At 30.2% G+C, this 288,358-nt stretch overlaps 9 protein-coding genes and 1 long non-coding RNA gene across 19 annotated transcripts; 3 read left to right on the plus strand and 7 right to left on the minus strand.

Moving 5' to 3' along the window:
- Positions 1 to 1,266: 1,266 nt before the first annotated feature.
- LOC141536670 (uncharacterized) lies at positions 1,267 to 80,612 on the minus strand. Its single transcript, XR_012480772.1, has 5 exons — positions 79,811 to 80,612; positions 79,057 to 79,734; positions 31,176 to 31,229; positions 2,465 to 2,503; positions 1,267 to 1,379 (listed from the first exon to the last, which is right to left on the minus strand). It is a non-coding gene; the product is annotated as an uncharacterized LOC141536670 (long non-coding RNA).
- On the minus strand, positions 37,935 to 62,434 carry Cph (BCL11 transcription factor chronophage). Its single transcript, XM_074256061.1, has 3 exons — positions 62,132 to 62,434; positions 47,078 to 47,518; positions 37,935 to 40,235 (listed from the first exon to the last, which is right to left on the minus strand). Exons 1-3 carry the CDS (start codon positions 62,166 to 62,168, stop codon positions 38,077 to 38,079), a joined length of 2,637 nt encoding a protein of 878 aa, XP_074112162.1. The 5' UTR covers positions 62,169 to 62,434; the 3' UTR covers positions 37,935 to 38,076.
- Positions 43,900 to 44,820, plus strand: LOC141535862 (uncharacterized). Its single transcript, XM_074256023.1, has 3 exons — positions 43,900 to 44,093; positions 44,164 to 44,557; positions 44,635 to 44,820. The coding sequence occupies exons 1-3, from the start codon at positions 43,900 to 43,902 to the stop codon at positions 44,818 to 44,820; spliced, it is 774 nt and encodes a 257-aa protein (XP_074112124.1).
- A 262-nt stretch (positions 80,613 to 80,874) lies between the features above and the next one.
- On the plus strand, positions 80,875 to 227,636 carry LOC141536110 (uncharacterized). 7 transcript variants are annotated; one of them, XM_074256372.1, is made up of 7 exons: positions 80,875 to 81,156; positions 81,223 to 82,023; positions 129,657 to 129,787; positions 221,816 to 222,249; positions 222,651 to 222,883; positions 224,466 to 224,758; positions 226,402 to 226,434. In XM_074256372.1, the coding sequence occupies exons 4-7, from the start codon at positions 221,817 to 221,819 to the stop codon at positions 226,421 to 226,423; spliced, it is 981 nt and encodes a 326-aa protein (XP_074112473.1). In that variant the 5' UTR covers positions 80,875 to 81,156; positions 81,223 to 82,023; positions 129,657 to 129,787; position 221,816; the 3' UTR covers positions 226,424 to 226,434. The 7 variants fall into 7 exon arrangements, with proteins under 7 accessions (XP_074112473.1, XP_074112467.1, XP_074112468.1 ...); XM_074256366.1 differs by having other exon boundaries at positions 80,876 to 81,156; positions 226,416 to 227,636; XM_074256367.1 differs by having other exon boundaries at positions 80,876 to 82,023; positions 226,416 to 227,636.
- Tip60 (Histone acetyltransferase Tip60) lies at positions 144,384 to 146,947 on the minus strand. Its single transcript, XM_074256364.1, has 5 exons — positions 146,811 to 146,947; positions 146,656 to 146,713; positions 146,291 to 146,359; positions 144,856 to 145,948; positions 144,384 to 144,619 (listed from the first exon to the last, which is right to left on the minus strand). Exons 1-5 carry the CDS (start codon positions 146,853 to 146,855, stop codon positions 144,511 to 144,513), a joined length of 1,374 nt encoding a protein of 457 aa, XP_074112465.1. The 5' UTR covers positions 146,856 to 146,947; the 3' UTR covers positions 144,384 to 144,510.
- Rsh (Rap GTPase activating protein radish) lies at positions 150,210 to 191,949 on the minus strand. The gene is made up of 21 exons (XM_074255840.1): positions 191,909 to 191,949; positions 178,754 to 178,958; positions 168,958 to 169,015; positions 167,641 to 167,777; positions 166,392 to 166,823; positions 166,080 to 166,320; positions 164,978 to 165,444; positions 164,690 to 164,873; positions 164,032 to 164,236; positions 163,610 to 163,721; positions 160,035 to 160,137; positions 159,616 to 159,788; positions 157,699 to 158,185; positions 156,390 to 156,786; positions 156,022 to 156,256; positions 155,265 to 155,676; positions 154,939 to 155,094; positions 154,134 to 154,288; positions 151,644 to 151,753; positions 151,052 to 151,573; positions 150,210 to 150,966 (listed from the first exon to the last, which is right to left on the minus strand). The coding sequence occupies exons 2-21, from the start codon at positions 178,842 to 178,844 to the stop codon at positions 150,814 to 150,816; spliced, it is 4,830 nt and encodes a 1,609-aa protein (XP_074111941.1). The 5' UTR covers positions 178,845 to 178,958; positions 191,909 to 191,949; the 3' UTR covers positions 150,210 to 150,813.
- Positions 198,318 to 206,944, minus strand: LOC141536233 (breast cancer anti-estrogen resistance protein 3 homolog). 4 transcript variants are annotated; one of them, XM_074256607.1, is made up of 6 exons: positions 206,669 to 206,944; positions 203,731 to 203,866; positions 203,030 to 203,214; positions 202,096 to 202,722; positions 200,796 to 201,645; positions 198,318 to 199,332 (listed from the first exon to the last, which is right to left on the minus strand). In XM_074256607.1, exons 2-6 carry the CDS (start codon positions 203,804 to 203,806, stop codon positions 199,001 to 199,003), a joined length of 2,070 nt encoding a protein of 689 aa, XP_074112708.1. In that variant the 5' UTR covers positions 203,807 to 203,866; positions 206,669 to 206,944; the 3' UTR covers positions 198,318 to 199,000. The 4 variants fall into 4 exon arrangements, with proteins under 4 accessions (XP_074112708.1, XP_074112706.1, XP_074112709.1 ...); XM_074256605.1 differs by having other exon boundaries at positions 203,030 to 203,269; XM_074256608.1 differs by lacking the exon at positions 206,669 to 206,944 and adding an exon at positions 203,966 to 204,146.
- On the minus strand, positions 209,405 to 227,101 carry LOC141536111 (uncharacterized). The gene is made up of 5 exons (XM_074256373.1): positions 227,024 to 227,101; positions 212,410 to 212,671; positions 210,728 to 210,963; positions 210,342 to 210,641; positions 209,405 to 209,929 (listed from the first exon to the last, which is right to left on the minus strand). The coding sequence occupies exons 3-5, from the start codon at positions 210,950 to 210,952 to the stop codon at positions 209,807 to 209,809; spliced, it is 648 nt and encodes a 215-aa protein (XP_074112474.1). The 5' UTR covers positions 210,953 to 210,963; positions 212,410 to 212,671; positions 227,024 to 227,101; the 3' UTR covers positions 209,405 to 209,806.
- A 27,333-nt stretch (positions 227,637 to 254,969) lies between the features above and the next one.
- On the plus strand, positions 254,970 to 264,419 carry LOC141536385 (homeobox protein E60). The gene is made up of 3 exons (XM_074256864.1): positions 254,970 to 254,973; positions 261,309 to 261,314; positions 263,394 to 264,419. The coding sequence occupies exons 1-3, from the start codon at positions 254,970 to 254,972 to the stop codon at positions 263,747 to 263,749; spliced, it is 366 nt and encodes a 121-aa protein (XP_074112965.1). The 3' UTR covers positions 263,750 to 264,419.
- A 17,924-nt stretch (positions 264,420 to 282,343) lies between these two features.
- Positions 282,344 to 284,580, minus strand: LOC141535836 (homeobox protein engrailed-2-B). The gene is made up of 2 exons (XM_074255984.1): positions 283,018 to 284,580; positions 282,344 to 282,932 (listed from the first exon to the last, which is right to left on the minus strand). Exons 1-2 carry the CDS (start codon positions 283,601 to 283,603, stop codon positions 282,598 to 282,600), a joined length of 921 nt encoding a protein of 306 aa, XP_074112085.1. The 5' UTR covers positions 283,604 to 284,580; the 3' UTR covers positions 282,344 to 282,597.
- Positions 284,581 to 288,358: the final 3,778 nt, after the last annotated feature.

Below are 288,358 nucleotides of genomic sequence, written 5' to 3' on the forward strand. Positions count from 1 at the left end.
TCAAATGATATCAATTGTAAAGTGGAACGCTACTCTCTATCGATCCCTTCGTTCCGTTTGACTGACAGTCGCTAATTTTTTAATTCAAAGTTTCGGTTCTGGAATTCTGGAAGAGTTAATTTTTAACGTAACCTCGTATCCAGGATTTCGACTCGATCAATTATTTTCAAGCTGGGTTAACGTACCAGCTAACAATGGCCCAATTATGATCAATGAACTTCATTGATTTATTTATTGCTCTCGATTAATGTAAATTTTATTGAATCTCCTCAATCTCAGTCGCTAACTTTAATATTTTATTTTTTTACTCAAGTGGCTTTAAATAATTATTTTTCTCTTGAAAATTAATATTTAATGTTTGATTTTGATCAATTATTATTTATCGAGAGAGAAATTTTATTTAGAAATACTTTGGGTCAAATTTTGAATTTATGACATTTATAATATTTTTATTGAATCGTAAAAAATTTTTTACAGCTTTATGCAGTAAAATAAATCTTAATTTATTACTTTTAAAAGTATTTTTAATTGAAAATAAATATTAATAAGCTGAAACAAGTGTAAAATTACTAAGAAATACTTCGAAAAATTGATCTAGAGTTTAACTTTGTAATTATTATTAAAAAATTTTTTTAAAATTTGGCTGAAACATTGAATTAAATTTTTGTAAAGATTATTTTATTTTATTGTAAAGCCTTGTTGATAAATTTTGAGGTAAAAAATTAAAAATAATAAACAAATAAATTATTGTAGGAAGAATTTATGAAAAATACTTATTGTAAAAATTTCTAAATGTGCGATTTTTAATTTATCAATGAATAATAATTTTTTATTTTTAATAAAGAATGTTTCTATAAAAAAATTATCCAATGTCCTTTTAAATTTTATATAGAATGCATAAAAATTAATAACTATAGCAATTAATTTTTTATTCTCTCACATATTAATAAAAAAATAAAATTTGTTCTCTCATTTCGGTGATATTATTGAAAGTGACGCTAAAGCAGACAGAAACTTGAAACTTAGCCAAAATTCGCTCGCAGCTCGTCCGAACTTAAGGACACCTTAAAGTTTGCCGAATTCGATCGGATATCCCAATATATAACACGAAGAGTTTGCTGACGTTACTGGCTGTCCCTCTCCAGATCCCGGTCTACTGTCTCATCCGTGGTGTTACCAAAAGGTTCTTATAACTACCCACTATCCAGCGCCCGCAGACCCTCCCACCCTCCAGCCTCACTTACACTTGCTGAGATCCAACTGTCCCTCCAGATCTAGGCTCCAGACTAGTTTCGCCTCAACTTCATCTACAAATTCGCAATCCACAATCCACATAAATGATTGAACCCCTTTCTGTTCCTCGGAATTCTAACTCTGCTCTATAAAAATCAAAGAAATTAAACCTCGGCTCGAGATTTCTCAATTTAATCAAATCAATTTTTAGTCAGACTCAATCTGTTTGTCAAAATTCTCTAAATCTCGTATCAAAAATATTTACAGCGGACATTAAGATGAATCGAGATTGAGATTCTAAATGTTTTTCGACTTGGAAGATCTCGGGTCTCCAGCTGCCTACTCTCTGGTACGGCGAGCTTATCGCGGAGGACAAGGAGGGAACCCGAGGGACTTTGGGCTTTACGGAGCGGGATCAAAGGAAGAATTATCAGGGTTGTGAGCGCGGTCCGGGATTTTGTCTCGTAGGAGACTTACCACATGTAAATAACCTCCGCAGGCCGTTCTAGTCTCAGTGTATCCACCGCCCACCACCCAATGCCTGCGATCTTGTCCTACGTAAATAACCTCAGCTTTTTTCTAGATAACTTCTTTGTTCGGGATTTAACTCACTTCTTTTATTCTGTTTCAGTTGATTTTTATAATTTTATTTTTTTTTTTTTATTTTAATCAATTCTTTAAAAGTGATTCTTTAGTTTTTTACTTTTTATTCAAGTCTAATAATTAGTTATTTTTTTTTGTTCCTCTGTCATTTTTTTTTGTATTAAAAAAGTGTACAAAAAAATTTTAGAGCTTTAAAAAAAATTTATCAGATCTTTTTTTTAAAAAAAATTAATTAAACAATTTTTTTAATTTTTATTTTTTAGTTTTTTGATAAAAAATCTTTGCCTGGAAAATTTAGGAAAAATTTTTTTTTAATTGAAAATTTTAAATATTGTAATTTTTTATAAGAAATTTTAAAATTCAAAAATAAAAAAGTTTGTAGATTTTTGTAATACATCCTATACATATTTAGAATATTCCTCCGGGTATATTCAAAGTCGACGTCACGACTCAACATTTCCTTTTATTTAAAGTATGCAAAGAAGCAGGGCACTGCGCGCATCCTAACAGACCGAAATCAACCCTTATACGATCGGGTCTTTTACGAGCGGATCATCGGAGGCACCAATCGACATTAACATTTTATTTTATTCTCAATATCATCTATTTCTTACTTTTTCATAAATACCTGATGCTCAGCCGCCTATTTTATCTCCAGAACGCAGACCTGAAACAAAAATATTTTTAAAAATCGACTTTTTTTATTATAAAAATTTATGGTCAATTTTACGCCTAGAAAAATGTGTAAAATTTTTTAATTTGAGAAAAAAAATATAAGTACAGATAAAATAAAATAGGATGTTTACTAATAAAACAAAAAAACAAAGGATGTATAAAAATGAGAAAAGTCAGAAGAAGAAGAAGTAGAATGAGGGAGAAGAGAAACTTTTATTAGCCCTGACTTGGCGCCCTAAAATGCTTGTCGTTTGCCTCCCAGATTTTCATATGTTTTCATTCACTTGGAAAATTACAATGCTTTACAGTATCCGGTGAAAATTTTTTTTATACTTTCCTATTTGTTTTTTTTTTTTTTTCTTTTTTATTAAAAAAATTTCTGTCTTAAATTTATTAATTAAAATTGATGAATTAAGTTTTTAAAACTCAATTAATTTTAATTTTTTCATAAATCATTAATTTAAATAATTTAATGTTACATAAAAAATAAAAAGTACAGTGCAATTTAACAAGTCATTAAAAAATAAAAATTAAGAAAAAAAAATTTTTTTTTGTTTTAAAGAGCTTGTAAAATATTTGAAAATAAAAAGCTCTAGAACGTCATATTGTACAAGAATGCTAACATTTATGTGAATAACGGACACCGAGGGTGCGTCTGTTCTATCCGAGTTTTATTTTATTTTAAAGTTGTACGGCGTACAATGTAAAAGAGGCCACAAGTTCCCAGCGTTAGAATACCATTTGGACAGAACACAAGTTGCGGGGAACGGAAAAACACATAAAAAACATATTTCGGTCCACCATCACGACGACGACGACGACATTGCCAGGGTGGACGACGGGGTAATATATCAAAGGGAATCGATAACACTTTTTTGACTCGAGAATAAATACAAGATGTTGAGTGAGATCCACTGCTTTCTTTATTTTTACTTTTTTAGAGAGGACAAATATTTATTTAGCAAACACTAAAGACTGTTGATTTTAACGAGTAATTATTTAAGAGATGCGTGCGGTGTTAAGTCTACTTTGAAACTGCGCTTGACACTTTTTTAACAGGGGTTGATTTTTAAGGTACTAGTTGTCAAACCAGGTATGTATCCCCTCTACAATTTTATTGTTATATATTATGTACATTGTTTGATAAATAAAAATTTATCATTTTTAATTTTTTTCAAAGTAAAAATTATTTTAAATAATTTTTTTGACTTATTCCTGATTTTATCGCTCCAAATCATTTTTACATATTTTACAGCGTAATAAAATTTTTTTTTTTCAAGCTTACTATTATAAAAATTTATGGAGAAAGATTCGACATACAAATTTAACGATCCATTAATTTTTTAGACTATAAAATAATTTATTAAATCCTCTAATTTTGAATTTTTTCATTTTTTTTTTTAAGGAAAAAAAAATGTAAGGTATTGGTTATAAATATACACATACACAATATATAATATGTATGATTCAAAAAGAAGCCTCTGGTATGAAAGATTCGATTTATCTCAGCATCGAACGGATCACGCGCTTTTTTACGCTCCCCCAGACTTAGAAACTTTTTCGCGTATCATTTTTCGATCGTGCGGCTACCGAAGATGACTCGTCGCGTTCCCTAAGTTCCTCAGCCAGCTCTCGACATATCCTACATCTTACATCCTAGGAAGTAAAGGGAATCAAAGAGAGTACATAAGCCTACTCGACTATATAAAAATATCCCTTGTAGCTCAACTCCGAATCTCATACAATATTGGACCGGGACTCGCCGACTAGGCGATGAAATAAAATTCTTTGTGCCTGGCAATCTCTTCAATCCTGAAGAGTCCTCCCGCCTTTTTTAGCAATCGCGTCACATGATTAAACCATTACACATGTGACATATCTCCGAATCTCAACTTTCTCTTCATTTCCTTTTTTTTAATTTTTGCATGCGTTATATTTTCTAAATCGATATAATATCTTTCGTAGTACAGAACGGCAAGTGATAGGCATGAGCTAAGGAGAAGTTTATAACGATCGATTGGCATGAGGTGTATCTGGGGGTTGAGATAGCCGCATCCGCTTCGCGGAGCACGATGAGAAATTGGTGAGACGAAAATTCTTTTTTATATTTATTATGACATGCTAAAAATTTTAAATAATATTATTTTTTAATTTAGTTTTATGATTATTGTTATTTTGTGTAAAATATTGAAAATATGAAAAAATTACAAGAGATCTTTTTTTTAGAAAATTAAATTCTTTAAAAAAAATCCTGATAAATTTTTTAATATCTTTGATATTTTCCACAGAATATTGATTAAAAAGAAATATCAATAATTAAAAAAATTTTTTATTATTTTATTTATAATTAACTTTAAAAAAAAAAAAAATTATAATTATAAAAAAAAATTCTAAGTATCAAATTAAAAAAGAAAACTTATCGGTCCTGTCAAAAATATTTAAAAAATAAATGAAATATGTAATACATGTTTAAATCGTCGAGGATTACGTATAAGAAAAAAAAAAAAAAATTTGAAATTCATTCTTATCCCTCGGATCATACTCCAGCGAATTATCTACTATACTTACAACTCTATATATCCAAACATGTAATGCACATAAAAAAAAAAAAAAATAAAAATACGAAAGAGTAAAAGTAAAAGTACTACTGTATAGAGCAAAGAGTAAAAAGCATAAAAATAAAGTAAAATGCGAGCAGAGGGAAAGCTTAAGACCAGCGCTCGGGTTTTCATGTCGCGCACGGGCAACTCTTACGTCTTTTTATTTTATTTATTTATTTATTTATTTTTTTTTTTTTGAGGCGAAACTCCGTATAAATAATAATATTTTTGGTTACACCGCGAATTCGAAATGAAGAAAAATTTTTGTATGAACTGTCGAAATGTTGCAATTTTAATATTTCCGTGAATTTTTAACGAAAAAAAAAAAATATATGTGTGTATATTTAAATGTATGTACATAAAAAAGTCCCGAATAGGGCTCGGAAAATCGAAAGACTCGTAGAGGCGTAAACAGACCACCATTACGTTCGATTTCAAAATAAATTGAGCGCCATAAAAAGGGCGGTCCATAAGAATACATATGACCAGTTTATCCCGGGCTACTTTGGCTCCATAGATTGCCTTTGTGATAAAAATACAAAGTAAGTATGGCAAGGTTTTGAGTAAAGCATAAAATATCCCTTCTCTACTGCACTACGACACACTCATGAGTGTTCATGTGCCGTAAATTTAGTTTCTCAAATAAAATCGCGAAATGCCATGGAAATTTTTTAACTGAGTTTAGAGAAAACGGAGCGGTGAGCTTGAGCTTTTCAAATGGCCGCTGTTCCGAGGCGATAAGAGCCGAGGGGGCGATGCGTGATGTCCAGGGGGTCGACGAATGGCCCGTCACTTAGTCTCGTAAATCATAACCTGGTACATTGTACGGGTAGTTTTTAACTGATAGGCAAATGGGATTTTCCAGTTAGTTATTTTTTTTAAATCTTAAAACACTTTAGACGGGATACTTTTTAGGAGTTTAGAGTAAAGCTTGGCTAGAGATTTTTTTTTTTATAGAATGACAAAAGAAAGATTATTGCTGTAGGATTAATTTAAAAAAAATTTACTCTTTAGTAGTGAGAAAATTTAGCGACAATGCGCCACCTGTTGGATTTTTTAAAAACTAACTTGGTTAAAAAATTATTTGTAGGGATATATGACCAAATTTACACTGATATGATCTTATCAAGTTACTTCAGGGTAAAATGGTTACTTTTATCATAAGTAAAAATATAATTAAACCTTTTTAAAATTCAAATTTTTGTAAGAAAATTATTGAAAAAAAAATATTTAAAAAAATTTGGCAGTTTATTGAATTAATTTTTAAATTAAAACAACTGACTTGATTTTTTTTCTCCAAAATTTTTCTAAAAATTTATTAAAATTAGAAAATTAAAAAAATTACCTGAATTTTAGGGTTTAAATATGAGTAATAATAATTTTAGAAAGAAATGATTGACTATTTTCTTTAAGAAGTCCAAATTTTCTCTAAAAAATCCATCGCAACCCTTCCGAACTTTTCAATAAACTCAGTGCTTTTTTTCTCACGCAATTCCCTGGGTTTTTATTCAAAAGAGTCCATACTCGGTATCGGATCCTCAGTTCGGTAATGATTCTTCAAACCTTTGGACATTTTTAGTCAAGGGGTTGGTTTCGCAGAGAATGAGGCTAGAGTTACCGATCCCAGGTATAAACCAGTGAATAAGCGAAAGGGTTGCTCGCGCAGTAGCTATTTTACAGCGGAACGTTACGCAAAAATATATCGCGGGTCTGATTTTAAATATTTGAATTAATCCCGACTACCTGGCTCAGAAAGGATCGAACCTTTTTTGCATCTGGCGTCGGGCGTCATCGGGAGATCGTCATCCTTCAACACAATATCACCCAAAGCCTCTCCATGTTAAATTATGTTAATGGATTATCTTTTAGCTCCATGTAGATTTATGTATGAAAAAGCAGGAAGGCCTCGGGTTTTCAGGTACCGGGTACAGGAGTAACAATTGTCGGGCCCGATCTTTTTTCACCCCTCCATTTTCTCCGATATTACGCTTACGCATGCTAAACACTAAACTGTTGCTTTTTATTTATTTATTTAATAAGATGGATATCGCTGAGTTTTAGAGTTTTCACGCTAGTTTCCTCTATCGGAATCCTTCCACACGTGCTTACGCATGCATATGTGGATAGCGGATCGATGGGTGGATGTATTAGATACATTTTACAGCGTATGTATATTGAGGCACGAGTTTACCGCGAAAGGGATGAGCACGAGCGACAGATGGGTTAAAAAAATTGTGAAAAGGATTAGGGATGCGGTGAATTATCGATCCGGTTTATGAGTTACGCATTTTTTACTTTTCCGTTACTTTTTTTGGCTTCCAGGATTTCTAATCCCGGCTTTCAGGAGTGACTAATGGATTTCATGAAAAATTTTAGGGTTTTATTTTTAATAAATATCTATTTTAATCATACAAATTACTTAACCAAATTTTGTACGTTTAATTAATTTTATTTTGTCCTATTATAATTTTTTTTCAAGACTGATTTTTATTATAAACCTTTTATGAGATGATCTAGTCCTAAATAATCATATATTACCATATCAGGCTGTTTATAATAATAAAAATCAATTTTTTAATTTTTAATACTTTCTAGAAAATTTTTTCTTTACTCCAAAATTAATTAAATAAAAAATAATTATGTATAAACTTTTTAAAGAAGTCAAAAAAATAATTTTCATTTTATAATAAAGTATTTTTAAATTAACTTTTTGTTAGTGAGAAGATTTAGCTACTATGCGCCATCTGGTGAGATTTTTTAAGAACTAACTTTAAAAAAATTATATATTGATATTTTTAATTCATATATCGACATATCAGGCTTTATTAGAAATGTTTTCTGTAAAATTAATATTTAATTTTTTAGCTTAAAAATTACGTCAATTTTTTCAAGAAAAATTTTGTATTAAAAAAAATAATTGAAATTTAAAATTTTTTTCTCGAATAAAAGAAAAATGAATGCAAAGTGACAAAAGTCAAGCAACCAACAGATTTGTAATTCAAAGCATCTATTGTAAATGCGTAAGTAATAGATATCAATGATGGTCTCGCCGATAGCGATCAGTTACGAGGACTCTTTCTGAGCATTAGGGTACTTTTGACTCTAACTTTAGTCAAGTAGTCCTGCAGTCCTGGAGATTTCGGATAATTTTAAGCGCGTCCGAGCGTACCCAAGATCGAGGGCCCTCGAGATCTAATGCAAGATCCAAGATTGTTGTTCCAGATATTCGCCGCATCATTCGTCATTACTCATATCAACAAATTTATAATTTTTTCTAAAGTCTAAAATATAGTAAATGGAATGAAGAGGATGGAATACGTGTTTTCCAGAGCAATTTTAACCCCAATGTAACACAACATCCTGTTTCAGATTGTTGGTACTTGAGTAGTTTTATTTTGTAGTTTTTTCACCCAAAATCAGTCGCGACCCTCGTTCCCTACGTCTTTATTTTCTGAAAAGCGCGTAATCTACCCCAATGGGGTGAATCGAATAAGCCTGGTATTGACTTGTGTTATTACTGCTACTGTATTGCTACTGACTCAGGCAGGTTGGTCACTGCAGGTACACTTTACTGACATCTAATCTCCCTTTTTCATCTAAAAAATTTTTTATTGCCGAAAAAAATTTTTAGATTTAGGGGAATTCTCAATGTCAGGTGTCGAGTCAATTGTCGGGTTTATTTGATATTAGAAAGACATTTCACACTTAATATTTAAGAATTATATTTTTTTTTAACTTTAATTTTCTATAAAAAACAAAGTTATGATTTTTTTTTTTTTTTATATAATTAAAATTCTTTCTAAAATTTATGAGAATTTTTTTTTAATGAGAAATTTATTTTCTACAAAAAAAAAATCTTTGGTAATTTTCGTATTTTTAATATTTCGCTCAAAATAATAATAATAGTAATAATAACTGCGAAATTGAAAATTGCGTCATCTGGTAAGTCAAAATTAAATCAACCTTTGCGTCATATCACTCTTGCTATAAATTAAATATCTCCCTCGACTTAAATCGCGTGGGCAGGGATAGAAAGTTCCACACCATCTTGCTGAAGTGAATTCTTGCTAAAAAACTAATAAAATAAAATATTTTGTAGCTGGATGCAATGTGGGGCAGTTATTATTTAATATTGTATTCAAATTGGAAGAATGCGTGTGACAGAGGCCTGCCAGGTATAGCGACCCGGCCTTTTCATTAGCAATCTGAAGTACTCTCTACTCGGTGAGAGCCTTTTTTATCTACACATAAATTGGGCCAGGCTCAAGGGGTCTTAACCCTTTCCGGTCGCATACCTGGACCCCCACCAGATTCAGATTCGCTCTCAGGTAAGATCCCGGGTCCTATCACACCTTCCTAGACATTTGCAAATTCTCATCGCTTTCAGTCTACCTTCAAACTTATTCTTGTGAAGATCTCGGTGAAAAATTTATCTCGCGATTTTATAGGTAAGTTCTTTCTTTCCTATTTACATTTTTTTATTCAATCTTTTGAATTAAAAATTTTTCTAACGCCAATTTGAAGCTTAAACTTCGATAAAATATTTTTCTAGTGAGAAATTTATTACAAATATTTTTTTTTTTTTTTTAAGTACGATTCATTTTAGAAGTAAAAGTGAAGAAAATTTTATTTCAAGTGTTGAATAAAATATTAATTTAATATTTGTTGAATTAATAATGTTTTAAAATTGTTGTTTTATTTTTTTTTTCTATCGAAAAAATGATTTAAAATTGCCAAAGTCGAGATTAAAATTAAACACGCTGCGTTTTGAGGCGTGCAAAATTCAAAAATATTTAAATATGAATTTTTTAAATGATAAAAAAATTTTTTTTGACAAGTTTCAAGTCTTACAATAATAAAACAATTAATTTTTTTTAAAATAAAAACAAAATTTTATTTTGGAAAACTTTAGAACTAAGTAAAAAATTCCTGAGTAAAAAAAGTCTAAAAAATTTTCTTCTTAATCTGTTTAACATTATTTTATTCAAGATTTAATTTTTTTTTATAAATTAAATTTTTTTTTTTGTCAATTATAAAAATAAAAAATTCAAAAATAAATTTCAATATATTAACTAAAAATTCAAAATTAAACTGTTCATTCAAACGTTAATCAAAAATTAATTTGAAAAAAAATTAAATAAATGATAAATCTCTTGAACGATAACTCTGTAATATTGTGCTTCGATTTATAATTAAAAATAGGTAATCGATAATCGCGAATAATTAATTAAAAGCTTGCATCGAAAATTTATGAAAGCTTTATATTTGAAGGAATATTATTATTGTACTTCATTGATGATAAAATGGCGTGGAGATAATTTCAAAAAAAAAATTACAAGGGCTGTATGCCTGTGAAAAAATCGTTTTTATAAAATACGCTTGGTCAGTGTTTTTAGGGTGATAAAGGGCGACCCTAAGTCCGGCGACCAATCAGATTGCAGGGATTATTTTTTATATCAATATGATATGAGGGTGGGTTTGATGTAGGGGAGGAGAAAAATGGCGTGAAATATTTTTAATGGCTAGATTTTTTGGTTATTAAAAATAAAAAAAAACATTTGCTAAAATTAAAATTTTTTTGACAGAAAAAAATTATTTTAATTAATTCGATCAATTTGTTTATTTAAATTAAAAGGAAAATTTTTTAAAATATAAATTTTTTTAAATAAAATAAATTAATTTTATCTAAAAGAAAAATTTTTGAACCAATAAAAAATTTTTAAGTGAATTTTTTTTATCAAAATTAATAAAATTGTTAAAAATAATTTTTTTTCATAAATTAAGTTAATTTTATTTGGAGTAAATTACTTATAACTGATAATTATAAATACGGAAAGCTATTCGTGTTTTTCGGTAATGAACGTGAATGATGAATGGCTGAATTAGATATTAAGAAAGCCGTCTTGTCTCCGGGGGATTAAAATACCCGGGCGGTGGCTTATTGATTGCTAAGACATTTATATGGTACTAGTGGTTACATTTTAGACAATTATGTCATAGACGAGATTTTCAATGAACCTACGGTTTATTTAGTGCTTTGGTCTCTGTAAATTAATTCAAGCTTTAATACGTCCCACAGGATGTCGAGGTTATGCTTCATTCATTTTTCGAGAAATATTTTAGTACTGAGAGCGCAACAACTGAAATAGACGGACCCCGTTACTTGCTCGGTGCCCTATTATTCATTTACACTCGAATTTTTTTTTCGCTGGATTTAAAAACTGATATATTACTCTTCGTTCGGTTTGACAGAATTTTTTTAGTTTGATTTTTACAGCTAAAAAAAATTGGTCAAATTTTATTTTTTGGAAAAAAAAATTCAATTTTTTACAATTGCTAATTTTTACAAATAAAAACAATTTAATAAACTCAAAATAATTTTTTTTAATTATTTGTGAACATGTAGATGACATTTATAAAAGAAAATTCCAAAAATGGTGATGAAAAAATTTTTTACTGCCCAAAAAACAATAAAATAATTTGGTTAAAATTTTTATTTTCAATTTTTTTGAAAAAAAAAATTTTTTTTCTATTAAATTTATCTTCAGGCAAGTTAAAAAGGTAAAAATTAAATTATTGTCTAAAATAAATTGCAGAAAAATTTTTTTTACCAACTTTGGAATATTTAAAATAAATTTTATCAAAAATAGCGTATTATTGCAGTCGCATTGGTCGCGTGTCCGGTTTTTGACCCGCGAAGGTTGCGAGGCCTCTTGTATGACCCAGAACGCCCCAAAACGGAAGTGTAAAACTAGTTTTGACACATCGACCACGTGCCTTAGGGTTCTATTCTTAAGAAAAAATGAAGACATACCCCTAAAGAAAAAAAAATAAAATAAAAATAAAAATAATAATAACAAAACTATCGAGTGTATTACGCCAATTTGGACGACGCGAAGATTGCTGGTGTGATTTATCTATGATTGATATTGATATTATTATCTGAATAACCGTTCAATTGAGGACTTAAGATGAGTCTGTGTGTATCAATAAAAGTGGCGAAAATAATGAAACGAATACGGAGGAACAAAATAATAATAAAGTGTACAAAGGATGTATATGTGTGCTCTCATGCAAAAAGTAAGATGCCTCTTGTTATCCTTGTTATCTCGAGTAAGCGGCCGGCAAATTTATGTGTACCTTGCGGAAATAGCTGAGAGCATCTCGTTAAAAGAATATTTGTGTACGTATATATCTTTTTTATGTACATTATATACCTACCGGTATTTATGAAAAAAGATAAAAAAATCAATGACAATAAAAACTTGTGCGTTTTTTCTCACGCATGTTATGTCGGGTTTTGTTTTTCTTCAGGAAGATTTATTTTTAAAGGGTAAATATACTGTCGGAAAATTTATATTTTTTTTGGGGGGGGGGGGGTATTTTAGTCTAGAAAATAAAATAAAATTAATAATTTAGGAAATTATTGCCTTTAAGTAAAACTCAAAATTTTGAAAATTAATTGACATGATTTTTCAAGTTCTAATTAACTGATTTACTTGAAATTTATGCTAAACTTTTCTAATATATATTTTTTTAGAGTCCTTGCAAAAATAAAGTCAAAAAAAATTTTTTTACTATTTTTAAAAAATCCTAAAAATGAAAATCGAGCTTTTTTCCACAAAAAAAATTTTTTTTCTTTTCTGAAGTAAAGGATAAATTAATATTAAACAAATTACACTATTTTTACCCCCTCCTTTATTTTTTTTTTTTTTTTTGTAGAAAATATTTTTTATATCCTCGAAATTTGAACAAATAAAAAGTAAAAAAATAATAGTTGATTTTTTATTAATCGAGCTTTAAAAAAAATTCCTAATTTTGTGCTTCTAGACTAAAACATCCCCCTAAAATATTTTTCACGATAAAGAGTATAAAAAATGTCCAAACTAAAAAAGTAAATTCAACTGTTAATGCCGTAGTTTAAATTTGTTGTTCGATTTTCCAAACAGCGTAAATTTATTCGGTGATCTATGTTTATAAATAAATATATATCAGCAAAGCCCTCGTAGGCTGGTCCCGCGGGAGCTTAGGCGGAGCCGCTGAAAAATTGAAGACGGTCTGGCAGACCTAAAACTGCATTCGAAGTGACCAAGGGTTGACGTCTTGGTCCCAGGAGAAAAACAGCCCCATCGAATTTGAATTTAAATTCGTTGATTTTCGCTCTTTTTCTCCGTTTTCTGTTTTTCATTTCGGAACGCCCACCTGCCCGGTACATGCATATATTTATATACTTATATATATATAACTTTTCCAAATTACCACCCGAGCTAAAGTATTTTTACTTCTGAAGTTAGGAATTGCTAAATTTTTTATATGAATTGGAAATTTCTTTTATTTATTTTCTGCCAACGAAAAAATTCCACATAACTCGTGCTCACTCAAGTCAGATATATTTTGTTGTGCCTCGCTATTGCACGTCAAGAATTTAACCGTGTAATATACGATCATACCTGAAAACGGAGCGAACATATGCCAAAAAAAACTAGTCACTAAATTCCGGTCATACTTGAACCCTTTTTTTTATTTATGTCTTTTTTTACCTAAACTTTTATTTCTGCATGAATAAATTTATAGAAATATTTTTTGTCGATAAATTTTTGAATATTCTTAATAATTTAATTAATTTTTTTGATAGTTAAATTTTTGTCATAAAATTTTCTGATTTGGTCAATTTAATAGATAGATAAATTGCCATATATATTTATATATGGCTTAATATGGCTTGATATTGCCATAAAAATTTTTTTTTTATAATTTATTATTAACTTTTGATTATAAAATTCTCTCAAAAAATTTTGGGTCTAAAATTTAGAGAATTTAAAATCATAAAATCCATTTCTAAAATAATTAAATAAGCAAAGAGAGTTCGACATAAATATTGAGGACAATAAACAGCAACACGAGATACAAAACCGATATGGCAATAAATATCCAATGAATTTCTGGCCGGGTGGGCTCTTCTGGCGCCCATTTTTTACTTTATTTTTTCCGACAGAAGCATCCCGTAATAAAAAAAAAGTAAAAGTGACACAGAGAGAGAGAATATAAAAATGAAAAGGTAAAAGGTGAAAATAAAGCAGCGGGAAGGATAGAAAGGGTGATTGGAACGGGTGCATCCAGACAGAAGCTCTGGCCCGTCGGGTGACGTTTCGCTACAGAACCCAAAACAGTTCGCCCAGCTACAACAATTTTTTTTATTTTATTTCATTCTATTCGATTCGATTCTTTCTACCTCTATTTTATATTTTTGACTGTTTTGCCGGGATGTACGCTGTCATTTATATAGTTATTTATTTTTCGTACGTGAGACGGGTCGCGGGGTGGCTGAAAATCGTCACTGTCCGTGGGATCGATGTCGATATGTGTCGATCTTTGGATTTTTGGGTCTCGCTTACACGAAATGTAATACTCACGTAGTGTACACGATTTAAAATGCATTGTGGAGTCGAGTGCGGATTCTTTAACCCTTGCCCGAGAGATGGAGAATCGAGAATCGGGAATGGAGAGCGTGTTGTAACTGAGGAAGGGGACGCTGCACCGGCTTGAGGAGCCTTAAGGGGCGCTCGTCAATATAAGGGTGACATACGGGATTTTTTTTAACAGATAAAAAAATACCTACGTTTATATATATCTATACATAAAATATAAAATGACATCCCTTTTACGTGTGAGGATTACAACCGGATTTTGGTTTTCGCGTTTCATCTGGAGTAAAGCCGATTTTCTCATTTTAGGAAAGGCATTATCCTTATAGTCTATAATACGACGCGATTATCATCATTATTCTATTTATTATTTTTTTTTCTTATTAATTTATAATAGATATTTTTTTAAGAACATTAATTATAATTAGCAACCTTGCAGTCACTATGTGACTTGTCAACTGACATTTTTAAAGATATAAGTTCATCCCGATATTACACTCATCAAGAGCTTTCATTTGAGTACCCACATGCATTTTTATATATTTTTCATATATACATATATATAATATATATAAATATATGAAAAATTGATGTGGGTACTTAGATGAAAGGTTTTGATGATTGTAACATCGGGATGAGCTTATATCTTTAAAAATGTCACCAAATTTAACCATAAAAACTCATTTCATCATATAAAAACACTGGCCAATGAATTTTACTTATTTTTTTAATAATATAAATAAACAATTTTTAATTTCTTGCTTAAATTAATATTCTGTCTAAAAAATCAAAAATATGAAAAAATTATAAAGTATCTTTTTTGGAAAAAATTTAATTTAAAAAAAGACATTATTTTTCAATATTTTTCTCAATATAACAAAAATAATAAAATAGGGTTAATAAGTGTCATAAAAAAAATATGACTTCGTGATTACGCATTAATTTTTTTTTTTTTTTTTTTTTCATGCGTACGCATTTCTTACTTTAATTATTCTCCATTAATTCCGTAACATACTCTAATTTTAATCATTAGAGAAAAATACTTATTATTATACATTACAAAATTAACATTGTATTCAGCAATGAATAAGCGTCTAATGAGAGAGCAATAATACACTTTTATTAAAGTTTAATTCCAAATAATAAATTTAGGGTTACAGGAATGGAATAGTCTGCAGGTCATTAATTTGAACAACCCGTACTTTGTTGTGATACAGGTACCGAGGTATAGAAAATTTTTTACGCAGGTATGCAATCCTTTCAATCAACAATAATAACAATCGATTTGAAAAAAAAAAAAAAAAAAAAAAAAAAAAACAGGATAAAGAGAAATGATTTTTTTACCCCAGATGGGTGACTGCGAACACTCGCCCCGGACCGATAGAAAAACACTCCGCACTGTCATATCGGGACTAATATATTTTTGATCGATATATGTGTATCTTTATGTATATACGCACAAAATGAATTGCTTTTTGCTACCTCGCAGCTTCTGTATTCTTTTCCCACGACAGTACTACTCTGCTGTATAATGTCTGCCGGGTTATGGCTCTGGGTGAAGAGCAGAGGACGGGGCTGAAAAACCGTTGTCCAAACAAACATTCCTATTGTACAATTTTTTAACACAAATATTTTTTTAGTCATAACATTTTTTATATTACACCCATTATTATTTTTGTTTATTTACTTTATTTTTTTTTTTTCTTGAGTTTGTAGTTCATTCAGTTTTTAGTTTTTCAATAAATTTTCTTTTAAATGTAAATAAAAATAATTAATTTGACCGTAAACAAAATTATAAAACAAAAAAGTTACAAGGGTTATTTTAGTACAGAAAGATAAAAAAAAACATCTTTAGTATTTAAAATCAATAATTAAAGTGTTATTTGAAAAATTAAAAATATTCTTCTCAAATACAATTGATTATTGAGTTGGTTTTTAAATAGAAAATAAAAAATTTTAATAAATTTTAGAGTACTGAATTTTAATAATATAAATTTTAGTAAATATCAATTGATTTTTTTCTCCAAAATTTTGCCAAGAATTTATTAAAATTAGATCATTAAAAACTTAATTTCCGAAGAAAAAAACTTTTAAATTTCAAACTCTAAATATTAATAATAAATAATTATTGACTAGTTTGTATATTTAAAATTTTGACATTTGTACCCAATTTTATTTTTTATTATTTTATTTGAACACTAAAATTAAAAATAGGTCAAAAAAACAAACAAAGAAAGCTCAGAATCAATAAAAAAAAAAAAAAAAAAATGAAAAGCTTACACAGTCTAACTGACGGTTTAGATTCATTTGAAGGAAAAAGTATTGAGGAAAATGCAAATGCTCAGGGCATCTGGCAACAATGGCCGTGGCGGTCTTGCCCCTATTTTAAGGGTCTGGTTGGTTTTCGGGGGTGGTCGGTGGCGGACGGTCCTCACCCTTGCTCTCAGCCTTAGCTCAGCCACTAGACCGGAGACGTAGCCTACGAAGACCAGCAGTTAGTGTTAGTGCCCACGTAGACGATATGAAGGAACGGAACACACCAAATGAGCGTCGAGAGACGAGAGAGTGGAAAGTGGATAGCAGACCTTTGTAGAGTGACGTGGTTAGCATCCCACGGATAGTATAAGTATAAGTAAGGACCAGGGGGCAGGGGGCCGGGGGTCGGGCGACGTTTGGCCGGCCATGCAAAGTAGGAAGAAGGAAGAAGGGAGCAAAACCCAGCCGGTACGGGGATTCAAACCCCTGATAAGGGTGGACAGCTACGATCGATTAGAGGCTACTACTACCTACTTCTATCCCTTAGCCAACCATCTCACCCCCGACTGCCGGCTACAGAGTCGAAGAGTACAAGAGTAGAAGAGTAGAGTAGAGTACCTTATCCACTATCCAGTGGCTCTCACTCTTTTGGATTCAACTCACCCACTCCCACCCTCTTTCTCCTTCTCTCTAACCGTACTTTCGCCCCCTCTGTATATTTTATCTGTTGGGTGTTTAACTGCCTGCCCAAAACCCCAAACCAGGGACCATCTTTCACTCGGCCACTATGGCTATCCATATTTCGGGGTTGCCTGCTGAATTTATAATCGAAACTGTTTCATTTTACCTAAATTTCGAATTACAAATTTTTTATTAACAATTTTCTTCTAAATTAATTTTTATTTATTTATTTAGCTTTGTTTATAATTAATATCAGTCTTGTTATAGTCCACCATAGTAAATTTCAATAGAAAATTTTTATTAAAGAATTTTTATTTAAAGAAAAAAATTCTAGAATTAAAAAATTAATTTTTTAAAGTTTTAGTGTCTTGAATTAAGACGAATAATTGTTTAATCAAGTGAAATTTATCTAAACCAAGATAAATGTCAGTTTAAAAATTTTTCTTTTCAAATCAAGAATATAAAATTCTTCAAACTTGATTCAGATTAATTTTTTTTTTGGTGGAAAAATTTTTTATTGAATTTTATGATTTATTTTAGTAATTTGCAGAAAATTTTAAATTCAAAATTATTAATAAATATTTCAAATAATTTATCAAGTTTAATTTTATAAATATTTATTTAAAAAATTATTAAAATTACTATTCTGTTTGATTAAATAAAATTAATAACTGAAATAAAATTTTATAGTTTTTTTAAACAAATAAATGAACTAATTTCTCCATAATTAAATTTATCGAAAATCTAATTTATAAAAAAAATAAGTAAGCATTTTTATGACTCGCGTGTTATTGACATGACTGACGGTGGTATGAAAATTTTGGGTAAGGTACAGCCGAAAGAATAAAAATAAGAGTTCGCGTTCGAATAAGAGCCAGAAGATGAAAAAGGAATTTAATATTAAAAAACTGTCATTCTGTGTCGATATGAAAATTCCAGAGACAGCGGCTACATTTTTTTGCTCGGTTTATTTTGCTGCCTCTTCCCTCCTCCCCCCCCCTCCCCTCTTACTCTCCCTATCCTTGTACTTTGTTTATTTATTTAGCGAATAAATTCCAAGCGCAGCTGAGAAATACATTTAATTTGAAAACTCCACATTAGGCATTAAATATTAAATATTAAAACATATAAAATTCGGACTGCGTTTAAGAGTAAACTGGAGCACGATAAGCGCGATTATTACGCTCGTAAACTCGAGCGGTACACGGATGCCGGATATTACAAGCTGAAAGCTTGTTAAACTTTCCCCTGAATGTCCAAGAGATTCTTCGCCATGTGCAACCCACTCGCCATATTTACATCCTTCTATATATTTATTTATGCTCATATATTTGCATGCATACTCGAGAGTTAATTATCAGGCTCGAGTGCTGCAAGGACACGTCAAGATCCAAATTATAAAATCAACACCTCCCATATATATTTATATATACAACATGTATATTAGAATCTTTGTCTTGAAAATGGTCGAATGTTTGACTGCGTTTTAGTTTGCATTTAACGTCAAACTCGGCTTCTACCTTCGGTCTACACTCTACAAGACAGGGGTAGAAATTCTCATTCTGGGACTAGACCCTCGTTCTAGACCGTGACAATAATAATCCTAACCCTCGGACATTATTTTTAAAATTAAAAACCATTTGCTAAATTAAAAAATACACTTTTGGGGTTTTAAGCACAATACTAATTTATTGCTTTTTTTGAGGGATGCCCGCAGGGGGAGAAACGGTTTAACGTTTATCTGTGAGGACCAATTTTTTCGGAAGGAAAATCGAGGACAATATGTTATTTTTGACTAGCAACCTTGCAGCCGCTATGTGAAATATAAATAAATAAAATTTTGCTTTATTAAATAATAATTTTTGTTAAATTGCACTGTACTTTCTTAAATATTACTGTTTTTAAAGATATAAGCTCATCCCGATGTTACACTCATCAAGAGATTTCATTTGAGTACCCACATGCATTTTCATATATATATATATATATATATATATATATATATATATATATATATATATATATATATATATATATATATATATATATATATATATATATATATATATATATATATATATATATAAATATATAAAAAAATGATGTGGGTATTCAAATGAAAGCTCTTGATGAGTGTAACATCAGAATGAGCTTGTATCTTTAAAAATGTCAATAGTTTACAAGATACAAGGTCAATTCTTAATTAAGTATCTAAAGAAATTTTTTTTTTTGGCACTTTTATAAATTATTTAATTTTTTAAAAATTCTTAAAAGTTAAAATTATTAATATTTATAAAAATTTGTGTTTTAAAATTTAATTATTTATTTTTCTCACTTAAAAAACAGACTTAATATTTAAAAAAAAATTTTTTTTTTTTAACAAATTTTTTGTAAAATCTCAAAAAGCAAATCTTTTATTTTTATTAATTTTAAGTATTTAAATATTGAAAATAAATATTTTCTTCTTAATTATCCCTGTAAAAATATCCAAATTTATTAATATAATTAAATTAATCTGTTATTATTTACCGTAAAATATTTTAGGTCTAAAAATTTTTTGACGCAATAATTGAACCATTAAAAAAATGCTTATTAGAAAAATAAAAGAAAAAAAAATTAGTAAGACATATTAAAGAGCAGTAGTTTGTAAATTAGTTTATCTTATTATCTAAGTAAACAGAGTTGCCATCTGTATTTGAACTTATCCTGTACTATGAAGCGCGGGAAATCCATATTTACGCAAGAAACCACAGATACAGAATCTCTGGTAGTAGATACCAGATAGAAGATAGGAGATAGGAGATAGAAGATAGACGATGGAAGATAGTGAAGGAAAAGAGAAGACTCCTGCTCGAGTTGAGGATGAGCAAAGAGACTATTTTATCTTGTGCGCCCTTTAGGCGGTTGCTCGATCTAAGAACTTTTGCACACACATGTAGCCCCTCTCCTATCCGGCGGACTTTATTTACTCTGGTGTCTTACGCGAGTCTCAGGGAAATTCAATAGCCAATAAGAGCATGAAAAATAAACGCGATTAATTTATGAAAATTCATCCTCTCTATTTCTCATTTTTTGCTCCCCTCAGCTTGGATTTGAGGCGCGGGAGCGAATTTTTCGGTCCATGACACGTCGATTAGATGTTATTTGAGAAATTTATGTATGGATATATGTGCATAATGCTGTACATTTATGTATTTCCGTCCGGTACGGCAGTCACCAGTAGATCGGCGTAACCGAGCGGTCGTAATGGCAATGGCACTCTTTCCACGGCCATGGGGAGTGATAGATTCTCGCGTGCCGGGGAATGCTTAATGGAAAAATCCGGGCTTGTCACGTACAGCTCCGTCGGCGATACGTCAGTGCTTTTTTTACGTTTTTTCCTCATTCCTATTTTTATACTTTTCTATTTTGTAAATTCCGATAGAAAAAGTTACTCGCTCAGATTATTCACTCATTTTTTGGATATTTTTTTGGATAGTCAATTATCATTTTTATTCTGGCTGTATGTTAATTAAAAATGTTCTAAAATCTAAAAATATATCTTAATTTTGTAAGTAATTTTTTGAAAAAAAAAAAAAACATTTGCAAAAATTCGATTGATTATTGAGTTGGTTTTAAAATAGAAAATAAAAAATCTTAATAAATTTTAGAGTGCTGAATTTTAATAATATAAATTTTAGTAAATATCAATTGATTTTTTTCTCCAAAATTTTGCCAAGAATTTATTAAAATTAGATCATTAAAAAATTTCCTGAATTGACTTAATTTCCATAGAAAAAAAATTTTAAATTTCAAACTCTAAATATTAATAATAAAAATTTTAGTAAATAATTCCGGACCCAAAAGGACTTCTCGTCCTTTGAATTAAAACTGAGAAGCCGAATTCAGCCGAACTTTAGAATTTAACAACCAGCCCAGCGCCATCTACCAACTGCGATGCTAACTATCCGTCGATAACTCAGCGGCCTGGTAAATCCTGCAGTTCAAAAACCAGCAGGGGTTTTCATTCTTATTTCTAGTTTCTCGTCTACAATTATTTTCATTATTATTATTATTATTATTATTATTATCCCCCCTTGAAACGTTAAAACAGCGGAACAGCCGTTGTCCCTCGTACCCCAGTTTCAACCCTAAACCCTTTCCCGTTTTCCCTTCTCTCTACAATAGGCCGTGCCCCCATCTGTACAGTCTCTTCAAAAATCTCCCAAAATTTCTTTCAGAATAAATTAAAAAAATTAAAATAAAAATTTTAACAAATTCTAATAAATAAAAAATCAAAATGCAAATTTAGCGAAATTCAAGACTGAATTCTGGATCTAAAACTCCTTGGGCGGTTCTCGACACGTTGGGACTGATTAATTTAGAAAATTAACCGTTCTTACATATATAAATATACAATATATATATTTGCCAGTGAGCAGTACAGAACGTTAGTTAAGTTTGAACTGAATGTCCCGCAAGTTGGTCGCGAGAAGCTTACGGTTCGCGAGCTCGAGACGAATTAGGGATGGAGAAGGAGTTAGGGGGTGGGTTGAGGTGAGTCTATTCGTTGGTTCGTATTCTGGGAATCGAATTAGAGGCGTCAGGATATTGCGTACCGCTCTGGGAGCCTCAATTGTTTTAAGTCGACATCTCCGGGACTTCGGGACGAGATCTGCAAGTCCGGACATTGAATTTGAACTAAACTATCGGGTTGGGTATCGAGTTATCGGCAATAACTTTATGTCTATAACTATCCTTTGCTCTCTATTTTACATACACAGATAAATAGACTTGTGTGGCGGGGGATGAGAAACATCACGTGTATTTACACCTTACAGATGTCAATTGGGACGTCCGATTGGGGCGTTTCTCATTTCGTCAATCGGAAATCATTTCACGCAGTCAATTATTCGTTTAATTTACACAAAATATTATTTAATATTTAAAAAAAAATTTTTTTTCCAATTTTTATGAAATTGAAGTCGTTAAAAAATGATTAATTTTTTTTTTTTAAATAAAATAAACATTTTTTTTATTATTAAATTTAATTTATCAATAAAAAAAATTTTGGAGCAAAAAACAAATTTTTAAAAATTATTTCAAAAAAATCAAGCTTAAAATTAGTAAATTTTTCTTGATTAAAGATTTAAAACAACAAAACTTTCTAAAGTATTTTTTTTTGGTTTAAAAATTATTTTTGAATCAAATATTAATTTTTTTTTAGTAAAATTCTTGAATATTTAATTGTAATAATTATTTAAAATATTATAATTTAATAATAATAAATTTATCGAGAGATTTAAAGCCTGTTAAATCCTTTAGTTAGAAATTCTCTAAATCAATCGAAAAAATGGGCCCTGATTCGTTTAAAATTAGAGCGCGCAATTTAAATTTCCAGTTTGTCATTAAAAAATTCATAAAAAAAATTAATTGCAATTGAAACTAGTCCAGAAAAAAAGGACTTAAAATTATCATAATTAAAATTAATGAATCATCTTAAATAAATAAACAGAATAGTAAATAATAAAAGAAATATTATCTGAAACGAGTACGAGTATGAGTATCATAATCAGTATCACCGACAGACAGCCGAGTTAAAGTGGGTTTAATGAAATACAAAACAGTTTTGAGATGCTTTAATTCCGACAAGCTCTGCGGACTCTGGCTGGAGGAGTCTTGTCGGCAGAAACACTCGAGGACTCTCTGCCTGTTCGCTTCTGGATACGCTCTGCTGAACGCTCTACTCTCAACAAAATTTAAAATATTTTTTATTTTTATCATATTTCCCGTTGATTTTATTCAAGTGGCTCATGAGTTCATGGACAGCGAACAGGGATGGAGGCCTAGGCTGACTGGCTTAATTGGGTCCGCCATTTCGGAGAAACCCGAGCGTCATCCACGATCCACCCCTCATCGCAACCGCCACTATATAGTACTACACTAGCTACTAAAGGGTTGCTCGCTGTCCTCTTCAACTCTTTGCTTCACTTTGTTTCACTCCCAAGTTTCTCTTCTCTCTTCTCGTCCCTTCGGCTTTGCTTTGCAGACCAGAGACCAGAGACAGAGATGTAACTCGCCGACAGCCGACAATCGACCCTAAAGCGGGAACGGGCTTTGTTTTCGCCACCCCCGTCCAATTCACCGCCATTTTGAATTTATGATACCCTGTGTGTCCTGCCGGCATTGCCACTGTGTGTAAGATCTTTCGGACACCCGCTGACGGAAAAGTTTCCTCGTTAGTGGATAATGTAAAGCCGACCCTTCGTCACCTACCGTTTCGGTTTAACCCCGAGTTTACACTTTTTTTAGTTTTATTAACGAAATTTTTAATTACACACAGGGAATATTGACTTTTGTTAATTGAATGTCTCTATTTTATCATCGTTCGATTTTTTTCCCTTTTTTTTTTTTTTTTTGTAGCAGAGAAAAAAGGGAGCTTGGAAAATTTCCGATTAAAAAATTGACAATTATTAAATTAACTTCCTGAATTTTTTATCGAGAGTTCAAAATTTCAAGAAAACTTTAAATCCTAATTTTTGAATTTTTTTTCAGTGAAAAAAATTTGAAAAATGAAAAATTCACCAAAGTTACTTGAAAAAAAATAAAATTTCTTGGTTTTAAATAAACTAATCAAATGTTTGACCTAAGAACCTTGTAGGGAATGCTAAAACGAATCGATTAGTATATAAAAATCATTAGAAATAAATTTATGGAAAGTTTCAAAAATTTTTTGGCTTAATTTAAAATAATAAAATTCTTCAAAAGTATTTTCTTCGTTAAAAAAATTTTTTTATCAATGTAATTTTTGAATTTTTAGAGAAAAATGAATTATTTTCAAATAACAAGAATTCTATTGAGACATTTGTATATATTTAAAAAGATTTATTCATTTTGCTGACTTCAGGTGGTGAGAGGTCATCATTTATCTCCTGGACACAATACCGCAGGCTCAAAAACTGGAAATTTGAGGTTGGCTGACCCAGTCACGAGCATCAAGTGTCTGACGGGATGCTGGTACATGGACCTATGAACCGAGATTTTAAAAACTTGTTTTCTATATTACATTGTAAACCATAACTCAGAAGCTTATTATTATTTATCCCCACAAAAATTAAATCAGTAATATCATCTATTAATCCTGCAAAAAAAAATTTCTTTTTCCTCAAAAATAATTTCTTCTTTACAATATTCTTGGTTCAAGTTAATTGTTTTTTTTTTTTTCTATTTCTGAAAAATGTTCAATTGATTTTTAAAAATTTTTAATTAATTACTCGCGAGAATTTTTCTTCAATCTTTTGTTTCAATAAAAAAAAATAGTATTCTTACAAAAGTTGAGATTTATATTTCTTCGATCGTCGATCCGTGACGTATTGTCTCGCCGTCGTCGCCGTCGTCGCCGTGGCCGCGTGAAAATAAACAAAAGACGCATGACACGCACCACTCGGGAATTGTATCGCCTCGAAAAATCCAATTTCACTTTCTCTGCAATTTTTATTCCCTCCTTCGAGATTCGCTCCGTAATTAAAAACCAAATAAAATAAAAAAACGCGGTCATTTTTCCAAAAAAAAAAAAAAAAAAAAAAAAAAAAATTAATTAATTAAAAAGTAAAATTTTTCTATGCTTCTTTAAAAAAATCCGCAAACAAAATGAATATTCTATTAACATGTGTGTAATATTATATTCTGTGTATATTTGTCCAAGCAATAACTTGGCATCTAGAAGAAGAGAAAGAGAAAGAGGAGAAGAAAGAGGGGAATAAATATAAGAGTAAGACGGTTGTGTGTTGGCGAGTAATACACAGAATACATCAGAGTAGAAAGTACAGAGTACAGAGTACAGAGATGAGAGAGAAGGAGTTAGGGGTAGTAGTAGCTTGGCGACACTCAACGTCTCTTCGAGCTCTTCTACAAGGGTCCATCTCGTAGCAACGCCCACGGGAACTCGAATCGATAGCGACGCACTGCTCTGGAAACTATGAATTTCAAAACCATTTTTTATATTTACATCAATCATTATTATGTCTCTTGTTTTTAGTTTTATTTAAATACCCAAAGTCGTTTTTTTTTGTCAAAAAAAAAAAAAAATGTTTGTAATATTTAATTTTACGAACAAAAAAAATTTTTTTGGTCAAATATTTTCGATAAAAAATATTTTACTCAAAAATTTGATAAATTTTTTAGAAAAAATTTTTTTTTTCAATTAAAGCAACTGTTGACAATAATTTGAGATATATTTGAACTGTATGGGTGAAGGTTATCATTTATGGTGGATAAATATTGATATTGATATTGTAAATTGATTAAGAGGTGGCGAGGAGAGGCTCCCGGTTTTTTGGTAATAACTTTTGTTTCAGTGGGAAATCCGTGGGGTAATAAATTAAACGCAACTACCCTTAAGTGACAGGCAGAGTCTACCCACCCCCCAAGTATTCCGCGTATAACTTGACTCGGTTCCCAAAAGACTGTCTTATCTTTTTTATACGTGTTTCACAGTTTAATTTACAGTTGGGATTTAAATTATCAGGGTTCATTTTTTTACCAAAGTTTTACGGAGGTAGACCTTTTTTATTTTTTTGGAAATAATAACAATAATAATTAAGTTCTTAAAAATTATTTTTAATGTTAAAAAAAATTGTTTTTATTATTTTGAGCAATATATTGAAAGTATGAAAAATTAATCAGAATTTTTTTGTCGGAAATTTAGATCTCTGTAAAAAATTATTTTTCTTTCATAATTTGTACAGAATATTAATTTAAACAGAAAAAATGAAAAAATTTTATCAACATAATTTTTATTATTAAAATAATTAAAAAAAAAAAATAATCATAGTTTTAAAAATTTTTTTGTATATTTTTTTTTTTTTTTGAAAAATTATTATGATTGTTGATATTTACAAAAAATAAAACATCAAACTTCTATTTAAGGGTTGAGGATTTAATGAACAATAAAAATGAAATATAATATATTGATATGAAGTGAAAAGAGTGATTACCGGTGTTGTAAAATTAGTCTACATGGCGATTGTGGTCACTCGGAGTGACATGTATCAAACGAAATCGAATAACTCGTTTTTACTGGTCGATCCAGTCTAGTTTATTCCCGGTACATACACAATATACAATTTACAATATAATAAACTACAATGTATTATGTATTATGCTATAACACACACATACACATAGATATACAGAGTGAGACTCGTCCGGTTTACTAAAATTTTTTATTCAGTTTCCCAGTTTCGTTTTTGAGGTGAACTTTGCCCCAGAAACAGCCCCGCGCCTGTCAACACACAAGGCGTGCGCTCGCTGCTCGATATGATTAATACCTCGTGCCCACAATATTTTTTTCTTTACATCAACAAAATTATAGTCACAATCGCGATAAACATCTATGTACTTTTATTATTTATTGCCAATAATTTCGTTTCTTTTTTTTTTTTAATTTTATAATTTTTCTGCGATTTTTATAAATTCCTTAAAAATTTCTGTCTATGAGCCAAACCATTAACTGTCCAAAAATTCCTGAAATTATTATTAATATCTTTATTTTTTTAGCTTTCATTAGTCATAAGTTTTTGATACTGAATTTTAAAGCTCAAAATTGAAACAAAAATTTTATTAATTCAAAAACTTTTTTGTTTCAGGTCCAAAATATTATCAAAAATAAGTCAATAAATTTTTTGAAGTGAATTATGAGTGAAAAAAAAATTCTTAAATCCTTTTTTTGCTTCCTGAAAAATTCCCAAAATTTGCACTAATACTTATGAATATTTATTCCTTTTTTAATTCCAAAAATTCACACTAATTTTTATAGAAACTAAAAAATATTCAAATAATAAAATGATAAATAAAAAGAAACCCTAAATCCTTTTTTTGAATCCCAAAATTTCAAAAATGGATATTAAAAGAATGAATTTTAATTAGAAAAACAAAAAAATATTTATATGATAAAATGATAAATAAAAAAAAACCCTATTTCCTTTTTTTGACTCCCAAAATCTCAAAAATTAGTAAAAAAAAAATCTAATTTACGAAAAAAAACGAATGAATCAATGAAAATTTGATTTTTAAATCCCAAAAAATTCTAGAAACTCACAATAATCTAAATGAATAATAACAATAATTATTGCAACAACAAATAGTGAAATACAAGGACATGTGTTCCTTTGTTCTTGATTACAGTAGGTATTCACATAAATGTATATAAAGAGAAAGGAGAGAAAGCGTTTGAAGGTGGACTCAGAAGTTTATGCCAGGGAATTCCAGGCCTCGGATTACAATTTGGGTCCAAAAGCATTCGCCAAGGGTTGAGAGAGAGTTAAAATGGCCGCCGGCAAAGGGTAGTTTTGCTGAGTATGCTTTAGTAGTTGCACCAGTATTATTATATACCCGTCTCACTAGTATTTGTCAGAAGTGCTCGTGGTGGTAGCAGTTATAGTAGTGAGTAGTCAGAGAAGAGAAGAGTTTGAGGGCGGAAGGGGCTGCCGGGTTGAAAGGGGTTACAGCGTGCACCGAGTAGACTATTCGGACCGCCGAGGGATAAAGAGAGAGGTCGGTTGGTCGGTCGGTCGGAAGTAAGGGTCGCCGGAAGGGGTTGGAAGCGGTAGACGCTAGCCACAACCCCTTAAGGGTCTCCCAGCCAACCTATTCCTTCATCCCCCGTCTCCCTATTCGTCTACATTTACATTTCCCTCTGTACAGATATTTACATACACCTACAGATATTTACATTTACATTTACAGCGAGAGTTATTTTCTACCCCCGGGAACAGTCTTGTTATTATTTCAATCCTGCTAATTATTTTGCCGATCCATGATTTCAGCCTCGTCAAAATTTTGGATTTTACATCTTATCTTGTTTGATACTTTTTTCAGTAAGAGAATTCAGTTTTGAGCAACAAGAATGCGGGGTTGTGTACTCTTATTCCGACACCGCAAACACCGCGTCGGACTCTGTGGAATTTTTACACCCCGAGGCGCTTGAGAATTTCGCTGTTAGCGAGAGCTATTTCAATGGCTCTGAATAAATAAGAGTGTGGTGTGCGCTTGTATCGCTGAGGGTAGTTTCTGCGCTACTGTGGATTTGGATGAATTTCTAAGAGTTGTGAATTATTTTATTTTATGTCTTGGTTTGTGCTGCCAAGATTTTTACAGGAATTTATTGGACCCGCTTGTTTGGGTGTTTTCATTTTTTTTTTTTTTTTTTGTGATTAATTTAAAGTTTTAGCATTCGGAATTTTTAAATTAAAATTTGGAGTCATTTTTAGTGAGTAGATTAATAAAAAAAAAATTTGGGAACATTTTTTTGGACAAAAGTAAGTATTTTAATTTTTTTTTTTTTCAATGTTACTTTTGGATTTAGATTATTTATGCTTTAAATTCAATAAAAAATTTTTTTCTAAGGCAGTAAAAATTTGATAAGTAAAATTAATTAAAATTAAGAATTAAATAAATGAATATAATTTAACAATTAATTATATCGACGGGTAAATTAGCAATTGCTCTAAGTCCTTGTTTTGTAGAGGCTGATTTTTTAACATTTCGATGTAGCAATAGTCCAATTATAAATTGTTTGAATGATCCAAATCAAAATATTGTACTTCAATTAGATATTAAATGATTTTTTGAAGATGATAAATTTTTAACTAATTGTTTTTTCGTAGAATTTGTACAATGGAAGATTTTCTAAAATGGAGTTAGACGATTTGCTAATTAGACCATCAATATTGTAAATGAATTGAAATTTGAAGAATTTGACTATCATTTCAAAATTTTAAGACTTTTTCAAATAAATTAAAAACAATCCAAAAAAATCCCAATTATCAATCCAAGTAATTAAATCCCTCGGAATAAAAACAAAACTCCGTTCCATAATCGATCGTTAATTTTATTTTAAAATTACAAACTTATAAAGTTTTTCTTTCAAGGTCTTCCAGCCGTTGCTCGAAACTTTTCCCGATATAAAAGACCGGGTTTTATTTGTAAGCAAAAAAATAAATACTCTGAAGAAATAATTAAAAAATTCAATTATTAATCTTAATTAACGCTCGGACAAATAAATTCGAAATTAATTAATTACCAAAAATGAATTTAAAAAAAAATTGTGTCCGTCCTCGGACCAGTGGGAGGGTAGAAGCTCATGAACACAAGACACAAGTAAAGTCGACGGTCGACGGTCGTCTCGGTCAATACCCACCGGACAAGATGGCCGACGCATATAACCCAACACCGACTCAAAGTTACATACATTTATGTACTCAAATGTATAATATAACCCGTGCTTGTTCCCCATGCCATCTCTTACCTACGACTCCATCACTTCCTCTCTACCTTACACCCTATACCTTATACCAGCAGTACCTAGTAGCTACAACTCACCCTCCAGCTGGAGCTCCAGCCTCAGCCTGAACTACCCAGCCCTCATCTTCGCTGCTCGAAAGCACCCGCAGCTTCCCTGCATGCTTTCCTCCGGCTCCGAGTCTCGCCTCAACCCTCCACCCTCTACTCTGCCCACTCACTGAGTTGCCTTTACGTTTGGTATCCTCTGACGTCTCCCTCTAACAAAACCCTCACGGTCTTCTTCACTACTCACCCTTAGGACTTTACGGACACCGAACTTGCCCGTTATTATCTACCACTGCTCTGAGTAAAATGCCAAGCTACTGCTCTATATCTACCTCCCACCTCCTACCTCCATTTTACTTTACTTCACTCCTCCAACGAGGTATCAATGTGAGTGTGTGTATGCAAATATCTATTATATGTGCTCTGTGTTCCCATCTTTTGCTGTTATATATCTGTGTGGGTATCTTTCAACCAAAGTAACTAAACGGACCTGCTGGATATGATATGTATTGTGCACCTAGTTGTGGAAAGAAATTATTTTGCCGAATAAAACGTGTTTGCTAAGCGAAAAGACGGTCTAGTTCTTTTAAAAGCTTTTATACAGATGGGCGTTTAATGACGATAATTTACTTTTTTTTATTACTTTGAGTTTGTTTGAAAGAACAAATTGTCGATTTAAAAGATTCTGGGATTTTTGGTGAGTTTATTTTGGGCTGGAGAAAGTTTCAGATCTCAACCTATGCTGATAAAAAGCAAGGAAAAATTTTTTTTGGCCATATAGAGGGCACAATCCTCTATATATATGGCCTGCTACAAACATTTTTTTTATAAAACTAAATATCTAAAACTTTATTTTCTTCTAGCGAGATAATTTAGCGATTATACGCCACCTGTTGGAAAATTTTAATACTATTGTCAGTCAAAAATTATATGTGGAATGTCAATTTTGTTCAAAAGAATAAATCTTCTATGATAAAAATCATATTGAGTAAATTTTGATTGATTTAAAATATTTTCTGATCGAATTAATACAAAAAAAAATTTTTTTTTTAAATTGTTCTGGTTGAGAATTGTTTCTCTTGACTTAATTTTTTATCAGTATAATTTTAAAAATATTATTTGAATAAATTTTGTTTTAATAATGTCAATAAACTTAATTAAAAATATAACAAAATTTATTAAAGTCTTTGATTTAAAATTAAGTTTATTTATTTTTTAATTTTTTTTTATAATATTTAATGAAATTATAAAAGATTTTTAAATAAAATTTTACTTTTAAAATTCTCCAATAAATTAACTACTTAAAATTAATTTAATCTAAACTAAGCAAATTATTTATCACATATAATAAAAATGATAATTAAATAAAACTCACGATTAATTCCAGTCCCATCATCTTTGTTGAATTAATTGGTCCCAATATTGAAAACTGTAAAACAAAAAATTTAATTATTTACTTGAGTGAATAAAAATAATTAAAACTACATGGATGATTGATTTTTTTAATAACAACCCTTCCAATTAGTAGAAAGCAGATAGTCCTATTACTTGGATAAATAGGAAGCGTGAACACGGGAGCGTGTAAAGTTTCGGGTTAACGATAAGGTCATAGCCGAGAGCGTGGATTGGTCAGCAACCCCGGGTGGACAATCCCAGTCGCCGATTGGTCCAGACCCACCCTTAGTGTGACGAATACTGACCCTTCGGGGGAGGGTATGCGCTCCTACAAGCAAAAGCTGTTTGAAGCAACACTACACACACTATAATTATATGTATTCGTATACTTACATGCTCAGCTTTAATTAATTAGAAACATCTGCTTTAATAAACTTAATTAACAAGATTGTTATTATTATTATTATTATTATCATTAAAAAAAATAATAATAATAATTTTATTTATTTTTTGTTTAAATTAATATTTTGTTTAAAAAATCAAAGATTTAAAAATTTTAGAGTACGTTTTTTTGTAGAGAGTTTAATTTTCTACAAAAAAAAGTATTTTATAATTTTATTATTATGATTATTATTATTTTTCCCAAAATAATAGTAATAATAATGATAATAATAATAAATCTTGCTGACTTTCTTTCATGGTTTCATATAATTTTTACCAATAGTCAATTTATTATGACAAGTATTAAGGTTGCATTCAAAAATGATCTATCTCTAGATACATAATTAATAAATGACCTTGTATCTCGTGAACTATTGATATTTTTAAAGATATAAGCTCATCCTGGTGTTACAATCACCAAGAGCTTTCATTTGAGTACCCACATCAATTTTTCATATATATATATATATATATATATATATATATATATATATATATATATATATATATATATATATATATATATATATATATATATATATATATATATATATATATATATATATATATATATATATATATATATATATATATATATATATATATATATATATATATATATATATATATATATATATTATATATGTATATATGAAATATATATAAAAATTCATGTGGGTACTCAAATGAAAGCTCTTGATGAGTGCAATATCGAGATGAGCTTATACCTTTAAAAGCGTCAATAGTTAAAAATAATTATTAATAATTAATTATAAATAATTATTTTTATAATGTTTGACATATATTTTGTCATATAAAACCGACAGATCAGGGCCAGCAAGTACCACTAGCACATTGTCTCAAACCTCTAAATATATCTACCAACTCTATTTACCCGTGTTTCTGACGTCTAGATTAGTGTTCACCATTGTTGTTACGTCACCAAGCCAACACGCATTCAAAGCAAGAGGGTACTGTACAACTTACAACTGATCCCCAATATCACAACTAATCACCCAACAAATAAAGTTTCTATTAAAAATTAACAAATAAAATAATTTAATAAATTAAAAAAAAAATAATATTATTTAAATAGTAAATAAAGGTAATTGTGGGGTGTTTTGACATTAGCTTAGTAGATAAATTATCCGAAAACTGTAGTGACGTGAGTCTCGAGATCTATCATATCTGTAGTGGAAGGTAGAAGTATGTCGGGAACTGGTTGACGGATGAATCCAGAGCGAACAATGGAGCTGCCCAAAAATTAACGGCATTGTCCTAACTTTGGCTTCCAGGTTCTCGAGTCAACAGTATAGATTAATTATTGCGTATCTCTCTTGGTTTGTGTTGTGCTCCAGTATTAAATGCTTTCTATTATTGTTTAATGCTTACACCTCCCTCAACCCCTTCTCCTTACCCTGCACCTTCTTCTAACAACTGTTCATGTCGTTTAATTAATTATATTCAAATCAACAAATCGGTAGTGAGTTTAGTTTCTAGTTGAAATAAATTTTATCGCTTAAAATAATTTAAGGAATTTTTTCTTGCGCTCAATAAATGTTTATTTTTTTTAATTTAATTTTTTGTAAATAATATTAATTTTAAATAAATGAAATAGTCAATAATTATTCTCTAAAATTTTTAAAATAAAAAGAAATGACTTTGTATTTTGTCTAATAATGATATTTTTAACGATATAAGCTCATCCTGGAGTTACACTCATCGAGACCTTTCATTTAAATACCCACACGATTTTTTTCATATATTTTTATATATATATATATATATATATATATATATATATATATATATATATATATATATATATATATATATATGATATTTCTCATATTTTTGAAATATATAAAATATATCAAAAATTCATGTGGGTATTCAAATAAAAGGTCTTGATGAGTGTAACATCAGGATGAGCTTATATCTTAAAAAATGTCAATATTTAAGAAATGACGATGCAATTTGTCCATTGTTGATATTTTTAATTCACTACCTTGATAATAAAAAAAAAAAAATCTTAAGTTTTAATTAATAGAAACAATAGAATATGATAAATAAAATAAAACAACTTTAATTTGATTACATAAGACATAGAGGATAAGAAAGCGCGGTAACCGTGGCTGTAAACGTGCCAAGTTTGTTAGAACAAGAAATTAGTCGACCGTTAAGCCAGATAACCATAAGACATTAATGAAAGCAATTTTCAGACGTTGCATCTATTAATATCTAAATAAAATCGATCTAAAAAAAAAAAAAAATTAATTTATCAATCAATTATCCAAATTGCAGCGATAAAATTTATTAAAATGAAAATTCAATGTATTAACTTGACAAATTAATTTTATAAAGTAATTATTAATTTACAAATTAACGTTCTCTTAAGAAAAGAGACATAACAAAATTAAAATGAAATAATTATATTAAAGTTTATTATTCCGATATTTGGATAATATAATTATAATTAACTTTAATTATAAAAGTGATGAATTATTGAATAAAATTATAATTCGTGTCTGAATTTATTATCTATAAAATAAATTATTTAAATAGAAAATTAATGAGCTGGTATAAATGATTTAAAAATAATTGAGTAAAAAAATTAAGAGACATCGGTAACCGATATACAATTAACACGTTGCATAATATATATGACAATACGATAATAATAATTATTATTATGAGGATCTGAATAATATTTTATTAGCGTTGTTATTTTCATTTTTTTACCCCACACTTTTATTTCAAGCGGATATTAACGAGGCGTAATTAAAAATGCGATGCCGAGGGCATTAGTTTTTAGCGGCTGGGGAGTTAGATTGTTATTTTTATTATTTTTATTCGCGACTAGCGTAACCTCGCGTCCGCTCCCCAGAGACACTCTTGTCGACGCTCGCTAGATATGTATATTATTTTATTCTATATACTGTATGATGTATGATGTATGATATATGTGCTAGGGATATTCACTAGGCATACATGTAAATACGCAGGACCCGTAAGGATGCAAACAAGGGACGAAGGAATGTGGAATACGGAGTGTAGAGCGTGCCCCATTCTTAGGGTTCCATTTGATCGACAGGGGCACGGGAACCACAAGCTTTGGGGTTTTTACGATAGAGGGATAAGTTGTTGTTTTTAATGTTAGATTTATTTAGATTTTTTAGGAGTCGATTTGCTGGAATTTTTTTTTTCCTAAGAAATATTATTATTATTATTATTATTAAAAATTAAGTTCAATTAAAATTTTGTTATATTAATAATGAAAATTTAAAAAAAGAAAATAATAAATAATAATAAATAAATTCTTAAAGTAAAATTATTATTTTACAAATTTATTAATTTATATATATATATATATATATATATATATATATATATATATATATATATATATATATATATATATATATATATATATATATATATATATATATATATATATATATATATATATATATATGAAAAATATATCAAAAATGCATGTGGGTACTTAAATGAAAGCTCTTGATGAGTATAACTTCGGGATGAGCTTATATATTTAAAAATATCAATATTTCTTAATTTTTATCAATAGTAAAGCTTTTAAAAAATACCTTTATAAAAATTAACTAAAATTAAAAATGTGAAAAAAAAATATTTGAAAGCCAGTTCTCTAAATTTTACATTAAAAATTTATAAATATTAAATAATTTAATAAAATACTTATCTTCAAAAAAATCCTCGACACTATTTAAAACTACAATTATTATAATTATTATCAATGATTTATAATAAAAAGGAAGAGGAATAAATAACAGCATAATTTTTAAAAACAGTTTTGTTTATTTCGCACAAGACATACACCGTATCTAATCATAAATGTCGATCGTTAAGTCCAAACACTATTTTAATTACTTTAATTCAATATATTTATATTAATATAATATAATATAATATTTATAATTTATAATAAATAATAACCGAGTTGTCGATGATTTGTTGATTTAAATCCTTACAGTTTCATTTAATTAATTAATAATAATAACGTTCGGACTGGACTGTCTTGTCGTTGAGTCATTTTCCTTTATTTTCTTTCCTCTTCAATCTGTCTTCTTATCTTCGTATGACCAAATATTATCAAGTCCACAATAATCTATCAAAATCCTACTGCGCTCCCGATTAAATACTCCAATTTATTTAATTACTTATAATTATTATTTTTATTATTATTAAATCGCTTCAGTCACGTCTAATTTTATTTTCTCTTGTCCAATTACTCATTCATCCCTGGCTCAATTTTTATTTTTTTTTTTTTTACCTCAAAGAGTCTCTCTATATAATATAACTACTCGTGATTTTTTAAACTAACTTTTTTATTTTTTATTGGAATAATTACTGTTTATTTTGTTACCCTGTATGTAAATAGACGCATTTTATGACAGAATAAGTGACTTATTTTCCAATTTCTGAAAACTTTCATTAAAAAAAAAAAAAAAAAAATTTTTCTTATTCTTTCATTAAAACACGTTATAAATATATGTAGTACAATTCAAATTACAGTTAAGTGTAAAAAGGACGAAGGTAAGGACAAAATTTAATTTAAAAAAAAAAAAAAAAAATTGTTTAATAATTTATATTACGTTTATTTATTTTACACTACTGCGATAAATGAAAAATGAGTGACAAGTCGCAGAATAAATGTTTTTAATTATCATTTAATGAATTAATTGTTTTCTTTAAGCTCAAATATGTACGACTAATTAATAAAGTCTTACCGCGTACGCTAGGGGCAGTGCTATTGTATGTACAGTACTGGATATTTATTAATTTTATTATTTATTAAATAAATAATTTTATTTATTTATTTCTTTTTTTTTATTATAAACAGGGACAGAGAAATTGTCTAACAAATCAGCCTCTCAACTAGTAATAATCGTTTTATTTTTAATATTTTTATTCAAGTAATAAATGTACTTTTTTTTTTGTCAAGTACATTTAATTTCGTATATGGGTATTTTTATTTTATTAAATGTTTCATTTTTTATTTTATTTTATTTAAATTACTTTAACACTAAAACTAATATCGAGACTATTTGATATGAGTGTATTTTTTTTTATTTAATTACATTTTATTAATTACCCATTTTCACTCACTCTCACTTTTTCGATTATTGTTTCAATAATCAAGCTTATTGCCTACTTTTTAGGAACAGTTTTATCATTCAAAAATTTTTTAATCCCCCGGAAAATTTTTTTTAAATAAAAAAAAAATTTAATTTTAAATAAAATTAATTAAATTTTTTTCTGCTTTAAAAAATTTTTTTTTATTCAATTTTTATGATTTTAAGGTAAAAATTGAGTAAAAAAAAAAATAGTGTCTTAAACCAAAAAAAAAATTAATTTATTGAATTAAAAAAAAAAAAATAAATAATTAAACGAGGGATATCAATTGAAATAAAATTAAAAAAATTGATACGAAAATTGAAATTCAAACGAATGCTTACAGCATTAATAATCAACTGCAATAAATAATAATAGTAATAATAATAATAATTATTATAAAAATAGTAATAATAATATTCAATAATAAAAAAAAAAAAACAATCACACAAAATCCCCAAACAATTTTCAAAGCATGATAATTGCTCTGGGGGCGATGATCATCCTTAATAATAATAATAATAATTAATAATCAATAGCGATAAAAAAGAGCTTTAAAAACAACTTTGGCATCTTCCTACATTACATTCAAAACAAAACTCAAATTCTTACTATAGATTAAAATTAAATAATCAAAAAATAAAATCTAATATGTAACTAATAATAAACCGTAAACGTAACCATAATTATTATAAATTAATAATTAATAACTCGGTCGGAAAACAATTTACACCGCCGGTAATAATTTACAATGTACAAAATAAAATAACCAACTTAATTACATATTACATCCTCGCATCTACAATATCAATATACATTTATTTATATATATTTATTTATTATTTATATATATTTACCATTAAATAAATAATCTTCAATGCGATAATAAACTTGCTATTTCGTGTATTTTTTTTTTTTTCCAATTATTTATATTTATATATTTATATCTATATATATATATATATATATATATATATATATATATATATATATATATATATATATATATATATATATATTTCTTAAATCTAGCTTAAAGTATCTAAAATTATTATTCACATAATTTTCATTATATATATAAATTATTTATATACTTCTGGATGCTCCAGTGGTAACCATTAATCTTAGTATCGTTAAGTATCTTCAATGGTTTCTCCCAAACCCAGACATAATAATAATAATAATAATAATAATAATAACCATCATCAGACTTGTCCCTAGTAAACAGTGTAGGGCGGCTGGGGCCAGAGCGGCGGAATAGGCGGCGGAAGACTGCCGCTCCAGGATCAAGTGTCCTTGGTGCTAAGACTGGAATCTTCGTCCTGGCTCCCGGGGTAGGGCAGGCCCAACTTGGGTCCCTGCTGGACGACAACGACGCACTTTCTCATGTGTTTCTCCAGCGTGCTAGGAACCGAGAAGGGCATTTCGCAGAACCGGCACTTGTAGGTGTCCTTGCCGTGCCTGCCGTGGGTCTTCATGTGCCTGGTGAGCTTGGAACTCTGGGCGCATGCGTAGGAACAGAGCTCGCACTTGTAAGGCTTCTCGCCAGTGTGAGAGCGCCTGTGCACGGTCAAGTTCGAGCAGTTCTTGAAAACCTTCCCGCAGTACTCGCAAGTGTCGTTCCTGCCGTGCCGTTCCTTCTTCAGGAGCGGACTGGGGAGTCCCTGGAGGGTCAGGTTGGACGTCGTGGCCTTGGTGACCTTCCGGAACTCACTGTTCTCCAGATAGTGAGCGCTGGGCAGCCATAAGCCCCCAAAATCGGGGCCCGCACGCGGAAAAGTCCCCGAGAAAATGTTCGCAGTCGCGGAAGAGTTGAAATTCGGAGACAGAGCGCTGTCCTTTTCTTTATTATTGTTCAGGGAGTTGGTGAGGTTCGAGGGACTCTCGGTTTTGAGGAACCCCCCGCGGTGGTTCTCCTGGAGGGCCTGCCGGTAAGCCTCGGAGTACTGAGCAATATTGTTGAGGCCGAACTTCTCCATGAGATCTCCGACTAAGCTGGGCTTCTGATCGGGCCTCTGGAGGCCTTCCCCTTCGGAACTCTGGCCTTGGGTGGTGCTCAGGTCTTCGGGAGTGTTCTCCTCCTCGGTCCGGGTCTTTTGATCCGTCTCGTCGCCCTCGTCGAGGTCCATATTCTCGTCGCAGCTGGAACCGTCATCAGGAACGGTCTCAACGCTGCCTTGAGGACTCGCGGGGTTCAGAGAGTCGGAGTGTTCTTTGCGCATGTGCTTGCGGAGTTTCGAGAAGTTCGAGAGTTCGACTTCGCAGACCTCGCAGCGTGCTATGGCGCCTCCGTCCTGGGACTCCTGGAACGGGCGGTCCTTCTCCTGGTGGCAGCGTCTGTGGACAATGAGGTTTGACTGGAACCGGAACTTCTTGTCGCAGATCTCGCAGGTGTAGACTGTTTCCGCGGAGTCTGTGATTATGGGAGTAGAAGGGGGATGGCTGGCCTTCTCACTGTCGGTGGAGTTGTTGTTGTTGTGCCCAAGAGGGCTCTGGTTGTAGCAAGGGGAGTTCTCCTTCTGGGTAAGTGCGTGGACTGTGAGGTTCGCGGGGGTCGTGGGGCTCGACGACAAGTGGGACTCGTTGGAGGAGTTCTGGGGGTTGTTGTTGTTGTTGTTGTTGTTGTTGTTGTTGTTGTTGTTGTTGTTGTTGTTGTTGTTGCTGTTGTTGTTGTTGATATTGGTGGGCTGGGCCGCAAGCGGGGCCTGGTGGGACTGTGGGGTGGCGACATTCGAAACGATCGTGGGATTTGTCGGTGGATTCGTTGGAGCCGCGCCTAAGGGCGGATTAGCGAGGCTCCTTAGGCGCGCCGAATAAAAATCCAGATTCGCTTCGAGTTGGGGTGGGTGGCCCTGGGTTCCGAGACCCCGCGCGTGCGAGAGTTCCGTCAGATTCGCCAGGTTCCGGGCGTTATTCAGGGTATCCAGAGAACTCCGGACTAGCGGGTCACCGAGGTTCAGCCCGTCCATGGCGCGGAGTGGGTCTCCGAGGTTCTGGAGGTTCCGCGTGGCGGTTTGGAGGTCTTGGAGGCCTCGGTAGCCCGCCAGGGGGTTCAGGGCCAGGAATTCCGGCCTGAACATCGGGGGGAGACTCCGTTCCAAGTGCTGGGGGAGTCGCAGGAAACTGTGCAGCGGGTCCGTGACCAGCGAGGAGCTTTGCAGCTGTCGGCTACTGCTGGAACTCGAGGTCGTTCCGCCGGAGGAGTTCGCTGCGGAACTTCCTGTGGATTTTCCGCTGAGGTTCAGGTGGTTCGGCGGGCTCAGGTGGTAGGAGTGACTAGGGTTCGGCGTCGGTGGACTCGGCGCGGGTGTGTTTGATGATGTGTTCGCTGAGGAGTTTGGTAGCCCGTACAATCTCGCTCCGTGGACGCTTTGCACGTGCTGGATCAGGTCCCAGGCGGATGTTAGGCGACGCGAACACTGCGAACATTGCAGGCATCTTGGCTCTGAAACAAAAAGTGAGGAGAGTTGTTAGATTTTTTTAATTTTAGAGTTTTTTACGGATTTTTGGGGGTGATTTGGTAAATTACGAATTAAATTTTCTACAAAAAAATTTATTTATAATTTTTTGATAAAAATCGATTTTTTTAGCCTTTTAAATTTAAAATAATTGAGAAAAAATTTATATAAATTTCCCTGGAAAAATGTGTTGGCTGGCAATATTGTTGAAGTAGATCGAAACATATGGCGCTGGGTAGCGATGACACCAGAATGAATATGTGGTGAAAAATCCCGACAAATATGATATCCGGGATTAAAAATATTGAAATTCAAAACCCGTAGGCGCCCCCACCTCCCCACCTCCTAAGGCTGCCGGAGCGAATGTCGTTAAGGGTCAGTTTCACAACCCCCGGTTATGACAATGCTTTCTTTCCTCCGTTAAATTTCGGGTTATATTATTTTTTAAATCGCCTCACGGTCCATTTTGCTCTCCAGCCCTTACTAAAAATGAAACCGAGACGAGCCCTCGATAGATTTCGCGTCTGTGATTATGGAGGCATATGTGAACCTGCAATTCGATACAGCCGCGGCCGACTTACTTGGAATTCTATAGGCGACCAACTGATAATAAGGATCACCATCTAGATGTCGACGAAATGATTTATCGATGGATTTTCTTTATTATTTTTTTTACTTTAAAGAAAAATTTACTTTCACGACAAATAATTCACGATTAAAAATAATTATTGAAGCTTATTAAATAATAATAAATTTTTTTTATCAATTTATATGAATTTTTATGCATGCATAAATTTTTAACATAAAAATTGAGCAAGCAGTATAATAGTTTATTTTATTTTCTCATTGACGCTGCGGTTAGAAATTTTTAGCGTCTCGCCTTTTATGTGGCGAGTGACACAACGCAGTGGTCACTGAATGTTTATTCATAAAAGCGCAATAAACTATCCAACAAAGAAAAATTAACTTCCATATAAAGATTTATAATCTCAATTATTTTAAACAAAAAAAAAAAAAAAAACAACAACAACAGAGCAAAAGGATTTTTTTAGTGAAAATGCACCCCACAAAGTGCATTCGTCGCATACGTTATCCAATCGATAATTTAATATCACGCGAGATTAAAGAACCTTTTACCGTTTACCGTAACCCATCACCCATCGCAAAAACAATAACTACGTCCCGAGACCAAAGCTGCATTATTTCATTACATTGCAATCCGCATTTTTGGGCCGAAACCTTTTGCGGTAATTACAAACAGTACAGGCTCATATGTAAATACATAGCTTATGTTTTATAGTTTATGGATGGTGAATGTGAATTTGGTTGTGGAATAGGAGAAATTGAATGTAAGAAACTCAATGCATGGTATTAGGAGATGTAGAGTTGGAACTTGTCATTGTGAGGGTCCTTTGTCATTTTTTTATGCATGAGAAAGGAAGTCCGCGAGATGACCAAAAGAACCGTTGGCTGTTAAACAATGCCATTCCGAACGATTAACCCGTAAACTGCCTTCCAGGCCAATTTGACGGGTAATTTAGAGGGAAAATCACTTGGCCACTACTACCCTTCCTTACTTTTATACTTTCCCATGATTTTTTTTTTTTTTAAGAAAAAAATTTTTTATTTTACTCAAACGTTTTTTAATAAAATTTTAAATTAAGATTTTTAATATTATTATTAATTATTTTGGAAAAAATATTAAAGATTCGAAAAAATTACAAGAAACATTTTTTGCAGAGAATTAAATTTTCTATAAATAAGTTTTTTTTTATTTTTTCTTATCTCCAATTGTTTAGAAAAAATACGAGTTTTAAAATTGCTAATAATTATTTTTCAAGCCCATTAAAATAAAAATTAAAAATTAAAATTTTGAATTAAATATTGAAGATCCTTGTAAAATTTTTGATATTTTGGGCAGAATATTGCTTTAAAAAAAAAAAATAAAAAAAAAATATTTTTATTACTGAAAATCAATTGACTTTTTTTTTTTTTTTTTTTTAAATATATTTAATTTTTTTATTGCAATTTTTCAGCCCCGTATTCTTGAAACTCCAGCTAAACGGCTGGTTCTCGTCATCTATTAATCGGAGTTTAGAATTAATTCGAGTGACAGTTGCTAAACTAAAAAGTAAACAAGTAAATACGAGAAAAGATTAAAGAAGATGATAAATCTCGGGTATGAATTGAACTTGTTCGCGAACTTTTAAAATGTCGCCGTTATTGTTTGCCGCAGTTGTGAAAGATTAAATAAAATCCGAGAGAGACCGGCTATCAAAAAGGTGAAAGAGAGATGAGGAGAAGAGCAAGAACAAGAAGGAGGAAGAAGATGAGGAGAAGGAGGAGGAGGAAAAAAAGAAGGGCGACGAGATAAAGAGATCCTAATTGGAACGTTCTCTTTAGGATTTCTTGAGACGTATCGGGTAATCTTTGTAGCTGAGAGATAGACTCTCGAGAAAGAAGAAGAAAAAAGGTCTTAAAGTACAGCTTTTAGTTTTTTTCGACATCAGAGCCCGATTGATTGTAATTTCTGGAGTGGCTTTACTTGCTGGAATAAAGTTTAAGTAAAGGCTGTACTACTTAGTATGTATAAATCCAATTGATTAACTATTTGTTTTACGCTCAGCTGTTCCAGGTCCACCCGCGGTCTTTTTTCTCGAGGTTTGATTTTCTCTTGGAAGGAGGATTTCGATCCAGAGCCAGAAGCCAGGAGCCAGAAGCCAGGAGCCAGATCAAGGATAAGAAGTTGTGTGAAAAAAATGGTAATGGAGAGTCGTAGTAGTCGGAGATAAGCAAGTGTCTGAGTATATTATGAAGGTGTATCGATTCGAGCTTTCATATGCAAACCTCGTGAGCTGACATCCCTCAGGATTATTTTTCTCTTTATTCTCTGGCTTTTTCCACCCTTGGATTTTTTATTTTTATGTATAAATACGTAACTGCTTTATTCGCGACTGTGTTACGTTAAATTTAAAATGCATTCTTTAGAGTGAGTTCTAACTTTACACTATTTTATTCTATTCATTTTATAGAAGGGCAATATTAACTATTTTTGAAAATTCAAAGTCTAAATTTATTTCAAAGTTGATTAATATTAATCATATAAAATTTTATATAAGGTATATAATGCCCCGAAAATTTATTTGAGACTCCATATGATCATATATGAGGTTTATAAGGCTTCAAAAATTCATATAAGACTACATATGATTACATAAAGCCACATATGATTTTTTAAGAGCATTTATAATCATATTAAATCACATATTAAGCATAAAAAACCTCACATACATTTTTTTCTATAAATAATTCATATTAAATAATTTATTTAGTTATCTTACGACGAAGAATTACAACAGATTGGAATTTACTACAAATCTTTAATTGAAAAATTTTTTATATAAAAGCTATTACTTGAATTCTATAAATTCTGTTATCACTTTTAAACGTGATAAAAAATTTTATGATTGACCATCCAATTAATCGTTAATGACCTCAACCATAAATTAGAACGCAGGTGATTAAGTGCTGTAGATAAAATAGTTCTGTCGTGACAGTAACAGAAACCACTTGGACGTTAGTTAACTTGTATCGAATTTAAAATTTTAAAAAAAAAAAAAAAAAAAAAAAAAAAATCAGTGACTTGAAACAATGGATAAACTATGGATGTTTCTATTAATTTTATTTGTCATTAAATTGACACACTCAAATCAGCAAGAAAACAAAAAGAAAACTCTATATTCTTGGGAAATTAATTTTGACGGGAATTTATTCAGCGAGAAAAACTGCGAAGCTGTTCTTATTTCGCCGCTATCACTTCTTGCAGAAGCTGAGTGCGTTCAAAGGTTTGTTTCAAATAAATTATTTTTATTATTTTTTTACAGATTTTAATAAAATCACTAATGATTTTTTTAGGGAACTTAATATCAGTGATGCTCACATTAACGTAAATTACCGACATGTTTCAGCCGTGTACGTTAACGTGGCCACGATAAACAAGAACAATATTTACTTTTCTGAAGGTATACAAGAAAATCTCAATATATTAGTATCAAAAATCGCGTTATTGTTCACTGATCAGCCAGTCGTGTCTTCGGATTATTCAGTACTATCGCCCGCTGCGTTGGTCCTCACTTACAATGATCCTTGTGGGTACAGAGAGGAAAATTTGATAGTCGAAATGGCGGTAAGTGACGATGGATTAATTGATTTCTCGCGTTGCTTTGTTCCTGTGTTTAATGAGACCAACATCGATGTCAGTCCTTGCAAATTTATAGATGGCCGTGTTTCTTGTACTTACAACGAGGAGGTTTTTATTTTTTTATTTATACTTTGGATTGAAAATTTTTATAATGGATCGAATTAATTATTGATTTTGATTTGCAGATAAATGACAAAGATTTGAGACTGAAAAATTTTGTCTACTGCCAGAAGAAAAGTGAAGAAAGAAAGTTTCTGATTGGAATGCTGATGGAAAAGACACTGAAGGAATTGAAAGGGTCAAGCGACTGGAAAATGTCCGAAAAAATTTCTGTGGAAAGTCTCATTACGTCAGGATACATTTATTTTTAGTAAATATTAAATTAAGAATTTTAATTTAAAAAAAAAATATTTTTAATTGTACCTGCGTTAGTTTTTTTATTTATTGTATATATATTTTTATATACATATCTTGAAAATAATAAAATAAATAAAAAAAAAATTTTTTTTTTTTAATTATTAGATTTAATATTCATTTAAAAATTAATGAGCTTATATATTTTTGTTTGCTTAATTAAAATTTTTCAATTGAAAAAAATCTATGATAATTATTGTCAATAAATTTTTTTTAGCAACAAGACTTGTAGCGCGGGAGTCTAGGGTTCGAAACCCGAAGCAGGTCAATGAATGACTGACATTACTTTTTCAATATTTTTAATTTAAAATTTTTCAAAAATTTATTTTTAAATAATTTGTATTTTTTTTATCTTCAAAAAATTATAATTTTTTTTTTTTTTTATTAATTTTAGACACTTTATATATTTTTTTAATTGTTAATTTTTGACAAACGTTTTTTATTAAACATAAAAAATTCAATAATTAGATATGTGGAATTTTTTAAAAAAATTGATTCGGAATTTAAAATTAAAGTTACAAAAAATTACCATGGATAAAAAGTTTTTGAGAGTATGTATCATTTTTATTTTGTCTGGGTCGCATTGGGTACAAGATTATAAAGTTTGAGCCAGAAGAATAAATATAAACATAAATAAAAATAAAAAGCAAGGGATGAAAAAGTGAGACAATTCCGGAGATAGAGCCAATTCGCGGGCAATTCTCCTTAGCCCTCGGCGACCCGGGAGTCCGGACATCTCGCCGAGGGTCTGGTCTTGGGATTGGAGTTCTCGAGCGAGTTAGCGACTGGCGATAAACAGGCGGAAAAGGGAAAAGCACATATGGGGCCACCAAGTCGTGCAGTCACAGTTCACGGATCACGTCATATTGCGAATATCGAGACACTCTTTGAGAATTAATATTCCAAATATCCCAGACAGCTTTGACACCTATCAAGCCTTTGTGTCGGATCAAAATTTCGACATCTGATTTTTAATTTTAATGTTTTAGAAAATATAATAAAATAAAAAATTATATAAATCGAACACGTGTGCCGATGAATAGACAGGGTGGCCTGTCCAGTGGGACAAATGAAACTAAATAATGAAAAGTAAAAAATATAACAACATCCCCTGCACTGTATCACATTGAGATCGCAGAGTAGCGTATGATCGCTTATTTGATACGTTCTAGCGTGGACGAGACGAGCAGACCGATGCCCTCGGACAATAGTACCGCAGATTACGTTTTTTAAATTTTAAATCATAAAGCCCAGGGGGTCACAACTGTCCACTGACAATCGCTTTTGTTGGAGAGGTTACTGTACAAGTGAGTGGAGAATAAAAGTTTATGTTGCACAGAGGTGCTTTATTTATTTATTTATTTTTGGGATTTGATTTGAGGAGTATTTTTTTCTTTTTTCATTCTTAATGCTAAAATGTTTAAAGTTCTAGGTCATAATCATAATATAGAAAATTATTTGTAATAGAAGAAAGAATTAAAAAAATTCTGAGCAATTTTTTGAATTAAATAAAATTAATATTTAGATTTTTTAATTTTTTAATTAATTTTTTAGAGAAAAAAAATTAATTGATATCTCTTAAAATTTATTTTATATATATTAATAATAATTATATGATAAAATCGGTTTTTTTAGTGAAATTTAGTCTTTAATTTAAAATAATTATTAAAAGACTAATTTTTATTAAAATACACTTTTTTTTTTTCGTTAAAAATAATTCCAGACTTTATTTTTTTTAACTCAATAAAATTTTGCTAGTCTTAAAAATTGACTAAACGTTTAATGTTTAAAATTAAAATAAAAAATTCAAAACAATAGAGATGACAGTATGGGATTCAGCTATTCATACCGTATAGATTGTACCTCGTGTGCTCGCACGAGACAAAATAGGGAGCGGAACTGGATTTAACCCTTTCAGGTGAGACAGTAAGCAAAGCTAAAACATCTGATGATCTCTCATCTTCTCATTGAACTCGTCCACGCGCGCAACCTCGACCCTTTACAAATTAAAGCTCAACACTGGACTTTTTGTGATACTTTTTTGCCCAGCAAATCCGCGCGGTCCCCCGAGCCCAATTAGAGTCGTCCTATTGTCGAGCCACGTGGTGATCACGAGCCACTCTCTCAAAAGTGTCTTTTGCAATTCTCTTTTTTTTTTCTCTCTCGAAAATTTTATTTTTTTTTTTTTTAAACAAAATAAAATAAAAAACTCACCGGAATTAATAGTATTGGTGTCGGCATCGACGGACTCGGTCTTGACTTTCTTGGTGAGTTCCTCCTTGTCCTCGTCGTTCTCGGTCCGTCTCTTGGGGGTCGAGCTCGCACTGGCTCTGAGCTCGATGGGGCTGCCACTGTCGGTCGCGCTGACCTGGGGCGTAGGAGGGCTCTCGACTCTACCGATCCTCTTGTTTATCGGCGCGGATATGCTCGGCACCGAGTTAAGCTTTTCGGGGTCAGCGGATTTCAACGCCAGAGCGTCCTCGGGGTCAGAGTCCTCGTGGGCCGTCGTCGGGGGAGGACTATGACAGCCCTGGAGGGTGCGACAGTGGTTTACCTTGTGCTCGATGAAGCGGACGATCTCGCTCAGAGGGTACGAAATCCGACAGCCTCCACAGTGGACTGTGTCTGGCGGAATCGACCCTTGTGATGGTTCCGCTGTAACAATAAATAAATTTTATTTATTATTGTTATTATTTTCATTATTATGAAAAAAATATTGAAGATATAAAAATTGATAAGAGACATTTTTTAAATTGAATTTTTTTTTAAAAAGATCTTTGTAAAATTTTTGATATTTTAGACAGAATTTCGATTTAAATAAAAAAATTTAGAATTTTATTACTATCAATATTATTATGATCATTTTGAGTTAAATATCAAAGATATAAAAAAATAATAATAGATATTTTTTACAAGAAATTGAATTTTCTATAAAAAAGATTCTAATGACTTTTTTCATATTTTTGATATTTTAGACACATTAGACATTAATATTAGAATATTAATTTAAATACAAAACTAAAGAATTTTTTTTTTAAGAAATATCGAAGATATGAAAAAATGATCAAAAAATTTTTTTTATAGGAAATTGAATTTTTTATAGAAAAGGTACTTGTGATTTTTTCTATATTTTTGATATTTTAAACAGAATATTAATCTAAATAAAAAAAATTTTATTATTTGCAGTTATTATTGTTATAAAAAATTAAAAAAATAAACTATACACAATAATGTTACTTAAATGATAAAAAATTTATGACTATTAATTTATCAATTAAAATAAAAATATTTTTCACAATTACAATCACAAAAAAATGGCGATAGAGAGAATTATTAATGGCGTAATAAAAATACGGGGCCAAGTGTAATCGAGATTTTTCGAGTCAACGAGTGATATTATATTATCTGAGTCTATTTCTGTGAGTAGATATATATAATAATTCAGCGTGACTACTTCGGCCGCAGAAAGAGGTCCGAGGTCACCCGCAGACGCAACAATTCATTTTTAGGGCCCTCAGACTTGATACCGTGTACTTCTTATATTATATTCGATGGTATTATTCCCAAGAAGGGAAAAGTATTAACATAGAGATTGGCATTAGTGGGTATCGATTTTTCACTTGAATTATTTTTACCAGCTATTAGATTTCCTTTTTCGACTCCCAATATGCTCATAAGTAAAAATTTATCTAAATTTAACAATTAAAATTGCACATTTTTTATTATTCAATTGAATTTTATATTTAAAAGAAAATGAATCGGTTAATTCTCGAATAATAAATTCAAAAGTAGTACATAGTTACAATATTAATACAGAGAAATAAATTTGAATTTATTACGAACAGAAATTGGAGATTACAATGACGGAGCAAAAGAATTACAATAATAATAAATGATAATAAATAATAAATAATAAAAGTATGTAAATAAAAGTATTTTAAATTCTTTTATCTCGTTTAGTCCTCGTACTCTGCATATTTTAAACTAAATATATACAGACATATTTTAAAAAATCTATATCTGGCTACCAGTCACTTGAGATAAGTGATAATAGATTTTCTGGGGCGGAGTCACACATACGGAAGACTTTAAAGTCCATTGCGCAAGCCAGCAGGTCCAAGGATTCTGATTGAGAGTGCAGGCCACTCCTCGTATGTATAACATATTTAATGTATGTCAAGTTTTATACAAAAATAAAAAAAACAAAATTTTTTCTTTAATTGAGAAAATTCGTAGCAAAAAAGCCGATTTTAAGCTTCAATAATTTTTTTTCTTGCTTTAAAAGATTCTTGCTTCAAAATCTGTTTATGCTTGCTTCAAAAGTATGTTTTTAATTCAATATAATCTAATTCTCTAACCAACAAACATATTTTATTGGGATAAATTCATTAAATTCATTAAAAAGTTATAATTTTATTTTATCAAGAGATCTAAATATTTAAAAAAAATTTTTTTATCAGTGCAAATGTGATATTTTATACACGTAATAGTGACCACTGCAATGTACTGATTATTTTGATACTTTCACGCGTCAAACAACCGCCCACTCACCTAACCCCTCAGACGAGAGACTAAGGCGAGGAAAAAATGAATATAAATATGAATATGAATACTAAACACATCCGACCCGGTTTGACTTGAAAAAAAATTAAAAACGCGAATGAATAAAAGTAAAAAACAGTATTATACATAGTACAGTAGTTTAATACTGTACGGGATGACTTGAATGGTGGACCATGCCACGAAGAGTCCGTTATTCGCCTACGATTCAAAAGCGCTCGGTTAGAAATGAGAGACGCGCGACCAGACCGGTCGTTAACGACAATGGGCTTTTGTTTTTTCGGGGGCAGATGTTAGTCTCAATACACTGAGATTCTGTGCATCTATAAGAGAGATGTTGTAATATTTTTGTGTGTATGTGGGGAGCGTGCAGACGAACACGCGATACGCAGTAGCACGGTTTTAACCCTTTTTCTTAACCCTATTTATAATCAAGAGACACATCCTATCCTTTTGGTTTTTTGCAGACTTAATCTTTTTTAAATATTTTTATACTTGTGTATATATTTTTACTTGACAAATTTTTTTTTATAAAAAAGTTAAAAATAAAATTAAAATTTTTTTTTTTTTTTTAATTAATGTTATTATTTTGAGCCAACTTAAATTAAATTAAATTCTCTTTAAAAAAGTTTCTCATATTTTTGGTTTTTAATACAGAATTTAAATTTAAATAAAAAATAAAAAGAAATTTACAAAACCTCAAATTTCACTGGCCAAAAAAAAAAATTTACAAAACTTTTTTTTTTTTTAAATAAAGAACGCATCCAATGGATTAATGTCACGTGTATAAAAATAATAAAGAGCAAAAATGCAGATAAAAATCATCAGTTGAAAACTTGAAGATTGTAGTAAGCGACGGGAAAAATAAGAAACGGGTAAACAGTTACGGACAACGGAATTTTATTGTGTTGAAAGAGAGTGTGATAAAAGATGGAGATGAAGATGAGAGGAAGAATAGCTGGCGGAAGTGCCCGGGAAGAACAAAACCGAGAATAGTAAGTAAATACTGAAAACTAACTATAAGATCTGGGGAAGAATAAAATCTTATGGGTTGAGCAGTGGCACATACACACACAGCAATAAGTTCTGTGCTATATATATATATATATATATATATATATATATATATATATATATATATATATATATATATATATTACACACATAGACAGACAAAAATACAGGGATGGAGTATAATGGACAATATTGCTCGGGTATAACTTGGATTGCTTATAAATTGCTCCATACATTTATAATACTGATACCGACATAATATATTTTTATACTCGTTGATTTTTGGGCAAGACGTTGGAAAATTTTGCTGTGTTCCTCGGAACAGTAATAGTAATAGTAACGAATTGAGTGGCTGAGAAAATAGTGGATAGAATTGTGAGTTGCGAGGAGGAAATTCAATGTTAGACGTTATGTCTCTTGCTCGGGATCTGGAATGTCCTGAGGCAGCCGCTTGTTAGAACGTTCGTCCTGTCAAAACGTCCAGAGGACACATTGATGCAATCGAATTACGATCATCCCCGGGGCCGTCCCGCTCAAACCAATAATTTCATTATCCATTAGTATTGGGTCGCGCCAATTTCCTCCAGGTCTTTTCCCCGCGCCCTGCCGATGTATATCTTTACTAGTCTCTACATCTAGAGATATATAGATGGTACAGATGAACAACCCACCCGACGTCATGTCATGTGTTCACGTACTTCACTACCCCCATTGTTACGTTCGGTTATAAATCCAGAGACCAGACCGATACAAAAAACCGATTGATTAATTCAAATTCAATTATTATATATCGCTATATAAATTTAATCGAATTACTTTTTTAAATGACAACTCGATATTTAATTATTTGACTTCTGGATTTAATGGAGAGTCAAGGGTTCGAATAAAAAAAATTTTTTTAAAGCTGGAATTTAATTATTGAAATTTAAAGTCAAATTTCAATAATTAAATTAATTGATATTTTAGAATTAAAAAAATTGTTTAATTGATTTTTTATATAAATTATAGAAAAAATAAATTAAATCTTTAATTTAGAGTTTAATTTTTTGGTTAAATAATTTTTGTTCGTCTAAAAAAAATTGTAAGTTAATTTTTGATAAAAAATCAAGAAAAATAATTCAATTTTTAAATAAAAAATAAAAAATTTTTTTTCTGAGGCATCAAAGGAAGGTCTAGAGTTCGAATCCTGATCAAAGTAATTTTTTTTTACGATCAATTTAAATGAAATTAAATAAATACAATTAATTTAATTTTTTAAAATAAAATTGTTATTAATAAATATCCTCAAAAAATTTAATAAATAAAAATACGAACCAAAATATCGATTAATTTTGTACGCCATAAAGGATTTCAATTAGACCACAAATCTGAGAACAATAAACCACAAAATTACCGAACTAACTCCTTGATTTTGTTAAAAACAATCACATTTTGCGTTAAAACTAAGCTCCTGCACAACCAACGGCCTCGGCAAACAAAATGAAGCTTCTGTAACCGAAATTTGATAATTACAAAACACACATGAGTGTAGATCGGTCCATGCTTAGATGCTGACTGGGTTAGACGGCGAGGAGGGGGCCGGGCCCCAGTTACATCAAAAGAATTTAAAATAAGGACCCTAGCGCGCGCACACTGCCCTCCGTCAGAATCACTTCTTGCAAGGAGGGGTGGGGGCCTTATTTCGACTCACAAACTCGCACATGTCCATCTATGAGCTGCGGAGCTTAGTGTTGAGACGGAGAAAGAACGGCTTTCTATGATTTTTTGTCGTCAACCCTTACCAGTGTCTCCTTCGGGCCTTTCACCCGGAGCTGCTTTTTCTTCCCCTTTTTACGGATCCGTTTTTTAGAGAGCACCCTCGTGCTGGGGCATGACGCGCGATATCCGCGCCCCAACAAAGAAATCGCCGTTTTTCCTTTCCCATACTCTCCCCACTCTCTCGCGGTTCCTGCCTGGTATAAGAGTAAAAAACTCTGGTACGTTGCGAGGATCAAATGCGAATCGTTTTTTTTATTTATATACTGCTTATTCCGGACCTTGTCATACCTTGTACCTTATACCTGTATCCTGGGAGTTTTTTAATCCCCCTGTTTTTTTTTTTTTTTTTTTTTTTTTTTGATAACGTGCCCTCGATTTTTTTGCCACAAGTTTTAATAGTAAAAATTATTTTTATTTGCAATGGGTCATTTTAATAAAAGTTATATTTTATATAAATTATTTGTTGTTTTTTTTTTTTTAACTAAGCTAAAGAAAATATTCTATAAAAAATGTTAATAAAAATTATTTAACTATAGAAGGATAATAAAAGGCTTCAACATAATTAATTAGTTTTGTTAATATTTTTTTAAATAATTGTTAACGTTTAAATTTAATAAAAATTAATTTATTTATTGATTTAATTTTTTAAATTCAATTTTTTTTTTTTTAATTCTCAAAAAAAACATTGAAATAAATTCAATTGATTATTTAGTTGGTTTTTAAATTGAAAATAAATATTTTCAATAAATTTTAGACTATTAATTTTTTTCTCCAAAATTTTGCTAAGAATTTATCAAAATTAGAACATTAAAATAATTTATTATCTCTACAAAACTATTTTGTGATATTTTTGTATCTTTTTTAAAAAATTTGAACCCTTAATTTTTCCAAGTACTTTTTTATAAAAATAAAAATCCAGCTTTGAGCCTTCAAGTGACGACAATTTATCAAAAATAAGCACAATACCCAATTTCAAGCCCATTTAAAAAAAATTACCGTCTCACAATTCGCAAAATAAGAAACCCTTTCGCACAAGTCTCTCCAGGAATCCCAGAAGTCCATCTAAAAATAATTACAGCCGTCTATTTTTCATAACTCATACATAATAAAATCGCTATAAAATAAAATCCGAGTCACGGTACCCAAACAAAAAATGACAATGAAAAAATAACGTATGTCAAAAATCGGTTTAAAATATTTGACGAGGAAAATGCCACTCATCTTGTATTTTATTTTTCACACATTATATTTATCCGTATATATATATATACATATGAAGACCAAATTCTGTTCTGTGCCGGACCGGGTTCTCACGGCAAGTGAATGGAGCACATTTTGGCTGAACATGTCGTCTATCGTGGGAGGATCGGAATCGTGAGTCGGTCTTTTGTGACCGACACTGAGTAGTGTGCAGGACATTGTCCATTTACTACACTCCATTTACCAGACTACCGTACACTACACACACACACACACACACACACACACACACACACACACACACACACACACACACACACACACACACACACACACACACACACACACACACACACACACACACACACACACACACACATATATATATATATATATATATATATATATATATATATATATATATATATATATATATATATATATATATATATATATATATATATATATATATATATATATATATATATATATATATATATATATATATATATATATATATATATATATATATATATATATATATATATATATATATATATATATATATCTGTATGTGTATACATAATGTGTATACCTTGCTATACAACAGGTCCCGGGCCGGGCCCAGTAGAAACTGACCTGTCCCCTCGGGACCTTTTCAAGACGTCATTGCTTCTCTATCCCATACACAACACAACTCACAACATACAACACATTTCTATATCTACTCGATAATCCACAATAATATAATAAATATATATTTCCTTTCATCTAAAAAAAACCCTTTCGTGATTTTTGATCAAAAAAAAAAAAAAAAAAAAAAAAAAAAAAAAGGAAAGAAAAATAAAATAAATCATGTGGGTACAGTTATGATCTTCCCAGGTGCTCCAGGTGCTTTCACTTTTATAGTTCAATCCTTCTAAAATCCGTTCTCACGCGTTTTACTTTGTACTTTGAATTTAATTTACGCGGCTACTCCTACACAACTAGACCGGATAATTTTTCTTTTGGCTTCTGTATTTACACGTTTTATTTTCTTTAGATTTTTGGGGACAATGAACTTTAATAAAAAAAGTCTTGACCATTTTTTCATTTTTCTTTTTTTTTAACAAATAAATTTAATTTTAAAAATTATTAAAAAAATATTTCATCTTTAATTTATTAAAATTTCTACAGGCCAATTTTTTTTTTCTATAATTTATTTGCTAAAAAAAGTCGTAAAACTTATGATAATTTCAAATTCGTCGCGTTGTTAAACTGTACACACATTTGTTATTACATGGGACGCCGCGGAGAAATGAATGCAAGTTGTGTGATGTGATACGATGTACAATAAATCCAGTGAAAAGTAAAGTTTTGCGGTGCGTGGCTAGCAGAGGCATCGCGGTAAAATTTCACAATAGATTCGAACAACACAACAATATAATAATGTAACGAGCACCGTGATATTCGAGTTATAATTAACCGGTGGTAGTTTGACGCCGGTTTTAACTGCTGGACACACAATGTCGCGGGTTTGCGATTCGCTACATCTTCATAATCCCAAACATAATTATTATTATTGTAATTATTGTTACTGCCGGTACTGTATGTTTGTAATATTACGTACGTTTTATTCACTTTCTATTCGAGGCATATATTAATGATAAAATATAAACAGTGACAATTATATTCAACGTATTGCATATTTTAGAATTATATGATTTTAATTAATTTATTTCTAGGAACCTTGCAGTCACTATGTGACTGCCGTAATTTGTAAAATATAAATAAATAAAATTTTGCTTTTATTAAATATTGAATTTGGTTAAATTGCGCTGTATTTTTTTAAATATTGACGTTTTTAAAGTTATAAGCTCATCCCAATGTTGCACACATCAAGAGCTTTCATTTGAGTACACACATGCATTTTTGATATTTTTTTCATATATAGCTAGATAGATATATATAATATATATAAATATATGAAAAATAGATGTGGGTACTCAAATGAAAGGTCTTGATTAGGTTAACAATAAGATGAAGTTATATCTTTAAAAATGTCAATAGTTCACAAGACACAAGGTCATTTCTTAATTTTATAACGATACCAAATTTAACGACACAAAATTTTACTTACTCTCTTAATAATATAGATTATTATCATTATTATTTCTGGACATTACAAAGTCATAAAATATTTACAAATAATTTAAACGAAATTAAAAAAATATTAACGAATATTTATTTGTTAAATAAAATATTTGTATTGGTACTCAGTAGGGAGCAGTGAAACTGCAACACGATACAGCAACAGCTCCAGATATTGATATATTTAATGTTTACTCTGTTCTGTTGGGGATCTCTTCAGACTTGAGACTTCTCGACTAGACCCAAAACACTTAATATAATGCTTAATACAATTTTAACACCAAACTTTTCTGGTCGGACACTGCTGTAGGTCTCGTCGCTTTATATTGGTCGCATCTTCTATACATAAACATATGTATACAATATACAACTCTAGTCTTATAGAATACATCTGAGTTTTAGAATTTTAAGTCTGTGTTGTTATGGGTAAATTATTTATTCTTTAAAAAGTAAACCTCATAATAGCCCGGATAAGTTACAAGTTTCAAGTGGAGAAGAACTAAACATCTTATTTTCTTCTTCAATATTTTCGAGTTTAGTTTTTAAATTTAATTATTTCATTTTAAAAAAATAGAAAAAATATCTGCGTGTTTTTCAATAAGGAAACCTTCAAGTTCCCGAAAAAAAATTCAAAAAATTTTAACATACAAATATATTTAGAGCCCTCGGACAAAAAATTATAAATAGCGGCTGAAGTTGTGGAGCAAGTTCACGGGAACTCGGTATAGTGTTATATATTATATATATAAATATAAAGTTTAAGTTATTTAGCGTAGCGGAGTAGGTGAGGGAGACAGTGGGAGGATGTTTTTAGATTTTGTTATGTTACTTCTCACTCAGGGTTAGCTAGGAGTTCATATTAATATTCAGATAACCGATCGAGCAGAAATAAGATCAAAATCTGTGTTTTTTTTTTTTTTTTTTTTTTTATTATTATTATTATTAATAACTAGCTAGCTGACCTGAGACATTTTTTGCCTAAATTTTAAAGTATTTTATTTTTTTACTAATTAAATTGATCAAAATCGCGATATTTAGTAATTAATTACAAAATTAAATATTGCGAAATAATGATAAGATTTTTTAAAAAATTACAAAATTTTTTTTTGATTGAAAAAAATAAAAAATTACCCTTTTTTTTCCTTAAACTTATGAATAATTGTTATTTAAAATTAATTTCAATAATAATTTAAGAAAAAAAAAAGAACTTGAAGCTCAGATAAAAAAAAGAAGATAAAATCTCGATTTTTTTTTTTTATGTTTAAATCTCTATCAAGATTCCGTTTATTTTACAAGCCTCTACTTTGTCACATGTTAGAACAAAATAAGTGTAAATAAATAAAAGACAGTAGAGTATCTTTTCATACGGATTCATATACATAATAATATACCAACTTTGTACCGTAATATATGCGGAGATCTGATTAACGAAAATCTCGTGGAAAATCTCCTATGGGAACGCCGGAAGCTCGTTATTCAGATAACAAAACTATTTTAACGCGTTGCCATGTTACTTTTTATAAACTTTTTACTTTTAAGAAAATATTGTACACTTTATGTTGTTTAATTTAATGTTAATAATTCGTTGCTGGTATAAAAACTGCAGTGTGATTCAGAAGGAACAGGGAGGGATAATTGAATTGTTAATAGCGGCCATTGCAATTGTACTATTGGCTCACGAGAGTCAATAACTCTGCGTGATATAATTTTTACGAATGTAACTTGATGTAACTACTGTAGTTAATTGGACCAATGTTGAGTCAAGGGTTCTTTTTTTTTTTTACTACCGGCCATTATCTTTTATTCATTATTTCATAATAATTTTTTAAAAATAATTCTACAATTTTTTGTGGAACAAAATTAAATAATAAATAATTTTCAATAAAAATTGATAAAGATCTTTGATATAAATCAAATATCAATAGAATTCTATCTAGGCCGTTTTTTTATGACTTTTTTTCAAGCGCTAAAAAAAGCTACCCAAAAAAATGAAGAGACTCAAAAAGTAATAAATAAAATGTATTAAAAAATAAGTTGAAAGGTTTAAAGTAACAGGTAGATAAAAAATGGGACAAGGTGAAAAATAGGTACAAAGTAATTGAATATAATCTTATAATATTATAGGGGAAGCACTTTTAAACTGCTGCATTACTAAAATCTCAGCTAAAGTGTTTAAAGTGACCCTTAGCCCAGTGGTCAGGTAGAAGCGGATGCTGGAAAAAGGATCTCCCATACAAGCGAGTTTTTATTTAAGCGTGTGTCTAAGTGTGCAGGGGAGACGGCCCTTCTCTCTCCGCTCGGCCAGCTTACATTATATTATTCTACATTGTATATATTATATTATGCAGAGGACAAGTGAGTATGAAGGAGCGACAAACCGTGCATAATAGGAGCAGATCATTACCGAAAGGCATTTGCACCTAGAAGAGGAGGGTCTCCTCGGACAATGCCGGACAATGGCCTGGGAAACCGAGACTCCACAACATTAAATGCTAAATATAAGTATCTATTCTTTTCTTTTCAACCTGACTTGGATTAGACTTTAGTCTTTTTTGTCTGCTGCTTTATTTTTGAGAGTCTTATTTATGTTTTTTAATTTACTAGCCAGGAAAATTGTTTTGGAAATGCCTTCTGTCTCTGGGCGCTCGATTGGGGAGCAAATTTAGGAGCTAATAACCCATCCCCGGTCTGGGTTACGGCCATTGCCCAGATTGGATTGACGATATACTGTCGTTGATAATAGTTGGATTTGCGGAGATAAATATCGGATTACTATAAAGTAAAGTTTGATTTTTTTTTAAGTTTATGATTTAATTATTTAATTCATTTTAGAAAATTTTGTTAATTAATTCATTTAAAATAAAGAATATTTAGAAATTAATTGATGAAAAGTAATAAGATTAAGTTAATTTTTAAAAGTGTATTTTAATTATAATTATTTTAATTTAAATTAAGGAAGAAAGAATCTATTGTCATAATTTGAAATTAATAATTGAAGTTAATCAAATAAAGATAAATAAGTCTTGGATTTATTGACGTAATGTATTAATTTTTTAGAATTGTTATGTTAATTTTATTAATGTGAATAAGTGAGAAAATAAATTATGATGATTATTAAGAATAAAATTATCTTTTAATCAATGAAAAAGCATTCTGGGATTTGTTATTGTAAAAAATTTAATTTGAGATATTTAAAATAATTATAATTAGGAAAAATAATTGAATAAAAAAATTTATTGCAAAGTAATAAAATGATATGGCAATAAAATTAATTTTTAGATTTTTTATCGATGTAATAAAATTAAAATTTGTATTTTATTTTAGTATTAATAATTAATAACAGAAATTTTTATTTGAATTATTTAATATCAGAAAAACTTCTCAATTTTTATTTAAATTAATTTAATAAAATAAATAATAAAATTCTTCCAAAAAAAAAATATTCAATATCGATTTTACAAATATCAAGTAGCCAACACCGACGACTTGTCTGACTGGCGATAAGTGTCGCCACCTGGCCGTCCTATTGGCGAACTAAGCCTCTTCTGTCTCTATTGTTTTATCAGTTATCACGAAAATTGATCAGTTTTGATTATTAAAAAATTTTTTTAATAAAAAGAATTTAAGCTTCTATTAATATTAAAGAATAAAAATGAAAAAAAAATAGTTTGGCGAGTAATAATTTATAATTCGAGAAGCATAAGACGGTTTGCGTTACCTGGGCGCGTGCTGAGCCCAGTGTCTGAGAGGATGAGACAAAAAAGGGGTAACGCCACGCGCCAGGTTAATCTCTCTTAAAGTCAGAGTGTTTTTTGCCGAGCCGTTTATTTGAGCTCGCGTCGCTGAATGACCTAGAATAATAATAAAATAAAGAGTAGGCCGTATGGAATGGAAGAAAAAATAAAGAATAGGAGCTGTAGACTGAAGACAGCTCGAGAAATAGAAGAAAAATGCATAAGAAGAAGGAACATGTGAGGAAGATAAAATAAAGCAATGCAGCGCTTGCTTAAACTATTCAAAAGTAAAGGCTGAAGGCTGCTTTGTAATTTATAGTAATCAAAGACAATATTACATATATATATATATATATATATATATATATATATATATATATATATATATATATATATATATGTGATGGTGTATAGAGGCATATGTCTCGCACGTGCCGACACCGACACCGACACTAGATGTACTCGATGTTTGTTAAATAACATCTTCCAACTCTTTAAGCTCACGGCGGTTCTTCAGCGAGATTATTCTGCCCTAAGTACCGCCGACTATTTTCATTCCGACGACGCTTTTGATTCATCGCCGTTTTGTTTATCCTCAGCTTGTTTTATTGCGAGGGGTAATTATCATTGTTTGATATTTTTTTATTATTATTAATGTTCAGTCAATAGAAAATTAGATGATGATAACTCTTCTGTTTTTAGTGAGGAAAATATTTTAAAAATTAAAGTTTGTAGGATTAATTAATTAATTATACTCACTTATCACTTATCACAGTTTAATGGGTGATATTTATGATTGTGATTACTTTTTTTATTGAAGTAAATACCTCGAGTGTGAAGTGTTAGTTAAAGTTTAAAAACAAAACTTTACAAATAAAGATTTAATATTAAATTGAGAAATAAATCTTAAATCGTTAATGAAATTTTTACTGTATAATTTATCAAGAAAAATAATTATTTTTCAATTTTTTTCAATTAAAATTTTTTCTTTATTTTGTGAAATATTTTTTCTCAATTAAAAATGTAATTAATTTTCATAAAAAAAAAATTATCAATTTATTAGATTTAGATATTAATGTAAATTTGTAAAATTTTATAAAATATTTTTTAATTGTTGAATTGTTATTTTAATACATTTTTAAAATAATGATTACGAAAATTATTTTAAAGATTTAAATAGCCAGAAAATTGAAAAAAATTAATTACTGAAGAATGATAATCAAAAAAGGTGAAAAATATAATGAATGAAAAATTGAAGATACATGTTTGAAAAATAATAAACGGTGTTGATTCATAAAATGATGGAAGAGTACAAAGTGTCAATAATATGAAAACTAAACAAAAAATATTATTATAATATGTATTCTGTATAAATTCTGGGTAAAAATATATACTGTGTATCGAGTGAATAAGAGTCGTTGAATGTTGTATATAGTGAGCACAAGTCGGGTCAGAAGTAAAGGAAGAATAAAAATTATTATAAAACTGTTGCCCGGAGTACCAGAGTTAGTTTAAGTAGAGATAGAAAGTAAAAGCAGACGGAGTTAAAAAAGTGAGGAGAAATTATTAAGTGGGGTGGGTGGGGGTTTTACTTTTTTAAAAAATAAACTCGCGCATGACATTGCCCTAGCGACGTTTGTCACGCCGACTTATTCGGATACTAATTAAAAATTCAAACGCCGACACTTTAACTAGTTGCGCCCTTTTTACTTGTGGATTCTTATCTGTTTTTCTTCACTTTTCGTTTTTTTTATTCTTGCAACTCTCTGTTACTGATTTTCTGGTTTTATCTTTTTATTTTGATATCACTTCCGACGGTTCGACTGACACTCGAATTTTTTGTGTTTAATAATTTTTATTCTTATATTTTGGACATCAAAGTATTTACCAAATTTTTATGTAATATTGAATCAACTACTGAGATGGTTTATTTAAAAAAATAATTAACCTTTTACAGATTTCTTAAAATTTATAGAAGAAAAAAATTTATTCGATGCAGAACATAAAAAAAAATTTTTAATTGTTTAGTTGAAGTAGTAATAAAAAATATAACAATACTGAAAATAAAATCAAGTCCAAAAATTTTGAAGTTGTCTTTAAAATTTTTTAAAAAATTCAAATTTTAGTAAAATAAATTTTTTTTAATTAAAAATAAATAAAATCTTAAATATTGTAATAAAAAAATTTGGTATTATTTTTTAAAGAATCAAAAGAATCTTAAGTACTGAATTTTATGAAAGAATGCAGAATTTAAAGTGATCAAGACGATTATAAAATTTTTTAAGCAGGAATAAATTTTTTATTTATGAATAAATTGAACTTATAAATTAAAGAAATTTACATAAATTTTGTAGCCTAAGTTTTTGTGTAATAGAATTGTTGTCAACTGTAAAAAGTGATCAAGTTTGTTTTTTAAAGTTCAAAGTTATTTTAACCGAAAAGTATGAAAAAATACACTAAAATTTTCACTGGTCGAATTATAAAAAATGTATGATTAAAAATTTAAATAAACTTTTAAATGTTTGGCTAAAATCTTCAAAACTAGTGTATTTAAAAAGAAAAAAGATAATCTTGAAAATGTTCATACACTTTTTTTTTTTGACACAAAAAAGAATTAATTTATTTTCGGTAATTATCAAGAATTTTTTTTTTGTCTAGAGAAAACGTCGAATTGAACAAAATAATTTTTACTCAATTCAAATAAAACTATTCAAATATTTACCAATGATAGTAAAGACACATATTATTGACATTATTTAGCTAGAAATTAATAAATCAAAATTAATTTTAAAACTTAAAAAATTTTGCTGTTGTATAAAAAACTTTTAACCATTTTTTATTTAACAAAAAAAATTAAAGTTACCAATATTACCTTGAGCGATTCTAACAGCGGGCATTTTGATCCTCATGGTGCCGAGGAAGGAGCTTTTCCAAACTCGGTACCAAAAATCCAAGGTCTCTAGTCTAATTTATCAGTAACTAAAATCACTAGTCCTGTCAGTTCTTTCTCACATTGACCAGTTCTATCTCCGCGGCCACATGCTTGCAAATAAAATAAAATTACAACCATCTACTACTTCATTCAGATTTAAATCCCTCGGTCATTTCGAGCGTCTCATTATTAATAATAATAATACTAATAATATAATAATAATAATGTTAAAAGAAATCCCACTATCTAAATCCCGTATCACCGTGATCACAATTTTCTGATAATAATTTTAATAGATAATTAATAAAATAAATAAATAAACGAAACAAACACCTCACTCGGTCCACCTCTTGTCCACTCACAACAATAACCACTCGATAATAATAATAATAATAATAATAATAATAATAATAATAATAATAATAATATTAATAATAATAATAATAATTTTATTATATTTATTTAAAATCACTTCACTTGGTTAAATAAATATCAGACATTAGTTTGAAATATGACATGCCGAATGCCGAGCGGACGGTATGAATAAAATATAAATAAAAATAATGAATAAAAATATTGTTGACGTTGATATTATTGTTTGTGAAAAATCTATAGAGAATCGTGGTCCAGATACGTCGGATGCTGGTGCTCCGGCGTGGACCTCAGATGATCGTCCGACATGGGTCGTATCTCTGAGTGGACTGTGCCGGACGTGCGCCTAGTAGTGGCTGGTTAGTTGTGTCAGGAGCTGCTGGTGTGTGTCTCTCTCGGTCTCGGTGTCGGGCACTGTGCTCCGGTTCGGACAACTTCGGCTCGCCTCGTAGCTCACCATCCACCATCCACCATCCGTTCGTCGCTCTATCGGGCTCTACTACTACCCAGCCGGACTCGGGACACCCCACACGTCCTCGAACTCTAACTCCGCTGCGCTTTGCCGAGAACTCGTACACCACTGCTCCATAGGGTAGTTTTCACCCCGAGAAGAGTGGGGGCTGCTCGCGCATCGGGATACCTACATTACACTCCACATCCACATGTGTTGTTATTATCATTATTATTATTATTATTATTATTATTATTATTATTGGCATTGTTGGCTAGTGGGAAAGGGATGCTGAGCGAAAGGCGGGCTGACTCAAGAGAAAGAGAGTTTATCAGTTACTGAGGCTCTGAGAGAGCAGATCGGATATGGAGGGATTCGGGATTGAGGAGTAATCAACAGTGCGGGTGGAGGAAATTTTTAGGTGGGGAATACTCTCGATTCTATACATGTACTGTCTACTCTTCTACTCTTCTCTATCTGGACCGCAGGTTACATTTTTGAGGTGGGGGTGTTTATACACGCGTTTTTAGTCTCCCGCCAATATTGTCTATTGTTATTATTTTTTTTTTTTAAATTTCTTTATTGGTTAAAAAATTTTTAGATTTTTATTGAATGTTAAATTTTTTTTGTAAAATTAAATTCATGAAAAAAATCTGAAAAGCTAAAATATATTTTTTTATTTTATTGTTTTATCTAAAACTTCTTTTTTTTTTTTTTTTCGGAATAATAAAATCCTGTGAAAAGTTTCTTTATAACTTAATAGCCCAAATTCTCGTCTAATTTTTCAATTTAAAAATGAGCATATTTTGTAAATATATTCATTAATAAATAACTAAAATGTCTTGAAAATAAAAGCATTAATTTGTCAAAAAAAAAAAAAAAAGTATCCTAAAATGATAATAATAAATGTGTTATTAATGAAAAAAATCCAAATATTATAATATCTGGTTTATAAATAAAAAATGATAGTAAGCGTATCCTGTTATTTATATTTCCTCCTTCATTATATTTACTCAAGTATGCTGTAGTTAGTATCAACAATCAAAGAGATTTTAAACATTTTTAAATTTTCCTCACATCAGTATCCACCGTATTCCCCAGTATTTATACATCCGTATACTTGAAATATCTGTGACGATAAATTAAGCGCCCTTTAATTTGTTCTTGGGTACTTACTAGCACTTTAAGTCGTCCTAGGGCGCCAAAAATATTTCTCAGTCACTTTACTGTCTCTTTTCTATTCCATAAACCTCTGGCCTCTTTCTCGATACTAAATTCTCTTATACTTCCGATTTTAAATCTCTAATTCTCTCGTCCCAAATTTATATTAAGAATTTTTCCAAATTTTTTTTAATCAATTAAAAAACTTAAAAATTAATTTTAGTTTTTAAGATTTTAAAGGAATAAAACAATTTGTGAGGATGTCGATAGCCTAGACTATGAAAAAAAAATAAAATAAAAAAATAATACAACACGAAAAGCGTGTCGGTGTCCCCAAGAGGACTAAGGAATTCCTGAGAAACTGTAAAAATCTAATTCCCGAGCAGAAAGCCACGAACTGACCGCGTCTGATGAGATTTTGCTTTTGAGTAACAGCGAGCCTCTCTCTCTTCTCAATCTCTACTACCGCGATCTTTACACGTACTCGAGAAAAAATACCGAGAGAGAGCTCGCGGGTGACGAACAAGGATCCCGAGGCTTGGGGGAAGGGTAAATAAATTTTATTGTACGCTATTGTATGTATTATGTACGTCTATATAGTGATCGTGTAATGCAGTTGATACGGACCCGCGTTTGATGGTGTGATGTCGAGTTGTATAATAGTTTTCGTACTTGAGGAAATTTAAAAGTTTTAGCGCGAGCGTCGACCGTTGAGAATACTGATTAACCTTTGACCATCACAGACAGATATATATTGCTTTTATTTTATTATTTATCGAATTTTTTTATTTTAATTTAAGGAAAAAATTATTTTTTAATTTAATTTTTTTAAATAATTTTTTTAAGAAATCTACAAAAAATATTTAAAAAAATTTTTGATATTTTAGACAGAATATTGATTTAAACAAAAAATTAAATATTTTACTCTGTTTATTATTATTATTTTGGATCAAATATTTATTTTAACTTTCAGTAAAAATTCAAACAATTTTTTAAATTATTCAATAAATTTTATTTTCAAAGCAAATTTTTAATTTAAATATCTAACTACCTGAAAGTCTTAAAAATTAATAAATGCTCTAAAATTTTTAAACCTAAATCATAAAACTCCTATAAAATAAAAAACTTCTCTCCATCGAAAAGTAAAAAAACCCGAAAGCGGAAACACGTGACTCGTAATAAAGCCAGATTTAAAATAAAAGTTTGAGGAGAGTGGGAGGGTGGGAGCGTTAATTCTGGCCAGCGGTCCAAAGGGTGAAAAAAGCAGCAGCAGGGCATGTCAGTCCATTGGGTATAAAAATACAAACATAAATGAAAAAAATAAAGTTAGGTGACTCTTTATACATTATATATCTGGAAGTCCCCGTTCTTAAAAATTCCTATCCGGCATATAGTGATAGCAATACCCATATAGTTGGACTTAACTAAAGAGAAAGACGGTCTTAGCATCCTGTTGGGGGTTTTAAAGATTATTTTTACTCCAAACTCGAAAGCATCAGATCGGAGCAAAAAACTATCTGTCTGGCGACTATTACTATATAGCCATATAATATAACCGGGCTTGGTAAGCCAAAGCTCGCTCTCGTCGTCTAGTAAATGTAAATCTCATCTGTATTATGCCGAATACAAATGCAAGCCATGGAATATGGAATATAAGTAAAGAGCACATGTGCGACGTATCGCATTAACCAAACTAAACGTTCATCTCGAGCCGAGTAGTCCAGTGTAATGCGAATAGAATAAAGTCTTGGTCCTCAGTCCTCACTACAATATTTTTATTTTTATTTCCATTTTTTATTCCTTCCAAAAGACCGCTTCTATCCGTTTCATTTGGTCTGTCGCCTTCGTGGGAGTTTACTCCACACTCCGCACTACTTATTTATATTTATATTTATGTATGTGGAGCCTGGATTCTGTATGCAAGCACGATACCGTCTTAAAGAAGTTTATGTACGGACGTATGTGGATATGGATGCAGAGTGCTAAGAAACGTACTAATACTGAAGTGAACCCGAACCAAAACAACTGGCTCCTGTCATTGACCCTCGCACTCTAGACTTTTTTTAAAAATACTCCGCTGCAATGCCGACGTATAGACACATACGCTCGGACGTACTTTGTCGTCTTATGAGCATTTTTTGGAGACGGAAATATTTTTTAGAGGATTACTAAGAATATTGTTTATAATTTAACGTTTAAAAAATAAATGGTCAGTTTGAAATGTAAAAATTAGACTAATTTAAAATTTTAATTGAAAATTTAAAAAAATTCTTTAGTTTAAATTTTTTATTTTTTTTTCTTTAATGCCGATATTTTCATGTTGCGGCTTCAGATTTTTGTCCATAAAATTTTAAATATTTTTTGAACAAAATCATGCTGAGAATCGGCGTAAATTTTGCTTAAAGCAAATATAAATAAATAAATTAAAAAAAAACAAAGAAAGTATTTTTTTATTTCAGCTTGAAAATATTTTCAACATGTGACAGAGCTCGGGTTACACTTGAGTTTGAATATTGTGAGGGTACGTGAAAAAAATTAGATCGTGGTCACTTGTGTGACTCTCGTTTTATTGCTGTCTCAAGAAAACTACAGAAGGGTAATAAAAAAAATTTACTGGTTACGGCTTTCTCAATGTGACGATGGAGTAATTTACTGCACGTTGTAAATTATAAAAATCAAATAATAAAAAAAAAAAAAAAAAAAAAAAACAGTTAGTACATTTTCCGTTGGATTTTAAAATGTGGTCCACATATGTTATTTTGTTTATATGAAATTTCCACAGTCAAATAAATTTTTTAATTTGAATAAAAATATTTTAAATGGTCAATAATAATTTTGATTAAATAAAATAATTTTAAAGTAAAAAAAAAATTTTTTTAAAAAGTTCCAAGTGACAGATTTAAATACTGTAGCTCGAAGCACATGTGAACCAAAAATATCTCAAGTCCAAGGGAATGATCTCTCGGCTGTCCTCCTATCCTCAAACTAGGTCCATCAGAACCCGTCAATTACATTCAGAAATAATTCTCGACTAAGACGAAGAAAGAGAAAGAGACGAAGAGGGAACTGAACAGAAGACACCCGAAAATATCTAACGAACTAAAAACTCTTAGCTCTGTCCCCACACACATGGTCCAAGCCCTTTTTCCGCTCAGCTTCTTCGCTTCCAGATGCCCGCAGTTTATAAATAAACAATGACAGCCGCGAGAACTCCCATCCCACTAATAACAAAACCCCGTACTGGCCCGTCGTATCACCCCCAGAGCAATTACATTCGAGCCAAAGCTCACATGAACTTCCCATGCTCTCTCAGATCAGAGATCGTGCATTTGTCCGTCGATAAAAAATTCTTCCACCTTTCCTTAAATTTTTATTCCCCGTTCGTGGAAAACAGAACGTTTTTTAAAATTTCTCATAAAAATTTTCGCACGGACCTGTCCCCTCGAGTTACGGGGGGTCGCGCTAAAAAACTCTCGTGGGACCCAAACCCGATGATGCTCGGGGAGAAAATATTATATCAAGCTATTCTGCAACTGTTGTTATATTATATTATATGTATGTGTGTACAAAATTCTCCACATAAATCTGTAGAAATCATACCACATGTTTTTTACCTATAAGTATTTTTTAAGTGCTAGTTTTTGAGTCCCGTTTTTTATCCCGCTAGAGCAAGGACGGTGTTTAAGGGAGAACGTTCAATATTTTTCCACCCGGAATAAAAGAGACGGAAATACCTTATAGGGAGAATTTATAATAATGATAATAGTGGTGGTTGAAAAAAAAAATTACGGTACTCAAAGTGGCACAGATTCTCCGACCGGAAGGTGGATAAAAAATACCGATGCTGATCCTGGTAAAAAAGTTTACTAGCACAGGGGTACCGGGAGTTTTTTACGTCAAGCTGGTGGATTTTTATCCCTTGTAGAAATCGTGAGAATCCCGTTTTTTGGAAATTTTTTACCGGTGTGGGAATTTGGGGAGTCATTTTTGATTTTTGAGTTTATAATTTCTAATAATAAATTAAAAATCAGAAAAATGTAAAATCTTAAAATTCTGAGCTAAATATTAAAGATATAAAAAAATGACAAGAAACCTTTTTATAACAAATTTAATCCTCTACAAAAAAGGCGCTGCTGAATTTTTTTGCTATCTCTTATCATTTTGCCGAAATTAAAATTTTAAATTTAATTCCAATTGTCTTAAATTAGACCTTGTATTTAGAAACTTTAAAATTGAAATTCTTGTCTAAATTTAATTTCCATTAAATGAAGTAACATTACTAAAATAAAATAAAAAAAAATTATTTTCTAAAAATTTCAACGACGTTTAAGCCATTAAATTTTGATGGAGATCAAAAATAGGAGAAGCTGATGAGTGTTTTATTAATATCTCATCCTCTATCTTATGATTTTAAGCGGATAATTATTAGATGAGATTTGAAATTATTGTGTATTAGAAATGAGAATTAATTATTGAGCTTAATTGACGTTTATAATTTGAGCTAGCTATTTTAAGAGGAAAAAATTATAGATTAATAAAAATTTATTGTTGGCTAAAATTTATTAAGAAATTTTTTTTAAGAAAGTGGGAGGGAAATTGACGGGGCTCAATTTGAGATGAATGATACGGATTCTTTATTAAATAGAGTAGACACCGAGCATTGAGCGAGTATAATGTTTACGCGAGGCGTATAAGGTTCACGTTGAAAACGGTAAATTTTAAAAAATGTTCAATGCCGTAATACGATAGAGGATGGATCCTTGAGGCGATCAAAAGAGCGCGATACTCATCTATTCTTTGTGCTTCTTGTTCTGCTCGTGTATACAATAGTACTTTGCTCTTCTCGGTGCTCGGTGCATGTGTGTTGGCACTAAATAGCGCGAGGAAGAGTGTCGAGCGAGAGAGAGAGGGAGTGGAACACACGTGGTCCATCGGAGCGTCACTCGGAGGCCCTGCGTCCGTTTTTCAATCGCTTTTTATAGAAATAAAAAACCCCGTTTTTATACCCGGTTTTTTCTTACCCCTTGGCTGGCCATCTGCCGAAAAGGGAACTGTAAGAAGCCGGGAGAGGGAAAATCAGCTAAAGTGGGATCTTTTTTTATTTTCGAGTTCCGTTAGTTTTTATTTTTTTATTTTTCTTTAATTACTAGTAAATTATATTGTAGCTATTATTTATTTATTTATTAATTATTTTAATTAATATTGAATTTATTGAAGACAATAAATTTTAAAAAATTTGAATCAATAATATTTATAAAAATTTTTTTAAATCAATATTCTATCTAAAAAAAATAAAGATGCAATTTAAAAAAAATTCATTATTTAATAAAGCAAAATTTTATTTATTTATATTTCACAAGTCACGGCAGTCACATAGTGATTAGCAAGGTTGCTTATTATAAGAAAAAAAAAATAATTAATTTTTATTTCTCAAAAGGAAGGTTGTAAATAAAAACACCAGAAGCTAGACTATTAAAAAATAATTTGAGTAAATAACCCCTTAGCTTGATGTCACTCGAACAAAACAAATAACAATAAAATGAGTTTAAAAAATGACTCGGTTGTGTAGACATTACTCATTAAATTTTCTCCTTAGACTTATTTATCCCGCGATTCTCTCTAACTATGTTGTGTATAGTGCAACTACGGAAACGACTTAATCGTTCCGCATATTAATGTGGGAATGCCCACAACGGGGAGCCGCGAAACAATAGGACTAATTTCACGGTATCCGGAAATGGATTCCGGATCTGCCTTTTCTTCGTCTTCAATACAAACTCTATAGTAAAATAAAAGTATCCCGGTTAAGTTCACAGTCCTACTACACTGTTAGTCCAGCGGTATCGCCCTAGCAATTTTTTTCCCTGCACGCTACACTTAATTCTTCTTAAAGACCGCGGTACCTGTTCCATTATTTAAGCCATCGCAAGCTGCTACATTAGACAACAAACTGCCTTCAGACTTACAAAGGATACGTTTAATGAAAAAGATTGTTAATATGGCGAATGCTTCTTCCCACGCCGGTCAGCTGGTCTCCGGCCTTCGCTACTTATAAAAAACTCCTTAGTTTAAAGTCTGAAGGTCTATAGGCTCTACCTTAGATCACTATTTAGCTCTATATACTTTTATACTGCTATACTATTACTTGCTCCCTTTTCTACATCACTAATTTTTTTTCGCTGGAGACTGGTCAGTCTATTTTCACTACCTGGACCCTACACTCGGGTCTAGGGTCAACGGGACTTTTTTTTAATTCTTCGTAAGTGTTAGATTTGGGTTTTTGAAATTAGGGGAATTTATATTTTGACTTTTAATTTTTTTTAATAACAGTCTAAAAAATTTTTGAGTATTATTAATATTTTAGCCGAAATATTGAAAATACAAAAAAATGATAAGAGATATTTTCTATGAAAAAAATCTATGAATATTTTCATATCTTTGATATTTCAGCCGGAATATTAATTCAATCAAAATAATTATTCTATTTTTACATTGAAATAAAATAAAATAAAATTATCCAATACTTTAAATAATAAATAGCCAAAAAAATTCCTATTTAAATTACTCTCCTTTGTTCCCGAACAAAATCACAATGAATGAGATTTTTAGCCTCTTAAAAATAGTCGGGTACCACGAACTGGCCAGAGGTCAGTAACTCCGCGGGAGAAAGCTCCAAAAATAGCCGTGACTCCGGATACCGGGAGTTTGGTAAAAAATTAAAGCTCCGTCTTGATACACATAAGAAGGAATAAGCGCCATCGCCATAAACAAGAACAAAAAGAACCTGAACAGCAAGCGTAGTAATAACTGAGCGTACATACAATACAGCAGCCTAGCAGTAAAATGTGTGGTGAAGCGCATCATCGTATAATATCAGCGCCACGCGCGACCTTCTCTCCCACCTCCCCTCCTTCCCTTTATTGCGGCAGCTATGCATTGCATCTTTGCTAACTTTACTAACCATCTTTGCATTGAAAAATTTTTTAATTATCCTAGATGATCGGAGCTACAAATTTAGTATGATAATCCCTACCATTTAATTTTCTCCGTGTGATAGTACACTGCGCTGGTATGGATGTTACCCATTTTTTCGCGGCGATATAATAACAAGTCGAGTGGTATTGAGTCAAAACGGATTATTCGCGATGGGAATGCATGTGATGCAGACACAAATGTGTAATGAGTACTCCCGTACATATGTGTACACATACCGGCTCCTTTATTCGTACCGCGTATCCCCATTTCGATTAAATGTGTGAGTACAAGTAGGTACTACGGCTAACCAGTGAAGGGTACGGAATAGATGTGCGGAGGAGTTGGAAGCCGGGAATAGAATCGGTACTCAGGATCCGCGATCCTTGATGCTCTGTACTATGTTAATCTATACCGTGTAACGTATGCACTGTTTGACGGGGTCTTTCTCTTTTGGGCTCTGTACTTAACTCTTTGCCTGTATAATGTATATATATCAACTCGGTGCATATTGTAGCCTTTTTCTAGTGATGTGTGTACATAAGGATGCCACATCACGACTCATTCTCAGGCACGTTCACGCCGAGCAGTGAAAGTCTTAGGTCGCCGATAGATCCAGCACACATGCCGACCAACCACAACTATCAGTGGAAGTATAAGTGTAATAACTCAAGTATAAGTATAAGTTGAGAATAAGAGAGAGAGAGAGAGAGAGAGAGAGAAATCCCGACTGGGATCGACGCTGTCAGCGAGCCAGATTTTCCACGCTCGCGATTTATAACTGATGTTTGTTTTTTATCTATCTAAGCTAATTTTTATTTATCTTTCACGTTTTGTAGTTGATAATTTATCGATTTATCAATTACACAATCGGTTAATTTGTTACTAATGAGTTTAGATCGGAGATATATAATTATTTTTCTTGAGAAAAATTTTTTGATGTTTTAATTTTGGATTTTGCGATAAAAAATTTTTTATTTAAATTTTCTATGATTTAAAGGACTATTCTGGTTATTATTAATTTTTTTTTAATTTTAGTGGATGTAAAAAAAGAACATTAATTAAGTAAAAAAAAAAATTTGTATATACATTTTTTTTTTAGAAATAACTTTAAATATTTTCCAAAAAAATAATTAATTGAAAATTTTCTTTCATGTAAAAAAAAATAAAAAAATACATCAGAAACGGGAGTAAAATAAAATCAATCGATCTTACGTCATTTTGAAACCGATAAAAATTATTACAACTAAAATTTTCCAACGAATGACCACCCCAACTGTCTACTCATCCCATTACCGCCCCAAAAGATCATTACCCAATAAGAGAATTTGTTCTCTAAACTGTAACTGCTCCCTATAAAATAAAAAATACAAAAAGACTTTTTTATCAAATCATGACGTATAATTTTGAGGATTATAAAAAACGAGTCATTGTCCAGCAAACGTTTAAAATTTTAAACGATCAAGTCACGTTTTTTACAAGCGCCAGTTTCGTTGGCGACTAGCCAAGTAAAATAAAATGAGTGAGAGTACAGAGGACAAGTTAAGTTGGGTGTCCGAATCCGCCGAGTCAGCGGAGATTATTTACGCTCAGCTCTGGGCCATTATCCGTCAGGGAGTGTGTCATATTTGCCTATGATTGACGATTCGCCGAAAAGAACAAAATATAATGTAACGTGTAAAGGAGACGACGCAACACCCAACCGATCCTGATCTGATGCATCCAGCTTCTAAGTTCCAACAGTGGGTAAGAGCAAACAGACACAGAATGACGAACGTCTTTCATTCATTTCCGCTTTTTCATTCATATCCATATCCACTCTGATTTCCAATCTATCTTCGTCTTCGTCACTCCCTCGCACCACATTTTTGCAATCCATTATTATATATAATAATACATATATACACACAGACTTTTCTCCCTCATTGTCATCATGCCACACATTTTTTATGCTTTTTTAGTTTTATTGTACGTGATTATGACCGGTTGGTTAGGTGCGACAGATTATTTCACGTCACCTCAAAATATAATCAGCTGGACCCTTGGACTTTTACAATTCAAAGGAAAAAAGAAAAAATACATTTCTCTGCTTTCTAGTGAAAGTAAAAAAAATTGTTTTCTTTTTTTATGATTTTAGTTTGTCGGATAAATAAATTTCTTTGTTTGGAAAATTTTTTAAAAATAATTAAATATTTTTTAAATTTAAAATTTAATTTTGTCAGCACTGGAAAAAAACGTACTTATAATTTAAGACAAATATTAAATCTTGCTTTAAGATTATAAGTTCGAATTAAGTTTAGAAATTCAATCGTGAATAAAAAAAAATAGAACTAAGAGAATAAAAAGAAATTTTCTATTTAAGAATTTTACTTTGTTGAAAAATAATTTTTTTTTTCACATAAAAAAATTTTTTTTTTTTGAATCAAGTAATTTTTTTCAGTAAATTGAATATTTTTAATATAATAAATTTAATTTTATACCTGTCATAAAAAATTCTCTAATAAAATACTTTCACCCTCAAAAAAAAAAAAAAAAAAATTTCTATCAAACTAAATCCGACAATAAATTAATATCTAGATCAAAAACTGATTTTAAAAAAATGACTCGCGATAGATCAGATTTACGTGGACATAAAAGTCCAATTGTCGGGATTAAAAGCCTTGAGTAGAGAGCATGAGTGCGCGAATAAAGCCACGGTGTAATGTAAGAAGCAAAAGAAGGTGTGAGGAGATATGACAATATCCTGTAGACTGTCCGGCGCTCCGGGCGTCCTCATATATCCCGTATCCTATATCCTATACACCGGTATATTGAGCCCGACAAATCGAGATAAATTTGGATTTTTCCTGGGGGCGTCAGCCGGCCGGTAAAAAATAAACCAGCAGCAATAGTCACTAAGGAAACGGGGGAAGGACACGGTAAGGTATACAGGGTATTAAAAAGCATCATGGGCATGATATATTTGTACAAATGGAGAACACAAAGCTGAGACGTCTAATCGTTTTAAGCTTGCCCTGGACCGCTCGCCGATGTAAGGAAAGTACGTCAAGCTTGCGAAATTTAAGTTTACACAGCCGTACTCCCATCCAATCTCTTGCTCTTTGCTCTACTGTACTCAGTTGTTGCCCGTATCAAAAGTTTAATTGAATTTTCGACCGAAGGCCTACCACACTGGAGATTAGGATCTCCATTCTTGGCTACTCTCCCGTGTGCTTCTTATATTATATATTATGTATTATATACCTTCCATTATTACGCTTATTATTATCATTCTTATGCTCTGACTTTATTCGTTGATAATTCTTTACACGCGTTTACCTCACTAATTCCAACTGTTATGATTCTCTCATTGTTTACTTAAAAAATAGTATCGGGCATCTGATGAATTATTTTAAAAAATAAATCTATACGTACTCATAAATGAGGAGTTTTTTTTTTTTACCTGACTGAAGAAACTACTGAATAAATATAAGTAAAATTTTTAATAAAAGATGCATTTGTAATCTAGATTTTTTAGCTAAGAAAATAATTTTATAAGTTATAAATTATTTTAGATTTTTATTAATGGAAAATAAAAACAAAAAATAAAAATCTACAAAAGTCAGTAAAAAAATTTTTTTTTAAAATAATGAAAATCGAGGATAATCCAAAACGTGAAACGATTAAATTCATCGAAATAACTCTGCGTCACGGGATTACGATAGCTTAAGTGACTGATATTACATATGAAAGACCGCTGACTGGATACGTGAGTATGTGTTCAGCTGATGTATATTCTATATAATATTCCACATGTAATATGTACTCGCAATCGAAGTCGCCCACACTCGTTCCAAAAAATTTAATACCAAAAAAAATTCAAACAAACATTTATCCCCGGTAAGATACGAGACTAGAGAAACTAAATAAAATCCTTTAGTTGCTCAGAGCCTCAAATATTTACATACCATTTATTAATCAGCTACACATTACCGATAATATTTATATTATTTGTTTGTATATATAAATGGTGACTAGTTTTAACCTTAATTTTTCAAGGCCTACCTGAAATATCGTAATTGTAATTCGTAATTAAACGACTTTACGTCACTGTTTTCCACACCTGTGCCTATTGTTTTGACATGTGTCCTATTGTTCGGGGAATCCCTGGTCTACGTTCATACATATGTATCTACATGTACATTTATTTGAATGTATATGTGTAAGATGAACGGATCCACCGTTAAAGGCATATCAGAAATATAATCCACGGACACGCCTGTGTCACTTCTATTCGAAATGAAATGCGGGTCGTACAGTTGGTCATAAAAACACAACTCATTGCTCACCTAAAAAGTTATATCTGGCATTATTATCACAACTCTTTTATTTAATTAATGTTTCATTCTTTACTTTTCTAATTTTTAAATCTAAACTTTATTTTTGTTTCTTTTTTTTCGAATTAAATTAAATGATAAATCGAGGTTTAGTTTTTATAAATATATATTTATATTTAATTGTATTAATAGAGAGTTGAAAAAATTTTATGTTTGAGTACAAAAGTAGGGATCGCAGTGTGGTCAGTTGCCCCATCGTGGCCCGCATTGGCGAGCGAACAGGTGAGGACCAAGATAAATTCGATCTGACCCTCATCGTCGGATGTCGAGTGCATGTGGTTTTTTTTTAATTTACGTGCAATTATGTAAATCGAATACGAAAGTAAATATAAATAAATGAAAGCTGGCTAAAGACTATTTTGGACAATTAGTAACTTTAAAATAAAAAAAAAATTTTTTTTGACTCAAATTTGTTTTGAAATAATTAAAAAAATTATTTTATAGTTAAAAAAAAAAATTTTTTTTGTGTTTTAGGACGAACAATAACTTAGAAATTTTTTTTTTGGACAAAAATGATTAAAAAGATTTTTTTTAACGAATTATTTAAAAAAAAAATTTTTTTTCAATTTAAAAAACTCAAAAAAAATTTTTTTAATGTTAATTATAGCCAGAAATAATTGAAAAAAAACTTCGGCAAAGTCCCTAACAATTTTCTTGAAGAAAAGTTTAAAAACTAATAAAAGAAGAAAGTATTGAAATTATTAGACAATAAATTTACAATCGATCAATAAAATGAAAAAACATTAAAGTTCTCAAGATGAGATATCTGGATAGTTAATAATAGGAGATAAAGTGTGTAGGAGTGACCATCAAAGTCTCAATAATAACGTCCGTGTCTATAAAACAAAATAAGAGACAAAACAAAAATAAGAATAAGTAAAAAAAAAAAAAAAAACAAGTTGAGTCGAGTTGAGACAATGAATTACGGTACTGAGCAGAGTACGAGTGAGAGTAAACGGTACGGGGTACGGGACAAATTCTTCTTACTCTACTCCTATAGTAATGTTAACATTATTATATTATATTAACATTATTATTCCTCTCATTCTTATTCTGTTTTACATAAACTTTCTTGAGAGGAGGTGGCGAAGGTGGGCCACTGAGTTTTGAGCATGTAGAAAAATAAAATAATGCAGGGGACGAGATGACGAGCTGAAGAAAAAATGACAATCATCGTCGTTTTAATAGTATGCAAAGGGGCTAAATGATGTTGTATTGGTACCTTTGGATGTAAATATACATGTGATATGATGTCTACACGCCACAGACTGGATACTTATTCCAAAACCGGCAAGTGTGGCTACAATAGCGTTATATAATGACAAAGACACGACACTACACACACAAACAAACAAACTTATACAAATTTGTCTTGGTCTTGGCAATACCTTTCGCTGTTTGGTTCTCCGGCTCGACAAAAGGCGCGGCGTAGGGTCATCCTACCGGACCGGAACATGTTTTGTCCGGTGTCATGTATGTCTACAAAACCCTCACTCACTCTCCTCAAAAATATCTATTCTTTGGTGTTACCTACAAGTCTAAATATCTTGTTGATACATTGTGTTCAATTATCTCTTCTATTTACCTTCTTAACTCCTTTGGTATTCTAAATATTTTTTTTTCTTCTATTTGAATTATTCAATTTCTTATTATGTGGAAAAAAAATTTTTTTTCAATAGAATTATTCAAATTTTTTTAATCTTTAAGGTAGAAATTTTTTTTGAAGTCATTTTTTTAAATTAGATTAAAAATTTTAATTTTTTAAAGAGAAAATTTTAATTTAAAAAAATATTAATTGTTTAAAAAATTTTTAAAATGAAATAAAAAATTTTTATAGTCTAAAAAAAATAAAATTAATGTATCAGCTAATAAAAAAGATCCTTGATAAATAGAAACACTTGTCCTCATTACACACATAGAGCCCACAGCAATAAAATAATTATCATCAGCACAATTAACGAACCATCTTTCTTTCCCAACACAATTCCAATGCAAAAAAAAAAAAAATAAAGAAATACCTCTAACATCTTGAAACTGAATAAGTTAAGTGTTCCTTCTCGCCTTAAATGCCCAGGAATGATCTTTCACGATCAAGCGCCAGGACATAAAATCCCAACAACTAACTATCCGCGAACAAATGAACTAATCTGAATAATTACCCGTGAACTTTTGTTACAGCTCCTCGTCCGTTGACAAAACCATCCAGTGATTTTTATAAATAATTTATGACTAATATATTAGTTAAAAATCAAGACGTTGATGATAAGGAAGCTTCAGAAAAGGTGAAATCGAGCGTACTTGGCAGCTGGTGCGACCAAATTACTTTTTGTCTAGCTTATGATCCTCAACGAATCAACAGAGGATCCAGGAATTGGAATTCTGGAAGTCAAATTGGTCGCGGTGGTCGCGAGGCTAAAAAATCTAAAATACTCTGTAAATATCCACGGCTTATAAATTTTCTCGGCTTAAGGGTCGGATAAATTATTAATGTTTGCTCTCGGGTAAATATCCTATCGACGACAAATAAATATTAAATCGATGTTATAAATTTATGGTTTAGTTGAGGAATAACGATAAAAATATGCGGTGCGTCTGCGAGATAAACTGTCTGAAAAATTGGGGACAATAGATTTCCGTTGGTGTCGACATTTAAATGTATGTATTCATATATAATACCTCAGCCTCTACTCTGCTCGGTGTATCGACTGACGAGAGGTGTGGTCAAAATTATTCAAACTGACCCGGACTCTTTTTTTATTATTTATATTCATTTCATTTGTGTATATACCTTCTCTGTTCTTATTCTTCGACTTTAGCTGACTTGGGGACACTTTCTAGCCTCTACTCACACTCATATTCGTGTTCAGATATAATATAATGTAACCCATAAGCATAACCATAAGCATAAGCTGCACCCACGTATTAAATATTATTATTTTCAGAGTTGAGGTGTTTTTTATTTCGGTACTTTAAATTCAGTCAATCAACCTCATCTTATCTAGTACGCTGTACAGCGACCCAAAACCTTTTGGAAGAACCACACATGCACTCCATTCGCTCCGGAGTTTCATTTTTAATATTCAATGGTAATTTCGCGTCGGAAGTCTATTCAAAAATTAACTCACCGGTTCCGCTGGCTCTTCAAGATGACGTTATTTCTTAGTTTCAGTTTTTGGAACTGGACGTGCGTGCTGCCATACCTGGAAAATATTTTTTTCATTAATTTGGGCTACTAAAAATAGTTTTTTTTTTTTTTTTACTCACCAGTATTTTGATGTTAATGATGATGACGATGATTTATTGAAGTTTTCACTAAACATTACACTTTTTATTGCACTCACTATTCACTTTTTTTATTTTTTATTTTTTATTTAAGCACTACTTATTTTTATAAAACCGATTTATTGCGTATTAATGTGGGACTAATTAATTAATAATAAATAAAAAAAAAAAAATAACAACACTTTTTACTTAATACAAAATTGAAAAAACTGAACTGGCTTTCAATAACTATGAACTGATTTTTTACTTACCACATGATGGAAGTTGATGCGCGTTGATTTCTTGAAGTGCTCCAAAAAGAACTAAAACACTTATTCACTTGTCAACTCACAAAACACTTATTAAATATTTTAATTAAACACTTGATTACTTATATTACTGACCACTCACTGTTATTATTATTTCACTACACTAAAACTAAATATTCAACTTCACTTAATGTCATTTTTTAGAAAATTGAAAAATTTTTATGACATTAAATTTATCTGTCACTTCACAATTTAAAAAATTTTTTTTAATAATTAAATTAGGCCAAAAAAATAATTAAAAAATTAGACTTGTAGAAATTTTAATAAATTTAAAAAGGCAATTTTTTAAAAATAATTATTTAGAACAAAAACATTTTTTTTAAAGAATTTTAAAAAATTGTCAAGTGACAGCTAAATTAAATCAAATTTTTTAATTTATGATTTAATTATAAATTAATTAAATTTATCAAGTTTATTATTAAAATTGTCCCGTGTGAATTAAAATGTTCCAGAGTTCGATTGTAAATTATAAAAAAATAAATTACCGTCCATGTTTGACAAACAAAAAAAAAAAACAAGTGTGACGGACAATGTCCAGAGCAGTGCGGATGAAATTCGACCTCTCAATGTTTATGTGAAATATTTTCTGATTTTTCCACGAACGTATCGATCAACATTCAGCTAAAATAACAGAAACAATAAATTTTAATATTTCTACTTTATTTATTTATTTATTATAACAAAGAAAATTTATTACCTTCCATATTGGATCTTTTGTCCGCTGGTCAACGAGCTCCGGGATCAATTAATTCTATACTGACTTTATTTCTGCATTAAAAATCATTCATTTTTTCAATTCATCTATTATTATCAATTATTTCCGCTTTTTATTATTATTTGTTTATTATTTAACAATAATATTCATTTTTAACCGAAATGCTAAAAAAAAACAACAATGACGCAGCAATTTCCGATCAATCTGCCTGAAGTTGGCAACAGAAGTACTTTTAGTTCTTATTTCTGCCGATAGGGCGCACCCGCGACAGAATTCAAATTTATTGGTCGGTTGAGCGACGCTCTGATTGGCCGATTTTAAATTTTAACCGTTAACTCGGAGGAATAGTTCCCAGATTGCTCACCAGAGTCAATAAAATTGTAAAAATGACGCATCATTGTTCTCGAATCATCATCCGGAGGGTTTTAATTGATTTAATAATTAAATACTCAATTAAAATTAAAAATAATTGTATAAAAATGGAAAGTAAGGTTGAATTATTAATTAAATCTAAAAATTTTCATTAGCATCCTCGATTAAACTGCGGGATGCTGAATTTTAAAATTTTGCTGAGTCATTTTGGCAAACGTAGAAAAAAAAATGAGAATAATAACAAAGCAAAAAATAATTTACTTAATTAATTAAGAAGTAAAATAAAATAAAGTTAATTTTTGAGTAACGCCGGTAGTGTCGCGTAAATTCGTCGAAAAATTGATCGATAAATTTCTCGGATGTAAAGGCTTGGAATTTCGTTCATAGCTATAAACAGATTTGATGGTTATGATTATTATGATACTGAAATTAACTAAAAGGTGATTTTTAGGTTTTTTTTTTTTACTAATAAATTACTATAAAAATAATTTTTAAATAAATAAATCATTAATTTATTTTAATGACATTAAAATAATCATTTTTAAAATTTTTTTAACAAATTTTTTTGAAAAATTTTTATTTAATTTTCTGATAATATTTTCTATTTAGTAATTTTTTTTTTAAGCCAAAAAAATTCCAGATGTCTGCTAATTTTAGTTTTATTATGATTATAATTATTATCGTTATTTTTATTACTGTGATTTTTGTGTCGTGAACATAAAGTGATAGTGATATTAATTGTTGATTAAAAATAGATAAGTGAAGTGAAACCAAGTTAATATTTTCAAAGTGTGATTGTGTAGTTCAGTGTTATTGTTTTAATTGTGATTTAAGTGCGTAATTATAGTTGTAGTGTCAGTGAAGTGCTCAGAAGAAATCAACGGTATTGTTGGATTACATGAAGAAATAAATACCTTTATTATCAGTATGTAATTATTATAAATAATATGCAACTGGTGAGTACTTTTTAGTTACTTTAAAATTTATTTGGAAATAAAAATTAATTCAATTTTTTTTTACAGGATTTTTGGCTGCAAAATTGATCATTTTGGAGATCCAGATATTTTGTAATACAAAAATAGTGTATTGGTAAGACAGTCGACAAGTTTTGGTTTTTTTTTTGTTGAAAATTAGAAGGTATAAAAAAAAGGTTGTGCAATTTAAGAAATTATTTTGGCTTTAAATTATTTAATAATTTTTGCTAGATAAAAAATCACAGAAATATGATAATATTATTATTATCATTCAAGTAATTTTTTTTTAATGTCTATAATTTTTAGATACAAATTATTTTAATTCTTTCTATTTAAAAAAATTTTTTTACTCAAAAATTGTCGAGTATCTAAAATAACAAACCGAGCAGATACTGACAATTTTTTAATTTCTTATAAAATTGAACAGTTATGCCAAGGATCGTTAAAGACTTGCATAAATGAATCACGTAAATTCTTTATTGATATTTAAAAAAATTTATTCTATTCAGAAATTGTCAAATGTCTAGTAGAATAAACCGAGCAGATACTGACAATTTTTAAAATTGCTTTTTATAATTGAAAGATTAATCAGAAAAAAATTAATAAACTCCATGAATGAGTCTTTAAATTATTTGTATGTATTTTTTTAAATTTATTTTATTAAAAATAAAGAAAGAATTTTAATATTTATGATAGTAAATTTTTAAATTATTAATTAATCGATTATCTATTTAAATTATTAAATAATTAAAAAAAAAAAAAAAAATATTGTCGACTGTCGACTATTAATTTCACAAATATCTTCTTCCAATTGTATCAATCATCATCTTCTCCACCATCCAACAGTTGGTGAGTGATTTAAAAAATTATTAAAATAAAAATAAATTTTAGAAAAACCAAAATAAAATGTTTTGGCATTTGGTAAAATTTTTTGGATTTTTTATACAATGTTTGTTGACCGCGAGGTACGACGTTTCGTGATGCATCGTCCGTCTTTTGTCACTTTCGGGTAGCTTACCGGAGAGTAAGAGTGACTACATAAAAGAAGGGAATAAAAATAAAATAAAAATGGAAATGAAAATAAGAATGAGAATGGGAATAATAAAGATGAAAGAGTGCAGCGAAATAGCCACCCACAAAATTAAACCGCACGTATGAATGGACAGCCTGAGCCCGAAGCTGCGGTTTGTATGCGATGGCATGCTCCGGCTCGTCCTACACACAACCAAACTATTCACCCGGACACATAACACTACCCTGTATGATAGATGGGTGGCGCAAAAACCGCCAATGCTGATTGATTAGTCACGCTGGTCGCAGCTCCAAATAGCCCTCGAGCATTCACACATCCTCTACATAATACCACGGCTCTTCAATTAAATAATAAAAATATTTTTTTACTTTTTTTTAAATTCAAAGCTTTTAAAAAATATTTTTATAAATTTTATCAGTCAGTTTTTTCGAACAAATTTTTTTTTTAATTATTTTCATACAAAATATTTCTCTAAAAATTTTTTGGAATAATATGTGACGTTAAACATTAGAAAAAAAATTATTTTTTATTTTATTTTCAATACTAAAGCTAAAAAAAATTTTTTTTTTTTAATTATAAACTCTATTAATATTTTTTTTTTGATAAATTTAATTTAAAAAAAATTGTTTTTTAATTATTGAAGCAAGAAAAAAATTATTTTAATTTTAAAAAATCATTAAATTAATTCTAAAACTCAGAATAAAAAATTAAAAAGAAATTTCTATCAACTTTAAATTTGACGTGAGATGTTCCATTAAAATAAGAACTCATCTATTGATCATCTCTTCGCTCTCTTAGATAATTATACATTTAATCATGTCGTGAATAATTAACGATTTACCTGCTAATGTAACCTGCTAATTCCGTAATGAGCCTTCGTACGTTAAAATTTACAATTGAAAATCCTGAATAGAGCCAAGAATAATTAATAACTCTGATTAATGCACTCCGATAAAATGTATGTCACATATTCATCATCCACTATTCCATAAACTCATCAATAGTTTCTTCAATTTCCTCATAATTATTTCAATATTTATAGATTTAAAAATCCCGTATAAATTTTTAAATTTCCAACAAAAATCAAGCTAGCAATAAATCATCTTTGAAAATTAATAATACTTTCTTTTAAAACAATAATAATCCCCATAAATTTTCATTAGAAGTCCTGATGATGCCCGCGGAAGTTCCAAAGCAAGCTCATAGTGCAAAAATATAAATAACAAGAATAGCATAGAAGTATAAGAAGAAGTTTCGCACGATCGTGCACTCGTGGCGAGGTCACCGGGGCTTCGAATGTTGGTCACTGCATGCGACGTGTCTTGACTCGGAGTCGGCATCTAATCTCCTCTCCTCTTCTATCACCCGCTTCGTCCTCCTCCAAACAAACTCTCCACATCTACTATTATGTACAGCCTCTTAGTCTGTACTATTACAATAGTACTTCTCAAGATGGACCTTAGGATGTAGGTGGACCCGGTCCACTCTGCCTACCCACTCATCTTTCTTTCTCCGTATCAGTTATACTTACTTTTATTTATATTCTTATCTCATCTCTCACTCGATAGGTGTCTCTCTCTTCTCACAGACACAGTCTAGCTCTTGCAAGTACATAAAGTTGATAGGTAAACAGTTAACCAGGACTCAATAGCGATCATCTTCTTGCGGACTCTGTCTGCTTAAACTTGTCTGCACTCTCTCAAGATCGTGGATCGTGGCTACAGTTAATAATAAAAATCTCCCGACCCGCGGATAAATTTTATGCTTAGGATATAATACTCAGCGATTTAAATCTTGTCGGGCAATAAAAGACACCGACATTATATTAAATATCTCATACATCTTTAATTTAACTAATGTTGAATTATAAATAATGTGTGTTCTCTCACAGCCTTATAAATCTGTAATTTCATATAAATTTATACATATTTGCAGATTTTCCTCAAACGATGTAGCTACAAGGATATTTATTGAAGCTAAATACCAAATCTCGAGTCTCATCTCACCCATTTTTCCAAACATCCAGTTAAATTTAATTAAATAAAATGAAACTAAACGGTTTAGGTTGTACTCGAAGCTTCAGGTGGTATAAGGTCTATTGAAAAGAGTCTGAGGAGAATTAGTTGGGTATATTATGTATATAGAAGGGTATGAGATGAAGGAATACTATATATATATATATATATATATATATATATATATATATATATATATATATATATATATATATATATATATATGTATATAAATATCTGTATTCCATATTCTGTAGATTTACATGGAGTCAGTCAGATACAGAGTGCAGTGTTGGAGGTAGACATGGACATCGTGAGTGTAACTCGCGGCGGCACTTGCCGGGTATATAGGGCAACTGTAGTCTCACGGTTTCCGCGTGCTATTCATCTGCATGGCACATAACCATGCGCTGCAATAGTCATCAACATTACTCTGCTCGGACGCTGCTTATTTTAATATCATTTTCTTCTTTGGGTCTATGGGATTTTTTGAGATTGACTAACGGGGAATTGGAAGTTTTAAAAAGTTTTTATTTATTATTTTCTACGTAATCTGAATTGGTAATAATTAACTTGATAGATAGAATTTTATAAAACAATAACTTTATAAATTAATTATAATATAAATTCGTTATTTTCGATTATCATTAACGGAAAATAAAAAATAAAAATCCAGAGATTTATTTATTTACTGCGCAGAAAAAAAATATTAAAATAATATAAACAGTTGTCCGGCATGAAAAACACCAAAGATAATAGATTTCTGCGCGGCAACCTTTAATTTAAAATAAATCTAAGAATACTTAGGTCATGAATTATGATTACAACGGGAAAGAATGAAAAAGCGGATAGTTGACGCGGTCGGTAGACCGATGTCACGAGGAGGTCGAGTCGCCACCAATTATTCATTAAAATTTTCTTAATAGCAATAGCAATAGTAATACTCGGTTCTGTTAGAAAGAAACAGAGAAGCGTTTTTGCTGAGGCGGAGAGTGAATAAAGAGTACGAAAGGTGGCTCAGTGTACAGTACAGGGGATCCCGCGTCCTCTACTCCATCCAAGGATCGCCTGTACTCGTGTGACGGAGCAGATAAAGCCCGCTCCGGTAAATCGTGACGCGGCTAAGCGGTATTCAGATTGCGCTGTTAGCGGTTTCCACTGATTTTTCCTTTCATTTATATTATTTTTATTCTGACCAAGCGAAATGAGACAAAAGGAGTCTTCTAGTTACATCTAATAGGATTTTTTTAATTGAAAAAATTTCTATCGATATAATTTTTATTGCAGCCTAAAATTAATTTCCAAAATCGAGTTCTGAAATTTTTTTTCGACAAAATGAAAAATAGAAAAATAAAAAAAAAAATTGCTAAATTAGTAAATTCAGTAAATTAAGATTGGATATTATTATAAAGTGTGAAAAAAAAATAACGAGAACATTTTAAACTGTTGAGCGATCTCCCGGGAAACCGACAAGATCGGTATCACAATACGGATGTATAATATGGATAATACACGTCACGAGAGCTTGAGAATGTCTCGTACTCCGTATGGGTCTTGTATTATGTATTCGCACGTATCTTACCTCGCTGAGTAAAGGATATATACATGTATAAACACTGTACATCATACATCGGTGAGGAGTACGCACACAGGCTTGATATACATAAATATAAATATAAATATAAATATAAATATAAATATAAATATACATGGATTGTATACATGCATCGAGCACTGAGTAATGTAATAGTCAGCAGAAAACGATAAAACGTTTCGCCGTCTAGTGCCTCGCCTGATCGGTTCTCACTCTCACCGGCTAATCTCACCGAGATATAAACTCCTCACTATTAACCACCTCTGTAATATACTTTTTTCCGTGGAGATTTGGAAAAAAGTTTGGTCGGTCAAAATTTTTTATTTTTATCAAATTTCAGGATTTTAAAATTATTTTTTTCTCCAAAAATAGGGTTGAGTAAAAAATATTAAAAGTTTATTAAAAAAATTGAAATTAAAAATAAAATATTATTTTTAAAAACTAAGGACAAATTTTTAAAGACTAAAACATTCTAGGCTTAAATTAATTTTTTTTTTTTTTAATGAGAATAATTATTATAAAATATTAATTTTCAAAAAAAAAATCCGCAGAAAAAATTTCCATGCATTTTTTTTGCAAAACAAAAATTTTTTCCGTCCCCAATTAAATCTAATTCTCCGGAATAAAATTTTTTTATCAGCTCTCCATCTCCCAGTAGCGTTTCCATCTTTCTCCAAAGTCCTCTAAAGAACTAAAATCCGAAACTTTCCTAAAAACTAAAATCACGAAACAATGCAGAGATAAGTTTGTGGGAGATACGGTGTCAGATCCCGCGATAGACACCTCGCGTACACACACTCTCTCTTAGTCTCTCATACATACACAAACCTGCTCACACAGTCTCGAAGAAGACATGCCAAGAGGCTAGGCCGCTGTACTAGCCGATCAGCGAAGTGAAAGTTAGATGTGTGGGCACGGGATGCGCACGAATTCATTTTTTCGGCCTCTTCTCTATCTCTCCCGCTCCCGCTGCACCTAGAACAGAGTACAGAGAGCCTAGAACATCGAACATATAATACAAATCCAACTAAGGATACCACAATATAAATACTAGAGACTAGAGACTCCTTAGCCTGGATCCTGGAGCTAGACCAGCAGACTTGGGACTAGGACTGGTGTTGACTTGAGCATTTGCAAATGTTCCCATGTACTTTTATACTTATAATACTCGGGAACTCTTAACTCGCACACTGCACACTGCATTCTGCATATATATGGCTGGTTTAGGTTCAGCCGTAGTAGTTGTAGGTATATAATACAAAACGATCACGAGAGTATGAGGCTCTACTTCTCTGCTCCTCACTGTGCAATTGCAGTATGCACCATGAGTATGACTACTAATACCGAGTTTTCCTGTTTGCTAGTTCAGTGTGGGCACACACACCGCTAGACCAGAATTTAACCTATGTACTTGTATGTAGTTATATTTATACATATATCTTGTGGCCTAACTCCGTGACTTATCGACTTGGTGCCTACTGATGTGTCGTGTACACGAATCGAAAGGCCTCATAGATTCGACCATGTGATATCCAATTGTATCGTATACTTCTCATGTTTTTCTTTATTTATAATATAAATGGAAAAATATTTTTTTATATCATAAAAATTAATATATATGGAGCATTTCGTAATGTCAAATCGACCACTTTTGAATCCGACCCCTTTTAATTTCGAAAAAAATTTTTTTCTTGCTTTATTTAGTTAAAAATGTATCTAAAAAAAATTTAATTTTTTATCCAACCTAAATTATATTTTCAGATGTACTTAAATAATTTTTTTTCTTCTAAAAATTAAAAAAAATTTTTTTTTTTTTTAAATAAGTCTCAGTGGATAATTTTACTATATTTTAGACCCAATCAAAAATCCAACGAGAAATTATTTTAAAAAAGAGGGCCAGATTAAAAAATGATCAATTTAATTTTAAATATTGCAAAAAATTTCACTCTTATAAATAATAAAATTTTTATTTACAAAAAAAAATAAAATTTCACTCTTATCAACATTTTTCAAAGACTTTTCAAGAAATAACGGAAGTAAGAGGGTTTATTAAGAAAAGAAACGATTAATATAGGGGGCTACAACAGAAGTCATTGTCTAACAACCTCGATGAATTAATTACACCGTGAATAGATGATGACGATAAGATAAAGACGCCGGCTAAGATCCGAGATCCGTTTTGTTTTTTAGAGGGTGCAAGACAACGAGTATCGATCCCCAGAACAATTGATGGTTCTGTCTCGCGTCTAAATCTATCCGAGGGGGTGGGACGATGACAGTTGATTTGTTATGGTCAAGGGAAGAGTCGATTGATGGAATTTTTTATCCAGTAAAGATTGGAGTGCTTTTTTACCAATAATTTTTCATATTTTAGTACAACTAATGCTCCATTAATTAGCTGGCTAAAAAAATTTATCTCGACATAATAATTTCATACACACTCGCCCGTATGCCGGGCTCTATCGCAGTACAAACAAGATAAGAGAATAATTTATGGTGGTCATTGAAAAAAAAATTTTTTCAAGAAACTTTCTTACGTAAAAAAATTTGATAAATAAATTAGAGTGCCTACTTATTAAATAGATTTGAATTCACGTGAAAAAACTTCTTTTAACCCCTCGGTAAAAATGAAATAAAAGTTAAATCAAAGAAAACACACAGGACAACATCAATTACGATTAAAAGGCAACCGAAAGAAAAATATTGTCATTATTTGGGTGGTCCACAAAAAGGAAGAGGGAGTGTTCAATATCCTAAACACTAATCCCGAGTCGCCTTATGAATACCACGAGCACGGACAGTCCGGGCTTAGTCCTTCGGCGTTGACCGACGCATCTTGCATCCTGTCGCTATCCATCCTTGCGTGATCCATGATCCGTGATCCATGATCCGTGATCCATGATCCGTACTATGGGATGGCTTTTCTATATTTATCCAAACTAAAACCGTACGTGAGAAGGCATACGTTTAGGCGTGAAACGATCCGTAATTCGTCAGGGTCCGGCTTATTTTTACTCGACATAATAATAACCAGCATTCAGATTTTCTATTTCTATTCCTAACAAAGTGGGTACTAGTCTGTAGTATCCATCCAGCTAAACTCATCTTCATCCTCAACTTATTCACCTTTGCTTTGTGTCTCCGAATCATAATCACATTTAATATCCCAGATACAAATCATCTTCACTTTGCTATATACAGATTTAGCTCGACTTATTATACAGCAAATAAAGCGAGAATTTATAATTTAAAATTTAGAATTTAGAATTTAGAATTTAGAATATAAATAAAATAAAAAGCAAGACGTGATCCAGATCAAGATTTTTTATTTGAGAACACACAGGGTGTTTGTAATCGAGAACAATGAAAATACTTTATCAGTTTGGATTGAAATTTATTTTATAATGATATTATATTTATATGTTTATATTTATATAAGCAAGATGACATATTATATTGTATATCGGAGCGGACGTTTAGTTCCACGAACGGATACGGCTTGTTTGTCCAGATAAGGGCACAGGTGGGGCAGTGGACAGTGCAGTATTTCATCTCTCAGCCAACAGCCACGTCCGTTTTTTTATTTTCATTATACATATATACTCATATTAGTTTATTCAACGATAAAAACATACTTATCCCCTGCTAGAGCTTCAGTTTCTTATAAACTTTATAAATTTTACAGTTTTGGTTTTTATTGCGGTAATATTTTATTGATGACAAACATTTTTAGTTAAAATTTACAGAAATTCAAAATTTTTAAAAATACTTTTGGGAGTAGAATTAAATTTAATTAACAACGTCCAATTTGTGCCTTAGTTTTTGGGTTATAAAATCGAGTATTCTTCGGCTGACTATCCTGTGGAGTCTTTTGAGTTTTTTTGCTAGAATTACAGTCGCGGAAGTCTGAAATAATTAATTTATATACCTTTTAAAAATCGAAACTTGAAAAAATTTTTTAATAGATAAAAAAATATTTTAACAGATATTAATTTATAAATTTTTCTTTATGGAATTCTTTACTGAAAAATTTTCTAAAAATTTATATACTTACATCAGTTATTAAACTGACAACGACTATTACCAAAAATATCAAAAGAATAAATTTGTACATTTTAGTCTTGTAACATTAAAAAAAAAAATTAGACTAACACTCTGTTGGAAGTGAAGACCCTTATATACTATCATTGAAAAACTAGGCTATTTTGTAACTAAAATCCAAACATTGGATTAAAAAAGTCAAGAGAAGTAACTCAATTACTTAACATTAATTGCCGGTAAAGATAAGTCTCTATTTAAGATAATAATCTGTCCTTATTAAATAACAAAATAGAACCAAAAACGAAAGTGATACATAAAATAATTGGCCATAAAGCGTGGCCTAAAAAACTGGAGGATAGCTGGAAATTCTCTTACGATTGATACCTGGATAAGCCGATATAATCAAACTATATCGAAGTATATTCGAAGCAAGCAGTAATAGCAAAGAAAGTAGAGTATAAGTACTGGTGTTCCATATACTCGGCAGTTTCCCATGAACCTAACTGTTCGATACGTTCGGTCGTTCTATTCGGGTCTACTCGCGATGTTTGACGAGATCTTGTTTCAATCCAGCCCGCCGAAGAATCAAACGGTACACAGCATCACTGAGAAAACCCCGGTTCTGGTTCATTTATAGAACTCGCTCTGAAAACAAATGTGAGAGAGAGAGACCGAGATTTTCGGTAAAAAATACGCTTAGAGTGCCGGGAATGGTAAAAAAAATATCCTCGTCTTAAAAGTATAACATAACATAACGGAATCTGTGGAAAGGGGGATTTTATTCAGGGGTGGATCGCCAGGGGTACATGTGCATGTATGAGGAATAAAAAACTTTAGAATAAGTAAAGCAAACTTTTAAAAAGAGACCAATGTAAACGGGTCGAAAAAACTTGAAAAAAATTTTAGAGTTTTTGTTGAATAGTTTCCTCATACTCGTAATCATACTCATACTCATACTCTACATGACCTCGATGTTACTCTTATCTTTATGATATTTGCGAGTATTATCTAAGCATATACATGGGATTTATTTTAAAAAATTTTATTATTTATTTGTTTTCTTTTTTTGGTCTTATCTGTGATAAATTATTTGGTTGAGTGTGTTTTAGTTTCGTTTTATTAACGTGAATTAAGAGCGGGTACACCTGGACGCAGATGGGAGGAGGGAGAAGGGGGAAGAAGTGTATGAAGAGAAGATCTATAGAAAAGAGTTGCGCGTGCTTTGGACAATAAACGGGTCCACTTTGAAACAATGCGGCTATCTGATAGCCTTTTTCAATCTGAGTTCTTCTGGGGCTGGGGTGACATGAGGGCTGTCCACCGCAGACCGATCATACGCCTCGATTAACTGTACTGGGCATAAAAGACTTGCTTGTCCGGTTTTTTCGGTTAATTAATTAATTTGATTAAGGGGATTTTAATAATTACTTTAGTTGATAAGAAAAATAATTTAAAATATTTTTTATGTTATAATAATTATTTTTTTTTTTTTTTTATTTTGCCCAAAATAAGTTCAACATAATAATTTCAATTAAAAATTTTATTCGATAAAAAAAAATTTTTGTAAAAAATAAAAAAATCTCGTGAATAAAAAACAAAAGTAGGAACTGAGTAATCATCTAGTTCATCAGGTAAATAGTCTTCAAATGGCGAATGGCGTATAAAACCGTGTATGTTCTAGTATAGTTTTCAGTTACAGGCCGTGAGTTATATTAAGAGTTAAGTGTGTATTGTCCAATAAATTGAGAAGACGAGTTAAGTCGAAAGTCACGGAGACGTTGCCGGTAATGAGGCAAAACATACGCCGCAACATAAACACAAGTATAAAGAGTAAAAGAGCATAGAACATAGAACTAAACTCAGAGCATAGATGAAGACCATGGAGGCCATGCAAGGCATCACCGACTCGTTCCTAGTACTATCATATCCCAATGCAACCTCCAACACATAGATAGGACTGGGACCGCGACTGGTGTTTCTCACAGACGACGCTGGTCCCATCACAACTTTCTCCACACATCCTACATAAATACCCGGTACATAGATTTGCAGTAAGTGCACTCGTATTCGTATAGGTCATGGCATCGGGTCAGGAATGCCCTTAATAAAGTAACCGAGCCGACAGAATCGCGTATCCTCAACTCAACTCCTGCTCTAGTCTCTGCTCGTTAAAACACCATCATGCTGATGTTGCTCCACTACCACTTTTACCATTTACCATCACCCATCAACCATTACCACCTTTTTATATTTTTTTCTCCTCAGTTTTTACCTCACCATAATTCGTTTTATTCTCGCGGATAAATTTTCTCACATTCACGGAAACTATCACGGCTCATTGCTTATTAATAATCGATGATTAAAATTTATTCATTTACCTTACCTTTTTGCGTGGATTTTATTAAAGAAAGTCATCCTCGAGTTCTATTTGGATAATTAATGCTAATTAGATATAGCGCTGCGGCTCATCGAGTAATAGAATCTCTGGCTCTAGTATATGTATATATATCATCATGTATTATATGTATATGTGTCGCTGAATGCTGAATCAAAGCATCGATGAGATGTGCAATTAGATAAGAAGCGCTCGGGTGAGGGGGAGGTAAATTGATTCGATGAGTTTGATCATCTGATATACAATTATCCGAGCTTATGCTTATGCTTCGGGTTAGTGTCGACTATTCAATTCAATTGTTATTGTTATTTTTATTGTTATTGTTATTATTGTTTGTTTATTCAGTGTTTTCTATTGAAAGAATTTGTCTGCTATTGAAAATTTTTTATTCATACGGGAACTTTGTACCTTTGAAAATTTTTCATTTTATTCATGGAAATTAACAATTTTTTTTTTTTTTTCGATAACAATAATGACTTTCATAACATATAAAGATTTAAATAAAGTATGCAAAAAAATATTATTGTCATTTTAAAGTCTACTAATATTTAATTATAATAATAAAATTAAAATAACAACAATGACAATAAAATTTAGAGTCAAGATTATTATTTTAGTATTATTATTATTTGGGGTAAAATATTGAAGATATGGAAAAATGATAAGAGACCTTTTTTTTAGAAAATTAAGTTCTCTATAAAAATTTTCTATGAATTTTTTCATATCTTTGATATTTTAGACAGAATATTAATTTAAAAAAAAAATGTATTATCTTAATCAATTTTGAGATTAATTTTCACCGTGATTTAAACTCAAATAAATTCCCAGTAGACAGTAGGTTATAAAAACTTTAATGAAAGAAGTAATTAGCTGTAAAAATGACCGGAAGATGGACATGAAATAAAATGAGCGATGACTTAAATATAAGAATAGTGAATAGTAATATTAAAGATGATATGAAAAATGAAAGAAAATGAAGGAGTTGTACGTAGAGCTGGAAACGAAAGAGGATGTGAGGGCGTGAGAGTCCCCGAGTGTGGGAGAGTACAAGGCTTATTGTGGCGACTTTGAGAATAACAACAACAGCAGCATAAGCAGGAGATACAACAACAACAGCAGCAACATTATACACATACGTAACGTGACCGAAGTCTCATTTCTCGTGTGAACTGACCACATGGATCACGTACCTATTATCATTTCCCCCGAGTCCCCAGTCCCGAGTGCTCCTCCAGCGACTCTCGGAGCAAGGTATAAAGACCGAAGGATAGGCTTAGGCCGCTACCTATGTTCTCTAACTTTTATTCTACCCACCGACGAAAGAATGAAATCTAGATCGCCGGAAGTCGCTCGTAATTAACGCCGAGCACTACCGCTTTACTTCGCCGTTGCATATACCCACCGCTCGTGTAACATTTACACGACTTAACTCGTTAATATCAAAGGATAGGTGGATAGTTTCAGCGAGGAGAGGACTCTTAGCAAATTATTTTATTATATATTACTCGGGATTTATTATATTAATACTTATGTTACTCTGGGTAATGAGAAACAGAGAAAGCTTATCAATGTACGACTCTCCAGTCTAGTTATGTACTCTTATTTATTTGCACATATGCATCCATTGTTTTAATTAACCATAGGCGCGAGTATTTATTAAGCTTGACAGTGATAAAATCTCCTTGTGAAACTTTGGACTTAATTGCTATTAATTGATGGGCTAATTTAAAGTTTTTTGAATTAAATTAAATACTTAAAATTCAGCTTATATTATTTTATCCAAAATTTTGCTAAGAATTTATTAAAATTAAAACATTAAAAAAATTTTTTAATTGACTTTATTTGATTAAATTTAAAATTTTTAAAAGTAAAAAATTTCATTTTTAATTTTTTTTTTTTAATATTAAAAAAAAAATTTTGAGTTATTAATCGAATAACTAAAATTTTCTCAAAGAATTATTGCTTAAATTCTATCAAAATTAATTTAATCGATTGTACAACAAATTACCCGAAAATTTCCGCAAATCATCGCACCAAACTTCAAAAAATAATTATTCATAAATTCAACAAAATAAACTTATGAATAAAAGGGTTGACATTCGGCAGCTGCGTTGCGTAAGTAAAGCGATCATCACCGACCAGCTGAGTATGAGAAGTTGAGGGTGACTATAACAACAACAACAACAATAATAATAATAATAATAATAGCAAAATAAAAGATTCGTCGAATAAAAAGGGTCAGTGACGTTCTGTTGCGTTAGTGTATTTAATTTCTCTTTGCTCAAACGCTCTGCGGCTGAACGGATCCCGCCCCCGCACTAGTGTGCCATACGTGTTGCGTTATACATATATGACATGTATAAATGTTATGTATACGGATGAATCTATGCAGCTCTCGGACGCAACATTGTACTGACTCATATCACATAATACCTACTTTTCATCTGTACCATCGCCATCAGATTTACTCAAAGGGGTTTATTTTCCGTTGCGTACACGACTCGCCGTCATGCACATGTGGAGGCTGCAGTTATTATTATGTATGAATTAGAGTCAGATGTCGTCACCTTTGGCACCCCCACTAGCTCCAATAATAACTGTCAATATCAAATATTAAATATTAATTTTTTTTACAAAAAAATGTACAAAGTAATTTTTTAAAATTATCAACAAAAATTTCGTTAAAAGTCAACAAACTATCACGGTTGTATCTACCGCACAAGGAGTTTTTTACTTTATTTTTTACACCCGACAGATTTTTTCTAAACATGCCTGAATAGGAGAAAGGGTGGAGAAAAAATTGAGGGGCTGGATGGCCATTAATATATTTTTTAATTCACCCCTGCTTAGCATACCTATTCTCACTTCTATTATCCCAAGATTGAGTGATTGAAAAAAAATAGTGAGCAACTATTCTGTAAATATTCGCGAGCTTGTATACAACCTATCATACCTTCCTTCATATTTTATTAATCAATTTTTTTTATTGAGATACAAACCGAATATTTTATTCATTTATATTTATCACGGTTTCGTTTTAATGGAACGCACATGAAGAGGTCAGTAAAACTAGCCCCGGGTGATTCGCGATGTAGCTTTCAGCTTTGATCACTAAATAGCTCGCTGGATAAAAGATAATGGATTGTTCATTACATTTGTTTTAGTAATTAATTCACACCTCAAAGGACTTTGTGTATTTTTGTTAATAGTGGAAATATATATTATGCCAGTAATTATCCTCTAGATAATTTATTTATTATGCATTTTAATTTTTTGAATGGTATAATTAGTTGATTAATTAATGACAATTTAAATTTATTATTTGTTACAGCCATTTAGAAATTTTTTTTAAGAGATTACATAATTTTTTATTTTTCATACAAATTTTTTATAATTTTTATTTTATTTAAAAATTTCTACATTAATATTTTTATTGAATAAAAAATTTAGTGGTCAATTAAATTGAGCAATAATATCAGATAAACCTCCAATTGAAGTCAGAAAAATTAATTTTTACTTTAGAATTATTTATTTGTATAATTACTGATCATATGGGTCCATATTGCGAAAATCCGCGTATCAATAAGTCACATAAAAAAAAAATTGAACCCAAGGTGTAAAAAAATTATGGATTATGAACAAAAAAAAAAATCAAGGAATACACATAATAAAAATAATGAATATTTACGGTAAACTATTTTTTTCGGCGTCATACAATATTGCGTTATATGTATGGCGTAATTTGACCAAGAGCGCAACACAAAAAGAATAATCTAAGCATATATATAAATACAGGAGGGTTTTAGGCATCCACAAATACAAAATCATCCCTCATTTTCTCAGTATCCGAGAATCGATTTTATCATTCATTGTCTCGTGTCTCTTGCTCCGACGCGTTTGCATATGGCTAACCTAAATACAGACTCTATATACATATATCGTAACCCATATGATCAGCCCTTCGTACTTCATATTCAGCTAGGGTACCTACACCTATACTCGATAAATTACCGAGTATTTTAATATGTTAAAAAAATCTCTTAGTCCTTTAATAAACACCTCCAAAAATTTTAATATTTCATTCGATAATTGTCATGTAAAAAATCATAACTGACAAATTATAAATTTATTATTTAACCCTCTGGAAATTGATTTTAAAATTGATTAATTTAAATTTATTATTAAAAAATGAATAATTAAAATTATCGTCGTTATTTAAAAGCACCTGGTACTAATTTTTTTTCATGATAATTTTGAACGTAATAATTTTTCGCATGATTTTAAAACCGTAAATTTTTTTCCCGAACAAGAACAATTTTTTGCCCGGTTAAATTTTTTGTTGTTTAAATCTTGACGTACATATCTCGGAGGCTTACGGCTTGCGATCGGTTACGATTTCACACCGATTATAATAAAGTAAGGGAGAAAAAAAAACTGGCAGTGACAAAAAGCCTCTGGCCGGTGGAAAAACAAAAAAAAAAGACAGCAAAAAAATTAAATAAGTATATAATAATTCCGTGGGGATAACTGAACCCTTTTGTACCTTACACTCTCTCGTGCTCGCTATCTCACCGCAATATCCCAACTTTTTCAGGGTAGTCTTTCTCTGGTGTATCGCCAGGGCCAACGGATAAAATCTAAATTAACTAAATTAAAGGGTCTTCATTTTTTTTCATCAAAAATTTCCACTTTGCATACAATTTATATACACGTTTTTTGCCCCCGTTCATTCTTAAATTTCGTGGGTCACTTTTTTATGAATTTTCATTTATTTTTTCGTGGGTATTTTTTCATATACTTAAAGCTCATACACACTTTGGTATTATATTTTATTATGCTAGGGATCATGAGTAAAAACGTCGTTGAGAACTCGATTTACGGTTAGGTTACGAATAATCACTCTGTGTAATTCGAGACAGGCGCGTTGTATTTTAAATTATTTATATTTTTCACAGGTGGTATTTTGTTATTTATTATCCATATTAAAAGAATAAGAAAAATTTTGTCTTCAGGATTTTATTTATTCATTTCTAGTAAAATTAATTAGATTTGTGAATTGTTGTTTAGAAAAAAAAATTTTCAACATTATATCAGTATTTAAAAAAAATCTCCTTATTTATCAGTATAAATTTTGTACTAATTAAACTTAATGATTTATTTTCGATTGAAATAAAAAAGGAAAAAGAAAAAATCTAAAAATAAATTCTTAATGACAGCCCTTAGACATCCAGCGGAAGTAAAAACTATTTTTATTTTAAAGCATGAAGACAAACTAGTTCAATCATCGAGAGACGAGAGTCATTAATTTTCCCCAAACATTTCTCGGACGAAAAAAAAATAAATTAGGAATTTTTTTCTCTGTATATGGGGTAACGATATTGATGATATTCATACTTAAAAGCACACTAATACAAACGGATGTACATCAAAATTACGTATACAAAGTAGGAGAAAGTGAATATCGATCTTTGTTTGGCAATAGATTGTTAGCCGGTGAGCTAGATTGCTATTGACAATAAAATAGTGCGAGTTTTATTTCTCCCACTACTGTTTTATTCCTTGGATCCGGGTGTATGCAGAACATACTGTTATGTACAGTACATATATCTATTTAATATGTATAGAGCCTTAACTTGGTATGGTCATCTTTGTGCGTCCCCTATTTGAATACGCGTGGCCCGGCATAGACAAGAGAATGACACGTACGAAATCTCCCCTATTATGCGTAAATTTTATTATTTTTACCCCAAATGTTCTAAGGACCCACGAGTCTCGCGCTCGCCCAGGTCACAGGTCAAATTGCACATGTCCGGTGTACACTTACCCTCCGGCAGATTTTTTTTATATGGATTTTTTGACCCCCAAAGTCATAACGCACTAATAAATATTTTTTTTTCGCCAGTAGTCGAGTAACAAAAGTCTTAATTATTCAATTATTTGTTTTTTTAGCCCTCAAAATTTTCTAGTTAATAATAATAAAATTACTAATAATAAAAAAAATTTTTAAAGTTATTTAAAAGCATTCAATAATAAATTTAATTTATTTTTTTTCGATTGAAACAAAGGAATTTTTTTCCTCGCGTCTTTTGAGATCAAACGAATTTTTTAAATGTTTCAAATGGACAATTTATTATTCCAATTTTCTAGTTGAATTCGTTTTCATAAAATTCTACGATTGAGAGTTAATTTTTATTTTAATTGAGTAATTTAATCTTAAAATTTGCGAAAAATTAAAAATTTTTTTTTTATTTATAAATATCTAAAAGCTTTTTTATAGTTTTCTTAAAAATATTTTTTTCAATTAATTTTCTTTTATAAATTATAAATTTTTGAGAGAAACTACATAATTTATATATTTATTTAGATGATAAAATGAATACTAAAACAATATTATAATCAAAAATATCAAAAAATAAAGGTATTCTATTCATAATTCATAACTCTCGGCAGTCACACAGTGACTTATTATTATTAATGAATTTTGAAAGTAAAACTCCCGAGTAATAATTAATAAAAAATGTTAATAAATCCGTACTTTCACCTAATTACTCATTCTTAAAACAGCAAACAATTATTCCTTACTCGAAAAAGTAATCCTAATTAGTCTTCGCATCACTAAGCCGCATCTCGTCTCCGTGATTAGCATATATATATATATATATATATATATATATATATATATATATATATATATATATATATATATATATATATATATATATATATATATGAGTACAAGCATTATATTATTGTGCAATAAAACAAGTGGGTAAAACAATTATCTCTCTTGTAATCCACCCGTTATGGTTATTACGCGGAAATTTGCGTCAGGTGCAGTAACACACAGCAACAGTAACACGTATCAGCGACTTCTGATCTCCGATAGTTAGTTAACTACAAAACCGGCATCTTCTCTTTCTATTCCATTTATCCTTGCATTACTTTACTATCATCATAATTATCATAGATTTCTCCTTATAAAATTCCTACGGTCATAAATTCTATCAATATAAATTTTAATAATAAAAGTAAAGAAAATTTTTAAAATTTTTTGACGCAAGTGATCGACTTTTGCTTGCACAGTCATCGACAGTTCAGTTCTTATTCCGGAGGGTTGTGCAATAAGGATTATGTAGTATGTGCATGTGGATAGTACATAAAGCATCCGTGGAGGTCGACAGTATTGACCGGTGGCCCTCTTGGTACCGGTTGGCACCGGCGAACCCGGGCCAGATAGGAGTAAGGAGCCCGACGCCCACCGGTACATGGATACTCCTGGCTGGCACCGTCTATCGAACAAACTGACCAGTAGTCACGATATATAAGCCGCCAGTAACAGCCTTCACCTGCTTATACTCCGCTTTTACACCTTAACTATTGTATACAGGTACTCAGCTATTCGCTATTGCCTTTCGACTCACCCGATAGGATCTATACTTAATCCTTCTGAAAAAAATTCTGGCCGTGAGAAAAAAATTTACGCTCAATACTCTGGGATGTGAAATTGATACGATGGTTAAGAATTTTTTTAATTATTTATCCTACAATTCATATTCATATTTAAGAGCTTACAAAAAAAAATTTTTTTCGCATATTTTTCACTTTTCGGAACTTTTAAAAAATAGCAAATGACTTGAAATTTTTTTTCCATAATTTTAAAATTCTATTTTTTAAATTTATAATTCGTGAATTCTCTTTTTTAAAGGGGTATTATAAAGACAAAAAAAAAATAAAAAGTATCCATTAGTCCATCTCTCATCTCTTAAAAAATATCTAAACACTTTCCGTCTATTTATAAATATTTTTTGTCCATTGAAAATTTTTTTCACACACTATCTCCACCGGTCTCCTTGTCATATCATCTTCATACAAAACATATAACATATAACATAAAATACATATAATAACACATAATATATATAAATATATAACAGAAAATACAATAAAAAACGGTGAGAGAAAGAGTTATGCTGGTAAGATCGGCAGTTGCGAGGGGTATTGTCTTTTTTGTGTCTCTCAAGGTGAATCTAAATCTGAATTTTTTTATCCTGGCAGACACACAAGAGCGTGCCCATGCAGGTAATAGAAAAGAAAAAGAAAGGGTTCATAAAAAATGATCGCCAGGATCTTGGGGATAGAAAACTGGCATTAGAGATGCTCTCTTCATCTCTTCTGAAAACTTCTCGAGGGGTCACCGGCATAAAAACCGAGAGGACAAGGGGCACAGGGACCAAAGGTTTCAGCAGCTGGTCCTACAACAGATCCGATAGATCCGACCCAAAGGATTCTACGCCCATTCTCTATTTTCGGGCAACTACTCCCGTCTTATATTAATTTAACCTTTTTTTTAGCTGGCACGATAGTATACATTAGTATTGAGAAATTGCGTTGTGTTGGTTGTTAGTTGTAGCTTGGACGAGCTTGAAAGGACCTGCGATCTCGACCTCTACATTACATTAGGACCCACGAGATTTGATGACCCTCACTGCTCGCTTCCGATCTCCGTGCCCTCGATTTCGTTCAATAGAATCATTGGGTCCTCATCTTATATCCTTTTCGCTTCGCCTGGAGCTTCGGACGGTTTTTTATTCGTTGGAATATTCTGTACAGACACCCTTCAACTTTCTACCGTGCCCAATAGCCAGATTGAACCCTAACGTCGTTTTTTTCTCACGATCTTCCTGTCACTCATTCTAGAACCGATTTTTATCGAATCCTTTATTAATTATTGATTTTATTAACCTTCACACCTACTTTACATGTCAAAGTAACAATCATCAGGTATTTCCAACTGTTTTCTTGGTGATCATTCTATTTTTGACTCGTTAATACATCAATTCAATTGGTTATAGAGCTATTGTGGTTAAAAAAAATTTATTTCTCAGTGACAGTACCTTGTAACATTTTATTTTTTTAAATTCAGCTGACCCATTGTCGTAAAAAATGTTACTTTGCAATAGAATACTTTTAAAAAATTTATAATTAGCTTACTTATTAAAATAAAAAAAAAATCTGCATCACAGTTATCAGTTATCATTTTAAATTGCAAAAATAATTATTTTCTTTCTTCATAAAATTTTTTAAAACTTTTAAAATTAGTATTGACTCACAAACTAATGAATAATTCCCTGAAATGTTATGAGTAATGAGAATGAGAACAGGTTAAATATCAATAAAATAATAAGAACAATAAAATAAAAAATAAAAAGAGATGATTAAGTAAATGGTTTATTTGATCATAAGTAAAACGCGTTATCGAGTCGCCTCGAGTCCCGAGTCAGACCATAACGTCGAGAGTGTGATTAATAATTAAACGTGACTTATGAAATATGATGAGTAAATAAGAGCCGATTCACGGACTAGACTACCACAGCTCAGCAGCTCGCGATACATACAACACTACACGCTATATATTTGTGTAAGTAATGTGTAATAAGTTACAATATTATAAAATGGTGAACAATAGTGGCAAGACAGCCGGCGGCGGACGCTCGTCCCTATGAGCAATAAATTAATTTAAACATCAAAATCCCGTTTGCTTCTCGTATCACTATCACTATCATTATCATTATTATCATTATTATTATTGTTACTATTATTGTTGTAATACCTGGTCTGGGTGCGAGATCATGAGCAGTTGACTGTATCAATGTTACATGTCGTATGTTGTGTGTGTGTACTTGGGCTAATACTCGGAGACGTCACCGCGGGCTTATACTTAAGGCTCTTTGGAATTTTATTCGTGTGTGGTCATGCAACAAGGCAATAATATGTCGCCACGTTTGTGGAGAAGCAAACAATTGTACAAACACTGCTGTATTTCATGATAACACATGTGTGCAAATAGCCTTACGTAAAACGTTTTATGCTTTTTAAAACTGGACCAGATATAGTAATCATTGTAATTATTTTTTTTTTAAGTTTTTTTTACTATTTTTTTTTATACAAATTGAATTTCTTGGGGGATTTTTTGATAATTTTATAAGTAGTGGAATATTTAAAAAAAAAAATAAGGAATATAAAAAAACATTTTAATCTAAGTAAATTTTTCTTTTAAAAAAGAAAATTCAGTTTGGCATAAATTAATTATTGTCTCCTTAATATTTTTTTAAATTAAAAAAATTTTTTTAGAAGACCTAAGTTGTTTCAAAACAAAAAAGACAATTTTTTGAGACGAATATTTTCATAGTTTAGTGAAAATTTACTTCAGCCAAGATATTTTTTATTTTATAAAAAAAATATATTCTTTTAATGGAGAAGTACAATTTTCTTTAAGAATCTATTGGGAAAATATTTCTAAAAGTTATAAATAATTTTTAAACAATATAAAAATATTTACTGATTTAGATTTTAAAATACAAAAGTACATGTTTACTATTTTCTTGTAAAATTCAACAAATTTTTTAAATATAACATATAATTATTATTGTTAGTAACTATAAAAAAAAATCCAGAAGTAAATTTTTATTTAGTATCTCCATAAAATAAAAATTGTGTTTCAAGATAAAAAAAAAAAAAAAAAAAAAAACGACACTTGAATTTCTTTTAAAGATTAGACCTAAAACCATCTTCTAAATTTTAATCTTCGATCAATAATAATAACAATTGTCGTTTAAAAAGTATAAACTTAGATGTCAAGGTCAAAGCAACCCCACCCTGGATCATCCCCTCTCTGGGAAAAATTTATAAATATGACTACATAGTACATAGCACTAAGCAGATATGAGTTCCATACATCCATATAATACATCTCACGTCTTAAATATATATCTATACGAATAGGAATAATAATAATAACACTCGAAGAAGTGGAAAAGATACTGACTGATCGGACAAGAAAAACCGGGCAGCGCTCTCGAGCGGTCAGACCCGGAAGCCAGTTGATGAGAAGCAAAAGGAGCATGCGCCTAGGGTCATTAACTACCAGGTATCTGCCGTATCGATCGTTCCCTGCTACACGCTACATCGCAACGCCAGTGTGTTCGTAGGTAACATAAATAGCTACATCGATAGAAATAAAATAGAAGATAGAAAATAGACGGGGAACGTTAGAATTGGGACTCAAGCTCGTGGGCCAGGCTCGTTCTGCTTCCGCGAGGACAAGGTAGATGGGCCTGAGGTTGTCGGGCAATCGCGAATTGCGAGTAGCGACAACTTGAGCCTGTCACAGACATGTAGGAAATTCTAAAAGGGGATTTTATAATGTATATTATATAATATATGTATATATATATGCTCAGTGTGGGTAATGTATATTTATATGTACGTGGATTCGTATTTTTGCAAGTATAAGAGTTGAGTAGCGTCGAGTAGAAGTAAGATTTTGCTCTGAAATGGGGGATGATAGGTATGCGATACAGAGACAGCATTCACTACCCCTCAAACGCAGATTCTTAGATGTGATCAAAGAAATGAAAAAATTTATATGTATATCAAAAAGAAAATTTTTATTATATTGGGATAAGAGACTGTCGATATGAAAAGGAAATTTTTTTTTTAAAGAAATAAAATTTTAGGAGTGGGTAGATTTGATTCTTTGCTATTTAAAATTTAAAAAGTTTATTTATTAGTCGATTTGTTGTTTGATTTTAAGATATCAATTCAGAAATCAGTAATAATAATTTTATTTGAATTAATATTCTGAATAACAGATCAGAAATACGAAAAAAATTTTTTTATAGGAAATATAATTTTCTAAAAAAAAAAGTTTTCTTATGATTTTTTCGTATCTTTGAAATTGTGCTTAAAATAATAATAATAAAATTAAAAAGAAAATATTTCTAAATATTGAATCGAATTATCGATCTACGAAAATTAAATTCATTTTCTGTAGAAAATATTTCTTTCAAAAATAAAACTAAATTAATTAATTACTGTTGGAATAAAAATTCTACAGCTCTATTTTTAACAGAAAAAAAAAATTATACTTAAAAGGTAAAATAAAATTAATAAAACGAAACAGGAAAATGTTAATCGGTGATTAAACAAATTCATAACGATACCAAGTTAGATTAATAATAAAAGAGCGATAAAAGTATACAAGTTACGATAACAAAGTTTATAAGGAGAAAGTATTCTGTTTAAAAGTTTGAAGGCCGAGGAAGTTTCCCCATTAACCCGCCGACAATTATCTTATGAAAAACCCGTCGACAATGAAATAAGGGCGCTCTATGACCAGGAAACCTTCTATACAGAAATATACATCCACATCTATACCATAATCCATACCCGTCAGTGAAACTACGTGCCGGAAGAAAAAGAATAAGAACGCAATAATAAAATGAAAAGGGAAACTTGTGAATGAAAGTATAACAGCTTGAATTATTTTTCCGTGCATCGACCTCCTCTGAATAATTTGAATAGCTCTGCTAAAACTTTTATGTGTATATCTCGCCATTTTATCATTATTATTATGATTTTTATTATTATTTTTATACAAAATATAATATATTTTTCTGTGGGGTGCTGGTGCAGATCTTGGGCTCACTTTCGCGCTTTTCACCCAGTTGGCAGCCAGCCAGAAAACTCCCCGGAAAACAAGGTAAGAAAAAAACCCTCAACTTTGTTTCCGTCGAGATAACGACCGAACTTTAATCCGCGGAAACCTACTTGTAGTTCTTATATCAAGGTTCAGCAAACATAACACCCCCGCTGAGAAAATCATATCCATACATTGCTTGGTAAATTTATTAATTAATTATAAAAAGCACTCTCGCTTTCTTTTTCGGGAAATAAAATGATAAATTTGAGAGAATTGAAGAAATAAAAGGGATTGTGATCGACGTGGGGTCAATGTGAGGATTTTCTCGGCTCAGACTTGAGACTCCAGTGTGTCCACGGGGCTACAGCTGGACCTGCGCGTGAGTGTAAAGAGATAAACTAACGCGGATTGGCTTATGGAGAGTCCGCGGGGCGGTTCTAAGCCGGTTTAGGGGGTAGTTTACTTTCGGCACTCACCCTCGCTTTCAGCGGTGTAGATGTGTATTAGTGTTTTATTTGAGAACAATATTTTTTTCCTCGCTGGAAAAATTCTCTCGAATTATTAATTTTTAAAGGTCAAGTCTTGTCGTTTGTAAAAAAAATGTTTCTCATAGCTTGCGGACTCTTTGAATAATTTTTAAAAATATTGATAAATTTAATTATTAATAATAAACCTTTTGGCAAAAGCGCGCTCGATTTTTTAGTTTAAGAAAAATCTTATTTTTAAATTGACGAAAATATCATATTACACTGGACGTTCTGGTTTAAAGACGACTATTGACCTCCGACCCAGTACTGTTGCAGGTGCTAATTTTTCTTCTTAACTCGTTTTACCCGTGGTGTTGTACAATAGCCGGCTGGCTGGCCTTCTGAAAATCGAGGGAGGAATTTAAAATTGGAACAGAATGAGGAATGGGAGAATATTGAGCTCTCGATAATCGATAGGAAACGAATCCCGAGAGGAGAGGAGCTAGTATTGTTGATGGAACCTCTCCTGGCAGTAAAGGCAGTCTTATATATAGGAGCCGAGTGTACTATAGAGGAGTTGAGTCGAATGGCCGAGCCCGGCCGCCAAACAATCGATATATACGTTCAAAATGGCCGCCAGGACCACCACCCACTGCTCGACACTCGGATCCATCCGCTCCCTCGTCCGCTGTCCCTGTCCCGCTACACACAACCCAACCACCCCATAAAGCCTCCACGTATGCCTTCATAGAAGCTCTTTAGCTCCGGGACAACCCCGAAGCTCCCACCCTCCTTCGAGGCTCCGAGCTTCCGAGAAAGCTCTCCTGGAATTCTAACGCTGTATTACATCGAATAAATTTATCGTAATTGTGAGAAAAAATGTCCCTTGCAAAAATATTTCAAACACTTTTTACTCTTTTCAACAATTTTACTGTTTAAATATTTTTAAAATCAATTTTTATAAAATTTATGTTGAAATATTGAGTTTTAATGTTTGAGGTTTTGTTTAATTTTTTTTAGAAGGAATATATTTTTTTTTTAAACATAGAATTTTATTTTATTTGCATGGTTCAATACTTTGATCTGATACAAAGAACTAAATGTAGAATTTTTGACATTAATTTAATTATTTTTTGGTTAGAAAATTATTTTGAAGAATTTTATAATTTTTAATTAAGCCAAAAATATTTTGAAGACAATAAAATTATTTTAAATGTTAAAAAATATTTTTTTTTGATAAAATTAATTTTTTTTTTCAATGTAGTTACAAAATTTATCAATTCTTTCCATTGAATTTAAGCTTTCAAAATAGAAAAATTCTTATTTAGCATTTCAACATTGAAAAAATGTTAATTTGATTCAATATAAAAATTATTAAACTAAGAAAATAATTTTAAAGAATTTCTTTGCTTTGAAATAAACAAAAAAAAATTTTGAATCAAGTTAAATTTACTCAAACTTCTGTAAATTTTTCAATAAATATTTGTTCGATCTATAAATAAGATTTTAATATATTAATTAACCAATTTTTGTTGAATTAAAAGAATAAAAAACCTGAAAAAAATTTTTCCAATTCAATATTTTGTCAAGAAGTCAGTGGGTTAAAAATATCGTTGGTGGATTTATTACGGGGGTTTAAATGAATGAATTAAAGCGTGTCGAGTCTGAAGTCTGTTTGCATAAAGTGGAAGGGGCAGGGGGTTAGTAAGTAAAAATAAAAGAAAGCAAAGAGGACAGAAAAGGAAAATAAAACAGTGGAGGAAGAGAGAAGCAGCGAAAGAATTTAACCGGAGACGGGTTCACTCGCTTACCCCGAGGGTTTATTAAAATATAATGGCGTTATCGCGGGCGAGGGGGAAAAAAGAGCAAGAGTCTGTTTGGAGGAGCAAGGAGAAGAGTGAGAGTGAGAGTGAGTTTTAGTTTGAGGAGAAAAAGAAGAAGAAGAGGGCGTCGGCTTTAAGAGCCAAGTTTTCTTAAGTGTTCTTAATTAGAAGGTACCTGTTGCTTCGGAAAAAAGTGGGTCACGGGCGTTTTATGCCCCGACCACGCTTTTCACTGCTCCACTATTTTCTCCCGTTTCCGTCCAAGTCGCTCAGAGTCATTATTTTCCTCCTTACTTACTTTTAGCTTTCACTGCCTTATTTTCTTACGCCAACTCCAACGCAAACTCTTCTTACTCCTTTTTCTTTCGACCTGTTATACTTTTCTTAACTCAACTCTATTTCTCACTTTTCTTTACTCCCTTGATTTATTTTCCAAGACTGCACTTTTTTTTTTTTTGTTTTTCTACTTTAATATTTAACAGATTGCTCTTTGCACTTGACTGAAATTCTTCTGTCATCTCGGTATCTCGTAATTAAATATTTAATTTTAAGAATTTAAATCAAATCAGTCATAAATAAAATAAAATAAATTTTTTAATTGAAATTCAATAAATTGTAGAGTTAAAAAAAAAAATTTAGCCATTGATATTTGTTAAAAATTTATCGAAAAGTTACAAAAATAATCAAAGTAACAATTCGTTACAATGTTTCAATTTTTATTTTAAAAGGCAATTTCAATTTTGTATTATCAAAATTTTTTATTTAAATTTGTGCATTTTTATGATTTTATATATTTTTAGGTTTTTCAATTTTTTATGTCAAGTTTTTGAAAGAGTTTTGAATAGTTTCTTAGTTTTATAAATTTTTTTCATGACCCTATCATATCAAAATTACCTTTAAAAATTATTTAGAAGTACCTAAACTATTTTTATTGCGATTAAAATTTATTTAAAAATGAAGAGCAAAAATTTTGGACTCTTAACAGTAATATCAATTTCTAGTTTTTTTAAAATTAAGATCAATAAAATTTATTTTCAAAAACATTAATCTAAAAACATTTTTCTAAAGAAAAATAATTGGCTAAAAAATATTTGCGATTGAACAGTTGGACTTAAAGGTAACTGTGATTGATTTTATTAAAAAATTAAATCTAAGGACGAAGTACCAACTGATTACGGGGAATAGTAAATGTATCGCCTGCGGGTCTGGTGGTTGGGTGTTAGGTTTTGATGGCAAGTACAAAGCCGGTACTCTGGTGAAGTATACAAATAATATAAAAAATATATGAGAGGTAGCTTGCGAACGAGGAGGCACGCCCCGAGATACCTAGTTACCCCGGTGAGAATATTTAAATCGCAACCCTTTCGGTTATTGAAAAGAAATCTCGCGACCCTTCGATCGAATTCAATAGCATCGATATTCAAATTTATTTTTATTTGTATTTGTAGCCGAGCTTGCTCACTCTTCCTCTTCCACCCCGGGACTTTTCTCATCTCGGCTCTCGGCTTTCGTCACGTCAATCTCAAGCCAAATAATCACCAGAGTAACCGTTAGATCCTCGATTCCCTTTTTAAATTTTTAATATTGTAACGAAACAATTTGCATTTTTTTAGACTTAAGTAGAACGGAAACAGCAGCTGGAAGTTACATGACCCCGCCAATAGATCTAGGCGTTTCTTACAATGTCTCATCTACAATCAAATTGGGTTACTTTGTGACAGTTACAAAAAATTTTCCTTTCTTGTAATTCTTTTTTTTTTTATCTAAAAGAATTATGTCAAAGATTTTTTTTTTTTTTTTTTTTTTTTTTTTTTTTTTAAATAAATTACATTCAAACTTGCTCTTTATTTAATAATAATAATTTTATCAAGTCAATATTTATTCTAGAAGATCAAAGATCTGAAAAAATCAATTTAGACATTTTTTATGGAAAATTTAATTTTCTACAAAAAAGGTTTCTTATTATTTTTTTGTATCTTTAACATTTCATATAAAATAATAATAATAACCTTGATTTAAAATTTTTTTTATCAACTATAAATTGATTTTTGTAATCTAATAATTATAATTTGTTCAAAAAAAAATTTCTTTGTTTGCCAATTTCAATATTATAAATTTTACAATATTTTTTTTTTCATCAAACTGATAAATTAATTAAAAAATATCAAATTTTATATGATTAAATTATCGTAATAATTTTTTTAGTTTTATAGACTAATTAAATAATTCTAAAATATTCTATTTTAAAAATTCTATCTCTCGAAAAAAATTTTTTCAAGTGTTAATAAAAAAATGTCTTAATCAAAACCCAAATAAACGTATAATTGCGCTTTTATTATCTTCAAAAAGGATAACTATCGAAAGCGTAAAGTCGAGGTCTCGATGAGAGCCACCTTTAGCTGAGAGTTTATAATAGTACAGTGCCGTCGGGTTTTAGCTGGCTGTCATCAAGTACCCTCGAGAGTGCTGCAGTAACTCGGATGGACTATCTCCAAAATCGACGAGCCCATCGAGTACCCTCGAAGATAAGAATCAAATAAAATGTGTTACTCTTTTATACACATGTCTACATATATTTATATATGTATATGTACCTAGGTACTGTTAAAAAAGGTGCGAAACCTAGGCATGCATGGGTGACCTCATTGTCATGCCCGGTCTGACGTCTTAACTAAGTCCTACGGGCTCTTCACTACAACTTTTTCAGCATTTCACCAGTCCACCCCACCAATCCAAAGGGTTGTTCCCGTTTAGTTGGTAGTTGGTAGTTGTAGTAACGCGGATCCATCCGTTTTTTATTTTTAATTCTATTTCTCCATCTGCCTCGGGCATTGGAAAAACAATTCCAATCCCAATCCTAGATCTAGACCGAACTATTCCAGTAGAACCAGTATCCTGACGAGTTCATTTAACGTTTTTAAGATTAAGTCCTCTTGATAACAAATAACAATATTTAAATTATTCTACCAATATATCAACCCTTTTATTTTTTAATAAGTCACTTATCAAATTTTTCATCCAGGATTTAGGGAAAAAAATTATTGAATAGTTAGAAAATTTATGAATTTTTTCTATTAAATTTAGATTTAAAAAAAAAAATAAATTTACGTTGAAAAATGTTAAGAAAATAAAATTACTTTAAGAGAAAGCTCTTGAGTTTGAAGAGAAAACTGTTAACAATAAAAAGAATGAAAAATAAAATTAGTTTGAAGAATATTCTTGAATTAATAAATTTTTTTTGGCTTAGGCTCATTTTATTTGATTCAAGAATTTTTCTGCTTAAATACAAAATTTTTTTGCTCAATAATTTTTCTCTCTAATTAAATTAATTTTTTCACCAGTAAATAAATTTTAAAAAATTTTTACACTGAAAAAAATCATTAATTTAATTTAATAGGATTTTTAGAATTTTTGTTGAATCAATTAAAATTTACAGTGTATTATTTTCTCTAATCAAATAAATTTTATATTCATTTAAATCGTCGATCAACCTCTAATACTCCGATTAGAAATACTCGCAAGTAACAAGATAATTATTAATGATAGAAAACCGTGGAATCAATCTTATTTTCCGGTAAAAATCGCATTGTTATAAATCAATGTTGCACATAACCTCATTGTCAGATAATGTAGATCATGTGTACAGTGTCTATTAATCCGCAGTACATATAATAAGTATATAGACATCTACTCAACTCGTTCCGGTATCGGAGATGATCATTAATAACGCGCTTGCCGTCTATCGAAGATATATGATGCATCCGGGCAATCTGCTCATCAAAATCACATTACGATAACCAATAAACCGAGTGTCTAGCCCGACTCATAAGATAGCAAGAAATTTAAAGAGAAGGGTGTAGTGATATGAGTGAAGTTAGTCAGATTTTACCGAGTCAGAGATCGAGAGATCGACCCCATTCATATCCAGGTAAAGAAATGATTTGAGAGACGAAGACGGGGACAAACTTGCGTAGGACCCAAGGGGGTCCCACCTGGGACCGAACAACAAAACTTACAAATACACAGCATAGACTATGACGCACAATGGATCCGTGTGTCGGGGCCCCGTCACATGCTACGTGGTACATGGTACCCCTATTTTGTGTTTTATGTTTTATGTATGCATGCGTTAGTTATATATTCTGAATATTTTAACCCTTACACTTTTAGTCTTTCTGAGAGCATCACACCAGTAACATCGATTCTTGCTCTACTTTTTCAAATTATCTTGTCTTCTGATTTTTCCTGTTTGTTGTCTTTTTAGGTAAGTCTGATTTGTGTATATTTATTTGTGGAAAGACTCAGTGGTTAAGAGGTCTGACTTATTCGGTGGTACAAAATTATTTTACAAAAATTTTAGTTCCTGTTTTTTTAAAGTGATTTTTAGTTTTTTAATTCGAGAATTTTGGAGTGAATATTTTTGAAATCAGTTTCAAGAAGTGGAAGATGAGTCTTCAGACTTTAATTTTTTATTAAAAAAATTTTTTCTAACGTGGTTAGATTAGAAGTTAATTAATTTTGAAACCTGATAGGTTTCTAGATAATTTGTTTTATTTTATTGTCTTTTAAAAAATTTAATTTTTAAAAATCAGTTTTCATAAACTTTTTTATAAAATAACTAGATCAAAATTTAATGATATTTAAATTCATGTCTCAAGAACTGAAAAAAAATTTCAATTAAAAAATTTTGATATTCTAAAAAAATTCTGAGTTTTAATTTATCATAAACTTACGTATCAAGTTCTAAAAAATTATTAAAAAAAAATAAAAATTCATCTATTTTTTATTTATGAAATTAAAATATTTACAATTCTTGTATATGCAGAGCATTATAAGTCATCTCGAATTGGTTATACTTGAGACGTCTCACATTATCCCGCGAGACGTCGAAATGAAACTTTTTGATGGACTTTCCACTTTCCAGACTGAGACAAACTTGTCTCGTAATATACATATATCATTTTTACCCACTTTTCATTTCTTATATTTATTTTATATTCGCCTTCAGCATAAACACAAGCATGACATGATCCTCGACAAAACACCTTTGGACATTAAATTCAAATAAACGTCCTTACTTCTATTCGTTATTTCTCATATCCGTCAAATACTAAAATACTAGCATAAACTTTACCGCCACATTAAAATTTATTTCGATAGACAATAGATAAAACAAACTTTAACTATAAATACATTTAACACTTTTTCTATCAATAATTTAAATTATACTAAAAAAAAAAAATTAATTTGATTCGAGTAAATTATTTTAAAGAGTTTCAACATCTAAAATCAAGAAAAAAATTTTTGAATTAATTTTTTTCTTATAAAAAAATTAATTCCATTTTTTTTAGGATATATTTTTATTTACATCCTTAAATTACATTTATTTACTTTCTAATACATCAAATTCCATCGGTAGCAAGGCAAGGGTCACTTCGGACAATTAAGTCCATGGAATAGGTCAAGACCGCTCACCGAGCACGAGCTGACCACTGGTCATAAAAAGTCGTTTGACCATATAAAATTTAATTACGTAAGCAATCGCGTAAGCAAGCGAAATCGTGCATTAAACTACTAAAGTGCCGTATTATGTTCAAATTAAAATTAAAACTGTGAAAAATATCTATGTTAGAAGAAAACAAATACAAATCACATGCAATGAATAATGCTTGCAAATTACGGCAAACCGCCTTGAAACTCGGACATAAATCACGGCTCGTGCCGACGTACGGAGGAGTGACCGGTGGTATAAATGTATACAGATATATATTATTATTGTTATTGGCGAGTGAAGGTCAAAGCCGTACCGGTTTCGATATGTTTCCTGTTGTTGGCAACTTCTGGTTTTTTTATGGGCTCTAGGTCACGAGGTACGGTCACTAGGGTCAAGGGTTAGCCCAAACAACTCTCAGGTCAGTTGTCCGTCGCTACTTTTTAATTTTTGATTTATTGCTATCGGTTTATTTATTTGGTTTTAATTTTTCGATCATTAAAGTCCCTCATAATTAAATTATTATTAATTTAATAATTATTAATCATTAAACAGTCGGTAAAAAAATAAATAAAATTGACTATATTAAAGACAATTTATTTGTTATTAATAAATTAATTTATTTGGATTTTTTTTCAAAATTAATTTCATTAATAATATATGTAAAATCCTTGAAGTGAATTTTGCAACTCCGCGAATTCGTTAAAAAAATAATATCACGGTAAACACCTAAACTATAAATTTCAATAAAACAGGGGATTAATAATAAGGAAATTTAGAAATTAACTAGCTGTAATTGGACAGAATGAAAGGCACAGTTATAGACGTAAGGGCGTTAATGTTCCCGGAAATTAAAATTTGCTGCTACATTTATTCCTTGTTATCCGCGACAATTAAGTTAATTAAGTTTCGCAAAATCTTTTCATTATTTCCCCCCAGTTAGACTTAAAAAATAACAATTATAATCACCAGTACCCGAATTTTTTTCCAAAAAAATTTCAAGCAGTCCAAGTTACTCCGCGCACTACAAAACTCTTGAGTTCTCGAAAAAAATTCTCATTTCTGCGTATCTCCCTTCAAAGAACGGATAAAGAAGTGAATAAAAGAAAATAAAAAGTAAGAAGCATTTGAGCATATGTCTTTTGCATGGCTTGTGTACCGAGACGTTTTGAAGCATCTTCGACACATGATATATATATATATATATATATATATATATATATATATATATATATATATATATATATATATATATATATATATATATAAATGTACAAAATATATATATAAAAGCGCCGAGTAAAATTGCCTGCTAGCGTTTTCATCCCCAAAGGCACACGACATCTATATACCTTATTTTCTCGTTCTCGCTTACTCGTTTTCTTCAATTTGGTATGTACTCAGTTGTCGAGAGTACGTAGCATTTGGTGTGTGTTCCATGCAGTATGTAGTATGCAGAATGCTCAATATAGTACATAATATTATGTGTATAAGGCAGAAGTATAGAAGCACAGTGCCTGGAAGTGTATTGGATGTTGTACCTAGACTGTTCAGCTTACTTTTGCAGTAGCAAGCTGTGTCTGTACCTTGGTATAGTTCTCTATCCGGAAACTGGAAGCTGGAACTCCTAGGTAGAAGTAGAAGCTGGAAGAGGATTTTGAATTGGTTGCCAGCGGCTTAACGTCGCTTCCACATCCAGAGCTTCGTTCTGGTTACTGTGCCTTCTCTTCTCTTCTCTTCTTGTGCATCTACCTCCTCATCCTCATCCTCAGCGCGGACTACGCTTGCCAGGCTTACGCCAATATGTGCCAATTTTCGTGTATCCTGGTTTAAATCGCGATATATTAAGCTTTAATAAGCTCCTCTGTCATCTATATTTTCATTTCTTCCTTTTACTTTTGCGAATTTTTAGATACTTCAATTATTTATTTTAAATATTTTATTTGGAAGGATCTTAATAAGTCAAATCGTCTATTTTTAATTTAATAATTGTCAAAAATAGAATCTGATTAGATTTTTAAATAAATATTTAGAAAAATATTCAAAAGAAAAATTTTGTGGAAGTTTTTTTGATTTAACTTCAAATGTATTGGACCAATCGATTCAAAACCTTGTATACGTTTGTTTGGTATACCAAACTGCGTCGAATGTCGTCAAAAAAATCAAAATCGAACAACATGTTCAAAAGATATCCTAGTTTGAAATTAAAAAAAAAAATAGCCTATTATGAAAAAGTCAGATTTTTGAACTCAAAGCTTAAAAATAAATTATTTGGTAAATTTTTGAGCTTTTTTATCAATACAGTTGGCTTCAACATAATTTTTGTGGATCAAATTTATTTATTAATGATAATAATAAATTCTATGAATTTTAGAATAAATTCTTAAAATATTATAACAAATAATAAAGTAGATGAAGGCATTTTTGAAAAGTGATTTAATAGTGCTTCATGAACAATTCGAAACCTACAAAGAAACCCTTCTACGACAGAGTTCTGAAACTGCCTTGATGCCTCGAAGCAAGTACTGGTACATACTGTGTAGTACATATTATAATGTATTATATATTATATATTATATATAAAATGTTTAGTATGTAATGTACTGTGTATAGGGTGTATATATGTGTAAATGTATATTATATAGAGAGACTTCTCCATATTGACTGGTGGAGCTCGTTGAGTCGACATGATGAGGAATGAGGATGAAGGGTAGAAGAAACAGAACGGAAGACCCGGCTGACGACGTTCCTGCGTCACAAGCAAGCCAACCTCATGCTCGAGCTCATGATAAAGGATGAGGCAAAATGAGAAATGCATATATAACATTCGGAGGTTGATGAGAGAGAGCTAGACGCCAATTGCTCGAGTTAACTTGAAACTAATTTAAATTTACCTCTGTACTGGCGTCTTCCTTGTAATCTCTAGTTCCTCTACCTGTGCTGTAACTCTCTACCCGTTCCATCATCCGATGAAGTTACTTTTTGAAGTTATGTACAATTATAGCTAGGGGGTAGCAAATATTGAGTGGCTTCGTATTTTTGACGAGCTCTTCTCCAAACTCTACTTTGTTTGTTTTTAATTGATTTTTTGTTTTTAGTCCCAACACTTGAAGTTGAAATAGATTTTTTTAATTTGGAAATCTAACAATTGAATAAAATTTTAATTAGAAATAAAGTTCTTAATTGTTGATTAAAATACTTTAATTAAAAATTAATTTTTTATTATTTTTATCTCAACATTTAAAATTAAATTCAATTTTTTAATTTTTAATTTTTACATGCAAACAATTAATTAATTTTTTTATTTTGATCCCTACATTTAAATAATTGAAAAAATTTATTTGAATTTTGAACTGTAATAATTGACCTCATAAATATATATTTTTAGCGATTAAACCAGAAATTAATTTTTTAAATTTGTATCTCAATATTTCAGAAATAATTAATAAATTTGGAACTCCAATTAGGACACAGTGTAAAAATCTAACATTGCAAAAAATTATTTTTGAGAATAAAATAACAACTTAAAGTCCTTTAAAACCGGAATTTTTTAAAAAATAACTCATCTGTTTTTTAAGATTAATATTAAATCTTTTAAATTCCGAACAAACATCCAGATCAAAAACAAGAGTAAGCCTGGACACTTGCGAGTTATCAAAGGAGTTGTGACAGAAGATCGGGGATCAGCGGACAGGCAAAGACGAAAGACGAAAGGCGAAGAGTGGCGTGGGATGACGGTGGGTGGTGGGTGGTGGGTGAATGATGTTTAGGGCTGGTGGGTGGGAAGAATGTATTCGAGATAAGGGTGGTGTGAGGACAGAACGGAACTCGGGAGCACTCTTACCAGTAGAGCACAAGAGAGCAAGATGCGCACGCGTTCTCGATGTCAACGTCGTATCGTTGTTCGTACGTCGTCCTATAACTGACAGAATGTTGTATAAAGCCCGTACCCCTCGCCCTCTCGTCTTTCGTCTTGAGCCCAGAGGGTTACCATGCCAACGGCACACCGCGTGACGTAACCACCCACCGACGTACCCGTTGAAACAAATGAAGGCACGTCCTATCCCGTCGACGATCGACCTCCTTCAAGTCTGCAAGCACGCCGTTCCCATACCCCAAAACACCCCAATTTCAACATCTATTTTCTCTTCTTTATCTTCTTCTTCTTCCTCTTCTTCTTTGACATTTACTTTTACTTTGGTTCTCTTCTTTCCGCACCTTCTTATTTTTATCGTCAAGACCATCGAGGACAATTCCAAAAGTTACGAGAGACGTAAAAATTTTATCTATTTTTATTTTTATTCAATTTTTTTTTAACTTTGTACTCAAAAAATCAACAAATTTTAAAAGTATACCTTTTTTTTTATATAATTTTCAAACTCTTGGACCAATCAACTCAAAACCTTATATAAAGTTTTAGAGTTTGAAAAATTGCGTCAAATGCGGTCAACAAGCTCCAAAATGAACCACGCGTTCAAAAGATATCGCAGTTTAAAGATTTTTAAAAATTGACTATTCTAAAACTGTCTTCAGATTTTTTTCAAAAATGTAATGTTTGAAATTTTTTTTGGAATTATTTGTCACAATAAATTGATCTGAAAGATTATTTATAAATATTATTACAAAAAAAAAAAAATAAACTATGGATTGTGACGTTTTTTATCTCACCAAAGATACGCGTCCCCACATAAAAAACGCTGAGAAAAAAACGGCCTTTCACCCCACGGAATATCATCTAGCAGGTATCCCTCTCAAACATATATAGTAATAGATTGAATATCGGCATTACTTGTATTTTATTTAATATTTTTCATACATTGAAAATGTAGAGTATACCTGAGGAGCGGAGACATCCCTAGGGATTTACTCTCCCAGCATCCCCCGGAATCCTTTACAGTTCGGATACACCTATCGTGAAATACACAGATCGACAAAATACGCTCACCTGTCTCGGCTACGGGATTATATTTGTCGTTCCTCGGCACCCTACTACCTGCAGGTTTTTCTCTTTTCCCATTATAAGTATATATATACGGGGAACTGAAAAATATACTGAAAGAGACACACTGATCGAAATGACGCGTATTTTGAGAAAGACACACTCAATGCTACCCAATAGAGTTTTGACAATAGAAAAACAACGTTATTGGCTTTTCACAATAGTATTTACCGAAAATAACCAATTTGAAGGGATAATCAGTAACTCGTGGCACTTGAAAATAATAAAATAAGTGTTATAATTCCCTACGACAACAATTACCAGCGTTATTACATTTTATTACTAAATCTCGGCAGTTGTTTTATTATTTATTACGGCATTCCCTGCTCGACCCTTCGCTCATTAAAATTTAAGTTATTCCAATTAACTTGTGAGTGTGATGTCTTAATTATTATAGGAAATATTCGGGTTATTTTTATGATACCGTTAATTTAAATTGTTTATTTTTCTATGTAAAATTGCGATCCTATGAAGCGACATAACTTTGAAAAAAATTTTAATCGTTTTCTGATGGAATTTTAGTAAATTATTGTGAACTTTTTTATAATTATTTATAAAAGTAAAATGTTAAAAAAGTAAAAAAACCAAACGACTCAAAAATTAATTAAATAGTTGATTATTTTAAACTATTATTAATTTTATAAAAAATTAATTATTTAATTAAATTGGGCTAAAATTGATCTAGAAGTTAATTAAACTAAAAACTAGCGTCTTATTAGCTTCTAAAGAGAGAAAAAAAATTTTTTTTAATCTAAAACTGAGTATGTCAAACTCAACTTTCTTGTAGCGAGAAAATTTAGCGACCATGCGCCACCTGTTGGATTTTTTATAACTATCTTCGATAAAAAAATTATATCTCGGTATTTGTGGTTATACGAGGTTACATATAAATATATCAGGTCACATATGGATATATTTAGCTATATATTTACTGATATCTGGCTAATTTTAATTTTAGGACCTTTTAGCAGTTAAAAAAAAATTCAACAAAGTAAGCAATAAGAAATGTAATAATTCAAAAGCCTTAAAAACTTTTAATGGGAAGCAAATAAAATTAATGGGGTAAGATAAAAATGTAAAATGCGTAATATCTTTTTATCGAGGTAGAGTTGATAGCTCGGGGATGATAGCAGCTGATAGTTGGGAAGGAGAATCCTTGACGTAGACTCAGACGGGAGATTCTCATTTACGTAAAAGTTCGCGTTGGCAATGACGTTCTCTACTGTTTAGTTGTTTTCTTTAAACTAAACGAACAAAAGAACTCTGACACGTTTAAAATGAACGCGCTACTTGTTGCTTAGACAAAGAGAATACGGTTTTCGCGTTCGCGTTCGGGGCAGGGGATAAATCTGTGCCGTAAGAAGGAGGCTCCTTTATTCCTGGAGCCTCGGGAGCGAGAAAGACGCGAACAAAAGTTAAGTGGAACGAGAAAACTGAAAGTAAGTAAAGAACGAGGAAAGAATGATGGCGATGGTGCAGCGGCAGCGGGAAGAGTCGTAACCGTCGACGTCGACGTTGACGCCGCCGGTACTCTTCTTTTTCATTTTATTTTCGCTGGTACGGTGCGAATAGAAGCGCGAGCAAGACGTCGGGTTCAAGAAGTTGCAATTAAAAATCTAGTTCAAGGTTGTCACCCTCACACCATCTCCATCAGCATCAGCATCACCAGAGGGTCACAGTCTCTCTACTCCTTCCTGAGTTCGAGAAATTGTGTCACCGAGTTCTTTACCCTTATACACTTATTCTTTTTATTTTTACTTTTTCTTATTATTATTCTTCTTCTTCTTCGTTTTTACTTTCACTCTTAAACGACATTTTCATTATCTTTCGTCACTTTTAACACTTTTTTCTGCTAGCTTATTTTTAAATCCTTCTACTTGTTGAATCTTCATTATTTTTCGTTTTTTTTTTTTTTATCAATCATTTTGTAAATTTTTTTTTTTTTTTTTTTTTTTAATTACAGACATAATTTTTAAAATTTAGTGATTTCATTTTGTAAAAAAATTTTTTTCATCCCTTATTACTGATTTAAACAGTAAAAATTAAACATTAGATTAATCCGATATGTTTATACATAATTTTTAATGTAATATAATTAGCCTAATATAATTTTTTGACTTACGTTAGTCCTAAAAAATTCCAACAGATAGCGAAAAAATTTTTTTAATAAAGTACAAGTAAAATATATAAGAAAATTCCTAAAATTGTCAGATGTCTGGTAAATTAAATTTGATCCACTCTTTGATATCTAAAATATATCACGCATAAAAAGTAATCCTTTGAATCCTGAATAAAAAAAAATAATAGAATAAATTCAGCATAAAAAATAGCATATATGAATTTCTAATTTCCCATGCATCAGAAAATAACTTTATAGTTATTGAGAAAACACTATAGCTTCCGCAACCCTTTGGTTGTTCGACTGTCATTCGCGTCATATAAATCAAAATCAGCAGCATTGTATCGAGAGTATAATAAAAAAAAAAAAAAAAAAAAAAAAGAAAAATCGGTCAAGCCAGGGCGAAACAATTGAACTCAGGTATAAAAATACTGCGAAAAAATATACATAATAAAAATAATATTTGATGCATGCATATACAAGCGAGGTTAGTGCCAAAAGTTTGGAGCCTCGTTTGGGGTTTTACGTATCGGTCGGATATACATATGTATGTCGACCGAGGACCGAGGGTACAATGTATTCAAATTGGAAGAGGAAGAAATAAAAAAAAAGGGTTGCCCTTTCGACGGATGATGGGTAAAAAATGCGACAGACTGGTTAACGAACCGAGATGGTCCATTGAATACCGTCTCAATGGGATAGATGCTGGATGTTGGATGCTGGATGCTTTTTCACGTATCCATTATTCTTATTATTATTTATATGTATCCGATGGATATTATGAATGCGTTGCATAGTTTAACTGTTTGTGTTTGCGTTAACTAGCGAGATGTGTCCCACGAACATTACCATATGTCACAAAAGATTATTTTATAAGCTCTATCGTTTCACCTTTTTTCATTCGATATTGTGTTCGATTGGAAATTTTTTTTTCGGGCTCATTAATGATTGGTGTAAAAAGATAATTTAATATTCGGTTTTTGTTGGAGAAAATTTATTCAGGGGTAAACAATTTTTTTTTTTAATAATATTGAAATTTTAAGTCAAAAAATTATTTTTCTTAATATTAAAATTTTTCTTCTAAAAAATTTAATTTACCGAAAATAAATAATTCAAGTTAAATTTCTTACAAAGAAATGTACTTGCATGTCATAGAAAAAATACAAGTAAAGGCAAGGCCGCGATGAGAACGGAAAAAGGTCCATAAAAATTCGAGATCTATTTCTTTTGTCGCCTCTTTCACATGGAAGTAAAGTAACCCCTTTTATTTCAAATTCTTCCTCATATTCTCTTTTATACCGTGTTTAAGATGACATGAGGACTAGAAACCCTTTAAAATTTACGTGACTTCATGTCTATCGGAATATTCCCCCTTCATATCGCTATTAATTCATCCACCTTTTTATCCGGCGAATAGGTATCGGGTTGACAAAGGAATTCAATAATTTTCCCTTTAATGAGTCTCTGTGATCGGCGAGGAAAAATTCTCCCATTAACACAAAAGAGTTATTTATTTATCGGGATATCTTTAAATGAAAATGAACGAAAACGGGCGTGACTTTGGGCAATAAATAAAAAGTAGAATAAAAGGTGAACGACCGAAGTTAACCCTGGCCTGGATAATAACCCGAGTCTTGTGAATAATTCAACTACCTAGAAATAATGAGAAAAGAGTTTTCTCGGCCAAGTTTTCTCAACTATTTTTCCTTACCCTCGCCAACATTTTTCTATCCACTTAACTTTAATGCATACCCGCATGTTATAACACTTTAAGAGCTTGTAAATAAACCAAAAGATTTTTCTCACTATTTTTTTTGCTCTATAAATTTATATAAGTTGGCAGAAATTTTATTTGAAAATAAATATTTTTTTTAACTCATGAAAAAATTTTTAAGACAGTCATATATGCAGAAAATTAGCTACATTGGGCCATATATGCACATACCTTGCTGAATATATCTTGAAATGCGCGTATATAATTTTTCATCGAAATTAGTTCCAAAAATTTCCAACAGGTGGCATCTAGTCGCAAAATTTTTTCACTACCATTAAGTTAATTTTGAGAAAATTAGTTTTAAAATAAAAATTGTTTCTTTTGACTCTTTTCAGTAGTTTATCCAACATTAATTTTTATTTCAATTAATTTTTGCTTAATGTTGACATGTTTATCAACATAAACATTTTTAGAAAGTATACAAATTACAATAAATAATTTTTTTATTTCTAAAATAGCTTAATAAAAAATTCAGACGATAACGTTGACTTAAAATAAAAATTTAAAAAAGTAGAACAAAGGTTGTATGCTAATAAAGCCGTGGAAAAATTAATAAGACTACAATTTGGGGATAGAAACGTCAGTTTATTCGAGATTGGTCCAGCAGGGGACACGAACGCGGTGATATGCTAAAACAAAGAAACTCGGGGACAAATTACGGATTCGAACGGCTCCCTCTTTGTCTTTTCATGTTTATTCCTTTGTTTTAGCTCGCCGACTGCATTGTTTAGCGCCCGAGGGGCCACCGCTTTGTTATTATTCCCAAAGCTTTTCTCTCTACTCCTTTTCTTCTGTTTTGTTTTATTCAAACTCGACATATATTTCTTCTTTTTTTGACTCTGGCCCCGCGACCTCACTCGACTACCCTCATTGTCACTAACCGTTTGCTTTTAATCCAATACACAAACATTTGAGTGACAATTTTCGGCTCTCACACCAAAAACTTGGGCATTTACTTTAATTAAAATTGTGTGAGGTTGATAACGCGAATCGGAAATTGATAAATGATTAAATATTTCGACTGAAAATTTATATTTTTAGATATAAGTTCGCAGTTGCTTAAATCTATAGACCCGGGACTGCTGTAGGACGTGTAAGTGGATAAAGGAGGAAACGAAAGAGCGTTAACTGACAAGCGACGTGACAAGACTCAAATTTTATTCGCTTCAGGAATATAAAAATAATGTACTTTATATAAATGTTTCTGCTTTTAGAATTTGTATTTATACTATTTGAATATTAAATTTAAATTGTAATTACAATTATTATGCAGTGTTAAGTTGATATTTTCGAATATTTATTAAAGAAAAACATTAAATTAAATTACACTATTAAGCGATCATGATACAAATAGTCTTATTAAATAATTTTTGTATTTATTCATAAAGATCAATATTAACTAAATAAACTTCAATATTTCACTGATAAGAAATTACTGAAAAACTTTTAAAGCACTTTTAAAAGAAAAACTAAGAAAAAAATTTATTTGATTCAAGTAAAAAAATTTTTTAAGTAAAAATTTAACTTGGGCTAGAATGAATTGACCCTACTTGTAAATAATCACCAAATTATTTTATAACAAAAAAAAAAATTATTTCTTTCGAACAAAGTCAACCTTTCAATATAAAATTCCCATCCCTCGGATAAAAATAAAAATCAACGGCTAAAAAATGGTAGGTGGGAGTAAACTTAAGAACAAAAAGCTGTAATATTCACACACGTGAGTAAAATATTTGGTGATGGTATTGGTCAGACGACCTTCTGGTGGTTGGCTTGTGCCGGTGCGGGTCGGAGGGATGAAGCGTCTGTGGTGAGAGCGAGGGTGAGCTGGAAGCTAGGGACAAGAGCAAGGATGTGGGGTACAAAGTACAGCGAAGGGTGAAGGGCTGCGGGGTAGAGAAGAAGCTGCGAAGGAAGAGAGCTGCGAAGGCGGGAGAGCAAGGACCACAAGATCAATATGTATGTAGGGTGGATGTGGACTTGTGGGTCGGGGGTGGCCAGCCTCTGATTGGCCAACGACCACCGGGAGGCCACGCCCAGCATACACACGCTCACACACTCACTTGTCCTAACTTTGTTGGGCTTAAACCGTAGCATATCCGACAGCGGAGCAGCTTGGGGCTCAAGTCGGGCTGAGGCTTGGGCTGGGTTGGGTTGGGGGTGGTGAGCACCACATGCAACCGAGTTCAAGTGCTTCTCGCGGTGTTCGCCACCCATCACCCGTCACCCGTCACCCATCTCCCATTCACCCACCGACGCCTGTTACTGCTACACCGAATTCGCTGGAATCATCGAAAATGGAAAACCCGAGCATGCACCAGCCCTGTCTTACCACGTCTTACCCACTCTCTTTGTGTTTATGAACGCCAGCACCGTCACTCTCTACTCTACTAAACTCTCTACACTCCACCGGCTTTAAAATCAGACTCTAGACACTCCGGATAGGAATCTGGATAGAAATAGGAGCGGAGGAAGGACTATGCCTCTGTTATATGTGCTAAGACTGCATCTTGTACTGCAGACGAAAGACGGAATAAGAAATTCGCAGTACGGGATTGCTTCAATCGGTTTTGGCACGCCCTCCTATCTGGGCAATATCAGTTTAGTCCTTTTTGGAGGTTTTTTCAGGGTAAATCTAATATAGTTAGCTTTTATTTAACGCTCTGAGGTTTATTTTCTCGGAAACTTGGGGTTTTGTTAATTAGATTGGACGCTGGTTGGAAAATTAACGACCCGAGAAAAAGAGTTTTGAAATAAGAAAGTAAATTTTAGGAGTTTGATTATCTTAAATTTGGTAGAGACATTTTTGGACGGTAAAATTTGTCTTCCTAAATTTTTTTTATCAGCAGTAAAAAAAAATTGCATTAAATTACAACAAAGTTTAGTGATTCAATAATTTTTTTAATTGGTTCATGATCTCTTTGATTTTTTTTTTTTTTTTTTTTTTTTTTTTGTGAACAAAGACATTTTTTTATCAATTTAAGTAAAGTCGTAAAATATATTTTTAAGAAAAATGACTAAAAATGATTTTCCTTAACTAGAAATAAATTTAAAAAAATACCAAACATTTGTCAGGTGTTCAGTTCATTCCTTTAAATTACACCAATAAAGGTAACAAAATTTCAATAGATCCGTCTTATTTCACAAAATACTATCCAACACAACTAACTTTCTTCATCTGAGAAATTCTTCGCAAAATGAATCCTTGAATAAAATGAAATAATTGTAATCTCACTGGCGCCTGAAACTTCTAGACGTATATAAGTATACAAGTCTTACTCATTCGAGTTTTCATTCATAATTAGAGAAAAAACAGAGCGAGTAGTAAGCGGGGATATTTTAGCGCGTGCTTACTATGCCGCGTAGTACGCTTGAGCGTAGTAGAAAGAAAGAGTCAATGAAGAAAGTACCTATACTTACTAGCTTTTAAAGTAGGAGTAAAACACCCAGAGGTAAGGAGTAAGGAGTAGAGTAAGAAACTACCTCTCCCTCCTTCTTTCTCTCTCGCTCGTCTACTGAGTCAATGAATACTCTTAAGAAAAAACTTTTAAATGCTCCGACTTCCAATGAGCGATGCGTTAAGTACAGCATTCAAAAGTCTTGCTCTCTTTATCTCGTCATTCCACCACCAAGCTGCTCCGTTTCCCTCCTTTCCTTATTAATAATGCAAGTAGGTTAAATTATTTTTATTTTATTTTACTTTATCACTTTTAAAGTGCCGCGATAGAACCCTCGCCAGATACCAACCAGCTTTATTGTTATCATTAAAATCAGGCATTCATTTTTTCGTCTGCTACTTGTATTGCTGAGCGAGAGAATGGACGGGGGTAATTTACATGTCGAGATAAATTGGTACTTTTAGTTTTTTAAGACCTTGAAAAGGTCACTCTTTAGTTTTTCGGCCAATTATAAAATTTTATATCGCTTGATATATTTATATGTTATTTTTTTATATGAAATTTGGACACATATGTCCATAAATAGTCATTTAAAAAAATTTTATCTGTTCATATTTAGCTTAATATGACCACATGTTAATTTTTTATGTGGCTTGATATGAAAATTGGCCATATTATGCCATATATGGCTTAATATATTCTGATATGACTATAATGGCCTTAAAAATATTAATACATACCCATTTATAATTTTTTAACCAAAGTTAGTACTAAAAATTTTCAACAGGTGGCGCATCGTCGCTAAATTATCTCGCTACCAAAGAGTTAAGTTTAGGATATTGGGTTCTAAAATAAAAATGATTTGTTTTTAACGCTTTTAAGCTCATCTAACATTAGTATTTACATTAATTTGCTTTTATTTAATTATTTAAAATTAATTGTGCACAAGTCATAAATTTAATTTCCAATTTTTTTATAAATAAAATTTATTCAGTAAAAATAAAAGAGATTGTCTTATAAAATTTTATAAATAAATTTCAATAAAGACAATTTTTTGTGGGATTCCTCCCGTGTTCCAATAACGAGCTAGTGTGTATCACGAGTTGTGATTTTAGATTTTTGAGAGTTTTTAAAAGCACGCTGACGCACCCGATAAACCAATCACCTAGAAGTAATTGCATACTGACGAGCACGATATTACTTTTTCCCATGGCAACAGTTGTTTGAGGGAAACCCCGCGGGAAATAACTGAGAGCTTGCTTTGGTATGTACATCTTTTATATTTAAATATATATACATTACATGCATTTATACATTTTGCAACCAGGGTGCGCGTTCAATGTGTAGACGCATAGACGATCCTTTATTCACTTTTATTTTACCTGATGTACAGTTTTTTTAAGTTTTTAGATCTATACAATTGAAAATCGTGTTTTAACCATTTTTTTACTTTCAAATAAATTTTTTCTCAATGGAATAAAATATTTTCTACAAGAAAACTATAAAAAAGTAATTAAAAAAAATATTTTAATAGTATTTATCAATAAAATTTAATCGTAAGCACCATAATTATTTTTTTAACTAATTTTTAAAGTTGAAAAATTCAAATTTATTGTCAAAAAAAAATTTGAAGTATTTTTCAATCATTTTTTTATCTATAAATTTCATAAAAGTCTGCTAAAACTCAAAAATAAATTTTTTATCAATTTATCAACGTAAATTTTAAATCATTTAAGCTTAAAAAAATTTTTTTTCGTCATCGATCTTTTTAAATATACTTACTAAATTTACTTAACAAAAATACTAATTAAAGAAAGAAAGAAAAAAATGCAAACTCAAGAAACAAAGACCAAAAACAGCAGCAAACAAAAAGAATCGAGTAAAAACATTTAGGAATAGAAATAAGGTATTGGAAGAAGCTCTAGGCCGGCCAATGGCGCTCCATCCCGCGGCGAGGGTGAGTTTCCATAGCAACTGGCACACACTCGGCGGTCTCCACCCTTGGACAAGCCCAATCGATCGAGGTGTGCTTCGGCCGGACGAAACTACTCACCCTCTATATCACCCTCCCACTCACCCTCACCCTCCATATATATATATATACACACCTCTACTCTCAACTCAACTCGACTCAACTCAGCTCTGGCAGAGACTACGCTGGCTGTTATTTGAATGGTGAGCTAGTAAAGGATACAGAGGGAAAGCATTTTCTCCCTCTCACCCTCTTGTTCCTTCCCACTAATACGAATACGAATATAGCGGGGACTAAAAAGAGAAGGATTTGAATGTGACAGAGTGGTACCCTCCTGAGGGCTGTAGTTCTATGGCTCTGTAGGTGTATAGATCTATGGATGTGTGTGTGGCTCTCACTTAGTTATGTGCAGTGTACTATAAAGAGCTTCGGCTTGAGCTCGAGCTTCAGCCACAGCCACAGCAGCCTATATACTACTTACACAAGGTTTGTACCCTCTACTGCTCAATAGCGAGGGGATGCCGTGGACAGAAATCAATATAAGACGAGACGGCATACTCGCTCACTCACTCGCCTCCTCTTCCTCTCTGTTGTGTGTCTCTCATGTTTTCGATGAGGACGAGGGTTCACCTCCGCCCCGCCGCAATCCTCACCATCGACTCAAAACTTTCTTCTCTCTTTTCTGCTTTCGGCCTCTTTCTCTCGAGCACATTTCTTCCCCTGGGCCCTCTCGCTCTTGCTCTACCTTCAGGGTGGACTACACACTACACTCACATAGTTATGCAAATATTCCGATGGATGTGTGCACACATATTTCCACTATCTTGCGCACTAACCATTTTTATCTAAGTTAAATAACTTTTTACCTTCGTCAGCTAATTATTTTGAATTTTATTTAATTACTTGTGAAAAAATTTTTCACAGCTTCATTTTTTAATATTTGATCTGTCTACATCTTTTTTGACATTAAAATTAGCCATATAAGAATATATATAATTTTTAATTTTGAAAATTTCCAACAGATGGCGCATGATCGCTAAATTTTCTCTCTTTTAGAGAGTTAAATTTAATTCTTAATCATTTTTTTATTCACTTAATTTAATTTAATAATATTAATGATTAAATACTCATGGATTGAGTAGTGAAGACTTAAATAGTCCGCCGACTGAAAAGAAATTAAAAACTAAAATTGGTGGACTGACCAAAATAAAAAATGACGAAGAGAAGAATGAGATAATTGGCTAAAGAGTCGTAGAACTTTTGAATAATTCAATCTTGAAGATCGTCTTACTGAATTAGTATTCGGACGGGTTTCCGTAATGAAAAGGGCTAATGATTTCATTCCCACATTTAGTGTCAATCAAATTCCCAAATTTTATCAACTTAACTTTCTGATGAGACATCAAGAAAAATATAATTACCTTCAATTATTCTACACTTTCCCTTAATCTTTAATTTCACCCTTTGAATATAAGCCTTGGGAGTTTTAATTTAAGACTTTTTAGAATTTTTTAATCCAGTTTACAAAAAAAAATTTTTTTATAGACATTATAATATCCAAAAAAATTTTTTTTTCAAAAATTGTATTTTATAGTAGTTTTTATATATAGTTCACAAATCACGACAGTCACATAGTGACTGCAAGGTTGCTAGTTATTTCTTAATTAAATCAAAACAAAGATAAGATTATTTATCAATCAATAAATTAAGGTCCTCAGGGAGCTTTGAGCGGATGAATATCTCAGAATAAATAACAACTAAAGCCTAGCACGTAAAAAAACTCTAGATAAGACTTAGGCGTCACCCTGTATCACATATACATCACACAACTGGGATCAATAGAGGGCCAGCGAGTGTGTGGAAGGAATATGGGGGAGTTTAGGTATCCTGTGGATAAGGGAACGGTATCCATAAATTACGCGGGAGCTATACGGGGTAAAAGTCCTGTACAAGTGCTCATACCGAAGATGCCGAGGATGTATGCAGACTCTCTTGCTTTTACTCACACCCCGATCTAATACAACTTCCGCCGTGACTTCGGTGTCTGGTGCCTAATGTGAGTGGAGGCATTCTTATTCACGGTTCCGGCAATCCTCACCCTCATTCTCTGAGCTATTTGCTGTCGCTAGCACTATTACGCTGCCCGTGTTGTGTTTATGGACCTCATCGAGTTCATCGAAACCTGAACCGAAAACGTGGCCCCTTCCAGCAGAACCTTTTGGGCGGATTGTGGGACTATAAATTTTGCCATCAAGTTGTTTAGATATTTCAGGCTACCCAACACCGAGCTGGTTCTTTCCACTTATTTTTATTAAACTTCATAATATTTTTAGTTTTGGATATTAAAGTAATTTTTTTTTGCGGGGGTAATTTATGACGTTTTTATTTTTTTATAAAAAGTAGCAAGAATTTATCAAAAAAAAAAAAATATTTTAAAGCTCTAGAAATAGAAATTAATATTTTAAATTCTTCATTTATAAAAAAAAAAAAAAAAAAAAAGAAAAACTGCTGAATTAATAAAAACATTATTAAAAATTTGATTCTTAAATTAAATAAAATTTTTTTCTTGTTTTAAGGAAATTTTAATTAATTTAAGATTTTTTTTACTTAATTTAAGATGATAAAAATTTTCTAAAGGATTTTCTGGGCTTAAAATTTAAATTTTCGAACGAGAAAAATTTATTTAAGTATTTCAACATTGAAAAAAATTGAATTTACTAAAGATAAAAATAATTTTTTTTTCTTCAATTAATTCAATTTTTCTATCAACGCAATTATTAATAATTAAAAAATTCCCCAGAAACAAAAAAAAACAGCTCTCGTTCTATTAAAAAAAAAAATAATTTTTCAATCGCAAATAATTCCTTTGTTTATTTACAGCAAAAAAGTGGCAGCTCGGAAGCTGAGTAATAATGACAGTTAAGCGAAGAAAAAAAAGGAGCTTTTTATTGGAGTACAGCGAGAGCGAACCAGCACAGTCAAGGGAACAAAGCCACGAAAAAACGAAATAGGTAAAAAAATAATTGTCTATAGCAAGTGATTTCTTGAATCTGCATTAACTAAAGTGCAGAATGTAAATGCGCGAGTGATTACGCTCCTAAGGGCAACGCGCCTTAGCAGGGGCTTGATTTGTCATGTGGAAAAGCTCATACTCCAGCCAGCTCTCAAGAGGGAGGGCAAGGAGGGGAAATATTGAAGGTGAAACAAAGAAATAAATTCTCGTGGGATTTTGCTGGTGATGTGCGCAAACATAAAAAATATCTCTTTATAGATGAGGGTGTAAATATGTGTGGGTGTAGGTGCGGAGAGGGTCTGGGATTCGAATTCGATTCGTCGGAAAAACTGTGCGTTTTTCTCGCTGGTAGAATGGCCGAGACGTCACCTGAATACATTATGTGTGTTCCACCCCTGGGGCTAGGATATTGAAATTTTTAATATCGAGGCCAGAAAAAAATATAAAAAATGATAAAGCGAGTGATAGAGGACGAGGACGATGGAAAACTCTGCTAGGGAAGGAAGGGGGTCTACATATAGATCTGTGGGAAGAAAGAACAAGAAGAAAGAGAGTGGGCGTAGGAGGATGACGGATGAAGAGAATGTTCATGGTCTCGTGAAAAAGCACCCTCACTTCACACACTTTTTTATTTTTCTTGCTATTACGTATTTCATTTTTCTGTAGCATTATTAATATACGTATACCATCTATCTATAAATATAAATGCATGGATATTTTGATAATGCATCTACAAATGAATGGAATCGATATTTCTACAGTATAATCTACCAATTTTTATACCGACATTTGCGATGTTATTCTTATTTTACATACGCTTGTTTTTTATTAGTTGTACTTTTCGAAAGGTAATACGCTGAGAATTTTATTCGGTTTTAAATTAGTTACAAATATTTTTTAAAAATTGGAAATTATCAATCATAAATAAAAAAAACTTCTTGGCTTAATTTTTGAATCAAATGCAATTTATTAAAACCGAGGAGAATTTTTTAATTTAATAATTTTTTTGATTTCAAAAAATTTCAAAAATACGAGAATTAAAATCATTCAGAACAAATAATTTTGAACTATGATCATTCTTAAAAAAGAAAATAATTATACAAATGGTCTTTTTAGTATAAAAAAAAAAAAAAAAAAAAAAAAATATTAGACTTAAAAAATTAATAAGATATAAATAAATATAAAGACTTATCAAAAGTAATTTTTATACTTCTCTTAAAAAATTGATTACTATAAAAGTCTCGATAAAATTTATCTCTAGCAGTCCAGGTTGTCGAAAATAAACGACTACTCTAGTAAAATTCACCAAATGAGATTTCCATCGTATCAAAAGTGGAATCGATCCAAGCTCCTTACACTTATAAATAATATAAAATATAAGGGTGACAGTTTTATTTCGGCGGTTCTCAATGACGGATGCCTGCGCTGAAAAAATTCCACGTGAAGAAAAATATATATTTTTTACACAATAACCCGGGGATTGTCGGGTTTGGTTTGGGAGCCGGGGGGTAACCAATTTGCATGCTTGGCAATTTATAACTCGAGAAACATTCTAACATAGTCAACCGTAGGTACCTTCATATTCCGAGTAAATGCCGCGTGATAAAAACTATAAAAAAACACATAAATATTTTCGGGTTTGGAATAAAAAATTAAAAGCTCCGATAAAAAAATTAAATTCTAAATCTGCAGATGCAGAGATAGTTGCTTTATTTTTTAAAAATTATACAATGTGAAGATGATCTAGTTTTATTTTATTACCTGAAGTGGATCGGATGGTTTGGCAACCTAACCGGGCTCTCGAAAAATACACGACGATAATTTGCCGTCGGTCATCGGACCCCGACGCGTGTCCGGCGATTCAGAGGAATAAGAGTAAAGGTAAAAAAGTCGGTACCTGAAAAGCATTTAAGGAACGGGTTTGATAGGCGCGACGTACTTCTGGCATTGGACAGGTCATCCCCTGTGACCCGGGGCGTGCGGCTCGGCCCCGACCCCTTTGGCGGTCAAAACAGGCGGAAACATGCCCTGACCCTCGTATATCAAATCCTCGAGCTTGGCCACCGATTTCATTCTTCCCAGTTCTGAGTTGTGAGTTGTGAGCTGTCCCTACTACCCCCGTCGTGCCAAACAAAATGTCGTTTGTCGTTTTCCTCTGATTTATCACTAATTCCCGCTTATTTATTAGTTTTCATTATTTTACGGTCACTGGAACTAATTTTATGGTCGGCGATAACTCTTACCGTTGCCGGCGAGCCCACTTTTTATGTCTCCTTATTTTTGGCCGAGAGAAATTTACTAAAATAGTCCGCAAGTTAACTAACAAATTTAGAACGTCTTGTTTTTTATTATTAATATAATTCAATTAGCGGGTAAGGTGTCATTTATAATTTTCTCGAATTACTGAGGCGCTAATATATTATAGGATGGGTTTATTTTTTTACTATAATTCGCGAAATTATTTTGAACCTCAAGACGCTTCTCTATAAACGATAATTATTTATAATTTCTTTCAATAAGAAATAGAATTAACTGTTAGTCAAAATAAAATTAAGAGACATTTATGATAAGTTTAAAATAGTTCCAAATAATTTTTTTCTTCATTTAAATTCTCGTATTTATGATGTAAAAAATTTTATTAATTAATTTTTTAACTTGATTCAAAATTATAGCTATAATTTTTATATTTTTGAACCCAGAAAAAAATTTATTAAAAATTAATTGTCAACGATTTATGTTAATTCTCTTAAATCAACACAAAAGAGTGTTAAAAAATTATTGCTGTGCACAAACAATTCATCAAATCCCAAAATAATGACTCATACAACAGTAATAAAATTTTTCTTAGCTCAAAAAACCGATTTGAAACCTAAAAAAAAAAAATACCACCCCAAATAATTATAAATCTTAAGTAAATCCTTCTATCGCCTACATAAAATCCTCTTTCGCATCTTAATCCATCACATATATGTTTATTAAAATCTAAAGACACAACTATATCCTCTTTCTCGAGAAAATAGCATTATATTGTGGGGTTGTCGTCATTACACTCACGTAGATAGAGTAACATTATATTTTCCTTTTCGCTTTTGGAGCACGGAATGTTATTACATCCGCGGTGCCTGAATAGACGGCATGGCATATACCTCGAGCCTCCAATAGACAGACAAAGGTGGAGAAAACACACACATAAGGGAGGTTTTCCCAGCATGTGTGTATTCTGGAGGATGTGAATGTGTGTGTATGCCCGTTAGCTTTGGTGTCGGCGCAGCGGGGAGTGTTTTGGGGCTCTCTTGCTCATTACAGAATCTCCACTCTGCAGATTCAATATTCTAACCAAAATCCCTAGGGCAACGACGATGACGATGAGGGAAAGGGGCGGGAGGAGACGCGAAACTTTCCAACCGTACACTATACTCTCAACGACGTGAACACGACGTTTGAGCACAAGAAATAGCTTCTACCTAGATCTTGTCCGCTTTATCTCGCTCAAGCTCTACTACTCTTCCACTCTTCTCTCCTCTCTCCTCTTCTATTTTCCTCCTTGCTCTACTCTTGCTGGTAAACTCAACCCTCACAACCGACACACGGCATTCGGTCTATAATTTTGCTGCAACGTCAGTGCAAACTTGTAGTCCACACACGAGACACAAAGCTCCGCCAAGTTATTAGACAATCTCGTACTTTATGTTCTAAACCCAAACTTAAATCATCTTTACTTTGTCATTAAACTTTTTACTTCCTTTGTATTTATTCGCTAAATTCTGCTTCAAACTCTGCATCAAGATTAACTATTAATCACATTGCTGTTTATTTTTTAACCCTCCATGCCAGAGAACTCATCTGTGGGTTTATTTTCGGTGTAAATTACACTTGTCGACAATTGTCATGTAAAAGTCTTTTATCTGAATTAGAAATTAATTTTTTATCGCTTGTAGAAGTACTTTAGGCAATTTTAAATGATTACTACATGTTAAATTTACTTTCAAAAGGAATTTTTTGATAAAAAAAAATTATTTTTAACAAAAAATTTAAGATTCAAACTCAAAATTCTGATCTGACGTTTTTTTCAATATCTTTAAACAGTAATATCTTTTGAACGCGTCGTTTGATTTTGATTTTTTTGATGACATTCGACGCAATTTTTCAAGCCTAAAAAGTGTATACATGGTTTTGAGGCAATTAGTCAAATAATTTGAAAGTTATTTTAAAAAAACTTGAAAATATCTTGAACATCTCAAAAAAAATCCTTAACAAACTTCTAAATTTTTTTTTTTTTAATTCTAAAATGTCAATTAATTTTAGTATGATGTCAATTTTTTTATAAAACCAACAAAAGATTTCTAATCTACAAATTTCCAAAAATCTATATCATTTGCTTAAAAAAAAAAAAGAATTTAATTAAAACTTAGTCTAAAGTATGCTGACAAATATCGGTTCGGCCTTGAAACGTAAGCGAAAAAATAAACCGTCTGTAATCCGTTGGATTTAAATATAATGCAGTTCGGAGTGTCTATATGTAGGTATTCATAGAAATATATGCATACATATAGGCGTAGATAAAAAAGTTATTCAGATTCAACTCTTGGATATTTAACGCGACTCTAATGAGGTCTATACGTGTCCCGGAACCCAAAATCCAATGCGAAGGTACATAAACTGCTTATACATTATATTTATATAAATCCAGGTATAAATAAATTTTTTACTCTAATGCGACACATTGTGGATCGATTCCTCGAGTCGTAGGCTCGGGATCCTCAGGTATAAATTTTAAAGCTTCGGCTTTCGCGATAGCCAGACCCGCGGTGGATAGGAAAGGGAGCCTAGTCGCAGCTTTAAAAATATGTCCGTCGCGCTGCATATGCAGAGATTCAAATTCAAATGAGACCGCGGATATTGTAATTCCAAGTGCCAAGGCACCCCTTTTTATTTCTATTTTTATTATTTTTTTAGTTATGCAGACTCACAGCTGCCAGACCTCAAATTATATACCTACGCTCTTTTCCGTTTATATTAATATCAACATTAACATTAGCGTGCCCATGCCCTTTGCAGGCCGCTACTTTATACCAAATTTGAATAATTCTTTCAATCAATCAATCAATGAGCTTCTTTTGAAGCACAGAAGTGTGCAAGAAATTTTAAAACCAGAAACTCAGCTCGGATATTTGGAGAATTCGAGGAATGTAAGGAATATTTTTAATCGCAGGTGGATGTTTACGGAGCGTACTTTAAAGACACATTATTTCAACCCTCGGAAATTCTTAGCGAGCTTAGAAAACGCCCTTGTACCTTGTACTTTATACTTGGTTTTTACTTCGTCATTCATATACTCCGATAATTGTCGTAAATTTTGTCTTTTAAATTAAGTGACTTATAGTTCAAGTTTAAATTACATTACTTTGTATAAGATTTTTTAACCAAAAAAATTATTTTAAGAGTTTTATTATTGTTAATTCAATCAAACAATACTTTAATTAAAAAATTGTTATTAGTTTGAGGGAATTTTAATTGATTTAAGAATTTTTCATAAAGAAACGCTTCAAAATAATTTTTTTTTAAAAAAAACACAATTTAAAAAATTTTTATGCCTTTGAATGAATCAAAATTTACTAGAAAAATTTCTTAAAAACTATTCTGGTTGCTAAAAAATTACCAAAATCTTCAAAATGATTTTATTGTTGGTTCAATAATTTTTTCATCACTATAAGGATCAAATTAATTTTTTTTACGATCAAAAATGAATTATTTTTCAACTGAATATACTAGTCTTCTTAAACTTTAAAAATTACCACTTTGATAAAATCCCAAAAATCAAGTTTCACCATTCAAATTTCTCCCACACTATTTCCTTCCCCACCCCATCGTAATTTCCCCGGTGAAACTTATCTATTTGATGAACGAGAGATCGTTTTAGTAAAAAAGTAGATAATTCCTCGAAAAAGGTTGAGTAGCATTCGTTATCAACATTTGACCCCGGTAAATTCCCGGCAGCTCTCAGTTCAATTCTTCTCCCCTCTCGGAATTCTAAAAGTTTAAAAAATCCGGTGGCATTTACCTCGCCAGGCTCACATACACAGATCCAGATCTCCGAGATTCGATACGTGCATGGCATCCCCGGGTTTGAATTCCCGCGGGTAGCATGAGGATGTGGCAGAGCATGTAGAGTCTGGATCTGGCGCCCAAGTTAGTGCTAGGCGCGACCCTCGTCAAAATAGACGCTAAGCCCGTATAACTCTAACGGGATTCTCAATCGTGGGTCGTGGGTTTGCGGACTGAAGTGTTGGTGTCGGTGTGTTGGCTTCGCTGGTGTGGGCGGATGTGCGAGTCTGCCCAAGGGATGGAACGGGGCCGGGGAGAATAGCTTGCTGAGTAGGAGGATACTGAAGAGTGAAATACGGGAAACGGGAAGGGAGATCGGGGTAGTTGCTAGTTGGTAGTTCTCTTGAGGGTGTGGGCGTCCTTAAAGATGGCGGCGTAAGGGATGGCTAAGGGCACGAGGGTGAACACGAGAGGCAATATATCACCGAGAAAACCCTCCGAGAAAGGGACCTCGAACGTCGGTGCCCATTACCGGGAGCCGAACCACCCCACCCCTATTTTTATTCCTGTATTCTAACTTTTTGGTAACTTGTTCGGAAACGTTGCCGTAGGGTCCGACAAGAGGTAATCGACTAGATATTGAGACACGCACTACACTACTCAATATTCTCCCAACCTCTTTCCCTTTATTTTCCTCACAGCTATTCCATTTCCGAGGGGATTTACCTACTGAAGACCAAAAACACTCGGAAACGGACGCCATCGCCCTCGGGGACTTTAATATATATTTATATACGTGAATATCCTGGATATATTGGAACTCCCTCCCTCAAGTCACCACGAGGATCTCTGGAAACATTTTTTACCCCGCGTTCTAATAGGGGATGACTTATTTTATGCTTATGCTTATAAGTTAATGCATGGGATGAATAAATAACATTGTGCACGGGAACATGTGAGGGGCTAAGGCTACTAGAGCTTGATTTTTAAATTTTGCTGTAAATTGGGTTCTTATTTATGGCTGGGATGTTTTTTTGACGGAATATTAATAAGATTTAGTTTGACAGAGGGAAGAAATGCGGTACTTGAGGAAATATTTTTTTTTTTTTCTATTAATTTTCGACAAATATTAAAAACTTTATATTGTTTTCAAAAAAAATTGTTTAAAGTTTTTTAAAAAATTTTTAGGATACAATTTGAGCCTTTTTTTTGAGAAAATAAAAATTATGGTGAGCCTCAAAATTAAAGAATGTTAGATTGAAATGTTTAATTACTGTTTAATTTGATGGAGCGGAATCAAAAATTACATTCATCACTCTTACCCTCATTTAGAGTCATAAAAATACTAATGAAATGATTAATTTAATTTACTAACTCAGATATGACTCAAATATCCAAGCTAATAAATCAATTTCTTGAGATTTTATTCGTGTAATTTAACCTATTTGAAGTATTAAGCGAATTATGATGTTGTTGCGTAACACCTCCCCTACGGGACCAATTAAAAAAAAAATATTTATTGATATTTGTACCTTTAATCTATAATTTATTTATTTATGCATTGATAAAAAAATAAAATTAATTTCTTTATTCTAAATCAAGCAGAAAAATTTTTGAAACTACAAAAAAAAATTTTTATTCATTTTAAAAAACTATTTTGACTAATAAAATAAAGTTATGATTTATTATCAATTTTTTATAATATTTTTAAGATATAAAAATTTGAATTTGACTTTCTAAGCTCGAAATTCCGATAAAAGTCTTGTAAATTGAATTAAATGGTGATGTTTAAATTAATTTCCGACTTCCTGACAGATAAATACTAAAAAAAAAAAAGAAGTCAGTGACCAAAATAATAAAATAAAAGTAATCAGTATAAATAGTTACAAAAAGTGCAAGCTCATGTAAGTAAAAGTGAAAGAGAATAAGCGAAAAAAAAAACTAGTGGGAAAAAAGAAAGCGCGAAGCTGCGGGTGGGTGGTAGTGAAGAGGGAGGACGTAGAGATGAGAGCGAGAAGGGAAGAGAATGAAAGCTCGGCGTTTTCGCAGCGAACATCGAGCGTGTAATTCGCTCTTTAAAGAACACTTGGACGATAATTAAGCCGCGATGCTGAAGACGGGGGGCTGGGGTGAACCGGGGATGCAAGAGGTTAGGTTAACCGAGATGCGAGAATTCGTTAGGAGCTATTTCGAAAGATCCTTTGCTGTTTATTTATGCTTTTTTTCTCGCTTTTATTTCCAGTCTTGTTTTTATTTCTAGTTTTTTTTTTTTTTTTTTTCTTTTTTCAGTTTGCGCAACATGAAAAGACACGCGAGTATATTGTTTTAATTAGCGCCGAGAAGGGTAATACGACTAACTAACCACATTTACTTCATGATCCTCTACTTAACTTTTTATGTATACATTAATGTTTTATAAATAAGGCATTATTTATTTTTGTCTACAGGCTTTTATTTATAATTATAATCATTTTATTTCTAGGTGTTTAACAATTTTTTCTTTCAATTTAAATAAATGAATTGCAAAATTACTTTCAAAAAACTAATTTTAAAATTTTTTATAGTCATTCATTAATTTAATTAATATGAAAAAAAAATTTTTGAACTCAATAGTTGATTAGAACTAAAACCCCATCATAGATAAGCTCTTTGAGCTCCTTAAAAATTTTTTTTACAATAAAACTGAGTATTAAAAAATTAATTATCTTCTAGTGAGACAATTTAGCGATCATGCGCCACCTGTTGGATATTTTATAACTTACTTTGGCCAAAAAAACTCTAAATGGGCATATTAGAAATTTTTGACGGAGATATATCATCAATTTTGAATAAATAATTATAAAAATAATAAATGTAGACATGGAAAAAATTTGAGAAAGTAAATTTCGATTTTTTTATCAAAAATTAAAGGATAGATGTCTCTTGTAAATTTTAATCTTATAATTTTGAGTATTTTTCTTGATTATTATTATTTTGAGCAAAGTATTAAATATATGAAAAAATTATAAAAGACCTTTTTTATGGAAAATTAAATTCTCCATAAAAAAATATTTGACAAATTTTTTTTTATCTTTAATGGTTCGTCCAGAATATTGATTTAAAGAAAAATTTACTTAATATTTAAAAACTTTTTAAATTTCCTCCATACTAACCAAAAATAATAATTTCCATTAATCTATCGAAGCCTTCTCCCACTCTCAGAACTAAATCTCCAATTTCCAAGCAATTTATGCTAAGCGATTCACCTAAGGTCGCCAGAAAGTCAACAAAACCCCGGCTGCTTAAATCCCTGGGTCACCAAAACGAGTTTACGCACGTGTCCATCGAAACCAGTTCCTATCAAACTAAAACTTTATATCCAGACTATTGAGCATCCTGTAGCTGGATTCTTAATCGAAAAATAATTAACCCTAAAAAGAAAAAGTGGTTGTACGAAGCTCCTGGCTCCCATTAAGCCGAAAGCCCCAGTAAATTGATTAGAATTAAAGGGTTGCGGTGTTGGGTAGCACTGCCACCCCCAGCTGAGTTATACCTCGAGTTTGAGTTTAGCCTCTGTTCTTTGGAGTGGAGTGAGGTGCCTCTGAGGAATTGAGAGTACAACGGTGACCACAGCCTCGTCGCTGATTGGTGGAGTCAACGTTTGTGGCAAGATGGCTGCTCGAGGGCAGGCATTCTCCCTCTTTATCTTCATCTTTATCTTTCTCTGCTCTCTCGTTCTGTACACAACCAGCATCCACAACACACACTGGATATATAATATGTAACGCTGTAGCCTCGGCTCTAGACTCCTCCACACTCCTTCTAGACTACACCCTACCCTAGATCTAGAAACCTCGAGCAGGATCCTTCTCCAGCTTCTTCTTGTTCTTGTTCTTGTATATGTGTCAAATAGATGTATGCACGTGTACCGAGCACCAGTTTTGAAACAATACCGGCGTTCCAACCTTCACTCAAGTAGCTCTAACTCGGCAAACCTTTTCCTTTTTCAGTTGTGGGTCTCCTCTTCTGTTGTGCTGAACAAGTCTCAACTACCGAGAGGAGAAACTTTAATCCACGTCTCTACTAATTTTCCTACACCGCCTTAGCCTGCTCTCTGTTCTTGTTCTCAGACCAACCCTCCTTTCTTGCTCCTTGTTCCTTGTCATTGTCAACCCAAGGTTATGTGGACCCATAAATATATATGCAGCTAAGCAAAGAGAATGTGATAATAAGGACAACTCGAGCTTAATTAGTTAATAGTTGGTGTTCGGTGCTACTGCTGCTACTGCTGATGCTGGTGGAGGTTCTTTTGGAGTTTGAAGCTGGGACGAGAGATTAATTGCATAGAGTATTGAACGGTTAGAGGCAAACGAGGAAATCTTTGGTATTATTAGACTTTAATTAACGGAAGAGCTTCTGGTATTTGTGTTTAGGCGACAATTTTTAGTTTTCTTGGCAGTTAAAAATTAAAAAGTTCATTTAATTACTAGGCACAAAATATTATCTTGATCAGATAATATTTCAAGTAAAAATTAATTTTAAATTTAATCCTTTAAAAATTTTTAAACTAAAAAAATTAATTTGATTTAAAAAAAAAAATTTTATAAACTAATAAATTCAATTAAAAAATTTTGGAACTCAGAAATTGTTCTTGATTTGTTTTTTTTTCCTTTGAGCCAAGAAAATAATTAAAAAAAATTTTTTTCTCTTAAATCAAGTTACTTTTCTTGTCACTTTAAAAAGATTAAATTAAATTAGCTATAAATGATATATGTAAGGACTTTGTGAGTGTATGGTGTAAGTATATATGTATATACATAGATATTTGTAAAATACTTTGTAAGCTTATGGAAGAATTTGAAAATAAAAGCAAAAAGAAAAACTGGAGAATGATTTTTATTAAACTCGATAAAACGTGAGACAACATCGTACACCCTTTCATCCACGTAAATAGCCTGTAAAATAGGAGGAAAATCGAGCTGGATACTGGAAACTGGAAGATACGCGGTCTCGTTTTCTTTCTCCTCCTCCTCCTCTTTTTTCTCTTTTCTCCGTTCTTCAGTAAGTAAACACCCGCCTTATGAATTTTAAGCAGCGGCGTTACGTGTGCATGAGTGTTGAGTGTGCTAAGTATTTTCCCGTTTGTCAACAACATTTTACCTTACCTGATGCTGATGATACTCGATATAAAACACCTACACTTCTTTCTAACCCAAGATCTAACCTCACACTCTAGTATTATATAGACAATAAAAAATAAAATGTTTCGTTCAACGAATACAAAATCACTTGAAAAAATTTATCTCAAATTTAATTTTGTAAATATCAATTATATTATTAAAAAATTGAATTAAATTTATAGGAAGATTATTTTGTTTAAAGTTTTGCTGATAAATTTTGATACTACATTTAATTAAATATTTAAATGTTACTAAAATTAATTTTTCTAAGGCAACTTTTGGAATTTTGAAACAAATAAATAATTATAGAGAGAATTTATAAAAAATTTTTAAAAATCAAATTTTTGTAGTGTACGGAATATAAACAATTAATTAACTTTTATTACGCAAAGTCAAAAATTCCTAATATAGAATTGCAGTCTAATGGTTTCACCGCTATTGTAAATGAGAAGGAGAAGGAGGAAGAGGAGGATGGGAATGTGTGTTTATAATATAGTCGATCTACACAAAATGTTCTTGTAGCTTAAATGAGTGTACATATATCCACATTGTAACTATACTGTCTTATATAGCTACAAGGAATATAGAGGGATATAAGTTGAGTGTAATCCGTCGTCGTGAGGTAAATTAATGGCACATTGGAGAACACGGGCTCTGGCTCGGGTTAGAAGTGGGTGGAAAGGTTAAGGATGAGCAGGAGGGAGAAGAGAGAAGAGAGAAGAGGACCCTACGATAGAAGACACATGAGTGAAGGTATGTAAACTCCTGTGGGATTCTTAAATGCTGCACTACTCCGAAAGCTATTAACTGGAGCTATTAAATGTCTTTAGTCTCATCTCTCAAACTCTCAAAGGCACTATTATTGTAGGTGGTTGATAAGGTCATACTTTTGATTCTTCAAGGTTTGTATAATTAATAAAAATCTTTGATGTCAATAATGTTTTATTTATTTTGATGTATTAATAATTTCAGAATGTAAATTTTATAATTAATAAAGATTAATTTTAATAAAAAAAATTTTGCAATTAAAGATTGTTGATAGTAATTTGTATTTGTGACCGTACTCCTTTTTTCACCAAAAAAAATTTTTTTCTCGTTAAAATATGACGTAATTAAGTAATAAAAATGGTACGAATTTAGTATGACTTCTATGTTATGAGTTAAGAAGTATTAATCGATAAAAAAATTAAATTTGATTAAAAAAAAAAAAATTTTAAACCAAGAAAATCATTTTGAAAAAATTAGAGTTACACTAAAAGTCAGAAAAAATATTATTTAAAAGAAAATTTCTTACCTCAAAAATTTTTATAAGAAAAATATTTAAATTTATTATTTTGAAAGAAGAAATATTAATAATATTTATTTTTATTGTGAAATATTATCTTATATCATAATAAATAAACAAATCAATCATTTTAAATTAAAATTTGCACCGTAAAAAATTTTGCGTGGTTTGAATTTTGGTGAATAAAACATTAAATCTTTTTCTACAAATTATTTTTGTTACAAAAAATTTCTAATGTAGTCAAATAATTATCCAAAAAATTTCTCGCTACTGAATTAAATGTTTCTATTTCCAAAAAATAACTTCCCCCTATCAATCTTGTCCACAAAAATCCAACCAATGTAAATTAACAATTCCTCTTCTAAATGAAAGAATAAAAGCCATAAAGCATTGAATGGAGCTGCTGGGAGATTGATGGTCTAAGTAACTTCAATTAAATTTGAAGGCGGCTTTTTTTCCCTTTTTTTCCCCGCGAGGTCGTAGCGTAGGAGAGTAGATAAGAAAAGAAAACTCTTGAGATTTTTATAAAAGTCACACACTGATCCCCTTATCCTCAATAAATGTAGTATGTAGAATGTCGACCTTGCTTTATACTGCTACAACACGATCACTGAAATTTTCTCTCCTCTTCCATCTCCGCCCTCTCTATCTTCCTCCGGTCTCGTCTGCTCTCCGGTTTTACTAGAGTTCGATTTAGAATTTAGTATATAGGTATTCAAAGCCCGGGATTGGTGGACCCTGGCCACGCCCTGCATATAAGGGTGAAAGGTAAGGGTAGCTACCCCCGGCCGCGAGCACATACGTCCTCATGTCATGTGTGGGTAAGTATATACAGTACATATGCAGATAGCTACTGTACACTACATGCTATGTACTACATACCATATATACTGTATATACCTCTCCGTACCCTTTCCACGACCCAACATCCGCTATATTGTATAGTTTGATACATATATATCCTATATGTTATATGTTATATCCATAGGTAGGTAACGAGCAGAGACGGACTTGATAGAACATGACACATGGCCACGGGCGAATAAACAGGGTGCGGCTCTACTCCTATTCTATTCTACCCTCTGTTCCTCTCGAACTCTTCCTACGTTCCTCTGTTCCTCCACTCGTGCTTGTTACGTCTCGCTATGCTTCCTCGACTCTCAATGCTCGAGATAAAGATTCTGCATCTGTATCTGCGGAATTACTGAGGATATCGATGCGATAAAAAATGATCTGTCGGTTCTGATTAATTAATTCGGTTCTCTATTTTCGTTTGTGTATTTTTATCTTTGAATTTTAATCGTTCGTAGTTTAAAATATAAAATTAATAAATTAGTGATGGGAAATTTAGAAATTAGTATTTTGAATTTTTATTTTAAATTGATACGAAATTTTTTGATTAATTAGGATTTAAATTTTTTTAGAGAAAAAACTTCAATCCTAATTAATCCAAAAATAGAATAAAAATTATTTAAACCTACTAAATTATTATTATTATTTTTTTAAATAATAATTAAAGTTTTATACAATTAAATTATAATTTTTTTTGAAACTCATTTATTTTAAATCATTTTAATGATTCTTTAAAAAAATAACAAATTTTAATTTTTTTAAATAAAAATTTTATTTCTATTGAAATTTTTTATTGAATAAATTTTTAATTAATTTTAAAACATATGACAATTAATTTTATCTTTAAAAATTAATGATTGAGAATTAATCTCAAAAGTTTATGAATAAATTGGATAAAAAATAAAAATTATTCTCAAGGATGTATTTGTAGAAGATAAAATATCTAGATAAATTTATCTTTTAGAATATATAAATTATAAATCATAGAGTTGTTATCGACAGAGTAGGTAAAACCATCCCTTACCGAGGTAAAATAGGGGTTAAAGGTGCATACAAGGGATTGAAGATATCGAGAAAGTAACATCGTTCGTTGGTAATATAGAAAATATTTTTAGTATTTATAAATTGACGGTGAAATTACGGTTTATTATAATTTTTATTTGTTCTTTGGATAGTAGATTTTTTTAATAGTTAATTTATGTAGAAGAAACGTTTTTAAAAATAAAATGAAGGGATTTGTAGCAACAACAAGATTTAATTATAAAATTTTTAAATTCTATTATTGAATTACTTTTATAAAATTACATTTATGTACAATATAATATAAGTAAGTTAAAAAAAAATAAGCGGTTGTTGAGTATCGGTATTTATTGTCGCAGTTTACCATTTTGCGCGAACACTCCAGTCTTTAGGTTGCCAGTTTAAACATCTAGAATCTATCCTGATAGACCGTTTTGCCATTGCTTCTGCATGGTCTATTATTGTTTTTCTGAAAAAATAATAATAACAATCTATATTATTAAGAGAATAGGCTAAATTTTGTGGCCAGTCGCACAGTAAATAAATAAATTAATTAATTAATCAATCAGATTGCTTAAAATATTAAAAAAAAAATTAAAATTAAAAAATTTCAAATTTCTATATTTTAAAATAAAAAAAAAATTATTGCTTCTAACATTTATAATTAAAAAAAAAATTGAGTAATTAATTGAAATAAAAACTTACTCATTAAGCGTAACGATATATTGCCCCTTGTAATAATTAATAAGCCCCAAGTGCTGTAAAGTCGATATAACATCTTCTTTTTTAATAGCGGTGAGCTCGCAGATTTCATTGATAGTAATCTGTGCTTTTTCATTTTCCACCAGCGGCTTGACATTGATAAGAATATCAACAATCGTGTGAGTCCAGTAGCTTCTGTAAGACAGCAACCCCAAGTCTGACAGCGGTTTTTCGGGAGATCCAGTTTTCCCCTCGAATTTAGACAGCTCGTAGGAGAACTCGATGAGGAGCTTGCCGTAGCCTTTCCGCTGATAGGGCGGCAGAGTGAGGATACAAGCGACGTTGTAGTCCTCGGTGGACTCTTTCTCTTTAGAAAAATACCCGACGATGTGGAAGCCCCTGCTGTCGAACTCTGTCATCGCGTAGAAGAGAAACGGGTCGGTGTCGTAGTAGAGAGTCTTGTGGTCGAGAAAGAGCTTCGCAAGGAGACACAAATTCTGGGCGTAGTTCTTGTTCTTGCGTCCGTCGATCTCGAAGAAGGAGATGGACCCCTTGCGGTAGATTTCGTTCCCTGGAGGGTGTCTCAGGTTGCACTTGACTAGATGCCGCTCGAGGCACTTTCGGCTCTTGCGGTATTTAAGACAGAACTCGCAGATGTAGATGCAGGGCAGCGTGACCATCGCCTCGGGGTAGGGGCTGAAGTACCAGGGCCTGATCCGGTGGCGCCCCAGTTCGATCAGCTCGATGTTCTTCATGCGCGTCACCACGTCGTCGTGGTGGTGCGTCACCATCGACCCCGTGGGACGCGGACCAGGTGTCTGCTGCGCTCCAGAAGGGTTCGTCGCTTCCTGGGAGTCCTCGTTGTCCAGGAAGGTCCCCTTTCTCTTCCTTGAGATCCGCTTTTGGAGCGCTGCTTGGAACGCCGCGGAGCCGTTCACTGGCTCCGTGGGTGTGTTCGTTGGGCTCGGAGGCCGGCTGATTTTTTTTGGAGTCGCGCATCCTGTTCCTGGGGCCGTCGTTCCGTCGCGGTGCGGGTACTGCACTTTTCGCGTGTCTAATCTATCTTCTGTTACCCACTCGTCCAATCTTTTGTTGACTGGAAATTTTTAAATTGAAAAAATTTCATTTTTTACAATCTAGATTTTAAGAGAATAAAAAATATTTTGTCTTCATAATAATCATATGATAAAATCGGTTTTTTTAGTGAAATTTAGTGTCATTGTAAAGGTCTTGACTTTAATTTATACCTTTTTAAGATTTCATATCATTATCACCGGTAGTCAATTTATTATGATAAGTATTTAGGCTGCATTAAATTTTCTAGACCTAGTTTATTTTAAAAAAATAAAAAAAAAAATGCTAATTTCAAAATAATTTTTTTTTTAAAGATAAAATGATTTTTTTAAAGAAAAAAAATATTTAATGTATAAATACTTACAATCAACATAATGGACATAATAATATTTAACTGGTCCAACTTCTTTTACACTAATTAATTCCGCCAATGCTGTGAGAAAGAAAAGAATAAATATTATTATCAAATTGAGGTGTCAAAAAAAAGTAAACATAAAATTCAATCCATCTGTCAATTACCAGCAAAATAAATAAATTTAATAATAAATATTATTATTATTATTATTTATTATTGATAAAAAATTATGAGTAACAACAAAATAAACAAACAAAATACTAACTGAAAATTGAACTTTGTGTTTACTGACTTATAAATGATATAAATAATTAAAAATAGTTAAATTTTGGTTATAAAAAATGCTATTAATGATAAAATTAATAAAAACTTACTCCAATCATTAGTACTGTGCATACGAACCGGCAAACGACAGCCTTCTTCAAGTAAATTCTAAAAAAAATTAGGTTATGATTGTGACTTTAACAAATACTTACGATCTATTAGTGACATATTTGGAGATAATTAAATTCTGAGGGCGAATATTTACCAGTGAATCACATAATGAGTGAGAGTCCTCATTGTCACCGATCATTTTTGTTAATTATCTAATGTAAATAACTTTTAATTATGATATTTATGTTTGTTGAGTTTGTCTAAAGCTTGTTTTGACGCCGAGCGTTTGAATGCTACTGACTGCAGAGAGCCACTGTCACTCGCTCTTTAGGTACGGTAGAATTCAAGAAGTAGGTGGCGCGAAATTTGAATTTTTAACGCGGAAAATTTTAAAATTATTGCAAACAATTTCCAAAATTTTTTTATAAAAATTATTTGATTTTTATTTTGAAAAAAATAATAAATTTTATATATTATATATTTATTATTTATAAAAAATTAGAATAAAAATTCAAGGATTTATTTATTATTTATTTTAATTAAAATTTTTTTATTAAATTATATTTTATTTAATATCAAATAAATTTCAAATAATTAAATAAAATTAAAATTTTTTTTTGGGCTTACAAATAATAAAAAATTTTAAATCAATAATAGGCTCTCAAAGTTTACATATTCTTCTCTATGGAAACCTCGCGAGCGTGTGCAATTTTCTGTATTGCGATGCACTTAAAAATAATTAAGTCGGTGACGCTTTGCGAGGAAGTCCCGTTGCAAACGGACACGTATGCTCAGCAATTAGTCTATGTTTTTTGTTTATAAGTGTAATTCAGTGCAATTTGATAAAAATTAATGACTCTTCAACATATACCAGACCAAATTTTCACTTCCATGCCGTAAGTTGTATTAATTTTTTAACTTTTAACGTCAATCAATTATAAATTATATTTAGTTTTTTTTTTTTGTAAGCTATTTATTTTTAAAAAATTTTGTAAACCTTGATTCTTAAAAAAGTACAAGTAAATTTTATTATTATTACTTGTAAGATTATGTAATAAATAATTAATTAAAAAATTTGAATTTTAAAAAACAGCGTAAGCTGCTAGAATTGTGTTTTCCGAATGAACTTAATCCCGTTGCAATTTCTGTGGATTTGCTCGACCTGACGAACGAAATGCTGAGAAACGAAGCCATAAATTTCTCCATCTTGGTGATTGATCAAGATTTCAGTTCAAAAGTCATTAAAGAATACTACACACGCCAACTCAGATATCTGATAGCAGCAGACTCGATGGAAAACCTGCAGAATTTTAAAGATTATGGTTCTTGAATTAATCTATTTATTTAAAAAAAAAATATTTTGATCAATAAAGCATTATCAAAGCAATTTTTAGTCATACGTAATTATATACGTACATAGGTACATATATATATATATATATATATATATATATATATATATATATATATATATATATATATATATATATATATATATATATATATATATATATTTTTTTTTTTTTTTATTCATATATATGTATAACAGTAACATATCAGTGGCTTACAATAAATCATAAAATATCCAAATCGGCATGCGCTTCTTTATTATTTTTATTATTTTGAATATTGTTCAGCAATTTTTTTAAAATAAAATCAAAATTCCACACACAAGTCGTTGATTTATAAACAAAAAAGTTTTAGCTTACAAATTTTCGATATTATTGATACACTCAACATCGGAGAGACGGCAATAGTCGGACACTGTCCATTCAGGAAACAAAATATATTAATATACTTTTCAATACACAAAGTTTCGATTTATCGAACAATATACCATGATTCGTTCTACAGTTTTATTATTTGTACTGATAAACTATAGTTAATTACTGATTATTGATTATTAATTGATGGCCAATGACAAATATATGCATCATGTATTATTGGTATATATTTTTAATCACAACAATCGTATCGTGGTTTTTTATTTTATTATTATTAATATTTATCATATATATTAATCTTATTATTATTGATTATATGAATGTTTATATGATAGAGAATTTTTATGGAAATTTACTTTCGTCCAGTCGTTTATTTATATTCCGAACAATAAGACACTTATCAGTTTTAATTTATCATACGGGAAATTAATTTTTTTTTTTTTTTTAATAAATTTTAGCGGAATTTTTTGAACGGAAAATTCTTTTAGAAATTAATAAAGAAATTAAATTTAATTATTATACTAAAAAAAAATTTTTTTAATATTTATGAAATTAAATACAAAAAAAATAAACTTAATTACAAAAAAAAAAAAAAAACACAACTTTCTTGAATTAAAAGGAAAAATTTTTTAATGAAATAAAATTTAATTAATTTATCAGTTCAAAAATTTAAATATCAAAATTTTTTAATTACTTCATAATTTACAATATAATTTCTAAAAAAAATTTTTTTTTAACCTTCTAAAAGAATTTTCCACAGTAAAAAAATTAATTTTAATTTTTCTTGGTGTGATTAATATTTTATAGCCTTTTTTTAATAAAAAATGGCTACTGAAATTATTAAAAAAAAAATAATTTTAAACTTCAAAATAAATATGAAAAAAACGAAGAAAAAAATAAATGAATGAAGGTACTTACAGTAAGACATTTATTAATAAATATATATATATATATATATATATATATATATATATATATATATATATATATATATATATATATATGTATGTATATTTATGTATACAATAGATTAATTAATTAATCAATGGATGAATTAATTAATTAATTAATTAACAGTCGAAGCAGGTTTCCTCAGAAGAATAATCGAACATTTTTATTTATATAATAATATAGCTTAGATATAAATCCTGCTCTGATAAAATTCCTGTAAAACTATCATTTGAATTAACACCATTTATAATTAATAATTATTTCAATGATCAACGGTTTGTATTCAATTATCAATAATCAACAATAAACACAATAAAAATAATTGTGTAAAGAAAATCCTCGGATTGGCATAGTATAAAAAATATCTTTCATATATAATGTTGGCAAACGATAATAAATAAATTATTTCAACTATTATTTTTATTATTAATTATATTAACTCTTTATAAAATTAATTCGGCAACGCATCCGCTGATTAGATGGCTTATAATTTATCTTTATCCAGACTATTAAAGATACAAAATCTACAATAGAAAAACGGAACTCATTTAAATATTTATTTATTTATTTATTCAGACACTCAAATATATATTTATCAACGACTTTACTTCTCAAAGTTTTCTTTTTTAATATTATTGTATATAATTATAATCATAATCAGTTATTTCAATATATATTTTATTAAATATTTTTTTTCTTAATTTGCTTTATAAATTTTACAAGGAATTTTTTTTTTTAATTTACAATACTAATTATTTATATAATACAGATTGTCAATATTGGCATAACCTTTTTTTTTTTTTTATTATATATATATATATATTTTTTTTTTTTATTCATATTTGTCCGTTTTTTTATAACTTATTTTCTCAAAAAAAAAAAAAATAAATAACTAAACTTAGACTACTTTTCAAGGTGGCGCAAAAAAATTTACTAATTTTTTTTTCGAGTCTTTTAAAAAAATATTAGCTCACTAAAAAATGTGTTTAAAATTTTTTTCTATCAAGTTGACACTCTTAAGAAAATAATTAAAGCACAACACATTAAAAAAAGTCAGAAAAATAATAATTACTGAAAAATTTTTTTAAAAGCTCGGAAAATAAAACTAGTTCATTATTTCTGCGCTACCTCTCTACCTATAAAAAATTCAACACTAAAAATATAAATAATAAATTTATACATAATTATAATTCAAGTTTTCGTGGCTGAAAATAAATTTTTTTCAACAATAAAATTAAAAACTAACGAATGAGTAAAAATACTAGCGCGTAAATTGAGTATTGAGTACCCAAACTTGAATTACAATTTTGATCAATTTCTTATAAAATATAACGATATCCAATGATTATTTTCAACGAGGATACTCGATATGTTTAGTGTGCGTTTGACGTTTTACAATAATAATAATAACAGCACTAACAAATAAATAATTATTAATAAAACTAGCTTTCATTTAATAATTATTTATTTGTTAATGTAATTTTAAATTCCGTAGTCAAAACTCTCTTGATTTTGTATCCTCTTCTGGTAGTCTTCTAAGTAAGTGTCGACATTTCGGTAAATACCGGAGTTTGCTTGGTACATTAGAGTCTCTAATATCCGTTCGTTTTTTATCGCTTTTGATGGAAGAACAATCTAAAATAATAAATTATTTAATTTATATTTTATAAAATTATAATCATTATTGTAGAAAAAGAATTTTAAAATTTAAAACACTAACCCTAATTAATTCTTGGGGAGTGATTCGGTACAACTTTAAGTCTTTGCTGAGTCTCTCCATGATACATTTAAATTCATGCTTAGCGTCGACCTTGGAGGACTTGGTTTTAATTCTGTGCTTGGCCCAGCTGAGCATCGCCTCGAACTTTTTAATTTCAACGACTTCTAACCCGCGACACATTATTGTCTGGACCATGCTCTCGCTGAGGGTGAGAAAATGGGGGCTCTGGAAGAGTTGGTACGCCCGAGTCTCCACGAACGCGAGGATCATGTTCACGAGCTCCGAGGCGGAGGTGTAGCGCCAGTAGTAGTTCTCCAGGGCGCAGAGCATCACGCAGACTATCTCGATCCTGAGGAACTGCTTTGCGTGGTGGAAACACGCCTGTAGCAAGTCCGGGAGGTCGTAGTGCTCCGCGGCGCATATTAATCCTGGGATATTGCTGCAGGTCAAAGGACACGACCCCGTGTGCAAGTAGTCTAGTAGAATTCCAAAAGTCTCGGGGTCGAACTCGATTATGTCAAACTAAAAAAAATATTCATAAATATCTTCTAATAAAAAATTTAATAATAATTATTATTGATGATAAATTTACTTCAGTTTGAGCTAATTTAGCACGGTCGACTTTCTGCGCGTCAGCACAAACACTCAGTCGGGGAACTGCTAGTGACTGGGCTGCTTTTTCCTTTTCTTTTGCTTCTTTGTCTGATAAAAGATAAATAATTAATTTTTTTTTTAATTTTTTCCAAGTCAGCAAAAAAAAAATTTGTTGTGTAATTTGAAAATTATTTTCTTCTTTTTCCCTAAAAAAATTGAACTAAAAATACGCTCGCCATTTTTACGGCATTTTATTTTTATTTTTAGACCTAACTTCAAAAAAATTTTTTTATCATCTTATAAACTTGGTAAAAATTTAATTTATAAAATTTTTTAGAGATTAAAGTTGTAGGAACGTAAATTTCATACTATTTCATATTTAAAAAAAATTTTATGTAGTATAAATAATAAATAGAATCATTTTATAAAAATATTTAATTTAATAACGAATATTTATTTTTAAAAATGATTATGATTATAATTTAAAACAAAAAATTTACTTAGTAATTATTGTTACAAAGTAAAAATAAAATTCTAGTGATAAAAAATCGATTATTCAATTAATTGAAAGATAATCGATAATATAAATTTAATGTTCTTGAAGTAATAGACGACGTACTCTAGATAACAGGTGTCATTTAATAAAAAATGATTCAGTAATTAAAAATTTTATTGTCGTCAATTCATTAAAATAATCAAATATTTACCTTATTTTTCTATAACGTGTGATGTTTAATGTACAATGTGTAATATGTGTTTAATTAGATAGTAATACAGCAGTGAAGTAAGTATAATAAGTCGTTTGTAGATTATCCGAGTCAGTCGCGATAAAATCGTACCGTAAATTGGATAGATTTAACAAAAAAAGCGCTTGAATTTTTCAATCGACCTAGAACGCTCAGGATGATTATTAACTGGTGGAAGGCAGTAATTGTTTTGGGATTTATCGCGGGAATTAATTGTAAGGTGAGATATTTTAACGGTCAAAATGAACTAGTAGAGATCAATGTGAAGAAAAGATGTGGGACAGGTTTATTGAACGGCGAGAAAACTAACACCGAATTATTCCCGTGGATGGTTAATATTTATGTGATAGTAAACGCACCTGATCGTAGAATACGCTCGACGACTTACTTTTACGGGACTATTATACATCCGAAGGCTGTTATCACTCTTGCCAGCTTTACGCCGAGGTAAATAATTACTTTTCTTTTGTAATAAGACTTTAAACTTACTATTCATGATTTTTATTGTTATTATTAATTATTTTTTATTATTACTAGTTAAATATTTCAATTTTGGCTTTATTTTGTCTTAAAAATAAAAAAAATCAATATTGCATAATTAATTGTAATTATTATTATTGTTACACATTTTGAGAATTTTTTTAAATTTCTTATATTTTAAAAAATTATTTTGTAATTAATTTTTAATGCTAAATAATAATAATAATAAAATTGTCTAAATTTTTTAGTGAGCCCGCAAATTTAGTAGTAAGTACCTCAACAGACGTCGAAAAAAAATACCAAGAACGAACGGTTGAAAAAATTTACAAGCACAAAAATTACAAAAGAAAAGTATTTATGGCGACTGCTCATGACATAAATGCATATGACGTTGCAATTTTAATTCTTCTCACCCCGTTTTACTTTAACGGGTTTATAAATTCCATTTGTTTGCCCACTAAGTATTCCGAGATCGATAGGAATAATTGTTACTCACTTTATGCAACGATTGCCGGTGAGAATTAATGATTTTAAATTTTAACAAGACTTTAATAGTAAGACGTTGGTCGTATTTTTAGGTTTGGAAAATATTGAAATGAAAAGAAGTAAACACAGATTGATAGACACAGAAAAATGCCAAGATTTTGATGAGTTTAATAAATTAAGTGTCTTTTATGATAGTTTTACTTGCAGTGAGACTGAAAGTTACCAAAAAAGTTTTTGTAGCGTAAGTATTTCCGATATTTTAATTTTGGTGCTTCAATTTTACGGTAAATTTAATATTTTTTATTTTTATAATTAATAAAATTAAGATTAAAAAACATTTTACCATTTTTTTAAAATAAATTTGCAGTTTTTGTTGTTCAAATTTTAATATAAAAAATGGTAAAAATTTTCAAATGTCAAATTTATTATTTATTATTTTAATTAAATTTTTAATTTTATAGTTTGGAAATGCCGTCCCACTTATTTGTAAGAACAAAAATTCATTTAATTACTATCTCTCTGGAATTTTAATAAAAAGATGTAACAATAAATCAAACGTGACGCTCAACGCAAATATAGTCCATGTGTCTCATTGGATAAAAGACGTATTAACAGAAGAACACTTGAGTCATTAATAATAAGAAATAATTATAAGTATGTTAAAAAAAAAAAAAAAAAAAAAAAAATATTAAATTTAATTGATTTTTTTTATTTAAAATTTCTCTCAAGACCATCAGTTTAATTTTAGTAATTAATAATTACTAAAAATAACTTACTACTGCAGTCTTGAGAAGAAGTCCACCTTTTTCTGTCCTCAACTTGTAACGTATTGCTCCCGTGTTTCCTTATACTCCTCCCCCAGCCGGCGGTGATGGTCCCGAGCCTCGAAAACGCTCTCTTTACCATCGGCGACGAGGGCACACTTTTGGGCCTAAACAGATTACAGCCAGTATCTCACAGAAACGGTTAAACGGCACCTCGGGGTACGGAGAACATTTTTTATAAATTATTTTTTAAAAATTAGGAATTTAAATTGCGGAATAGGGAAAGGATGCTTTAAAACAGTCATTAGAATTTAAAAAAAAAATGCAGGGAGGATTTTAGTCTAGATTGTAAATTTAGAATTTTTTTTGAAGCTTAAAAAAATTAATAAATAATTTTTTTATTAATATTTTATAAATTTTATAAATTTTTAGACTAAAATACCCTTTAATTAAAAAACATGTAGTGCAATGGACTGGACAGGATGTGCCGTATAAATAAATTTGTTAATAATAAAAAACTATCACTACCATGCAATTAAATTGACTTCTTTTAAATCCCACCATCAATTTTAATTAAAAAAAAAAAGAGCAATTACACTAGATGAAGAAAACTTAACCAATTAATTAAACTTGAAATTTTAATTCATATCCCGAGTGTTTGATTGGATTAGAAACTAAATTACAAAAGTATCGAGACGTAGAAAGTAATTGAAAGAATCAATTTATAAGTTATATTTCTCGATAAATAAATAAAAAGTAGTTACAATCGTAGTAGACGGTGAGATAAAAAAAGAAAACAATGGAAGGAAGAGTATACCTAGGGCTTTCAATGTCAGGAACTTGTAGAAAGTTTGAGCTCTTTGGTTTCTGTGGACTGAGCAAAGTTGGCGCAGGTCTCGCGAGTAGCTCCGCTACGGGGACTTGAGGACTGCCAAACCCTGTTTGAATTCCGTACAGCATTTCTTGGAATACCCTGAAGGATAAAGTTGACTTTTTTTATTTAATTAATCTCACAAACTTTATCTACTTGTCTGTGCTCTGTCTTTTGCACTCGAGTTTATCCGAAGAACAGTATCAAAAAGTTTGGAAAATCCAAAAGTGCACGCCTCATACCGCTCATATAATTTATAAGAAAAAACTAACCTGCTGCGAACTCCAAGGATCGCACGCACACCAATAAACCTCACTTTCTGCTTCTGCTGCCCGGGAACTAGGAAAGCAACGTCGAAGAGGTTCGCGTGTAACTGGAGATTATCCGCGTTGTTCAGGAAGACTCTCGTGAAATCCTTAGCCAGCTGGTCGTAGTCCTCGAACTGGTCTCTCACCGAGTCCAGGAGCGGCGAGGACGGTCTCATGTGGCCGATAGGTCGCCAGGATCCTCGGCGGTAAGGTTTAGGAATTTGCCCGGTTTCCGCGTGGTTCGCTAAGTTCGCGACTATGTCCTCGAGCATCTGGCTTCGGGTTCGCTCTTGCATTCGCGCGAATTTCGGAGCTGAGTAACTTGCGCGCTCTCCGTTTACTATTTTTGTTAAGATCCATTCGCGGAACATTTGACCTGAAAGATTTTATTATTTAATTGAAGTGAAATATTCGTCAATTTATTTTTAGAAATATTTTTTTTCAATCAAAAAAAGAATAAAATATCACAATTTAATTTTTTATGAAATTAATTACATTTTTAATTACAAAAAAATAATTATATAAAGTATTCAAAAAAATTTTTTTCGCAAAAATTTTAAAGTAAAAATTTAATCAATAAGCCGAAGGATAATTTATAGTTGCAATAATCATTAAAAGTCACAAAAAAAAAAAAATTATTAAACTTTTAAAAATAAAATCTCTTAAATATGACAATTTTTCTTTATAAATGAAATAAATAGTCTAAATATATTAAAGCAACCTTTCTCAAAGACACTTTGCTCCCACAAATAGGGTTTGTAAGCGCCGACTTCATCTCTGGTGACAACAGAGACCTCGTATCTCGTAATTTTCCTCTTTATCCTCGGACTGACACGCACGATGATAAAAGTGTGAAGGAAATGAGATTTTATACAAGCGGGGCTGAATTGTGTATTGTCCGCCTCAAGGAACACTACGCAGACGATATCGTTGCCGATGTGTCGCTTCCTTTGAAGCTGGAAATTCAAATTACCGTACAAAGTATGAAATATAAAGTATAAAATTTCCATGCATTAATAATGAGAAAGAAGCACTAACAACAACAACAATAATGATAATAATAATAATGATGATGGAAATAGAAGATACCTTTTGAGGATCGTGTTTTTCGTAAGGCAGTAGAGTAGACACGTGGAACATGATCTCGATGTTACGCCAGTTGGTGTAGACCGAGTAGAGACCGGTGAGGTCATGGACGGTGTCGAGACCGCCTTTGTACTTGTCGAAGCCCTTCAGCCGGATCTTGTCCCCGAGAATCTGGAGGAACTCCTCGAAAAAGGGGGAGCTGTCGTTGTTGTCGAGTATCTCCTCCTCTGTGTACTGGCCCTCTTGCACATAAATCACTCCGACTTTCAGCTCGGACTTTATGAACACTTGATCCAGCTTCAGCAGCTCCTCTGGGGTATCTGGCAGCTGTCCCAGAGTCAATGCAGGATTTATGTTCACCTCTTTACCCAGGCTTTTTACTACTTCTTCACGGTTATATCTGTCATTTTTTAACACATATTTTACTTTTATTGATTTTTAAATTCAAAGATTATTATCTGACAATTTTTTTAAATTAATTCAAGTTCGAAATAGATTTTTTTAACTAATTAATTTTTTTTTTGGTTAAAATTTTTATTTACTTTAAAAATTTTCAAAGAAATTCTTGTCTGACAATAATTTATCCTTTTTTTTAGCACAGAAATTTTGAAATAAATTTTCATTTTCAAAATATAAAAAAATTTAATTTACTCCTCTAATAAGAACGTATGTAGGACAATACTACAAGAATCTGTGTAATGAAACAAATATTTCACCTTCTACCAAAAAAAAAAAAACTTAATACACGTAAATTCTATTGTTTTTTTTTTTAAATAAAAAATTAACACGTCTTTCAAATTCTCTAATTTATATTAAAAAATTTTTTTAAATGTCTAGGATCCTTAATTTTATCAAAAATTTTTCAAAAATAATTATTTTATATTTTAGAATTCTCAAAATTATGAAAATTCTCAATTGCAAATTAATTATTCAAAATTTCAATAATTAACCACTTAATTTATAATAACACAAGGATCTGTGTCATGAAATTAATATTTTAGCTTCGACAAAAAAAAAATTATAATTACCCTCTTAATTTTCAATAATGTAATAAAAAAAATTCAATGAATATGATAATTGATAATAATTATAATTATCGAGATTAATAATTAATTAATAACGTAACATCGAAATAAAATCAATAAATAATTAAGTCAAATCCTCTTTAAAAAAAAAAAAATTACAAGTACCGTCGAACAATTAAAATTGATACCAATAAAATCCCTCGCATTAATATTCATGATGCATATGATTTTCACGAGGAATATTAATCCCCAAAAATTAACATAATTAATAAGCGAATAAAGCTGACCTATCAGCAAAAACGCAGCTGGCAGGGATGAGCCCGTGAACGGTGTAACTAATAGCTCTAACGAGAATCCTGAACTGATCGCGGCCGCTGATGGTCTCCTGCTTGATGCTGAGGATCACAGGGCCCAGATCCTCGTCGTTGGTGAAGTAGTTCCAGTGCTCGGACCCGTAAAAGTACTTCTCGTAGGTCTCCTGCTCGACGGAGGTCAGCTCGAAGCCCTGGTTCTTCTCCCACTGCTCCTCAATGGTCGTCTTCTTCCGGGGGACGTCCTCGTCCTCGAGCTCGTTCTCCTCAAACAGACACAGGTCTCTCCGCTTGTTCATCATCGAGAGCTCCGCTTGCTCATCAACTTGCTCGGGATCCGTGAAATCGCGGTCACTCTCGCTCTCGTCCCAAATTGTGTCCGAGGTTATTTGGGGCCGCGAGCACTCGATCCAATATCCTGGGGTCGGGATTAGATTGTGGGGAAATTCTTTACAGAATTCATCTGGAAATTGATCAATAATATTTTTTTACTATTAAATTATTTAGTAAAAAAATTTTTATAATTTTGGTATAAAAATTTAGGAAAAAATTAAATTATTCAACTATTTGTTTTTTTTATTCATTTATTTTATAATAAAAATTATAAAATAAATGATAATTCAAACAGTAAATTTTTATTTTAACAGCTAATTTACGATATTTATTATGTAAATGTTACAATTAAATATTTACACGGAAAAGAAAAAACTGCAAGTTTTTTGCATTTAAAACTGTAATTATTGAGAGTATTTATAAAAATAATAACAAAAACATTGTTAAGAAAAAAACAATTATATGAAAACGACGACCCTCGCGACTCTGAAAAGGTCCGTAATTATTTAAAAATATTCATAAGAAAAGGTTTCAACCGCGATGGTTATAATTTTAAATTTCCCTGAGTGGAGTGGAATAAAATGGAAAAGAATAGAACGATAAAGCTTGCATAAAGATCAGGATTAACATAAAAGAAAGAGCTTTTTTGTCGGTAAAGCTTTACCCTAAGCCCAGTGTCTCCATTGAAGACTTAGGCGCACTAAGTACCAAGTAACACTGAGAACAGTCAAGTCTTGTAAAGAGCTGAGTGGACCATAAGAAGCCAACCACTTGTTCCGTAAGACCCTTGATTCCTCTTCCATCTTCTTCTTTTCTTTCTCGTGTTCTTTTGTCTGAAGTGATGTCGTAGTCGAGTCACTGTAAGGTAGAACACCAAGCTGTTTTTAACAGGGCTCGGTATTCGAACTTAGAGTGAATCGCCAACGACTAGATTTATCTTCATTGCTCCAAATAATTTCAGCTCTTCATTTATTTATGATCCTTCATTTCATTAGTTTGTTTTTTCCGTATTATTTTATTAAAGATTTTTTTAAAAAGAATTATTATTATTATAAAATAAAAAAATAGTTTATTATTAAATACAAATTTATAATAAGTAACATTAAATATAAAATAATGACAATAATATTATAATAATAATAATAATAATAATAAAGTATATAGTTAAAGCGTTATTGTAGAGTTGTACGAAGTATAAAAGTATAAAGTACAAACCACCTGTGGCACATTGTCTGTGTGTGTATGAGTAAAAGTATTTTCTCGCTTAACTCCCACAAACTCATACTCCGACGTCTTTACTCTCAAACTTATACTCTTGGATAGATATTTAAACTGAGAAATGAGTTTTGATATACGCAGTTAGATATAAACTCGGTACTTTAATTTCACGAGCTCTGTTTTGTTGTTTGTTTCCGCTGCTCGTTTTTCGCGTTTTTCTTCGGAAACGAAATTTAAAAGTTTTAAACTCGTTCGGGATGGAAATAATAAAAGTAAATGGGCCAGTAGAGAGGAGGGTAAATTTTATAAAAGTATATTTATATGTATATGCATATTATGTACCTGAGCAGGCCTGAGGCGGAAGAGGAAAGATGAGGGTCGTTGAAGACTTTCGCCTGGCCACTGCGCAGCCCAAACTTTGAGGCTTAAAGCTGCGCAATTGCTGCATGAAGTCCGAGCACTCCATCAGCGCGACGTCCGCGAAGTGCAGGTCGCAAAGAATTTGATTTTTGAATCTAGAAAATATATTTTTATTTTTAACATTAATTTTTTTTCAATCACAAAAAAATAATATTTTTTGATTTTTTTCGAGCTTTAAAAAATTTATTTTTTATTAAAATTTTCCTTCGTATAACAATTACACAACGAGGTACGTAACTAGACCTCAGATTAAATTTCCTGAGGACAACGGACTGGAATAAAAGAAAGAAAAAAATACACAATAAATTAAAAACTAAAAAGAAATAAAGGTGTTTGCTTACCGTCTCGCTCTCTTCTGATTGGGTCCCGTGAGATTGAGGCCACAGCTGTTACATCTCAGACACTCCTCGTGATAGTGATTGTTGTCGTAAGGCGGCGACGGTTCTGTTGCAAGTAAACAAATTACTCCGATCGAATTATCAAATCTTTAATTATTATAAATAATATTTAATTTTATTATTTATTCCTCGGCTATATTTGATTCATTATTATGTATGTAGCGGAGGACAAGGGTAAGGATTTTTTTTTTATTTTATTTTATTTGGCTCCTTTAATTCCTTCGGAGCTATCAACCGCATACATATCACGGAATTTCATCAGCACGCTACGGAATTTCGATATAAACCTATTATTCGACCGCTCTCTTGAGTATTCCCTTAAAGTACTAATATTTTCAGGCATAAATTGTTTTTTTTTTTTTTTTTTTCTTAATTACAGGAAAAAAATTTTTCAACTTTGAAAATTAGTTACAAAAAATAATTTATGATTTTTATTTTTTTTAAACAAACTGATAAAAGAATTTATTAATTAATTAATATATTTATTTATTTATTTATTTATTAAATATTAGCGATTATTTTTTTTATGTTTAATAAATATTTTTTAAGGAAAAAATTTACATTTAATTTTTTAATATCGAAATATAATTTATTAAAAATTATAAAAGCTAATTAAATATAAAAAAAAAATTTTTTTTCTATCAGCGTAAAAATATTGAATAAAATTTTTTTAAGTAGAACTAGTCAATATTGATCAGACCCATGGGACGCGATATAATTTAATTATTTGTAGTAACACATTTTTAATGAGACTTTATTATTTAAAAATTAAATAATTAATTTCCCTTTGTGTGGAGATAAAAACGAATAAGGAAGAAGGATGGGCAGATAATTTAAAAATTTTAATGAAAAAATTAAACGGAACCGGGTAGTTATGATTGAGGATAATGAAATGGGTGAAGTTAAATTGGAATAGACGTAGGTTTTAATTAAAAAAAAAAAAATAATTATGATACAGGGAAATAAATATAGAGTGAATTGAACAGCAAGCGGAATAGTGAATATACAAATAGTATTTATTAAATCCACGTATAGAATAACAGTGTATCGATGAAATATTTCTTGGACGTGTGGATGAATAATGATCCCGTTCTGTGCGAAATAATTCAAAAATACACACACATTTGAGCGCTCGATTATTTTGTTTACTTGTTATTGATACTCGGATTAATCCAATGTTTCGAATGCTGAGAGGAATAAAAAGATTCGACGTGTTTTATTCCTGTTCGCTTTATAGGTCATTTTTATACACACTCGAAATAGTCTTTTTTAATTAATAGAAACAAAGTTATAGCACGTTTTATCTCCGGAATTGATGAGCTCTTTTGTTTTAATTACTTTAAGCTATCGATTTGATTTTTATTTTTTTTTTGCAGTGATTTTTACTTAGCTTGACAATCAGAAATATTTTTAAAAACTGATTTTTTTAATTTCAAGTGTCATTTAATAATTTTTTCCTTATTTAGAAAGATAAAAATGATTTATTCTATTTTTTAATTAAAATTTTAAATAAGAAATTTTTTTACCAACATTAAATTCAAATTTAATTTTCCTTAGACTCTTAATTACCAAAAGAATCTTTAAAATTTTATTTTGTTCATTTAAAAATTGACAAGAAGGTAAATTAGTGAGTAGAAAAATCAATCTTTAGTCGGACGAAGAAAATAAATTTTTTTTTCTTTTTAGCAAAAAAAGATTTAAGTTAAAAAGATCAATTTTAAGTAGTAGAGTTATTTTTTAGTCAGACACAATTTATTTTTTACTGATTTTTTAAAATTTAGTGAGACAATTAAAATTTTCTTTGACTTAAAATAAATAATATCTTTTTTATTCTCAAGCTAAATTTTTTCGTATCAAAATTTTGAATTTTCTTTAATTAAAAACTCTTATTTACATTCTGATTTAATAAATTTATAATTATTTTCAGTATTTGTTTGCTCTTTACAAAAGTTGCTTAAAAATTTTCAAATTAAATTTTTTCTCCGTCTTAAAAAATTATTTATACTATTTAACATAATAGTAATTTATAATTAGAATTTTTTAATTCTTTTCTTTTCTGTTGGTATTAAAATTTGTCTCAAAACCCTCCAAACTCAATTAATCATCTCTCAGTTTACCTTCTCAAAAGCAATCTTTCAAAACTCTCTTCCACCCTCAAAATTTCCATGAAAAAGGAACCTAAAGAAACATTTACCTTCCAAAATCAACAACCAAAAAGCGGGCAGCTTAAACAGTAATAAATTGACAGTAAAGGCCGTCTATTAAATAAACGTGGGGTCGATAGCAATCTGAACAATCACCGGGTGACACATGAAAGGCTAAATAAAAATAAAAATAAAAATAGAGAAAGTAGTTAAGTATACCTGCCAGCTGGATAAAGAAACGTCTCTAGCAAGATTGAGTCGAATTGATAGGCTGCCGATCGAATGAGAAGCACGTGGCCTTGGGGTGTGGATCGATGTCGCGAGGATATTTTGCGTATACCTTCCTTATCACCGGCAATACCTTATCGCTATTAAAGCCTTAGCATACACACAATTTCGTCACTCCCATTAACATTTAAATTAACATCAACATCCACATCCGTCTCTTCATTAGTCCCTCCCCCTTTCTCTCCTCCGCGAAACTTTGACAGTTCTTATTTTGCTTTTTACCCCCCTTAAAATTTTTTTGTTTTTATTTTTAATCATTTTTCTGCACAAAAATTATTCTACATTTTTTTTATCAATTTTTTATTTATTTTTAAAAATCACTTCCACTGATAACAGCCGCGATAATACATAATAATAAATAAATAATAATTCTATCGTGGAATCAATGAAATCTTTAGTAAGGACACCACCCACCGCGTGTTTTAATGAAAAATCGAAGTGTCACTATCATTCTCAAGAGTCTTGTCTGTACACCAGATTAATAAATAATAATAACAATTGTTTCAATAATAATAATAATAATAATAAATAATAATAATAATAATAATAATAATAATAATAATAATAATAATAATAATAATAATAATAATAATAATAATAATAATAATAATAATAATAATAATAATAATAGTAAAAGTAATATTGACAGTTGTTATTATTATTTTAGACACTGATTGAAAAAAAAAAATTTTTTTTTAACAATTTAAAAGTCACGTGTGAGTTTTAGAAGAAAATAAAGTTTTGCAGAGAGGGTGCTATTATTTTTGATAGATTTTTACAATGAATTTAAAGAGTTGGAAAAGACAGAGCGAGACCCGGTTTGGTGGCATGAGGATGTCATACTGACAATGAGGATTGTTGAAAATATAAATGATAGGGGTTTTAGATCTGTTTTTATCAACGATTGCCGTGCAGCGACGTTTGTTTGCGTCAACTACTCGCGCTGGCGCAGATCGGAGAGTACCAACTGAGTTCGAGGAGCTGCTATTGGGGTTGGCAACCAGCTTGAGGAGAAGTGAGCTGATGTGAGGATAAGGGTTGAGAGGCGGGAACATTTGAAAGTGTAGATAGAATTTGTGGGGTTACCTGTTTGCGTGCCGCTGTCAAAAAAGGTACTCGATGTTTCGACCGTCATCGATTGGAAGGTTCCGTCGGTTATTTGAGCTGAGCTGTCTCTCCGTCCGCGGTAACGTTGCACCTAGTGGTTGTTGGTAAAATAGTTTTTATGAAAATTTTTATTTATTTAATAAATTTTTTTTTTATTTTTATTCAAATATTTTAAGAATTTTTTTTTATTCATTAAAAAAATTTTTTAAAAGTTCTTTTGTTATTTTTGTAATTATCGAAATTCATTTTAGAAATTTTTTTAAAACTTTTCATTGAGATTTAAATTGAGACATTTTTTTTTTTAATTATTATTATTCAAATATTAATATTGAGAAGGAAGTTTGAAGAAAATGAGGTTGACATTTGAAAGAGAGGATTTTATTAAAATAAGATAAACTTACAGTGTCGTCACTTTGAGAACTCTGTCTGCGGAAATTACGACACCTTATCATTTCCTCAGTGGTACTTTGGCGTCTAAATCCCCGGGACATGAGAATTTCTTCCGTGGTAGATTGTCGGCGGATAATTGGCGCGTGTTGGATGCTCCCAAAACCTCGAGCGCAAGGACTCGGGTCTCTTGAGGAGCATGATGAACTGTCTGGTGATCTGAAATAATTTTTTTATTTAAATATTCACTAATATCAAGCCACAAGAATTTTATTAAAATTCAAATTTTGACAAGTATTTTATTTTTTAAGACAAAATTATTTTTTTTAGTTAAACTAATTATTAGGGAAGATTTTTAACTAAACTAAAATTTTTTTACGAGTTTCTTAGATATTTAATTTATTGTAATAAATTTTTATAGTAGTTTTAAAAAGACAAGATTTTTAATTTAATAATTAAATCTAATTAATTTCAATAATTATTTTATTTTTATCTCTTACAAATTCGTATTAAAATTTTATACCCACTTAAAATACTTTAGAAATAATAAGACTCTCCTTCTTTTTATTAATTCTTAATTCTCAGCAGTCGCAAAGTGGCTCCATGTCACAAATTAATATTACTATTATTAACTAATTGATTATAATTGTTATTGTTAATTATAAATACTACCTAGCAGGTCGTCCAATAATAGTAGTTGATTGTCTGCGTAATCTAGAAGGTCTCCGCTGTCTGTTAGGACTAAAGTCTCTTTTCTCAGCAGTATTTCTGTCAGGACTGAGATGACTTTTGGAATCCCTTCGCCTGGAGTAAGAAGCCGAGTCCGGACTGAGCGAGTCCCTTCTCGCTTTGCGCCCTGAAACAGTGTTTATTTTTTTAAGCAAGCCAACCAATCAATCAATCATTGTTATGATCCTCAAATAACTTTCTTGCTCGCGATATAAGAAGCAAAAGAATCACCTCCGTCATCCGGATCGGGCGAGAGCGTGGGCTGGCTGCTTCGTCGCCCCGAGGGCGACTCGTCAATCGTGGCAGCCTGACGCGTCAACCTTGACAGCTTGCTCGAGGAGACCTCCTTCCCCTTGCCGTAGTAGCACTGGGTCGTCGAGTCGCGGCGGGTCGTCAGAAGAGGGTGGCTGGGTGTGTTGTGGACGCTAGGGGAGCCCACGGGACTCAGTCCGCCGGACATCGAGGCCCCAGGCAGCAGTAAGTTGTTTAGTGTGGGCGATATTGACGGAGGCGTCGTAGATGACATTATTATCGTCGGCGTGTTCACTCCCGGCTCCAAAGTCAAGTAGTTTTTCTCTGCTTTAATGTTCTCCATCGACGGCGGCTTTGGGTCGATCCCGAAGGATTTCGTTTCCGGCGTCAGGAAGTTCTTTGATTCTTGCCGCTCTGACAAGCTTCTTTGGGCTTCTAAGTGTTCTCTGAAATTAATAATTTTTTTAGTTGTTTTTTTTTTTTTTTTTTTTTTTTTTTTTTTTTTTTTTTTTTTTTTAGGATTGAATTGCAAAAAAAAATTTTAATTAATTTAGTCTTGGAGTAAATTCACTTTTACTTATTTTAAAATTTATATTAATAAAAAAAAAAACTTCTAAATGAATTCTTTACTTTTTTTTTTTTTTTTTTTAATAAAATTTTTTAATAGCAATAAAAAACGAAAACAATGAAAAAAAAATTTTTTATTTGTTTAAAAATTACAAATGCGTAATTCGAAATTTTTAAATCAATATAAAAATTTTTTTTTATTTGATATAAAAAATCTTACATTTTTTTTTTTTTTTTTTTAATAAATTGTTAAGTAGTTAAGTAGAAATATCAATATTTAGTCAGACACATGAATATTTTTTTTTTTTTTTTTTTAATTAAAAAAATTAAAATATTAAGTAGTAGAATCTGTTTTTAATCAGACAAATATTTTAATTATTAATTTTTTAGTCAAAGAAAATTTCAGTAAAAAATAGAAATAAATATTAGAACTTTTTTCTAAAGAGAATTTTTCTCTTCCTAAGTATATTCATTCATCTTTGACATTAATTAAACAAAAAAAAAATAAACCAACCTAACTGCAGCAGAAGCAGAGCTGTCAGTGCTAGAAGCGCTGGGCCTCTGATCCATCCGATAGTACTTGGTTGGTGTAATAGCTCCGGCATCAAGGGAAATCTGAGATTGCTGTGATTGTTTGCGCTTGTGATGACGACAGTGATGCTTGCGTTCCCCAGCCGGACCGCCGACAACACTATCCCGCTTCGTTCTCGCGCTCTCCCCGGAGCCTCTCCGCGAGTATCTCGACTCGCTGGATCCTGGAGCGTTTAAATTGAATTAATTAACTAATTAAAGTCAAACAGATCAAAATTAAATCAATAAAACAAACCTCGGCGATCAGTCGGAGTCGGAGAAATGACAGTGGGCTGCTGGGGCTGCTCTTTCTTGTTCCAAAGTTTCGCGAAGTCATTTTTGAGATCGCTGATGGCCGAGTCTCTCCTGGACTTGCTGGTGGTCGAGCTTTTAATCCCGCTGTCGACAGAGCTTTCGCGACGCTTTCTCATACTCGCCGCGTGCCCTTCGGTCGTCTGCTGCCGGGACCAGGGCAAGGATTTCGCGATGTCTGCCAGGGTTTCTCGTCGACAGAGCTTGTTGCCCGATTTGTTCTTATTCGAGCTTCCTCCGCTGCTCCAGTCTCGCAAAATGTCCGCAAGACTCGAGCGACGACGACGGCCATGGTGGGTCGGGGAACATTCTTGGGTTTCGTTCGGCGGTGATAGCGGCGCTCCGATTTGGGCTGCTGAGTCTCTTCTTCCTGTTCCTTGCATTAAATTTTTTTAGTTTTTATCATTTTTAGTATTTTTTAAAGTTGTAAATTTTAATTTTAAATGAAAAATTGAAAAAATAATTTTTTTTTTTTATAGAAAATCAAATTGTCTAAAAAAATAGTCTTATGATTTTTTTATGGTTACTATAGCTTGTTAGAAATTCAAATTTTAAACAAATTATTTTTAAAGTTTTAATATAAAATTTTGGATAAAATATTAAAGTTATAAAAAAATAATCAGAATCTTTTCGATAGAAAATTAAATTTTCTACAAAAACAGTCTTATGATTTTTTTATACTTCTTATAGTTTACTAGTAATTTGAATTTTTTATTATAATTCTTTGTAATAATTTTTAGTACTTCCAAAATAGTGAAAAATCTCTTTTTTATTGGGTAAAAATTACAATAAATCTACAATAACATATTGGCATCCTAAAAAACAAACTTTTCTCCCAAATTAATTCCAACAGAGCACTAAAAATGACTCAGATTATTGCTAAAAGTTTTCCGTACTCCCTCGAGGCTCTCTTAAATTCAAGTCACGTCGCGACCCGGCTAAAATTAATCCAATTAAATCGGAAATTCATTGCTTATTAATCACGAAAAATTCCGAGTATCAAGTCCAACAAATAACAATCAATAATTAATAATTAATAATACTAATTATCAATTAATAACTATGTAATAATTAATTGAAAATAATATCAATTAAACTAATTATCGACACCGTATAAAAACATCAATTGCTAAATTATTAATTAACTCAAACAAAAATAAATTATTTTAATTAATTAAAAAGAGTCAACTCACCTAGTCGATGCTTCAAAGTCAATTCCTCGACCTGTTCGCGCATAAGATCATCCCAGCCATTTCCTCCCTGCCACACTAAGCCGACTTGATGGCTCAGTATCGGGAGGTTACACACGAAACAGATGGCCGTCATTGTCCTGGAAAAGTCCCGGATAAATGAATAGTGTCCTCTGTCCCTGGGGCTGGATTGTAAAACTCAAACTCAAATTAATATTTAGATTCAAAACTTTAACAAAACTTATCAATTTATTTTTTTATTTTTATAAATATTTAATTACCTAATTTAAACATTAACGAAAAATAAAAAGTGCTGGTTTAATTAACGAGACAAAGATGTGCGTCGATAAATTTAAATTTGGTGACAAGGATTTGACACGACATGCTCAATTGATTTTAATTACATAATTACACGGAAAAAAGAGAAGTGGAAAAAATTTTTTTTATTTATTTAAATAATTATTTTATAATAAAAATTATAAAATAAATAATAATTTAAACAGTAAATTTTTATTTTAACAGCTAATTTACAATATTTATTATTTAAATGTTATAATTAAAATATTTACACGGAAAAAACTGGAAAAGTTAGAGTTTTTACACTAAAAAAAGATTCCTAAAACAGTCTAAAAATAAGTTTATAATAAATTTAGTAATATCAGTAAAATTAAAATACAAAAACATTTAAATAAAAAAGATTTATAAAAATAATAACAAAAAAATTAAATTTTTTCCACTATTCTTTTTTTTCTACATTTTTAGTGAACAAATTTTTGGCATGCTTTCGAGGAGAACATTTTAACAATTAACTTAAATTGATTACTTAGCGCTGACTAACAATTAAATAAATATTTTAATTGTTATAAGCTAGACAATTTTTTGAGTAATTAAATTTATTTGTCAAAAAATTGCCGATCACAGTCGAGCTGAAGTATTTGGCCCTGGCTGAATAAAATTCTCAAATAAAAAATTATTAATTAGTACTTATAATTGCAATTAATAACTGAGAAACAAGAAGATATTAGTACAGGTGACAATTTTTAAAAATGAAGAGTAATAATAATAATTAAAGAATAATTTAACGAGACGCAGCGTCATTCCAAGCGGATGCAGACAAACTCTGTAGAATTGACGTTAAGAATAGATTGAGATTAAAGATTGGTTAATATAAAATATAAATATCAATCAGACATGTGTATAAATCATGTTTTGTTGCTTAGAACAATAACTGCTTGCTAGTAATTATTATTGCGCTTTAAAATAAACTTTAATTTTAAATTTATGTTAATAAATTAATTTTAAAAGGTTTCTATGGTCGACCTGTAATGTCGAAGTCTCGGGCTCGGCGTCGACATCGCATGGCAACCACCGGGTCTACCTGTAAAAGACACACATTTTTTTCTTCTAAATATTTTATTCCCTCAGTACCTTGCCAGGTTTTTTATTTTTTATTTTAGTCATGCTTCAAATCCACACGCCAAGTCCACTGCAAGATGCATTTTTTGGTTTTAGTTGATGGAAAATTGTGGGAGGTAATTAATGTTGGAAATAGATCTTAAAAGAAGTCGAAATTTGTGACGGATTAAGGATGGAATATTTATACGGAGGCTTGAGTAATGAGAATGAGCAAGAATTTATTAGAGAATAAATTGTGGCAGAATAAATTTAACTAATGGACTTAATAACTGGGTGTGCGAGTCGTTAATGGGCTAGATTAATGCCGAGTATTATTTGTTATTAGTATCTGCGTATGAGATGTTATTTTTTAGTTTTAATTTATCATTTTTTATTAATTAAGTAGGTATAAGTGAGCAGGTGGTTTTAATAATCTGAGATGAAGCTAAAACCGTTGCTTTTGAACATAATTTGGGAGTTTAGTTTCCGAGAATTTAATACCCTGATTAGCCTTGTTATATAAAATTCTTAATGATATTAAGTGGTAAGTAAGTTTTTGGGTTTTATTTTTATAAAATTACTTTATTTAATTTTTAATATTCCGTCCAAAGAGCCAAAGATATAAAAAAATTTATTAAATACTATTTTGTAGAAAATTTAATTTCTTAAAAAAAAAAAATCTCTTATCATTTTTCGTATTTTCAATATTCCGGCTGAAATAATTATAACAATTAAATTTTACATTTTTTAACTTAATAAATATTCTGTTTGAAAAATCAAAGATACAAAAAAACCTATCGAGAAATTTAATTTCCTAGAAAAAAAATTTTTTTTTTCAATTATTCGTATCTTCAATATTTTTGCCAAATAGTAGTCTTTGTTATAATAGTAATAATTATAATTATGAATTAAAAAAAAAAAAAAAAAATAAGGTACGAATAGAAACAATTTAATAAAACATAAATGAAACACAAACGACCTCGACTAAAAGACATAATTAACAAGAGAGTTTCGACAAAGCAACTAGATAAACTTCAATACTATAAAGACATTCCCGAACAGAAATTACAGAAGCACACGATGAAATATTTGGAAATCTAATGAATAAATCTCATCCCAGATTGTTATTATTACTATTATTATTATTAAGAAAGGAAAAATTAAATTATTAAACATAGTTCTGTTCCAATCAATTATTGAAGCAAAACAGATTGCGTTAAATAATTAAATTAAATAAAAAAAAAAAATATTGTATCAAAAGTTTATAAAGTTTTCCTCGAGTAAACTAAATACAAAACAAAGTTTGTTATTTAATAAACAAATTACTCTTCTCGCTGTTTCGGAATACTCGGTTTATTTGAATCTACAAACGCTTTAATTGACATACCAATTACGCGGTCGCTCAGCTATTCAATTAAATTTAAATTTCATTAGACTCTTTAGATTCTCTTTAAACATCACCAGTCTCTTTCTTTTCTTCATTTACTTTGTATCAATTTTTTTTATTCAATATTGTACAACAATTTTATTTTTAAAAACTCATTGAAGCAAAAAAAAAAAATTTTAAGTTTTTTTTTATCGATAAAATTTATCATTAAAAATTTTTTTTTAATTAAAAAGAATTTTTTAAATAAAAAACTCGGTCCATTTTTCTTGAAACTATTTACTGCTGGAATACTATTGATTTATTGAGATTTATGTAATTTTGCGACTCGAAACGGAATAATGCTAGTGGAAAATTATTACAGAGTGAGTGAGTTATGGCATTACTCAACAAAATTGCTGAATATAACTTAGGGTACCCGAAAGTCTGTATTTACGATTAAAATAGGTAATCACGTGTGATTAGACGGCTGCTTGCAGTATCAGCTAGACTTACGTCACACTTATAAGTTATAACATTTACTTATCAAAGGAAATAAAAATAAACTTCAATCTAAAATAAAATCTCGTTATTTAAATTCTTAATTTCATCTTAAAATAAATTCTTATCTCATGAACTTAACAATCAATCTCAATTATTTTTAAATAACAACTACCAGAATGTCCTGATAGAAAAGCTCTGTAAAAGAACCCTCTGATTTTAATTATTCGATTAAACATTTATGGCTTTGTTCGGGGATCTATTATGAGGATAGAGTCCTTGTAGAATTTAGTAAATTAATTTATTTGAACCAAAGATAAAAAAGAATTAATTTTACTTATCATTAATTTACAAAAAATTATTTTACAATTAAAAAACCTGCTATTTTATATTTAGCAAAGATTCATTGACATTAAAAATTAATTTTGGAGAATTTTATTGCTTTAAATTAAGAAAAAAAATTTTTCAAGAATTTTTTTTACTTAAATTTAGAGAATAAAGTTTTTAAAAATTATATTATTGATCTAAATAAATTGTTTTCTGCTTATAAATATACTCAGTAAAAATTTTTTAATTTAAAAAAAAAATAATTGTATTTTAAAAATTTTTGTTTCAATTATTTAACACTTTTTCATTTCAATTCTTTTAAATCAACAGAAAAAAATGTTAAAATTTTTTTTTGAAAATTTTTTATCATAAAAAATCGATACCAATTGTTCAAATAAATATAATTTCTCCGGGATTAAATATATAAACACGTGTCAAGCCACAAGACCGTAGAGTGTAAATATACACACTCACCCGACCAAACTTTAATCCCATTATTCAGATTGATACCCGGGATCCATGAACCAGAACCGAATGGAACGGAATGGAACAAAGTAGAACACTAGAACTGAGTGTGGAGTCAAACAGCTGGGGTTGATTTAAATTCACCGTAAACAGAATGTCAGCGGTGGGGCGAAGGGTGTAGGGTGAAGAGTGATGGTCTGATGGTTTCGAGCGATCATGCGGTTTCAGTATTGATGGTAATACTAACACCTACTTCAATATTACGCACTGCTATTTTGTCATCAACAATACCTACATATGTATAATGTCTCAATGTCTTCAGTTTACCCAATATAGTATTACATATATAGATCTGTTCGACCGCAAATACATTTTGATATGGCTTAATATACAATATACAGTGCACATATAAAGTCATGCTTGTGTGGATGTTTAATGAACGCTTGTGTAAGTCGCATTGTTCACCGAATCTGCGGTTTTCCGCAGTTAATTACAACAGAAGCCAGATAGCGAAAAAAGTTATCTTTCGTTGACTAAAAAAGCAGAACATCCGAGCAAAAAACAAATATAGAACAAAATAACTTGTTTTGTTGTGAGTATTCACAATAGAGTTATCCAAAAGGAAGAAAAAAAACTAGGTGAATTTTTTCTGTTCAGCTAATCAAGATTGTTTGTGCGGAAATGCTCACTGGATGATGCTCATCCGGTGGAAATTAATTTTAAATTGAAAATCAGGTTCCGCTTGTTTTTTAGAACACGTTGATTAGTTGGATACAGGAGTAGAATTTTTTTCTACTATATTAATTAAGGATAATACTAAATTATTAAATAATATATACAGGATATTTTTGTGGGAAAGATTTGAGAAAGGATTAGGGAGAGGAACTTCTTAATGTGAATGTATAGAATAAAATAATATAGATAAATTATTAGAAGTATTTTAGTCTAGAGACAAATTTAGAGCTTGATAAAAAATCGATAAATATTTTTTTACGATTTATTTATTTATATTTTAGCAAAGAAAAAATTTTGCAAAAAAAAATTCAATTTATCAATTTTTAGATTGAAAATCCTTTTCATACTGTAAACAATTAAAATTTTGATAAATTTTTATCATAAAAAATTTTTAATTTATTAATTTTTAAATAAGAAAAGACTTTTAATTAATTAATTTTAATTATTAATTGTTTTAGAGAAAAAAAACACCGTTAAATTTATTTGTTCAGTATTATTTATAATTTTATTAAAATAAAATAAATGTTTTAGCCTCGAGGTACAAAGAAATAATTTTAATTTCCACATCAATATAAAAGTTAGCAAATAAAACAAAAAACTATCTTTTTAAGTGAAAATGACTGTAATTAAAGCTTTTACAGAATTTTCATGAAAAGGTCGACAGAAATTTAATTAGCTTTTGAATGAACCTGGGGCTCTTTTTCCGTCAAAGAAAGAGGAAAATTTGAAAAACTGAAAATGACAAAGACTTTCCGGGATCGATCTACCCTTTTTCCTTTTTCCGTTCGGTTGATCGCCCGGGGAACGGAAAATTGAATTTTTTATCAACTGTTAGCAATAAACCGCCGATTAACTACTTACTTTATTAATTAATGTGCAATAGAATTGACCGTGTTAAATATAAATGGACTAATATAATGGAGGGCTTGAATCAATAAGCGATGGTCGACGTTAATCGTTTATTTAATGATAAAATAGAATAATAATGATAATATTAATGACAAGTATCAAATATTTATCTAAAGCTTCGTCAATTTAAGTGCAATTTATTCACCGTGAAATTGTGACAAGTTTCGTTCCCGGTTAAATAAAAAGTAAATAGAGACGGAAAGGAAGACGGTGAATAAAAAAATATAAACTGAGGGAATGAAATTACGAATGAAAATCTTTAAATGAAAAATACAAGTTCAGTAAAAATAATAAGGTCACTTAATATTTTCTTCCTTCGGCAAGTGAACCTAGTTCCTACCGAGTGATGAAAGTATCTTCAGTCGAGGTAACTTGACTTAACTCAACTAAACTATTTTTATTATAAAATATTATTTACGCAAGGAAAATTATTACATTTAATATTTCCCATGTTAAACTTGTTTAATATATTTTTCTCTAATAACTGTCGACATTCTCGATAAATTAGCAATTTTAAAAGTTTTATTTGCTGAAATGAAACAGACAACTTTTTGTTGGCGGGATTTTAATCGAAAAAAGTCATTTATTTAACTTTAATAGCTTTTATTTGTTTGTCATTTTGTTTTTTTTCGGGCTATATTTTTGCTGTTATTTATCCACTTGCAATTTAATATCGGTGGTTTATTATTATTTTCGGAAATCAATCACACTTCTTGCTGGACCCGGATAAATGGATTTTTTGGTACGGACAGATTTATTAAAACTTTTTCAGAGTGTAAGAGATATTTTTGATAAAATGAATAAGTTTTTATATCAACAATTATTCAAATATTTTTTATCAAAAAAGTTACAAGGGTTATTTCAGTATAGAAGGATAATAAAAACCCTTGATATAATTCTTACATCTTTAGTATTTTTTAAATTCAAATTTTGTAAATAATTTTTCGAAAAAAAAAAAAAAAATTCTAAATGTCAATAATAAAAATTTAATTTAATTATTATTGACTTTTTTTATTAAATTCAAAATTTCGTTAAGTATTTATTAAAATTAGGCCATAAAAAAAATTTTTTAAATATTAATTTAATTTTTTTAATTAAAAAATAAAAACTTCTAAATTTTAAACTCAAAATATTATTAATAAATAATTGTTGATTTGATTTATTTATCTAAATTTTCCGAAACGAGTCCATGAAAAGTGTCCTTTTTATTTTTTAACCGCCCTTGGCATCTTCTTTGCAAGTAAATTTAATAAATTCTTGCTCGGAGATAAAAAATGGATTAAAATACTGAGTAACAACTGTGAACATCAATAAAATGGTAAACAGTAATGGTAAATGGAGCGACGATAAGTCGCTAACGAGAATAATCAGCAACAAGAGACACAAGTGGATTTTATTCAGATGAACCGATCGATCTATCGAGTGGAGCGCGATTGAATGCAGCGAAGAGCCAAGCTAGTGAACGAGAAAATGGGTATTCAGTTCGAATACAAAAGCCTGGAGGTAAAGTACATCGAGACTTTAATTACTCCCAAGTAAAACTGAATTTTACGCCCACTTTAACGCTCCTCTCTTCTGTTTAATTCTTTTATTTTATTTTTATTTCTCCTCATTATTAAAGCAGTTTGATTTCTCCTCTTTCTTCTTCGCAAACTGTTTGACTATTTTGCAATGCGATAGCGACAGTTTTTTCCCTCATAAAAGTTTAGAACTTTTTGAGTGCGCGGGTGTTTTCGTCTATTTATGGAACGAAGGGTGAGTGGGTGAGTGCGTTACGTGGGAATCAAATTAGTGGCGAGTGAGGGGCAAACAAGCCGTCTAATGGAACACTACAACGTCGTTACGCAAATATGTTTGCGGCCTGAAACCGAAAGTAGAGTACAAACTACTCAGGAAAGTGATATTGTATGAGTAGTGGAGGCCGAGGAGGAAAGGAGAAAAAATAGTAAAAGGTTGAGGTAGACGTCAACTCATTTACTGCTGCTTTCTTTCTGTTTTCTCTGAGGACTTTTAGAGACATACTCGCAGGAATTTCGGTCCCAAACACTCTTGATATTAAAGTATATTCTTTTGAATATTAAATTGCAATTTTTTTATTTTTGTAAATTCTCGGAAAAACTTTTAAGTCAAAAATACGGTCAATAATTATTTAATAATACTTAGAAATAAAATGTTTTAATTTTAATAAATTTTCGACAAAATTTTGAAGAAGAAAATTAAGTCGATTGATATTTACTAAAATGTTAATTTATATTATTAAGAGAATAAGAAAAATTTTGTCTTCAGGATAGTCACATTATAGAATCGGTTTTTTTTTTTTTTTTTGACACTTTTATAGATATAAGCTCATCCCTATATTACACTCATCGAGACTTTTCATTTGAGTACCCACATCAATTTTTCATATATTTATATATATGTATATTTGAAAAATATATCAAAATGCATGTGGGTACTCAAATGAAAGCTTTTGATCAGTATGACATCGGAATGAGCTTATATCTTTAAAAATTCCAATATTCAAGAAAGTACAGTGCAATTTAACAAAATTTACTATTTAATAAAGCAAAATTTTATTTATAATTCACAAGTCACATAGTGATTGCAAGATTGATAGTTTTTATTATTTTATCTCTAAATTTGCCTCCAGCTAAACCCTACGAATTAAAAATTTTGATAATTAATCAACAGAAATTCAAAATAGCTAGATGTTAAATAACTAAAATGAAAACTAATTTTAACTTCACTAAAATATGTAAAATAACGGGATAGAAATGAAGTACAAGCTCAAAATACCGTCCATCGAAACTTCTCCGACTGTTATGCCCGGGCAGGAGATGAAAGAGGTAAGGTGAATGTGGAGCGTGCATGAACTTGCGATTAAAACAGTTCTAGAATTTATGTGAATACTGTGATGGTAAAAAGTGAGTGCGAGCGAGACGGCAGAGCAGCAGAATTTATTTTTTTTTTTTTTTATGTATTATCATTATTGTTACTATTGTTATTATCGTTATTATTACTATTATTATCGTTCTTGTCATTATCAATACCGGAGTGTATTTAATATACTAAAGATGTTTTTTTTTTATATATAATTGTTCATTAACATTTCTTTGTTTAATGGAAAAGTTTATTTAGTTTTAAATACTTGACTGAGATTTATTTGAAAATGCACGCGAATGGTTGAGTACGCCACCGCGGCAGGAGATGGCGAAGAATTTCGCCGCTCGTTCGTTTGCAGTAAAAACCGACGAACTAATATAAGCGAAACTGCGTGGCGATAATTTTTCTTCTTTTAAAAGAACAAAAATTTATTTTTACCTGAAAGAAAGAATTAATTCTCGAACAGATTCAAAATATCTGAATATTTAATTCATTACTTTCGTTATGAATTAACTTGTTTGTACTAAGTCCCAGAAATGAAATTAGTATGGGAAATTATTTTGGTGAAAATTATTATTTGGCAAATGTTATTTTTTTTCTAAAAGAGGAATACTACTGCGTAAAGGTAGTAGACAGAGTTTGGCCACCAGGTGGCACCGACAAACAGAAAAACAAACGGTGTGTACGGGTTATGTACGATATAGTAAAGTTTGACATAAAGTTTGTAAAATTGTATAACTTAAGTTTTGATATTTGTTGTTTGTTGTCTTAAATAAATAGAGTACTACTTATAATCAGGCTCAAATTTCATTTATAAGTAATATAAGCTATCCCTGAAAAGATCCTGGACTCCGGCGAGATTTCATTCGAACTAGGGGATATAGATATAGAGGTAAGCCTTGACTGTAACACAACAGTAATAAAGTCTATTTTTAGATAAAAACCGGAAAAATACCCGTTACAATACATGACAGGAGTCTGATGTCTGATGTTCTCTGTTCCGACGTACCAGCCAGTTTACGTGCTCTTGTTTCCTAGTTCGAGTCTCCTCTCCTTCTATCCGTACATATTATATATTATACATGTGTGTAGTGTGCAGACAAGAGATATAGATATATATGCGGGTTGTTATTGATGTAGATATGATGTGATGTGATGAATTTAGTTTGCTAAATAATTAGATTGTTGGTAAATTACTGGGGAATATATTAACATTTATGTACTGACTCTCATCCACTTGCTCGCGTCGGTATCATCAGTGAATGTCATTCAACACACTGTTAATGATATATCTATGTTACTTTATTGCGTTTACTGTATTTAATCGTAATTATATCAATAAAATACAATTTGCTTACTAATTTTGTTTCAATTATTATTTTTCGATTTATTTATTTTTTAAAATTTGTGATTGTCAGTAATATATCATTTCAATAAATATCAAATATTTTATTAATTAATTAATTAATTATTATTATTATTACAACTACTGATGAAAAATAAAATAAAATGTTAAATATTTTTTTTAAATCAACAAATACTCGACGTAAAATATTTTTGTTGGTTATTTTATTTTAATAAATAAAACATTGAAAGATAAAAAACATTACGTCATATAAATAAAATATTAAAACATTTTATTATTTATTTTCAATTTTTTATTCAGTGTTTATTTTACAAAAGCGGATTTTCCGTTCTTTATTTGGAGAGCTATTTATCAATTTTTATCTATAAGTAGTAAATAAATAGACAAAAAAAAATATTAAAATTTCTACATCAAAATAAAAATTTTACTATTTTTCTTTCAGAAAAATTTCTAAATTAAAGAATTCTATAATGATTTATTGAAGCGTAAAAATTCATTAAAAAAGTTTTATCGTAAATTTTTTACTGTTTTTTCAAAAGCGAAACTTCTTAAGAACTTCATTCGCTAGTCAAACTTCGCCTATCAAAAATTATTGCTCAGCTTTAGTACTAAAATAATTATTTTTTAATTAGAAAAAAAGGAAAAAAAATTGATCTTTTTTTATACTTCTATTTATAATTTAAATTTAATTAAAGAAATATTCATTATTTATAACGAAAAAAAAATTTCAACGACACTAATAAATTTTATTTAATAAAAATAAAATTTCAGGTAAATATGAATCATGCATAAATATCAATTAAAGCTAATTGCTGACGGATAGTAAGCGAAATTCATTGGGATATAAATAAAAAATCATATACGATACGAATAATGGTGACAGGAGTGAGGACTTTGTATACGTATAAATTAAATATAAATTTAAAATACATATATGACTGTTACATGTATATCTGACATATATAATAGATTAACAATGATGCTAAATTCTTGATTTTTTATTTAAATCAATATTTTTCTTAGCTTCAATATTTTATGCAGAAAAATAATAATATAAAAAATTATTTAAAATATTGAATTTTACAAATAACAATAAAAGTTGTCATAAAAATTCCACGTTAGAATGATGGGGGTGTGAGGGTGAGAATAAGTCTCATAAGTAAGAGACGTACCTGGAAATCCGGGTGTCGGTGAGTCAACATCCAAGGAGCTAGCACCGCCGCCCTCACTGAGTAGGATTCCGGAATCGAAGGAAGACGACATTGATCGTTTTTGTTTACCGGCTCCTCCTCCACGTGCACCTCCACTTCCTCCTCATCCACTTTCTCACTCCAAAACTTAAATATCCTGTTACTCAAGTTATTTCTACCGACGACGCTAAACACGTTAAAATTCACACCTCAATTTACAATTTTTTATTCAAATTAAATCCTTGCATGTAACAAGATTAATTGCGAAAGCCTAGTATCGCTTTGCGAAGCTATTCTAGAAGCGTCTAAGGGTGAAATGTGCAAAAACAATATTTATATTAAAAATAAAAAATTTAATATTGAAAAAGGTGTTGATTTAAATATTAAAGTTTTAAAGCCAATAGATTGCTACCCACTAATTAAATTGACCTGCGTACGGTCAGATAACTACTACTATTATTATTATTAAATTATTAAGTTAATTATATTAGTTAGCTAGGCTAATAACAGCAAGCTAGGCTACTGAATTATTATCGGGAGATCAAGGATGTGGGAGGAACTTTTAACCCTCGCGTGATCTACAAGTTTGCCTGATGCTAATGCATATTGATAAATATTTGCGGTGTAATTTTCGGTACGCGGACTCATCATTTTCATCAACGTTTATGTGTCATATATTTTGATTATGAGCCATGAAATATCATCAATATTCATTTAGAACATTGCTATCAGTTGATTTAGAGTCGAGGATCAGTTCAGGAGTCTGTCAATATTGTAAATTCATTTACTTTCAGTTTGTATGCTATTGATTAGATGTTATGTTTACAGATGTTATAATGTTTGCAATAATAATAACAATAATTCTTTTATTGCTTTAAATTATTTTTTTTTTTTTAATTTACTAAATTTAAAAATTTTAATTAAAAAAAAATGTGCAAAATAAAAAAAATTTTTTTTGTTAAAATTGATTGAAAAAAAAAAAAAAAATTACAGCTATTTACAATGCATTTAATTATGTAAGAATATTTTGTCTAATTAATATGAAAAATTTTGAATTTTTTATATTTTATACAAAAAAATAATTAAATAAAATCGAAAAAATTTTTTATTTACAATTTTATAATACATGTAAGAGGTTGAGGCAATGAGCAGAGAGTATGTGTTGACACGCGAGTACAGTTTTAATTTCACATTTTGATAAAAATATATAATAAAAAATAACTTGTTGATAGACTTTGAAATGCAATATTATTCTCTGTATGTCAATATTTCGATTACTTCGTTTAATAACGAAATTAACAAAATATAATTACGATATAGCAAAGCTTTAAATGAAAACCGTACAAAATAAAACTAAAAATTCAAGCATTGAAGAGTACCTTACTTTAACATTTGCAACGAGTGTAGGAATATTTATACCTCTATTTTTTTCGAAAATTGACCTTCAAAAAAGCGATTTATAGGATGGAGAATAGAGAAAAAATTTCAATTTACAAATCAGGTCACAGGATGATTTTCCGCCCCCACCTGGTGAACGTTGGCGAAACCGCATAACTCGATCGAATGGGAGCGATATACGCCCGTACGGATGAAATAGATTCCTAACTTGATATATATGTTTGCATTATTATCAAGCACCACGATATTGCGAGGATCGCTGTTTACGTTTTATTTGTGTGCAGAGTACAAAAGTATCCGTGCTGCATATAATATGGGTGCCTGTCTAATATGAAATATTCTGTCGTATTAATGTTCAACAAATATTCCGAGGTACGCTGACTCTGTTCTGTTGATATTCGCGGTACGTTTCAACCACTCGCAATACGATTAATCTCATTTTTATTGCTATACAACCGAATTATTTACATTTTTTCATTATTAAATACCAATGGTAGATAAAAATAATAATGATCAATATCGTTTTTACAAAGTTCAATTTTACTTCTCTTTAATATCATCATCAACCATAAAATAAAAATTAAGGTTAACAATTTTAATTTAATTTTTTTATTTTTCAAATTATTCAAATTAACTTTTAGATTTTTTAATCTTCAAAAAATCTCAATAAACACAAAAGGGCTGATTTTTTTTTAATATGGTTAGATCGAATTTTTAGTATGTACTTTACTCTAATAATTACCACAAGTCCGATAATTATTGAATAATTAAAACAAAAGTTATAAATAAATTTTTCTTAGTTTTTTCAAAATTTTTTTAAAATATCTTAAACTCAACAAAAATTGAGAAAAAAAATTTTTTTTTGCTTGATAATAATTTATTCCATAATAATAAATGCTTTATAAATTTTTTAAAAATTATTTTTCCATAAAAATAATTTTTTTTTTTAATTAAATTTTTTTATCGTTAATTGTGAATTTTTGATGCAGCTTTGACGAGCTCTATAACTTAAACTAATTGTCGAATTAAAAAATTTTTGAAACAAAATTTATCAGAAATTAAATGCTTCACAATTTTGAATCATCAAAATTTTCTGTAACTTCAATATGTTTCGAGTTATTTAAAAAAACTCCGAAATTTATCAATTTTTTTCGGCTATTATCTATTTTCCAGTTTATCGCGGAAAATTTAGCGAGTTTTAATAAAAAAAGAGGAGCAATATGCAGCGAGTAATTAAATTCCCTTGTAAATAAATTACAAACAAAATCCCGTTAAAGGCCATCTCTATAATTAAATAATTTAAAAAGTGAAGTAGAGGGAAACCGAGATGGAGAAGGAGAATGAGAAGCCGAGCTTGCACTCGATGTAAATGGGTTAGGGGCAAAAATACTCTGAATTCAGTGAGCCAAATGGAAATCGATCGTCGTTTCGTGGAGCGTCAACTCAAGTGAGACCGGAACCAAAATCAGAGTCGAGAGTATACTAGTGCTGTAAGAGCTGCAACAGAACAAGTATCCGCTTAGACAGACCCACTAGACACCCAACACCTAGCTCCGTCTTTTCTGGTTGGGAGTTTAAACTCCCGCTGCACGTCCTTGCAGATGTGTGTGGGTGTGCGTGGGTGCTCACGATCTCTCGAGACCAGTAGTACAGGCAACCGTACGGACAAACTTATCCCACGTTCTTGTTCAGTAAAAGCACATTGTACTAAGAGGAAGCGGCGAATCTCGAACAAAATTCGCCATCGCCTGTTGATAAAAAAATCCCTTGAGATTTTTACTCACGCTCGCCTACTCTTCTTCTATTTCTGTTTTTATACATCCATATATTGTAGCTATATATTGACAAACTTTTAGTGTGCATTTATTTTTAGACAATTTTTCCTCCACGGATTTTTTTATTTGTTTGTATAGAAGTTTGCATTATATATTTATTCCTATCAATTCAATACACTTTTTTTTTTTAAGACATGCGTCATTTTATTATTTATAAAGCGAAATGATATTAAAAATTTATAATGAGGCTAGGGACAGATAAAAATTTTTTTGTTCTGATAAATTGACATTCTTCAATAAAATAATTTTTATTTTTTTTTTAAATCTTAAACTAAATTATTTTTTTAATTATTAGGTAACAATGAATTTTTAAATTAACAAATTATTAAAAAATAAATGAATGAATATTTTCATTAGTGGAGCCGCTACTTTGTTAATTTTGAATAAATTTAAACATGAAAGTATCTAAGAAATTAATTGAATTTACGTTGTTAATAAAGCTAACCACGATTAATTGACCATTGAAAATTTAATGAACAATTGTCGGTACCAAACAATTCAATTGTATAAATATTTCCATTGTAAGTCACAAGTTAAATTATATTATACTTCATCACGAGAATATTTCAATAGAGTTAACCGAAGTTATTCTCATCATCTTCAAAGCTTAACTTTTGAAAATTAATTTTATTGTAATTATTAAATTATAGAAATTTGAAAAATGCTCAAATAATAATAATAATTAGCAACTTTTTAGTCACTATGTGACTGTTTGACTAAATTTGACTAAAAAAACCGATTTTATCATATGATGACTATCCTGGAAATAAAATTTTTCTTATTCTCTCAATAATAAAGATAATAATAATAATTTTTATTCGAAAAAAAAGTAAAAGATATCTTTTCAATAAAACTAAGTGGCTAAAACTAATAAAAAAAATTTCTGTCATAAATAAATAAATTTAGCGAACAAAAGCACTAAATCGCAGAATGTAATACCCGAGTAGACAATAGAGAGTAACAATAGAACCTTATACTGTTTCAGTAGCGAATAGTAGATAAAGGCCTACACAATATCGGACTGGACATTCCGCGGTATCAAAAGCGCCTACTGGCCGGCGAACGTGTCCAGGCTTTTAAGCTCCATCGATTTTGTATGGTAGCAGTACAGCCTATGTCTGTACGTATGTTTACCAACGACACCTGCTCCAGGACACGCTGCGTGCTTCTAAATTATTTCCACCGCCCTGACCTTTTTTTATCACCTTTCTCTTGACGGCTAATGCGGGAAAGACGTCTAGTAGTCCCGACCCTTGTTACCCGACATGGCTCTTAGTCTTACTTCTGCTTCTACTCGTTCGTTAACTAAAGTATGGACTAAAAGAAGAGATTCATCCGGGAGATTATGGGGTTCTTTCACGCCCTAGATGTAACGTATAAAGTATAAGGTAAAAAATGTACTGGGTAAATTCCAGTAAAACCTAAAGTAGTTCGCTAGACTCCCAAATTGTTTAACCGAGGGTAAATTAAGTCGGCATCAGACACTCTAGAGAATACAGAATTTTATTGCGCGTTTGTGTGTTGCCAAGTACATTACGGTTTTGCCTAAAAGATAAGGAGCATAAATTTACGCAGGAAAAATTTTTGGATGCGTAAAAAAATTTTTTTTTATACTTAGAAATATTTTATTTTAATTTTTCAAGCTTTTGATAAGAAAATATCAATATCTGTCTTGATAAAAAAAATTATTTTGACTGCTGAAAAAATTTTTGAAGCTAGAAAATTATTTTGAAGTTGAATATTAAATTTTTTTGATATGTAAATTAATATTTATCAAGAGAAGCAAATTTTAAAGGACATATTTTTCTTCAATCGAGAAATTTTTTATGTTTAGAGGATATGTGTTTCCAGATACGAGATTACACGGCAGGAAATTACTCGCGGATTTAATCCGTCACGTCTCAGTCGTATGCACGTCACGAATAACTTTATTTTCTGGGTAGAATTCCTGGATTTATACCAAGTTTTTCGGGCACGTGTTATTACATGCTCTTTTAATTTATTAAACAGTTACGTGGTTCTCGGAAATAGAAATATTATGAAAAATTTATCAATTTAATTAGAATATTAAATTTTTATAAAATATTTGAATAAAAATTTTAACACTTTGCTTTAAAATTCACAAAAAAATAAAGAATATTCGAACAATTTAATGAAAAATAAATTTTTTAATCGATTATTAATTACATTTACGACTCTTAAATTTTATTTCTTGATTCAAAAATAATTTTCTATACTTAGACATTAAAATTTTTGGTGAAAAAAGCAAAATTTTAGACTTTAAATTCAATTTTTTAATGAAATGAAAAAAATTTTTTATGGATATTAAATGTGTACTTTATAAAAGTTTTTAAGCAAATAAAAAAAAAAATTCTATAATTACAAGCTTGTTCTCGACACTTTGAACTTTATGACATTTTCACCGCAAGAATTTCCCAGAGGTCAATAGGGTATACCAAAAAAAAAAATTTATTTTTATTATTAGAGAGGAAAGAATTAAAGTTTCTTTAATTTCAATTATTCTGACAATTTTTAAAGTCCAATAAGTAAATTTTGTAAAATTTAAAAGAATTTATTAAATTCTCGCCAGCGAGTGGATAAAAAATTTAATGCTTAAAGTGGCCGGTTAATACTTAATGCGATTCATGAATCGATAAGTGTGTTATCAACTATTAAAACGCGGAGAAAGAAGCTCCAGCTGGGATGAAACTGGAGCAAAAATATTCCGCACCCAACGGATGCACGGACGCGCGATTATTCCTCAAAGGGCGACGCGAGTTCCAGGGCAAGCACGCTATTATGAATTTGAAAACAAATTTAATATACGAATAAACAACTAATAATAATAATAATAATAGAGTCAGAATAAAATGAAGAATATTAATATTAAATATTAAATAGAGAGTGAGCCGGCTAAAAAGTCAGCAGACAACAGTCGATGTCCTGGCCAGAATCAACAGTTTGCTCTATCGATTGGCCGCGTGTCCATATGCTGCTGGGCTGAACTCATCACTCAAGTTTTTCCCAGGGTCTCTTAGGAGATTTTTCCCAGGCTTATAAGTACTGTCCGCTAAATTGCTGAGAGGTAGCTATTAACTTGCAAAACTGTCTGTCTTATTTTGGCTCAATTTTAAATATTTACACTTTTTGTCTTCAATAATTTTTTTTTTAATTTCTTTATTAAGGTTTGTAACAATTTTAGAAGAGTATATTTAATTTTTTTTTGTTTCTAAAATATTAATAAACAGGAAAATAATTTATTTATTAAAAGAAAATTAATTTTAGAATTTTTTTTCAATGATTAAAAAATAAATTCATTTGAGCTTTTATTTAAAATTGAAGGAAATTAATCAAAACATTTTTATTCAATATAGAATTTATAAAATTTTCGTTAAAAAAAAATAATATAATTAATTTCAAAAATTTTAATTAAATTTTAAAAGTAAAAATATTTTTTTAATTAATTTTTTTTTTCTTTTATAAAAAGTTTTAACATTAATAAAATTAATTTTATAAATTATGATTGAAATTTGTTTCAAAAATAATAAAAAATAAAAATTATTTTTACGATCAAATCAAATTGATGAAAAAAATTTTGAAACAATTTTCAGATAATGGAGCAAAAAAAGAATTCCAATTAATTAAATGCTCGATATTAATGCACCATAAGGTTTATTTCATTGAATTGAATGAATAAATTGGATAAAAATAAACTGACATTCGATTTATCATTTTATTATATTATATATGTTTCGTTTGTTTATTTATTTACACGAAACAAATATGAAACCATCGAGTAATTGAGTTTATTCGAGTATACACATTCTCTATATGTTTAAATCAATAAATTTTACTGGAGGCAACATTTCACCGTTTCGTTCTCTCACCCTCCAGTTACATCGCGTATTATATATAAACATACATATGAGTAGACATATGTGTCGGAGGACACCCACAAGTGGTTTACAATTTCCTGAGCGCGTCAACTTGCACCGCGTCAGAGCAGAACCTAGTGAAACTATTTGTTATCTCGAAATAACGGCGTGGTGATTTATGGACTGATGCGAGAGGCGAGGAGTGAAATTAGTTCTGATAAGTTATTATTATACTGATTAATTAATGTGAACAAGTTTATTAAATTAAGTCGCCAGTAGTTGAATTAGTTTTTTTAGAATTTTAGAAATCTTTCAAAATTTTTGCAGATTTTATTTTTTTTTAGTTAAAAAAATCCAAAGTTTTTTATTTTTTGGGATTTTTTCGCTAATTTTAACTTAAAATAATCCTAAGAAAGTAAAAAAAATTTAATAAGCAATTTTTTAAACTTTTTAAATGACAAAAATATTTTTTAAAAGTCTGATTTTGTACTTCAAGCTTCTACAAAGCTCAAAAATCAATTAACTAATTAATTTTCGTTGATTTTAAGCTTAAAAATTTTTTTACTATTCAATTTTTATCAAATAAAAAATATTATTTAATGTGTATAAATTATAAATTGCAAAAAAAAAAAATTTCTACGTTCTAAAAATTATAAAAAAATCACAGTCTCTCAACAGACGACCCACAAAACGTTAATCAAACTCGCCAGTAGTTAATTTAAAATCCTTTTACTAAAAACAAATCAAAAACCATCTGTATCTCTTTGATCTCCAAAATTACCCATTTAAACCTCCCCTTTAAACTTTCATTAAAAAAAAAAAAAAAATCCTCAAACATTGATTCCGTTTTTAATAGCTGTCTTTGATACCGAGAAAATGGAACGTTCATAAATTGTCAAATATTAAATACTAAGCAGCGAAAAACTAATGACAAAACAGGATATTTAATAAAAGTTATTAAAGCCGATCAAGTGTGTTTAGAAGCTTAACGATTTTGCCGATGCTTGGTGATCTATTTATACGCTGAAGCTGCTACCTGTTGGCTGCGTTGCAGCGAGTACACATACAAAATGTAGCGAGTAGTGTCGGTTGTGTTAGTATCAGCAGAGCAGCACAGACGGCGATACGAAGAGAGAACACGTTGGGATCGAGGAGAGAATTAGGTCAGGGTGGAAGTGGGTCAGCGCAAACCGAGTCACAGTAATATCTAAGCCCTCCTCTTTGGAGTGACCCCCCCCCCGCCCCTCGAGCAGTCCTTCACTTTTGTTACTCGTTACTCATAAAGAAAAATAGAAAATGTATAAATAAATAAATAATAATAACAGTGATCAATAATGATGCAGAAGATGGAAATGGTAAATAGGACGGGGACTTGCCTTTTTTTGTTTATTTTGGAGTAAATATTGGTGAGCTCTCGGCTATTTACGGCAAACTAGAGGGAAAAGATTAATGAAAGCTGACAGACTAAAACGGAAGGTCAGATGATATTTATCTCAAGATCGTATTTATGCGGACGGGCTTTCAGACACGGAATAAGAAGATTAGGGTTGATTGTCACTGTCGGGGATCAATTTTATTATTTTTGGGTTCTTTTTTTTTTAGCTTTGATGTTTGAGGGAAAATTTTAAGCTCTGAATTTTTTACGAATCTTAAAAATTTAAGCTAGATTTAAAAAAATTTTTTTTGAACTTTATATTGATTTTTTGGCTTAGAAATGAGACAAAAAAAATTATTAAAATTTATTTTATTCAATAATCCTTTAAAAAATAATAAATAAAATTTTTATTTGGCAATATTTATAATTTTACAACTCTCAAGTGTCCGTCAATTGGGTGTTGCCCTAGCGATCACTAAAAAAACGAAGTAACTTCCCTATAACTTTAATCGCGCTAATAAAAAGGCGGGTTAATCGCTGGAAAGTAATGGAGCTGTAAGGAGTTAGAAATTTTTTAACGACAACTTGCTAGAGAAGTTACACTCGGTTTTACGATCGGATAATGGTGAATTTGCCTAATGGCGGAAGAGATAACGCCAAGTGTTTATTCACAAATATAACAATAAATCTGAATGTGTATATAATGTCATGCTAATGTTAATATATCGTGTAATGTATAATAAATTTTGTAGGTGGGAAAAGAAACTTAGTCCCTAAACTTTTATTTCAATCACAAGATTAATCATTGGGGACGTTGAGGCAACTTCTGAGCCCGAAAATTCTAAAATACTTCTCACTTTATTCAGCCCCTAACTTTGAGTTACGATAAATCATCGGATTCAACTCACTGAAAACTTGAATTACGGAATAATAATTTATATTATAACTTTTTGTTTTTAATTTCTTTATCTTGTTGTACTGCAAAAAAATTCGATAACTTTTTTTTTTAAACAAACTTGTAGAAGAATTTATTACATTTTTTAATTTAATTAGAAACAATTTATTTACTTATTAAATGTAAGCGATAATTTTTTAATTTTTAATGAACATTTTCTTAAAAATTGCAAAATTTTTTTTTTAATTTTTATAAGCAAAATTTTTTTATAAATTCTCTCTATAATAATTTATTGTTATTATTTTTTTACCTCAAAATTTATCAACAAGACTTTAAAATCAAATGATATTTATAAAAATTTATTTTAACGCTCCAAAGTCAAATTTTATAAAAATATAATTAATATTTATAAAATTTAACTTTAAATTTTGGAGTATTTTTAAATAATTTTGCATTTAAAATTTTTTTCAGCTGAATAAAAATTTATTTTCTGTAATTATTTAAAAAATAATTATTTTAATTTTATTAAAACTAAATTTCTTTAAGTAGACACTAAAATAAAAATAACTATAAAATTCAAGCTCATTAAAAAGCAAACGAGCGATCCCGCGGTGAAAAACTTAACCAGAGATGATAGAAGAAAAACACCTAGAAGAGAACAATTAGGCGGTTCCTTAACAGAAGCCGGCAGTTGCACACGACGAGGGGAAGGGGTTGCGGGTGACGTGATAGAAAGTAAAGCCGCGTTCGCGGTAGCGAGCGGAGACAGAGCAGGGGCACAGAACACCAGATACTGCCACCTGTTGCGATAAAACGGTTTTTACCCCCTGTGGTCGTCAGCCACTCAATATCTGGGAGTTAAGGTGCCAAATACTTAGTCTCATAAATAAATATACGGTCTATTACGATTGATTTCTCGTGTTCGACGTCTTGTAACTCTGATCAAAATCCCCAACTCAACTCCCTTATTCCTTTATTTTTTTTTCTTTATTTTTTTTAGCTCCTGTTTGCGAGAAAATACAACTTTATTGCCCATATAGATCGTAAGTCCTGTTATTTAATATCACTTAAGTGATTACAGGAACTTCTACGCCCGTATTATCGCTCTTTATCTTCTATTCGCGTTTTAGTTTTATTTCCTTCATTTTATTCATTTGTTTATGCGTAATACTTATTTTTTATCTTATACGAGAAATTTATTTCCTTTTTTCCATTATTTTTTATCACTTATCACCGTAAAATTTTTATTATTGCTGTTATTTGAGAGATGAAGCATTAATTACAATTATTACAAACTTTAGTTTTTTGAAAAAAAATTAAGAGCTGATTTTATTAAAAAAAAAAATTTTTTTTTATGAAATAAAATTAATAAAATCAATTTTTAAAAAGTCAAAGTTCGTAAAAAAAAATTTCGCTTCATTAAAATTAAGTCTAAAAAGAGAAATCAAACGCCGTAAAAATGGCCGAGTCTATTTCTTCTTCAACCTTCAGAAAAAAAAATTTTTTTTCCGAAATTTTTATAATTTAAAGGAAAAAAAAATATAAAACTCATGTTAAATAAAATAAAATAATATTTGAAGAGTACTAATATTTTTAATTACTTTCAAATTACACATTTGCTTTGAAAAATGATAATTTTTTTAATTTAAGTTGAATTTTAATTTAAAAAAAATGATAAAACTGGTTTTTATTATATTAGTAAAATTTTTATTTAAAAATAATAATAATACAGGGGAAAATAATGAGACGATTAAAATATACACAGAAAAAAAAAATTTCTTGAGCCAAGAAAATTGTAAGGAAGACCGAAATTATTTTGGAGCAAGAAGAAATTTTCTTGGCTTAAAAAAATTTAACTTCGTTCAAGAAATTTTAACTTCATTCAAGAAATTTTTAATCTTCCTTAAGATTTTCTTGATTTAAGAAAATTTACGCTTGACTCAAGACTTTCTTTCTTTCTGTGTATATGAAAAGAGAATTAAAACAACAATGAGATCGAGGATTTAAATATAAAACGTTTTTCAATAATGAATTATTCATAGGCATTTATAATTTGCAGGTAAATTAAACCCGTACGCCCGATAGATTTTAAATATTCTCCCGTTTAAAAAAAAAAAAAAAAAAAAAAAACGATAATGATTATACCATGACGGATCAGATAGAAGGAAAGACTATAAGTATGTCGATCGCTGAACGATGAGCGGCTTTTTAGAGCGTGCAAATTATTTTTCCATCGACGTTTTTTACATCGCAATCATCCTTTGCTTGTCTCCCTAATTCATTTTTTTAGAATTTGTCATCCACCCCCGCCTAGATTTCTAATATCTGTTAGACTATACCATTTTAGAAACAATTCTAAAATTGAGTCCAGTTAGTGTTTTTAAATTTCCGGAGTTTAAATAGAAAACTTTTTAATTAACACTTTTTTGTTAAGATCTTTTGTTGCTCTTATCAAGCTTTGAAGGAAAATTCTCCAGCTTGTTCTGATTCATCGGCTCCGCTAACAGGGTCATACTATATCAATACAATACCGTTTCTATATATATATATATATATATATATATATATATATATATATATATATATATATATATATTATATTATATATGTTATATTCAAAAGTATATTGAAAATTTTTATTAATAGATGTTTCATAAATAAGTTTTTCATTTTTCACTTTTATTATCGGCAATATTAATACTGTACTTACATTTATAATAAATTAATTTATTATTTTTGTACACTCACGTTTCAATTTCAAGTAAAAATATTTATTTTTCATGAAATTAATTTCGTGTCAAAATTATTTGGAATTGAGCAGTGAGAAATTTTTGTATCATTTTTCTGGAGGGTAGTTTTTTCCCGGTTCTTTTCTCGGTATTTCAATTTGTTTGGATGCTTATAAAAAATATTTTTCTTTCCTCTAGGGGATCGTTTATTTGATTTTTGTATTAGAAAAAAGATATTAATATATTAAACGAAAAATTTCTTCACTTTTTCAAAAAAAAATTTATTTTATTTGATAAAAAAATTTCAAACCAAAGAAAAATTAATTCATAAAATTTTTTAACATTAATTTTATTACAATAAATTTTTTTTTCATTCAAAATAAATTTTTTCAAGCAAGATAATTTTATAAAATACACAAAAAAAATTAATTTGATTTAAGAAAAAATTATTTAAACTCCAAAACCATTTTTTTGGCAATAAATTTTCCTTGAAAATATTTTTCTGCTTTACTTAAGATTTAAATGATTCAAAATAATTTTTCTCTTAAATCAATTTATTTTTTTTTTTGAGCTTAAATTGATTAAAAAAATTTTTTAAGTAAATTTTTCAAACTAAAAACGATTTAAAAAATTCCACACACTTTCCACAAACTTTTCAACCCCATAAAAAACCCATTTAACAATTAACAAATTACCGGGACAGGAACTTACATTAGTAAGCCCATTAAAAACAAAACCCACATATTTTTACCGCCTTGGAAAACAGCGAGTCACTCTCGAGCAATAAACCATTTTATTCCCTAATAATTACATAAATAACAACAACAATAATTAGCGTATTAATAAAAAATAAAAACAAATAATCATGCTCCCTAATTAGGATGATTTATCACAATGATTAGGGCCTTAATAATTAGAAGAGGAAAAAAAAAAAAAAAACACGTGATTGCTTAAAAAAATCCAGGCAAGCAAAAACGACAGCTAAGGCAGTAAAAAAACTGGGTAATAATAGTAGTAAGCAATAACTTACAGTAATAAGAGGTGTTTCGTTGCGATAAGAGGACTGCGGCGGATAAGCAGCCCAGTGGGTCTTGTGGATACAGAGAGCAACTATTTGCTACTGAGGGGTTGCTTTTGATATTATTAAAGGTAAGGGAGTCAAGGTAGTCGCGCATGCGTTCTCTTCTTTGTCTTCTCTAATATTAAACTCTATTTTTTCTGTATAAACTCTCTACTCGTTCTACTCTCTCCGGAATGTATTAATATGATACTATACTGGTACAGATAACTATAACGGGGAGGATTTTGCTGTCTTTGGTGTGTCTATTCTCAGCCCAAGACGAAGGGATCACGCTAAAGGGTAAGAAGTGGTAAACGAGCAGAAGAGCTCAAGAATTTCAGCACATATGTTTGAAGGGCTCTTAGCTCCCAGTTTATATTATATTTCATTTTTATAAATTTATAGAAACTTGAGATGATTTAGGAGAAAAATTCTTGGATTAAAAAATTGAATTTTTAATAATTTTATTGGCTTGAATTAAGTGGGGAAATTTTTACCGAATTAATTAGAATTTATTGAGGCCAAAAAAAATTTTTTTAGTTCAAATTTTTCATTTAATTTTTGAATTTTTCAATTAAATTGCTTGATTCAAAAATATGAAAATTAATTTGAGTCAAAAAAATTATTTTAAATAGTTTTATTATTTTTAATGAATTAAAAAAATTTATTTCTTAGTTCAAAATATTTTTCCCTACCCTTGAATCAACATAACTTTTTATCAACGTAAAAAATTAACATAATGATTGATACGGCATAATTTTATTATTTTAATTATAATTTTTATAACAAAGGTAGAAGTTATGGAAATGATGATAACAAACAAAATAGAGGAGTAGAGAGGACAAGAGGATTTCACGGAAACATTGTTAAGCTCTTTGCCCGCGCTGGCTCAAATTTAAACTGGTGTTGTTTCTCCTTCGTCTATTTTAGTTTCACTATCGGGTCAGTTTGTTTAGAGTTGAATGTTTCGCCGCTAATGTACGAGTATGTCGAGAGGCTCTGATAAAATAAAACGAGTGTCGAGAACAGTGTGCGTGTTTAATGATAATGATAATGAGAATGTCGAGATTTATTTCGATGACTTTATGATTGGGATATAATAGTTGATAATTATTCCAGATAAGCCAGGTGATAAGAGGGTGGATTAGGAATTAAATTCCGAGAAGGTAAATAGTTTTTATTTATTTTATTAAAATTCTGATAAAAAATCACGCGTGAGGCTTATTGTGTGTATGTATTTTTTTTTATTTTGTTTTTGATTGATTGGATATGTCACGGTAACATTTATGAGATTTTATAATATTTTCACTCAGTTGAAGAGTGCTTTACAAAAATATAGGGATTGATAAACTGACAAAAAAATATTTGTTTGTCATTTTAAAAAAATTGCCATTTATTTTGCGCAATTGTAACAGATTTAATTTATATTATTAAGAGAATAAGATTTTTAAAAATATCAATAGTTAAGAAAGTACAGAGCAATTTAACAAAAGTCATTATTTAATAAAATTTTTTTCTTGATTTAATTTAACTAAAAATAATTTTCTCGCTCCAGAAAATTTTTTTTTGAATTAATTAAATTTTTTTTGTACAAGAAAATTATCTAATTAAAAAAAGATTTCTATTAATTTTGAAATTTAAATATATTTTTTTATTTTTGATATTTTATATCGCCTTTTAATATTTAAAATGAAATATTTAAAAATCATAATGTCTTTTTAATTTTATCTTGGGAATAATAGTTAGTTATCTCTTGAAATTTTAATTAAAAAATAAAATCCCTTGTATTAAAAAATATGATTAGCAAATTTGAATACTAAAGTAGCCCTAAAATTTGCGTTATGGGTTTTAAATAGCCGCCGAATAAAATAAAGTTAATAAATGAGATAGGAGGGTCGGTAACTTGCTCTAACCTTATCGCAATATTATATTTATTTTTAACTTTTATAACATAATAAAAGTGTATTAAACTTTTACCGTAAAATGAAACTCGACATTATTACGGTTATTTTATTAAAAATAAAGTATTATGTAAAACAATTATTTAAATATTTAACATAAGTCTCCGTAAATCTCTGTTGAGTCGGATTTACATTACTTGATCTTTATCTGCAGATGGGAATAAAACGTTAAATATAACAATATTAATAATAATAAATTTCTAAAAACAGGAACAATGGTCCAGAAGAGTTTAAAAACTCTTAACTTTTTTAGCAAGTATATATCACAGCAGTATTTTATCCAGCATAGAACTATTTATATGTAAATGATTCAGGATGACTAGCACGTAAAATTGAAAATCTTTGCAAGCACAATATTGCTTTTATCCGTGAATAATATTATATATAATATAAATCAATCCATTTTACCCTTGACAATATTGACAATATTTTTCTTAGCGCATTTAAAAAAAGATAAATGAAAAATTACGTTCTATTTGCATGTCTTTGAGAAACTTTATCAACTAGACTATTATTATTATTGTTAGTATTATTTTGTGTTGTCTTTTTCAATAGACAGTCTCGTTTAAATGAATATGTGACACAATTTTAAATATCAATTTATGGATTATAGAATATGTAACTAATAAGTAACAAACACAACTGTCCATATATTTTACGCACATACAATTAGACTTGAAAAAAAATTTTTTTAATCAAGAAAATAATTAAAAAAAAATTTTTTTCGTCATAAATTGAGCAATAAAAATTTTTTTCTAAGTTTAAATAAATTTTACTTGTCTCTAAAATTTTTATCATTTCTTAAATAATTATAATTTTAAATTAATACAAATAATTAATGTTATCATTATTATATTTTCAAGCGTGGTTGCATCATACATGACATGGATAAAAAAGTTTGTACTTGAATTAATCTTTATCAATTTATAACAAAAATAGCATTGAAGAGCAAACACGAGCTGTTATTTTATTGAACTCTAATTAGACATCAAATATTAATATTAATTAGTAATTGACTCGTTTATTTCTATATTGATTAATCGCTTTACGGGTGGTATTAAAATTAAATTTATCTACAATAATTCCTCGTTCAATCATTGGAATCCGATTTTTTTTTTTTTTTTTTTTTTTAGAAGCTTGTAAATAATTTCAGGTAATAAAACAATGCTGTACTTTTAAAAACCACAAGATAAACATTAACTTTAAATAAACCCTCGGAAAAAAAGGTTGCGGTAATTCAACCTAAAATCCAATATCAGTTAGAATTTAAATGCAAAGCAATAAAAATTTTTATTGCCGATCAAAGTAAACGAATAATTCAAAATAACTAATAAATTACCGGGAAAGATAAAAATTTCTAGGGGTTTTTTTTATGGGGAGGTAAAATTTATATAAAAAGGTCTGCAATTTTGCACGTCAAAGATCTTCTAGCTAGAATTCAAATTAAACTATTATTATTATTATTTTCTCATTTTATCCTTAAATTGAAAAATAAATAAATGAATTAATAATAATAATAATAATAATAATAACAAATTAAAAATAAAAAAAACAATTGTTATTATTATTGTCATCGATAAATAGTTAGATAATAAAAAACAAAAAAGTGAAATTATAAAAACAGATGAATGGACGGGATGATGAGTAGACGAGGCCTTTGGCTCTATTCGCGTGTGTACAATACCTTCAGATGGATAGATACAGGAACTAGAGGGTGGATGTGTTGCTGGTGACCTAGAAGGAATAACGATTCCCTCATACTTAGCCATAGCTTCAGCCTCAAACTCATGGGGGATTTTAATAAGGGGACGGAGGCTTATTCATATCGACGGCGTAAGCTCTCTCTACCTATATATACTATATACTACACTATATACTACATTCTGTATACTGTATACTAACCGGCAGTGGTATTATATAGAGATAAAGTGCGTCTGCGCTTCCGAGCCCACCTGTAGCCCGCTACACCCCGACTCGCTCTTTAACGATCAATACATCATGAATATGTTACATGCAAATGTGCTATTTCAATCAAGCTCATTTTCATTTCAATTTATCCCGCAAAATTGTTTTTAACTTCCTTTTATCAGGCACTCCCTTCCTCTTCCCCTTTCTTCTCTCAGAACTTTTCATTCTTCTGGATACAGATAAGGGTGACAGATTTTCTTATTTTGTCGTTTTTCTCTTTTGATGTATCACAGTGCTAGTATATACAAGCTTTTGGCTTGTCGGAGATCCGGTTCGCTGGATTCAAAGCCATTAATGAGCATCGTTATTATTATTATTATTATTATTATTATTTTAAATAAAACATTTAAGATATAAAAAAATTTAACAAGATCTTTTTTTTTTTAAATTAAATTTTCTATAAATTTTTTTCGTCATTATTATTATGGTTTTTAGCGAAATTTTGCAAATTAAAAAAAATGGTGAGACCTTTCTTGTAGAGAATTAAATTCTCTATAAAAAAACAGTCTTCGTAATTTTTTTTTGTAACTTTCGATTTTTAGACAAAATGTTAACTTGATCAAAAAAAGAAAAATATATATTATTATCATTTTCTGAAGACGCATTTGCGTAGAATATTTTGTTATTGTTTCGGTTTTTGTTTGAGTGTCTGGAGTGCTTTATATAATATTTTTTTGATAAAATATCGCACCTAGACTCAATTTGTAAATAAAACTCTAGCCAGTGGGTTTGTTTTGGTTTTGGTTTTTGTTTCGGTGTCTCGATGAGTTATTTCTATTTTTTTCTATTTATTTTGGGATGAATGAATACAAAAAAAAAATACAAGTGAGGGGAAGCTTAACAAGGGGAGCGAACTGGGTCAAAGCTGAGTGTTTTCAACAAACAAAAGCTATTCAACTTCGGATCAAATATTTTCAGACGGAGATCAAAACGTCATTGAAATTTTTATTTGATACTGGATTACGTTAAATATTCAGGGTTTTGTTAGTTTTGGAAAATTGTATAGTTTGATAGAAATTTTTGTCATTATATTATTTATAAAAAATTTATTTTTGATATTTTTTTTATAGAATTTTTTTTAGACATTTTAAAATCTGGAGAAATTCTGCGTAAGATTTTTTTAATCTAAAATTTACTGATAACTATTTTACTAACTTTAAACTTTAATAAAATCGATAGAATTATGAAAAAAAAATTTTAAGCCGGCTCAAAATTGAAGTTAACCATTTCATTTATTTTTCTAAGCTTACTCGGTATTTTTTCTTTCGAAGTAATAAAAGTAATTGACTTATATTTATAATCTCAATCTGAAAGTGAAATTAATCCTTTGTAATAAAGCTTGATCAGTTTTATCAAAATAAATAATTAGAACAAGCTTTTAATTACTATAAATTGCTTGTAATTTTCAACTAACTTTATAATTAAATTAATATCGGTGCTGTTCAAATAATTACATAATCTAGTTAAATTTCCCTGGAACTAAAACATAGTTTCATTATTACGATAATTTTATTATTAGTCGGTAGAAAAAAAATTTATTAAAAACACAAAAAATTTATTTGAAATCTATAGAGTTTTTTACGGTTGTTCCGTTAAAACTATTAATCTATACACCCGATTGAATTGAAATTTTGCATCCATGTAGGAGATACATTAAGTTGATGGATAGGCTAACTTTTTTTTTTTTCTTGAATCTCCGAAGTGTAAAGCGAGGGCGTTAATGATGAGAAAAAATCGTAAAAAACTAAATTCTAAATTTTAATTTTTCTAGACATGAAATTTAAAGAGAAAATTTTTGGGCTTTGTTGAGAGCAAACAAGAATGTATTAAATGAAGTTTAAATCTAAAAATAAAATTTTATATAATGCCCTGCGAAGCAGGCGGGTAACAGGTAATTTTTTGATAAAATTAAAATTAAAACAGTCGGAGAATTTTTTTAAATTTCGTTACTTTTATTGCAGTACGTATACGATATACATATTTTAAATATATATTTATTATATATAATATAAATTTATAAACAAACATAAACAACATGTACAGTATACACGAGTACGAATATACAATTACAACTTAAGTACTTTAAATGTTTTATCGTATAAATAAAATTATATCTACGGAGTTTGTTTTCAGTTCTGGAGATTTTTCGCTATAAAAATTTTTGATAAAGATAAAAAAATATTAAAATTATTTCTATGCAAACAATTCTTCAGATCTTTTCCACGGAATTAATTTAAATAAATTACTTAACAAAGATCCGTAAAATTTCTAAGTAAAGTATTTTATCCCTTGAATTATACAAAAAAAAAAAAAAAAAGAAAAAAAATGTATTTAAAAAGAGAAAATTCGAATGAAAAAACAAACAGGAATTTTTATTCCGAAAAATCTCACCGAACATTGTCGCTAAAAATTGTGCGTTAATTAATTATAAATAATCTTTGGGCACGCTCTCACATATTGTCTTAATTTATTTGTAATTTGTATTTATCTAAGCTCTAAAAACGACCGAATCATCTCGTAATTAATTACTACTCTTCCGTATAGTAATAAAACTACGAGAGTATACCAGAAAAAAGTCGTCTACATATCGATATATTGTCCTACTATTTTTAATTATACGCTCATTAAATTTGATATTAATGATTTCGTGTTAATAATGCCAAAACTGCGTATAAAAAATTTTTTTTCTTTTTAATCTACTTAAAAAATTTTATACTGTATAAATTTATAGAAAAAATGAAAAAAAAAATTTTTTTCTGTCCTTTAAGCTTCAGAAATTTAAAATTTCTGAGATTAAAAATTAAAAAAATTATTAAATTTTTGTAATTAAAATTTTGAAGCTGGAAATTTAAAATATTAAATTTTTAAATTAAATTTTATATTAAAAATTGAAGAATTTCCCCCAAAAAAAATTTTTTTTCTATACTTTTAATAAATTTGTACCTTCTTAAAATTTTTAGAGTAATAAAGTAAAAAAAAAATTTTTGAACCTTCCTTTTGGCAATAATAACGCGACTTGTATTATTTTTATTCGTGTGGGGGGTCATTTAGATATTACAATTATTTTTATTCCTATAATAATAATTATCATAGCTAATTTAAATTTATTTAATTCAATAGAAGGACTAGGAATTCAGGCGGCCATATCGCTGGCCACACACTTGTCGTACATAGCGTCCAAGACCTGAGTGAACTTGAGATGCCGCTCCTCGGGCGCGACCGCGGCTCCGCGACTCCCCCAAAGAAATTTAATGTGAAATTCGGTCCTGAAAGCGTCCGTCAAAAGCTCGTCGCTCCTCCAGCCCTCGAGAGCTATTTCCGCGTTCCTCCGGAACACCGGAAGACTGTCGACCAATTTCCTGGAGGCCTCCAGGTGCGCCCACACGATTGACAGCCCACAATCCGGAGCTGAGTTCTCCCAAGGCGACAATATAGCTCCCACTAGTCCGGATGGTGCTGCTGTGCCTTTTTAAAAAAAATATTTATTTCGTTAATTTTTATTTTGAGTAAAATTTTAAAGTACATGTCTTTTAAAACGCGTATTTAATTTAAAAAAAAAAAATTACCCAGGAAAATGTAAAATTGATTGGAGTCTATTTTTAAGCCCGGCAAATTTAAACTGACAAATCCCTCGCAGCGACCCAACGGTATCAAATCGAACGGATTAATCTTTTTAAATTCCTTTGACCCTCGCGATACAGAATTCTCATCTGATAATTTTTATTATTATTATCAATTCTATTTTACGACGCGACAGCCCAATTTTCAATTCAATTTATCATTTTGCAATTTAGAATTTATCTTTTATAATACGTGAGTTTGTTAAACTTTGCATAAACTTTTTGGAAAATTCATTGGGAAATTTTAATTGACTAGAATGTTTGTGAAGCAAATGCAATTTCGAGAGGAATTAATATCAAAATAATAATGTTCTAATGTGGTAATTGGGTAATTGTGTAGAGCAATTATGTGGTTAATGAGTACTAGGTAATATATCAATCGATATTGCCGCTTGGGTACGTATTTTACTCCTCATAATATTCTCACGGAGTTTAAATGCCTTTTAAAATAAATATTAATGTGTAAATTGTTAAATTCATTGATTTTTTAAGTTGTCAAACAAGAATTTTTGCAATAAAAAATGTTATTGTAGAAAAAATCATAAAAAATAGAAGGAACCTTTTTTAAATCTGACGATTTTTAGCAAATTAAACTACTTTTAATTTTCAATTCGGATTTTTAAATCGTGTCTTCAATAAAATATATTGTTATTATTAGTCATTTGGTTCGTTGAAATGTCTAGTTTAAGGTCCTGTTATTTATTATAACAAAAAAAAATTTTTTTCTCCCAAAAAATCCTAAAAAAAGTGTAAAACTGACGATTTGTCGCAAATTAGACTACTTTCAATTTTCAATATTTTTTTTCAGACCTTTCCTTCAATGAAAAATACTTTTACTGTACATCATTTTGTTTGTTTAAATGTCTATTTTAAGCTCCTATCATTTGTTTTACAAAAAAAAATTTATTTCTTCAAAAAAATCCCAAAAAATCTTTCCGAGATCACGAATTTTTAGCAAAAAATATTTTTTGTTTTTTTTTTTTTTACCAAAATTACTAAATTTTTACTTGAAATCAAAACTTTACTCTCCAAATTTAGTAATTGCAATTTATATCTGATTTATTAACTATTAATAACTACTAGAAAAAAAATCAATTATAAACAGTTAATAAGGCTCATTAAATTGCATCAGTGATTATTGACCCAATCAATCCGAAATTTCCAACTGCATCACCGAGCTGTCTCGCCAAGTTACGCGTTAATAACCAAAATAAACAGATTATACAATTAAACAGCAACATATATAAATAGACCGACAAGGATTAATTATATCGGATAAAGCAAAGCTTTGAGGATAGCAATACCCACCTAAAACATCTTCAGGAGCACGTTCGCCGAGCAAAGCAACAGGAAGAAGATGTGGGAGGGTAGTATTGGGCGCCTGGGGATTTGTACATTCATTCATGGCTCTCAAAGTGGGTCTGAGCTTGGCTTCAAAGCTGAAGGCCTCGTCAGTGTACTTTTGCCTGAGTAGATGCCAAGTGTTAGCGAGCCTTTGAATCTGCGGGACACAAAGCCCGAGCATCACGCCGCAGAACCCGTAGAGGTTACCGAGAGCGGTCTTGGTGTCGATCGCGACTTTGATCCACTTGCTGATCGTTGCTGCTCGCTCTATCGCGGTGGCCCCCGCCAGGACGGTCACTGCGACCAGCAGCTTCAGGCACTCTGACCTCTCGATAAGGTCGAGCCGAGTTTGACGTCCGTGAGGCAGAGTCGCCAGCTCCAGGCCGCTCATCCCTGACCTAGTTCCCATCCCTGGGTTCAGCACCAGCTCCAGGTCCAGCCGGGTCAGGTGGGACGCGAGCACACGCGGCGCCGAGTCGTGGAGCATTCCGGAAACTCCTCTCAGCGCCGTCGGGTCCAGAGGCCGGTGATCTCCCGTTGGTAACAGAAACGTCTGGAAGCCTTCTATATCGAGGACCGACGAGATCTCCATTGAGGGCGCTGCTACCACCAGTTGCTCCTCCGCCGATAGCTCGTACTCGCTCCCGTTACCGTTGAATCCGTCTCCCGGCTGGAAAATGTGGTGGTAATGACTCCGGATCACGACCCCTTTTATTGGTAAGCTCGAGGGATTTGTTCCGCTACCGGAGTTGTTTCCTTCGAATTCGCTGTCACCTGAACCGTTTCCGCTGTCGCTTCCTGACGCTTGATAGCCCTGGAATTTTTTTTTAAATTGGAATAAATTGAAAACAATTAAGCTAAAGATTTTTTTATTTAAATTTTTGTCAAAAAAATCCTCAAGAGTTATAATAATAAAATTATGAGCTTTGAATTTTTAATATACTTTAATTAATTAAAAAAAGAAAATTTTTTTGTATAAAATTGAACCTCATATTTATAAAGAGAATGCAATTACGTGTAAAATGAGTGCCCACACATGTATATCACCTCATATGTGTAACATGGTTACTAACACATGTGACAATTCCGCGGTTTATTACTTTGGGCAGTAATTTATCCAAAAATAGTCATGCGAGTACTCATTTTACTCGTCTCAACATCCTCTTTACCAAAATCCACTTCATTTGACCCTCAAGTAACCTCCAAAAAAAAAAAAAAATTTGCTATTTATCATTATTATAAGAAATTTTAATGCATTTCTCACCTGGTGCGGATGATGCTGGGGATGATATGGAGGCAAGTGATGGTGGTGATAATGTCCGCACTGATAAGGGACCCTGGGAGGTTTGGGCGGCGCAGCGGTCCCTTGACTGAGGGAAGTCTGCGAGGGAAGAAGAATCTGCTGCTGGAGCGCGGGGTCGGAGATGACTCTAGTGATTTTCTGCCTGCCGAGGGACAGCGAGCTAGAAGGCGGCTGCTGGCTGAGGTTCCCCGGCTGAGGGACTCTCGGAAGAGTGCTCGATTGGGTGTGATTGGACCCGTGGAAGGGCCCGTGGTCCTCATGCTGCTGCTGGGGCGTCAGCGAGTGGCTTCTCTGCTGCTTCCTCGGCAGACACGGCGGCGAGCTCGCTGATAAGGACGAGGAGGAGCTGAGACTGGTTGCTAGCGTGCCTGGGACTGATGTCGCGATAGAAGTCGTCGACGCCGCCGGAGCCACACACGTCAGGGGGACCGACCTTGGCTTTGGATTGACAATACGTGCTCCACTTGCTTGGCTTATGGGACGTCCGCTGCCCACGTAGAAGGTTATCAAGTCAGCGACCGTATCGAAGGCCTCGTCCTCGAATTGATATTGTGTTCGCTCATAGACTGTGTCCGCTTGTATTACAGCCTATTATTATACAACTTTTTTATTTTCTTTTCATCCTTTCTCTTTTTAGATTTTTTTGAGGGATTTTATTAGAAGAAAAAAATTTATTTATTCATTTTTTTTTTTATTGATTATAATCATCTAATTTTTTTTAATCGATAAAAAGACTCAAAGGAATATCAATATAAATTTTTAAACAAAAAAAAAAATATTTAAATTAAAATTTATATGATCTATATAATTTAGAGTATATGAAAAATTTTGTCACCAGGATAGTCATCTAATAGCGTATAATTTTAGAGTAGATAGTAAATGAAAAAGAAATTACCCTATTGATGACGAAGTGGAGTGGTTGACCTTTCCACCTGACAGTGAGGACGTAGTTACCGGGCTGAGATGCACAATCACGTACCAGAAAATCCCCGTCATTAGGAACCTCGGCCTCGGCGCCCTTTCTGCCTCCCCTCAGCGTACTTCCGTGATACCAGGCATGCGAGCGCAGATCTCTCGGATCTAGCAATCGTAATTCACGTTCCAATAATTTATGTATCGACTCATCAGGTTGCTCCTGGATTGACATAATTCTCATAAATTACTCCGCATTATTCATGCACTAGTCCAAATCAAACTCTTCATATTTTTTCTTCGATTTCTTACCATTTATTATCTATCTTTTACTTCTTTTTATTTTCAAGTCTTCTGACAATTAAATTAAATTATGCAATAAAATTATCTTATAGTTACTTTTGTATAATTTACAAATATTTAATAAATATTTGTTAATTGATTAAAAATTTTTAAAAACAATCAAAAATTATTTATAAATGTTTAATTATCAAAATTTTAAGTAAAAATTTATTCTAAGATTTTATTAAATAATTTTTAAATGTCTTGATTATCTTTTTTGTCTTAAAAAAATTTTTTTTTAATAAAAATAAATATAAATAAATTTTTTTTATGGCATAAAAAATAAAAAAAAAAGAAAAGCAACCTTCATAAAATTAAATTCAATAAAAAATCTAAATTTACCATGGATGTATTGTTTAAATTTAGCTCTGTCGCGACTTCTGGTTCGGAATCGACTTTCATCTGACGTGGAAGACATTTGCCATAATAATCCTCTGGCTCCGGGTCTCTAATTTCCTCGTCCACCCTCGGCAATACTCTAGTAACAACAATGAAAATTACAATTACAATTACAACTCGAATTATCACTGTCAAACTCACAATCAATAACAATAACTTAAAAAAAAAAAAATCTTACAATTATCCGCGACGCCGCTCAAAAAACCAAAACACGTCCTCTGATATTTATTATAATTAATTAAATCAAATGATTGTGTGCAATTGAAAACAATGTTAAATGTAACAGAAAAATTAAAGGGAATATCAGAGGCATCGACGAGCAGCTCAACACGCAGGGTTTGGTCGCGGTTCTCGAAGCGCGCGCGCACCCTACTGAACTCATCGGCCCTCGCACCGGCCCATCCACTATCCACTACTATACACACCATGCATTACATTCATATATATATATATATATATATATATATATATATATATATATATATATATATATATATATATATATATATGATAATACAACCAGAGCCCATAACTATAATCATTTCGACGTATGCCCAACAAAGTAGAGGGGATTTGTACTTACACTCACTTACACTTGTAGGCATGTGCGTTTACAGCCCAGGGGGTGAGTGTGAGTGTGGTTCATTTCTACTCTTCCATACGGGACTCGCTATCTTTATTCATTTTGCTCCTTTCACTCGATTCTGGTATGCTCGCTTACTCACTATCCGGAATCAACGTTTATAAATAATTTCTTTTTTTTTTTGCCGATTAAATAGTTACTTTTTTTGGGTTTATTCGTTTTTTATTTAATTGAAGGTTCGAAAAAATTTTAGAATTTTTTTTTTTTTAGATTAAATGTCTCAAAAATTTTGGAGTCAAAATATTAATTGATAAAATTTAGGAAATTAAATTGAAGGATAAAAATTAAATTTAAGTAATTAAATGGCCAAATTTTTTTAATAAGAAAAATTTCAATAAATTAATTTTTTTTTTATCAGACTTAAAAATTTTAAACGAGAATTTTTGAAATAAAAATCCTGAAATTTTTCTGTCAGAATTTTTTTTAATAAAAATTTTTAATCGATTAAAATTTCAATAAAATTTTAAGCTAGATCTTTAAAAAAAAAAAAATTCAAATTTTATTTCTTAATTTTGGGGCCAATTAAATTAAAAAAAAATAAACTAAACATAAAAACTTTTTAACTAACAAAAAAATTAAAGAAAAAAAATTTTTCATGATCTTCTTAAAAATAAAAAAACATTTTCATAATTTAAAAAAAAAAATATTTAATGGTTACGTTACTGAAATTCTCTCCCTACAATTTAATAACAGTGTGCCTTAGCGTTAGCCGCGAGGAGAAACGCGTGGACCCGAGATAGAGCACAACAAAACATTCAAGGATCAGATTCATCGTTTGACGGCCGTATCTACTCGGCTCCAGTATTTTATTATTATTACTATTATACATAGTTATGTTGTATTTTATTAAAGATATACGGAGTTTATGAAAGTCAGGTATACAAGGATGTATATGAATACCGCTGTCAAGGATTTTCTCCTGACAGGTGAATACCAGCGCTCAATCTCCATTATCCCGGTTCAATGAACAGCTAAGAAAACTAATAAAAAAAATATAAAAAATACCCAGAGAACTCATCTACGTGGTACATCCCGTCGAATAGCGGATAGGCATAATATATATCTATATATAAGTTAGAGTCGAGTACGAGTTATTGATCTTTACGAGTATCTTGATAAACGAAATTTACTGTTTGCGCATGCGTTTTATTCCGTTCGATATAATAGTTGTATCTCATATTTTGTACAGAGATTTTTACTTTTAGAAAAATTAATATTCGAAATCACGCCTTGCGAAATGTATTTGCGGATCTTTCGGCTCCTTAAAAAAAAAAAAAAAAATGATGGATTTATACGGACGGCTGTATTGAATGATAAACAGATGGAGTCATAAGAATCCTGATGAAAGATAGACCTTTACTTAAGATTTTTTATTATTTTTTTAAATCAATACTTATCGCGATTCTTTAATGTTTATTTATGATACTTAACACCTTGAAGAGAATTTAGTATTAAATCTTCATATTGTAAGTATTTAGTTGTGTATATTGAGTAGAGCTCGAGTAAAGAGATGATTAAAATACCTGTGTAAATATTTTCAGAGATAGTTTATGTAATATTCGTGAGATTGTACGCAGAGATTATTTTGAATAGTCTAAATAATTTTTAGATTGTGTTATCTTATGGGAAATAAATAATTTTAGAGGAATAGAGAAAATTAAAGAATTTCTTTTTAATAAATTTATTAGTAAAGTTATTAAATAAATTTACTAAATAAAGAATAATTAAAAAAAATTATATATATACTGAGAATAGTCCAAACCGAGAATCGAACCAGATTTATTCTGAGTAACATGTTTTAATTTTTACGATAAATATAAATTCTATAAAATAAAATAATAAATTAAATTAATAAAAAAATAAAAAAAATTTTTTTTTATTCAATCGAACTAAATAATATTTCTATTTAAATAAAAATAAAAATAAGTGACCGCTAAATTTGTAACGCGTGCGCGAACACATGGTGTGCAATCACAGATGATAAATTCGCCGTAAAACGGCTTTACATTCGCTTCAATTAAATTCTCTCGTAAAAAGTAACAACTGCCTAGAATTATTGTTTTTATTTTGGAGTACGATACATTTAAATTAAATCGCACTTCCACTAAATCTCATTCTTTTATAATAAATAATAAGAAAAATAATTCTTAATAATCAAAAAAAATCTTAATAAATAATTAATAATTTTAAAAAATCTTAATAAATAATGAATAATTAAAAAAAAAAATAAAAACTAACATTTTTGAGCTCCGAAATTTGCTGGATACTTTTCCCATGTTAATTAAATTACCGACACATTAACAATTAATAACGACATTAATGATTAAAAATAAACTGCAATTACGTCGCTTTAATTGTCTTAAATTATAACAATTAAATAAAACTCGCGTGTGAGCAGAAAAAAGCACTTTGCTTAAATTAAACAAAGTAAGTGTCTGAAACTTTAACACTTACTTATTACTTGTATTATGCAACGCAAAGTATAAAATATAATAACTAGTCGAGTTAAGTATAATAACGCGATACTGAGTACTGTGATATGACTGGGCTTGAACAGTCTACGCAGGCATTATTATACATATGATATTATGTGTATTATGGGTGCTCGACGATACAATATAATAAAAAAGTAAAGAGTAGAGTGGAATATAGCGTATGTCGGCTAAATGGATGGCTAAACAACTCGAGGACAAAGAATGAGCATGTGAGAGAGCTTAGAATGTAGAGTGATACTACCTGCACGTGTGTGAGATTATGTGAATGGTAAGACGTAATGTCAAGCTAGGTATTTGCAGAGTGGGAGTCGCGGCTCGAAAAAAAAAAAATAAATAAATAAAAAGAGCAAGAGTTTAGAATGCAGAATAGTGTGTTTGTGTTTTTGCATACTATTATATTGTATGTCCAGTTCGATGAGGAGGCTGTTTACTCTCACGCCAAGTCCACGTGACCTAGGATACCCGATACTCGATATGATGCTTGTTTAATTATTTAATATCGCTACTGCAAGCGAGGAATGGCGAGAGAATTACGACTAACAGTCAGCAATTTAGTTTTGATTTTATGCCTGCGTTATTCTGTCATCAGTTTTATGCAAGTCGAATTTTTATGGATCGTTAATGTTTCAGAGGAAATATATTGCTGCGGTATATGAGATTTTTAGTGTTAAAAGGATTTAAATTGCAATGGAAAATTATTTTAAAAAGAAATAAGGTCTATCTTTTTTATTTTAGGAGATATGGGGTTTGTAGGAAAGAATCAAAAGTAAAAAATTATAATTTATGTTTTCGAAACATAAAAGTAGCCATAACTACTAAAATAATGACTTTAGGGGCATTTTGAGCCTCTCAAATTGTTCCTTAGGAAATTTCCTACAAAAAACGTTTCTATTCTATAGGTCTATCTTTATTATTTTAGGTACAATTTGCGAAAATTCAAGGTACAAATAACACAAAAAAATTACAGTGCAATCACTTAGGCCACTTTATTGATCTCCACCTCAATTACAGTCAATATTACAATTCCTTACGCGACCTTACAATTCCTTAATCATAATTATTATTATTTATTCTTATTACAATAATATTATCTATCTACGAAAATTCCAAAGGTCCCTAGACTAATCTTAAAGTACGGTATTGCACTTTTACAAAATATCAGTACAAGTACAAATATTCAAAAGACAACTCAAGGACAATTTTTGATTTTAATTAACTAGTTACTTTCTTTTCTCCTGGAAAAATAATTTAAGACCAAAGATCCAGACACTCCAATCATTAATTCCTACTTTTTATTTCTTTTTCACACAAATATTATCATTGTGATCTTCATACAAGTCATAGAACAATTTTTAAATCTCCGCGAAAATTAATTTTGAAAATTTTTTCAATTGATTTTATTGCGGAGTAATTGTTCATTCATTTTTATAGAGCACTTTTACCTGAAATGTAATTATTATTATTTTTATGAGCTACTGTAGTACAAAGAGTCAATACTTTCTTTTAATTTTAATTGAAAGATGCAATTTTTATTTTTAATAAAATTTAATTTAATAAACAATAAAAATTGCAACTCTATTATTGACTTTAAACACAGATTGACTTTGAATTTATATTATACAGAGTTTAATTATTTAAACACAATTTATAACAAATTGGAAATTTAATCACAACTTTGATTATTCAATGTACAATTAATGGTATAATTATTTAATGATAAATCTCTGGAACTATTTCTTCTAACAAGATTAATCAAATTTTTTTAATCATATAATTCAAAGTTATTATTTATTAGTCATAGTTGGCGTAGGAACTATTTTTTTTTTATTTTGTTTTATCTTTTATTGATAAATTATCAAAGTTTATATACATCTTTGCATATTACTTTGTCGAGTAGGTATAAAAAATCAGGTATAAGTTGTGCATAAGGATCATGGTGAATTTATATTATTATTTATTTATTATTACAATTACGATAGGCAGGTACGCTAATTTCAGTAATGTTTCTTCTTTTACGCGTGCTAGTAAATTGGTAGTTTTTTTTTTTTTTTTTTTTTTTTTTTTTAATAAATTGTAAGTTGGTAAATATTTAATCACAATTTTGGTTTAAAACTCGGTATTAATTTTTTAATATTATGATTATTATTATTTATTTTTAAAATATTTAAATATCGAGCTTTTCTTTGAAAAAGAAATTTACTTTTTTTTTTTTCGAAAATAAAAATTAAAAAATTTAATTTTTTATTTAAAAATAAAAAATGTAAATCATTGAATTTTTTTTTAGATAAAAATTGAAAAAAAAATTTACTTATTTTATTTTTTTATGAATTTTTTAAATTTTGTCAAAAAAAATTAATAAAGCTCCTAATTAATAAAAAAATTAATTAATTAATTAATAAAAAATACTAAAATTATTTAATAAAAAAATAAAAAAGAAATATTTAAAAAATTACTTTGAATTATTCAGCCTTATTATGAATAAAAAAAATTACAAAATTTATTAAACAATTAATTAAATCAGTCTTGACCATTAAGAATAATGTCAAATAATTGGGCATCGAAATTCAGATAATTATAATTAAATACTTTGATTACTTGATGATATAATAATAATTCACTTAATTAGGGACATAAATTTCAGTAATTTCTCACCGAACCCGTATTTAATTAATAATTAAAGTAATGATATATATGTACATAATTGCACATATATTACAGCCTAATACTTCACTGATCCTCTCATTCTTGATTCCACCGAGGCATGACCTCTCAGTCCGTTCCAATATTCAAGTATTGAATGTGATAAGTGATAATTGATAGTATTCATGATTACAGTGATATCTTATTAGATATTCTTATATTTATCAAATTTATCTGTTACTTAGAGGAGAACACAAGCTGTTCCGTGCATGACTTCGGCGATGAACATTGGAGTACCAGCTCCTAGTCCGCCGTCAGTCTTCTCTAGCTCGTCTTTGTCGTACTCGCAATCAAAGTAGTGGCTCTGGAATTTTTAAATATTTATTTTAAAATTTAGCCCAGAATTTAAAAAATTACTCATTTTGTCCTAGATTTCTGATAAAAACAGAATCTAAGCTTGTGAATGTAATTAAAAAAATTACAACAATCTATTAGATCGTCTAATATCGATCATAACTATTTTTTATATCCAGCAAGTTCTAGAACAAATAACTTCCCGTTGAGTGGCCTTGCTAAACAGAAAGCCTCTAAATTATCGCCAGTCGAAGAAATATTTTTTCCAGAGTTTGATTTTTAATCAAACCAATCGGTGATCGATTATTAATTAAAAAAACAAACAACTTTCACGGCCGATTAACATTGAAAACAACTCATTATCGAAAAAGCTATAAATAAGAGTTGGAAGTGTAGAAACCCGATAGCCGATAAATATTTACCTGGCAGTCTAAGCACCGACATTGATCGCTCATCTTGCAGGTGATTCCGCACTGCTTGGCGATGGCGCGGTAGAGCTCCTTGCTGGACTTGTGGAGTATCTCGGGGCCCTTGACGATGATCTTGTTGCCGACCAAACTGGCCTCGCCCTCGCCGCTCACCCTGCTGACTCCGGATGTCAGCATTCTGCCCTTGCTGCTCAGCACCACGCTCTCCGTTACAGTCACGTTGCCGTCGTTTTCAGCCTCAGCAAACTCCTCTTCACCCTCTTCAACTTCGCTTGGCGTGCGTCTCAACTGTGTCTGCAATTTTTACGCCGACCGTTAATAATCTGAGTGGAAGACTACAGACTCTTGATTATTATTCCCCGCTGATAAGAATAGATTACCTCTTGCAGCACGTGCTCGTACGAGGGAGGCGGGGAATTTGTCAGGGGGGTCTGCGGCTCGTTCGGGAGGGACATCACGTTGAATTCTGTTCCGGGGGTACCCGGATTGCTCGCTCCTCCAAAGTCCAAACTTGATCCCACGTCTTCGTACTCGCTGCTGTCGCTTCGGCTCCCTTTGCTTCGGGACTTGCCCATTTTTGAAAATCGCAGCTTGAACGGCGCCATTTTTTAGCGATCTGGAATTTTTTTTTTTTTAATTAGATAATTTTCTTGCACAAAAAAAATTTAATTGATTCAAGAAAAATTTTCTGGAGCGAAAAAATTATTTTTTATTGAATTAAATCAAGAGAAAAAATTTCATTAAATTTTTGAATCAAATATTGACATTTTTCAATATATATGCTCAATAATAAATTAAAATTGTGGATTTTAATAATTAAATTAATGCATTTTTATCATTTTAATTAATAAAAAAATTTAGCGAGAATTTTTACATTTTTTTTAATTAATTTTTTTTTTTTTTTTTTTTAATATTTAGAAATTGTTATCGATCATTAAATTTATTTTTTTTTCAATGTAGAAATTAACAATTTAATTAATTTATATAGTCCTTAAATTTTATTATAAAGTTTAATTATAAAATTGTAAATTATTTAATTTTACGATTCTTAGTATTTCAAACTATAAAAATGATATTTAAATTCTTTTTTATTAAAGTTTATTAATGATAAAATTAAAGATTAAAATATTATATAAGAGACTTTTATCGCTTAAATAAAAAAAAAAATTTTTAATCAATAATATTAATCTAAGGTGAGAAGAAGTATAAATTTAATGTGATTTATAATTTATGTAGTTCTTCCTCGGTTTTTATAAAAATAAAGAAATGGGAATGGAACCGACAAAACACAGTACTGAATAAATGATCAACACCGCAGAATATTCTGAATTTATGATCTATTTTTTACTCCAAGATTTTTATTATTATTTGATTAAAGCAGCTGAAAGAATTAGATTTATATAAATTACCGGGAAAATTCAATCGGAAGGTAATTTTCTAAATATTTATTTAAAAAAAAAAATTTATTAAAAAAATAATATATGAATACAAATTGCAGAATTAAATGCTACTGATAATTAATATCACGTTCATGTTTTTGACGTGTTTTAAATACAATTATAAGGTGTCAAATTACGTGATGATTTTGTAATAATTATTGTTAAAAAAAAAATTTATACAGAAAGATCTTTAATTAAAATAAAACTAAAAAAATCTCATAATTTTTCCGTTTGAATTAATTAAACATTAAAAAAAGACAAGCTTCTATCATTAAAAAATAATTTGATAATTTTAATGATTAAAAATCTTAAGTGGTTGTCATTTAAAAAGAAAAAAAAAGCATCTGGGATTTTCCAAGGACAAGTTCTTATTTTAAAAGTAGACTAGTCTCATAATTTAAATTAATATTTTATGTAATTAAAACTCTAGAGTCTTGACAGAGAAAATTAAATATCAAAGGGATTTCTTAAAATTAAATTTTTAATTTTCATCCGAAGATTTTTCCTAAAATAATTTCTTATTTTAACGTCGACAAGTCTCATCATTTATTGATCGTATCGTCGCGCAAGCTTTGCCAGTATTTACAAATAATTTATTTGATTGCAACAAAATAAATACTCACCGAATCTGTCAGCAAATCAGAGGCTCCTTGAGGACAAATAGAGCTAATATTAAGGACCCGGGAGGCTGGAGGCTAACGACAACTCTCTTCCCAGAAGGAGCGCAATTAGTTAACTTCCGAGACCAAACACTCGGTTAATTCACAACAAAAAGCCGGATTGTAAAGGCGCAGTATCTCTAGCTATCGCCATACTGTCCAGCGAGACTTGACGACACCATGCGGCTAAATGTTGAAACTCTTGGGGTGGATTATCATCCCCGTGCTGGAAATTTCAGACATAAAGTAATAAAATAATAATAAATAAAGAAAAAAATTTTTTTTACTAAAAAATTAAAATGTAAAAATTTTTTTAAAATTTCGAGTCAATTAAAAAAATTTTTAACATTTTTTCTGCGATAAAAAATTCACTCCAGAGTCAAAAATTTTGTTTTTTCTGTAAAAAAAAATGGAAAAACAAATCATTATTGCATAAAAATAAAAAAATTAAAACATTAAAATTATGAATACATTTTTTTTTTTTCAATAAAAAAAGTCGTCGGGTAAATGCGCGTGCACGTGCACGTGTGACTCTTCTACGGCACAAATCAAAATAATAATGAAAGTAAATCGGAAACAGTAAAGTGTAATTAATTGCGACATATTTTATTATTTCCTTTCTCTCCTTTGAATCTTTACAAATTATCTGTTAGGATATTTTCAATTAAAATTATAAATTAAGTATTTATTTTGGCAATTTTGTTAACCTGATAAATGTTATTAGTTACGCGGTTATTTATTAGGGATATTAAATTTAATTCGAAAATTTTTGATTAATTTTTTGAGCAGAAAATTTGTTAAATAAAATTGACAGTTTATTTCTGTATTAGAAAATAAATAATTTTAAAATAATTGTTCTGATTAAATCGTTAGTACATTTCAGTCTTTGATTATTCTGTGGAATTGTTTTTGCAAATCCATAAATGAGTAAGCGCGTAATTTCCACTTCAATCATCGTTACAAATTTAAAAAAGAGACTTTATTCGTCAAAAATAACTAAAACTCAACGGAAAAAAAAATTCAGAGGCTTTTAGGTTTAATATGAGATTGAAGCTGTCAATTTTTACTCATTTTGAGGTTTTATGTATATATGTCTGTAGCTAAATTCGCGTTTGTCAACCGTTAAACGCTAAAATGAAGCTTTTCCTGTCCTTAAATATTAAAACACAATGTAAGAACCAACTAAGTAAAGAATATTTTAAAGTTTAATTGTGATTTAAGGAAAAGACTTGCTAAAAAATTCAGGAGACCTTCCTGGTTAGAAATTCATTTATTAATAATCAAAATTGACAAACGTTTTTTTCTAAAATAAATTACTTAAAAAGATTAAGGATGTATCTTAATTTAGAAATTAAAAAAAATTTTATTGGATATTTTTATGTCTTAAAATAAAACTCTAGACCTTGCATTGACGCCTGAAATGAAAAATTTTTAATTTTATTGATAATTAAAAATATTTTTCTTTGATTAAAAAATTTTTTTTCTCATTGAAAACAAATTACTTGAATCAAGAAAATCATTTTAATAAATTTTTCTTGATTCAATTTAATTTTTTTTCAAGCACGTGTACATAAATACGTACTCTAAAAAAATTATTCTAAATTAAGAAAATCATTTTAATTTGAGTAAAAAAAAAATTTTTAAACCTAAATTTTTCTCGCTTTATTTAAATCAAAAATTGTCTAAAAAAAAATCTATAAAACTGTTCAAAATAATTTTTTTCTCGATTGAATTGAATTTTTTTTTAGATGCTCACACATATATGGAATAAATTTAGTAGTTAGAAATGTCTGGTAGCTTTTACGCGGAAGTACAAAACAGGAAAGAGGTTGGCTGTCGTAACAACTCCTCGAATTGACTTTGGAGTGTAGTCTAGCTGAACTGGGTGCAGATTTAGTATAGAGCTGTGTGCAGGTCTATTGTGCTTTTGAGAGCTAACGAGAAACCCGAAGAGAAACTACATAACACATAACACACCCTGTATAGCAAGTAAAGCACTACAATGGATTCGAGAACAAGTGTAAGGCAGCGAGGTGATTCTCTGGCGGAATTCCGCCGAAAATTACTCCGTCTAGTCTGGCAGCTCAGTCCAGCGAGTTTCTCAATTAAAAATAAAAATAACAGCAACTATTGTGCTGAGAAATATTAAAAATTAGTAAAATAATTAGGACGACTCGGGATTAAATATCAAAAAGATAATTCTCGGAAAAAGATAGCGACGCTTGCGCCACTATCAGCAAATCGATTCGAAAGGATGATGGAACAGTAGTTGGAAGTGAGGAAGCGAGGAAAACCACCCACAACACTTTTTAAGCTCTCGGGCGGAGGGGGTGGGCGCTGGGGGTGGAAGGACCGAAGGAAGACTCAAACACGGCATTAAAGCTTGCCCAGTGACTACTCCGGTGTGTGCGCGAAATACACCAAAGCTTGGGGCACACACACCCACCCAACGAATGGAACACGTAGCGGACAAGCTCACGTGCAGCTCCAGTCATCCTCAGCCAACTCTGCGGGCAACATCCGCTACTCGGCTATTGATAGAACACAAACACGGCCAGATCATAACTCAACGTTTATTTACCTCAAGGGTCTTTACATTCGATGTTACATTATAATTGTTTTTTTTCGACCAAGCTTTACACAGGTAATTTTTTTTTTTTTTAATAAATATTTTAGCACGCACATTATTTGTTTTTTTTTTTATTAAAAATTCAAAATATTAAAAATATTTTCAATTAAATTTTTTGCCGTAAAAAAATTATTTATAAAATTAAATCAAAGTTATTTTATTTTTTTTTTTTTTTATTTAATTAAATTTTTTACTGTAGAAAAATTTTTTTGATGTATTTAAAAATTTTTAAAATAATTTAGATTTTTTAAAAAATTTTGTGACTTGTAATTATTTTTTTGTCTTGTAATTATTTAAACAAATAACTTTAGCTGATTTTTTACTGTGAAAAAATTGTTCTAAATTACTTAAAAAATTTACACATAAAGTAAATTTTTTATCGGATAAAAAAGTAATAAAATTAGCGCGAATAAAAAAGATCGTAAATCAATTACACTCTAATTTATTATTCAAAGTTTGTTTTTAAAATTTTCATTTTATTAGCGTATTTAATGTTTGAATTAATTTAACTTCAGTAAATTGTTCTATCTTAATGAATTTGTATTTTTTTTTTCTTTCATCACTCTTAACAAGACTTACAAAATAATTGAAGTTAAAGTTGAAGTTGAAGGGAAATTTTATTAAAACTTTAATCGTTATTATTATTATTAAAAAAATTTTTTTATGAATTATTGATAGTAGCGTTGTGAAAAAAAAGAGTCAATTAAGAGTAAATATTTACTACGTAGTATTTTCATTGAGAAAGAGTGACAAAGTAATTAAAGGCATTGTACTCTTATTGATAAAAGTAATTACACGTATTGCCATCACTCGGAAGCTAAAATAAATAAGTAAAAACAATGAGCAATTAAATATTTGTTAGATAAAATTAAAAAAGTAGCAATTATGTTGTTGCGACACACGTAAAATTATCGAGTGCCGGGCGATGGCAATTTTAATCCAATTACTCGAGTTAATGGAGGAGGAAAATAAAATGATAATGATAACGAAAACAACAACAAAAAATAAATTAATAATCATAATAATAATAATAATAATAATAATAATAATAATAATAATAATAATAATCATTTGAAAAAAAAAAAAAAAAAAAAAAAAAAAAAAAAAAAAAAGACGAAATTTAAAGTCGGAAGTAGAAGAGTGCATTGGTGGATATAAAACGTGACTTGGCCACTCTCCCAGCAGCTGAATCAATAACTTTATCAAATAGTTTCACCATTTATTGGTCGATTGATTTTCTCTCCATCCAGATAAGTAGTTCTTTCGAGTAAACTTTTTTTCTTTTTTTTTTTTTTCGACCCCCTTACTCTCGGGCTCGGCTTCACTCCTTTAACTCTTTTTGCACTTGGCGTTTTATTATTCTCAATTCATATCTCCGGTCTCGCGGGTCGTGTACTCAATTCTCAAAGCAATGAAAAATACGGTAACGAAGTCGTAGAAAATTTATCGACAGCCAGAACATCTTTTTATCTCTTTTTTTTTTTAATTTTTTTTTTTTTTTTTTTTTTTTTGAAAGCGTTATTGCGTGAATAATATGAGTGACTTTTAATGGAGATTTTATTACTTTTTCAATAGAAATTTTTTATTTAGAAAAATGTATTATTTTTTTAATTTTTGTTGACGCAAAAAAATTTTTTTCACTTAAAAAATTTTAACAATAAAAATAATGTTAAAATTTTTAAATTTTTCTCTTCAAATAAATATTCTATCTAAAATATCAAAGCTATGGAAAAATTATTAGATATTATTTATGCGGAATTTAATTTTCTACAAGAAAGGTCTCTTATCATTTTTTCATATCTTTGATATTTTAGGCAGAATAATAAAAATAATAATCGTGATTCAATTTTTATTATTATCAATTAAAAAACAATTTAATAATAATAATTGTTTGACAAAAAAATATCAGACACCAATTAATTTAGAATAAAAAATGACCATCATAAAAAAACACAAATAATCGACAACTTTAATTAAAAAATAGCACACACAATAGACAAATTTGTAATAAATACATTTCATGAAAGCAAATAACGCCTGCGGATATTAACGAACAGTAAGCAAATAAACGAACGCAGTAAATTGGAAACATAAAACCCTATAATTCTGCAGAACACATTCGACGTATTTCATTAGAGATAATACAAACATTTTGGGGTAAATAAATTCATGCATTAAGCGCACCGACATCGGAACCGTAGGCATAAATGTAGACGCATACACACACTCAAAAACTCACATATGTGCAACATGATTCAATTAATGTGTACATGTATTAATTTGCACATCCAATAATCTTGTACGAAACTTGGGTTTGACCTGAATTGGCAAGTTCATTAGCTGACGAAAGTTGATGACGATGCAACCCAAAATTGCACGCTCTTACTCTTATCCTTATCTACTAAAACTAAAACTAAATCTCAAGCTAAAAGTGACCGATTAAATAAAATAAATTTTCGGCAAAGTTTATGTATAATTTTAATTAATTGAAATGGAAGAGATGATTAAAGCCGCCACATCTGTCCAATACTCGTTCCAAAGAGATGTGACATTTTAATTAACGTGCTCTGTTAGAACGTAGTCACACGATACTGCTGGCACTGCTATTGCAGGAACTGCTCAGTGAAAAAAAAATAAAAAATTAAAAAAAAATAAAAGGCTTCTCTTTTAATTATCTTGCCACTAGTTCTTTTAAACTTACTTTTCGTTCTGTCCTTTTTTTTTCCTTTGACTTCAATGAAAGAATTAAATAAAACTATTATTATTATTCTCACTGTTGCAGTTATCACAATAATTATTGTTATAATAATTACTAATTTTTAGTCAAATAAAAATTGTTCCTTTGCTTTTTATGAGAGCTCGTTAAATTATTTTATTTCAATAAATTTTTTCGTCAAAAACAATTTTCTTTTTTTTTATTTAACATTTGGAGCAATTATTCTAATTAAAAAAAAATAACTACAATGATAGCGGAATTTATTAATTATTAATAATTTAATTTATTAAATATTAATAAATATTTTTTAACCATTTATAAATATTTATTAAATCCTACGATATTAAAAAATAATTTATTAACAGTTAATAAAGCTTATTAAATATAAACAAATCCTTTTATCATGGAAAATTATTAATAAAACCCACAGTCAGATTTATGTATCACAAATTTATTCTTTTCCTTAAAAATTGAAATAAAAATCCCTAGAAAGCTACTCGAATAATTAATATCTCTAAAAAGAATAAACAAAATTTATATCCCCGTAAATTATCCCCCGAATTCAAAAAATATAAAGCTTAGTAAATTAAAAACAAACAGAATCCGTTAAAATGGCTTTTCTTATAAATATTTATCGAGCAATTTATTATTCCATAAAAAAAATATTTATAACAAATAAAAAAAATTCACGTTCCATGAAAACTGTCAACAAGAAAAATAAACTCAAACAAATATATGTATACATCGGCGGTAGATTTTTTATTGCCTTTTGTTCCGTCTTAAAAACGTTATTCTGAGTGATAAAAATTTACGAGGATAAATTTTTTAGTAGTTCGGCTGTAATGTTTGCGAAAATTATGGATTGAATAGTAAAACTCAAAAAAACATTTAATAAAATAAAATTAAAAAAAAAAAAAAAACTAGGTGGTGAAAGCTCATTCAAATAAAGTGTACAGTCATTTTATGTCTACGGTTACCTACAAAAAAGCTTGTCGACAAAATGTCTGGTGCACAGCTCGGATAATGAAGAAAAAAAAAGTAAATAAATATGTACGTAGACTTTAAAGAAGTGCATCACTTTTGTATATGTGAGTACACACGGTATTACATCCAGTAATGCATACAGTATGAGGTCTCCTGTCTCGGCTCCAAAAGATGAGAAAATTAAAAAGCGTATGCAGGCGAAACGTCTGTTTAACGTGAAGCTCTACGCGTGCAAACACATTGATTTTTTTTTTTATTAAAAGAACTTTTTTTGTAGAAAAAGATTATACACTTACTCTCTACTCTGCAGACTCAAACTCGCCATCAATTCAGCGACCCCTTTGGAATTTTAGCAAAAAAAAAAATAAAATAAAATGAAATGGATGAAAAAGATTAATGACATTTTTTTTAGCCTCTCGAATAAATTGACCTCGGAATTTTTCGGACAGAGTAACAAATGGGGCGTTAGCTTTTTGCCGGTATGAGATGTAAATAATTATTGTTGTTGTTGAAATTGGTAGGAACAAATGAAGCCAAAAATACTTGAACAATGCGATAATTAATATATACATTGGGATGAAATGGCAATAGCGGTGGGTGAATAATAAGAATAGGCGAAATGGATTCGGTGGATATGTTGGATGTTGAATGTGTCAGTGGCAAACTCTGGTTGATGCTAACGTGTGTAGGGGCTCAGTGACCCGAGTCTGACCTGGTTTCACAGCAAAACTCCTTTCTCTGACTGAACTCTGATTTAGCTGTTTTATCCGCGGGATTTCATCCCTAATTTTTTTATTTTATTTTCAGTCTACCCTGGGATGCCATTGAGTTGACGTTTCTTTAATACGGTTTCAATGCTTGACAATTCTCATTTCAATTTACCTATAATTTTCTTTTTATTATTATCATTACTATTATTATTATTACAACTGCTGTAACAATTAGATAAGAGTTCAAATTTTTATTTAAATTATTAATAACAATAGTAATCAAATTTTAAGCATAAATTATCATTATTATTATCTATATTACACAGTAAAAAATTTTGCGTCAAAAAATTTTGTGTTAAAAATTTTTATGTTGAATATTTAATACTTTTTTGTGTTGATTTAACATAACAAATGTTAAATTTACTCATAAAAGTGTTAAATATTTAATACAAAAATTTTTAACACTAAGTTTGACAACAGTCACAAAGTAACTGCAAGGTTGCTAGTTAGTATTATTATTATTATTATTACAAAGGTTAAATCAAATGATTGGAAAATTAAGCTCTAAAGTTTCTATACGATATGGAGACAATTAGCCCTGAATGAGGTCGTTGGAAAGGGAATTTAATTTTCTACTACGCTGGTATGAATAAGGAATTTATTTACAATCAATATTATCCGTATAAGCTACAAAAAAATCTTATAAAAATAAATTTCTCAACATTTTACAATAAAAATTTCACATTCTTTAAAAAAAAACTAATAAATTTCCCCGTAAATCTCACAACAAAAATTCCAGAGAGTTAAAGCACCGCTCCAATCCCTTGAACAGCGAATTAAAGACATAATACACTGACAATAAAATAGGAAGCATTAAAGCTGGAGCGAGTGTAATACCTGGCTTAAATTTTCGCAACTATTATTTCAAGTTATTAATTTATAATTCGCAAAAAAAAAAAAACTGATGCTTAATAGGAGTAAAATAAATTTATTTACGGGCTTGAAAGCTCGGAGCTTACCGAGATAATTTCGTGTCCACGCAATGTATTAAAATTAAATGAGAATCGTTTATTTTTCAAATAATAGTATACTTTACTACTTTACTTGAAATATTATTGTGACATAACTTAAATTGACTTACATAAAATTACTCAACGGGGGTAATAACTGTGTAGAAATAAAGTAGGAGTAGGAATAAGGAAATGCCCTAGTTTCCAGGCTGGGCGATGCTCCGTGTCATAATAAACGCATATATCGGTTGACGACCTACTTTAGCCCGGTATGACCTGCTTCCTTCGGTCTTCGACCTGTTTTCGCGACCTATATCCCGAGAGAGGTTTCATTTTCTCTCGGATAAGATTTATCTCTCAATCAAATCCCCCGATAATTTTCTCAATATAAACTTTTCCTTTTCTCCTTCTTACTTTTAACTCAAAGCCCAAGCAATTATTATTCACTAAGAATTATTCACTAAGAATATTTGTAATTGAATAGTCCAGGTTAATTAACAAAATTTTTATAATTAACATTGTCGCCAGACTCAAAAGCACTTAATTAATTCAGCGTTGAATTTTTTTTTTTTTTTTTTTTTTTTTTTTAAAGTACACATGCTCTAATTTTTTTTGTTAATTTATTCAAAAGCGTTGACATTAACGTTGGCTTTAGAAACGTTTAATTAGGATAATAAAAAAACATCTCATTTTATTAAAAGGTCTTATTAAATATGTTTTTTATTTTATTTTTTTTTTTTTTCGCGAAAAATGAAAGATTTGCAACCCAACATTCGATTTGCAGTTTTTCAATTTCCCTCGAAGCCTTTCGGAGAATAATTTGCTTATTTTGCCTCAGGTTTCTCTATTAAATTTCACGGGGAAAGTTTTATGGAAATTTCTGAGACTGAAAAATATTCTTGATGTCTTCAGGTGAATTTTTATTTATTTAATAAAATTTGGCATTTAAAAAAAATTTTTAGATTTTTCTTTAATCAATAAATTTTATTATTTTTTTAAAATAATCCTTCAGTCACAATCCTTATTAATTTTTTATTTTAAAATTTAATTAATTAATTTTTCATATTAAAAAAATAATCGATTAATATTAAATAAATCTTATTAATTATAATTAAATTTTTTTATGACTATAAAAAAAGAAAAATAATTATTAAATATATTGTAAAGTCTCTACATAATTAAAAAATAGGTCAAGATATTGAAAGGAGCTTTTAATTGAAAGCCTTATTGAATAATTAATCAAGCAGATTGGGTTATTGATTTAAAATTTTATTATTGTTAAATAAAACAAGGTATTATAAATTAATAAAAATTGTTCCAGAATGCCGAACGACACTCAGCAGTATGGAACCCCAATCAAGCCCAGTAAAACAAATCAATCCCACGAAACTTCAACCTGGCGCCGCGGGGTGTCTGCCAAAAAAGAAGGGGGCGAGGAGAACAAACTAAAGTACTCGCACTCGCGCAATCACGTTTTGTCGCCCTCGCAGAAAGAAGAGGCCTACTGCGACGAGCACAAGAGATTGGCGGACCTCGTCTACCTCGTGGAGAAAGCTCGCGACATCGAGTCCAAATCCCGGTCAAAGAAACGCCATGACAACGGCCAGAGCTCAAAACTTCGGTCGGATACTGGGTGCTCCAGTTCCGGGGATCAGGTCAGGGTGGAAAAAAAACCGAAAAAGCCCGACCGCAGGATCAATTCCTCCAGGCGGACTCGCAGCGCTGAAAGGGTCGGCTCTCATTACACCTATATTGGTAAGTTTTAATTTAATTTATTAGAAACTTTCAAATATTAGCCTTTTAATTTATTTTCAATTTTTTTTTCTTTTGATAAAAAAATATTTTTAACGAAGAAAATTATTTTTAAAAAATTAGATAATTTTTTAACAAGAAAAAAAATTATTAGATTAATTAAGTCAAAGGAAAATAATCTCAAACTGATACAAAAAAATTATTTTGATAAAAAAAAATTTTTTTAAACCAAAAAAAAATTTTTTTTTCCGAGTTCTGAATTCTTGGGAAATTTTCATTGAATCAAGTAATTTATTTCAATATAACTTTTATTGATCCTATAAATTTTTATTTGAATAAAATTCTTAAAATCAGAACATTAAGAATAAAAATATTAATAAATTATAAATTTACAATGCAATCAGATGCAATGAGCAGTCTATCACGCGAGGTAACAGAACATGCCTACGAGACAGTCCCCGAAATACCGAACACCAGTGGGAATATGAACACAATACACGACACCCATTTACTTAATCAAAATCAGAATCAGAATCAGAACCAAAACGCTAACAATTATTCCCATCCGGTGTATTCGATTCCTTCGATGACATCACCGCCGCCCACCTATGATGTCGCTATCAATAAATCTTGGCAGGTAAATACAATGCCCTCTCAGATATCAATCCATCGCCTCATCTGTCTTCCCCTCCCTCCTCAGCCCTCTCCCCTCATCTGGCCCCAATATAAACTACTACTGTTATTTATCGTGTCTATTAGTCTTTTTGTTTGTGTTATACCCCCTTGTTATCTGATACAAGAATCGAATCCTGATGAATGAAATAATCACAATATTTATCTTCATCTCACTCCACCCTGTTGATAATCATTTGTTTTATTTTTTTCGTGCCATTAATAACGTGAGAGCCAGATTTTTTTCATTTATATTATTCTCTGGCTCTTATAGCCGTTTATTTGGCTTTACTGCGACTGTGAATGAAAACGTTTTATCAATTTTTATTTATTGACTAGATAACGTTACTCTTGAGTTGGATGCTCAAATTATTCTTGTCGCTTTTATCTTTTTATTTATTTATCATTTTTATATGAAATATTTATTAATTAATTTATTTTTTATTATCTTTATTATTAATTAATAATATAGAAAATCATAATAATAATAAGTTATTTTATAAAAAATTTACTCCATAAATTTCTCTACCATTTATGAAAGAAAACTCCATTTTCTTTATACGATGACCTTCAAAAAAATGATTAACTTACTCTCTCATCTCTCTAATCCAGTAAAAAAATTAAAATTTCAAATGAATGACGTAAAAGTATTAATCAAAATTCAAAGTCTCAAAAAGCTCACCGTTTTCTACTAAATTAAACATGAGTATTTACAAAAAAAAAGACAGGAACCAACCCCCTAATTCAATTCCAATACAACTAAACTCGAGACAAGTGTCTCTCAAACAAAATTTGAAGTTGTGCCAAGTTATTATTCTGGTGCCCCGCCAAATTTTTTCTCCATCTGTATCCCCAAATGACAACCTAATTTAAATTAAACCCAATGTTGCTTGCGCAACTCTAAACAATCTAAGTGAAGTTTTACTGTATAAAATAATTTAATTGATAAAAATAATCTACCACGTGGGTCAATTAAATTCGGAAAACGATACTGGATAATCAATAAAACTATTCGAGTACTTTTTGAAGGATGTTCCGAAGTTGCCAGAAGTTTTAAGTAACAAAGCTGATCAGACTGACGAGTTGGAGCTTGAAGCAGTGCTCGAACTTTCCTCCGGGTTCTTGTCTGCTTGTACTTACTTTCTCAGTAATACAAGCACCAGCTACAAGATACAAGAATCTAAGTGTCAGCTCCTCCACTTAGCTACACTCGATTTAACTTAATTACTTCAGTACTCGAGTAATTTTCCATGTATCGCATCCTTGGCATGTCTCTCTCGATCAATCTTTACATCCGCAGCTCGCTAAAAATCATTATTAATTACAAGCGCTTCCAACATTTGTTTAAACTTTACTTTGCAAATAATGGACCCGACAAAATTAGGTCAAGTTTGATCAAGCCCTCCGCCCTCCATCCCTCACTCTCATACTTTATCCTGATTAGTTATTTCATTATCATTAGCTATTATCATCCTGATTATGATTGTGCTAATTAACAGTAATTGATAGCTGATAATGTTAATTATGATGATGATATTGGATAACAGAACGGATTACCGCCGTCTTATGAGGATTACCTCTGCCACAAGTACGCGATGCTCGTCAGGTCCCACACCCCGCCGCCGCCCTGGTCAGATTCCACTGCGACCAACGACACCGCAATTCCCTTCGCGTACCCCAATGCTTTTCTTCTCAAAAGCATCGGCAGCCAGCAGCCCTGCGGAGGTCTCACTGGTAACTGCAGTCTTCACACCAATGGCGCAAATGATCACACGGGATTCAGCACACGTGCTATGAAAAAGCATGTCAAGCAGCAGAAATTGCGCGCTATAAGTCCCAGGTAATTTATTATTATTTTAAATAATTTTTTTTTTTTTATTTCTTCAGCGACTATTTTTATTTAAAAAATTTTTTTTCGGAGTAATTAAATTGAAAAAGTTAAAAAAATTTACAACTAATAAATTTTTTGAATTTTTTAAAATCGAATTAATAATTAAATAAAATTTTCTTTGAATTGAATAAATATTAATATCAAGAGCAAGTAAAAAAAAAAGTATTCTTATATTTTCACACTTGAATCTGAAGAATATCGATTAGTAAAAAAAAATTCATCCTGTCTTGATGTTTTTCCCAATGGGACTTTTTGATAAGAGCGACCCTTGTGGCATCTGTGACACGACTCGGGTTTATCTGGACTTTTTCTGTCAAATAAAAACCTGATAAATATTTAAATTTTATTCTTGAGATATTCCGTCTGCTACGCACGTAAATACTCAAAGAATTAATCGATTGTTTTGAGAATAAAAATTATTTTAAAGTTTTTCAAAGAATTATTTATGCAAAAAATTTAAAAAAAAAATGCATATCCGGGATGAGTCAGAGGAGCTTTTAGAAATTTATAAAAGCATAATACATAATGGATGTTAAGTCTTTAGAGGCATAGAAGCATTGAAAATTGATGAATCGTTCAATAACAAGGTTAGCAGGAATAAATTTTCCGCTGGTCGGAATTATAGTGAAATCCCTTTACTTGTAGATTGTATAGAAAAAGTTCATTAAGTAACTGATCGATTTTGTCTCGAGTATAAGACATCGTAAATTTATAACTTCTAGGAAGGGACAGCAAGAGTATTAAATAATAAGAAAGCTATAAATGTCTAAGTAGCTTCGATTTTTATTCACGAAATTTAATTAGGAATTGTATAGATGTTTAGTTTTATTACCTTTTTTTTTTTTTGTGTGGGTAGAATTGCTTCTAGTGGAATTGTTTACCATTGTATTATTTATTTACTACCGATCGATTCATTATTCAGACATAAATACGAATAAACAGGAGCTTCAGTCACTAGAGAATAAATGTTGAATGCCTGAATAATTTATCTTTGTCAATAAGTTTAACTGGCTTTGGAAATACCATTGTATATTTATGTTGAGAATTTTAATACTTTATTTTGTTTAATGTTCCTTTTAAATTAATTTTATTTTACATAAAAAATTTTACTTACTATTTTTTCGCAATTTAAAAATTTGATTTTTTATTTTTAATTTAATTGAATTTTTTTTTAGAATTTTACATTAATATTTCAGCCTAAAAACAAAAAAATATGAAAAAATTTAACATGGAATTTTAATTTTGAAATTTTATAAAGAAATTTTTTAGTTTAAATTCCAATAAAAATTTTTTAAGGACTTCATATTGATATTCTGGCTAAAGAATGAGAGATATGGAAAAATTTATGGACCTTTTTTCAAGAAAATTAAGTTTTATAAAAAAAATGTTATGAATTTTTCATATCTTCAATATTTAACACAGAATATTATTTTTTCTTTTGACTCAAACTTTTAATTCACAAAAAAAAAAAAAAAAATTAAATTTATTTTTCATGCCAAAGTTTACAAAACAATTTTTTTTCATGCTAAAGTTTACAATTTTTTTCCCGGAACTAACTTTTTCTAATACCTGGCATAAAAAACTAAAAAAAGCCGATTTAATCCAGATCATTAAGCGAAAGTCGCGCCCAACAACAAAGACTCGCCACAATGTACGAGGACGGCGCATTCTGCATGGAAACAACAGCCATCCAGTCAGCATTCGAGAACGGAGTCGCGTTCTGCAGCATTATGTAAAATCTAAATCACTACCACCACCGAAAAGTAAACAAAAAAAAATTAAAAAAAAAAAAAAAAAAAAAAAAAACCAAATATTTATAATCCAAAAAATAGTAAGTAAAAAAAATGATTGAATATTATTCTAAGGGTACTCTGGCTGGCCCAGGCACCACCACATTAACAACTATTCGTTCGAATTATTTTTTATATTAACTTTATTTATTACTCAAGCATACCCAGTAATAAAATAATAAAATAAATAAATAAAAAAATAAAAAAATACAAATTATTGAATTTACGTATTTATAGTTTATAATTGAAAGTAAGAGTAGGTTTAATTATTATTGAAGTAAGTAAAGCGACTACGGCATTTAGCATCAATCTACTTCAAAGAGACTTAATTCCATTAGATGTACGTGTTACTCTTTAGATTATTACTGTAACTTATACACTGTTTTATGAGTATAATATATATTATGTATATTTGATATATTACCTGCATAAATGTCGTCTTTGGCATTTATTTGGTGACTCATTATTTGTCTAGTACTCAGTCGAGCCACAATTTTTTCTTTTTTTGGCTGTAAGAAATTTATTTCTTTTTTTAATGATGCAATTTTAGGAAAAAAAAATTTTTTTACAATTTTTTGGACACTAAAAAAATTTTTTGGACTTTAAAAAAAATTATCTGAGGTAATTTTTTGAGAAATTTAAATTAAAAATTGTTAATTTTACTTTACAAAAAAATAAAACAATTAAATTGAACATTTCCAAAAATTCTTTAGTAAAAAAATAATTAAATTAAAATTTTTGGAAATTTTAATTAAAAAATTAAATTAATTTGAAAATTAAAATTTTTAACAGTCAAATACAAGAAAAAAAGCTGCGGGTTCTTGAACTTGAATTAATGACAACTAATAAAAATATTATACTATAACTGTAATGTAACGACTAAATAATGTGGTCTAAGCGCACACAAATTCCGTCAAAACGACGATATTGAGAAATTATTTAGAGGTGCTCGTAATAAAGTAGCATAAAACCAAAAACAGTAGAAACCAATAAAAGCTTTTGAAAATTAAAAAAAAAAAAAAAAAAAAAAAAAAAAACACTGTACTGTCAAAGAAGCTCTCCGAGAAGTGCAAACAGAAAGTATAACTAGAGTCTTGTCCAAAACACTGGAAATTCACAAAGTTTGTATCTTGATGTCAATTCTGAAATGAACACCAGTACTGCATGTGTATAAACAGAATAATTACTCAAATATGAATTTGATAGTAGAGTTCGAATAGACGGCCAGGAATGGAGATGTATTTTTGCTATGGAGATTAATTTTGGTAACCTGTAGATTGAAACTTGCCAGAAAACGGAAGATTAAACAAGACACTTTTAACATAAAAATGATAATTATGATTGTAATTGTAATTGTAAATGTAATACTAATCTGTTGTGGCGCCTATTTGTTGTAAAAATTGTAAATGTTTAGAGGACCAAGAAACATAATAAATAAAATTCTGTGTTTATCTCTTTTTTATTGATTTCTTCTCATGATTCCCCAATTTTGGAAATAATTGAGGCTTGCAGGGGAATTTATGACCCTGTAAAGTAATCTTATAAATTTGTCTTAAAAAAAAAAAACACATTTTTCTTTCTAGATTGAAAATCTTTTTTGTTCCAATCTTGATACTCTAATCTTTTATATCCCTTGAAGAAAACAACGACATTTTGATCCAAAAAAATTTATTTATAAATTTTACAACAGCAGAGTAAGAGAAAAAAAGCTGAGGATAAAAGTTATAGAGCATAAAATTTTAGATCAAAAAGATCTTTTTACTTTATTTGCTTTTGAAATTAACAGAATTAGAGCTAATGAACTAAATTACTTGATGGAGCTTTAATGATAGTTTTCAATGTTTAGAATTTTGCAATTTTAAACAATAACATCAGTTCAGTTTTAATAAAATTCAAAATGTTCAGCCCATGATAATGCAAAAGGTACTAAAGTGTGCAGTCATACCGACTGTCGAAATTGTGATAAGGTTGAGCTTCTAGCTTTTCAGGAAAAAAATTGGTTGATAAAGTAGGAACAGCATTTACTTGTCCAACGACAGGCTGCAAGTTGATGACAAGACTTGGAAAGATTACTGTAACTTCTTTTGGCAATTTACCATCTGACTACTGAAGCTCAAATTGTTGTAGTGACAATCGATACTTGAGAACTGCAGCAAATCGATAATAATTGAATGATTTTGAATTGAATCTCAAGATTTTGGACCTAGAAGTTAAAAATTTGATTTTAGAAATTTTATTTTGGTAAAAATTGAACAAGTTCCAAGTTTGAGTTGAATTGAGAAGCCTCTGAAGACATTTGCAAAAGAATAAGTCGAAACGATTTCAATGTCAAGTCTGTGTAATAACATACAATCAAGCGGTGATGACTTTAGCTGAAAAAACGGAAGATCAGTATTATCCTTCTGAAAATAAAAATATCAAAATTGATTAGGATATAAAACAGTCAGTGAGTATCATAAGCGCAAAAAATAAACAAGGTATAAAACCTGAACAATCACATGTAAGGGGAGTAGTCACCTGGCCATGATAACCAGGATCCAGGAGCCGAGAATGATCTTGGCAAAAAAGGGACGTAGCCACCACCTTTACCGCTCTTACATCAACTCAGATTGCTTTTTCCCACTCAATCTACTCCAGTCCCTTCTTCTTGACTCTCTTAAGCCAACAAAGCGAGCGATACCTGCTCCCACTGTCCAGAACAGAGACCGCGAATATGGGCGGCGCTCGATCAATGGGCTCCTAACCCAGCAGATGTCGTGGTTTGGAGGTACCAGTGGGCTTGCCGGGTATTCCCAGGTCGCGCCTCCCCGAAACGCCCCTCGCCGGCCCTCCACCGTCTCTCACCAGCAGACGTACCGCGACAACCAAGTGGATACCAGCGATTGTACCACGCTCCGTACCAACGTGTCGCGTCCATTAATTCCCCACGAAATAGCTCGAACTTGATCAAAATACCCAAAAGTTCCTTCGAGGGCCTTTTTGATAAGTGTAATTTAACGTCAGTAGGACCTAAGTGTCATGAATTAGACTGTGCAGTGCCGGGACTGAAATCCTTATCTGGAATGTTAATTTCCGTCCGTGCAGTGTTGATAAAAAAGGGATGTGAGCTACCGAAAAACTCTAATCGGAATGTCTTTAAAAGCCAGCGGATTAGACCCCAAGTGAAGGACTAAGTGAGTGAAGAACCTTTAAAATGGAGGTAGTGGAGCACTTTCGTGTGAACAGCACCCCGGGGCACCTGGACGATGACCCTCGAATGGATACCAGTGACAAGGACCAGATGTCCGACTGCGCCAGTGAAACCAGTGAAGTACTCAGCGTCGGCAGCGAGCCGACACCTACGACGGACACTATCAAAGACTGTCAGCCGACTTCTGCTAGCAATCATATCATCAGCAACAGCTCTAATTTTAATCACAATCACAATCATAGCATGAGCGTCGATTCAATGCCAAATACGTCTTCCCGGTTGGATTACCAGACTGAAGCCATGAGTTTCTCCTCATCGCGAACTCCCTCGCCGTCGCCGTCAAGCGGATCAGCAAGCAACCACCCGCCAAGTCCCCAGAGCTCTTGCAGCTTGCAGAGAGCTTCTTCTCCGACGCCCTCGATCAGGTCTCCGGCTTCTTCGCACGCCACACAAGCCTCTTCTCCGATCCAGGGAGACATCCATGAGACAATTGTCTCCAGGTACCAAATGGCCAGCATCAGCCAGCAACATCTGCTCAACCGCTACACTAGTCGGGAGTCTGAGTTAGATTTTACGAGGGTTGCTCTGGGAGGTCATGACACTGCCTTCTCGGCGATTGAGAACCGGCTGCATCATCGGCTCGGCGCTGTTCCGATCGTGACCAGGCTGTCGCCTCCAACCGCGGCTGTTCCTCTGGCGAGTTCTGTATTCAGACCGGCTTGCAGGGACTTAAGGGAGACCTCGCTGCTTCTCCACCCGGTTCCTCTTCACGGGAACCTGCTCCAGCACCACGCCACTGCTTCTATGCTCCATCATCACCACCAGAAAGAGCAGGAACACAGACTCTCCATCAGCAAGCTCATTGCCAGGGACTCCAAAAGTCCCCAGCCCAGTGATGAAGAACCCGCTCCAGCGGGGAACAATTTGGCGAACAGCAACCACAGCAGCAACAGCAATCACAGTAATAGCAACAGCAATCATAGTAATAGTAATAGCAATAGTCACAATAATCATAATCATCATCATCATCATAGCAGAAATAGGAATAATGGGAATAATAATGACATTCAAGGGAATCTCAAGTTTAGCATAGACAATATTTTGAAGGCTGATTTTGGAAGGAGGATCACTGATCCCATTTCGATTAAAAAGTCCCGGCCGAAGAAGATTGCTCAAAAGCCCATTGATCTCACCAAAGAGTTTTTGGAATCGGGAACTGAAAGCTCCTCGGACAAAGTGCTCACCTCCGATTTGGGAACTAATGGTTGTAGTAGTAATAGTAGTAATGTTAATAACAATCCTAGTTGTAATGGTAGTAATAATGGTTCGGGTAACTCCGCGACGGGGAGCACGCAATTAACCAGTCCCTCGACTACCAATGCCAGTTTGACCAGTACACCTGCAAGCGGGGATTCTTCCAAACAGATGCTTTGGCCAGCTTGGGTTTACTGCACCAGGTACTCCGACAGACCTTCTTCTGGTGAGTTTAAAACTTTTTTTCAGTTTTGGGTTGATCTTTATCAGTTATTGTTATTCGCGAGGTTAAAAAAAATTTATGTATTAAATTTTTAAAGATTAGTTTTTTTTTTTTTTTTTTTTTTCAAAATTTGAACATTTTTGGAAAAGTTTTTTTTTTTTAATTAATCTTATTATTAATTATTATCTTCAATATTTTTTTTTTGTAAGCTTTTTTACTTAAATAAAATTTTTATATTTTATTTAATAAATTTTTTGTTTTAATTTGAACTTCAAAAATTTTTTTTCTATTTCTTAAAATTGTATTAAAAATTTTTTATCAAATTATTAGAAGCTAAATTGAATAATTGCTGAATTTTATATTGCTGAAGGATCGAATAAAATTATCAGCAGCAATTTTCTTGACCCGAGAAGGGCCGGGGTCAAGTTATCGTTTAAATACCAAATAAAATAAGATATTATCATCACCGCTGATGTTGATTGATTAACAATAAATTTAAAACACTCCTAACATGTATATAAATAAATAAATATATTTATATACTTCTACATACATTGCGGAGCATAGTTCAGTTTAGATAAACCAAAACTAGTGTTTGTATGTATATACGTGTGTCTGGTAAGATCTATTGATCTTGTTAAAGCCGATCCGAGAGCAAACGTGCTCATTATCATATATGATAACAAACTCGTTGTATATATTTGCATATGCTTTAAATAGCTGAGAGTTAATAATAATAATAAAAATAATTCCAAAAAAATTTTCAATACAAAAAAAAACCTTCTAACATATCAAAAAATTTCACAAGTAATTTTTTTTTTAACATTAATAACAATAATAGTTAATAAAAATTCAAATTTAATTACGAAAAAAAATTTAATATTCATTTAATTGAATTCTAATACGTAGATCGGTTAATAATTTAAATAATTACCGTATGAAGAAAATCAAATGATTAAAAAATATAAATTATAATATTTTTTCACTTGTAATTGATGCGTTTCACTTTTTTCATGGATTTATAATGACCATTATTAAAACTCGATATGTTTTTTGTAAATAATTAGTAACTAGGAATGGTATGTGTGTATTATTGTAATAAGAATTAAATTAGGTTTAATAGTGAGTGAGAAAATATTAAATTCCTGGTGAATGACTTGCTTGAAGTTCAAAGTAATTGAAATTCACATAGAATATTATTTTTACATCCTGGAATTTAAAGAATTTGAATTATTTAGCTTAGTTTAATTTTTTTTTAAATAATTTTATTACGCAAAAAAAATTAAATTGAATCAAAAAAAAAAAAAAAATTGAAAAGGCACAAATTCAAGTCAAGCCTTTGCAATGACACTAAATTTGACTAAAAAAAACCGATTTTATCAAAGGACTATCTTGGAAACAAAATTTTTTTTATTCTCTTAATAATACAAATTAATAAATTAAAAAAATAAATTATTTAGTCTCGCAAAAATTAAAACCCAAAAAGGTTTACTTATATAAATTAAATTAAGAAAATTATTTTTTTCCTCTATTAAGTTTAAAGAGACCAAGAACATTTAATACACACTCGGTGAAATGCGTCACGCAGTAAAGTACACTCATATATACGTCAACAGTCAACATATAACATATATAATCTTGGTATAAGGAGCATATATATGGCTATATTACATTTGTTTCTTAACGTGTAGGTACACTAAATCAATTTGATTGTACACGTCAATGCGTAATAAGATCAGAGAAAAAATATATATAATAAAACGCAAATGGAATTATTCATTTTGTGTGATTAATGATTATCGTTATGAGTTCATGATTCTCATATATATACTTGTGTTATATATATTATTAACCGACGTTATGAAATTCAGTCCACTCGTTAAAAATCTATATATATATATATATATATATGTGACAGGGTATTTAATATTAAATGTATATATAACGCAACCTTTTATTTTATTTATTCCTCTTCTCAGGTATTGTTATTTCTAAGTCAATACGCTTTATTTAATTAGGTTTAAGTCTGTACTTATTACATTTATGTATACATTGGGCATACAAAATACAGACAGGTTTTTATGTTTATTTATGTAATCATTTTTTTATATTTTATTTTATTTTTATTAGAAAAAATTATCTGTTTGCTCTGAAAATTTTTATTGATTATCTTTTTAATAGTTTGCATTTTAATTTGAATGATATTAAATATCCAGATGATTTTAAACATAATATAATATAAATTTAAATTCAATGAGATATATTTTTTCATAAATGGAAGCTTAAAATTTAAATTAAGGCCCTAAAATAAATTTTTTAATTATTCATATATACAAAATACGAAGATTTTGATTTACCGGAAAAAGGACCAGAACGGAAATAAATAAAAAGGAAAAAGTGTTTAAGAGGAAACCACCCACTTTGTTCGTCAATTTAAACGCTGTCATTTTCCATGCTCGTAAACTAAATACACTTTAGCAGCACAGTCTACAGTTTGTCTGATAGCGAGGAGAACAAATAAAGAAGCAACTCTTCGAAAGGAAAGCAATATAAACTAACCCGAATACGAGTAGCGAAGCGAATAAGCAAAACAAAGTGGAGAACTGATGCTAAAGCTGAAGAACATAAAGAGTTTTGTTGTTTTGTCGCGTCACGACCCGACGACAGGTTCACTTCTGTCCAGTGCTTTCGAGTGACTCTCGTTTCTTCTCACTTGCTATTTTGTATACTCTGCAAATGTATGCACGTTTACTACTGCAGTTAGTCGTTACTTACTTACGGCGTTTTGTTTGTTTTGTTTTGTATACTAACACATCGCGAAACTACTGCTAAGAGATTAACACCTTACTAACATGCCATAACAATAATAACTATTTTATTTTATTTTATTAAATTAATATTTTTTATCTAAATTTTTATCGGAATCTAATTTAAAAAAAAAAAAAGTTTTTTTTGGCGCATTAAATTAATGCAAGGTCTCAAGTTCGAATCCTGACCAAGGTAATTTAAAAAATGTCCTTATTAATTTTTTTTCAAGCTCCAAAAATTTTTTTAAAAATTTTTCTGGATATTAAATAAATTATTATTTTAAAAATTTAATTTTTTTGAAAGAAAAATATTAAACTCTCTTTTTTTCAGCGCAATAAATTTTCCGATTAACTAGGCTAACTACACAAATAATTTATTCTTCATAAATTAAAAGCGCGCGTCAATTAGGTCTCAGTAACTTGACAAAATCGTTAAGAGGATTAATAGAATAAATTACAGAGATAAATATTTCATAACCGAGGAAAATGTTAATTACAATAGAGTGATGAAGAATAATTGAATAACAATGTTAAAATAGTTTATAGGCGATAGTTAATAGTAATAGTTATCGTCTGTCGAATGGCCATAATTTAATAGACTCGATCGAAGTAAAACGTAAATTGTTATAACCGATTGCACAACAAATTCTATAAAAATCCTGGAGATTTTTTTTACCGATTCAATTTTTCTCAGTTTCATTACGCAAAACCTGAAGATATTTTTACTGAGGACCGTAAACGGACTAGAGACGACCTGTCTGAGCTAGTGGATTAATCGTGATTGCGCTGAACGATGAAATTGCTCACCGCTCAGGTTTTATTTACAACGAGTCGTATTAAGTCGCCTCGTTAGCTCTCCAATATAATTTTCAATTAAAATTATTTTCGAGTTATCAATTTTGATAATTATTTAAAGAATTAATCGTTTTGTAAACTTGACATACTTTCAATAATTTCGGCGGCTAAATATTTTAAATTTTTTCCTGTAAGAATCAATATTTGGTTAATTGTTAAATATTTTGTTTTGTTTGAGCTAATATTAAAATTGATTTTATTTTTTATTCGAGTTCTTAATTATCGGATTATTTTTTTATTAAAAAAATTTAATTGCCCGGTTATTAAGCTTGGGAGTATTTTTTTTTTTGATAATTTTTTAAAAATTATTTTTATCTTAAATAAAATTTAATTGAACTTGAATTTATTTTTAAAAATTTTAATGATTTTTTTAATTAATTAATCCCTGAGTAAAAAATGAGCATAATCATGTAATATTAAGCAAGAATTAAATTATCTGGGGAAAAAAAAAAAGATTTTTTATAATTTTTTTTATTTTCAACATTTTTATTGCAAAATTTTATAATTTTAACTTTTTTAAAAATTATTTTGGGACTATACTATTTTAACAAAAGTCATTATTTAATAAAGCAAAATTTTATTCATAATAAAAATAAATCATTTAAATTCTTGAATTTATTTTTAGTGTAAAAAATAATATTATCAACAATTGCTTATAAAAAAAATTTCCTCAAATAAATTCACTAAAATAAAATTTATTCTTCAAAATATTATCTCTAAAATTAATTTAATTTTCTCCTCAAGAATTTAATCATCAGAAACACAAAAAAAAGAAGCAATAAAAGCGACTACCGTTCAAGCAAAAAATAAATAAATAAATGAGTGATTAATTAATCAGCCTATATAATATATTCGTGTCGAACATGACAATGAATTAATATCCACATAAAATACAGACGGAAAAAAAAACCCAGATGAATATAATTAGTTGAAAAACAGAGGAGATTATTTAAAAAAGCAGGAATAAAAATAAGCAATAAAATTAGTGGTTAAACACGCTACTAAAAACGTTCAGTCGATGTAAATGTCATATATGATCGGGAATAATTAGCGGCGCCGAGAGACAGGTGAAGAATAGCGTCACGCCTCTTTGCTGTAGATCGAGTGCACGCGAACCTCGCATATTGTAACCTCTTTCGGAGTATTATTCCTTAACCTTTTTCTTCCATTCCATTTTCATTTATTTCTTTCATTCCTTTCTCAATATTACCATCATCATCATCATCATCATCATCATCATCATCATCATGTGCGATTATTCTCTTCAGTTGGAACTTCCACCTCGTATCTCCCATCGCAATCAATAAGTACATACGCGTTTACGTGTAAACTATCATCATCATTACGCCGAATGTTTCAATTACTTTTTTATAAATATTTATTAATAAACTCATTTTATTTCATTTTTTGTGACGAGTGATGACTGTTGGCATTGTCTAGAAGGTAATACAAGAGCCCTCGGCCTCTAAGCTCTTTACTCAGATGCTGAAATATTCTCAGCAGAGCCTTTGTGGAGATTCTTTGCATTACTGGTGATGATTTTTATCAAACACTCGTTTAAATTCACTGTTGACATCGATTTTTATATTAATATAAATCTGTTTCAATGGAATTGAAGTTTTTCATGGAATTTATTTATGGAATTGGTTTTTTATGCGAAAATTATTCTTGTTTTATTGGAAATTTATTCATTTTGATTTTTAAAATTGTGGAATTGATTTTGGGACCAATTGCAGAGGTTTTTTAGTGAATAATTTTATTTTGATCCAATTAATTTGATTTGTTCATTTTTTTATTCGAATATTGGCATTATAAACAGAAAAATTGAATTTTCGGGAAGAACAATTTAAAAATTGAATTTTTTATTCAAATTTTGGGGTTTGTAGTCGAAAAAGTAGTTTGTAGAACAATTTTTGAGCTCAGAAGTGAGTTTAGTAAGTTTAAAATTAGAAAAACATGTTTTTGATCCAAATTTAGAGATCGAAATTGTATAAAAATGAATTTCTAGTTTAATAGTTGGATAAAAAATTGAAAAAAAAATTTTTTTTACCCTTAAATTTTAAAAAATTCAATTTGTCGTTCAAATTTTGGGTTTAAAATTAAGGACAAATTTTTTTTTTATCAAAATTTTTGCCTAAAATTAAAAAAAATTAATTAATTATCCAAATTTTCGGTTTTAAATTAAGAAAAATTGATTTCTTATCCAAATTTAGGTTTCAAATTGAAAAAATTTAATTATTTATTTAAATTTTCTATTTTAAATCAAGAAAAACTAATTTTTTATCTAAACTTTGTTTTTAAAAAACTACTCCATTGTGTCAATTTCCAATTGACCTGCATACCAACCCCGAAAAACAATTAAAAACCAGGCACCCAATTGACCAACCTCCTCCCGACGGATAAAACTCCTCGAGCTTGTGATTAACCTCACAATAATTACAATACCTGGTTAGGATAAATCCTTATCCAGCAATAAATAACCTTCATAAGGTGAATTATTCATTATCTGGCGTAATAAACTGCAGTTTAAGTCCCAGGAGTTATTTTTTACTCGCTTAAATCAAGAGTCTATTGTCACTGGACAATAACAATAAAAAGGCATATAATAATAATTGATGCTGATGCTGATGTTGATGTGTATTGGGTACATAGGACAGCCTGTATTATATATCGGCTTGGTGAATTCGGAGGAAGAGGATTCAACGACCTCAGCTTTACTTTTACAAGGTTTATTGTTCGCGGAAGACATAATCCCGAGCTGCCGTTGCCGCTTCAAGACTTTTATGTATTACTGGACGATCTTCGCTTCAATCGATCCAAGTGCGGTGTTATGCATCGAGTACACTCTAATGTAAAGTACAAAACACAAAATGTAGAACGGGAATCAAATATTTTAACTGAAATTCAATTTTACGACGGACTCAATGGAAGAAGCTGCAAGCGAACAAGTACTGGAACTTGTATCAGTATGAGGTACGGCAAAAAACTTCCCCTCTTTGCTCCGTACTCCAGGTTGCGGTTTGGCTCATGTGTGTTGAGATAATATATATATATATATCCTCGATTTGAACTCGGCTAAGATCTGCCTTAGCAACCTGTCGCATTCTGATTGTCACGAGCGGAAAAAGATTTATTTCGAAAACTACTTATGGACAGTTGGATGTAATACAGCTAACCGGAAATTTTACTCGCTAACAATCGAGCTATCAACGATTATTTACTGTTTTTATTCCATCAGATTTTTATTTTTGTTCTATTTTTATTTTTATAATTAATATTATTAATAAGAAATTTTTTTAAGTCCGATTTTGTGCTTTAATCCTCTACAAAAGTTAAAAATTAATTAATCGATTCATTTTCGTTGATTTTAAGTTTAAAAATTTTTTTACTATTCAATTTTTATTAAATAAATATTTTTTTAAGATTACTAATAATTTAATAATTTTTATAATACTGAAAGAACTATAGAGTGACGGAAACTGTTGAGTTGTGATAAGAAGTGTTATTTTGTTTAATTGATAGGTCTCTGTGTAATTTATGGTAAGAAAATATTGAAATTAAATGCTTTAAGTGACGTCTTTTGGAGCTTTGAACAATTGTCTGACGTAATTTGATAAATTTTATTGATAGTATTTTTAAGTCGGTGTTTTTTTAGAGAAATTAGTTCAGTTTTATTAATATTTAGATATAGTATTATTTATTCAATTTTATTATATTTTTGCTTTAACTTCTAAAAAAGAATTAATTTTTAATTCAAATCATAACAATAATTCTTAAAAATTGTTTAATATGGCCTAATATTCCCATATATAATTTTTTTAATTAAATTTAGTTTCAAAAATCCTCAATAGGTGGCGCATGATCGTTAAATTTTCTCGCCAATAGAAACTTAAATTAAAAATATTTAATACAAAAATATAATTTGTAATTTTAACTGTCATTAAATTTAATTATCTATTAAATCAATGTTTCAAATAATAAAAAATTTTATTTAAAAATTTTTTTCAAGTAAATAATTTTAAAAGAAAAAAAAAACAAAGGCTCAATGAGTTTAAAAAAGAAAATTGATAAACAAGATCAAAGTACTTGTCTTCTTCTCGATGATAGAGCAATTTAACGAGTGTTGGTCTCGATGGTCCAGCATCAGCATCTCGATCTCCAGCACAAGTATAACCTGTCTCTCGAGTGAACTCTGAATGAAAGCGTAGAGTCCTTGAGTGGCTGACAGTGCGCAAACAGACCCACAATTGTCTCAATGACCCCTGAGGTACCTAACCGGCGTGGCACTTAAGCAAAGTAACCGTTTAGTTGTTAGTTGTAGTTGCGGTAACGATTAGCTCTCCATATCTCCAGCATCCTTACGGATAAATATATAAATACACATACATCTCCAGTTGTATCACTTATTTTTAAACAGCCACTACACCCTTTCTTCCTCCAATCTTGTTCACTTATTCTTTTTTATTATTTTTCCGGGCTCACAAACGCATCTCACATTCGTGACAAATGCCCGTAACAAATCACCCTCTTCATTCTTCCCCGGTATTTTTAATCTTTATTTTATTTTTAAATTAAACTTGCTGTTCAATCGCCCGAGTAATTACTTATTCCAACCTCCTGTAACCAATTCGCTGGGATTAAAAGTTTTGTTAAGATGGTAAGACGGTGTCATTACATTAGCACTTTGCGAGAGTAATCAATGAAATACCACTCAAAATTATTCACCGGCAGATCGGGATGACGGGGTGCATTGTCGAGAGATTAACAATTCCTCTTTTCTTTTGCGCTCCGATGCGGATTCTTTAATCTTTATTAGATTTAATCAAATTTTATTAATTGTTAAGCTTACTGAATATTTTCTCACGTATCACAATTAATTTATACACTTGAAAATTTTGAAAAAAAATTATCTTTTACAAAAAAAAAAATTTTTGATAAAATATTTAATTTATTTTTTTAGAATAACTTAAAATTTATTAGAGTAAAAAAAAATTGATTGACAAAAAAGAGACATTCTTAAAAAAATTACTAAATTTTTTTGGGTTGGGTAAAATAAAAAATTTTTAATTAAATTCAAAGAAAAAAAAAATTTTTTTTTAAGAATATGTTTTTTACAAAATGAACCTGTGAAACATTCCACACAAAATTAAACACAAAAGAACTAACATCTTAACACAGTACTCTAACTAAGCCCCAGTCTAAAGAAGAGTCAACTGTCATGCTAATTTTCATTGTAAAAAGACAACAGACATATTTACTCTTTTATCGAGTGGAAAAAGCCGTCAGAAAATATAAAATTTAAAATTTTAAATTTAAAAAACCTATCTGTAAGAAAATTTGATTATTCAGGTCAAAATTAAAATAATTTTTTCCACTAACGGTTAAGAATTTCTTCACCAAAAATTTCCAGTTAAACTCTAAAAAAAAAAAAAAAAAAACAAAGACTCCCATAAATTAGCGAATTTATCTGAAAATTACGTACAATTAACAATTACTGGTTTGAAGCTCCTTTGAAGCCAATAATTAGCATTCTCCCGAAAATTCCGAAAATACGCACACGCATTTCTGGAGATAATACGAAATAATTATCAGGCTGAATTTCCCCCTTGGTTGCTCTTTAATCATTTTACAAACTTGCAAGAGTCGAGATTAAGTCTAAAGGATGTAATGGCCCTAAACTGAAACTGCAACCGCTCTTTTTTATCCCTAATTGTCTTTCACATTTATTTCCATCCCCTCTCTCCCTCCCCCTCCCCCTTTCTCTCTGGTGTCCTCTGTAGGAACATTGACTGACTGACACTAGTCTCGAACCACCGCGCTCGGAATTCACTCGAGTAAATTGAGAGATATTTCGAAGACCGTGCCATCCCGGCAAGCGTTACGCTCCCCCACACATTCGCCATTGGCAACACACACCCATGCACACCCATGCACACCCATGCACACCACATGTGCGATGTGAGTACAGTGAACAAGAAAAGGAGGAAGAAAGAGGACAGATAGTTAATACGTCCACACATGCACTCACTTACTTACGAGGTGTGTATTGGTGTGCATCGCAAGGGAGGGGAGACACACACCGGTAACTTTTTATGGTGGGGGCTTGAACTCCGCGTGCGGTCCCTTCTTTGACGGACCACCCAAGTTGACCGGCTTACCCGAGCTATGTCTCTACTCAACCACTCTGTACACTCTGTGTTGAGTGTGTCTTTCTACATGTCCTACGTGCACCCTGGAAATACTCCCATGATATGATACACATGTGAGATCCCGGTGTATATTAAAGACTGGTCATAGATACTCCAAACACCCACGCACCTGTATTCAAGTGTCCAGGTAGACTCTCTCTCTTTGTATTTACTATTGCTCTTTATGGTGGCTCCTATGTGGACAAATAATAACTGCTCCAGGTCGTAACCAGGCGTCCCGCGGATTTTACTGAATAATTCTACTTAAATTCTATATTCGAGGGTATAAATAATTTTATAGCAGACTTTTAGTGTTTTCGATTTAAAGGTGGGGGAATTTTGTTTGCTGGGGGTGAATTTTTTAGAAGAATTAATTGATAAATTTATTTTAAATAGAATAAATGTTTTCGGAACTAATAAAAAAAAAAATTTTACACTTTAAATTTTAATTTTAATTGTAAATAAATTTTTTTATGAGATAAAATTCATTTTAAATGAAATTTATCTTTCAAATTTTACCTTAAGCTGTAAAATAAATTTTTTAAAGATTAAATTTGATTAAATTCATTTAAAATAAATATTTTTAAGCCACAAAAATTAGGCAAAATTTGTTGAGCATAAAATATTATCCTAAAAAGAATTAAAAAAAATTAGTCTAACTGTATGCGTTTTAAAATTGAGCAGGTGGTTGAAAGGGAAGTTAATTTGTCCCTATATTTTTATTTTTTTTTTCGCTAATTACATTACAACGTTTTCTTGTAACAGAGTTGAGTTTTTTTAGACATACGCTTGCATTGTTTTATTGATCAATTTGTAATAATAAATAATAAATAAAAGTAGCCCGCACACAATATAAATACAAGACGAAAAAAAAAAAAAAAAAAAGTATTTCAAAATATTGAAGTGTGTAGTTAATATTTATGATAACATAATAATAGAGGGAACACACAACAATACAATAATGAAATTGATTGTAATAAATGAGTCAATAAATAAAATGAACAAAATGAATAAAATGGATGGAAGCGTGCATACAATATAACATGTGAGAAGATGAAATAACAACAATAGCGACTGTAGGATACATTTGTGTATACAAGTTGAGATGATGAGCGATATAAGCCCAGAATAGAGGGAATGAAAGCATCAGCGTGATATTATACGAGTGTATGTAATATATAATAATATTATATAGGATGGGATGATGAGAATGTGAGGCACAGCATATAACCAACGATGTAATGGAGTATTTCATCCGAGCATAAACAGGTGTCGGGGACTTTACAACGCCCGCGTGCTCCTCGAGAACAGAAGGCCGTAATGCCTCGAGTTTACACCTTCGACCTACGATCTCTGCACAAAAATATATGATAATTTCACGAGTATTCATAACAACAAATAACACGCTATTTATTTTACTGCTTTACGAGATACACTTTACTTTATATATTTTATACATTTTTCATCATTTATTTTACCTCGGTGATATTTAAATCATTTTGTCACCAATTACTCGCTTATTATCCGCACTTGTGCTAACATACATTGTCGATTAATTTATACCTACTTTTATTAATCAAACTCAACAACTTTTATTTAATTGCCGTTTTTATTCCCAATTCAATTGGAATTAAACCATCTTTGCTTATAATTACTCTCAATACATCAATTGACTCATTTTTTTTATTATTATTTTAATTTTAATTTTAATGATAATGTTTTATTTTTAATTTTGAACAATTAAGTCTTTCAATTTTATTATTATTATTATTATTATTATTATTATTATTATTATTATAATAAAATTTTGAGAAGTGTCCAAATAATAATAATAATAATAATAATAATAATAATAATAATAATTTTTTGAAATTATTATTATTTTAAAAAATTTTATTTAAATAATTTTTAATATTAATAATTAATACATATGTATGAAAGATAATGATCAGTGAACATGTACGTCTGCATTGCACATACATATGATTGATATCGTTGATTACTCTATATGTAATTGAGATATATTTTTATGACAATCGGATGTCGTGTAATATTTCAATAAAATATTTATCGTATTATACTGTACTTTTGTTTATGTTTATTGTATAATTTACATCGCGATTAACCGGGTGTATTATTATCATTATATTATGCCAGCTGATATGTATTATACATTACGGATTGTTAATTAATTTATTGGCTTCTGCGAGCTTTCGGTGTAATTGATACCATGCCTGGATGTATGTATATATATAGTGAGGTTATAATGTAGGCACTTTATTTTATATTTTATTTCATTTTGAAGTAGAGATTGTGGGGAGTTAATCTGAGTAAGTGGATAAAAATTTCAATGATGGAACTATACAAGAAATACTTCCAAGGATTAATAGTATACAGTAAATAGTTGTGCCTATTATTACCGGACTGTTGCATTAGTACCTAATTTGCTGGGATATTAGTCTATTAATACATGTACATTAGTGTTATCTGTGAATCACGATAGTTGTTTGTCTATTTAACTAGTATATGAGTGGTTAGGTTGTTCATAGGTGTAATTTACTTGGTCGTGAGAATTGAGACATTTCAAGATTTTTTTTTCTAAAGGTTTTTAGGATAGTAATTTTGTAATTAGAGAGAAGTTAAATTATGGTTTAGATTTTGCGAAATTGGTTCTTTTTATAACTTTTTAAACTTACAATAATAATAATAATAATAATAATAATAATAATAAGAATAATAATAATAATAATGAGCAACTATGTGACTGCCGTGACTTGTGAAATATAAATAAATAAAATTTTACTTTATTAGATTATTACTTTTGTTAAATTGGACTGTACTTTTTAAAATATTGACATTTTTAAAAATATAAGCTCATCCCGACGTTACACTCATCAAGAGCTTTCATTTGAGTACCCACATGCATTTTTCATATATTTTTAATATATACATATATATATATATATATATATATATAATATATATAAATATATGAAAAATTGATGTGGGAACTCAAATGAAAGGTCTCGATGAGTATAACATCAGGATGAGCTTATATCTTTAAAAATGTCAATAATTTAAATAATAATAATAATAGTAATCAATTTTGTTTTTATTATTTTTTGAAATTGTGTAATGTAAAAAATACAGTACCGAGAACAAGTACAATCGTGGTAACAATTAGTTTGAGTTTGTTGCCGACAGACCCTACCCTCGATATGAATAATTACAACTAAATAAAAATCTAAATATTCAAATGTATGTGCATCGCGTGAGTTTAATATTCTTCCATGGCAACGAACAATATATACAACACTAGCACTAATATAGTGTACAAACATATTTATATTCATGCGTAGGAGTAAATTTGAATAAGAAAATAGTGTGAGTGTGTGTAACATTAACGAATAGAATGAGAAGGGCTATTACATATATAGAGTCGACGACACTGCGTGGGTGAGCACGCTTCTTCGACATTATGACTTCATTCGCGATGTCATTCAACATTCAAAGAATCACTGATATATATATATATATATATATATATGTGGACGATAGTGTAATAAAGTATACACTTACAATTACGCGATTCATTAGCTTCTAAGAATCCGTAAGACATCAAAATGATATGGGTTATTGCCGTCGACTAAATTGTCCATTTAATTCATCGAGTCGTTGAGTACAAATTACATACGCTTATAAATTGAAAATTTACGCAATTATATTATTACCAGACGTCTATATCGTTATTTTATTAATGAATAATTATCTATAATGGATTTATAATGAAATTGCTTTCTTTTTTTTTATCATTTGTTTATCGAACGATGTTTGTTTGCTCAGTTGATATCTTTATTGAGCGTTTCACTTTTTAGCTACTTATTTTTTAACAGTTTTTTAACTTTTTCAGGAATAATTGATTTTAAAAAATTTTTTTTTCACTTTATTATATTTTTAATAATTCGAATTATTAAATGATAAGCAATTAATTTTTTTCTGGAATTATTATTATCATAAAAAAATTATTTAAAATATAATTCACTCTTTAAAGTGTTCACTTTAATTTAAAATCAAAATTTCAGAATAAAAAAATTTTTTTAATGTTAAAAAATTTATTTCTTAAAGTATTTTTTTTTTTTTTATTTAAAATAATAAATTGACTAAATAAAAAATTTTTTATACTTAAAAATTTGAAAAAAAAATTTTTTTCTATTTTATAGTTGAAAAAATTGCTTGAATAATTTTTTTTAAGGACTGTAATGATGTTAAAAAATTATTAAGGGTGTATTTTACTCCTTAAAGTATCTTTATTAATTTAAAATTAAAAATTTAATGTAAAAAATTATTTAATCACAAAAATAATAAAAATAAATTGACAGAAAATAAATCATTAAGCTTAAAAGCAAATTTCAATAAAAAAATACACAAAAAACAGTAGCAATTATAATCAATAAGTAAAATAATCCCTGCAATTATTACAGAAGTAAAATCCCACCGAAATGTCTTTGAATTATAAAAAAAAATGAAAAGTATAATTTGTGGGTCGTTTGAAGTAAACGATGAGTTAGTGTGGTATCCTCTGAATTATGGCTCCCTTAACTAGACTTGAGTTACGACGAGCTACAACCCGTCCTCTTTGGCTCTTTCTCCTTTCTCTCTTTGATACTTTTATTCGAGTCTTTGAGCCCTAGTCTTCTGGTGGTATCGCGTTCAGTTTAGTCAGAGACCACCTCTTCACTTAAACCTATCCCGGCTCATCTCCAAAGCCCAAAGGTCTCCTCTCGCCGCCCGGCTCAAACTCACATCCAAGAGTTATACTTTTTATTATAATTCTATTCCTCTTCGTACTGTATGCTACTCATATTCCATTCTCTGATACACTCTCACTCTGAAAAGTTTGTCAAAAAGGCCTTCATTTAGATTTTTGTCGTCTTTTCTACGAAATTATAAATGATACTCCTTCAAAGCACCGACGCTGTATTCTGGTGTCTAAATATTTTCTTTTTTTTTTTGTAGTGTTTGTTATTCATTGTCGATGACTTCATTTCTGCTGAGACTTACAATTTTTTAATAATAATAATCATTAAAATAAATTTATTATTTAATTAAAAACTTAAAAATTTCTTTATAAAATTTTTATTAATTAATTTTAAATTCTGCATTAAATTTTGAAAATATCAAAAAATCCTCTTAAAAGTGTCTTAAAAATATATATTTTAAAACGCCAAAAAAATATTCTGAATGTCTAAAAATATCTAGAAAATTTATTTTAATAAAAAATTTGAGAATCAAATTTCAAAAATCTGCTCTCGGAATTTTTTTTTAGCCTTAAATTTTATTCTAAAAAAATATTAAACTCAAAATTTATAAATTTAAATTAAAAATAAATAATAATTATTTTTCTCAATTTGTACCCTTAAAATAAAAACCTAAACAAAATACAAGTTTTAAAATCCAACATTCCTTCTCCAAAAGAAAAATCTAAAAATGCAAAAAAACAATTCTAATTCTCAGCAGCACGTGTGTAAATAATTATAAAACCGCGCCAAAAAAAGTTAAAGTATTAATTATCGCTAAACTATCGAAGGTATTTAGAAGAAATTACCATTATGACATATCTCAATCATGTTAGCGTTACATAAGAACATTACGGATTTTTCATGAGATGTAAGCAGCTCTCAGCTCTCTATTTAATTCCCGCAAAGAGCAAATAATATTAATTAACCGTTTAAATCTCCTTGATTTGTGTCAACTCTATACTTGTCACCGAGTAATCAGCTGAATTAATTCTTGTAAAATCCGCGACACAACCAATTAACATTTACATAGAATCCGAAACTCAATCTCTATTTATATTAAGTCGAGAGCTCAATCAGAGCAAGCCAAATTAAAATATTTTTAACCAGTTTCTTAAATTATTTTATTATTAAATTAATAAATAAATTTTCAGGCAATAAAAAACAATAACGTCTTTTTTATAGCGGCATAAAAATTAAGCTTGTTTCACACATATCTAAAACAATCGAATGAACAACAATTACATTATCATCGTCTGCGTCGGCATGCTCAGCGTATACGCGAGGAAATTGATTACCGTATCAACAATTGAGAAGTTAAATACGCTCAATATACTCCGACAATAATAATAATAATAATAATAATAATAATAATAATAATAATAATAATAATAATAATAATAATAATAATTGTAATAATAGCTGGTGGTTTTCTTTTTATATAACAATGCGGTACAATAAAATAATAATTTAAAGCACGATTGTAATTGAGAGCAACAAACTTTTTAATCAAACAACCACTATTAACCGTAATATGTTACGTATGACATAATTTATTGGTGTAGATACATATATATGTATGGATTATGAGTCGTTATTATGCTCGAAATTAATTGCTGGCGATTCAGAAGCGAGATGATGACGTTATTTTTCATATTTAATCCTTTTACTTTTTTTTATTAGTTAATATTGTGATGGAAAAATTTAATTAAGGCTTTAAAAAAAATTATATAGTCATTTTTTGAATAAAGTTATTATTTAAAAAGGATAATAATAATAATAAATTGAAATTATGTGATTTTTTGGTAAAAAAATAATAATATTAACTGTAAAAAAATTTTTAAGACTTAAAATTGATATTCTAGCTAAAAGATAAGAGATAAAAAAATTAATAAAGATTTTTCTTTTAGAAAATTAAATTTTCTACAAAAAATGATTCTTATCATTTTTTTCTATTTTTAAAATTTAAGCTAAAATTTTAATTTAAAAATTTTTTAGTTTTAACTTTCAATAAATTTTTTTTAGAATTTTATTTTTTTATTATTATTATTATTATTATTATTATTATTATTATTATTTCAACAAATTAATTAAGAAAAATGGACTTAGTAAATAAAATTGTGACCTAAATATTGAAAACCATTAAAAGAATAAAAAAATTAACAATTTCCCGTGACATAAAACTAAAAAACTCGAGCCATTAGCCTTAATAAAAAATATTTTTATAGCTACTGATTAATCTCGCAATAAATACCGATAACCATAAGAACAATAATAATAATAATGATATTAATAACAATTATCAGTTATTGGCAGTAGTCAGTAGTCCAAGTAAAGAAGCAGAGACACAGATAAAAGTAGGATACTGGTAGCAGCAGATGCTGGCGAAATTGGTATGACAAGAACGTCGGTGGTCACACGTTAGAATCAATTGATAACATGTCAGGTAAAAAGAACTGAAGCAGTCCACTGACAGACAGCATTTACTATAATAATAATAATAATAATAATAATAATAATAATAATAATAATAATAATAATAATAATAATAATAATAATAATAATAATAATAATAATAATAATAATAATAATAATAATAATAATAATAATAATAATAATAATAATAATAATAATAATAATAATAATAATAATAATAATAATAATAATAATAATAATAATAATAATAATAATAATAATAATAATAATAATAATAATAATAATAATAATAATAATAATAATAATAATAATAATAATAATAATAATAATAATAATAATAATAATAATAATAATAATAATAATAATAATAATAATAATAATAATAATAATAATAATAATAATAATAATAATAATAATAATAATAATAATAATAATAATAATAATAATAATAATAATAATAATAATAATAATAATAATAATAATAATAATAATAATAATAATAATAATAATAATAATAATAATAATAATAATAATAATAATAATAATAATAATAATAATAATAATAATAATAATAATAATAATAATAATAATAATAATAATAATAATAATAATAATAATAATAATAATGATAATGATAATATTAAAAATAAAAAGTATTAAATGAGCAGTAGTTGTGGTAGTTGTAAGTAGTATTCGACGGTGATGAATGTTTCTCGTGATTTAATAGCCCGAGGCTTTGCGCATAACGATCTTGCAGCGCCATGTGTGTCGATTCTCGGAAGATATAATGGCATCCCGTGAGCTAAGGAAACGAGGGCGAGGAGATGTATTTAAGTATTAAAGTATAAAAGGCTATTGCTCGTTGTACTTTTATGGTACATACTAGTAGTACATACCACCTTTGCGAATCCCTCAATACTATTTTGTAGTTCACTTTGTTCTTATATTGCTCTTTATTACAATTCTATATTTAATTGTTTAATCTTTCAATTCTCGGCTAAATATTCAAGATATGAAACAAAACATACGAAACATTTTTTTTTTTTTTTAATTAAATTTTCTACAAATAAAGTCATCAATTTTTTTTTTATTTCTTATCCTTCAGCCAAAATATCAATATAAAGTTCTTAAAAAATGTTTATTTCAATTAAATCTAAATTATTTATTAAAAAATAAATATTTAAAAAATTTTTAGATCAAAATTTCAAATTGATTAAAAAATTATAGGATACATTTTTTGTAGCAAAATTAATCTTCTATAAAAAAAAATCAATTTATCCTTGTCTCTTATTTTTTAGCCAGAATATCAATAAGTCATAAAAAAAATTTTGACTGAGTTAATAACTTAAAAATTTGAAAATTAAAATTATTGGTTAAATTTTGAAGATACGAAAAAATGATAAAAATGAATGAAAGCCTGGTAATTATCAACAAAAAGGTTGATAGTTCCCTGGAGACCGGCAAGTTACTCTAAAGAAGCTTTCCCAACTGAGAACAATCACAAAAACAAATAATTAGTAAAACAACAAACAACAAACGGATGATTTTATATCCCGGCATTAATTGCGATGAATAATAATGTTCTCATTTCATAGTAATTAACCAGCTAAACATTTGTTCTAGCCACAATAATGATGAGATATGTCCAACTTGCACGGTAGCAGTTCCATATACGCGTTAATGAATACCGGGTAAAAAAGTAAGGAGCGAGGCAAGAAAAATTATGCGGATACCTTCTTGCTACTGTTAATTGATACGTACATTTTACTTGCTCTCGGTAATGTCTAAGTACCATTCAATAGAGCCAAGCCTCTTCTTTTTCATCGCAAATATTATTATTTGCTTCAACTTCTGTATTCTCTACTTTTATGCGGCAATAGTCCGAGATGATTACAGAGAAGCTACTCTCTAAGTACTTCGGAGGCTTATTCAAGGAAAATAATTATTATCGGTGCGATGGTTGCACCTCCACATGTCAGTTAAATAGGAGCTGCTTCATTTGGCAATAGTTAATTTTTTTAAGAGTGATTTTCTCCGAAAATTTTGATAAAAATTGAGAAAAAGAAAATTAAAATTTTTTATGAATTTAAAAAATTACTAATTAATTTTTTTCAATAAAAAAAAAAATTATTACAAATTCTAAAACTTGTTAATTAATTTATTTTAATAAAAAAAAAAAAAAAAAAAAAAAAAATTTTTTTTTATTTTTTTTTTTCAATAAAAAAATTATAAAAATTACAAATTAATTTTTTTTAATTAAATAAATTAATTAACACTTAATAAATTCTTCGATCGGTTTTCCATCATTAAAATAATTCAACTATTAAATTTCCCTATCAAAAAAAAAAAAAAAAAATAAATAATAAAACTCATAAATAATGAAAGTGTGAAATGTTTATTAAATAATAATAAAATATCTTGATCACTGATTAAATCTCCGACGGAGGGTAAGCCATGATACTCGTCCCTCAAACCGCTGGCGGTTGCTGAGAAATGAGGAATCCAAAGATCTAGCATCAATAATAAAGCAAAAAGTTAAGAAATAAACCAAACAACAAAACAAAAAGGAAAGACATTTTTTAGCCAAGGGCATTTGGTTGATGGACTCACGAAGAAGGTTAATCATCATTAAGAGATGCTCTTACATATCTCCAGTCCACATGGAGGGCTCCCACTCTGACTCCCTCTAACGTAAATGTATAATAAAATTAAATGTCTGTATACTTAATCGACTATACAGATTGCATGTTAACAGTCTCCGGTCTGAGATGCTCGCGATGCTCAGAATATTGGCTGTCAAAATCAGCTGTCAATGCTCGGGTCAATCTGCTGTTCTTTTAAGTCACAACAAAGAAATACATTTTTTTTTTTTAATTATTATTTAATTTTTAATAATAAAAATTTTATACAATTATTATCTATATTGTTGAGCTATTGACATTTTAGAAGATATAAGCTCATTCTGATATTATACTCATCGAGACCTTTCATTTGAGTACCCACATCAATTTTTCATATATTTTATATATTTATATATATTATATATATATGTATATATGAAAAATATATCAAAAATGCATGTGGGTACTCAAACGAAAGCTCTTGATAATTGTAACATCGGGATGAGTTTATATTTTTAAAAACGTCAATATTTAAAAAATTACAAAGATCAATAAAAATGACTTAGAAACAAAAGTATGAGCAAAAATGGACGATATAGTTTCGGGGGGAGTAGTTCGTCCAAAAGGAGCCTAATGTATGCCAGTGGGCTATCACGGTGGTCCGCGGCGCGGTGTGGGTGGTCCGCCTGCTTCCTCCACCCTGCTACTCTCTCATTCACTCTCCCTCCCTCTCTGGTATTTTTTACTCTGACGAGCACACTCTTTACTCTTTACTCTTTACTCTTTACTCTTTACTCTCTACTCTTTACTCTCGCCACGGGCGCAACTCACTACACACATTTGTATAGATATACAGATACGTGAAATGTGCAATATAACTTAACTTAGCTTGCGTACTCTTAATAAACCGTTTAAACGTTACATCCATCCCATCAGCTTCTGATCCTTTAAATAATACACTTATCGCTATCAAGGCATTAAGAACACGGCTTTTTATTTGCACTTTTATTATACAAACATAGTTTTGAAATTTTTATTTTTTTATTTTATAAATAAATTTTTTAATTTTTAATTTATTAAAAAAATTTTTTTTGACTTATTTTTTATTTTTTAGCTAAAAAATAAAAGATACGATAAAATTGACGAACACCTTTTTTGTAGGAAATTAAATTTTCTATAAAAAAAGTCTCTATTGAATTTTTTCTATCTCTCGTTGTTCAGCTAGAATTTAAATTCAAAATGATCAACAATATAAAAAAAAATTTATCTAAAATTTTTAATAAAAATTATATTTAATAAAATCGTCCTAAATTAAAGACTTTATCCCTTTAATTAATTATTACTATATCATCAAGTCTGCAATTTACTGACTGGCGAGTCAAAAAAAAATGTAACATCATTTACGACAAATATAATGCGTAATTTGTAAATTGAAAAATTCGGAGCATGTTATGGTTGGAACAAGAAAAGACATAAATATTAATATTAAATATATAAGAGTATCAGATTGAGTACACAATAAAACTGAGAGAATTAATTTTTTTCACACAGTTAGTAATAAATTTTTTGTTGATACAAGATATTTAAAGATGATTCAGAGAAGTGTAGTATAAGTAGGAGCTTCTTCACTCATACTCGGATCAAACTGAATAAAATAAAGTAAAATCTGTTTGTATGTGTACGTAGCTGAGTGGTCCAAAAGCGGTACGGAGGAAAGAGCATAACGGGCTGAGCTCTGGGATATGGCATGGGGCTCCACTCTGGATCGCTTAATGAAGACGTTTCTCTAGGTTAAGAGAAGTTTGACGTTTTTATGGGTCAGCCGAGAGCTTCTTTTTACTTTTATTTATTTTACTTTTCGTTTATTTTACTTTTTACATCACGTCTCTCACAACATCAGTGTCTATATTGTATAAATGTATAAACATATTTATGTAGAAATGATAAACTTTTTTGGCTGCCTCCAAGGTCCACTTATTTTGCACTTCGTTTCGCGAAACATGTTCCTTTTTTTTTTTTTTTTTTTTTTAATTTTTAAAAATTTAATTTATTATTTTTAATTTCAGTAATATTTTTATTGTGGCTAAAAAATAAGAGGAAAAAATTGGTGACATTTTTTATAAAAAAGATCTTTATGATTTTTTTGTACAATATTTAGCCCAGAATTAAAAAATTTGATAACTTTGATAGAAATCTTAATTCAAAAATTTTGAAAATTATTATTATTTACTTTCTAATTTTAGTGGATGTAAAAATAAATTTTTTACAACCTCATTATGATTATGATTATGATTACTCTTGAGCTAATATGGTTATAATTATAAAATTAAAAAAGAATTCGAGGAATCTAGTAGGAGGGCCAAAAATGACAAAGTGCCTGTTATTGAGATATCAAATAACTATTTTTAGTTACAGTTTTTTTATTTAATAGAGGGTCTGTACTAAAAACGAAGGACCGCTGAGGAAGTTTCTCGGAGTCGGATAACTTTTGAGAATTTATGATTTGGAGAAAAAAAATCCTTTAAAGGCAATCATTCAAATTAATGCGAAATGTGTAAACATATTTTTATTTTGTAGCAACAAACATTTTATGCGCAATAAAATAATCGTTAAATTTATATGCTGGTTACATTTTTTTAGTTTTTATATTGACATTAAAATGTATAATCATCAAAAGCACTCGCGCTTAAATTCTTAATGGATTCTACTCAATAAATTTTGATAAATTTTTTTATTTATTGATACTTTTTAGATCGACAAGAGAAAATTTATTTTTAATAATTATATTGTTAAATTTAGCGGCAAAAAAATTTTTTAAAAAATATTTGATGGGAAAAACGTGAGACGTTTTTTTAAAAAAAAAAAAAAAAATAAGACTCATCTTTGTCTCGTGTCTCATAATAATTCATCTTTTAGAGCCAGCGGCACGCCGATCCGTGATCCGTCCCTCTATTGACGGGTCTATCATCTCACTAATTTCTTAATAGTCAATTCGATATATAGTATACAATATATACACTATATAATATTATAAAATCCAAACAACTAGGGTCAAAATTTTATTCTGTTAGTAACAGCGTCGCTTGTCCGTCTGTCCGACCCGTTAATAAATACATATAAATATATTATACATATAATAGGTATAAATATAAATATACATATGAAACATATATCTTAATCTTGAGAAAAATCAATCTTTGATGGATCCTGAGCAGTTCTTCATATGCTAGTGTGGAGTAGAGAGACGAAGGCTACTCCGGTGGTCGACTAGTCTCTTCTCTACAGTTCGGCTTATATATTATATGTTAATATATATATATATATATATATTGTATAATATTATATTATATTGTATTTGTTGTAGTGATTATATTATGTTGTAGTGAAGTATGTTATCAATGTAAATAAATATAAATATTTATTCAGAAATAAAAATTATTTTGACTTGAAGAATTATTTTTTGAAAGAATTTTTAATGTAAATACATAAAAATTTATAATAATAATATTTAAAAATAATTTTAAATATAAATACTCAAAATTTACCTGTCTAGTAGCGAGAAAATTTAGCGACCGTTCGCCACCTATCGGAATTTTTCAGAACTATTTTTAATAAAAAAATTATATAGAGATAGATGACGATATCCTTCAATAAAAAATTATTTAAATAATTAAAAAATGCCTCTAGCCGATGCTTAAAAAAAATTCCAAACTCAGAAGTTGCGTCTCATAATATAATAATATTTAATCCCCGATAATCGTCACCAGAGTGAGGCTCGTCATCTACAATATATATATAATCTATACGATACATAATATATAACAGTAAGAGGGTCATAGTATAACTCAAAAGGTATACACTACAATATAAAATTAATACTAGCATTGGATAGAGCCGAAGGAAGATACATGATCGTATATAAGAGATTAACTTATATGTTAAACTTAAATCCTGTTTTTGACGTATCGTATTTCTGACAAAAAAGCCACACCACCGTATTATGGGTAAGTCGAGGTGAGGTGAGCTATAGTTTTTTAATTTTTAATTTTTAATAACTGCTTATAGATAACACGTGATACTTAAGGAACTTCTCATATTATTATCTACAACATAGCGAGCTATCTGCTATCTCTCTCTCACTCTCTCTCTTTTTACGCTCCGACAAGCCATAAATTAGCAAACAACTGGGTTATTGCTAAATTCCTCCACACATTATATTATTTACCGCAATCGGACTTTTAGATAAATTTTTCACCGCTTCTGACACTCGACAAATCGAAAAGTACTTATCACTCTTATTGGGTGTGTCGCAACACAAGGTGCTCGTTCACTTTATTACACATAAAAAAAAAAAAAAAAAAAAAAAAAAAAAAGTTCGAGAATAAATTTTTAGAAGAAAATTTTCCGTGGATTTATGGAGATGTTATTTCATAAGCATGTGACATAAGATAGTTATTTATAATTGAGCACTTATCACTTAGACTGAAAAATGAAGTCTGACTTTAATGGAGCTGGTCTAGCCTCATGAGCAAGCGCTTGAAATTAAGCGATTTCCGGCTTGAGATAGGAGATACTACCTAATAATTGCCGAGTACCGCAAACGAGTTACATCCATATCCCCTTCCTCTGTTTCTATTCCTCGTTTTCTTCTTATGAATCCTCTGTCGTCTATTACGGGTTAGTTTACGTCTCTAATAGCTGCTATTATGCCTTCAAAAATATATGGACTGGAACACACGTCGTTTATTTTTGGTTTAAATTTATTAGGTTCAATGTCTATTTGTTTTGAAATTTTTTTTTTCGAAATTTTAAAATTGCATAATTAATTAAAATTTATTTTAATTAATTAAAAGGATAAGAAATATAAATAAAATTGATGACTTTATTTGTAGAAAATTTAATTTAAAAAAAAAATGGACCATAATTTGAAAAATTGAACCCAGAATTTAGATTTTAAAATTCCACAAATAAATTTGCTAGTGAGACTAGAATAAAAATTTTTCTAAAACTTAAAAGCGTCTCAGTAAAATAACTTAAAATAAAATCCGCGAGTAAGCCTCAATAAAACGAATGAATGAATAAATAAAAATGATAATAACAATAATTAAACACAAAACAGCATGTGTGGTTATCGGCGATTAGCCATTCACGTCGTATCCACGTTGTCGCATTCCGGGGAGCCATAAAGAAAAAAAATAATAAAAATATCTATATAACTTGTGACGTACCGATAAGTTAATATTATGTTTCTGCATCGTTATGCTGCCACGCAAGCCTCCATGCGTTTCCATATTCCAACATACAGTATTATATATTTATACATAAATATACATATGTTGTAAAGTTCCAGCGCTTAATGCGATTCTCAAAGTTAAGATATTTCGTCGGGCATCGCGATAATGTGACAGGGTGCCCGGCTTGACCTCCCTTAAAATAAATTCCTAGCTCTTTGTCCGCCGTTAGAGAATCATTCGCGTCATCTCTCATCCAACATATTTTCCACTTAAACTTTTTTTTTTTTTTTTTTTTCAAACACCACTTTAAATTATTTTTATTAACTTTCATTGTGAGCCCGCTAAGATCTCTTAATAATATTTTCTGGCTCAAGAATCCAATCTCCATAAAACTGCTACCGTAGACAGTTTAATCGACTCAAACATTTCGCCTTTTTACACTCTTACTAATATTGTTTATTTATTAATTACTAGCAGAAATTTCTCGCAGTAACAAAAATTCAACTGTAATTTTAAGTATTAAATTTTTTAATTTAATTTTAATAATAATTTTTTAAATATTGACTTTTCCAAAAATATAAGCTCATCCCGATGTTACACTCATCGAGAGCTTTCATTTGAGTACCCACATGCATTTTCGTATATTTTTCATATATACATATATATATAAATATATAAAATATATGAAAAATTGATGTGGGTACTTAAATGAAAGTTCTTGATGAGTATAACATCGGGATGAGCTTATATCTTTAAAAATGTGAATATTTAACAAGATAAAAGGTAATTTCTTAAAAATTGCTAGCTGTAGAATAAAAAAAAAAAATATTAATTTTTTTTTTTTTTTTTTTTAAGTATTTAAAATTACTTTCTATCAAATTAAAAAAATAATTTATGTTAATTTAAAAGAATCTTTATCCTTCAGCCAGAGTATAAATAATAAGTCATAAAAAGCTTTGTACTAATTTTAAAAATTTCCCAAAAATTAATACTTATTATTATTGGAATAAAAAATAACAAAATGACGTGTAAATAAATTTGTACAGTATCTACGATAGTTTAAATTGTGTGTGGCTGTAGTACAAATATTTTCGTCCGGGTGGGTTAAGAAATTAATGTTGCCCGCTTAATTGGAGCCACTGCTTGCCGTTTGTGTGGCCGTAGCGGTGCTCAGCCGCGGACTTGCTTAATATCCGTGTACCCTCATGCACTCGACACTCTACACTCGAGAACTTAAATAAAAATTAACAGTTCTTAAGCCGCGTTATCAATTACGAAAAAAGGCCATAAATAATAACAATAATTACCGAAAAATAAATCAATTGAAAAAATTTGCATGGTTGTCAGAGTAAAAATAAATAATTACCGACCTTTCTTTTAGCCCGAAAAATCTTTTGTCAAAAATTGGACTTTTATTCTCAAAATGGTGAATAATAATAATAATTATAACAATAAAAGTAAGAGTAAGAGAAGCCGAAGAGAAAATGTCAGCCCCCCGGGGCCCAGCAGCCTCGTTGTGGTTTTAGTCCGGATAATTGCTCTTTGACACGCAAATAATTCTAAATATTGAATAAAAACTAAGTATTGTATCAATATACAAAATATTTTTTTTAATTTATAATTTAATTATCGATATATCGAAAATGTATAATTACAATAATTACATGCTGGAGGATGAAGAAAAATTCTGACTTTCGAATTCCGGCCCAGAAAAATTGATTTTTTTTTTTTTTTTTTTTTTTTTTTTTGCATTGGAACAACATATGGCAAGTTCAGTAGCTTAGCTTGCAAGGTCTGCTGTGTGCTGTGTATGTATGTGTTATGAGCATGATGAGTCTGACAACTTGTTAAACCTATCAACAAACTCACGCGAACTATTATTATAGATATATCATTATTAAACTATAATATAGAGAGCATCGGCTTTAACATGATAAATATCCATCGATATAAGACAGCTTAATTATTATTATTATTATATTGGTGATTTGTAAAAGAAAATTTATTGATGCAAGTGAATAGAGGATTTTTATTTTACGATTTTTAGAGAAGTATAATAAAAAATTTTGATAGTTTTATTATAGATAAAATTTAACTTAGTAAATATTTGAAAATATGCCTTAGAAAAAATTTTATAACAGTCAAAAGTTGAAGAAAATTTGATTATCTTTCCAATGATACTTCTTCAAACTAAATTACACCAGCAATTCCCAAAAATCTCTAAAATTTCCTAAAAACGACTCTCCAATCTCAAATATCCCAATCAAACCTCTTGCCAGCAGATCTCTTAATTCCGATCACCCTCACACACTCACCATCTCTGTCTCAGCTCGCTATCTGCAAAGTTAAAATATTTAAATTAAATATTTATACTTGGCGCTAATTTTATTCAGGCCTGACATGGCCCGACATTCGTTCAGATTTTGGGGCCACCCGATATGGGAATGGCTGTTATATCCCAAGTGATTGCGAATTCCTATTCCCGAATCCCAAAAAACCGAGGTGGAAATTGAGCTATTAATTAGAGTATTAATATATTAAAATGAACTTGGTATAATGAATCAGAGCCATAATGAATCTACGCAGTAGATCTTGTACTTCTGGACTACTGGTCTTTGTAATCACGGCTTGGATCATCTCGATCATGATAATAATTGTCGGATCGGAGCCAAGCGGCTAATCGAGTCCATTAGTTCGGATTCTATTCATAAGTTTCACAAGATACATAATATATAATATAGAGATTCAGCTAGTGATTATCAAAATTTCGGGTAACGGTCCTGTCCCCAGAATCCGTCCAGTCCAGCTGACTGGACCGTTTTGTACTGATTATACAAAACTTAGTGTCCTTTTGGTATTAGAGAGAGCATTGTAGAGAACAGAGAATAGCGACTGGCTACTAGCGGGAGCAGAAAGGAATAATAACTTCTACTTCTACTTTTACTCCTGGTAAGCAAATGTCTCGGATATAATACACCAGATAGCAGCCAGGGTGGTCGCCTCGAAGATCATTTTTAATTGGGCGGTGGGCAGGACAGAATTGAGATTTATGAAGTAAATTCATTGTTTCGTCAACGGGACCACCGACTGTGAACACTGATACCAAGTATGTACGAATCATCCCGAGTTATTGCTTGAATTACTTACTTCAGAGCTGATATGGAGAAGCTCTGACTTATTGGGTGATGTCTGCTGCCTCATGTGTAATCATGATACTGGCTAATAAGCCTATCACCGTTATTATTATGTTGTCATTCATAACGCTACTCAAATCACAATTTTTTAATGTCTCGGAGGGCTACAATGACAATCGCAAACTGGAATTTAGATTAAGACTATTTTTAGAACCGTATTTTAATATCTCATTGCAGAAATATGATGAGGAAATTTGAGAATTTTAATTGGAAATTTTTTTTTTTTGCACAGGGAAATTTTGGAAAAATTTTTTGAGAATCAAAAAGTGTAGAAAATTTAATACTCTATCCAATAATGTCATATTTAATCCAATTATGTTTAAAATTAACTGAGTTATCGCCAAAATCAAAAATATATTGATCAAAAATCATGATAATTTTATTATAGATAGAATTTTAAGTATAACTTTGTAAATATTGGGCTTGGAAAAAATTTATAAGAGTCAAAAGTTGTAGAAAATTTGATCTTCTTTCCAATAATGTCATATTTGATCCAATTATGTTGAAAATTAGCTAAGTTATCATTAAAATCAAAAATATCGTGATAAAAAATTATGACAGCTCCATTAGAAAAATTTTATAAAATTTAAAAGTGGTAGAGAATTGAATTTTCTTCAAAAAAAATATCCCATTATACCCAATAATCTCAAAAATTCTCAAAATTATCAGCAAATTCAATAGTACAGTATGCAAATACTATTTTTATGGAGTATTTAATTATTTTAACTGTGATCCTTATTATTATCAACTACAATCAATTAATCACAAACCCCCCCCAGTCATTAATAATCAGAAACCTGCGGGTATGCAGAAGTGTACTACTTATCAATTGCAATAAATAAAAATGTTCAAAAAATAATATCAGGTGCAATTTGTCCCGAGTAAAATAAATTTTTTCCGACCGTTACCTTTCACCCGTATGATATTAGCTCTATTCGCCTAAACAATAATTCAAGAATTAAATACCACGTGTTTTCCCAACGGAAGGAAGTTTAAATGTTTATTTATCCAACACGCGGATCAAGAGCTTGTAATAATAAAGCATCTTGAAGTATTTATTTATTATTTAACGTCAACTCGGTATGTAAACTTCCCTGCGATTAATTTAAATCGACAATTTAAATATAAAAAATATATTTTTATATTTAAATATGACATTATAAATCTATTGAATGGATAGGCGAGTTTGAGTAATCGATAGGCTGGTCGATGGTCAAAAAAAAATATTCCGAGATCGGAGGTCGGGTCGGGGTCAGGCTAATGAACTAATGAACTGCCCAGGCGTCATTCGACCGTGCGAATCATTTAGCTCGTTTATTTTTAAAATGTTGTATTAGTTATTTTTAGCCGGATGGATCATGGATCATGGATCATGGATCTTTTGGTTTCTGTTCGCTTTGTTTGGCTTTTTTCCGGCGATTCGCTCTAGAGACCGGTGATTAGCAAGGAGACTCTGCCAGCACTAAACGGGAATTCAATTTATACTTTTATGAGTTGTTTCTACGCCTCTAATAGGCTAATAAAGGCCGCTTTGATCAGCCAAACTCCACCGCTCATTTTTACCTCATAATAATCATTATAGCTTATAGCTGGCCCTCCACCCAAAAATAAACTTATAAATGTCTCTGTTAATTCAATAATTAAACACGGCCCGGATTTTATTTTCCTAAAACTTTGCTAATTAATTGGACCTTATTTTAGTTAATTACTTTTCAGAGATTTTATTATTATTATTATTATTATTATTATTATTATTATTTTTTTTTTTTTTTTTTTTTTTTAAGGTAATTAATTAATTAATCCTAAACCTAATCTAGGAAAAAAATATTTTTTTTTGAGATCAACCCAAAAATTTTTAATTTTATTTATTATAATGTTGGTTTTGTATTAATAAAATTTTTTTTGTTCCAGGACGAAGTAAGTACAATAACTCAATTGCTCAAATTATGGATCAACTCAATGATTTCTACAAATCATTTTTGGCTAAGTTTTATTTAAATATAATTTTTAATTTTTAGTTTTCGATTTGTTTGAAAATAAATTCTTGTTAACAAAGGTGAATTTTTTTACTTTATTAAAAAATAAAGTCTAATCATTAAAAAAAAATTAATTTCCAATTTAAAAAAAAAAAAAGAGATTTTTTAATTTGTTCAAAGAAAATTAGTTTTTAATTTTTCTGTTAAAGTCAATCTTAATTTCTCCAAAACAATTGATTTGTTCGGTTCAAAAAATTTTTTTTTGAATCTTACTTCAAGATTTATCTACAAATTCTTCTTAAATTTGGATTTTTGATTTTTTCCATCAAAATTCACCTACAATTCCTTAAAAAAATTAATTTTTGACATATTCAAAAAAAATAATCTTTTGATTTGTTCAAAAAATTAACTTTTGGTTTGTTTCATTAATTTTTCCATTACAATTCCATCTTTAATCCTTAAAAAAGTAAATTTTTGGCATTTAAAAAAATTAGAACTTTTGATTCGTCCAAAAAATGAATTTTTGATTTTTCCAAAAAACTCAATTTTTAATTATTTCAAGACAACTAGATTTTTCTCTAAAGTAAAATTTAAAAATTTTTCAAAGTAATTTGTCACTCGTGACGTAGTTACGTCTAACTTAGTAATGAAATTAGTGGTCGGAGACGAGATGAGACGTAAAGTAATAACAATAGTACCAGTAATAGCAAATGCAGTCGACTAGAGTGGTAGAGTCTAGAGTCTTTGGTATGCAAGATCCGTCAGTCGTTAGAAAGCAACGGACAAACGTCTTGACGTTATTGGTTTCGAGGCACCCTTCCTCGCGTTGGGTTTCCAATCTTCGAGACTGAGACGGCTTAAATTCTGAGCTGGGGTGCGTAACTCCAGTAATTATCCTCAACTTGTTCCCGCTCATTACATACATTTATACATTCATACATTTGTTTGTTTGCGATCGGTATAAACAAGTTAAAAATTTGCCAGCTTTTCACTCTCCGGTATATTGATTTGACCTCAGCTCAAAATGGTGTCTGAAGAAATGGATAAGTGTCAGGCGGTCATTAATCATTCCTTACACATAACTTTTATATATATATATATATATATATATATATATATATATATATATATATATATATATATATATATATATACACTAGTTATAAGTATTATTAAGTGGGTATTGCTTGTTTATGCCCACGATCTGTCAAGACAATATTTAAATCCTTATAAAGATTCACTTTATACACTTTATACGTCTCAGGCTCATGAATGATAATAATGATAAGATATATTTGGCCTTTTACTGGCTACGTTTTTTTGACGAATTAATTTATCATTTAGAGGGGCGTGAATTGAGGTAGGAAGTGCGAAAGTGGACGGCGGATTGACAAATAAATTAGCTTTCATTTTTATTTTTGTCAAAATTGATCAAATTGAGAGTTTATTTTATTATACTTACATTTTTGAAAATTACTTTGGAAATATTCGACCCTAAAATTTTATAAGAGTCAAAAGTTGTAGAAAATTCCATCCTGTTTCCAATAATGTCATATTTAATCCAATTATGTTGAAAATTAGCTGAGTTTTTGGTGAAATCAAAAATATAATGATTAAAAATTATGATAGTTTTACTATAGACAGAATTTTGGTTATAACTTTGTGAATTTTGGGCTTAAAAAAATTTTGAAAGAATAAAAAATTGTAAAAAATTTGATCTTCTTTCCAATGACACCGTATTTGATCCAATTTGTCCAAAATTATCTGAGTTATGGCTGAAATAAAAAATGTAATGATCAAAAATCGTAATAGTTAGTATCATTATAGCTAGAATTTTGTAAATATTGGGCTTAGAAAAAATTTGTGATAGCCATCATTTTAAAAATTCTCTAAATTATCATAAAAAAACCAAAAATCCATCAAATTTTTTTCAAAAATCCCAATTTTACATCTCAAAAATTAAATTATAAAATTTTTTCTCCACCTTCTAACCCAAAAACCCTAATTTAATTTTCTCCAGGTCCGCGAACAAGAAGAGTGAAAAGAACAAACGAAGTCCGACCCACGGGGAACACTCCCGAGGAAAAGCGACCGCGAACGGCCTTCAGCGGGGAGCAGTTGGCGAGGCTGAAGCGGGAGTTCGCGGAGAACCGGTACCTTACCGAGCGTAGACGCCAGCAGCTCTCCCGCGACCTGGGGCTCAACGAAGCGCAGATAAAAATCTGGTTCCAGAACAAGCGCGCGAAAATCAAAAAGGCCAGCGGCCAGAAGAACCCCCTCGCGCTCCAGCTGATGGCCCAGGGGCTCTACAATCACTCGACCGTTCCTCTCAGCAAGGAGGAAGAGGAACAGGCCGCCGAGCTCCAGGCCAAGTGACTATAAGTCCTTTAATTAATTTTTTATTATTAATTATTAATTTTAAGTGTCACATGTACAAATTTTTCCGTTTTGGTAATTTTAAATTTTAAATTATTGTTTTAATTAATTTCTGTATTTATTAATTAATTAATTAATTAATTATTATTGTGTATAGTTGAAAGTACAAGTACATGCGCTTCCCCGAAAATTTTAAATTATTTAAAAATTAATTAAACCGATAAATAATTAATTAAATTATCACGTGCCATTTTTTTTTCCATCTTTTTACAGATATTAATTAATAAATTTATTTTTATTAATTTTTTCTGTTATTATTATTTTTATTATTATTATTGAAAAATATGTAAAATAAATTGATAGAGATTGCAGAGTGTGCAATAGAGATTAAATTTAAAGAAATGTTAATTATAATTATTAAAATGGTAAATATGAAAATATAAATATATATATTGAGAAATGAATGAATGAATGTAAATGTGATCCAAATGAAAATTACCGACTTGTAAATACCCGATAGTTTTTAAGTGTTACCTATAGACTGTTTGAAGACAAAAATAATAATAAAATTATTGGTATAAAAATTGAGTAAATTTTACGTTATTATTTATTTTATGCCTTGGGTCTATATATTCGAATAAATTTATTTAATCAACTGTAAATTATGAATTATGAATTATAAATTTTGAGTTATTTAATTTAAAAAAAAAAAACAAGTTATTTAATGTGTTGGACAACCATTTGTATGTAAGATTATTTAACATATATAAATTAAATTAATTATTCCCAAGATTTATTTGGTAATTTTTTTTTTTTGTATTTATTTAATCCTTATACATATTTTTATTTATAAAATTTTTACAGTTAGTGTATTTAATATTTAATTTTTATTATTATCATTAATCTAATATTTTTAATAATAATAAATGTTTTTTTTAAATTAAAAAAAATTTTTGATAGCAATTTCTCTATAAAATTTCAGAATTTTGGATTAAATTTTGTAGATACGAAAAAATTATGAGATATTTTTTTTTTTTTTTTTTTCAGGAAATTTAATTTTTTAAAAAAAAGGACCTCAGTAATTTTCTCTTATCTTTTATCCTTTAGCTAAAGGATCAATAATAAGTCATTAAATAATTTTTAATTCACATTAAAATTAAAAAAAAAAAATTTAATTATTTATTATTATTATAAAAAAAAATAATTAAAAAATTAAGTTTAATATTTTGACATTAAATAAAATCTCTAAAAAATAAAATAAATATTAATATAAAAACAAATTGACGATAGAAATCTTGAGGGGTTGAAAGACCGTCCGAATGTATGGAAATGTCCTGAGCTGTTGAGTAATAATTAATGTTGGTCGCAAGTAGAAGCCCAGTGTGTAGAGCAAATAAATTATACAATATCAAATACATACTGTGATATGGTATCAGCAGAACTCGGAGACTTTGAGAGAAGGACAATCGATTGAAACATAAATATAAAACAAAAGGTGAGTAGGTGAGCTATAACATATAAGACACTACGTACTGGTCTATGTATAATAATATACCCAATACTCCCGTTCAATATGTCCTTGTCAGATTAGGATCGCAACGGGTGTGACAGCCTCGCGCTTCTGTCTGTCGCGGTGTTTCTGTCAGCCACCAACAGATAGTATAATATGAGAAAATATATACCATAACACACCGCTGCTCTTAGGTCCGACTTTTGTCTCTCTTTTCTCTTTTTTCTCCTATTATTCTCCGGCTAAAGTATTATTCTAGATATAAACAACAACAACTACTGCGCTGGTTAATGTTGAGACTGCTGTCTAATCTAACATGAACATAACACAACAGCCATGCACGGTTTAGTTTGTTAAAGTAAATTAAATGGCTACCAACACACCGATTTGTCTGATTTATTATCAGCATTACATTTTATATTACAAATTAAATAAATAAAAAATATTTTTAAAAAAGAAAAAAATAAAACTATTTTTTTGACATCGAAGATTTTTACTGAAAAGTTTCTCAAAATTTTATTTTATTATTAATTAATTTATGGTGATAAATAAAATAATTAGACAAAAGATCTAATTTAATTAATAATATATCAACAAATTCAAAATTAGTTCGCGTAAGCTGCGACGGCTAAGTGGTATCACTATTTTTTAACCGCTCGGCCAGAACAGGGTTCAAGCCCGTCCGAGGGCAAATTTGAATTATTTTTAATTAATTAAAAAAATTAAATTCTCAAATTAAAAAATTTTATCCCTACAATAAAAATAAATGATAGTGTGAATTACTTTAAAATTTACTGAATTAAGAAAGATAATTTTTTTCAGGCCAAGAAAAATTTTTTATAAACATAATTTAAGTTTTATATTTTTATAAGGGTTATAAAATTTGTCGGGTCATAGATCGCTTGTAAATTGCGGGAGGCGTGGTTTGTTTTATCAGCAGTAGCCAGCTTGAGTCACTAAATCAATTTCTAACTACGCCCTTTGATTTTCTGGAAATTGTAGGGGTTGCAAGCATGCGCTTAAATTTTCTCTTAAAAATTTCAAATTAAAAAAAATTTTTTTTTTTTTAATTTCTAAACTCAAATTAAAAATTTTTAATTAAAAAATAACTCACACGATTCAATTAAAAAATTTCCACACCAAAAACACAAACAACAACAACTTGAGCATGTGTGTACAAATTTTTCAAATATTTGAGGTACGATGATATCTATAGACTGTTAGTATTTAGTGTTTGCGTAGGTGTATCGAGAGGTAATCCGAGAATTTTTCCTTTCTTTTTAAATATTTTATTTTATAAGTGATTATTTTTTATTTTATAGCGTATACACTATTGGAGGTAATAAATCGTGTGAATATAAAATATTATTACTTTTTTTTTGTCATTAATTTTGTCGGCCCAAAAATTCAAATGAATACTATTTTTTATTTTTTCTCCAAAGGTTAACTGACGGCTAATTTGTTAAGGTAATTTTTTTATTCCAATCCGGAAAATGTATTTTTAATTCAAATTTTTTCAAAGTTTCAAAATTTATAATAATTTAGACATTATATATTTGTGAGTGATTTAAAAAAAAAAAAAATTGATAGAATAAAAGTCAAACTGTTGATGGGTTAGCTGAGTATAAATTAGTATTATCTGTTAAACGGAGAACGGAGAGGAGGAAAATATAGATAGCGGAGAAAAATATCGTGGTATTTGTACGGTGTATAATATATAACGTTAATGTTAATGTTAATGTACGAGAAGAATAGATGTAAGAGAGTAGAGGCCTTGGTGATAATTTATAGGTCTATCAGAATGACACATGGCGGTATAAGGTGACGCGTCAGTGCTGCGTAGCCCCATTTATTTAAACGGACATCATCGAGTAGAGATCCGAGATTTACCTATACACTTTATTATATATATATATATATATATATATATATATATATATATATATATATATATATATATATATATATATATATATATTAAATAATAATATAATATAATGGAAGAAGTTGAGCTAACTACCGAGTTCCAGTTGCTGAGTACTTACCGGCCTCAAGGCTCCTGATTCCCATAAAGACAACTCTACTAACAGACTCCAATTATTCTAACTCGGTTAATTTTTTTTTTTAAGTTATTTAATTTTTTATTGAATTATTAATTTTTTACTTGAATTTTAAAATGAATTTTGAAATTAAAAAAAATTTTTAATTAGATTAAAAAAATTTTTAATGCAAAATTATTGACGAATAATTTCAGTGCACAGAAAAAAAAATTCACTTGAGCCAAAAAAAAAATTTTTCTTCCTAATTATTTTATTGAGCGAAAAACAAATTATTTTTTGACACGTTAGCAGAAGTTAGCAGACGTCTAAAAATTTTTAATTTTTTTTTATTAATTAAATTACAACTAAAAAAATATTTCTAAAAAATTGCACTTATAGTTTTTCAAGTTTTTTACATGTGAAATTTTTTTTTTTTTTAATTATTTAAGTAAAATTAAAAAAAAAAAAATTTCTAAAAATTTTGAAATGTCGGCTAACTTCATTTTCATGAAATTTCACTTATTTTCTTGCTCCAAAAAATTAAATATAAAGATAGAAGTAAATTTTCATTAATATTTTTAATATTATAAATTAAATTTAATTAAATAAAATTAATTAGTTAAATTTTACTGAAATGAATAATAATGCAAATAAAAACATATAACACTAATAATAATCCGGTAAATTGCAGTATCGGTATCAAAAACTCCAATATACTTTTTATTAATCCGAATCCGATAGCTGATTACAGAATAATTTTATTATCCATGGCATAATTAATTCCGCGATACGTATTGTGTTGCGCTGCTAAGAACAGGAGTGCCAATTTAAACTAATTAAAATCCGCGTCTCAGGTCTTGCGCCTCTACATATAATACTCTTCCTCCTGCTTGTTAATTTTATTTTTTTGTTTTTAAGGCGAAGGGTCTTTGGCTTTGGCGGCTGATCAATATTTCCATGTTAATCAGCCGATATCAAGAACTGGTGCAGTATTCTATATTTCAAACTTTATTTCGGGTTTTTATTTTTAAACAATACGATCATTGTGCTGGATTGTGGAGTCTGTAACCTCCAGCGGCTTCCGGAATAAAAAGGACTAGACTAACAGTCGCCGTCCTCTTAACAATCGATACCTTCTTCTTGTTCTTCTTCTTGTATTGGTCTCATCTGGGCTTGTTCTTGTCTGGCTTAAATAGGTGCCAACACTCGGGAGGAATTACGATAATTTACAAGCGGTCATTTGTGCCGATATCATTTTTTTTTTTTTTTTTTTTTTTTTTTTAATAATAATAATTCTAGTTATTTTGCTACCAATTTTTTTTTAATTACAAAATCTGTTTTTAGAAATTTTTAAATTATTTTTTTAATTTGATAAAAAGTAATTTTAAATATTTAAAAAAATATTAACATTTTTTTTTATTCCTACAGGTAGCTATTTTTTAAGAAGAGACCTTTTATCTTGTGAAATATTGACATTTTCAAAGATATAAGCTCATCCCGATGTTACACTCATCAAGACCTTTCATTTGAGTATCCACATCAATTTTTCATATATTTATATATATATTATATATATGTATATATGAAAAATATATCAAAAATGCGTGTGGGTACTCAAATGAAAACTCTTGATGAGTGTAACATCGGCATGAGCTTAAATCTTTAAAAATGTCAATATTTAAGAAAGTACAGCGCAATTTAACTAAAATAATTATTTAATAAAGCAAAATTTTATTTATTTATGGTTCACAAGTTTATTATAAACTAATAAAAAATTCGGCGCGTATATATATGTATATGTATAAAATAAATAACGCGATTTGAGCGCCACTGTGGCGTTTACAATTAAGCAATGTGACCGAGTCACAGACGCGTGGAACGTCGTGTGTGGTCCCAAGTTACTATACTACCTCTTTCCTTTCTCAACTGAAGGAGTTCCTCCGCTCACATGCTCACACACTCACACACATATCAACTATACAATAAAAGAGTTGAGCTCTAAATGATGACGGTGATGACCCAGAGGGCGCATCGGTGACGTCTACTCTCACTTGTCCTTCTATTGTCTAATTACGCGTCTGGCTGAAATCAGCCCCAGCTTTAGCTGCAGCCCGGATTGGGAAAGTGAAGATTCTAATTTTTTTTTCTTCTCCTTTTGGACGAAAAAAGAGAGAGAGTGAGAGAGGAAGATAGAAAGATAGAGTTGTGCATATGAGGCGAAAGGGCGAATTAACCGAGACGTCAATTGCGGCTTAGACTTAACTTGTCCGAAGGCGTGGATGCGTAAAGAAGGACATGCCACGGGAAACCTAAATATCTACCTGGGCACATCAAAAATAAATAAAATGGGATGAGTATGTTAATAAATTTTTTATTGTGATTTATGGATGAGAAACGGTCTAACGAGTTGTCGAATATGATTTGCAAGATTTTTCGTCCGAGGATTTTGATATACAGATATTTTATATGCGACCAGATGGATTTGTTATGTGTGATGTCAAAATACGGTGGTATAATAAACTTGTAGGTATAATTAATTGTTGGCGTGAAAAATAGACGGTGGATTTGAATATTTTAAATCTATTTTTTTTTTTTTTTTTATGTTATTGATATGTTTGTGGATAGTAGGAAGAGATTGTCTTTGAGATTTCAAAGGTGATGAGAAATTTTTACTAAATCTTATTTTTATTGAAAATGAAAATATTTTCACAAATTTTTTTTTTTTGTAAATTTTATTTTAATTTTACTTAATTCAATAATTTTTTTTTTATCAGTCAATTTTTTTCTTTAGAATAAAATTTAAACTTTCAAAATTTTTAATTTTTGTTTAAAAACCAAAAAAAAATTTTTAAATAAAAATTTTTAGATCAAAACGAAATATAAACTTAAAAATTTTGTTTTTAGATGAAAAATATTTATTACTATTTTTTTTTTTGCAGAATATAAAAAACATTTAACTTTACCAAAATATTTTATGACCTAATTTTTTAGTTCTGCTCTTTAAAAAATTTTTTTCGTAAAGCTTAATCATTTTAAATTAAGTAAAAAAATTATTGGATTAAAAAATTTGTTTTTGGTTTGAAATAATTTTTTTATTATGATTTAAAATTAAATTTTCCTACGGCAAAACCTTCCAATACTATTTAAAAATTTTATTTAACAAAAATTTCGATGAAATTATAATTATTGATACTTTTAAAAAATTGGGAATTTTTTTTTTTTTTTTTTTTTTTGAGGATCGGATCTTAAATCGGCAGGAAGAAAGAGGAAAAGAAAAGGATTGAATGGAACTTTGGAATAGTATGTAGCGGATAGTATTATATAGGAAGAGATGAAGATACTGGACAAGGATGGAGGATGGAGGTTAAAGGAGGGAGGAGGGAGGAGGATACTGAAGACTGCCCGATGTCTGATGTCTTCGAGATGGCTAGTAGAAGTAACTTAACAACGTGACATACTCGGCCACCCATGTTGCCGTTGTTTGCTCGCATCTATCACGGGGCCACTTTCCTCTACTCCTCTCCTTGTTCTCCAAGTTGAGAAAAGACACAAGACAGAAGATGGAGAACAGAGAGAAGAAGATGACGCTTGCGCTCACCGCGGGCCCAAAAAAATAACCGGGTTTAAATATGTCAAGACCCGAATAACCACAAAATTGCAAGCTATTGCTTTTTAGCAAATTAAATTATGGCTTTTTAAAGTACCTATCTGTATCTCGGTGCTCCTCTTCGCAGCCTTCATTACCGACTGTTGCATTTACTACCATGTTACTCCCACTTTAAATTTTCACCAGAAAAATTACACTTTTTTTGGGAATGTTTACAAAACTTCAAATTATTTATTTATTTTTTTTTTTTATAAAAAAATTAATTAAATATTTTTTGTATTTAAATAATTATTATTGAAGCTTGTTGAAAAATTTTCAAGACATCCTAGAGCTAGTTAACAGGATATCTACCAGAATTCATCATCTCGATAATTACCGATCGCTTATTCACACGAAACCAGTCACCGTTTAGATCTAACTCCTTAACCTTTCCCTTCTTTCTCACTTCACATATGTGTACATGTAGTTAGTTTACACATAAATAAAGATATAAATATATAAAAAAAATAGAGATCATGAATCACGATCAAAACATTAACATTTTCCTTTCGATTATTTGTTGCTTCAGTAGCAATTAATCACAATTAAATTAATTATATCAGATTTACAAGTAAGTATTAATTGAATTTAATTGTTTTGTTAATTTAAAATTTTATAAAAAAAAATTTTTATTTTTTTATTGTATTAAAATAAAAAATAAAAATTTTAATAATTTAAAAATTAAAAAAAAAAAATCGTAATTAAAGATTTTTTAAGTTAAAATTGATGTAAATTTTTTTTACACTTAAAATTTATTTTTTTACTGATAAATAAATTTTTTCAGTCAAAAAAAATTTTCCTAAATTTTTATCAATATTTTTTTTGCGGATAAAAAAATTAATATCCTTTATTTTTTTGTAAGCAAACAAAGTCACAACAAAGCGACATAAAATTCCATCAATGTAGAAACATATACATTAAACGGCTAGCAAAAACCAAAACAAAGTGGTTAACAGCTTGTGAGCATAATGGCTTCCCCGAAGCTGTTTTCCCTCTCGAAAACCGCGGAGCGATCCGAGATAAAAACGCGTAACTTGGAGTCCTGGTTACATCGTTATAACATTCAAGATAATCAAAATAAATAGCTCGCGTTCCCGGTTTACAGCTTGTGGATTTAGCAACTATTAACTGCAACCCTCGAGAAAGCTGCGATAGAGAATAAAGTACCCGCCGAAAGGTGGCAACTTCTTGTACCTCATCAAAGTGTCGTTCATTTCAGACGCGATCACGCCAATTTAATCCGTATATGCCTTCCTCTGCGTTCTCGAACCACTGTCATGCTCATTACTCCCCCCCCCCCTTCTTTAGACCGCGGCTTCTTTAAAGCCGGCTATTATTTTTTCACGCCGATTTTTCGTCCAGCGAGGCTTTTTTTATTGCTAAATTTTGTTAATTTGGGAATTTAATAAATTAATGGCAATGTATTAATCTCCAATTAGCATATTAATCACCAGATAAAAATATGTAATGTATTTTTTATTATAATTTAAAATTGTTAATTATAATAAATAAATAATTACCACCCAAATGTGGGTATTTATCGCTGAATTATCCATACATATGTATCAACCGATTAAATATCTTAAGTATGCATTAGAAATGTGTACTCTTCTTATCGTTATACTTTAATAACATCGTTTTATTTGAAAATTGTTTATTTTTTATAGTACTTTAGTAAAATTTATATTTTTATTTAAATATTAATAATTAAATAATTTTTTTTATCCAAATTTAAAAAAAAAAATTAATTTAAATTATTAAAATAATTTAAAAAAATTTCATTTGAGTAAAAAAATTATTAAATTAATTTATTTTTATTTATTTAACTTAATTTTATTTGATTTAATAATTTTACGTCTTGATTTAAGATAATTAAATTTTTTTTAATTAATTTTATTAATTTTTTTAATTAAAAATTTGTTTTTTTAACTCAAGTTTTTTTTTTTCGACTCCGTGTCTTTATTAATCCGTAATAATTTCTTAAAACAAAAATTTCTCATGCAAAAATTTCTCGACTTAAAAAATTATCATTCAAAAATTTTTCAAAGATTTTTTAACACATAGGAAAATAGGCCAACACATAAGCCATAAATTTTTTGTATAATTACAATAAAAATTTTTTCAATCAACTAAAAAAATTACCCGTCTAAATTCATCAAATGTTTTTCTACCAAGTCAATAAAAATATTCCACAATCTTTGTCCTCTTGATAAAAAAAAAAAAAAAAAATCAAACTTTAAACCATTTAAATAAACCAAACCGTGTAATTTAAAGATAAGGGCGCGCGTTATTATAAAAACGAAGGGAAATATTTGGTGGCATTAAATCAAGTGTAAGTTATTGTTTATAGAAGCGAAATGATGCATCGCGCTTGTGGTTCTTGTAGATTGTCCCCATTTATACATATTACATATTACATATTACATGAATGTATCCTGGAACCACTCGTCTGTGGGTAATAATAATAACAATAATAATGAGAGCAAACTTATATATAAATATACAATAGTTAGTAGTGTTTAGTTATTATGTGTTTCTCAATGCCGGGACACGATCTTGGTCGTCTCTCATTTATATATATATGGTATAGTACAAGGCACTGGGATCCGTCCCGTCTTATCGGGTAAAGCTCATACCACTCGTGCTAAATTGCTGGAAGAACTTGTATACATAAATGTTGAGCTAATATAATATGCGTACAGTATGCAACGCCGTATATATATATATATATATATATATATATATATATATATATATATATATATATATATATATATATTGAAACGGTCCATACGGTCGTTAATCAATTCTCAACACTTAATCCTGCAGCATAGCTAACCCAAGAATTTCATCCGGTCTTTACTATTTATTTATTTTTATTCGCTATCAATTATCAATCAATAATTAGAATTTATCGCGGGATAATATTATTTATCTTTTGCTAACTCCGATAATTAACAAATTTATGAAATTCAATTGATTCATCAACTGCTGGAGGATTTAAGCCTGCTGATTGAATTATAGATAAATAGCAATAATAATAAATTATAAATCATAAGCATTAAACGTTGTTATTATGCTTACTAGTTATTGCGGTTGCTATTGCTTTTCCTGCTTGTCGTTTAATTAAAGCAATTGAAATTATAATAGACGTCAATGAGATTTTTTAGATTCTGTATGAAGAAAATTTATCGCTAATTGCATTAAGTATTTATTATTAATTGGTTTTAATTGTTTTTATTATACTGGAGAGTTATTGGTGAGCTTGGGAATTTTTTTTTGGAATTTATTGTAGAGTTATAATGAATTTATTTTCAAATAAAAAAAAATTTTTTTTTTATATAGACTTGGAAATTTTTGGGAAATGTTATGAAATTGTATATATTTAGAGAAAAATTTTATGAAAATAAAAACTTAAAAAATTGTGGGAAACTTGAGAAAATTTTGTGAAATTTTATAAAATTGTTTGAAATTAAAAAAAAATTTTGTAAATGTGTAAAAAAAATTTTTTAAATCGTAAAAATTGGTGGGAAATCTGAGAAAATTGTGTAAATATGTGGAAAAATTTTTTTTAATTTTATAAAATTATGGGAAATTTTTTAAAATTGTCTAAAAAATTAGAAAATTGTATAAAATCTGAGAAAATATCTGAAATCATAAAAATTTATGTAGAACCAAAAAAAAAAATTGAGAAAATTCTTTGAATGAGAATAAAATTAAATTAATTAAAAAAATTTTGTTAATCTGTAAAAATTTTTCTAAAAGCTTAAATTTATTTAAAAATATTTCGAACCTTAATTCGCCCTGAATTACTCGAAAAATTAATTGAAAAAAATTAATTAATCTTATAAATTCTTAAGGCCATTAAAATATCAAACAAGCTTTCCGTAATCTCAACTACAAAATAGAATAACTCGTTAATAGTAAAATAAACAATGATCTGTATTTATTGCCGAGATAAAGCACCCCTCGGTACAATGTACAAGTCACTCAGCTAATTATTATTCATCATAACCTCGAGTTTATGGTAATAGATAAACCAGAGGGTTGCGTATCCACCCCAGTGATCGTCAAGTGCCTGCTCCTATTCCCGTCCTGATACAGCCTCTATGCTTGGCATTATACACTAAATTATCCGCTACCACTCTATAAATAACAAGTGGCATATTGTTTCAGAGTGTCCGATCAAAGCTCCACTCACCCTCCAGCAAATCGTCTGAAAAGCAACTCCTCTTACGCTCTATATCTGTATTATTTTGTATCTAAGGCTCCGATTTAGTGGACTCCTCTGGACTAAACACTAAATACTGAGCACACAACACTTAACATTGCATGTCTCAGCAGTGAAAAGGGTCACACCCTACTCTCTTCTCTTCTCTTATTTTTATTTTATTTATTGCCTCTTCAATTGATAGTCCGAGGTGATCAATCTCTCCCGTTCGTTCGTTCATCACTCGAGTGATTTTTCGATGAAATTGAAAGTTTCACCGCGATAAAAGAGTAGTTGTGGGTTCCTAATGCAGAGTGGTGAGAATGATTTCAGCAGTTTGTTAGAATTATAAGCTTTGTTAATAATGTTGAGAAAATTTTCAGTTTTAGTGTAATTACATTTTTTATAAATAAATTTTAAGATTCTAGAATTGTAAAAAATTTATGAGTCAAATTTTATGTAGATTATTTGATCCTCATATTTGATCCAATTATGTTGAAAATTATGTGAGTTATCGGGAAAACTAATAAAGAAAGGATAAAAAATTTTAATAAATAAATTATTTAAAATAATTATTGTGGTTATTATTAAAAATAAAAAATCTAACTATTTTATTTTTTTGGTGTTCAATCAAGAGTATAAATGAAACTTGCTGGTGAAATTGATATTATATTTTTAAATGGGGTGTAAAGAGTGATCTCTAAAATGTTTGAAATAAAAATAGGAACAGCAGAGCGCAACTATTTCTGTGAAAGGAAAAAAAAGAGTTGATTGGACATTTTATTGCGAGACTGATTCGTCGCAGTTGAGTAACAATAGGCGTCGCTCAAAAATTCAACTTGATTAAATTTTTGATCAAATTACTTTGGGTTAAATAAACATCCTGTCAAGCAGTTCGCGCGAGAGAAGCTTCGGTTTGCGAAAAGCGAATAGAAGGGAATGGAAAGCACTAGATACCACTAGAGCACTCGAGGGCTAAAACCTAACTCAATAGCGCGATAGCGAAATAGCGACAGCTAAATCACTCCAAGAAAGAAAGAGACCGATTGCCGACCCCCAAACTCACCCTCCACCCTCTAAGGGGGGTATTCCGGCACCCTACACACCGAATTCCACGCATTTGCACACGCACGCGATTTAGGACCGCGACAAATCTCTCTTTGTGCTTGTCATGTTTCTGTTAGCCGGGGTCGCTTGAGTTCACTGATATGACGTTTGCGAGGCAAAACAATACGATTTTATCGTCGAAAGCTTATTAAATAATTCTTTCAACGACGGAAGCAATTAATTATAATTCGATCAAATATAAAATCATATTTTCTACAACTTTTGACTCTTTAAAAATTTTTCTAAGCCCAAAATTTACAAAATTCTATCTACAATGATACTATTACGATTTTTGATCATTATATTTTTTATTTCACCAAAAACTCAGCTAATTTTCAACATAATTGGACCAAATATGATATCACTGGAAAGAAAATAAAATTTCCATCAATTTTTACCTCTTATAAAATTTTTCTAAACCAAAATTATAGCAAAAACTATTTATAATGATAATGTAAAAATTTTTGATCATGATATTTTTGATTTTCTCGATAACTTACCCAATTTTTGACATAATTCGATCAAATATAATAATGATAACTAATAAAATACGTCCATAAGGTCAAGATCCAAAGCAAATGTCAAAATAACGATTTAAATTCCACAAAAGCTTATTAATAACATACTTTTAACAGAAATCCCAACCCAGAGTGAAAGATTATGAAGATATGACTAATTTCTGATAACTAATCCCCAATAAATGTGACTGTAAGCGTTAGATTCTATAAATAAACCCGAAGCATGTGGTTAAAAGGCACATGCCGTATAAATACCTGTGGATAGAGCGTATAAGGATAATATTGCCGTGGGGTGCAAGGGTGGGAGGTGCAAGGACTCGTAAGTCAGTATCAGAAGTAAAGGAGCAGGAGCTAAGCGGGAATGTCGAGCATCAGCTACAGCCGAGTAGCGAGACCACCCAACGCGATCGCGCTTGGACTTTCGGAGCCGAGTGAGACCGAAAGATGCCGCGAAACCGCGATCCCCGTGAGATGAGACCCCAGAGAGAGGGAGAGAGGGAAGTTCCGGGCCCAGGCTGAAGGAGGAAAGGAGACCGACTGTTCCGAGGCTCCAACAGAACGGAATATCATCAGCATCCAGCTTAAAACGTAGAACGGCGTATTAGAGTTGCGTGATACTCGTTTCGCTGGAGATCTTGTGTGTGTTGGTCTTGGTTTAGGTCTTAGGAGGAATGTTAGGTCATTAATGCACCTCCAACCTGAATCGTGCCGACCAAATTGGTGACCGATTTCCCCGAGGTTCTTGCTCGAACATGTACAGTTAATCAATAATCACAATTGAACCCTTGTATCACTTGTTAGCGGGGATTCCGATTGACCAAGTAAAAGCTTTTCCCAGTTCCTGCCAAAACGATAGAACAGCTATAGTTACAACCGGTAATCGGCGGTCCCTTCTTCTCCTTCTTCTTCTTCTGCTTCTTCTTCTTCTTCTTCTTCTTCTTCTTCTTCTTCTTCTTCTTCTTCTTCTTCTTCTTCTTCTTCTTCTTCTTCTTCTTCTTCTTCTTCTGGTGCATGGCTAATTGTAAGTACTCTTCAAGATTAATTTGGACTTGGACTAGTCGTTATTGTTGCGTCTAGATTCCAGGTACTGAATTGGTAATTAAATTCCTGGATGGAAGATGTGTTGGGCGCCAAATTACTCGACCTTTTTAGTTTCGTAATTAAATTTGAAAAATGCTAATCCCTTTTTTCCCCTAATTTACGAAGATTAAGTGGTACTTTTTTTTTAAGGCTCAAGGTGATTATGCAAAACAGGGAATTTGATAAAAAAATTTTTCATGGGTGTAAAAATTCACAATTATGGTAAAATTTAGTTTTTCTTTCTATTTATAAGCTTTATCTTGCTCTAAATAAAAATTAAGGGTTTAAAAAAATTTTTCATGGATGTAAACGATAAAATAAGGAAAAAAAATTTTGTTTTTTCGTATTTATCCACTAATATGGTCACATATGATCAGATAAAATCATGTATAGCTACATAAAAATTTCCAAGTCCGATATGAAAATTATTGAGATCAAAAATTCTTAGTTGGTTTTAAAAAAAAGCATCAAAAGAACTAAAAAGCTCCCCAATCAGTGTAATTCGTTCATCATGCTAATTGTTAACTTACAAGCCCAGCTTCCAAGACAAAAATGATGGATTAGATGTTGGGACGTATCTAATGAGGGACATAAACCCTACGACAAAACAAGTGACATGTGGCTAGTGTGGTTAGCAAATCAAAGATGTATAAAGGAAAAATGGTTCCGGAAAATGAATCACCAGAGCTTTGGAGGCTGTTCTTCGAGCTTCAAAAACGAGAGTGTGAAGTGCTCGAAATGATTTAGCCAGCCCATAAATGTGTCAGGAATTATATATAAGCTTATGATCTTGCAGATGTTTTCTCGTAAATCACGAGACATTGCACACATATGAGGACGAGCATCCAGGCCTCAGAGCGATCTAACTCATACATATCGTCTGGATCGCAAGCGCCCCATAAATACAGATATAGAAACATCTGAACCTCCATCGAAAGTTTTTAGTTTTAAAGTTGTCAGAGTATTAATGCGTATGTGCGAGATATCTTGGGCAGCATCTCGTGTATGATCACCGAGGAGCGAATTTAGCGAAAAGCGAAGCCGATAGCATGCTCCCAGAACTTAAAAGCTCGCCTGGCGGTGTAACTTGTAATTGGCGGGGGCAGTGAACGCGCCAAGTATTAGATCCTCGTTATCCTAACGAGCTGAAATGTTATAGTCGACTAAAATGAACACAGCTTTTGTACCGATCCGAACAGAAACATTGTTGTCGGCAATAATATTGTATTTATAGCCTTTTTTTTTTTTTTTTTTTTTTTTTTCCCAAAACTCGTGTGCTTTGTGCATGTATCTTGGATTTTAATTTCGAGGAATCACCGCATTATAAAATTCTGCCAACCTATTTACTAGAATTTATTTACCAATGTAACGGCAAGTTGCCGTTTTATGTTTGCAATTACACCTACGGAACATACGTAGAAGGTTTTATTTTCTAATTCTTTCGAGATATATCGAATAAGAAATTATGAGTATGCTTTTAGATAAAGTTGCTTTTTTTTAATACGCTACTTTCATTTTAAAATTGTTTAAAGTATAAAGAGAAAATTTGGATGTTAAACATTGTAAAAGTACACTCAAAAAAATATACAGTTGATTCTTTGGGAAAATTTATTCTTGTTAATAATTAAAGTTAATTCAATTAATTAAATTCAGTTGATATGGCTAATTTTTTTGGTACAAAAAACTATTTAAATAAATCCATCAAAAAAAAAAAATTTTAGGACGAAAATTTTTTTAAAAATAATTTTATTCTTAAATAATCAATTTTTTTTTTTTTTTTTCAATAAATAATTTTTAATACATCCCGAAGAATGAATTCTAATATTAATAAATTAATTAAAAAAAATTCATTTGAACCAAGAAAATAATTTTCAAGCCTTTAATTGTTTTAAATGAAGACAAATAATTTTTGAATCAAGTAAAATTAACTTAAGTTGAGAAAAGTTTTTTAATTTAATAATTTTTTGACTCAAATCAAGATCAAGTTATTTAAAAATATAAATTTGATTCAATTTTTTTTCTGTGTATAATTTTCAAAAAATTTCTCCTCGATCCAAATCAACAAAATTCCTCTGTAAAAAAAAATCCCCAGTAAATTTACCAAAAAAGCATTTTAAAGGCTAAAACCACTTAGAAAAGCGTATATAAATACCAGACACGTTGAGCATATCGCCGAACAAAAGTGTATTCACGCCGCCATTAATTTGTGGGTTCGCAAGGTGGTACAAGAAGAGGATTTAGTGAGCCACTGGCAGGCAGCCTGGAGCCCTTCTAATGGCCATTGCGATGTTTGTGGTCTGCAGTGCACACATAGACACACCGACGATCGACCAACCAGCACACCATCATCCAATTCCGCAATTCGCAAGTAGAACATCTTCTATTATCCAACCTATCTGGTATCTGGTATCTCCATCCCTCTCCCGTTCGGCCAGTGACTCACTTGCACATAAATACATAAATATATATAGCCGGGTCGCGTGTTATCTCCTCGCCATTGCAGCTACACCCACCCTCTCCTCTGTCTTTAACCCTTAACCCTCCGTGCTTTACACAGTAGGTATATATGATAATATTAACTGCTGTATACAGAGTATTACAGAGCTTTCCAAGCGATCCCTCGAGTACATTCTGGGCGCAATTGTTCTCCACCCCCACCCCCACCCCCACCCCCACCTGCGATGATAAAAGCAATAGCTCTTGCACATAACATTATGGCGATCTTCCGTGTCTCCGAACAGTAGGTTATCCTTATATACAACCCTAGCTTCCTACTCTCACCCCCTCCCTCTCCTTTTTCTATTCTTATATCTATATCTCCGGAGCAATAAATAAATAAGACTTTAGTTCTTATTCTATTACATGAACATCCATAAAAAATATAGAATAAATAAATAAATGCTTACAACATGAAATACACAAATGATCGTGAATATTTTATTGCTACATTTCTTTCTCTATTATATATTTTTATATATCTATAGATTTAATATTGTGACAGCGTAATAAAGTAGTAGAATCACAACTCACAAAAGCCCCAATAAAAATTAGAATATGTTGGTACAACTTTATACTTTTATTGCATCCGAAAATTTTAAGTCGCTTTTTTAGTTTGGAATAAATTATTTTTTAGGTTTATGGATTATTTGGTTGATATAAATGTTTTTTTTTTTTTTTTTTTTTTTTCTGTTGAATAATTAATATTTGGGTTATAAATTAGTTTTTTACTAATTTTTTTTTAATTGCGTAATTATTTTTGTAAAACTTTTCTTATGACTGGAAAATTTTATTAAATTTTTAAAGTTTTAAATTTGTTTGTAATTTTTTGTATAAAAAGTTTAGTTTTTAATTATTGTATTGATTTGAATGCTAGCATAAAAAAAAAAAAATAATTTTTTTAAGTCAATTTTATTCATAATATATTAAAAATATAAATTTTGTAAAATAAAATAAAAATAATATATTTACCCAATTAATTTCCAATTAAATGCAGAAAAAATAAAAAATAAATAATGAAAAATGAGCTGATGAAAAGCAGAGTAACCGAGTATGCAGTACTTAAGTTAAAGTATAATAACGCTAACCAAAAAAAGTAAATCGTTCGGGGTTTTTCATCTTTTAACAGTAATTTATAACGACACGATCCCGTGCAATTCATCTGTCAGCTGGTCCGCGAGATAAAGCGCAGCTCGTTAATTTCGGATCAATTATCGCGCAGGCCCGGCAATGTGTCACCGGAAAATGGAGCGTACACTCGCAATAACGACCACGCCTACAGAACTTATTGCATATAAATGGATGTATACATATACACAACCCCCAATAACCCTCGCTCTCTCACAAATACAGATATCGCAGTATAATTAGCTATTTCTTTTTAAATGGATCCGCGAAACTATTAACCATGTGAATCTCGAGTAAGCACTCTCTCATACTCGTCGTCACGCTCGTTATCATATCGAGCATATATATATCATTAAATTATTTTATTAATTACTTATTATTAATAACTCATTAAACAAATAAAAAAAAATAAATAACAGACTCACCAGACATTATCTTGTAATTCAATTTAATTAGACATGACATCAATACATACATATATATATATATATATATATATATATATATATATATATATATATATATATATATATATATATATATATATATATATATATATAATACAATAATTAATACCAATTAACTTATTAACATATGTGTTGTATTATAATCTACACTAATATTTTTTTTTACATATTTATTTACACTGAGATCACATTTAAAGCATAATATATTTTTTAGTTAACATTAGTATTAATAATATATATATTTATTTATTTACAATTTAATAGTTCATTTAAATTTACTAATTTTTTAATCACATTATTGTATAATATATAAAGTTTATATTTACAGTTTAATAAATATTAAGAAATTATTTTTTTTTTGTGTGCAGTTATTATTAATTATAATTTAATTAAACAAAATCATTTAATAACATAACAGTCTTGATAATAAAGACATTTGGCACGATAATAAGCTCTAAACTAATTTTTTCCACTGAGAAAGTTTTTAAATAAAAGTTAATTTTATCAACAGCTGAATTTTCATTTTATGAAAATACACTGGAAAAATTTTACCAAAAGTAAAAAAAAAAAAAATATTCCTGAAATTTTAACAAAAATTTGGAAATTTTTAAAATTTTTCTCAGCTCACTCTGGGTACACTAAAATAATTAATTAGGTAAAATTTCCTCGCCATCATCATCGACAGGCACAGTAGAGTGATTGTAGAGGCCCTGAGCCATCAACTGAAGAGCAAGTGGATTTTTCTTCCCACTGGATTTCTTGATCTTAGCGCGTTTGTTTTGGAACCAAATTTTTATCTGAGCTTCATTGAGTCCAAGCTCGCGAGAAAGCTGCTGGCGCCTGGGTTCAGTGAGGTACCGATTTTCATTGAACTCAGTCTTCAATCTAACGAGTTGTTCCGCGCTGAAAGCGGTCCTGGGTCTTTTGTCTTCAGGAGTTGGTTTGTCCGAGTCGGCTCTTTTGACTCTCCTGGTTCTAGGCCCTAAAAGACAGAACAAGCAAAAATTACCATCAAAAATCAAGAATTAAATGGAAAAAGAAGAAGAAAAATGAAAATTCGGACTCACCAGAAGAAGGTCTGTCAGAGTATCTGGTACAATAAACCCAAGCGGGCCACAAACTCTGATTGCTGTTGGTAGAGTTGCTGGGAAGACTATCCCCGCTGACGGATTCCGCAGCAGTGGAGGCGGCAGATGACAAGGAGGGTGTTCCGGTGAGAGATCCCGTGAGCGAGCTGCGGTTGCTAGCGAGACTCTCAAGACTGCCACTTCTGCTGAGACCAGAGTGCCTCTGGATGGGAGATGAGTCTCCGAAGTATTCCCTGTCACGGTGAACCGCGTAACTCGAACTGAGTGCGAGGATTTTGGCTGTAGAGTGCGACAAGTCCTTGGGGTTTGACGGAGATTTGCACTTGCTAGGACTTCCATGAGACTTGGTGCTTAAGATTGCACTGCGGCCGAATTCCGGACGCAGGATGTTCACGATGCTGAACCTCAACGGCGGGTCGTTGTCCTGGACCGGTTGGTGCTGAGTACCAATGGTATCAGTCTTCGGAGACGGCGAGCTGAGCAGGTGATTGTGGAGGTGCGAATGGTGGCTCAAACCTAGCCTTAAACTATAAGCACTCTCCATACTGGTCAATACTACGCTCATTTTGGTTACAGTCAAAAAAACAAAATCAAACGGTGATTTAACTGATAATCAGTAGGGCTGATCAGTAATCAGAACGGCTGATCAGGTTGCATCTAGACACTGCACTGCACTGAACTGAACTCTCAACTGCACTTAACACTTAGGTGGTACTGGGTTGACGACAAATATTGCCGATTAGCTTGTAGACTTATTCCGTAGTGGATTGAGTGCCCTGACAGGTCAGACTGGCTGTCCATCCGTCGGAAGGTGATGTCTAAACTACGGGCCTCAAGTCCCTACTTACGGCGTCCCTTTCTCCGAGAACTCTCCACCTCTTATAACGGAGGAGCTACTCTTATCCTTGAGACTCGGGTTCTTGTCCTCTTGCTCACTCTTCCTACACTAACGCTCCGCTGCTAGACACCCTGATTGTATCTCTATTAACACCGCGGAAGACCCGCCCACTGCGTCTTTAAGTCCCCCACTCTTTGGTAAAGAACAGTGGTGGGGGCTGAGCCCCACTAGAATTTTATAATTCCGTCAACTAAATCTTAATCACCGTAGACCAATTCGCAATTTAAAAGTTACTTGACAGACTCGCTATTGTTTTACTGAAATTCTAACTTTTTGTAAGGTCAGAGGCTTTGAGGCCACGCCTAGTTGGGCCACGCCTCTCGTGAGGCTAATCACGCCCACGGGGCCTTTGTTCACGCTAGATTGGAGTTAATTCGCGATTCAAGTTCAGAACCATCTTTACATTAAGCTGAAAGAGACGCAATGATAATACCGGTGAATTTATAAGGGACAAAAGCTCTGATATGGAGTTACATAAGCTACCAAAAATACAACATACGTATGTATGTATCCATTACAAAACAGGTTTTGGTATATTGTATTTACTGCATAATTTATTAACAACCACGTATTATTATCGGTTAAAAAAATTACACCGTATAAAAACGGTGGTACATAATTTTATTTTAAAAATAAAAAGTATATAGTTGAGATTTTATAAAAACATCATATAATTTAGCAGGCATATTTCGACGAGTGTCAAGTAATGTTTCTGATAATTACCAACTAAAAAAGTTGGTACACTATTATTTATTAAATGCGGGCATTGATATCGAATGTGTGAGTGTAAGGCAATTTATTTAAAATATAATTAACTTGGGTAACTCTCAACGTGCTAGATAAATGTGTACGACACATTTACATGACCAAGTATTTATCTGTTGTATATATATTTATATGTGTTTTATATGTACACCAGATATGATTACACGCATGTCGTGATGACGAGCATTAACATGCAAATTGTTTTATCTATAATTACATCAATGTTGTTGTAGTGAGGTAGTGAGTATAGCTGCCGGAAAAAGGTGCGACAATTGGCACTTTAGACCAATCTGTTAATTATATTTATACCTACATCATTAACAACATAAATATATATCGCTTAGATAAATGAATAGTAATCAAAATAGTAATATAATAATATCAGGTGGAAAAAAAAATAAATAAAATATAATACATACGTTTAATGTATATCATATGTGACACGTTATTAACGCATTAGCCGGTTCAGCCACGGAACTAAACGCAATTTCAATTGATTGAATGATTGAGATATGTTATTTATGGTTATAAATAAGTAATTAAGCCATTGCAGTCGTTTTTGATTTAAAAACGGCTAGTCCATTTCGCGTCAAAGAGGTCGAAGTTTAACGATTGGGGGCTTTCAGGTTCATACAAGTTGTGTTTTGTTGAAGGTTCGATCTCTAATAGTATTTATAATAATAAATACATATAATAGTGGACGTCGACCGTAAATAAACAGGCTTAATTCCCTCCGGGGAGTCGCGTCGCCAACATGGCTGAGACTTTAAATGAAGAACGACCCAAGAAATGTATATATGGGCGAGGTAGATAATTCTGAGATAGGATTTTTCTGAGACCCCTGGGAAGATATTATTTTGTAAAAAAGGATGATAAACTTTTGGAAACTACAACGGGTGTAGGCAATAAAAATTGCCTTTTTATAGACTATCTTAATGGGTAATTAGTTTGAGAATCTGAACTAGCATTTGCATGGTGGAATTTCGATTGGGAATTAAAATGCTCCCAAGGAAGAACGTTGAATAAAGAAGCGTGAGTTGGGTTGTTGAAAATAAGTAAGAAGTAAGTTTGAAATAAGAAAAATAAGTACAATGTGTTAAAGCGGATTGACTTACACGTTTACACGTAACACGATTTTTTTTTTTTTTTTTTTTTTATTTAACTTGGACTTGAAAGTCAATAACAAAAATAATAAAGTTGAACCCAGAGCTAGAGGAAGAAAAAGAAAGGAACGAACTAACGAAAATAAAAAATAAAGACAGATCGTGTTCTTTTTATTCATGCCTTCAGTACGTGATTATTCCACGAGCGTGTTTTATAAACGGATTCTATTTATGGTACTGCGAACTCTATAATCAGCCACCACGGTACGACGACTTACTTCGAATAATTAATTCAAGCCACACCTACGCGAAACCTGTTTTCGCCGAATCATTTCACACATATCCCCACCTCAAGAATCAAAAGAAAGAAAAGTGGGCGGAGTTAAGAATTAAACACGCCTACTATGTTCGCGATATCGCGTGTCGAGTGGGAAACTTGTTACGTTCTTTATCACAACGTTAATATAACGTTACGCACATAAGAATAATCCAACAATGGTTTAATAATTGAAGAAAAACGTTCACACCATTATCTCACGAGCAGAAAACTACCGTTGACTTATGGTGCCAGATCATGTAAATCATAAACTATATTTTCCTTCTATACTTTAATAAAATTTTTCACCATCTAAACCATTTCAAATTTATATTCTGAACAATTCGCATTATTAATACAAACTACCAAATTATTTTTTTTTGCGAAAACAAATTCTTTTATTTTCCGTGGGCGGAGCTACCCAATCCCACGCCCTGTTTCTCCAGGAAAATTAAATTAAAACAACAGAAGATTAGAAGCCGATGGAATAAAATCAATACACATATAAACCAATCCAATTAGCAGAGCCCCAATTGGATTAATTAATACCAAATTAAACGGTATAAACTTCACTCCTTCCTGGTCCAATCCCAGCAAACTTTCCCACCAACACAAAAGACCTATTTCAAACAGATACATTTATATATTTGTTACCATTGTATTATCACAGCTTAAAGTTTGAGCATATGACAACCTAATAATGAGAAACAGCCCTCTCCTGAATTTCCGCAGCAGATAACCAACCTCGGGGATGAAGCTCATCACGTTAACACAAACATTTGCGTCTATCATCTCTCTCACTTACAGTTATTATTTTCCGGGGGATCCCAAAGTAGCTGTTTATACCAACCCCAAAAGAGTAGTATGCACACCCGGTACATAGTGGCGAAGATAACCGCGCCCCAGGGACCCTCGTTTATAAACCGTTCTTTGGCGATGGGGGAGCATCCACTACTCCCTTACTCTGATTTATCGGTCAAGTGATAAACGAGACGAGCTCATCTCAGACTGACACACCACACGCTCATACGTGCCCACCACACCATACACACCCTTCGACGATACCATTGGTGGGCTGACAAAGGTAAGGCCTAAAATCGACAAAATGGGTCTGCAGCTGTTACAATACACATAATGACATAATGTTCAGGGGTGTGCATTTTATATACATGTTATCCATTGTAATAATGCATCCTTATGTCGTGGTGTGTCAATGCCCGGTCACGCTCATTTTTTTATTGTATTGATACATTGTGAGGATCTGCAGACATCACCAACATGATGATGTTTCCTCGGAATAATGAGACGTATATGTATTTATATTCATGGAGGTATGTATATTTTAATTAATGCGACTTTGCTGGGTCTCCTCGGTTGTGCTAATTTTTTTTTTTTTTTTTTTTTTTTTTTTTCAGGAGTACTGCTGCTCGGTAACTTGCATCGATGATAAATTATCTTGAAGGAAAATCCAGGACTCAAATTGAGATGGATGGAAATAATAGGCTCATGTATATGTGGACGATCAACTTGATAATTCTTGCGTCGGATGAGAAGTGATTGTAATGATGCGTGCTGTTGAACCAGCTGCGTATTTTTAACCGAGCTGAGGTGAGTTTATTGCATGACTGGGGTCCAGCCTCACAGGCAGTAGCAATAAAAAAATTTTTATAATGAAAAGCTGCCGTGATGGATCGCGAAAAGACGATTCGTTACGTTCTCCGCGGGGATTGTTATCAGAGGCGAGTGTAAGAAGTTAGGAATAAGGAAGACTTTTGGGAATTGGCCAGAGAGAAAACTTTGAGCATGCTGATGGCTTAGGGAATTTACTTTTTGACTATAACCCCCTGGGCGCTTGCTATCCTACCTGCCGAGGTTATTCTCATTCTGATGCCCGAATTTCGTCACGGTGACCATCTCTTACTATTACCCTTGATATTATTCTACGTGTTTATATATTTATGTTTATATAAATGTGAATGCACACCACAACACGCAATGTGTTCTTTATTTCGAAATATCAAAACTATTTTACCACAATGCCTACTATTCACGCTCCGGCGAGTTAATTTTTTAACTGTAAGCGTATTTAACTGTATATGGGCTTTTTTAAATATAAATACCGGGCCTATAATTTGCTTCTAGTCCAAATTTTATACTTTTACGGCAGGTATAAACATTTTTTACGTATTTTCATTATAATACAAGCTGTTAAAATTTTATTGAAATATTAATTTTTTA

Source organism: Cotesia typhae, unplaced genomic scaffold, assembly GCF_013202065.1.
Source record: "Cotesia typhae breed Kobodo isofemale line unplaced genomic scaffold, CoteBio_Ctyphae scaffold_152, whole genome shotgun sequence".
Classification (NCBI taxonomy): Eukaryota; Metazoa; Arthropoda; class Insecta; order Hymenoptera; family Braconidae; genus Cotesia; species Cotesia typhae.

Bases quoted from the DNA above. Each gene is read 5' to 3' on its own strand.
- LOC141535862 (XM_074256023.1), top strand. From the start codon at position 43,900: ATGGATAAACTATGGATGTTTCTATTAATTTTATTTGTCATTAAATTG. The intron at 44,094-44,163 runs GTTTGTTTCAAA...TGATTTTTTTAG, and splicing joins GAAGCTGAGTGCGTTCAAAG to GGAACTTAATATCAGTGATG. The intron at 44,558-44,634 runs GTTTTTATTTTT...TTTGATTTGCAG, and splicing joins CTTGTACTTACAACGAGGAG to ATAAATGACAAAGATTTGAG.
- Cph (XM_074256061.1), bottom strand. From the start codon at position 62,168: ATGAGGATCAAAATGCCCGCTGTTAGAATCGCTCAAG. The intron at 47,519-62,131 runs GTAATATTGGTA...TTATTGTTACAG, and splicing joins CGCTGTTAGAATCGCTCAAG to CGGAACCATCACAAGGGTCG. The intron at 40,236-47,077 runs GTGAGTTTTTTA...TTTTTGTTTCAG, and splicing joins CACCAATACTATTAATTCCG to AGCCAAGATGCCTGCAATGT.
- Tip60 (XM_074256364.1), bottom strand. From the start codon at position 146,855: ATGATCGGTGACAATGAGGACTCTCACTCATTATGTGATTCACTG. The intron at 146,714-146,810 runs GTAAATATTCGC...AATTTTTTTTAG, and splicing joins ACTCATTATGTGATTCACTG to AATTTACTTGAAGAAGGCTG. The intron at 146,360-146,655 runs GTAAGTTTTTAT...TCTTTCTCACAG, and splicing joins GCACAGTACTAATGATTGGA to CATTGGCGGAATTAATTAGT.
- Rsh (XM_074255840.1), bottom strand. From the start codon at position 178,844: ATGTCGTCTTCCTTCGATTCCGGAATCCTACTCAGTGAGGGCGGCGGT. The intron at 159,789-160,034 runs GTAAGCAAACAC...TATATTTTCTAG, and splicing joins AATCAGAAGAGAGCGAGACG to ATTCAAAAATCAAATTCTTT. The intron at 158,186-159,615 runs GTACATAATATG...ATCAATTTCCAG, and splicing joins TCCGCCTCAGGCCTGCTCAG to ATGAATTCTGTAAAGAATTT.
- LOC141536233 (XM_074256605.1), bottom strand. From the start codon at position 206,706: ATGGGAAAAGTATCCAGCAAATTTCGGAGCTCAAAAAT. The intron at 203,270-203,730 runs GTAAATTTAGAT...ATGTCAATCCAG, and splicing joins ATTTAAACAATACATCCATG to GAGCAACCTGATGAGTCGAT. The intron at 202,723-203,029 runs GTAATTTCTTTT...GTATAATAATAG, and splicing joins TCCACTTCGTCATCAATAGG to GCTGTAATACAAGCGGACAC.
- LOC141536111 (XM_074256373.1), bottom strand. From the start codon at position 210,952: ATGGCGCCGTTCAAGCTGCGATTTTCAAAAATGGGCAAGTCCCGAAGC. The intron at 210,642-210,727 runs GTAATCTATTCT...TAAAAATTGCAG, and splicing joins ACGAGCACGTGCTGCAAGAG to ACACAGTTGAGACGCACGCC. The intron at 209,930-210,341 runs GTAAATATTTAT...TAAAAATTCCAG, and splicing joins GTCGGTGCTTAGACTGCCAG to AGCCACTACTTTGATTGCGA.
- LOC141536110 (XM_074256367.1), top strand. From the start codon at position 221,817: ATGCCGAACGACACTCAGCAGTATGGAACCCCAATCAAGCCCAGTAAA. The intron at 222,250-222,650 runs GTAAGTTTTAAT...CAATGCAATCAG, and splicing joins CTCTCATTACACCTATATTG to ATGCAATGAGCAGTCTATCA. The intron at 222,884-224,465 runs GTAAATACAATG...ATTGGATAACAG, and splicing joins CTATCAATAAATCTTGGCAG to AACGGATTACCGCCGTCTTA.
- LOC141535836 (XM_074255984.1), bottom strand. From the start codon at position 283,603: ATGAGCGTAGTATTGACCAGTATGGAGAGTGCTTATAGTTTAAGGCTA. The intron at 282,933-283,017 runs GTGAGTCCGAAT...TCTGTCTTTTAG, and splicing joins CTCTGACAGACCTTCTTCTG to GGCCTAGAACCAGGAGAGTC.